General features: G+C 45.5%; 1 protein-coding gene, 2 long non-coding RNA genes and 1 other non-coding gene across 10 annotated transcripts; 3 read left to right on the forward strand and 1 right to left on the reverse strand.

Moving 5' to 3' along the window:
- The first annotated feature begins 23,332 nt into the window (after positions 1-23,332).
- On the forward strand, positions 23,333-26,002 carry LOC123609728. Its single transcript, XR_006717939.1, has 2 exons — positions 23,333-23,471; positions 25,663-26,002. It is a non-coding gene; the product is annotated as an uncharacterized LOC123609728 (long non-coding RNA).
- Positions 26,003-35,324: 9,322 nt separating this feature from the next.
- On the reverse strand, positions 35,325-198,255 carry CLIC5 (chloride intracellular channel 5). Of its 3 annotated transcripts, XM_045498441.1 has the most exons (7): positions 197,771-198,254; positions 197,466-197,740; positions 85,078-85,187; positions 81,220-81,345; positions 71,978-72,084; positions 46,461-46,645; positions 35,325-39,917 (listed from the first exon to the last, which is right to left on the reverse strand). In XM_045498441.1, exons 1-7 carry the CDS (start codon positions 198,144-198,146, stop codon positions 39,750-39,752), a joined length of 1,347 nt encoding a protein of 448 aa, XP_045354397.1. In that variant the 5' UTR covers positions 198,147-198,254; the 3' UTR covers positions 35,325-39,749. The 3 variants fall into 3 exon arrangements, with proteins under 3 accessions (XP_045354397.1, XP_045354396.1, XP_045354398.1); XM_045498440.1 differs by having other exon boundaries at positions 197,466-198,255; XM_045498442.1 differs by lacking the exons at positions 197,466-197,740; positions 197,771-198,254 and adding an exon at positions 141,193-141,545.
- LOC123610028 lies at positions 144,343-144,450 on the forward strand. The gene has a single exon (XR_006718064.1). It is a non-coding gene; the product is annotated as a U6 spliceosomal RNA (small nuclear RNA).
- Positions 148,054-186,569, forward strand: LOC123608456. 5 transcript variants are annotated; one of them, XR_006717243.1, is made up of 5 exons: positions 148,054-148,102; positions 150,217-150,311; positions 150,478-150,557; positions 168,290-168,326; positions 184,786-186,569. It is a non-coding gene; the product is annotated as an uncharacterized LOC123608456 (long non-coding RNA). The 5 variants fall into 5 exon arrangements; XR_006717241.1 differs by lacking the exon at positions 184,786-186,569 and adding an exon at positions 175,663-176,219; XR_006717245.1 differs by lacking the exon at positions 150,478-150,557.
- Positions 198,256-215,786: the final 17,531 nt, after the last annotated feature.

A 215,786-nucleotide genomic window follows, 5' to 3' on the forward strand; every position in this document is an offset into this window, starting at 1 on the left:
AGCTTTCAATTTTTTCTTAATGTTTATGTATTTATTTTGAGAGAAAGAGAGAGAGTGAGGGAGTGAGCAGGGGAGGGGCAGAGAGAGAGGGAGAGAATTCCAAGCAGGCTCAGAGCCCAACGGAGGGGCTTGAACTCACAAACTGCGAGATCATGACCTGAGCCGAAAGCAAGAGTCAGATACTTAAAAGACAGCTACCCAAGTGTCCCTTCAACCGCAAAGCTTACTCTATTACTAGGCTATAGCATCAGTATAGTTGGTTATGATGACCAGCATCAAAAAAGAAGGAGAAGAAGGAGGAGGAGGAAGAGGAGGAAGAGGAGGAGAAAACTTGTTTTTTAATAATATACTGAGTGCGTACAAGTATGTCAATAGGCCAGGTGTTGTGGGCCTAATGCTTATACGATTTGTGGGGCCCTATTTATGAAAAAGGGTACAGAATGGTTTCAGAATAAAAATAAAACCGTAAGACACTGCTAATTTTAAAAAGCTGACCACAAACCTCACAAAATCCAGAAAACAACATGCTATTTTCATGAATTGTTTGACACGTCCTATAACACGAGTTTTCCCACATTTGTCGGCTGCACGCCTTTTGATCTTTTTAAATAATTGCAACATTATTATATAATTGTCTATTGAAGGAAACAGATCATTTGATCCCAACTTCCGTGTGATCAGAAAAAAAAATTTTTTTTAATTTTTAAATTTGTTTTTTTTTAACGTCTATTTATTTTTGAGACAGAGCATGAACGGGGGAGGGGCAGAGAGAGAGGGAGACACAGAATCTGAAACAGGCTCCAGGCTGTGAGCCATCAGCCCAGAGCCCGACACGGGGCTCGAACTCACGGACTGTGAGATCATGACCTGAGCCGAAGTCGGACGCTTAACCGACCAAGCCACCCAGGCGCCCCTTAAATTTTTGATAGAAAGTAAAGTGTTCTTTGGCTTCACAACCTTGTAATTAATAGTGTCATTCAACATTTTAAGACTATCATCAGGTTTGGGAAGATCTGTCGAATGCCTTTCGTATACGAGCTGTACGACAGGGTGGACTTTTCCATAGACTAGCTTCTGGCTTCACGCATCTCAAAACCGTTTCTCCCCCACAATTTGACACATTCGGTGACGGGTGCCCTGGGACATGCTCATCTAGCACGAGGACAGCTATGCCTGCACCTTTGTGTTACAGTCACAACACCAGTGGGGCAGTACAGTGGGTGGTTGGACTAGGAATGATTCGTGTGCATCATTCCCATCTTGGGAAGGCTGGCAATCACATAACCAATGAAGAGACGTGGCCATGATAGCTTCTATCTATCTCTACGTATGTCCCAGTAAACTCAAACTAGATATATCGCCTAGTCCCCAGCTCAACTTCTGTTTAATCGGATTCACAAAATTCCCACATCCCTTCTGGCACCATCCAGCACATGGAGAAGATCGGTGGAGGGAAAGCTGGAATGGAAAGAGACGATGGCCTCCATATCTTGTTTGTGCAAACATTGCTAAAACATATAACCATATGAACACATGACCGGGGCTCCTTCCAAGGCTTTGTGCAAGCGAGAGAATCTGAAGCTTAAATTTCACTAGCTTCACGGAAAATCTTTTTTTCTCACATGTGTGTGTCCCGGGAGCATCTCCACTACAGACGTAAAGATGATATTACTGACGGGAACACGTCTTTTCCCCTCTGTGCTGGGGTGACAGAAGGGTTGAGAGCCAGAGCTTTGGAGTTTATAAAATGGCAATCTTGGTGTTCTGCGGCTGGTGCTCTTTCTAGTACAAGTGTTGGCGAACATTTTCTTTTCTTTTCTTTTCTTTTTATTTGAGAGAAAAAAAATGAGAGAGAGAGAGAGAGAGAGAAAGTGCATGAGTGGGGGTGGGGAGGGGCAGAGGTAAAGACAGAGAGGAAGAGAGAGAATCTGAATCTTAACTAGGTTCCATGCTCAGTGCCAGGGCAGAGACTGAGTCGGGGTTCAATCCAAAGGTTTTTTTTTTTTTTCTATTTTTATTTTTTAAAAATTTTTAACGTTTATTGAGTTTTTTTTTTTTTTTATAAACTTTTAACGTTTATTTATTTTTGAGACAGAGAGAGACAGAGCATGAATGGGGGAGGGTCAGAGAGAGAGGGAGACACAGAATCTGAAACAGGCTCCAGGCTCTGAGCTGTCAGCACAGAGCCCGACGTGGGGCTCGAACTCACGGACCGTGAGATCATGACCTGAGCCGAAGTCGGCCGCCCAACCGACTGAGCCACCCAGGCGCCCCACGTTTATTGAGTTTTGAGAGAGAGACAGAGAGTGATCTGGGGAAGAGAATAGAGAGACGGAGATAAAATCTGAAGCAGGCTCCAGGCTCTGAGCTGTCAGCACAGAGCCCGATGGGGGGCTTGAACTCACGAGCCATGAGACCATGACCTGAGCTGCAATCAGACACTTAACAGACTGAGCTACCCAGAAGACCCAATCCAAACTTTTTCTATAAAGAATGAGAGAGTAAGTATTTCACCCTTTGTGGACCGTGGGATCTTGGTGGTAGCCACTCAACTCTGTCTTTGTAGGGTCGAAGCAAACCTAGACGTTATGTAAACAAATAGCACGCCAAGTTCCAATATAACTGTATTTACAAGACAGGGATGGTTTGCTGACCCCCGTTCTAGCACATCTCCCTTGAGCTGCAAGTTTTCTGTATCGAAGACAGAGAGGCACTGAAGGAGGAGGTGTGGCCTTCACTACCACTACATGGGGCGGAATCGCTTCCGGAAGCCACCAGAAGCCTTTTGGTGACGTAGGGGCAGGAGGGGTGTGAAGGAAGAAAGGGAGGCGGCTTGTGAGAAGGACAAGATCGAGGACCTTTTAGGTACGCAAATTGTGTTTGCTGCTTCTTCCTCCCAGTTTTCAGTCACACGTGCTCCAACATCTAGAAGCAGACATATGGCTCTTTTAATCTGACTTGGGCCACCCAGCCGGGTGTAATGGAAACACTTGGTCCGTTGAATTTGTTTTGTCTCTGAGTTTTTGAGAGCTACGGCAACCCTTCTGGCACTGACCCTTGCCATTCAGATCTGCCGCCACTGGCCCATGCCTATTTCGACAGCCTACGTGTTGGCATTACCAACCATCTTAACTTCCCTGGGTTGGAATATTAGAATGATTAAGGTAAGGTTTCTGTATTTATCTTTTTGAAGAGAGGCCTTGTAAGAAAAACACAGAAACTATTCTTTTTTTTTTTGCTTTGGAAACTTCAAACTATTTCACCAAATCACAGTGATTATTGTATACTTCAGAGTTAAAATTAGGAATAAATTTTAGTATTACTTTCCCTCTCTCTCTTCTCTTCCCTCTCATTTTAACTGAGTTATAAGAAAGGACTTGATTAAATAAAGTGGAAGGCATCATGTTGTAATTTAAAGCATTTTGGAGTTCAGTTTTCCTCATATATACATGTCTTTATTATATTATATTTCCACTCCCCTAATTAGATGTTTAACATCAGTAACAGATGCATATATTACATCTAACGCACACTGAAGGGAGAATGTCCAATATTAGTCCAGGGAGCTAGCTCATGTTCAACATGAACAGTATAAAAATATTTTATTTAACCCTTCAGCTATGAACAGTTCCATCTCCCAACCTTACCAAGGAAACTAAGTTACACTGCATTTTATTTCAGTTTTGGCACAAAGAGTAAGCCTTGGCTAATGATGAGTTCACTCACTAGAAAAAGTTAGTGACTGTCATTTTTACAAATGCAAAATATTTGTGCTTTGGCTTTTATTTTTTTGTAATCACTTCCCTGGGAATTATTTGAGAAGATGTCATATTTCTTCTTCGAACTGTATAGGACCTATCAGAAAGGATGGGTCCCGAGTTGCATTTTCCGTAAGTGGTAAAGATGGGACAGTCTGATTGTTGGTGCTTTATTGGAAGACGTTCCCCCATGGTGAGCGAGTTGGGATTTAGTGTTGGTCCTTCCATAGCATGGGGTACTGAGGGCTAAAAAGCAGAGCTTCTCAGTCAACCTGAACGAGGTTAGCATCCACTCTGATGGTATGAATTTGGGCAGTAAATTAATCTCTAGAATCTCTGGTTTTCATGTGTGATTGGGAACAGTAATCCTCAATTCTTTTAGAGTTAAATGAGATTATAATATCAGAGCATTTCATAAGCTGTAACTGACCTAGTTAGGTTAGATATCTTTTCTCTACCTCAATTTCTGGAAATAATGGTTACTGACTTTGGATATATGCCTTTGAATTACCCGGATAGCTCTCGAGGCTCTGACAGAACCCAGATTAATAAAATCTAATAAATAATTGAAAAAAATCAGACTGTTTGGGTCTGAGATCATTGAACTGTATCCCACACCCAAAGCGGGCACAAGTGAGCCAGAAACCTTAGCTGTCCACCCAACAGCGTTTCATTTGCGTGTGGAAATTTGGTAAGAGAGAGTGAAGGATTGTGTGACAATAGATTATATTTTCACAGCTCTTTCATATTACGTTTTATGGAGCTCTTCGTATATGTTACTGATTTTATTCTCTTGGCCAGTCTGGAAGATTTTCCCAGCTTCAAAAAGATTCCCCCCACTTGCAAAAGTTCCCACAGAAGTGGCAGAATCAAGACTCGCTCCCCCATCTTCAGACTCCAACTCACTCCCAGTCTCCAAACTCATGTGAATCCACTGCCGGAAGATGCTCCGTCAGGCGTTGCCTCCCTCTGAGCAGACTGGTGAGGGCAGGAGGAGGGAGGACGTGACCTGCCCCCCATACCGCCAGTCCTGGGACAGCTGGAGGATGGGACCCACACACTAGACGGAGTTGCATCTGCAGTCTGAGAACCCAGGGTAAGTGGTTCTTGGGGGTGTGGCTCTCCAGAGGAGAACAATTTCCCCTCGAACTGGGGGACCAACCTGGGACTGCCAACTTTTTACTTTACTGAATGAGGTCATAAAAAGCAAAAACAAAACATCAGTCATCTCCAACCAATATCATCTCAATGAAAACATTTAACACCACCTCCAAAAAGGCGGAACATAATTCTCAGAAAAAAGGACAGCTCTTTCATGGACACTCCCCTCCCTCCCACGGCTGCCTTCCTTTCTTCCTTCCACCCTCTCCTTCCTTTCCTCTCTCTTTCTCTTGTTCTCTTTTGCCTTCCCATCTCAGGGCAGGCCAGCCCACGAGCAGACCTCTGAGAGCCAGAACCAAGCTCTCCATTGTCCCTGGGAGCACACACCTCTTCGTTTTGGTAGAGGCCCCTGGTTAGGAGTGAACTAAACCAACTGTGTGTTTCTTGGAGTCTCTGAGGTCTGTGTGTTTCCAAGAAATGTGAAGGATTAAAAATACTAGTGCCCCATGATGCACGAAGCATGCAGCAGAGCAGAGTCAGGCCACCAAGGTATTGAAATGTGCCCACAGAAAACAAAAGGGACCCACCTCTCCTCTTCCCAAAGGAGGTGCAAACAGCCCAACTGCCATAGAAAACACGCAGTCTGAGAACCGCCCAAGTGTTTGACAGCCCTGGAGGGTTCCCTGAGGAACAGTCTGGGTGGGTCCTGTCAGGAGAGGGTGGAGGCTGTGTTGCTTGGAGAACGGCGCTCTGAGTTGGACGTTCCCCTTTGCAGTGGGGAGATTGGGTTTCTCTCATGCAATCACTGTGGAGCATGAATCACTTCATTTCCTTTATGTTGCCCCACCCTCCGACCCACACCCCTCGACACACACTTAAACCTACCCCAAAGTTCCCAGAAACTCCCCACTTAAGCTCAGATCTTTGGTAGTCTGGACTATCTCTTGGGTTGGTTCCTCTGCCCCTAAGGGAGCGGGGAACGGAAGTTCACGGATTCATTCAGTCTTTGGTGAAAGCTGTTTGCATCCAACAAGCTCACTAACATGCTGTCCATGGGCCAGCATAAGTCAGCATTACCCGAGGGCTCATGAGAAGCGCCCCACTCCAGAACTACAGAATCAGAATCTGCATTTTAACAAGATCCCCAGATGATTCTAATGTACACCAGAGTCTGAGAAGTGCCACTCTAGCTGGGTGTTGACATGTCTCTGACGCTGGCCTCTGCCCATGGCCGAAATGTAGCTGATAGTTTTAGTTCTTAGTTTTCAAAAAAACTAAAATCATAATTCCCATACAACGGTAGAGTGAGCACAAGTCAAGGATTTATTGAACCCAACCAGGAAAGCTGCGAGATGCTTAGGCTAGTTTCAAAGAGAATAAAAGAGACTGTAGTAATTACAGTCAATGCAAGAGATGGCTGAAAAAAAGAAACTTTAAATACAACAGCAGTTAATGTTCAACAGAACAATAAAAGCTTTGAAGTTATGTTTCCTATTAGGCAGGTAGTGCTTGCATTTCTCGCAGATAAAAATTATACATGATTTATCAATCTTCCATAAGTTAACATCTAACTTCACAACAGACGGGCTCTTCATCAATATTAAATAATAAGTCAAAAAGGCTATGTCCTCAAGGACAGAATCAGAGATTTCTTAGGAAGGCTTGTGAGACAACACTTTAGTACGACTCTGGAAGGGAACCAGCTAATCTTTTGTGCCATTTCCAGATTTTGGATAATCTTTCTTAACACGAAATGGGACCAGAGGGGTGCTACCAGCTTCGCTGTGCCACAGATCACCTTCTCCAGGTTCCCAGAACACGCATCCCGTTTTACAAGTCTTCAATTCCCCTCATTGGAGACACTTCGGGATCAGAAAATAGATAGAGGTGCTGCCTCCAGAAAGAGCCATGAAGAACATGGATGGGCTCTACCTGGGACAGAAATGGGAGGGGGGGTGATGAGAGGCTTATGTATCGCTCTCCCTTTAGCCCGCTGGCATGGAGTTCATCAGCTGGTTGACCACCGTCCTAAATGGCAGACAGAGCCCACCTCTAGGAGGTTAAGAAGCAAGATGAGAAGATGGGTTCAAGGAAAGAACAAGTTCTTGGATACTGGGGGGCGGGGGGTGGGTAGGGGATAAGCCACAGTGAGCAGGTCTATGAGAGTTTTCCACACAAGCACTGGGATCAGCAGGTCACTTGAGTCTGAGGCCCATGGAAGGCTGACTGATGAAGGTCTCTAGGGCCCAAAAAGTAAGGGAGATACAGAATTCATTCTTATACAGTCCATTCGGCCTTTATTGACCAACTGCTGTGTTGGCATTGGGTTACTGAGATGAATAAAAATCAAGTATCCCTCAGGGATGGTTCGGTCAAGGCATTTTTAAAAAATTCTTTATTTTGATTTTTATTTTATTTGAGAGAGAGAAAGAGAGAGAGAAATTTCCAAGCAGGCTCCACTTTCAGCAAGGAGGCTGATGTCCCACGACCCTGGGACCATGACCTGAGCCAAAATCGAGAGCTGGGCACTCAACAGCCTGAGCCACCCAGGCACCTCCAGTCAAGGCATTTTAACCTCGGTTTCATGAGGCTTCAGGGGTTCCCTAAAACCACAAGCATAACTTTGTGTCTATGTCAATTTTTCTGGGAGAGAGCCCACAACTTCTGTCAGATTTCCAAAGTGTTTGTGTCCCCAAACAGAATCCAATGACCAAGTAGAAACAAAATCTTAAGAAGAGGGCTCAAACTCACAAAATCTGCATTATTAGCACCAGAGGCCAACAAAGTGGGAAAACTAGTCAATACGGAATAAAAATAATGCCTATTTAGAAAGCTTCTTTACGGAGAGTCCGACGGTCCTCCCAGAGTTCAACTGACCCACAGAACAATGGTGGCTTGCCTGACCTGCCTTTCCAGTTTACTGCTCCTTCTCACTGAAAGTGTGCATCACTTCCGGCTGCGTTTCTGGAGCCCCAGCCATCCTTCAGGGTCCAGCTCCTCCAGAAAAACTTCTAGAATTCTCTAGCTTTCAGAAGGCCATTTCTCCTCCGAATGCCTCTGGCCCTTGACCTGTCTTGCCCTATTAATGGCCTATGTCTTACTTTCTGTGCATTGTAAGCATTTTTAGAGCAGGGAATAGATTGGAGAAAGGTGTTATTCTTTTGTGTCCCATGGCAGCATTGTCATCGAATGGTGCTGTGATTTTGGCTTTTTTTTTTTTTAACTTTTTGGTCTTGGGCGCCCTATATAGGAAAGAGGGCTGTCTTTCTGAGAGTCTCCTGACAGGAAAATAAGGAAGGCCACGGATACAAACCAAACGGCATGAGGCAAGAACAACTAGAAATCAATCCTACCTTTGGACTTACGGCCTCCATTTTACTCCATTTCTAACTTGAACCATTTCCTTTGCAAATTGTTTGGGGTGGACACATGTCAATGCTGCTTGAGGGAGTGGAAAAGGAGATATGTGAAAGGAAACGTGGAGTCTGGAGAGGGCCGAGACTGTAGAAAGAAATACAAACTATGGATTCCAGAGAAAAGCAAGAGGCTGTGCAAATAAGCCAAAACGAGGAGCGACTTCTCCAGACAACACGGGCTCATCACTGTGCATGCACTGCCCGCAACTCTGTTTGCACAAATATATCAGGGGTATCAAGAATGTTATAATGATACCCCATCACCCATGGTTCTCGTTTTAACCACTGTAATAAGCAAAACATACAGAGCACATTGCTGGCTTTAAAGACTATAATTTTCTCTGAGGAGAAATATTGCAAAAAGGGAAAAAGGAGAGAGAGAGAGAGAAGAAAACATGATACTTTGTTCTGTTCCTAAAAAAAGCGTTTTTCCCTTTCTTTGCTGCTCTTTCCTTTCATTAAACTGTCCTTAAGTGCTTTTAGAGAAAACTAAGTAGGCCACAATTCTGGGCTGCTGACTACATAATTATAAGTCTGGGAGGCTGTAGGGATGGCCAGAGAGAGGCCCGGTCCCCTTCCTGAAATCCAGAGACCCATGGGGATTGTCCCAGTTGTGGCCGGACGCCTCACGTTGAAATGATTTCTCATTTTGAAGGAAAATCAGGGACATTCTTATCCTTATTAGTCCTCTGAGAACTTGGGCCACTGCCAGATTTTATTGGAAAATTGCAACAAAAGAAATTAGAGATAGTGAGTTCTGCAGGGGTCTTATATTTGAAGGGTTACGCTAGAGGCATATCGAAACCAGATTATTTCCAGATCAGCTCTGCTCTGTGAAATAAAAATCTATTTTTTGCTTTTGAAATATTTGCAACTCCTTCAATTGAGATTCATATTGTTAACTAGAGTTCATTTCTGTGTGTGTGTGTGTGTGTGTGTGTGTGTGTGTGTGTGTAAGAACTGGTCGTAAGATTACCATAAAGAAAGTTATGATAGAGGGATGGGTGGGTACTCTGCCACCAAGGGGTTCACTTCAACTGGACAAGCATCTCCTTATCTGTTGAGGCTCAGAAGACGGCTGGTGGTGGGGCAGGGGGGGGGGACACACCAGACAAGTGACACAATAAGAGTCAGGACACGAATACCCATTGGAGGGAAGGGCAGCAATTTACAACCTCAGGTAGAAAGTGGTCATTGCAAAGGTCTGAGAACAAATGTGTTTGATGCTTGAATCTCTCCAGGGGGTCAATTTCTGAACTTCCCAAGGACACCCCAGCATGGGGAAGGAATGTAGGCTTGGGGCCGGATACACCTTGCATGGTGTCTTAGGTTTGGTTCCTTGTTTATTGTGACCAGGGCAAATTACCTACCTTGGTTTCTGAGATGAAAGGATTGTAGCAGAGCATCTCCAAGCCACATCTTATCCTGAAATTCAGAGATTCCTCATTTTCTACATCCAGTATCCTCTCTGCATCCTAACCCTCCCCCTGATTACTCATGTGGCAGGCAACCCTGACAGTGGTTAATGTGGTGCCCTCATGTTCCAGGAGAAAAAAACTATTGGGGGGAGGTGACCGTTAGGAATGTGAAATCAAACAAATCATGACATCACATAAACTCAGCACAGTGAAGTGTGACATGTGTCATGTATATCTCTATCCTCTGACAGAAGGGAAACGATAAACGAAGGAAGAATCATGAGCACAATCTCAGGAAAAGACCCCCACCGGGTTGTGTCTCTCCCCCAGCCCCGCACACATTGTCACAGATGGTAGTGTTCGTCCCAAGAGAGAGCTCTGGTTCTTCCAGTAATAGAGAAACACCTTCCCACCTCATTAGATCTTGAGTTTTGCACTGTGATTAGAGTCTCCAGGTTTCTAAGCTCTGTTGAAGTTTCAAATTCCTCCCTCCAGAGCCCTTGGGATTAGATGCCCATTCTAGATGTATCCTAGATGAATTCTAGCCTCATCCATGAGGCTCTGAATGCCAGGGGTACAGCCTCTGTCTTGAAGCATTTCCACCATGAACCGAATTTCAAGAGCGCTTGCACCCCAAGGCTGATGACCCTGAGTTTGGGAGGCTGATCTCCATCAAAGACACTGGTTTGGGCACTCTTCGTTTGCATATGGGGTTTCCATGAGCTGTCATGAATTTGAAGGGCCGTATCAGCAAGGTTAAAAAGTGATCGGATGTGAGATAGATAACTTGTAGTATTCATAAAGAATACTTAGGTGCTTAAAATAGAACAAGAAGTGGGTAGCTCAGGGCAAGCAATTCTCTCCTCTGTTCCTCCAGCTGTGATTTTTGGAGATCATAAAGTGGTTAATTCTGCTCAAGACCTCAGCTAGAGACCTGTGTCTTTCATCTTCCTGGCCCAGAGCGAGCCGGGTGTCCTGCCCTGGCCTGGCACCGGGAGGCAAGCCTCATACCTCCTTTCAGACAGATGGTCTGTTCATCGCTGTGTCCCAGATTCTCCCATACCAATTAGAGTTCAGGGAACATGTTAAAACCCTTCAGAAAAGCAGTCCCTTCAGCACCATTATGAAATACTTTTTCCAACCCTCAGCCTCCTCTCTCCTTGCTCTCTTTCCAAGAAGCGCTTTGCACCTGAGGCCCCCACTTGATAAACGTCAGGCTGGCTTCTCTCATTGTTCTCTCACAGAATGCTCCGTGCAAGGAGGATTGGGCCATATTTTATCCCGTTTGGCAGGGTTCCCATGCGAGCTGTGGAATGATTCTCCCCATGTGTTACGGGGGGCGGGGGGCGTGGACTTATCTTGCTCGTGGTCATAACAAGCCACACAGGAGTAGAGACAGGGCCCGCATGCTTCACACAGAGAAGGCATTCAACACTTATTGGATGCGTAAAATCAATTAATGACCCTCCACCCCCGTTTTATACTCTCTTTTGCATTGAGACGCGAGAGACGTGGCTAAAGGAGTGTCTATTTTATCACACACTTTTCTTTGCTAACTTCCCCTTGGCTGAAACTGAAGTCCACCCCCAACAGGATTATCGGTAAAGAAGGTCCCTTTGGTATTGCCTGCCTATGCCTTTCCAGCACTTTCTGCCACAGCCTTTTCCCCCATCGTGGGGGCGCCCTTCTACAGCCTTCCACAGCTGGACAGTGTCACCACCACTAGTCGGTCACTGCGTCTCAGTTTGTGTTTCTACTTATAACTGTTCTGTGACCATCAGCCAAATCTTGTTGAAATACATCACTTGGGTTCTCCCTCCTGGGGCAATATATTTGCATTTAATGGAAGCCCTGAGGAGATCCTGTGCTCTCACTTCCAGAGGTGTCTTCCGAGTGAGGATTTTGGCAATAGAAATTTAACAGCAGGTATTATAATAATTTCTCTCTCCTTTTGGACTAAAATCCTCTTGAGGGCAGTCCCCCTGTTTTAGTCATCTAGTATGACTGGAAACACCTAACTCTAGCCAGTCATTGGTAATATTTCATGAATAAATGGCAGTATTTCATGTCTAGCTAATATAGTAACATAACTTGAGAGATGATAGATATATATATAGATGAATATATATCCATATATCCAGCCCACATAACGTATTTGCATCTTCTACAGTTCTGTTCAATGGTTTCAATCCATTTCACTGACAGAGAAAACTCTTAATATGGAAGTTCCCAGGGACCCCCACGTCCTAGTATTCATGGCCTTGTATAATCCCCCTTTCCTTGAGTAACTTGCTTCGAGCCAATAGAACATGGCAACATTGATTAGGTCATGTGATCAGACTGCACTTCTACGGTTAGGTCACAAAAGACTGTCACTTCCCTTATGGTGGCAGACACCTTTGCTGGCTTTGATGAAGTAAGTGGCCATATGGAAGTCGGAGACGCCCATATGTCCAGGAACTGAGAGCACCCTTTGGCTAATAGCCAACAAGGAACTGAGACCCTCAATGCAACAACTCTTTAAGGAACTGAATGTGGCCAACAACCACCTAAGTAAGCTCGGAGGCAGACTCTTCCCTGGCGGAACTTTTAGATTAGACCTCAACTCCAGAGGACACCTTGATTGTAGCCTGGGAAGCACAGGACCCAGCTGAGCTCTGCTCCCACTCCTGGCCCACAGGAGCTGTGAGATCATAAATATGTGCTGTTTTCAGCTACTAAATTTGTGGTAATCTGTTGTGCGGTGACAGAAAACTAAAATGGAGGTCTTTTGTTTCATTTGTCCTCCAAGTTGTCCTACGATCCCCAGTGACATTTTACTTCTTTTTTAAAAATGTTTGTTTATTTTTGTGAGAGAGAGAGAGAGAGAGTAAGCACAAGTGGGGGAGGAGCAGAGAGAGAGAGAGAGAGGGAAACAGAGAATCCATAATGACAGCAGAGAGCCCAACATGGGGCTCGAACTCACGAACCACAAGATCACGACCTGAGCCGAAGTCAGATGCTTAACCGACTGAGCCACCCAGGTGCCCCTCCCCAGTGACATTTTACATGAAATTAGCCCTGAAAAAAATGTCCAGGATTGATTGCTGAGTGGTAGGCAGGTTTTGGAGAGTTGCCCTTTTCCATTTGGTCTCCTTCCTCAACATGAACCCTTCAAGAAAATTCATAGCATTGGCCAAACTTCTCATCCTCTAAAATTCTATATGGTTCTGACTGACAGTGGCTGAGCTACAGCCAAGAGATCATTACCTTGTGCCTGCCTGTCTAAGTCTAACTTCATGTCCCCTGGAGGTCAGCCTTGGTCCTTAAAGGCATGCTTCTCCCTGTCCTTGGTCTTGCCCATAGGAGTCCTCTGTCTGAAGGAAATGCCAACCCCTTTAGCAGTGGGTACCAACCCATTTCTATTCATAAATCACCCGGGAAGTTTGTTCAAGGAGCAGATTTGAGCCTTACAAATAGAAAGCCTGATTCAGGGAGTCTGAAGTGGGGTCCAGGAATCCTAATTTTTAATATGCTCCCTTGGGATTTTGATGGCCATAGTGCAGTCCCTTGATCCAGAGGCTCAGAAACATTTCCCAAAGTTTCCCAAAGCATACCCTCGACATCAAAATGTCCATATTTTAATGACCTGCCAAGAGTGTTAAATTGTCCTTTGGGGGGCACCTGGGTGGCTCAGTTGGTTAAGCATCCGACTTTGGCTCAGGCCATGATTTCTTGGTCTGTGAGTTTGAGCCCTGTGTCAGGCTCTGTGCTGACGACTCGGAGCCTGCAGCCTGCTTGGATTCTGTGTCTCCCTCTCTCTCTGCTCCTCTCCCACTCATGCTCTGTCTGTCTCTCTCTTTCTCAAAAATAAATAAACATTAAAAATTTTTTTAAAATAAATTGTCCTTGTGACCTTGAAAAAGTCAGTTTTAAGCTCTCTACACCTCAATTTTCATAACTGTCATATGATTGACTGATCTAACCAGTCTGTTAGCCCTCTAATCTAGGATCTCAGTAACGAAAGGGATAGTTTAATAAGAAAATAAGAGCACACAAATGGCATTTACTATGTAGCAAACACTAACGTCATTTTTCACGAAAACTCAACCCTTAACTAATGCTATGAGGTACATGCCGTTATTATCTCATTTTACAGATGACGAGACTGAGGCCCAGAAAGACCAAGTGATGTGCCCAAGGTCATATACCTGGTGGATACTGGAGGCAGGAATCAAATACTTCCGGGGTGGCTTCAGAGTCCTTGCTTTCAGCTGCCATGCTAGACCACCTCTCTTGCAAATTGCGTTTGTGAGTTTACCAAATGGCAATACTGGGGTGGACTGCACTTGTTGTGGATGAATACGAGTTATGATGGTCCTCCATTGTGGTACATAGGATCGTCATTGGCAAAGGTGTGAGAGAAAACTATTGCAAACAGAGGGAACACCCAGAGAAGAAACGTGGAAGCTGGCGCCTGAGACCGGCTTTGGGATGGGCATGTGACTCAATTCAGCCAATGAAACCTAAGTAGAACTCTGCTGGAGGCCTCTGGAAAAAGTTTTCCTTTATAATAAAAAAGGGAGATCCATGAGAATAATAAGTCTTTCTGACCCCTCCTTGTCTTCGTCGCTGGGGTGCTCTGGTGTGAAGACATCATGTTTGGGTCTTTGGCAGCCATCTTGTAGCAATGAGGGGAACAGCAGAGAACACCGCAGTGCTGGTCCCACTCCTCGGTGTATTCTGACTACTCGGTGTTCACAGAACTACTGAACTGATCCTAGAACCACCTCCCTCCATGCTTTTTTCTTTCTTTCTTTCTTTCTTTCTTTCTTTCTTTCTTCTTCTTCTTCTTCTTCTTCTTCTTCTTCTTCTTCTGTACTGTTTTGTTTGTTTTTGAGAGAGAGAGAGGGAGAGAGTGCAAGTCAGGGAGAAGGGCGGAGGGAGAAATAGAGAAAGAGAGAATCGTAAGTAGGTTCCACGCTCCCTGCAGAGTCAGACCCAAGGCTTGATCCCATGACCCTTGGGATTATGACCCGAAACAAAATCAAGAGTCAGACGCTCAAAGCTCAGCCGACTGAGCCATGTAGGCACCCCACCTCCCTCCATTCTTGAGTATATGTCAGATGATGTAATGCTTTTCTCATCTGGGCAGCCGACGGTTGAGTATCCTGTTGCGTATGTGGCCAAATGTATCCTGACTGATAGACTATACCAGGAAGCCAGGGTCTTCCGTGAAATAATACCAGTAAGAATTACCAAAGCATCGTGCTCCTGCACACATTTGGCATTGCATTAGAAACGAAAAAGCTTGCTGGGGCGCCTGGGTGGCTCAGTCGGTTAAGCGGCCGACTTCGGCTCAGGTCATGATCTCGCGGTCTGTGAGTTCAAGCCCCACGTCAGGCTCTGTGCTGACAGCTCAGAGCCTGGAGCCTGTTTCAGATTCTGTGTCTCCCTCTCTGTGACCCTCCCCCGTTCATGCTCTGTCTCTCTCTGTCTCAAAAATAAATAAATGTTAAAAAAAATTAAAAAAAAAAACAAAAAAAAAAAAACGAAAAAGCTTGGGAGGTAAAGAAATCATCCCCTCCAGCCTCAGTTTCCTCACCTGTAAAATGTGCAAAATAGTATCACCCTCTTCGAGTTGTGAGGATTAACCGAAATCATGTTTTTGTGGCATCCAGCGTGGCACCCAGCGCTGACTACCTCTAGAGGGTGGATACATACGCTGACGTTGATCATAATAGCGAAAACTTACTGGGCTCCTACGGCATGCGCCCACCTGCTCTGTATCAGGAACTTTCGGTGCATTATTTCATTTAATCCTCGTGGAGACAGGTGTTGCTAAAGGCACCGTTTATGATTCTGAGTCACCAGAGCTCTTGGAGAGTAGGGAGGGCAGGTGGGATCATCACTCCTCCCAGTCTGCAACTCAGGAGGTGGTACAGCGACCGGAAGTGGCTTGCGGAGGGTTACAGGATGGCAGAATCGGGCAGTTCAGGTTTCCCCAACCTAAATCCCGAGGGGGAGCCGTGACGTGTCAATGGCCCGTCCCAGTGTCTTGGCGTCTCATGCCCAAGAGTGACCATTTGCCTTTGGCAGGCCTCCCTTGTTAACAAACGCGGTAGCATCTGTGATTGTTATTAACAGTATTCACGGCCACAAACTCTGGAGGACGAGAGACCGTAATGCCTCCGCATGTCTCAGGAGACGCCTGCGGTTCCCACCCGATGCGCCCAGAGCACCCATCCAAAGGCCTGGATGCACCTGATTTAATGAGGTCGTTAGCCGGCTCCCCACGGTAGGAAGAAGGAGCCTTGCTGGGAGAAGCTTCCCATCCCCGAAGGAGCTCTTTGTGAGGTGATGGACCAAATTGTCGGCAGTGGGAGGTCTGGAGAAAGATCTGGGACTCTTCTTGTGTGGAAAACTCCTCTGAGCAGGTACACGATCTTTTCCACTTCCCTGCGGGGACCACCCACATGCTGTGCGCACTGGAATGGGGAGGGGAAGCGACCATGTGTTTTTACTTAGGTGTGGGTCGCTCAATTGTGTAAGTGTCACTGCCTACATTGCTTCAGCCCCACGCGGCCCCCGGACCCTGAACAGTGGCTCTGACTCCTTTGCTCTGGTTTTGATCACGCGAGTTGAAAAAGAATCGCAGAAGTTACGGGAGGACTGCCTCATTAGTGCACCTTCCTTGCCCGCCAGGGGGTCAAGTGTTTCTCAAGCTCACGCAGCCAGTTAGCGTGGCACAGCCAGGCCTACAACCTAAACCAGCCGCATGCCAGAGCGGAGACAGCCAGGAATGTCAAAGGGCACCCAGGCCTGGATTCTGCTTTCTTTAGAAAATGGAGCATGGCCTTCTACCTTCTGGAGTCTACTCAGCATTGCTATTTGCGTCAGCCTGCAAGGTACACGTTACCGTGCTATGCGCTGTGCAGATGGCTGTGGCTCAAGGTCACAGAGCAAAGAGGAGACGGAGTTATGGGTTTTTTTTTTTTTTTTTGGTTTTTTGGTTTTTTCTCACACTGCTCAAGGTGAGCCTGATGTTTGAACAGATCCAAAGTGTCCGGGACCATCCTGGGGCTCGCGTCTTCCCTTCCAGCATAGCGGGGCTTGCCGTGTTGGGAATGCTGCTTTCTTGGCTTTATTCCCAAAGACCTGAGGGATTCTGGAGCTACACTGCAGGTGTCCCGTTATCACTCGTTTTTTTTTGTTTTTTTTTTTGCCCATGCCCCTCTCCTGACACCCCATATCCATTATCTGGAGACAGCTCCGCGGGGACATGAAGTGTAGAGGCTGCATGCGGTGGGATGATTTGAGGGCTGGGGGGAAACCCCCAGCCCCAAATCCCTTCCCTGGCTGGAGGCTGCTGTTGATAGCTAAAATTTGAAGCCTGGCTCTTGATTCCAGTCCCCTTTAAATGCAGACCTTCCTTGTGGAGACAGTGCACCCCATAACTCTTGACAGTTCGACTTCTGTCATTTGCATGTGGAGCTTTCCCAGCTCCCAGCCTGGAAGACTAACAACATGAGAACATTTGGGTCTCAGGGATGAGGGAGGAACCGGACTGTGGGAAGAAAGAGGGAGAATCGGGGCTGCTGAAGGGCTGAAGCTGGATTGCAACCATGGCCCCGTCGGGCCACATCACGCCTCTGAATTCAGAGCTTCTCGGCATCTGGTCTGGCCGAGGCCAAGGCGGGACTCTCAGCCATGCACACAGGGAGAAGTGACCCAACAGAGCAAAGGAACCTGCCGTGCGGTGGGTGTTTGCACAGGGCACTTGGGGAGGGTGTCTGTGGGTGGCACAGGGACCCGACTCTGGTATTTCCATTCCTGTCTGACGAGGCCAAGTGAGCCCAGTCTTCCCAGGGCAGTTCCAGCACAGCTCATTTGTGCATGTTTTACAATGGTGTTGATAAAATCCCCATGGAGCCCCGGAGCATGTGTGAGGAGTTCCCACCAGAAATCTAAACAACGCCCAGGCGTTGCTGACAGCTTAATAATGTGACAAAGTTCAACTCGTTCAATGACAGGGACAGGAATGCAGCTGGGCTGGTCTGACCTAGAGCTTTAAACATACCCCCCCCCCCCCCACGCCCTGACCTAGCATTTGACAAATAACCTTTTCTTAGCCTCCTCGAAGGCACCAGACAGAACCAAGTGCCACACAGGGGCCACATGCCACCGTTAAAATGTTAAATGGAGTGGCAAGGGCCACCAGAGTCACTTGGGGCTGACATTTATCTTTATTATTATTATTAATAATAATGCATATATTGCTTTCTGGTGCATTCCAGGGTTTTTTGCACTCCTAAATCACGCGGCTATACATCAGCAGGCCCGATAAATCACCCCATGGACCCAAATTCGATGCAGCTGTCAGGCCAGATCGGAGAGACGCAGAGTTAGCTTAATTGAGCTACAGCAGGGAACCAACGGGCGTTGCCCAGAAAATCAGAATAATAGCAGTGTTGCTGGTGACATTTCAAGAGCTAGACGTGAACTGCTAGCTTCAGCTTTAATTTTATAAGAGGGAACAGGGGGACGGGTGCAGGGAGAAATCCAGACTTCAACAAATATTTAAACTCTTTTCTTTTTTTTTTTTTCTGCCTCAAAGCCAGTACAGACAATGAGTTCCACATTTAGAAATTTCAGTAGAAGAAATTCCACTTTTTCTTCTTTCTCTAGCTTCTTCTGATTTCTTCAGCCCGCTCCCTCCTCCACCCCATGCCCCTTCCCTACAAAAAGAAAGCTGAAAGCAACGGAACAACAGGATTTGAGTGGGAGCCAATTTAATGGGCCAAGAGGTTACATATGGAGCCAACAAATCATGGAACCATGAAGGATATTACTGATTTAAAGTTATGTACGTTAAAGCCCAAATCTTAACAGCATTCATAAAGGTAAAGGTAACTAATGGAGAGGGTAACCGACGGAAAATCAACCTTTCCCCTGGCTGCCCTGCCTCCCTCGTCAAGATGGCAGCGCTTCTTGTCTGGAGAGGGGCCCCCAGCCACAGACGCTCCCCGTGAGCTGACCAAAGGGAAGGCCTCAGCCTTAACTCACCGAGGAAGGACAAGTTCTGCCGGATCCTGCATTCGTACAAGGCCTCAGAGACCAGGACTTGGTTTATTTTTGTGTGCACGGGAGTGTGTATTTCTTCTTCCGATGTTTTGGGGGTTACCAGAAAAACCATTCGCTTTCCCCCCTTAATTGTTAAAACTGTGTGTAATTTCAGGGAAATTTGATCCACGTGCTCCAGATCCCTTGGCACGTAATCATGAAAAATCTCTCTGGAAAGAGCTATTTTCTCCCCCAGGAGACTTTGGTGCCCCTTTTAATAAGCCCTATAAGCGCTGTTCTACCCCCAGGTCACCCTCTCTCCAAGTGCAGAAGGTTGTGTTTGGCCAAAGGAAAACCAGCCTGACCACCGAGGGCATGGGCCTGGCTTGAAATGTCGAACACGAGAATTTGGACTGGGTTTTGGCAAAGGGAAAATGACTTCCCCCCGGTCCCGGTGTTTACACAGAGAAAGAAGCCGTCCTTTAAAAAAAGGAAAAGAGAAAAAAATGTGATGATGTACACATCAACTCCGGAGCGTTACCCGGTGGCCATCGGCATGTGAGTGTTCGCCTCTGGTTCACAGGTTTCAGGAAGAGTGCTTGATGCTTTACTTTGAGGTTCTTTGAGAAAATGCTTTCACCCAGAGACTCCCAGCTACCCCCAAACACTCCGGAACCCTCTTGGATGGATTTCAAGGACCATGGCATTTCTGCGTCCAGGACATGCATTTCCCCACCCTCCATCCACAACAACCCAACCACTGCATGGAAGCCACAATGGCATTCCTTCAATCCAAAACAAACATGTCATTACCAATCTCAGATTAATTGACGCCATTTGTGTGCCCTGCCTTTTGGGTTTCAGCTGGAGTCTGCCCAACAGCAATGGCCACCGCCCTTGCAAACCTCAAGGCACTCACAACTTTGGCCTCTGGCAGAATTCTCCTAGCTATTCTTTGTCACCCCTGTGACTCCAAGCCCTTTCTCCTTCCCACTCCCTTCCCGCTCTGAGGCTTTGGGTAAATTTGAAACGAGTTGCTGGTAGAATGAGGTTATCTGCAGAGCAGAGTTTCGCTTGGAGTCAATGCCTTTGTTCTAGTTCATGAATTGTAAGAAACACATTTGTTTTTGTTTTAACACCCCCTGAAATTGGGATATTCCTTACAGCTCATGATGAGAAGCATTATGGTGAGGTCATGGAAAACATTTCCCTTTCTCATGGTTCATGTGATGGTGCATCTATTCTGGTCCCCAAAGAGACACATGATCACTCTTGAGAACACCGATAAACTTTCACCTCTCTCGCTCATTCTTTTGCCATTCATTCTTCAGTAAGAGCATATTGACCACATGCCTGACTCTGCAGTGAGGAGATTGGAACAGCGTGGAAATGGCCTCTCCCTTTCAGAAAGCTGTAATTTAGTTCTAGACATAAGTGAATACATGACCAACCATGCACAGTGCTAAATTAGCGGTGTGGCCAGAAAGTGGCGCAGGAGAGTAAGACAGAGCCACAGAGTGGGATGGAGTGACTCTAAGCCAGGGGCCGGGCGGCCTCACTGCTGTCGTGGCTCTGTGCTCCCACCTGTAGTATGAGGGCCTTGTAGCAGATCCAAGTATCCCGGTGTGGGTCCCGCAGAACAGAGTCCAAGGGCATGCTCTGGGACGCGAGGGCTCCGCGGTGGGGGTGGGGCATCGAGAGCTATCACCCCACTCCTTTCTCAGAGATTCTTTACATGTACTAGCATAGCATGGGCTCTGAGAAGTTCTACAGTGAAGGACATGTTCGAATTGTGTTTAACTCCATGTTTCCCAAATATATTGGTTCCTGGGGTCCTTTCTTCCACTCAGTATAGCCATTGCTGTAATAAAACTTAGGGACACTGCAAGTCTATTCCGACCCCAACCCCGCGGGAATTCATGAGACGACACAGAGCTGTAACACATGGGGAGGAGAAAGCCTGCCCGAGAGAAGAGGCAAGGGCTGTGCTCGCGGGGTGCTGGGCTCCTGCATGGGGGCAGAGTGTACCTGATAAATAGAACATAGTTTAATCCTGACAGTGTAGATTGTAATAAATAGAGCATACCGAGCTGGCTGCCAGGAACTCAGAAACGAGCAAAACACTGGCCCTGACCTCAAGTGCCTCCTAATCGTGGCGAAGACTAGATGTTAACAAACGGTATACCTGGCTCGGCGATTCTCCTGGAGGTAGAAAGAAAGGGCCCTGAGGAGACGAAGAATGCCTGGGGGAAAGCAATGAAGGCTCCGGGTAGAAGGAACCATCAGAACTGGATCTTGAAGGAGGAGGGTGAATATCTGTGTGCCTGAGACAGGAGCAGGAGGAGAGCATCCTGGGCAGGAAAAGGAACATGAATAAAGAGAAAGAGGCAGGAGAATGCTTCTGTAGCTGGAGGGCAAGATACATTGTGATGAAGGCTGGCTGGTTAGGTTGAGAGCAGACCATGAAGGGTCCAACTCAGCAAGTAACAACAACAGAAGAGGAGACTTAATTATCTCCCATAATAAGGAGTCTCTGGGTCTGTAATGAGAGGGTCTAAGACTGGCTCAGTGGCTCAGTGATGCCTCCAGGGGCCTGAGCTCCTTCCATCCCTCTCCTTGGCCATTCTTCACCACGCTGGCTTTTTATCTGCATGCTTGTTGCCTCATGTCAACAGATGCTGCCCCAGAACCAGGCGTATTTCTGGTGGATGATACACCTTATCCTTAAACATCGGCATCTGGAGCTAATTTTCAGGCAAGGGAAGCAGGCTTTTTTGCAAGGAGAAGTGAGCTGATCCATCAGACGGTTGTTTTTATAGGATGACTGGTCACAATGTAAAGGCAGGAGGGGAAGAAGAGAGACTGGAGGCGGGAGACAGTGTAGCATTGAAGTGTTCTAGGCAAAAAAAATCTTGCGTGCTAACATCAGATCCCTAGCAGTACTGGGAAGAAGGAGGCAAAAGAGAAAATGCTTTTCTTTTATTACGGAAGGCAATTCTAGGCAGCCCCAAAGACTCACCTTCTCTTCTATTGGCTAGAACCTGGGCACATGGCCACTCCTGGCACATGGAAGGCTGAGAAATCCAGTTTCTGGTACAGGCAAATGCAGTAGCCATGAGACCACTCGGGATTCAGTCACCGCAGCTGGGCTGCGACCTGAATGACAAATTAACCTTTTATTTCATTAAGCGCTGAGATTTGGCCGTTACCAGCTACAGCCGTTAGACCACCTTTTCCAATACATGAGAACCCCAATGCTTAATCACTAAGGAAGACAATATGGCTTGATGTACGAGAAATGGAATTGAAAACTGAACTGTGTCAACTGCACTTTTGGGGAGAGGGGACACGTTGGGGATCATGTACCCCTTGCCGTTTCACCTTTTCAGAGATTAATGATTTATAACCACCCCAAATGTGATACGCGGTCAAAAGTCCAGGAAAAGTGCTGTGTATCTCATGAAATCATTTTTCGATAATTTCAACTTTTTTATTAAGGGTTAAAAACAATGACCATTCAGTTGAGAAGTCTAATTGAGAGACTCTGCCATCCCACCCCTGCCCACTATCTAACCCAAGTATTAGCCTCCCCTAAGTATGTTAGTCAATGTTGTGCCCGTCATGTCCCCAGAAAATCGTTGTTTCCCCAGAGAAACAGGTCTGATTGAGAGGGTGGGGTCTGGTCAGTGAAGGTGTACGGAAAATGCTTCCCCACTGTTGACACGCATCTGACAGGGAGACGATGAAAAGATGGGAGGGACTTGCAACTCCCTGGTTACTGCCTCTGAATCTAATTTCAGACACAAACAAGGCCAATGAAATGAAGTCACAGAAATCCAGGGGAAAGTGGCCCTCTCATTCTAGAGCTCCTAAAAGCTAAGGGAGCACCGTGATTTTAGGATGTCTGCCGCAGACTTTCAGAAGCGGGCCTTCAAGTAGGGCCAGAGAAGAACACGTATGCAGCCATGCCAAGAAGCTTCAAATGTAGAAATGGCCCACGAGGGATGGGAGGCCCTCAAAGGTCTGAAAACATGATGAAAACATGACCTTGGTGAGGAAGCAGGGCTCCCCATCGGAAGTAAACCGATACGGCACAGGAACTTCTTTGGAAAAATTCCATGAGACGAAAACAGGGGAGCATGGATGTTCTTAAGACGGGTTCGAAAGAGTGGGCCCAGCTGACTCGAGGAGAATCTGGGAGATGAGCTCCCAGTGAGATCAGCCTTGTAACCTGACTACCACAGGGGCTCTTGTGGGTCTCTTGAGAATAAGTCCCGAAAATGGGGTGGTCTGGATTCATAGATGGCACCACACGGCGTGAGGAAGCCAACTCCTCAGCACCTCTCCCAGGCGCAGTCCTGACGCTGCCCAGGCTTCTGCCTCAGCATCCGGGTCAGTAGCAGAAGGCGAACCCCAGGGAAGACGCTTGCCCAACCCTCCACCCTTGGGTGTGCGCTGAGCGGCCCCCACCCTGTCCCGGTCCGTGTAAGTCACACCTGCACAGTCTCCTTTCATCAGCCCAGCTTCAAGTGGCAATTTAAACCTTTTAAGGCCACCTGTCGAGCACCCACTCTGTAGATTTCCTTTTATCGCCAGCTTGAGGGGAGTAACTAGATAACATAATTATGAGGCAGGAGAATGGGGTGTTTTGATTTGTGTTCTTTGAGGATTAGCCAAGTGCCCCACTGCCAAATCCGCGATCACCTGAAAGGAAATCTGAAGGAAGAACCTGCCAGGTAAGTTCTCCAGGGGCTCTTCAGGCAAACGGCTTTGAAAATGGGCCTTTTCTGCCTTTTTCTCGTCACTGCAGAGCTCAAAGGCGTTTGGGGTGGACAAAGTTGGTGGGTGCCTTCTCACACAATGAGGTGGAGGGAGGCAAAGAAAGGTGTTTTCCAAACGCCTGGAGCTGGGGCAAGACATTTGGGAAGCCCTTTGGATGTGGGATGATGTGCAAAGTAATGATATGGAGCCAGACCTCTGATCTCCCGAGCATCCCTGGGACGTTACCTGTGCCCCCTCCGGTGCCGACGCTCTTGAATACTTTTCAGGGAATGTCAGGGAGGTGGCAAGAGCAGGCAACTTTGTCTCAGGCTGCAGGATGTGAAATGCTGAAATCCCGTCTTTGAGGCAGCAGGCGACCTCTCTGAAGATGCTTGAGTGACGTGCCAGTTTGGGTGGGAGCACGCGGGCTCAGATCAAGAGGGGCCACGGGCAGGACATGGTTGCGAATACAGATGCACAGTATGTTAGTCTCCAGGGCTTCCATAATAAAGCACCATATCCTGCGTGGCTTAAAAACAACAGAAATCTATCTCTCACAGTTCTGGAGACCAGAAGTCCAAAGTCAAAGTGTTAGCGTGCTTTTCCAAGGCCCCTAGAGGAGAATCCTACTTTGTCTCTTTCAGCTTCTGGTGGCTTCAGCTATGGCAGCACTATCTCCCGTCTCGGCTTCTGTCTTCACGTAGCATGTTCCTTCTGTGTCTGTCTGTGTTCAAATTGTCATCGTCTTATAAAGATGCCAGTCCTGTTAGGTTAGGGTCCACCCTAAGCCAGTATGACCTCATCTTAACCCGATTGCATCTGTAAAGACCCTACTTCCAAATAAGGTTTACATTCACCGGCACTGGGGGTTAGGACTCCAACGCATCTTCTGGGGGGACATAGTTCAACCCATAACATGTGGATATATGAAAAAGCAAAGTTACAACTGCTATAACTTCTCACATGAGCAGCTGGAAGGCTTTGGAATCTTGAACCTATTGTCACTTCAGTTTTGGGTTTGCCCTCTAAAAGAGGCAAAGGCTTTTTAATATTTTGCTCTAATTCCAAAGAGAGACATAAGACATTAAATAATGTATAACAAACTCACATGCAATAAAATTATAATACAAATTTGGAGGGTGGTTGTAAGCCTGAGGGAAAGGGAAGCCACAGGGGAAGACTTGTTATAGGAAGACGTTAGGGGAGAGGGGTAAAAAAATATTGAGAGGAGGGAGGAAAATGATCTACTTATTAATGGATAGAATTCCCCACCTCCTGTACCTCCTGCTGATTATAGCATGGCTTGTGGAAGGTGGTGGTTAAAGACAAACCAACAAGGCAGCACCAGTGTGGTCCTAAAATTCTCGGAAGGTCCAAGTGGTGGGTTTTGGTTGGTGACACTTCTGGGCATTCACAGAAGTAGCCATTGAGAGAAGTGGACTGAGTGAGAACAGTTCCAGAGGGTTCACCCCTGGGGACCTGAGGAGCTTGAGGCTCAAGGCAGTATGTAGCCCCATCTCACCCGTGGGCCCTCGCCTGGGCTTGGCAAACCCAGGCTGCCAGAGAATTCTCTACAGCCATATGTTGTCTCCTCACCCAATGCTGGATCTGTATGTCATATGGGTATTTTCTACCAATTACATTTCTTTTTTTTTTTTAACTCTTATTCAATTTTGAGAAACAGAGACAGAGTGTGAGTGGAGTAGGAGCAGAGAGAGAGGGGGACACAGAATCCAAAACAGGCTCCAGGGTCCGAGCTGTCAGCACAGAGCCCGAGTCAGGGCTCGAACTCACGGACTGTGAGATCATGACCTGAGCTGCAGTCAGTCGCCCAACAGACTGAGCCACCCAGGCACCCCTATCAATAACATTTCTTAATTTAATTCTGTAGGAAGGATCTGTTAACTCGTATATCTTTCTTTTTTAAGATACTTTTTTTTGAATGTCTTATGTATTTTGAGAGAGAGACAGAGGGCAAGAGCATGACTGTGAGCGGGGGAGGGGCAGAGAGAGAGGCAGAGAGAGAATCCCAAGCAGGCTCCACACTGCCGGGTTCCATCCCCCAAACTGCGAGATTATGACCTGAGCCGAAATCAAGAGTCAGACACTTTACCAACTGAGCTGCCCAAGTGCCCCCATGTTAAATGGTATTTCTAATATTCCTAGGGTTTCAGGAAAAGGGGTAATGCTAGCAATATTAAATGAAGCAACTGGGGAAGCAAATTCACGAAAACTTATGCTGATGGTTGTACCACAAGCCAGGTGGAGCAGAGACGGGATGGATTTGGAAAAGAAGCATATGGACATTTATAACTCTGTTTCAAGAGCCTGTGGATGCCCTGAATGGCCCGTTTTAAAAAATACCATATGAATTCACCTGAACCTGCCATAAACAGATTTTGATACATATTACGCATTATCCAAAAACAGGTACAGAATGCAACACTATAGCATATTCACATGACCTAAATAATAAAATATAAAAAGGTGTACAGAGAAAAACCTCCTTCCTATCTTGTTCCCTTCCATTCAGCTCCCATCCTTCCCAGCAAGGAACATTATTATGTTGTCTGTTTATCCTTTCAAGGGATTGTCAAAAACCTGCCTGCCAACACAGATATGTAATTCTGTTTTCCCTTATTTTTTTAACCCAACTGGTAATGCACTGTTACATATATATAACACTGTTTTATATATATATATATATATATATATATATATATATATATGCCACACATTTATTCATTACAGCCTTGTTTGCAGTAGCAAATATTTAGAAATAACTTTGGGGTCCATCAAAAGGGGATTAACTTAGTTATGGAATATCTATACTTATGGAATGGTATGAAGCTATAAAAAAATGAGGATAAGCCCTATGTGCTTATACGGAAATATCCGGGGGTACATTAAGTAAAAAATGTGAAAGGACAATGTATGTATTATATACTCAGGGTAACGGAAGAAGGGAAAGGATAAGAATATATATTTGTGGGGTGCCTGGATGGCTCAATCGGTTAAGCGTCCGACTTGGGCCCAGGCAACGATCTCATGATTTGTGAGCTCGAGCCCCACGTCAGGCTCCGTGCAGACAGCTCAGAGCCTGGAGCCTGCTTCGGATCCTGTGTGTGTGTCTCTCTCTCCGCTTCTCCCCCGCTCATGTTCTGTCTCTTTCTGTCTCTCAAAAATAAATGTTAACAAAAATAAATCAATCAATAAATAAATAAATAAGAAGAATATATACTTGCATTTTCTTTCAATTGAATAAAGAACGATCTGGAAAGATTCACAAAAACTAATAAAATCTTTACTTACAGATGATGAAGGAAGTATAATGATGAGGGATAGGGTGGTGAGATTTTCCATATTTATTTTGTTACACTATTTTAAGTTTTGAACCACACAAATGCATTTTCTGTTTAAAATACAAATGAAGGGGCACCTGGGTGACTCCGTCGGTTGGGCATCCGACTTCAGCTCAGGTCATGATCTCACGGTCCTTGAGTTGGAGCCCCGCATCGGGCTCTGTGCTGACAGCTCAGAGCCTGGAGCCTGCTTCGGATTCTGTGTCTCCCTCTCTCTCTGCCCCTCCCCCATTCATGCTCTGTTTCTCTATGTCTCAAAAATCAATAAACATTAAAAAAATTGTTTTAACAAAAAATAAAAAATAAAATACAAATGAAAATGAAAATTAATTAATTAAATGCATATCCCTCAGATCTGCTAATCCTACCACCAGGAACTTAACTTACAGGTATGTTCTCATGTATTCTCAAAAATACCACCAAGAATGTTGGCTGCAGCATTATTTCAACGGCAAAAGACTGGAAATGACCTTATTGATTATTAAACGTAGGCTGGTTGAGTGAATTAAGTTACATTCATACAAACACTCTGCAGATGTTACAAAAGATGTGAGATGTATTGATAAAAGATACTTATATTTAGTAAAAAAAGGCAGGATAAAAAAATCATGCTCCCTTTTATTGATAAAATAAATATGATGCATGTATATGCACCCACATATCCTATATTCTTCCAGTGAGGTGCAATGTGGTGTGTGTGTGTGTGTGTGTGTGTGTGCATGTGTGTGTGCATGTGTGTGTGTGTGTCTGCATTAAAAATTTCTGGAAGTTGATGTAAGAAATTGTTAACAGTGGTGTCTTCTGGGAAGTGGGTGACAAGTGTTTGCAATAGTAAGGTCGCCCTCTTCTTGCAATTCCTCTTGAACTTTCCTTTTACTGTGCATGTTTTTCTTTTCCAATTCAAAAATATTTACAAATAAAGCAACAAATAAAGGAACATCTATACAATAAAAATTGTACACCTGTAACACAAACAACTGAGGGAGTTCTTCATGAACTTCTACAGAACAGTTTCCACCATACGTTGTTAAGGAATGTATATTTTTAATTTTCGATGTTCCAGGGATTCCCATGCTAGGTGTACCTGGTTCACACCTCCACCTGGTGAGCAGGTCAGGGGGCTTTTTATTCCTTTGGGTATGATCTTATTTCAGCTCTGCCTTTCAGATTGAGGAAGACTCTTTTGGTTTGTTTGTTTCAGTTCATCTTCCTCACCTGTAAGATCCGCTGTCAGTCTTTTGGGTTGAAATCCTAGTTCCTACTGGCTAGTGAACACGAGCAATTTGTTTAATGTTGCTTAATGTTCTTAATGGCTACGGGCCTCAGATTGCCTTTCTGTAAATACAAAATGGATTACGTTATGGGAATGTCGTGACAGCTCGAGATCATCGCAATACATACTATTTAGCATGTGAGGACCCAAGGGTAGGCATTCAACATGGTGGCTATTGCCACCATTAATATTCCTTGGCGTATGTCAGTCTAAACCGCAGACAGAAGTGACCACACCCTGGGTTTGCACCAGGAAATACAAAGCTTTGTGTGTCGTGGCCAGTACTGTTCCAGAGGAGCCCAGCATTTTTCTGGTCTTTTCGACAGTAGCCTTGGGCTGGTATCTCAGAGAATCAATGTTCTGTGAATGCAATTGGGGTTGGATTCTTACTCATATGGGGCATTTTACAGCCCCTCTTAGGGAAACTTATTCCCACTTTTTGGACATAAATTTTATCCAGCGGCTTCCCCCCCTCAGGATGCCTCTTGTTGCCATCTGTTGCCCCAATCCTATTTGAGTTGGAGTCCATGAGTTTAGGGCAATGTCTTCAAAAGAGGAAGTGAAGGTGTCTTTGTAGTCTTTCTTCATTTTTAGAGAGTTAAAAAGAAAAACAACTGCCTCTCCATTTTATCTCTCAATATAGCTCTGGGTCAAGTGGTCTCACTGATTATCTAGTTGGCTTTCTGCCTTGATGCATTTATAGAATCTTTTATTATTGACTTTGGAGCTCCTTGCAAGGTACTCCAAAAAAGCATATTACAATAGTCTCTAGTGGGCAATTTACCTTTTAACTGCTCCTTTCATTACCCCTCCCCCAGCACCCTCATTTAGTTCCCCTTTCTAGAATTAAATAACCACATGATAGCTTTTGGGCTCCATGTCTCTTTTGGTTGTTGAACTTGGCCCTGTGGTGGTCTTAATTATGTAATGGTTCAGTTAGACTCTCATGCTCTTTTACATTCATCCCCTTTCTTCTACATTTGTTTTCAGGTTATACGGCATCTTGATAGATTCAGAGCCAAATAATTAGGACCATCTTGGTTTGGTTTTTTGAGAATCTCTCTGAGAATCACTGACACCGTGATAAGAGATTGTGCTCAAGGAGTTGTGTGATGCATGAGAATGGGCTGGGGGCAAAAGGAAAAAATAAAGGCTACCATTTTCCAAAAGTCTTTTGGTTCCAGGTGAATGTGACGTCTCTTTTCCCCATTAGTTAATCTAGGATTAAAGACTGAAGATCTGCCTGTCTATTGGGTCTTACTTTAGAGGCCATCGTACTCTAGAGAGAGACCATCACCCTAGAAATACAGACTTGGATTCAAGGTTTTCTCGATTTACTTTTCTATCACACTTCCCATAAATCCCATGGCAGGGCCTGCCGACTCACCATTTTTCTCTCAATTCACTTTATCCACACTCATCTTCCCTAAGGACGGGACTGACCTTACTCTGAAGGCCAAAAGCTCAATGAGTTTCTGGTAGAAATTTCTGGCAGAAAATAGCTCTTCCCAAGTCCAATGCTAATGTTTCCAAAGCCAGAAGTCAGAGAGGAACCCTGCCCCTCCCACGCATATCCATAGACAGCTTCTCACCATGTTCCTAACGCCCTTAAGGCTATACCGACAGGGTATAAACTGAGTTTGATCTAGAGTAGCAATCCTTATGTCGCCAAAAGTATTTCTTTTTCTTTTTAAATTCCCTCACATTTGATCTAAAGAAGGAATTCTACGTGTTTCTGTTCTACTTAAAAATACACCGAGGAATCCAAAGGGGAGCAAATAAACCAGTTTACACTCGACTCATTCCATGATGTGGCAGCTTCATGGATATGTAGTAGCTAAATACTGGAGGAGGAAACTTGCACACTCCCTTCTAAGAGAAAGAAAACCGAAAGACAGTAAAGAAAGTAGAATCGTGCACTTAGGAGAGATCCTCAGCAAGTGGGTAAGTAGACAACAACTTCGGGAGCATGTCACTTCTCAAACTGAGAAGAATTGAAAAAGGATGAATCTCTATCCTGGCAATGATGTAAGAAAATAAGCATTCGTATTCTTCTGATAAGCGAGTGAGTTTAGAACAATCTGGAGGCAAATTTAGTAATATATAATAGGTGTCTTAAAAGACGCATGCCATTTGGTTGAGTAATTTCACTTCCAGAAGTCAATTCTACGGGGAAAATAGAGGTAATGAAGAATCTAGCTTACTGGAACTTCATTATAGCATTGACGATGAGTTAAAAACTTAGAAAAATCCTACAGGTCAAATAATAGGCAGCCGATTAGATAGATTACGATACACAAGAATGATGTTAGAGATGTTATGGAAAAGGGACATGGAAAGATGTTCACGATATGTGAGTGGGAACTGAAAAATGGTATGCAGCATGCCAGTTGACAATTACCAAAACAAAACAAACAAGAAAAAAACACTAGAAAAACTTGATTTAAAAAGTTACATTTATTAGATTGATTTCAATCAAAAAGAACACCTCTTTGACAGAGTCTTAGCAGTGTTAGAGGAGGGAGGTTGGGAAGGATATTTACAGGGTTTCAGAGCCAGAGTCCTGTGGCTATAAGGTGGGTCTCACCAGGTAAGGGGCTGGCTATGATTGGGCAGTTGATGACATAATAATTTTGAATTGGCGGTCACAGTAAGGTAAGGTCTTGAAGCAAATACTGTTGAGTAAGATGCTGGTCTTAATAAGTGAGCAAGTAACAAGTTTGTTACTATTCTTGTCTGGTCCCAGTATTATTTGGCAGAAAAACAGGAAAAAGTGCTTTACTCATAACTGCTTATCACAGAGACAGGAAAGTTCAGTGGTTTTAGCTCTTAATTACAGCTCTCTTTTGGTGAAAAAAAAAAAATATATTCACGTTTATATTTCTATCTCACTAGAAAAAGTCTAGGAAGATAATCATTTACACATTAAAGGTGGTGGTTATCCCTGGGGTCCCATGGGTGGCTCAGTCAGTTAAGTGTCCGACTTCAGCTCAGGTAACGATCTCACGGGTCATGAGTTCGAGCCCCCCGTCGGGCTCTGGTGCAGACAGCTCGGAGCCTGGAGCCTGCTTCGGATTCTATGTCTCCCTCTCTCTCTGCCCCTCTCCCACTCATGCTCTGTCTCTCTCTGTCTCACAAAAATAAATAAACATTAAAAAATTTTTAGAAAAAGGTGGTTATCTCTGGATGGAAGGATTACAGGTATTAACCTCTTTGCTTCTCTGTATTTTCTAAATTTTCTCTAATGAACATATATTCAGAAAAAAAAGATTTATCTGTTTAACTCATACTTAACCAGACTATGCCAGAACTATAGTATCCAGAGTCACCCTCACTTCAGAGCATCTAGTCTTCTTGTAAATATCACACGCCATCTATGCAGAATTTTGTGGCCAGCTTGGGAAACTGGCTAAACCATTCCCTAATCACAACCATGCAATCCAATAAGCATCAGGCAACTCTCCATCTTTTCAGACAGACAAACAAATGCTGAGTAGACTGCTTAGGAGGCCCCATTGGTCAAAAGTATATTGGAAGTGTATTTAACCAACACAGATGCCTGTTTCTCTCCTAGACTCACGGTTATCACCCCCTCTTCAGAGTGCTGGTGCAGTGGGTGTCGGGGAAATGAACTGTGAGGTATGAGGTGAACCCAGAAGCCTAGAATACTGACTCATGACCTCTCCAGTGAACCACTAACGGATGTTTTTGAGCAAATAATATTTGCTGAGTGCTAGACAAGGTGAGGCGTGGTACAAACATTGGAGAGCTGGCATTCCGCCCCTTAAAAGAGCTTAGTTGTGGGTTTTTTTGTGTTTTTGTTTTAGGAGCTTGGGTTTTAATTGGGGAAGGGGTGGTGAGGAGCGACTAGCACACAGGCACAATTCCAAACGCACAAAATGGCATGCAACCAAGCATTGCTCCACAGGTGGGGGAGCACTTCATTCTATGCTGGCCCCATTACAGTATTTGTATCGTGGGTCTTGCATGGTCCAGTCTCTGCGTCATATATTCATTTGGAGATAAGAAGCTTTGGGTTATCAAGATATCCTAGTCAAAGGAGGTTAAACTCAAACTTTTTTTTTATTTTTTTTTTAACGTTTATTTATTTTTGAGACAGAGAGAGACAGAGCATGAACGGGGGAGGGTCAGAGAGAGAGAGGGAGACACAGAATTGGAAACAGGCTCCAGGCTCTGAGCTGTCAGCACAGAGCCCGACGTGGGGCTCGAACTCACGGACCGTGAGATCATGACCTGAGCCGCAGTCGGATGCTTAACCAACTGAGCCACCCAGGCGCCCCTCAAACTTTTTTTTTTTAATTTCCATACTTCTTATTGACAATCTTACCAAAATTTGATCTGCTTTATTTTCTGCAGCTTAATGACGCAAAGTGCAGGCCCCCAGGGTCATTTCATTGCACATAGATATCCATTTCATGGAATGTGAACTAAAAAGATAGGAGAGTGACATACATGTGAATTGATCCCAAGACCAACTGAAGTTTACTTTAGAAGAAAGGAAAAGAGGGGCGCTTGGGTGGCTCAGTCGGCTGAGCGTCCGACTTCGGCTCAGGTCATGATCTCATGGCTTGTGAGTTCGAGCCCCGTGTTGGGCTCTGTGCTGACAGCTCAGAGCTGGAGCCTGCTTCTGATTCTGTGTCTCCCTCTCTCTCTGCCCCTCCCCCGTTCTGTCTCTCTCTCTTTCTCTCTCTCTCAAATATAAATCAACATAGAAAAGGGAAGGGAAGAAAAGGGAAGGGAAGGAAAAGGAAGGGAAGAAAAGAAAAGGGGGCTCCTGGGTGACTCAGTCAGTTGAGCATCTGACTTCTGCTCAGGTCATGATCTCACGGTTCCTGAGTTCAAGCCCTGCATTGGGCTCTCTGCTGTCAGCACAGAGCCTGCTTCAGATCCTCTGTCCTCCCCTCTCTCTGCTCCTCCTTCCCCCACCTCAAAAATAAATAAACATTAAAAAAAAAAAAAACAATCCACCAGTTCCAAATACCCAAGTCTTTTCTGGTGATCAGCTTCTTCCATTAAGGAGGATCACAATGAGACCTTCTAATAGACTGATAGTTCCAACTGGTCGAAATGTGTTTTCACTTGAAATAACCCTTTATTACCTATAAGCACTCTTCATCAAGGATCTCATCACCTCAAATAAGGAACTTTCGTAACCCTCTTGGGGAAATGGGCCCAGAAAGTTCACAGAGTTAATGTAGTGATGGATTTAGGATTACAAGTCGGACCTGCTGTTTTCAACTCTGACCCTCCTCCAGTCTGATACCCCAGTTCTTTTCCTACAAGGTAAAAGTTATTGGGGATTCTGGGGATCTTAGCTAGTAGACATAAACATGAAAGAGGCATGGCTCATGACACTTGTAAGTACAATGAGACGCTCTTGTCCCCCAAGGGCACTTTCTTGGCAGGTTCTCTGGAACAGGACTCTGTTCTCCTTAACGCCAGGCACAGGCACTGCCACTCATGTGCCCCTTGGTTTCATCACCGCGCAATTAAGGAAACCAAGATGCAGAGAAATGAAGTCTCCTGTGCTCTCAGCTCTTGGTCAGCCTATGGAGCCAACAATGGGAACACGGAACACCTCCTGGCTGGGCACTCTGATGACCAAACTGACTCTTAAAAACAGCGGTGGGGCGCTTGGGTGGCTTGGCCAGTTAAGCGTCTGACTCTTGATCTCAGCTCAGGTCACGTTCTCACCGTTCCTGAGACCAAGCCCTGCGATGAGCTCTGTGCTGACGGTGCGGAGCCTGCTTGGGATTCTCTGTCTCTCTCCCTCTCTCCCTGTCTCACCACTCTCTCTCTCTCTCTCTCAAAATAAACAAACACTTAAAAAACAAACAAGAACAGCAACAACAACAACAAACTTGGCTAAGACACCAGTTAAGATGCCTTTGGCTGCCTGTAATAACAAACATACAAACACACTTCAATGCTCTAGGATGCATTACGGAACAGGAAATGAAGAGTGAGAGCCAGTAGCAGGGTTGGCTGATTCAGCAGCTCAGTGGTCCATTCCAGGAGGCAAGCTCCCTCCATTCTTGGAGAGAATGCGGTGTATTGCCTGAAGCACACCCCTCATGGTCTCCCTGCGTGGCAGCATTTCCAGGCCTCACGCCCGCATCCAGGAGCAGCCTCAGAGGCAGTGACTTAGGGAGTCACTTCTTCAGACCAAGGAGATCTTTCTCAGAAGTTCCTGAACAAATCTCCTTTCACAATACTGGGTGGAACTTGGTCAAGAACCCACTCTGAAGTCAACCACAGCCGGAAGGACAGGATCAGACCCTTCATGATTCATCCCCTGGAACTGGGGTTGGAACCACATCTACCTGAATCCTATGAAGGTAGGGAGTAGGAAGGAGTGGGGAGGAAGGCCCCGGACCCAATCAGAGCTCTGCCTGAGGAAGCCAGGGGATGGTCAGGAGGGAGGGACACCATCGACAGCATCAACTACACCTACTCTGAGCGACAGGCTACCTCTGATGGGAGTTCCTTGAGTTGGGTGTTACCTCCCTTCCAAGGTGAGGAGAGGCTATTCTGACAGAGCAGGAAAGACTCAGGAAACTGAATGCTCATAGAGGTCCCATTGGGTGTTCATGCTGGCTTCAGGTAAAACTTACTAAAGACTCTGGGGACCCTAATCTAGAATCAGTGATGTTCTAGGGGTAGAAATTAGGGCCACGAACCCTGACAGGGCTAGGTAACCGGCCGGGGGGGGGGGCGGGAGGGGGGGAAGAGGGGGGGACAAGAGAGAGTTTTGGGTGCAGGTGGACCAGTATTTTAAAGTACTCCTTAAATCATATCTGGATTGTCACTGTTTGCCTACCCCCAAGTGTGACCCTACAGATTGGCAACTGAAGTGAGAAACATGAAGAAACATCAGTGTATTTCTTGACCCAGCCCACGTTCTATGGAATAGAATCGAATTCATTCTTGCTAAAATAAAAATTGATTTTTGGATGACTGGGTCACAAGCTTCTTGCTTTTCCTTCCCCTCTCCCTCTTTTTATTTGCTTTTGATTTTTAAGAATAATGAACATGTTCTCTTTTATAATGGGAGAACAGAATAACCCTTATTTGGAAAAAAAAAAAAAAAAAAAGGGTATTTCACGCTTCTCATTTAGAACAGCATAGGAAATCCCCACCTCAAATAAGCAGTCTGAGGATCGCGTTTGTAATATTTGAAAATAAACCAACTTTATTTGAATCAGCCAATACCAATCAAGACTGGAAAACAAATTTCTAACTGCTTCAGATTCATGAAGAAAACATTCAACAATATCTTCATTAAAAGGCAACTTATATTTATTAAGGCTTGAAAGCATGTCTTAGTACTTTATCACCACAGTTAAAGGTCTTGAGAAAATCAAGTGACCATCATTTGGAGTGTCTTCCTAAAATGAAATTTTGTCCTTCTATAAAAGCTAGGCATCTTTTGCTAAATTAGCTACACCCCAGCTTTCCAAATGGGAAAAACAGGAAATCAGGAAAGGAAGACAAATTCAAACGTCAGCCGGATATTATATATTTTAAGTATAGGCATAATCGATAATATGAAATCTCTAACTATACATAAAATACCTTAGATAATTGGATCCTTAAAACTATGGTTTTCAAAAAAAAAAACAGATTGCTTTTAGCGAAACACAGATTAGCCCAAACCCTATAATGAAGCAATCTTCCATTTTATTTTTGGTTGGTAAGGGGAACATTGGATCTAATTCCTCAGGTAACATTAGACAAAATTATGCACACTTTGGATCATACCGAATGGTGAAAGGAAAGCATCCTGAAACTAAGCTGCGAGAAGAATATTGGCAAAGGTCGAGGAACAGGCATTCATGAAGGGGGCACACGTTCCTTGGTTTGAATGCTAAAAAAGCGCTGGATAGAAGACAATGGTCTTGTTTGCAGAAAGGGCTCCAAGCCCAAAGATGTTCAGCTCGAGATGTTCCACATGCATACTTCTTTCTGTAACGCTTACAATTCTTTTCAATGGCATATCAAAAACGACGAAGTGATCCCTTAGGAATCAATGAACTTAGTTCTACCAATGACTTAATACTGCTTCATCTTTCCAAGGAGAGAGACACTGGCATCTTGATTCACTCTGCTATCAAAAAGGCTCCTGGCCACTGGCAATAGTGGTGAGTCAACTACATCTCCTGCTGCCTCTAAACCAACTGATGTTTAGACACAGACCTCAATGGTTTCTCACCACGGAAAACTCTTACTAACACACCCTCCTGACTCTGTCCCTTTTTTAAGTTCTATTTGTCTAAGCCTCCTGGGATTCTTAGCTCTGCAGGGTCCGTTCCAGGCATCATCCATTTTGCAACAATTCTAAGATGCTGGCGTCGTCCGCCTGCAGAGTGGCCAGAGGGCACAGATGTCGTGAAGAGCTTCCGTTGTTTCATTTGATAAATGCTAGCATGTGCAGCTCAGGAAACTTCCCTCTTGGTGAAGCCTTTTTTCTAATGAAAAGGCCAAGATCCTTGCTGGCCCCCCCAGCGGGGGATGTGAACACCAAAAACAGTGGCATTTCCTGGGAAGCTGAAACCGTCCGAGATTGTTTGACCAAATAAAAGTGGTTTTCACTTTTCACAGCCTGTGATTCTGAATTGTCAGGCATCTGAATTCCCTTATCAGGAGACAAAGACACACAATAGAAGGAACCATTATCCAGCCCATCTTATAAAGTCATTAAAATCATATCCAATACCTTCTCTCTGGGCCATCCTGAGAGGCAGCCCAGCCTGACAGATGGGTAAATTCTACACAGTTATTCTAAGTTGGGTTCTTCTTTCTGCCTCTGCCTCCCACCATGCTATCCCATAAAAATCAAATAAAACAGTGACACGGAAACCAAAGAAGAAAAATAAATCCCAAACAAAATAGGATCTCATCCCAAACCTTTTCAAATGCCAATGAAATGTTTTCTGAAGGATCAGTATTCATTCGAGACCAGTGACAAGGGTGACCTCCTCTTAAAACTCTGGAGTCTACACTGCAAACCTTGAATACTTCCTGAGTTGGTTCTGGAGACACCTAAGGACCTCACCATACGGATGTTGGAAGATGATCTGCCATGTATATAACAAGGTTATGGCCAAGATTCTTTAGGGAGGCTGAAGAATCTGGAGGCAAACCTCTTTTGGAAAAAAATAATCAGAAGATAATATTATTGTTACTTAAAAATATTCTAATAAATCTGGTCATAAGACATTAAAGCTCTCAGTCAATAGTCGTATTATATAGTAATCTACTGTTGAAAGAAAAAAGATATTCCTGAATCAAGTACTCAGAAGTGCTTTCCATCTATAACTCTGCCCCCTGTGTTAAATGGTTATAAGTGATCACGTAACTGCCCCCCCAAACTCGTGCCTTAATATTTATGTAAAACTAAGTCAGCCACAGAAGGAATATCTAGAAACAACCATGTTGATTTGGTTTGGCTTGTTTTTAAAGACTCGCCAACGCTGAATTCTGACAATCAAATCAGTCATTAGTATCCGACAACTCGTGTGGGGAGCCATCCCCCCCGGGTGGCCTGTTTTCTCTGTCGCGCTGGCCATGCTAACACCTACCTGCTTCAAGAACAGCACCACTGTGGGTCTCTGGAAAGTACACTGCCTCTTAGGTCATCATGCCTGTGTTGGTCAACTCAGGGAGGGGTTTCTGGGGACAACAGGATTTACACTAATTCAAAGTCTCCTGGGATCATTCAAGACTTCATCTCCCAAGAGACCAGTCTGGGGCTTTACTGTAGAGTAAAAGGGGCCATTTCCTCAGCATTCTCCTTTTTAAACATGTCTCGGGACTAAGTTCCCGGGGAGTCCCAGGGAAGGTTCCTTTAGGAGTGGAAATGAATCGACTCCTCCTGCCCTTGCAAAGCTCTCAGGCTAATAAAATGTCCTACTGAGAAATTCCTCTTCCTCAGTGGGCTAAGGGGGCCCCTGTTTCCTCCCCAATGCTCAGATCTGTGTGCCACTTTGGTTCTCCAGAGCTCCCTGGAGGCAGGTGGGTCTGGGGCCTGCCGGGTTGAAGATGCACGGATGTCTTCACGGAAAGGCCCCATGCTGTCCTGCCACCCTTCCTGAGCAACGAGCCAGTTCCCGAGGCTTTCTAGCACTTGGAAGCCTCATCCTGTGGCAGGTGGCTTTTCTCCTAGGGTGTTCACCAGGATAGGGGGCCGATGGTTAGCTCATTTTCCTGAGTTTCCTCTGCCCGGGTCCCCAGGCTCAAGCCAGGTGAGCTTTGAAGGAGGTGACACTCAAGGAGAATGACCAAGGAGAGAAATACCAACTAAAAAATATCCTTTTTCATCTGGCAGGTGAGTCAGATGGCAGGAAAATTAGCCCAGATGGGGCACATATTTTTCTTCAAGTTCAAACCACATGGTTTCCCAGTCAGAAAGGCCCATGGACTTTCTTCCTAAGGTGTTCCATGACCATGCCACCTCCCAAATGGACCCATCACCCGATGGAGGCTGCAGCCGACTCAGCCAGGAGCGCCCAGCTAGCAGACCCAAGACCCACATCCAGGAGCAACGTGAAGGACCTGGAAAGTCATGTTTGGCCAATTCTTGTTTTTTTTGTTATAGGGTTCGCAGTGATATATAACATCAGCAGTTCAAGACTTAGGGAGATCATAAGAGAGAAGACCTATCTGAAAGATTGCCAGGGAACATGGAGCCTCATGAAGAACAACTTCACCCAACCGCCCCACCCCACCCCCATCTGCTTTCTCCAAGACTGAAATTCACTCATGGATCAAACGTAATCTCCACCAAAACAACTACCCCTAAAGCAGGCAAAATCCATGGCTGGTAGACCCCGTGGTCCTTTTGGCATTGACGCTCCTCCTCTGGCCCTTCCCAGTCACTCTGCTTTGCAACTGCATGCCAACTTCCCTTCCTCGAAAGGCCTGGACAGTGTAAAAACAGAGGCTGGTGTCAGCCAGATACACGAGGGCATCGCAATGCCCTCAGCACGCAGCAAGCGGAGACTACGTCTGAAGTGGTTTTCCAATCTGGTCTTCAGCGCCCAGTGGGACGGCAGGTGTCAAGACGCTGTGAGGGACTGCAGGTGTGTCTGTCACGGGCCCAATCCCCAGCCTGCCTGTCCTCCGTTCACTCCGTCCATCTCCCCCAAACGCAGCGGATCTGTTTCTACTAAGAACTACGATGGCATCTGTCCTTGGCCGTGGAGTTCCCAACAAAGAGGAGGGCGGAAGAGGGCACAGTGTCGCACGTTTTGCTAATGCAGCCGAGGAGAGGTTCTGATATTGGCGGAGGGGGCAGTGACGGTCCCTTACGTGGGTTCTCCAACACTGACCCCAAATGCACGGAACCCAGGCCCGGCCCAAAGGTTGAGAGCTTGACTGTTTCTATCATTTCTGCTTGCAGATTCCTGAACGATCAGATGGGGTCGGCGCCGACCTTCCTAAGAGACAGCAGGCCGGGGTTCCATGAGGCCAGCAAGAGGCGGCCGGCTACAAAAAGGAGTGTCCCCGAGGCAATGCGGAAGAGGAGTGTGTGAGGCCGGAGTCCTTTGGGAGAAGCGGAGTCCTTCTGCTGGAGCGGTGGGGCAAGGTGGCCGAGCTCAGGACCGGCTGAGGCGCTTGGCAACATCCGCGTAGGCCGACTCGATCTCCTTGTCTGCCGCACAGGTGTTGGTGAACTCATCCCGGGCATAGGCGTTCTTGAGGTACCGCCACAGGCCTGTCATCTCAGCCGGGAAATCGTAGTTGCGGTATTTCTTGGCCACAATCTACAACACAGGCGACAGGACAGAGATGGCGTGAGCGGGCAAAGCAAATCACTGAGAAGGAGTTAAGCGGCTTGACCTACCATGTGGGCTGGGAGGAAACCCAGCAAGCATCACAGGGGGCCATCAGCAAAGTGTCTGTGACACAAGCTGGCAAGCGCTGCCTCCTTGTCATCTTATCTAAGCTTATTTATTTCTTAAGTAAATACAATTTGCCCTTTGACCTCGCCATTCTGCTTCTAGCGATGTTTCCTTAGGAAACAATCATGTACGTATATCAAGATTCAGCTATCCGTGTATGATCATGGAACTAAGTAAAAAAAAGAATGCAACGGTAAAAAAAAAAAAAAAATGGTATAGAACACAAATGTCCGCCAATATCTAAATGGAGAAATACATCATCATACGTAAATACAGGGCCATTCTGGACAGCCATTAAAAATGATGCTGCAGGGGCGCCTGAGCGGCTCAGTCGGTTAAGCATCCGACTTTGGCTCAGGTCATGATCTCACGGTCCGCGAGTTCAAACCCCACGTTGGGCTCTGTGCTGACAGCTCAGAGCTTGGAGCCTGCTTCAGATTCTGTGTCTCCCTCTCGCTCTGCCCCTCCTCCACTTGTACCCCCCTCTCTCAAAAATAAAGATTAAAAAAATTTTTTTTGAAGATAAAGTGCAGTATAAAATAAAATTTTTAAGAAGTGCAGTATCATGCATTTGGAGAAATGTGTGTGATTACTTAGAAGTACAGGTACCAAAATGTGATCAGTGGTTACGTCTGACTGATCGAGCTATAAACTGTTTCCTGGTACCTGCTCTGTTTTACATGAGCACCCGTATTTTTAGGAGAGAATAAAAAGCATAAGGAGTGTAAGTTAGATGTGGGAATGGATAGGCAGGTTCTCGAATGAACAGATCTTGAGCGGGAGTGAACGAATGGTGATTTTTATTCTGTCCGGAGTCTGCCACACGTGGGGGCTGTGGATGGGCGTTCTGGGAAAGCGGAGTTCGTGCTGAAACGGTCGCACAGTGGTTAAAGCGTGGGCTCTCGATCCCAGCTGAACACATCTGCAATTTTTACTCCACTACTTAATAGCTGTGTGGCCTTGGACTACTTACTTAGCCTCTCCGAGCCCCAATTTCTTTATCTCTCAAAGGAAGATAATAATAGAACCTTTCCTGGAATAACAAATTAGTTAACACACACGAAACATTTAGAGGGGTACCTGGCTCATGCTGAGTGCTCGAGAAACATCACCTCCTCTTCTAATTCATTGAGACCCACTTTTGCCATTTGCATGTGTTCACAGATAAGGATAAGGTGGTTTTCGCTGAGGGTGACCTGTGTAGTTACACGGGGCCTCGAACTCAGAGGGGCCTGTTCTTGGTTTAATGCTCTGCTGTCACCATCTGGAAATTCTGAGTATTTTTTTTTAACAGGGCCCCCTTTATTGTCACTGTACGTTGGGGTCCACACATTAGCCGTTCTTGCCTCGAGCCCTCGGGAGCTAGAGTGGGAACAATAAAGAGTAGCCTCTCTCCTAAGGCACTGACTTCTGACTCCTTTCCTCGCTTTCTTTTTAGAGAGGTCGTCAGACTGCTGACCCTGGGATCCTCCCACTCAGAAAACCTCCCCCCCTCCCCCCCCCCGGCCACCCCAGTTCAGCTACTCTGGACTTTCACCTTCATGTTGATGCCCGTGATGTTCAGGGTCCCCTAAAGAGCTGTGCTGAGTGAGGGCAACGATGAGGGAGGGCAGGAAAAGCTCAGTCTCATCAATTTGACCACATTCCCAAGGAGCTCGCATCTCCCCCTCTCTATTCTTCAGTTTGGAACGTCTGTTACATACTAAGCTCTGTTCTATTCTGAATTGCAATTACCGTTCTCATATCCTCTCTCTCTTCTCTAGCTTGTGACCAGTAGGAGGACAGGAACCACAACTTCTTCATTTCTGTACTGCCTGATAATCTCAATGACACGGTGTATGAGCATAGCGACACTAGCAAATACTTATCGACTCTGCACCCTGCTCTAGGCTCCACCTTAAGCCCTCTGCAAGCTACTTTAAATCTCTAAATAACTTTATAAGGAAGGGTGTATTATACTCCCATTTTTACAGATGTGGAAAGTAAGGCAAAGGGAAGTTAAATAAGTAAAGGTTCCATAAACAGTTGTATGGAATCTTTACTATCCTCAGTTATCCCAAATCAGAGTGCATCTTCTAGAGTCAAACGTAAGACACGTACTTTTAAAGACCAGAGATCCTCAGCAATGAACAAACTGAAGCCACAAGAGATTCAATGGCTTACACAACATTACACAGGAAATGAATTAATTCGACCAACATCTACTGAGTAATCACTAATATTTATTCCGGTCCTTGCTTTTCTTTCTTTTTTTTTTTTTTTATTTGAGGGTAGTTGACGTGCAATGTTACATTAGTTTCAGGTGTGCAACCCTGTGATTCAGCCAAGTTTCTATGCTGTGCGGTGCACAGCAACAGGGTAGCTCCTATCTGTCACCACAGGACACTACCAGTATCACTCTGTTCCTTAGGCCGTGCCTTTTAGTCCTGTGACAGTCCTTCCCTCCTAATCTGCGGTCCTCTCCACGGGGCTACCAAGCCCTGTGCAAATGATGCAGGAACCGCTATACTCAGATTCCCTCATGTGCCAGTTATTCAGCTATAGCTGCTGATCTCCAAACCACCCTTGGGCTTGTTTCTTCCAGCCGCTGGGGCAGGGACTCTGCAAATCACATCTCTGCTTTGAACCAGTGACTCCCTGTGAGGCTCTGTCACGAGGGGGCGCTAGAGAGAAAGCCTGCAAGGCTGGAGGAGGGAGAAGAGACGTCCCTTCCCTTCCTAGGCATTCTGTTCCTCTCAGTCCCCTTTGCTCCCGCAGTGGCAACTGACTCCTGTTTTCTTGTTTCGCCTACACTAGCGGAACCCGTGCATCACCCCGTGTGAGAGAGGCCAGCGCACGACAGTGACCCCTCTGGACTGTCCTCTTAACTCCGCCTCCAGTGCTGGCTCAGCAGCGCCCCACCCCAGAGGTCCAAGGTTCAGCTCTGCAGGGGCCCCTCATCTAAGTTTCCAAGTTTAGATAATTCTGACCTCTTCCGTTCACCTCTGCTGCCCTGGGGGTTGTAGCTGCCTCATCCTGGTGAAATGTCACGGTACACTTTGCCTTCCTAGATCTTCAGTACTTAGTGCTTCTGCCTATTAAATTCTTTTGGTGGGGCGCCTGGGCGGCTCAGTCGGTTGAGCAACCGACTCTTGATTTTAGCTCTGGGCAAGATGCCAGGATTGTGGGATCGAGCCCTGCATCGAGCTCCATGCTGAGCGTAGGTCCTCTGAGCGTAGATCAGGCTGAGCTTAAGATCCTCTCTCTCTTTTTCTCTCTCTGCCCCTCTCCCCGGCTCATCTCTCTCTCTCTCTCTCTAAAATGAAAAAAAAAATTAAATTCTCTTGGCTAAGATAACTGGTCTGGTGTGGTCACTGGAGAAGCCATCCCCACAATGTTGTGTCCGGCTCAGGTGTGGCTAAAAAAGCAAAGGGGATGAAATCTGAGTCCTCTGGCAGAGCACCGGCCATAAGCAAATGCCGGGTCCAACAGACACTGCCCGTTCACCTTGGCCTTCCCCTGTTCACCGCAGGGTGAGGGCCCTTGGGTTTGCCCAAGAGCCTTTGAGAAGAAGCTGTCCCTGCCCCGGCAAGAGCAAGTCCCTGCAGGATCCGCGGGTCACACGCTGACCGACAGAGCGGCCTCAAGTCCCTCCGTGCTGGGATCTGTTTTCATTTTTAAAGGATACGACATGAGATTTAAAACAGCAGAAAAGCAATTTATGGACATAGACTTGTGTTCATGCCTCCCTTCCTGTTTGCTTCAGGGGCTGAAGCAGGTCACTGTGCTAGGCAGGGGTCCCAGTGGCCCCGAGAGAGGGCCCGCCATGCCCCTCCCTGCCCGGATCTGCACGCCCTGAGCCTTGGCCACGGAACCGGCTGTTTCCTCGCATGTCGGTTTGACTTGAGGAGCCAAGGACTAGAAGGGAGCCAGACAGCGCGAGTTCAAACCAGGCTCTCAGGCAGGATGAAGATGAACCTGAACGAGAGCCAGGCAAGAGAGAGAGAGGGAGGGAGAATGCACGCGCAAGAGAGCAGGCGGGGATGCGCACACGGAGCTCTGACGTTCACAGGAACTCCCATGCTCCTGCTCTGAATTTGCTCTTTCATATGAAAACAGTTAGCTCCCACAGCCCAGATTAGGTTTTGGCATCAGAAGCCAAACTTGACTTGGCTCCCCCTTCACTCTTTCTTGATGTCGGGGGTTTGCCAGGTCTCTGGGATCTGATAAGCTGGATCAGCAGAAATACGAGGAGACAGAAGGCGAGGCCCAGCCTTGTCCCCTCCGAGGCTGCCATCCCCCCTCCCTGCCCCGCCCCGATCCCCAGCTTCTCCAAGGACACGGGCGTCGCATCATCGTTGAGGGCTGGGGAGGCACTGGAGGAGTCGAAGGATGAAGCATGGGGCCTGGGAGATCCATCTGTTTACCTTATTTGACAAGAGATTCTTCGAGACAGAAGAAAAGAGTGAAAGAAGAGAGAGAAAGAGGCAAGAAGGAATATACTTCCTATCTCTTCATTGGGGCATGGGAAAAAAGAATTCCAAAGAGATTAAATGACTCGCCCCAGCCCATCGTGTCAGGACTAGCATGTGGGGCTCACGCCTTTCTGAATGGGGGTCTTTTGTTACACCACTGTGACATAGCGTGGCTGACCTGGAATCACACCATCCCTAAGGGTGCCACTTGTTCCTCAGGAAAAGAGAATAAAAGACGTTTCCAGGGCTGTGGTGGCGCATGCAGCAATTAACAACTTCCAAGACGTGTCAGCTTGGGTGGACTTACAAGTAACCGTTGGCCTGGCCCCGAAACCCAAAGTGCCTTCATATGAATAGGCTGCATTTTCCCAGCCTATCGGTAACGGCATGCATGATTCCCACCCAGTCTCCAGCTCTGACCAAGTCCCAAGGTGCTTGCCCAGCTAAGATCGCAGTTCAAGCTGGTTGTGCTCTGACTGGAGGGAGGCCCGCGTTTCCAGCTCAGGACTACAGCTGAAACACGATAGGCAGATAGCCAGCTGATAAATGATTCTTTTTCCGAAGGGTAGAAGGAAAGTGGGTATGATAAAGTCACAGGCTAAGTGATGAAATGGCCAATCAGTGAGTATTTATGAAAGGGCCACCATGAACCCCCCCACCATCATGCTTGGAGAAGCCACTATCCCCACAGAGCTGACTGCCTGAGACGTACGATACGAGTACGTATGAGAGTAGACGATGATCTAGCTGCATGATCCCACTGTGTGTTTCTCTAGGCTGGTGAGGGCCGGGAAAGGAGGTAAGAAGAAGCATCAGTTTAGAGAGAGAATGTTGGGGCACACTACTGTTGTCTTCAAATGAGATGAAACAGAGCAGTCCCGTTCCATGCTGTTCCAGAATACAAAGGGTGGCCTGGAGGCTGATGGGGCTCAATATAAGGATGTTCTTTTTTTTTTTTTTAATTTTTTTTTTCAACGTTTATTTATTTTTTGGGACAGAGAGAGACAGAGCATGAACGGGGGAGGGGCAGAGAGAGAGGGAGACACAGAATCGGAAACAGGCTCCAGGCTCTGAGCCATCAGCCCAGAGCCTGACGCGAGGCTCGAACTCACGGACCGCGAGATCGTGACCTGGCTGAAGTCGGACGCTTAACCGACTGCGCCACCCAGGCGCCCCAATATAAGGATGTTTTAATAATCAACACTGTCCAAAGGGATAGGGCTGACTCGTTAGGCAGGGGACTCTTCATCATCAGAAAGGTGCAGTGACAGCTGCATGGAAGCCTGTCACAGACACACAGAAAGTGGTCCCGTTCGGGGTGGGAGATGGTTTGGGATGACCTTGGAATTCCCTTCTTTCCAACTCTCGGATCCTCCGATTCTTACAGGACAGGATTACACGGGGTGATGAAGTTGACCAGTAAGTGCAACCATGACAAGAAAATGATGTCACTTCTTACAGCCTCCGGCTCTTCAACTGATAGATGAGGAGGATGCTATATGCCTGCCCTAGGGAGTTACTGAAGGGAATGAGAAGGCTCGCACATGAAGCAACTTCAGAGAGATGGGGGGGTGTGGCCAGTGACAACCCAGGAGGCAGAGACAAGGAAGAAGTGCCCTCACTCACTCTCTCTCTCATACATGAAATGACAATGAGCTACTATGTATTGAGCCTTTACAATATGCCAGGCACTGTCACACCATATTTACTCTCCCAGCCAAGAAGTAAGAATGAGAATAAGGAGGAAGTAATATATGTCTGCTTTACTGACACTCAGAGAGTCTATACAGCCACCAGGCAGTGGACGCTGACTCTGGGTTCCTATTCGTGTGACTTCAGAGCCCAGGCTCTGGACCAGCCGGTGGCACTGTCCTTGACTCATCCACACAAGTGACCGGGTCTATGGCGGACCTGGATACAGCGAGCCACCTGCAGATAGAGCGGTCTTTACCTTGACCACATGGAGTTTGGGCAACAGATTGCAGTCGGCCAGGGTCAGCTCGTCCCCGTCTAGGAATTTGCGCCGGGACCTCTTGTCTTCATCCCCGCAAGTGTTGGCGTCGATCTCCTCTGGAAGAGGGGTGTTCAGGTAGTCATCCAGTTTCTTCAGTGCCTTGGTCAGGCCTTTCTCAAGGGCTGGCATGAAACAGCAAAAGCAGTATCTTTAGCGGACCTTCCTGCCACTGGCAACAACCGCAGGGACTTCGGAGTAAAGGGGCTCACCCCGAATCCTGTCCCCCTCGTCACACGGCCAGCTCCCCACACACTACAGAATACCTGGCAGTCACCAATCTAATGCAGTGGAAGAGGACTAAGTGGTCTGAAAAAGCAAACTTTTTTTTTATTTAAAAAAAAAAAAAGCTTTTGAATATTTATTTATTTTTGAGAGATTAGCGCAAGTGGAGGAGGGGCAGAGAGAGAGAGGGGGAGACAGGATCCAAAGCTGGTTCCGTGCTGACAGCACTGAGCCTGATGCAGGGCTCGATCGAACTCATGACCCATGAGATCACGACCTGAGCCGAAGTCGGACACCCCACCGACTGAGCTACCCAGGTGCCCCAGAAAAAGCAAACTTTAACCAAGCAATGTATACTAGCTAATCATTTGTGGAAAAAACATAAATATAGAAATACAACCATTAGGATATACATCCGAGTTTTTAGAGTGCTTATCTCCAGTAGATATAATAATGACAGTTAACTTTCATTTTCTATTTTGCTTCTCTATATTTTGCCAATATTCCACAATCAACCCACATAATAATTCTGTAGAAAGGGCTCCTACGTAAATAACAACTGTGTAAAATCCCTAGGACAGAGATATGCACCAGACTTTGCAGAAGCATTAACCATGGGAGCACTGACGAACCCAACCTGAGAAGGGAAGGCGACAAGGTTTGCAGGAAGACCTGACCTAGGAAAGTAAACCACCTGTTTGGTGTTGCCCCGAGAGGACCAATGCATACCAGAAAGCCCTACTTCAGTTTAATCTAGAGAAGGTTGTTCTGAAAATCAGGGATGTCCACAATGGAAGGGCCAGTGCACCAGAAATGCCCAATCACAGCTGCGTGGAAACCTGTCACGGACACAGCTCAAAGAATGAACGTCCAAAGGAAGATCATGTGGTGGATGACGTTTACAGTCTTGTCCCAGTAATTTCCTGCCGAGTAATTCATTTAGCCACAAGAGCAGAACAAAATATTCAAAAGAACAGCCGGATGGGGCGCCTGGGTGGCTCAGTCGGTTAAGCGGCCGACTTCGGCTCAGGTCACGATCTCGCGGTCCGTGAGTTCGAGCCCCGTGTCGGGCTCTGGGCTGACGGCTTGGAGCCTGGAGCCTGTTTCAGATTCTGTGTCTCCCTCTCTCTGACCCTCCCCCTGTTCATGCTCTGTCCCTCCCTGTCTCAAAAATAAATAAAATGTTAAAAAAAATAAAAAAAAAAACCAAAAAACAAAAGAACAGCCAGAAGTCACTATCACTCAGAACCATTCCATCCAGAACGTCATAGTCTATTCCAGGCACAGAACACTGGCCACCTGAACTCAGAGGACAGAAGCGGACCGAGGTCGGGTCACCAGCCAGTCTTGATGCTAATTCTAGCAGATGAAAGGGGGATGCTCCCTCTGGAGGAAGAGCCCAGAGGACTGTGCTCTTATTTACTTTTTCCCAAATGTGCCTTCTGTTAGCCACTCCTCCCTCAACCCAAGTTTGTCTTTTCATAGAAGGCCTTTGTTTGAGACAATGAAATGACACCAGCCCAAGATAAATCAATTGAACGCTTGCTGGAATGTTGAAAACAGGCTGGAGGTTGGACGTGGTTTCTCAATACTTCCTTCTCCCTGGTGTGGCATTTGAACTTGTACTTCATCATCTGCTTTGTGTTTCCAGTTTGGGAGAATAGTGAGCAGGGCTGGGAAAAATGCTTGTATTCCCTTTAGTAATTGTCTAGACGAGGATGGGACTGCAAGCCTATTCAAGGGCAGGAGCAGAGGGTGGGTACCAAACAATAGTTATTATGCTCCCCACCCCCACCAAAGCACTTGTGATCTATATTGGGTTTGTCTGCTCCCTTAAATCCCTCCCTCCCTTTCAGTTATGGAGATTCTGACAAAATCTTGATGATAATGGAGATAGGAAAAGTCAAATAGAGGAGTGCTTGTTGAAGTCTGACCAATGGATAGCAATGCAAGGGAAAGAGACATATGATGGGAAATGAAACACTGCTGATTGTACTTCTAAAATGCCCGCTGGAGACCGGAGCAGGCCACTGCAGAAGTCTGTGCCCAAATTGCCCAGCGTGGGAACTATCATGACATTTGCAAAAGCCGCCTAGCACAGCAACTGGAGCTCCTTGGGAGGGCGGTTGTGGATAAGTATCAACTATCTCTCAACGAGCTCTTGAGGTGGAAGAATAAAGCCCGGTAGTGGGCATGGCTGTTGTCCTATCCTGTAACTGACATGTATGTAACATACCAAGTGGGCGTGTTCTGAGGATGTCCTCGGAGCTTCAGTTTCATACTGGAGTTTGTGTAATTTTGATCAGGAATGTGAAGGGGGTGGGGGAGTTGGTGTTAACCGTGGTAGAAAGAAGAGGAGACCAGGCAGCAGGGAAGGGGCCACGTGACCTGGAGTTAACCCTGTGTTTAAATTTTGACCCTGCCCAGGGTGTATTTACTGCGACGTTGCTGAGGTGAAAGCTTTGGTTCCCTTAATCACATGGGCCCCTTCCAAGGCCTTGAGCTCGATTTTTTTTAATTCCTTATTTGTACTTATTCCATTGGCTTCAGACCCCGCAAGTGTTGGGAACGTCCCTGATCCTGGAACTTACCAAGAAGTGGGACCTTGGGCAAGTTCCTCAACTTCACTGAGGTTCCGTTTTCTCATGTCAACTGTGAGAGGAAGATCGCTAATCTTCGTAAGGCCGTGGCGAGGACTAGCTCAGATTATGCAGGGAAAAGTGCCTCAGACTACGCCTGCCCCATGCTAGGACAGCAGTTAATGACTGCGATACCAAATATGGCAGCCATCTGCGCTCTGGCCCTGACCCCACACTCGCCACCAGTACTTTCCTCAAAAATCCAAGGTGCGGCAGACCATGAGAGATTCTCAGAAGCTCCAGTTCTGAGGCCCGGTCCCTGGAGGAGAGAATCAACAGCCCCGAGCCCTGCTTCTCTTCCCGATTTAACATACAGCCACAGCAGGTCCCTTACACTCCGCCGGGACCCTTCTTGGTGACGAGCTGCGTGAGGGGCACGGCCAGAGGGAAACAGACGCAACATGTCTGTGCTAACGCACTGCCCTTATTATCGAATACCAGATGCCAGCACCAAGAACTTCTCTGCCAGTTCTTTTCCCTCCTACCTGCCAACTTATTCCTCTGACCCTGGCTCAATCTGGCATCCATAGAATTTAATTATCTCTTTCGGCTGACGGTACCCAGGTCATGAAAGCACACGCGTTGACCTTTCTGGTAACAGCGCAGGGGACGTAAGAGAAACCAGAGTGACAAGTAGACGGTAATCCTTCAGTGTTCGCATTTGGAACCCTCCCTCCCAAAGACTTCCTCTGAGCAGCAGGATGGGGCAACCCTCAGACCACAGCACGTAAGCCTGAGGCCAGGGGACCCTGAGACCCAGGACCAACCACGTCCCAGGCACTTGACGGGTACCCAGTCCTTTAACTGCTTTCTGCCCTCTCCACCCGCCCTTCCTGTAAAGATTTATTCTGTACCACACACAAATGTGCTGGGTAAAATATGTGATGAGGAAGCAAGGGGAATAGTTCATAAATATTCTCAGCCATATGCAAACAATCTCAAATTTATTTTTCTCCTTTTTAAGGAGGAAAAAAAAATCCACCCATTCCATGATCACTTCCAGATTCATTGAGGTTGATATTACATAAGAACCAATATTGTTTTCTCGTCGTAGAGAAATAATGACTTGGAAACGGCAATTTGAGCTAAGAAAATAATATACTCTTACCAGGGCATGGAGGCTGAATGAGGACTAGGGAGCCAAGACTCTAGCTCAGCCTCCAGCAAGCTCTTGCAAGCACGGCTCAACCCTGCTTTGCTGGCACGCCTTGTGCAGCGGGGGTATCAGCAAGCAGCCACGCAGACTCTTTGGGGCTCAGAACTCACTTAGAGCGGAACAGATGTCAAAGGTGGTCTTTGAAAGGACAGGAGCAGCTCTGTGGGCCCAGGTTCCTGTACCCTCAGCTCCTAACGCGTGTTTTCTCTCTGGCACGTGAACTTGCAGAGAGGGAAGAAGCAGGGGACCACCTCCGATCACCGGCTGCAGCCTGGATGGGCGTCTCTTCCACTCTCCCATGGAGAAGAAGATCATGGCTACTGGGAGCTGGCCCCAGGCCAAGGGACCCTCTGTCCCACGGCGCCTCGTTCATGGCTCTGATCCAGCACCGGCAAGAAATACACTAGCTGAATTTCTGAAGTAGACTCGGGATGTTTATGCGACCTATCATCTGAGTACACAATGAAGCTATTGAGATGGGCATTATTATTCATACCCATTTAGCAGATAAAAAAAAAGCGAGTCCTAGACTTTCCCAAGGCACACACATATGTACAAGCAAACTGTTCCCAGGATACGTCCTGAGATTGCACCTTGTTTGCTTTTTCACTGCTGTTGCCTTCCTTACAAGGCTCAACCTCTGGGTAATGGGAAAACAACAACTTTAATTTAGTCCACTCTGGATTACAACATAGTCCAATGTAATAAATGGTCTCTCAAAAAGAATTCTCAGTCTCTTTGACATGAGAATGCTCAGTCTTACAGAAAGTCTCCATCACCTGTGCTCTCCTCCTTGAGTAAATGAGGGTGGGAGGATTCCTGTGACCTCATGGCCTTGGGGAGAGAGGGGTCCTGGGATCTAGTGGGTGGAAGGCTTTAGGAAGCTACCACAGGACCCGCGTTTCTGCTCAGTTACCGTTTCCTCAGCAAAACCTCCACTCCCTTCCAGAGTAAGGCTGGGGATGTTGAGCCTTGGGTGGTGGTCACACGTAGGCTGTTGGGCTCCCTCCAAAGCCCTGGAAGGCCACCTGAGCAAAGTGTCATGTGGGGTTTCCCAGATACGACTCTAGGCCCCTGGCCCTTCTACCTCTCTCTCCTCCTTCATCCCCAAATCCCCTGGGCCAGGAGGGGGAAGGCTTTCCTCTACGTTTTAGTCTAACAACCACAGACTACTTCTCTAGGAGTCAAGTCCTCTAGATACGGTTCTTGATGTGCTAAATCTGAGAGATAAAGGAATTGAGAACATTCAGAGATAACAGCTTGGCTTGTGAGGCCACTATCTTGACGGAAATGTTAGTTTGAATCAGCAGCTAAATAGTGAATCCTTTTTTTTTTTTCTTCCTTAGAATTCCTTCTGTAGAATTCTTCTCTCTCACGGGGCCAGTGGATCCTCAGGACAGATTAGAATCAAGAGTGTGGCTACTCCCTCACGTCCTACCTTCGGCTCCTTTGATAAAATACCTGTGTTCTTCTATTAACGGCTTGACTTCCACTGGAGTTCTTGGTACTGTTAGTGACCATCAGTGGATCCAGAAGGAGTTACTATCTCTGAGAAGCGAGGCTACCAGGAGGACCCTTCCCGTCATCTCTCAGCAACGGATACTAATTTTGTTTGCACTCAGGGCCAACGCTGTCACATGGTCTGTGTGACAGCAGAACATCTGGGTGAAAAGACAGAAAGTCATTTGGGTTTTGCCTATGAAGAAAGAAATATCTAGATATTGGGAAATACCTGGAGGACCAAATCAAGTTGTTTCTCTTCATCTCTTTCGAGATCATGTCGATATAACAACAACGACGACAAAGCATAGCTGTGGCTTGAGGGAGGCCACAAAGGAGATTTCTCTGGCCATCACATATTCTTGGAAAGAAAACACAAAGATGGCCACACTTTGTTGACATTTGATAGTTTTAAACCTGAATGATAATGTGATGGGAACCCCCCAAAATCAAATGGTAACAATGTCATATCATCTCTCCCGTGCCTTTCTGGAGGAAGAAGCCTTTCTTTAGAAACAGTGAGGTCATATGGCTTTAGACAAGATGCCCAGGGCCAACGATCCAAGCAAGAGGGGGAGGCTGGGGCAGCAGTAAGGCTCAGGAGAGTTACCATGGTGGGAGAAAAGGAGGTGCAGGTAGGGTGGGCAGGAACATAAATGCTCATAAAGAGGACATGTTTAAGGAGGGACAAGGATGCTCTAAGGTGGAGAGGGGTGGTTAGGACATTTGGCTTTGGGCTGGGCAGTGTAGTTCCCTCCCCCGCAAGAAACCTTCTATAAAGATCTACATTCATCTTTCAAGTTTAAGGAATTGGAAGCCATAGAGCTTTTCTGTGTTGTCCAAGTCCTTAAAGACAGAAAATGTAGCCCTGTTATAGTTGGGTTACATGAAGTATGAACGGGCACATAAAGGCAAAATTATAAGCAGGTAGAAACTGAGGTTCACACCCTCTGATCCACAGCGACCCGTCTAGAACACATAGCAGGTAAGTGGTAGTGGGTCCCCATGGTCCTTCTGTCTCTCAAAGTATCATCTTCGCCTGGTCCGTCGACCACAGGGTCAAAAAAAGGCAGCAGGGTCGTAGAAGATGGGAACGAAAGCTTGTTTCAGGCTTGGTGAGCCCTACTCTCCTGTGTCTGGGTCCTCTGGGTATGTTAACACATCACAGGTATCAACAGGGAAGGGACAGGGAGGGGCTGGTGGCCCTGTACTGTGCTTCCCTGAAATGTCTGCACATCCACTCTGTTCTTCAAGAGATCTGAGTTTGAATCCTGCATTGATTATGGTTATTCACAAGTTGCTGTTAAAGCATCTTCTACAGACTCTGGTGCATAAAGGGACTTAACAAAAATCAGGCTACAGGGATGTGTCACACTTACTTGGTCTGATAGTTTGGAGAATTCATGTCCACCTTTGGCATGAGACCAACACTAGACTTGGCCTCATAGCCAGAGAGGAAGATGTTGTCAAATTGGCTCTAGCTGTGAAAGACCCAGGGGCTCCCCTGTGGGAAGCAATTCCCAGGCCTCCGTTTCTAGGCACTGGTGAAAACAGGAAAGGTGGAAAGACAAACAGTGGTTTATGAGAAAGCAAAACGCAATGGCAACTTCAACAGATTCCCTACTGTTCCCTACACGCTTGCAATGTCAGCTGAGCTTAAGAGGAGTCCAGCTAATGCGGCCATGGGTATTATTTGTTTGTTCTAGAAAAGACTTCAGCCTTGAATGGGAGGGTGAATTAAATGACAAACTCCCATGGTTCTTTCCAGTAAGTGGTCAATAAACGATTCTCTAGTCCCAAGGCAGGATTCAGGTCTTACCATAAGGTGGACTGGGGTATAGGACACTATAGGATGCCCCTTACCCACCTTGGTGGAAAGATTCACCAAGCAAATGGGTTTATAGATTTCTTTGATGTATTTTTAAGGTAGTAAGGGATTTTTCCTTGAAGGAGAGAAGATCCTCTGTACAGTTTCTTCCCCAAGCCCTAGAGGGGATCATGGTGAAGAATCATCTTTTTTATACAGTTCCGCAAATCAACCCAATATTTGCCCCCATGTTTAGAAGTATGACTCCCGACAACAAATGAACTGTGTGTGTGTGTGTGTGTGTGTGTGTGTGTGTGTGTGTGTGTATGTGTTTCAAGGCATGGTTTTGGCAATTAGCTAGCTGTGTTTAAAAAACCAGAATGGTTGGGGCGCCTGGGTGGCGCCGTCGGTTGAGCGTCCGACTTCAGCCAGGTCACGATCTCGCGGTCCGTGAGTTCGAGCCCCGCGTCAGGCTCTGGGCTGATGGCTCGGAGCCTGGAGCCTGTTTCCGATTCTGTGTCTCCCTCTCTCTCTGCCCCTCCCCCGTTCATGCTCTGTCTCTCTCTGTCCCAAAAATAAATAAACGTTGAAAAAAAAAATTAAAAAAAAAAAAAACCAGAATGGTTAGGGCGCCTGGGTGGCTCAGTCGGTTGAGCAACTGACTTCAGCTCAGGTCATGATCTCATGGCTTGTGAGTTCGAGCCCCACATCAGGCTCTGTGCAGACAGCTCAGAGCTTGGAGCCTGCTTTGGATTCTGTGTCTCCCTCTCTCTCTGCCCCTCACCTGCTCACATTCTGTCTCTCTCAAAAATAAATACATATTAAAAAAACAACAACCCCAGCATGGTAAAGAATTTAGGACTTTTTGGCCTGCCTTTCATAAGATATTGTTTTTACGTAGGAAGGGAGGTATGCATAATATAGACACTTCCAGCTTCACATAATTTTCTAAATCTAAAAGCCACAGTACATTTGAAAAGAAAGATGACCACTTATGTCTTCAAATTTAAGTTTCCTTTGTGTACATAGTCTGTACCCTGCAGGCTCCCCCCAGTGATAACTTATCAACGGGAAGAGAAAGAGAGACAGAGAAAGACTGGGGCCAGTGGAAAGAGGAAGCTTCAGAAACTCCCGGGGAGGGTGTGAGCTGGCTGCAACAACCCAGAGAGAATGTGGTCCCCTTTGGAGCCCTGCCCAGGCTTCAGCCACGGGGCGGTGGCGACCCCTCCTGGCCTGTCCTTAAGCAGCGGAAACTGCATCTTCCACAGCGAACACGTATAACATGCATGTGTGTTTTCTATTAGGCTTTCCAGAAACTCATAAATGGTTGTAAAAACCATTGTGCTAATAGAAAGAACGACATAAATGCTGACTGAAGCTATTAATGCTGGTTGTAGTTTATGTAGCAGACTGAATCAGGCTGAAAACTGTTAGATTTTTATGGCTACTTTGTAACAGGTTATTTTTAACTATCAGGCCATAGATTAGGCTCAGCCCTCATGTTCGAACATCGAACATCGGGAATGAACGAGTCAAGGGAGATGCTTTCTCGGTCCAGCGTTGGGACCTAGGCATGTTCTTTCTCAACGCTCCCTGCAAACGCTCAGGCTGAAGTGACTTAGCCACATTTTGCCCTGTTCATCCTCCAATGCCCACATCTTTTGTCGAAGAGCCATTGACAAATTTAAGAATCGTCACGCAGCCACCACAGCTCTAAATTTAAATAATTACTGGTTTCTGTCATTCTGTCACTATCCTGTCTGGAAACTCTCCCCCAGCCGCCCATTCTTTCAGTTGTTAATACGTCCCTCTCCAGCGCCCTCTGTGGGTGGGCCAGGTTTGGTGTCCCTGGCCTCTCGCGGATGTTGAGTCACGACTCCCCAAGTAAAGCTGGGGGTTGTGTAGTATATTTGGAAAACCCACATGGTAGTTGTTCCGTGGTTTATGAACCGATTTGATCACCGTTTCCTAAATGACCTACCTACTCTTGTTTGAAAACTCAGCACCACATGCATGTTAAATAATGAATTATTTCAATGTCTCATGTATACAGGTCAGGTGCACAACTGCGGGACCAGCTGCCTGCGTGGGGATCCACGCTCGGCCATTTACTAACTTGGGTGGGCTGCTTCACCTCTTGTGCCTCAGTTTCCTCCTCTGCAAAACAGAGATCATAACAAGGGACACCTTGTTAGGATTGCCATGGGGGATGCCTGGAGGAGACTTAGAACTACCTTCGTCTCTCAGCATGTGGTTCTTATGGGCAAGGCGTGACGCTGCTGATGTGTAAGAAACAAAGCATACAAAAAAGCTGGTGAGTTCTTAGAATTGCAAGAAAAAAAGCCTGCTTGGTAAACATTGTGCTTGACTTGTCCTCCACCCTGAGGAAGCCACCCCAGATGATTTACGCAGTCTTTTGTTGAGTTTTCAGCTGGCCCTTTCACTCTGACTCTGCTGTCGTAACCACAGTCCCACCAGAGTGAGCCTTGTTCCTGACAGTCATGCAACGGGGCAACCTTAGAGGGTAAGTTCAGCAGGGGTCGGGGGCGAGTGATATTTTGCAGAATTCCCCAGATATACCACAGTAATACCCACCCTCCCCCGCCCTTGCTCAGAGGAGTCCTCTGGGTGCCCCCACTTGCCCCCTCACGGCTTACAATCTGCGGGGAGAAGCTTTAGTTGCACGACGTTAACTTGCATCTTCTAAAGTTTGAGGTAAGAGTGTTGCAGATTAAGTATGCAACTTTACATTTCTGTTTCTTAAAATCTACGTGGGGTAATGATTCAGATTTGGTTAACCCCAACGGAGAATTTGAAATACTAGTTTTTGTTTGTTTGTTTGTTTTTGGCATGGCCAGATCAGATATTTTCACGGTAGTTTTTGTGTGTGTGTGTTTTTAAATCCCCTTCTGTTGAAAATGAATTGTATGGAGAAATTCACTCTCACCTTCCTGGTACCTAAAAGAACCCAGATTTCTTCGTAGTCATGTGCCCAGTCAAAAATACTTATGTTCCCAGACTTTTACTAGAGAAGGCCAAATGACCAAGTTACGACCAATGAGATCAAGGTGGAAATTTACGGATGGGCTTCTGGGCGAGAAAAGACCGACACAGCTGCCCTTGCCTGGAACTCGGACGTAATGTCCGGAAGTGGAGTACCTATCTTGTGACATGAGAATGACAGTCACACATTAACGGTAGAGAATCAGTGCTCCAAGGATCTAGATCGATGACTTCTATGAGCAGCTACAACTGCCTGGACCTCTCTACTCTCTGGCCTTCTTGTTATGTGAGAAAAGCAAACTCTGATTAAGAAGTAAACATTTAGAAAGAGTGCTTTAGAGCAGGGCATGGCACATAGTAAAATGCTATGTAGGTTTTTGCTAAGTAAAATAAAATAAATATTTGCTTTGGTGTCTGTAATCAGGTTTCTATTATATGTGGCCAAGCACTGCCCTTGCCAATTCACGTAGATATCGTCAATATTTCTTTATTACATTATTATTCTAGCACCTTGTGCAGTGCCTGGTACTGAATAAGTGTTTGTTGAAAGAATGAGCTATTCAGTAGGGTCTGAGGAAAGGTGAGGGCCCCTAAAATGTAACTCTATATGTGTCTATATGCTTATGCAACTGCTTTATCTCGTTAGAGGGCCTACAATGGTTCCCTTTCTTTGTGTAATGGTAGCCCTCCGTCTCTCGGGGATGGATGAAGGGATTTCACTTGTTTGGCCTGGCATGCCCTCCTGGGGGTGCATCAGAGCCAAATGCGGACAGGTCACCACCAACCTGCCCCTCTCTGCCCGGTGACACAGGGAGGACTGAGGCCAGGGCCAGGCGTAGACAAAGTGTTGAGTAAAACCTGTCTTTGAGGTCCCCAAAACAGAAACAAAACGTGGGTCAGATTGTTCTTATTGATTGGTTTTAAATGTGGTTCTTCCCCACCCCCACCCCCCCACCATAAGGCTGCATTTAACATAACAAAGGTGATAGGAGCATTATGTATTTTCAGCTCAGAGAGAGTTCTGGTCATAGGACAGAATCAACCAAGCAGACGCTGGGAAGTTTCAAAAGTAGCCAGGAGAATGGAGGGCAGGGGATATGGGACAGGCTTACAGGTAAAGCTGGAACAGGAAGCAGATGGAGGAAATGGCCGTGACATTGATGAGGCAGGGTAGACCCTTTTATCGAACGTCTCTTGGGTACCCGAGCAGACAGCACAGGTGCCTCTTGAAGTGTCTGGGAGATGATGCGTTCATTCAGCTCACAAACGTTGGCTGTGGGCCAGATGCTGAGCTGGGCTCTCGAGACAGTAACTAGAGAGACGCACGCAGCACGTGTCCTCATGGAGACTGCTGCTCAGAACCCCGCTTCCCAAAGCTCCCTCCTGGACCATCAACACCGAATCATCTGGGAGCCCTCAGGCCTCACCCCAGACCCACTGTGTCATTATCTGTATTTTACCAAAACCCCAGGGGATTCAAACGTGCATTCAAGTTAAAAATGACCTGAATAACACGGCAAACAAACACTGGACACACAAGTCCTAAATGTGTCTCTTTAGCTCATGGGGCTACTCAGGCAAAACTCACGCATGGACTTGAGGGGGTGTGGGGTGCCCTCCGGAAACACAGCTCTAGAGCAGATTTTTAAAGAAAGTTAGGAGTTTTAAAGTCAAAGTTCTGTGTGGCAACCTTCCGCCTCCCTCAACGAATTATCTAAATAACTGATAAATTCAGAATACCAGACTGCATTTATAACCCCTTGGCTTCAGTTCCCATGCTTCAGCATCACTTAGTCTGTAGCAAAAGAGTTTCTTTTCTTTTTTTTTTTTTTAATTTTTTTTTGAACGTTTATTTATTTTTGAGACAGAGAGAGAGACAGAGCATGAACGGGGGAGGGTCAGAGAGAGAGGGAGACACAGAATCGGAAACAGGCTCCAGGCTCTGAGCCATCAGCCCAGAGCCCGACGCGGGGCTCGAACTCACGGACCACGAGATCGTGACCTGAGCTGAAGTCGGACGCTTAACCGACTGAGCCACCCAGGCGCCCTGCAAAAGAGTTTCAAAGCTGAGAAATGCTTGGTTTGTCCCGTGACCATCATGGCTCCCTCATGTCTCCGGAACAAATTTTCCACACCCCAACTTTTCCTGTGTGAAACGGAGAGAATGTTGTCCATCCTGCCTGGACGAGATAGTGACCAATTTGGCAAGGAGAGTTTATGATTGAGGTGTTTGAAGTTTGCGAGAGAAAGTTTAATACGCCACCCGGATTTCACATCTTGTCATTCCCTAAAATGGGGAAACCCAGTCTAGATGTTAATTTCCCCAGAGCCATTCTCCAACAAGAGTCAACAGAGGAGTGGGGCGCCTGGGTGGCGCAGTCGGTTGAGCGTCCGACTTCAGCCAGGTCACGATCTCGCAGTCCGTGAGTTCGAGCCCCGCGTCAGGCTCTGGGCTGATGGCTCAGAGCCTGGAGCCTGTTTCCGATTCTGGGTCTCCCTCTCTCTCTGCCCCTCCCCCGTTCATGCTCTGTCTCTCTCTGTCCCAAGAAAAATAAATAAACGTTGAAAAAAAAAAATTAAAAAAAAAAAAAAGAGTCAACAGAGGAGAGAGAATTTCCCCTCAGAGCTACGTTCTAATGACGGAGGAGAGGTTATGAGTACAGACATTGCATAACCAACTAGAGTACTCCTGAGCCGCTTCTGGGTGGCTCAGTCGGTTGAGCGTCGGCCTCGGCTCGGGTCATGATCTCACGGTTTGTGGGTTCGAGCCCCGCGTCGGGCTCTGTGCTGTCGGCTCAGAGCCTGGAGCCTGCTTTGGATTCTGTGTCTCCCTCTCTCTCTGCCCCTTCCCCGCTCATGATCTGTCTCTCTCTGTCTCTCGAACACACACAATGAAGTGCGGACACGCTTACGCGCACACTGCCGCACTTTTGAGGCCTACACACCGTTATGCTTAACAGTACAGCTGTTAGACCCGTGTCCAGTCTTCTCACTAACACAACTTCGCATGCAAGCACATTTTTCAGATTAACGGATACACGTCCTGTTTATTTAAGGAAGTATGTAAAGGCCTCTGCTAGTACCTGGAAATATCAGAACACACAAGAGCCGTCTGTGTGTGTGTCTGTGTGTGTGGAGAGAGAGAAACGTATTTAGCTCCCCCGTATAAACTGCACAAAGACAAGAGGTGTCGGTTGCACAGGATGAGGTAACGGTAGCCAGAGGTGAAAGAGCATTTAACTCGCGTTCAAATTAGTCATTTAATGTTCCTTTATTCCCCAGGCCTTGATCTGAGGCCAGGCCAGGCCAGGCGAACTCGTTCTGGTCAGACGGCGGGAAATTCCACCACATGGAATGGTGTTGGTGGTCTCCACTCCCCTCCACTCTGGCCGGGGAGCCCACACAGCGAACACGGGCTCCTTGCACTAATGAATGCGCCCACCCACACAGGACCTGCCCCCCCCAACCCAGCCCCTGCCCCCCTCCCCCACCCCCTCCCGGAGCGGGCCCCGTCCACATGCAACCCCACCGCCAACCACCTTCCAGAGATTCGTTTCAGAAGCAAAATTTGCTAAATTATAAATGGCCAGCATCTGCCTCAATAATGAACCAAATCAAAGACCCTCTGGAGGAATCCTCTGGGCAACTTCTGGGAGGTGCCAGAAGGAACTACTCACGCCTTCCCCTCCCTCTTGCTCTAAGCCTCAAGGACCCCACCGCCTGTGAGGGGGCACATCTATGCAGGACGTGCCAAGCCTCGGACGTGGGTCCCACTGAGCCTAGGTTATTTGTTTTTCCTTGTTAAGAATGCTAATCAAAGCAAAACTTTAACCCAACAAACAAACAAACAAAATATCCTGAGTTGGCTACTTGCACGCAGGGGTGGCCAAGGAAGGCAGCCTGAAGGGTTCCTTTATGACCAGAGGCGTTTTTGAAATGAGACAGCAATGGCTGCTTTACGAGGAAGTGGCAAGACAGTCACCTCGTTATCCTCACCGCTGTGGTGGTCTGGGGACCACCCAGGAGCCTCCACCATGATAACAGCCTGGGCTGAGGTCTTCTTCCAGGGAACCAGTTGTCCCGAGTTGGGACATAGCTACCTTCCTCCAAAGAATAGGTCGGTGTTTCTGACAGAACAGACATGGAACCCCACTGGCTTCCTCGTTCTCAGTGGACTAATTAGAACTCACATTCCCGCCTTCTTCCCATTGCCTTAGCTCTCCCCTCAGAGCATGACATTGAATGAGAGGAGGGGCCGTGCCCATCCCCTTGAAAGACTGGGCCCACCGGGATATGGGGCTGAGGGTTGGGAGGGAGGAAGAGGAGGGGGAAATAATCACCTTGTGATTGAAGTGGCTTGGAATAATAAATACACACGCTCTTTTAAACATGGCTCGCCACATCCTGGGGAATCTAGAGAAACGTTCCACATCACCTCCCCAACCCTCACTCCCAAGAGTAGTTGGCTTTCAGGACGCTTTGGGAGAAAGCACAGGGCCTTTGATAAGAGGCTTGTTAGTTCTGGGCTAACAGTCCTCCCAGACCGCTTTGAATCCTTTCAAATATTTTCCCATTTTAGGTCAAGGAGGTTCGTAATGGTAAACACTGAAGGTGGCGGAAGGGGAAGAGAGAAGGGAGAAAGATGCGACCAGGACAGTAAGTTACCAGGTAACCAACGACCTCTCTGGAGGATCCATTGGGTCTGGTGGACATGCCCTGCTCTGGGTGTAAGGGAAGATGGCTTTGAATCCCCAAGGGAGACCTGGGCCTCATCTTGAACCCCCAGTTTGGGCATAACTGTGTTCTATGCAGAGGATGCTTGAAAATCCTTAAGGCTAAAAAGGATTAGCCCTCTCTGGCACTGATTCCTCCAACCGCCAGAAGAGGGCAGCACATGCTTCTACATCACAGCGAAAGCCAGGCTACCCAATCCAGAGAGTGGACACGAGGGAATTTGGGAGAGGATTTGTGAAATTAGCAGCAGCGGTCGTAGCAGCTTTAGCTATCGTATATTGGTGCCCATGGTGTGCTGGGAACTGCCCCAAGGGTTTTAATGCATTAATTCATTCAATTAACAAGACCACGCTACAAGAAAGAACACTATTATAATCTCCCTACTATAGACGAGGAGGCTGAGAAGTATAGAAGTTAAGAGAATTGGCTACTGTAATCTGAGACTACCTGAGACAGAGGTCAGCAAAGTATAGTCCAGGGGCCAAATTCAGCCCACTGGGTGTTTTTGCACTGCCCTCAAGCTAAGGATGGTTTTCACATTTGGGGATGGTTGGAAAAATTCAAAAGAAGAATAACGTTTCATGACCCCTGCAAATGACGAGAAATTCAAGGTCAGTGTCCATAGGCAAAGCTGTACTGGAACACAGCCACACTCACTTGCTTACGTGTTGTCTGTGACCACTTTATCACTCCAAAGGCGAAGCTGAGCAGTTGTGACAGCCCACAGTGTTGGAAAAATCTGCAGAATTTATCATCTGACCCTTTCCAGAAAACGTGTGCCGAACCCTAACCCAAGGGGTAAGTGCTACCTGTTTCCAGCCACCACAGACACGTTCCTGGACGTGGAGTTAGGACAGCTAGCCTAGAGGGATCCGGAAGTAATGCTGACCTCAGGTCACTTTCTTTCCACTAGCGTTTCTGGGAATAGCCTGCGTACCACGTTTCATTTTTTCACACCTGACATCTCTGAAGTCATACTGCTTCTTACAATCACAAATGTTAAGCATATTGTTTCTTACAGGTAGTTAAAATAGTAAAGTCTTATCCTAGATGACACCTTAGATGAGGCAGCTCCCACCTCAAAAGTCCGGCCGCTTTTTGTACCTTTCCATGGATGGGACGCTCACTTCTTTTGCTGGGAGCCGATTCTACAATTTTAATGGCAAGTTTCTTAATATCGGGGTGGCGCCTGTGAGCCTCAATTTCCATATATCAAATGGAGATGGTCTAAGGGAGTGATGGGTATATGTTAGGAAGCAGGTACTTGGCCACTGGGATAGGGAGGCGTGTGCACAGTGGCTACAAGACGAGCCTGTCTGCTGGTGTGGTCAGCCAGCCGGGCAGGCTGTGAGGTGGAAGGACAGGAATGAGCTCGTGGGGACACAAACCACAGGGGACATGGCAAGGGAAGGAAAAATTTCCAGTGTTGCAAACAGATTCTTTTTCCACCAGCATCAGCCAGGAGCATGGATGGCCCACCACATCACCTCTTAGAAGAGAAGACAGGACAATTCAAAGATTCAGGCCTGATGGAAGAGGCAGGGAAAGCAGGTGCAGCTGGCTTGGTCACATTTCCATGAGGGCTCTGGGGGAAGATGAAGGGAAGGAGGGGGGGGGCAGGATGGGAGCAACTGATATTGTGGCGATATTCAATCACACGTCGGTCAAGTGGGACTGGTCATCCCAATGATGAGATGAGCTCGCAGAGTTTTCCGGGACATTCTAGGGGTCCTCTTCCTGATATGTGGTTTTGGATTGCCCATTTTCTCAGAATCAACCTGGAGAGCCCACTGCTTGCTTCCAGGTCCCTGGAAGTGAAGCCGCTGACAGGAGCCTCAGGAAGGAGGAAACCCTTGCCCTTATTCGTAAACACACGACAGCGGCTCAGAGAACTTCGCGGCTAACGGCAACTTGTGTGTTGCAGCCAAGAATCTGGGGCCAGGAGGCGGCAGAAGGAAGCCGTGATATACTCTCCCTCCCTCTGTGGCGGGGCAGCCAGGTTTGGATTTGGGGTTGGGGAGGAGGGAGAACAGAAGGCTAAGCCCCAAACAGGTGCTTTTCATTTGGGGACATGTGTCCTGGATTTTCTGGGACAGTACCAATTTCTTCTAATTTGATTATTTTCAATGAGGGCAATTTGTTCGACATCTGATCTTGAGTTTGGAAAACGACGGCCACTACACTTATAACTTAACGAGGGCACCAGCTCAGTCTCCGGTGTGAAACCCTACTCTCAACACGGAGCACTCTATCCAGCACATCACAGGTACCCGGGGAAGGCGTTCAGGACTTTGCTTAGGAAGTCAGACGTATTTTATTAGGACAAGTACTTTAGGAAGAGTATTAGGACCGCACAGGGTCTTGCATGAGTGGAAAGGGGCCCGTCTCTGCAAACACAGCACAGGAGCCTGAGAGTGAGGATAAAAACACACAGGCACGGGCAGGCTGCGATGGAACAGAGTAGGCAAGCTGGTGACACAGGCCTGAGGCTGCAAAGAGTTCTCTCCTGCTCCTCAAGAGAGGAGAGGAAAAAAAAAAAAAAAAAAGAAAATTCATTTCAGGGGTAATACACACCAGTAGGGTCGGGGGCAGAGGCAAGGTGGGGCCAATGCCTGCAGGGAAGAGACCGACAGCTTTGTCTACAGACAAAGGAAAGGGAAATCAAAGGAGGCCAAAGGTCAAAGTAAATGAAAATATCAGCTCCAGCCAAGCCTGGAGTCCTCAAATCAATAAAATTTGTCATTCTTCCGGGAGGTTGGTAGGTTTTTGTCTCCTGGGAGAACCCAACTGTAACTGACCGGGGGTCCCTTCTGGCTTTTGTCCGCTGGTAGGTTTAGTGCCAGATTTGCGGTCTGCGTGTGTGTGCGGCTTCGGGGCTCTCGGAACTGGCTATTTTAAGCTCACCCTGAGTTCTGTTTTATGGTGCCCCCTGCCTTGTTTTTCTTTCTCACCTCGTTCTGCTGTGCTGCTCTGCTGGGCATGGGCTCTGGGAGCGGTTATGAAGTCTTTCCTGAGCAAGTGGAGTATACATTTGAGGATAACGAGGCGGCTCATCGGAGGGAAGAACACAGACACAAAAATAGAAGAAAATGCTACACTTGACGGGGGAAGAGGCGAGGGGATTCCAAGGAAGCCTTGAAAGCCCGAAATCATGCAAATTGGGAAAAACACCATTCAGCACAGAAACGTGGGGTACCAGCAGCGTGATGAGTATGCGTTAGAGGAGTTAAAAAAGGAATATGCAAATGTGGCTGGGGAAAGCCATAAGGCTTCACAGGAGGTGTGGACGAGATAAAAGAGACGGGGTGTGAGGCTTTGTACACCCCTTAGGAGGGGAGACAGTCCCGTGGAAGTGGGCACGTGCACGAGATTGGAGATGGGAGGTGTGGTGTGAATGCAACAGGAGAAATACTGGATTGTTTTAGTCCACGCGCATACACATGTCTGCTCCCTCTCTGTGCAAAAAGAAAATGGGGAAAAGTACATAACAATACAACACGAGGGGCGCCCTGGATGACTCTGTCGGTTGAGCGTCAGTCTGACTTCAGCTCAGGTCATGACCTCACGGTTCATGAGTTCGAGCCCCGCATCGGGCTCTGTGTTGATGGCTCAGAGCCTGGAACCTGCTTCGGATTCTGTGTCTCCCTCTCGCTCTCTGCCCCTCCCCTGCTCTTGCTCTGTCTCTCTCTCCTTCAAAAATAAATAAACATTAAAAAAAATTTTGTTTAAATAGTGACTAACAGAGAATTAAAGATGCACATTAGACCCTCCTGTCAATCGCCTAGAATGCACAGTATATACAGAAAGTGAAATAAACCTGTAGACTTAATAGGATAAAGCATAAGGAAAAAGGGAAGTTGTGAAAAAGTAAACTAAAAATATAGTATTTTGGGGTGCCCGGGTGGCTCAGTTGCTTAAGTGTCCGACTTCAGCTCAGGTCATGATCTCACGGTCCATGAGTTCGAGCCCCGCATCAGGCTCTGTGCTGACAGTTAAGAGCCCAGAGCCTGCTTCGGATTCTGTGTCTCCCTCTCTCTCTGCACCTCCCCCACTCACACTCTGTCTCTATCAAAAAACGAATAAACGTTAAAAAAAAATTTTTTTTAAATACAGTATTTTACCCCCAGATTAGGGTAAGTAGCGAAAATGAGTTTCTTGAAAGCCCAGGGGTTGGGCAGGGATTTTTAGAGTCTTGAAATGGCAGTTTGAAGGTTCGGAATGCAAAAGGGAAGATGGGTGGGTATTCAGAGAGAAAAGCCTGGGTCCTCTTGGAGAAGACAGAGTGAGGGAGACAGGTTTAAGGAGGGTGTAAAAGAAACCCTTCAAGGGAAGGGACAACCAGAGAGGCAGCCATGTCCCCGTGGCACGGTGCCGGAGCAGGATGGGGTACGGGAGCCAGGAGAGCCAGAGCTGTGGGTCGGGGCTGCCGCCAGGTCACCGGACCCCCACGTGTGGCGGTGGCATCTCAGAGGAGGGTGAAAGCAGTAAGTCCGGGAGGCAACACTTGCAGAGAGAGGTGGAGGACGTGAGCGATGTAGGCCCAAGCGCTGCTGAAGGTGGAGGCCAGGCCACCGCTGCACTCTGCCTCTCGGGGAAGCAGCATGGCAATCGGGGTGGGGACAGAGCTGACCGCTGGTCACACCTCACCACCAGGTGGGTCACCAGATGTGCCGAAGACGGGATGGCCAAAGCTGGCGCCTTCCCCTGGTCCTTCTGCTCTAAACCTTCCATACTGAACCAGCTACTTGCCCCTGCTGGATTGAAAATGCACCGTGCAGGGGCTCAGAGCAGGGGCTCCTACAGCCGAATCCAAGCCCAGTGCTGCTCTCTCCATCCTGAGATGTCCTTTCTCAGGCCACGAGCGCTCCCTCCCGGTGAGCTCTGGATCCCATTCCCCCATGGTCTCCTCCTGTGCAGACCTCCCCTCCCTGCCAAAGGAGAAGGGCCCTGCTCCTCTGGCCAGCCCGGACTCTCTCTGGTGGTGTAGGATCTGAGACATGGGCAGCTGCAGGCCAAGGGGATGTATCCAGAGAAGCCGCCCAAGGACTGCTCCAGGCAGCTGTGTGCGACAACGAGGCTTCCTGTGACCCTGTGCACAGCATTTCATACCATGGATCACTCTTAAAGCAAACAAACGGGGCGCCTGAATAGCTCAGTCCGTTAAGCCTCCGGACTCTTGATTTTGACTTAGCTCATGATCTCCTGGTTCGTGGGTTTGAGCCTGCCATCGGGCTCTGCACTAGCAGTGTGGAGCCTGCTTGTGATTCTCTCTCCCTCCCTCTCTCTCTCTCTCTCTCTGCCCCTCCCCTGCTCACTCTCTCTCTCAAGATAAAAAAATAAACTTCAAAAAAACAAACTTTCCTTCCTCATCTTCAGCATCTTTTCTGTCTTCTACCCTTCCTAGCTTCCTTCTTTACTCCCTGGCTAGACCTTAACCTTCCTCCCTGACTCCTCTCTTGCTGCCCTCCCATAAGTATGGGTGATCCTTCATGTTGTCCCTAGTGCTCCCCTCTTCTCACTCATGGACTTAACTATGTGTAATTGTAATCAAAATAATATAGTTATATATAACCTGAGGTACATACAATTATTGTGCCCATTCTACAGATGAGAAACCGAGGCACACAGAGTTGATATGATGGGCCCAGTGTCACAAGGCCAGCAAGAAGAGAGGCGAAGCTGGGGTCTGAGCCCAGGCAGCCGATGCCAGAGGCTGCAAGTTGGAACCACCACACCGTTGCCTGTAGGGTCCTTGGTTCCCCCACGAACCAGGGTGGCAGTGGGGATCCCAAGTGATAAGAAAGTAAGCTCGCGTAGGACCTTACTCCATGGGGGGTCTTGGGACATTCTGATGAGGAAGTCAGTGCTACCTTTAAGCGGAGTGAAGAACAAGTTTGGAAAGGGAGCATGGAGGGGCGTGGAGGCGGAATCAGGTCTCAGCAAACCAAGGGGACCAGGATCGGGTAATCACAGAAGGAGGAGGCTGAGCGGTGATAGACAACCTGACAGAGACCAGGACCAGGGCTTCGGGGTCAAACGTAACAATCCCGAAGGTGTAACAGGTGGAGCCAGCTCACGGACCCTCTTTGACGTGTCCTTCGGAGAGGAGGGAAATGCAACAAGAAAATGGGAAACACTTAAACAAGTGGAAATGAGCTGACACGAGCCGGAGATTTGAACGTGCTGGTTGCGGGTAGCGGGAGTATGAGCTAAGGCGGTAGCGTCTGATGCCGATATTCGTGTTGGTCTCATTTTGTTCAATTAGCAGCGAGACCCAAAGTGAACATTCAATGAGCATTTACCACAGGTCAGGCACGGTGCTTAAAGATTTACAGGCACCGACTGATAAAGCAAGTGAGTCTGCATTACAAACCTGGGATATGCTATTAATTGCCTTCTGTGGCAATGAAGACATTAAAAGTATTATTAAGTATATTTCGGGGCGCCTGGGTGGCTCAGTCGGTTAAGCGTCCGACTTCAGCCAGGTCACAATCTCGCGGTCAGTGAGTTCGAGCCCCGCGTCTAGCTCTGGGCGGATGGCTCAGAGCCTGGAGCCTGCTTCCGATTCTGTGTCTCCCTCTCTCTCTCCCCCTCCCCCGTTCATGCTCTCTCTCTCTCTCTGTCTCAAACATAAATAAACGTTAAAAAAAAATTTTTTTTAAAAGTATATTTCACAGATGCAGAAACAGAGGCTCTGAGAGAAGTCTCTCTAGTGAGGTTGTACAGCTAGACGCAGCAGACCTAGAATTCCAACCCCAGCCAGCAATCGCCTGTTTATATGTTGTACAGCCCCTGGTTAGCTCACTGATGGCAATGACTTTGTCTCATCTGTCTTCACAACTCTAGAACCTAGTACAGTGCCTGGCATACAAGAAAAGCTCTTTAAATTTTTTTTTTTTTAATGTTTATTTATTTTTGAGACACAGCATGAGCGGGGGGAGGGTCAGAGAGAGAGGGAGACACAGAATCCGAAGCAGGCTCCAGGCTCCGAGCGGTCAGCCCAGAGCCCGACGCGGGGCTCGAACTCACGGACCGTGAGATCGTGACCTGAGCTGAAGTCGGACGCTTAACCGACGGAGCCACCCAGGGGCCCCAAGAAAAGCTCTTGAAACATTAGCTTTGACTTGTGGCCACTCCATGCCATCTGTTTGTTGAGTGAATAAATGACTGTGTGTACAAACTGGGGGGAATTCTCTTGTGTGCTAGCTGGGGATGGCTCCCTTGGATTGGGTCCGGGTCTCAGTAGCTGGGGACTTTTAATGTTGTGTGAAACAGGAAAATTTTGAATGGCAGTCCCTGTATCCACCGTGGGAGTGGAGAGATGACCCAGCATGCAGACGATGTCACAGTATTGGGTTTTTTCACACGTTGATGTCATGAGGGCAGGAAAGGAACAAGCCATGGCCCTTGTATATATGGGGTCTGAGAAGTATTGGGTGGGCCAGAGCGGAGGGAGGGAAGGCTTTTTTCAAGAGAAAAAAAAAAGTTGAAAACATATAAGGGCCAATCTGAAGACAGGACATTGAAGAAATAGATGCAGAGCTGAAGATCCAGAGAGAAAAATGGGAAAGTGGTATAGGAAGGCATGTCGGAGGAAGCCGGGGGTCTCTTGCTGAAGTTGTCACGAGGGGCTGCCTGGCACAGCTGGGACAAAGCAGAGAGGGGTGTGGACCGTCTTCCAGGTTAAGGGGCCGCATGGGGTGGACCATGGCGTTACTCTCTGCCTTGGCTTCTGGCTTGCTAAGCCTCAGAACTTTTGGACCCAGTAGACCGTAACTCGGGGATAAGGGTGGAGGGAAGGAAAAAGAAAGGAAAAGGGCAGGGGTGGGGGTGGCCAAGCTATGGTGACAGGGGAGGAACAAATGCGTGGCATCTAGCTCAAGGCAGGAGAAGAGACCGGCACAAAGGGCCATGAAGGGGGGATGGGCTCCCTGGGACAGCAGAAATGCCGGAGCCCTGAAATGCGCAAATGAGTCAGGGGGAGAAGGAGTCAGGAGGGCAAAACCCGACCCAGAGAAAAACAGGGTGAAAGAGAAGAAGTGGAAACAATGAAAATTGGAGAGTGTTGAGTTTGTAAGAAATTGATACATGATGTTCAGTGGAAACTGCTGCTTTGGGTTTGGGGACAGAAGAACTGTAAATATGGAGAATATGTAAATACTGTTTGTAACTTGAAAAATCTGGAGGGCTCAGATGAGAGAATCCTCCCGAGGGTGCTTTGACGAGTATGAAGGAAGGTATTTGTGGCTGAGAGGAAAGGGCCCTGGATGTAGAATCTGCAAACCGGAGCTGAGAGCTGAGAGCCAGTTCTGGCCCGGTGGGGGGGACGAGCACGAACCACTGGTCGGCTCATTTGTCTCGGGTCCCCAGCCAGGCAAGCCCGGCCTGCCCTCGCACACACGGCCGTGAGGGGCCACATTCGTGCCCTCAACAGAGCACCACAAACTGGGCGGCTTACCACACCAGAAATCTGTTCACCCACTTTCAGAGACCAGAAGTCCACCATCAAGGTGTCAGCAAGGCCACACTACCTCACAGGGCTCTGGGGCGGGTTGGGGGAGAGAGTCCTTTCCTGCCTCTTTCAGGCTGTGGTGGCCCAAGACGTCCTTGGCTCCTGGCCACAGCCCTCCAATCTCTGCACCACGTTCACAGGAACCACCCCCCTGCTCTCTGCGTGCCCTCTCCCCTTCTTACAAGGACGCCAGCGGTTGGATTTAGGGACCACGCTAAACCCAGGATGATCTCATCTCGAGACCCTTAACTAATGATATCTGCGCAGATCCCATTTCCAAATAGGGCCTCACTCTCAAGTCCCAGGTGGACATGGCTTTGTGGGGGGTACTGCTCTACCCACCAAGGTGCAAACAGCGACCAAGCAAGAGCACGGAGCATAATCTCCACATCCCATCTTCTTCCTCTTCTCCCCGTAGGCCACTCTCCTTATGGAGCCTCTTCACGCACCTCTAATGGCTGGCGTGGCCCACAGGATAAAACCCAACCTCCCGGGCTGACGCTTCAGGCTCTGGCCACCCTCCCCAGTCTCTGTCACTGGCACTTTCCCAGCTCCCCATCACCTCCTCCCTATAGTCACAGCCAACTGACTCCCCCTTAACCTTCATGACCCAGGGGAGACCCCTTCAAAGCAGCTTCCTCAAAGGCCCTGGGGTACATTCTTCCTGCTCGGAACCCCTCTGGCAAATATTGCTTCCCCTTCCCCAGGGCAGCTAATGAGCTCTTCAGACTCCCTTGCCTCTTTTCTTGCTCTTTGGCTTTTTGTGAATTTAAGCCTTTTCTTCTGCACCAGCCAGGTTTTCAAGACGGGGAAAGTATCCGTTTCTGGTTTTCCTAGAATCTAGTCTGTGCCTGTTACCACCCAGGTCCTCAGTAACTGTTAACCAAAATATTTACTTTCCACGGCACCAACTCTGTTCCTGCCAAAATGTTCTTCCCTTTCCCTGCATGCATGGCTGCCCCTCCTGGTCACCTTGTCCCCAAAGATGCCTTTCTCCTCTGATCTCCTAAAGCGTCTAGCATTTCCCACCTTGCCTGGGTCTGCTGTGTGTTCCTCTGATGGCCACTCATTCACAAAGATTCATGAAGCCCCTGCTCTGTTTGGCTCTGTGCTGGGCTCCAGGCTCCCACCCTTAAGGTGCTCCTTTTCCCCCTTGAAGGCAAGCCAACTTTCTCATCCCTCTTCTTTTTCCTCCCGGGGCCTATCACAGTTCTTCAAGTGTTACCCGTGCTCAATGGGAGTTCTATTCAAATTGCTTCGGCGAATTCTTAAAGGAAAGACCAAATGAGGGACTTAAAGTGCACTGAGCTGAAATGAGGCACCCGGACCCCTCCGAGAAGGCCTCATAAGAAAACTAGTCCTGGGCTCTGTAGCCAAGGCCAGATGGAGGATGAACCAGGTCTTGAGATGTGGCTTCCCCAGCACCCTCTGCACTTGCGGTAGGGCAAGGCTCTGCTTGCCGTCCCACCATGGCCTCTGCACAACTCTTCCCTTGAGCAAGCTTTCAGGGACTGGAAGGAAGTTGGAATATGTGGCTCCAATCAGGGCCTCCTGAGAACACAGGCAGGGTTATGAATGCGGCACAAACGGACAGTGGTATGGCCGAGGCAGGAACCTTCTGTGCAGACCATTATGATGTGCAGTAAGGCACGCTCAGAACACAAAGTGCATCCCTCCCTCCAAATTCAGCAGAAAGGGCCACGGGCCGTTCTCTTGCACCAGACAAAAAGAAGGATCTACAGCCCCTGTGTCACAGGGGACACGGGTGTGGGCGAATAGCAAGTCGCATGGGTTCCAGGCGCTTCTCTGACCTAAGTACCTGAGGTGCCCAGGGCCGAGGTCACTACCGCCAGGGGCTTTGGGTGGAAGGGAGCCACTCACCAGCATTGTTTTGCTGCTTTGTGTTTTTGATGTAGGCAGAGAACTTGGAGAAGATGTCGATGCCTGCCGTGTTGGATTCCCGGTGTTTTGCAGCCAGTTTGGGGTACCTGGAAGGGAAGGCATGGTGTTCTAGAATCAGTGAGAACTTGGAGCTCCTTTACCCCAAACGACTAGCAACATCCCTGTTTCTAGTTTGATCTACAGATCTTTTGGGGGATCTTACACCTATCCTATAGGGCGGATGGGCAGAGAAAAGAGAGAAAACAGAGGCCAGTGAGGTTAGGAGAGTTGCCTGGGGGGGGGGGGGGGTAGGACACAGTCTGTGGGCAGAGAGCCAGAAAAAACCTTCAGAGGGCCTGGGTCGTGCCCTCTTCAGAGATGACCAAACAGCGTTTGGACAAACAAAAGGACTCTAATCAAAATTCTAGAGGAGTTTGTCTCTACACCAGGTGGGGTCCTTGAGGTTTCCCAAATCATATTAAAATAACCAGCCACTGCCAGGCTTGTGGTGATAATCCTAACTGTACTGAGCTAATTAATTCCAGGGGCCAGGGGATACTAAACACCTTGCCGCTGAAGCTTGGAAACCATTTCTCAAAAGAAAGGGTACCGTTGGTCCTCTTCTGAAATATCCTTCCCACGCACTTCTTTTTTTTTTTTTTTTTTTTTTTTTTTTAATGTTTATTTATTTGAGAGAGAGCGGTGGGGTTGGGGCAGAGAGGGAGGGAGAGAGAGTATCCCAAGCACAGGCTCTGTGCTAAGCGTGCAGCCTGACCAGGGGCTCGAACTCATGAACCACGAGATCACGACCTGAGCCCAACTCAAGAGTCAGACGTTTAACCGACTGAGCCCCCCAGGTGTGCCTCCTTCGCACACTTCTTACTTGTGTGAGGGAAAAAGATGTGGAAAGCACCAGCCTCCAACAGCACAAGTGTTTTCAATGGTTTTATTTCCAGGCGTGGAGACAGATTTGCAATGATCCAGCCTCTCACCTCTGCACAGTCTTTCATGCGAAGACAGAAGAATACATGAGGCAGACCGGAGTTAGGACTGCTTTCTATTGGCTCTAAAACTGGACGAGGTAAGGTTGCTTGTGTGGGAATCCACGGCTTTGACCCCCTCAGCACCATCCAAGTGACCAATTCAGACCAATTTTTCAGAAATGTTATTTCACAAACGTTTTATGTGTGCGACCAGGCAGGGGTGGACGGAGATGGGGGACAGATGTGTACTTACACAGTTATGTGGACCTTTGTGATCTCTGCATAAATACCTGGCTACTGCTTGCTGTTTGACTGCTTCACGTTAAAAAGCAAAATACTTTTTAAATTTCTTTTAACGTTTTAAGTAATATGAACCAAAAAGTCTCTAAAAATTACTTGTTGCTCTGTTTTTCCCTTCCTTTCTTCCTTCCTTTCTTCCTTCCTTTCCTTCTCCTTTTCTTTTTCTCTTTCTCTTTCCCCTTCCTTCCTTCCTTCTTCCTTCTTCCCTCCCTCTCTTTTTCTTTCTTTCTTTCTTTCTTTCTTTCTTTCTTTCTTTCTTTCTTTCTTTCTTTTCTTTCTTTTTCTTTTTTTCTTTTTCTTTCCCTCTCCCTCTCTTGCTCCCTCTCTCTCTCCCCTTCCTTCCTTCCTTCCTTCCACTCCTCAAATGGCCCATTAGGTAAGACCGTCCACTCTTGGGCCATGCTAGGCGGCTGTTTAATCTCAGATATTGCTATCAGAAGAGTCCTCAGAAGGTCACTGGGTCCAGCCCTCTGCCATCAGGCAGATACAGAAGGCATTATGGTCCTCGTTTTACAGGGAAAGCAACCAGAGACCAGAGAGGTAAAATGGCCATTACAAGGACCCATGGATAATAAATGGTTGGGGGACCCTGAGAATCTGGCCTGCCCCTGGAGCACTGTTCCTCATATTCAATCACATCACTTCTCTGATATCAGCAAAAGCTACACTGTATTGAGTGCCTGCTATGTGCCAGGCACTATTCTAGCCCCTTTATGTGTATTCGTCATTTATCTTTACAAAACTTTTGCTATTATCGGGCTCATTTTCCACATGAGAAAAATGAGGCCCAGAGAAGTTAAGCAATTTGTCTGAGGTCACACGGCTAGGTAGCAAAGCCGGGACTCCAACCCAGGCAGTTTCACTTTGGAAGCCCAGCTCTTCAGGCCCTTGTCCTGTGGCCTCTCGCGGACTCTACTGTTTACCCTTAAAGCCCCAAAGCCCTCCCTCCAGCCTGGCTGAGCACCATGAATGAAATCTCTCTGTTCACCTGCAGAGGGCGCTCTGGACAAGTTCAGCACACATGTCTTTTTGAGTATACCGGGAATTATCAGATTCATCTGCTATAACTGCGGGCACAACACGGTTTCCTGCAAGATGCTAGGTAATCCAAGATACTGAACTAAGGATCAACCTTCCCTATTCTGGCCTTTGCGTGTGGAATCTGGCATGCTCTTAGAATTGATTGCCTTATTGGGTGTTGTATGTAAGCGATGAATCACGGGAATCCACCCCGAAACCAAGAGCACACCATATACACTGTATATTGGCCCAAGTGACAATAAATTATATTTAAAAAACATTATTTGGGATCCTGAAAGAAAAAAAAAAAGAATTGATTGCCTTTATTATTAATAACTACCAAGGGCTCTTTGTTTTTGCTTGATAAGGTAAAGAGAGAAGGGCCTGGAAAATGCATTTTCAGTGGACTATGTGTTTGGATTTGTTGTTTCACTTTGCTTTATGCCATCAGTCGGTCAGACTTGAAACAATGTGACCATTTCTTCACAATCGGCGTGGGCCCAACATGGGTAGAGAGAACCAAATCTAAGACAGATAACAAAGGGCCATGGTGGTAATACCGTCCAGTTTTCTAAGCACTATGATTTACTGAGATTTTACTGCATAGCTTACTGTCCCATTTGAAGTTTGTCTTTGTGAGAAATGTGTATCCAAACAGTAATCTCACCGATTTCGGTAACCAGACTTGGGAAGGCCACTATCCAGGATGTTAAATACATTCACTGCATCTCCATATTTATACCATATTTTGTATATGCCTAGAAGTGGGCTGGCTACAGAATACATTCTGTTTCTCTAAAAGGCTAAGTAAGAACTAGTGTTTCATTCATAGAAGCATCTTTGAAGGCTGTGATGTGGTCTAATGACAATCAGAGATGATGAATTGCTCTAACCCCGGGGTTAGTAAACTACGGCCCATGTGCCAAACTCAGCCCAATATCTGTTTATATACCTCTCATGAGCTAAGGATAGTTTTTAACATTTTTAAGTGACTGAAAAAAAAATCAAAAGGAGGACAGTATTTTGTGACATGTGAAAATAATATGAAAAACAGTATTTCAGCGTTCCTAAGCTCTATCAGAACATAGCCACGTCCGTTCATGTTGTCAGTGGCTGTTTTCACTCCACAACAGCAGGATTGTGACACAGACTCTATGGCCCCTAAAGCCAAAAAGACTTAGTACCTAGCCTTTTACAGACAAGTTTGCTGATCCCTGCTCTAACTGATGACAATTTCTCTCCATTCTATTTTTAAGAGATCGTATTTTAAATGCATTCATCTCAGACAAGCACTTAAGTTTCATTCTGGGATGTAAAACAGTTGGCTTCTCATAAGAAAAAAGTTTTTGTACATATTAGTGGGAAAAATATATATATATGCTATAAATATATATATATATATATATATATGCTATATATATATATATATATATATATATATATATGCACACTATGACTAGCTTAGGATCCCAACTGACATCTCACTTCAGAGACGACCATGCCACTGAGCAAAAGGGGCCCATACAATAAAACCAACATGCATTAAGCATCCAGCAGGCCCTGTCTGTCCCTGGGGTTGGGGATACACTGGAGAAAGAAAGACAATTCTCCTGCCCTCATGAAGAGGCCTTAGCTGATTCTAGGGTCTCTCCTGGCAGTTGAGTGTTGACCGTCCTTTTTCTAATGAGCTGAAAAGGGGATGGACCTCCTCTCTCCCTTTCCATTTATTTCTGCTTCCTCACCTCACCAAATCCTCACTTGAGAAACAGGTTAATGCTTCTGATTCTTCTGGTCTTTGTGTGCTGGCTTGTCTTGTCTCTGCTAATTAAGCAAATGATTTTTAGAGGTACACAGGGTCTGGCTTAGTCATTAAAAGACATCCCTTGGGATCTGTGGTTTTGAGACAAAGGTCCTTATGATTGCATCTGGAAAACAGTCACCAAAAAGGGAGACTGGCTTCTCTTTCTAATGCTTCAAGAGGCCATTTAATGAGCTCTTACTCAATGTCAGGCACTAGGCTAAGAAGTATTATCTTCGATGATAGCCCCATGAGATCAACATTACGATCATTAGTTTAGAGATTTGAGAATGAAAGATTAAATGTCCACATGCTTCTCTGCATTTCCCAGCTTCTGCCTCTCAGGCAGATTGGGGCCATGTGACTGGATTCTTGCCAATAGGATGAGAGGGTAAGTGATGTAACCACTCATGACCATGGCTTTTTTTTTTTTTTTTTTTTAATTTTTTTTTTTCCAACGTTTATTTATTTTTGGGACAGAAAGAGACAGAGCATGAACAGGGGAGGGGCAGAGAGAGAGGGAGACACAGAATCGGAAACAGGCTCCAGGCTCTGAGCCATCAGCCCAGAGCCTGACGCGGGGCTCAAACTCACGGACCGCGAGATCGTGACCTGGCTGAAGTCGGACGCTTAACCGACTGCGCCACCCAGGCGCCCCTGACCATGGCTTTTAAAAACATTTGGTAGGGGGTGCCTAGGTGGCTCAGTCGGTTAAGCGTCCGACTTCGGCTCAGGTCATGATCTTGCGGTCTGTGAGTTCGAGCCCCACGTCGGGCTCTGTGCTGACAGCTCAGAGCCTGGAGCCTGTTTGCGATTCTGTGTCTCCCTCTCTCTTTCTGACCCTCTCCCATTCATGCTCCGTCTCTCTCTGTCTCAAAAATAAATAAACGTTAAAAAAAATAAAAAATAAAAAACATTTGGTAGGAACCTTCTTACTTCTCTGCGAAGGAGCCTTGGAGGTCCCGTACTCCAAAGGCTACAATATGGAAGGGGGCCATACTGCCCCCTCGGACTTTGCTGGAGTGAGGAATAAACTGCACGGAGATTTTGTGGCTAATCTGTTACTGCAGTGTGGCACAACCCAGTGGTGTGGATTAGAACGCAAGTCCCTCTGACCCCAAAGCCCATCCTCTCAGCCACTGTGCCATCCTGTCGTTGGTACTGAGGCTGCTTCTCTACTTCCCAGAGGGTTGAGAAAAAGCACTCTTGTTTTACACTATTGTGAGAGATCCCTCAACACTTCTTAAACTCATGAATTTGGAGTGTTTCCCAATTCTGGCAATGTTCCAAATCCTGCTTACACCCAACGCGTTCTTGCTAGTTGACTGACCACATACTGTGCCATGTTCCCTTATCTGTTTCCCCTCCTGACCTCTTAGCACAGCCATCTATGCACTGAGGTTATTTTAAATAATAACCAGCTCAGGTAAAGCGCTTTGAGACCCTCATGGGATCACGGAGCTTCTGCTGAAAGGCATTTTTGAGACTATGTAGTTTCACCCCCTCGTGAGAAAATGGGAGACAGGCTTGACCAAGGCCATACAAACAAGCCCTATAGACAGGTGGCTAGAGTCGGTCTCCTGCCTCTCAGTTCTGGATCCTCTGAACCCTGGGCATTCTACAGAGGTGAGAGGTGAGGCCCAGCATGCCTCAACAGCAATCGCCAACGCTAATCCCGGGGCTTCCCTGTTGAGCATTAACTGGGCCGGTCTTTGGGAAGAAATGGAAGTGAGTCTCATTTAGAAACTACTGGAGACTTCCTGAATTCCTTTTGACACCAAATGCTTTGTGGGACCAAATACCAAATATGATTTAAAAAAAAAAAAGAAAATGGTTGGAGTGTTTGCATGCGGTTTTTTCCTTTAAAAAATAAAGCTAAGGGGAAAAAAGGCTACCACAATGCCTTGGCTCTCTGGCAGCTTTTACAAACAGTGGTGTGATGAAAAACACATGGCAGAGCGGCATTCAGTGAACAGTTATGGGGGGTTTGCTGCCCCCTAGAGAATCAGAGGGGCAGGCTGCACTTCTCCTGGGGCTTCCCAGATCCAGGCAGCGGGAAGCCAGCAGGGGCTTGCGGCTTGTTGTGGGTAGAATAGCAGGTCTCCCTTTGTGGTGCCGAGGTCCCGGCTAGGTGGCATTTACTGGAAGGTAACTGGGGCATCTGCCCCCGTCTAACCCATAGAAAGGCATCTAAAGGACACTCCTCGGGGCTCTGGAGGGGTTGATGGTCTCATCGCTACGGCCTCCATCTTGGTGGAGTTCGGGAGACAGGCATTGTAGCAGTTTTGAGTTTCCGCTACTTGGGTGTGGTGGGTTGTTGCATCACTGACGCACAAAAAGAGCATGGAGGAAGCAGAACTCGGGACAGGTAATGGGGGTGGACAGGGAAGAGAGGAGGCAGCGTCTGCGTCCAACCCCGCTTAGCTCTAGTTGGATCATGGAAATTTTTTAGAAGGATGAAACGATGACGAATCTGATGACGGTCCTCCCGTGGAAGAATGTACACGTGCACTGGAAGAGTGTAACTCCGGGGGTCTTATCGGCCCCGTTGGTCCCACTATGGATGTAGACAGGAGACCCCTGAGTAAGAGAAACAGCCTGGAGAAAGGCGCAGCCGGTTGAGGCAGACGGACCCTGGCTAAGGTGAGCATCTAGTGCAGGAGGGGCCCTCGGGTCATCCTTTCACACCGAAAGGGAACATCCGAGGGGGTCACAGCACACGACTGAACCAGGAGAGCAAGCCGCAGCTCCCCGCAGGCCCAGCCCAGGGCTGCATACCTCCACCCACGGGCTTGGCCGAGGACCCGGTAGGACCCGCTGCTCCCCACCGCTTCCATCTCACGTTCCCCACTGGCCTTGACACAAGTGGTCACTCCTGAGTGTGGGTCTCACTTCCCAAAGAAAATAGCTTCGCCCTGGGCATCCCCTCCTGGGTCTCCCATGCAAAGTCTAAACCCTGTCTAGTTATTGCAAACAGCATGTATTGTCTCATGTGGGATTTCACACCAGCACCAGCGAGGAGATGGGAGGCCCGAGGGAGGGGGGTGGCCCCTGAGCCCTCTCGGGACCCTTTCAGCAAAGTGGCTGGCTGGTGTCCTGAGAAGGGGGGTATGGCTGATTTAATTAATGAGCTCATTCAAAGTCTACACTGAGCTGCTTCCAATGGGCTTGAGGCAGCTTTCCGCTCTCAGTGTGAAAATCAACTGTCCCAACGTGAATGACAAAGAACACCCTTTAGGAGGAATGTAGAAATGTTAAGGCTTATTCAGAGCGTGACTGGGAGTTTTAATTTAACAGTGACTTGTTAGATGCGTGACCTTAGGCAAGTTACTCAACCTTTCTATGCCTCAGTTTCCCCAAATGTAAAATGAGGCGACTGGTGGGGCGCCTGGGTGGTTCAAGTCAGTTAAGTGTCCAACTCTTGATTCCAGCTCAGGTCATGATCTCAGGGTCGTGAGAGAGCCTGCTTGGGACTGTCTCCCTCCCTCTCTCTCTGCCCCTCCCCCACTCGTTCGCTTGTGCAAAAGCTCTCTCTGTCTCTGTCTCTCTTTCTCTAAATACACTTAAAAAAATGAGGCAACTGTAGCATCCATTTCGCAGGGCACACAGTTAGGGCTATACAAGTATTGATAAATAAAAACAACTTTAAAATAAATATGGGGCGCCTGGGTGGCGCAGTCGGTTAAGCGTCCGACTTCAGCCAGGTCACAATCTCGCGGTCCGGGAGTTCGAGCCCCGCGTCAGGCTCTGGGCTGATGGCTCGGAGCCTGGAGCCTGTTTCCGATTCTGTGTCTCCCTCTCTCTCTGCCCCTCCCCCGTTCATGCTCTGTCTCTCTCTGTCCCAAAAATAAATAAAAACGTTGAAAAAAGAAAAAAAAAAATTTAAAATAAATGCAAGATGGTGATTTCCAGTGGTCAAATCCCAGTTATTTTATGTGCTAAGTAAATACTGAGGTCCTTCGTACCTCTCTGTCCCCAGTTCACTGCCTCTGCCTTAGCTCAGCCACCTGGTCTGTCTTCCATGGGCTGATACCAAGTAGCTCCTCCTGAGTTCTCCACCTCCAACTTTTCCATCCTCTGCCCTCCTGTCTCCCCAGCCCCGACGTAAGCCTGAAAATGGGCTCTAACCACTTTCGCTTCAAACTTCTAAGTGGCTGTCCTACAGGATGGAGTCTGTGCCTTGCCTATAGAAATCTTTTTCTAGTTAAAACAAAACTGTGTGATTGTTTGAATCCCTGATTACAATGAAGTATAGCCAACAAGTCTAGTTTCCATCGATTTTCAGAATTCGCCTTCCTTCCTTTATTCCTCGTTTACAGCTTGTCTACCCAAGCCTACAGTCAGCCCTCTGATCTCCTCCTTGCCATGTCCCCTGGGGCTCACTTCAGACCAGGGGTCAGTCTAGGGGCACTGGTGGCTTAGCGGGTTAAGCATCTGACTCTTGCCTTGCAGCTCAGGTCGTGATCTCATGGTTTGTGAGTTCGAGGCCACGTCGGGCTATGTGCTGACAGCATAGAGCTATACAGCTTACTTGGGATTCTCTCTCTCTCTGCCCCCCTTCCTCACTCTCTCTCTCTCCCTCTCAAAAAAAAAAAAAAAAAAAAAAAGATTAAAGAAGAGGAGTCAGTCTTTTTTAATCCTTGAATATGGGCTCCAACCAGACCTCGTCAGGCTTGTGACTCCTATTCATACTTGGGTGTGGTTTCAAGTCACGGGGTTACCGCTCTCCTGGCTTATTCACATTTTGTCAGCCTCCCAGCTCTCGTTCTAAAATGGGGGAGCCTTTGCCCTCGGTTAGGGGTCTTTCAGGCAAAGTGAACTGGAGAGGACTCATTTAGGGGGACGGAGAGGGACACCCTTCAACTGGAGAGGACTCACTTAGGGCGACAGGGGGGACACCCTTCCCGGCGCTCTCCTTAGGAGGCATATCCTGTTCACAGGGGTATCCACCCTTGGAGTTGGACTTTGTGGAGCAGTTTTGAGATTGGTAGCCCTCTGGGGTTGAAAAGAGGGTCCTAGGCTCTGGATTGATGCGGCTCCGCTGAACATCTGCCTCCTCAAAGCTAACGCCGTGCTTTTGCTAGTTCCAACACGGACCCACCCCGGCCCGTCATCAGCTTCGGAAATAAGCAGCTCATTACTTTTCAGGAGTCAAGGTCTCCTCCAGGAATTCCTCAATCTTATTGACGTCCGTCTTCACGTCCCCGTTGAAAGTCAGGAAGGGCGGATGCGTGCCAGGGGCCAGGTTGTGCAGGTCGGCTGGCTTTCTGCAGAGAGATCGAGATTCAGGAGGTGGCTTACATCAGGGCGCCTCACCTTCGGGGCAACCTGCGACTTGTCAACGACACTCCCTGGGCCGTCCAGCCTTTCTGTGGGCAGAACAGACGTGTGGTGGGGGGGTGTAGGGCAAGGGAGGGTGGAGACAGTTCTGAACGGATGTGGTGTGACAGCGAGTATGTCCGGTGGAAGTCACGAGAGTAAGTCAAGAGTCCTACCGAAAAATCAGAAAGGAATGGCAGGTGGCCGTCTAAATGAGCGCCAAGATGTTAACACCCAGGGCGGAGGCTGGGCTTTGCTTTCAAAAGTTCCTTCACCCCTCAGCTTAACAAAAATGCACTGTACAGAATCCCAAGCTTTAGCACTTTAAAAATTAATGAATCCAATCACACTTTTATGCTAAGAAAGATCTTCTGCACCGTTAAGGGTATGGGCCACAGGAGAGAAAGTGGCCTTGGGCTGGCCCAGGGGCCCTGATGGTGCCAAGGGCGTGTTTCCATGCTTCCACCAGCTGGCGGAAATGCAAGTGAGGGAGGAGGACCGGTGGATGCAGGGGGCGGTGGGTGGGGTGGGCATGAGGCAAGGAAACAGTAAGGGAGGGGAGGGACAACAAAAGACACTTCCCTGCGCAGGGCTGAACATCCGAGTCACCCCAAATGCTCCCGCAGAGCACACAACACTTGTGGGAGTCGGGAGTGGAAAACGCGAGAGGGAAGAACAGAAGTACACAAGGGCGAAGAGGAGTCTGTAATGAAACAAATTCCTGGCGGGCGTAATCAGTTTGGGAGGGGACGGGAAGAATTTCAATTAGGGTGCTACTCCCATATCATTGCCCAAACACACATCCTCTCCAGCTGCATTGTGTGACACTTGGAACTCCTTAAGGCGGCTGCAACCAGAAGTATTTTTAAAATCTCATCTACTTGGTCCCTTTGTTTACTTGGTGCGTGTCCCTCATCTGGACAATGAGAGGACATTCTTTACCTGCTCCTCCTGTTCTCCAGAGCTGACACAGGCAGAAAATGCTTGGGTTCCTCAGTTGGGAGGGGAAATCTATACCCATTGTATTTGTCAGCCACTACCTCTCTGTGGCTGAAGGATACAGAAACTGGGGAGCCTGGGTGGCTCAGGGGGTTGAGCGTCCAACCTTGGCTCAGGTCATGATCTTGCGGTTTGTGAGTTCGAGCCCCGCGTCGGACTCTGTGCTGACAGCGCAGAGCCTGGAGCCTGCTTCGGATTCTGTGTCTCCCTCTCTCTCTGCCCCTCCCCTGCTCACGCTCTGTCTCTCTCTCTCTCTCTCTCAAAAATAAATAAACATTAAAAAAAATTTTTTTAAAGACACAGAAATTATTTTTTTTTTTCCTGTGACTCGAGAGAATGATGGCCTCTGGAGTCTGGCATCGCTGAGGAGTGCTGCCTATAGCTGTCACTGTTCAGGTGGACTTGGCCAGTGACCTGCTGGTCAGTTACGGTCCTCTGTCTTTGCTGACCCTCTTCAGCATTTATGGATGACCCTCGACATTAGCATTTAATTCCATGTCACCAAGTCTAATTTATGGCCTATTTAATATAGATCAGCCCTCTTTTTCTGACTACATCATCAGTTCCACAAGGGAAGGAATGATGCTAAGAACAGTCTGTGGGTGTTGCTCCCGATACGAGCCAGGCACAATAGTGGATGTAAATGCTTTCCATGGCCTGCCTCACTACATCCTCACAGTTACCCTATACAAGGCAGTGCTCTTATCCCTATTGTACAGATGAGGAAACGGAAGCTCAGAGAAATGAAGGGCCTTGTTCAAGGTCACTCAGCTGATAACTGGTGGTGCCAGGACAAGAAATTAATATTCACTGTATCATACATTTAAAAGGTCCTTAACTCTTTGCTATATATATATATATATATGTTTTCTTTCTTTGTCTCGTTTCTTTCCTTTTTTTTTTTTTTTTTTGCAGTAAGAAAGTTTCCGTATCTTTTGGACTGGAGTTCTGATATTGCCTGGCCTACCTCAGTGGGTGTTGGCAGGGTCAGATAACAGATATGAGACAGCAATATAAGCATCTGAGGAATGCTTGAGGTGGCTTCCTTTCCCATTCTGATCCCCAGCCAAACCTGCAAGTGCACTTTCGCAGATGATAATCCGGGGGAGGGGGGCTGAACACCAGTCTGTCCGTTCAGGAAGGAGGGAGAGCCTCCAGGAGGCTGAGGAAACATCCTAACCAGGGGCTGGAGGCCAGAGGGGACAGGGCAAAAGGCAGTCCAACCTGACAGAGATGGACAAGCCACCGAGAGAAGCATCGGGAAACATTGGGAAGGGCCGAAGATTAGACAGAGAGCTGCAGCTACATTTATTCCGCAGACGATGGGAAGGATCAGAAGGTTTTCTGAGTGGGGGAGCCACATGATTAAAGAACTATTTGGGGAAGAATAAGATTCGGATAATATAAAGGATGGATCAGAAAAAAAGAGGTCCAGTTGGAAGAACAAAGAAACAGTTGGGCTGGCAGTGGTGGGACCTGAACCACTGCTTTGGGCTTTGGGAGCAGACGAGAAGGCCCCAAGGTGAGCAACAGCACAGAGGGACAATGCCCTGCCTTTGGCAACTGATTGACAATGAAGGTGGCAAAAGAAGGGAGCTGGAAACTCTCCAGTGCTTAGACAACGGAAGAACCCAGGAATTCAGGAGGGGAGCCCAACTCAAAGGAGGAACGACAGATAACAATTTTTGACACATAGATTTTATTTATTTATTTATCTTTTAATGTTCGTTTATTTTTGAGAGAAAGAGAGAGTGCTTGAGCAGGGGAGGGCCTGAGACAAGGAGGGAGACAGAGAGAGAGAGAGAGAGAGAGAGAGAGAGAGAGAATATGAAGCAGGCTCCACGCTGTCAGCACACAGCCTGACATGGGGCTCGATCTCACAAACCTGAGCCGAAGTTGGATGCTCAAGCGACTAAGCCGCCCAGGCTCCCCTCAATTTTAAAGTGATAATAGAAAATGCAAATGGAAATATCTCTAGATACTTCTAGATGGTAGGGTTCTGGGTATAGGATAATTTACACAAAGGCAACATGGAGAATATGCTAAACTGGCCAGGGAAGAAGGTAGAGGTAGATGATAAACGCTCAGAGAGTGAGCCTTGAGCTCACTGATAGGACAGGCGGAAGACAGGAAACAGGATGTAAGACTGAAATGCGTGTGGCTCCAGATAGTGAATGATGCCTGGTATTTTTAACAACCATTAAAACTGCACGAGTGACTCTCCGTCCCACCCTATGGTCCAGAAGGCTCACACTAAGGAATTCTAAAACTGGGGACAAAGCGGAGGGAATGGTCAGATCCCAACACCCCCTGGAAATTCAGCCTCTTACACCTGAAGTCCCACTAGGGTCCCCCAGGATGGGGCACTAACACTGCTGGAATGGTTGACTCCTGGATTTTTAGATACGCGTGTCCATCTCTGCCACTCACAGTTGCACATCCAATATCCATTCCTTCCTTCTTGCTACTCAAATCTTGTTAATTTGGGCAGAGAAATGTTCAGTCCCGGGTGTCTCTCCTGTAAGTGGGGGAGGGTCCTGAGACACGGTCTGGCCAATGAGGTGTGAGCAGGAGGCTGCTGGGAGCCATGGGCAAGCTGTGCCCTCCCCCCCCCCCCCACTCAGAGAAAGATCTCTGGTCCTGCAGCCAAAGGTACCCCTCATTAATACAGCATTTTTTACCTTTTCAGATCCACGGTGGTGACGTTGAACACAACTCCTTTCAGCCACAGGATCATAAAGAGACGCTGAGAGAAGGGACAGTTGCCAATGCTTTCCCCATCGATTCCGGCCTAGAAAGAAGAGAACCAGAGTCTTGAATCGGCATGTACGTGTTAGCAAGAAGGAATATACAGAGAACTTACTAAAGCCATGACCAGTCTAACTTCAAAGGGCAGTTGCCCTATCTTACTGTTGTCTTCCTAATATCTTTGCAGGGCAATGCCTGGCACACGGTAAGGACTCAATCAATACGGACTGAACTGAATTTGAGCGCCCAGTATGGCAAGTATGTACTCATAAATTTCTGAAACCATAGAACCATCTCAGGGTAAAGGGAGACCTTCAACATCACAGAGTCTAATATAAATGATGTTAGACCACCAACTTCTGTCCCCCCAAGTCATCATCTAGTTCATGTTTGAATATCTCCACTCACCAACAATTTATATCTCTCAAAGCAGTCCATTCTGAGGGTACTTCTAACAATTAGAAATACTTTTCTTTGGCTATACCGAACCCAACTATGTTCCTCCCTGGTTTACTCTGTTCTATCCTTTGGTCGTTGCTCCATGGTATGTCATGAGTACAAATACCTCAGACTTTAACCCGTCTCTTTATATCCAGACAGCAGACTCAAGATTTTAATCAATAGCCCCCTTAGTACTGGTTCTTTACCTCAGTGTCAAGAAGCCATTCACTTGTTAAACTATTCTTTTACTCAATAACTGTATACTGGCTCTCGATTATGTGCAAGGCACTGGAGAAAATTACACGGGAGATTAAAAAATGCATTTGGTCAAGGAGCTTATGGCCTTCTGTGGAGTTGGCTGGTGGATAAGGCAGGAACACATATACAGTAAAACCTTGGATGGCAAGTAACCTGTTCTGTGAGTATGTTCTGCAAGACGAGCAAACATTTCTAATACATTTTAACTTGATAAATGAGTGATGTCTTGCCATACGAGTGGTACGTGATGCTAAACGTCACATGATCACAACTGAGCCCATGGTTCTCTCTGTCTCTTTCTCTCGTTGCAGGATTGTGGGTGATTGGCTCCCATGCCGGATGCTCAGTCTCAGGCCAGCGTGTGGCAGAAAATCAGTGATGTTTCAGAACGTCGGAAGATGCCCCCAACTGGCACTAGTGTATGTTTTGTCACTTCAAAGCACCTATGCACGGTTCTTTGCGTTTCTACACAAGAGGAAGCTCAGGAATGTTTTGCTTCATTGTAGGTCAGGCTGCCTGCGGATATAGCCGCTTTCCTCTGCTGCCTGATTGCCAGTTACGTTAAATACAGTATATGACAAGTGTTTACTAATACTGTGTTGTAGTCTACATCCCAGTGAGCGTATACAGTGGCCCCCATGCAGAAGAAGATTCCATTGAGTCAATAGATAGCAGTGATTCCATTAGTGATAGTGAAAGGCGTCCTACACAGTAACCCTCCTCTCTCTTATCTCCCTCACACCTGCCAGGAAGGTTTTCAAAGGAAAGCGCAGGTCAATTTGTTTATTTTTCTTTATATTTGGTATTTTCTTTATTATTTTGTATTATATTACAGTATCGTAATCGTTTTTATACGAATATTTTTGGGTTGTGGAACCAATCATCTGAGTTTCCATTATTTCTTACGGGGAAATTTGCTTTGATATACAAGGGTGTTTCTGGAACGAATTAGGCTCGCAAACCAAGGTTTTACTGTATAATGATAATAACAGCATTACTGAGTGTTTGCATAATTCTGCTCACTAGATCTCCCTTTCTCAGTACCTTCCTCAAAATAGCATGGCTTTTTTGTTTTTGTTTTTTAATCAACTGAAAGGCAAGTTTCGCTTTATTTCTGAGCGGGCTACAGAGACGTGAATTTTATAAGGAATTCATTTTCAGCACATCCATGAACAAACGAAAAGGTCGGGGAACCGATCCCTGTGTGATTTGTTTCCACCGAGTGGTTTATGGGCCCCTGACATGGTGCCTAGAGGGGGAATCACTCACTCACTCCAGTTTGCTAGCAGCTGCCTTGGAAACCACGGCCCCAAGAGGTGGCTGGAGTGCCTTCCTCCAAGGACAGGGAGGGCCAGGGGAGTGAAGGCCCCCGGGCTTCCCGGCAAAGCTGCAAACAATCCAAAGGTCCCGGGATGGGGGCTTATGAAGACTTTTTTCTAAGGGAAGGAGAAAAAAAATGCACTCCCAAAATGCAACGCGAATTTTCCCCTTTGAGGTCTGTTCAGCTGTGGCATTTGGGTGGGGAGGGGGTGACGCCGTCTTTCATACATGAGAGCCTAATTGTGTGCTTATTTCTGCCTCGCAAACTGCTCCCAGCAGAGGCTCAGGTTTATCGCGGAAAACTGGCGCCTTTGACGGTGTTGGTTGTAGGTAATTGCTATGAAATTACAGTTATTTTACCTCTCTCTTAACGACACCAAAAGCCCCATCCCTATTCAGTTCTCACTTTTCCTTGGTGCTGGAAACGGACCCACTCCGAGCAGCTGAGACACCATGGGCTCCGTTATTCAAAATCTGAAAGGTGGGAGGGCACAGCGTGGGCGCCACACCTACCCACAGAGCTAAAGTTACCGATAAAGCCACACTCCGACAGGCAACGGTGAATTCAATAACAGCTTGGTTTGCTAACTTGCGTTTATGATGTCAGCCCCCTAAGACCTTCCCAGGAAGCACTCACTCAACAGGTACTTGGTTCCTGGTCCTTTAAGACATCCTGACAAAGGAACTGTTCCCTAGGGCCGGTTACACTATAAGTGACAAGAATTAAAAAACAAAACCAAAAGTCATATCCATATACTGTCACCTGTTTTAGCTCTGGTGGGAGTGGGGAGGGGCAATGACAGGGAATTGAAGGAGGAACCAGTAAAATATTGGAATTCTTATTGGCTGGACAGAAAACTCATGTAATGGTAACAACTGATGTCTGCGTTGTCGGGCACTATTCGAAATGCTTCACATAAATATGAATTCACTTATTTCTCATGAGAAGCCTATGTAGGGGGATATTATCACCCTTTTGCAAGATGTGGAAACTGAGGCACAGAGAGAGGAAATAACTGGCCTAAGGGTCCCTGGATTGAACCCAGGCCATCTGGCTCCAGATGCAGGGCTCCTGCCGCCATGCCTGTGGTCCAGTCTGAAGACCCAGACAAGGTTAACAGGGTGGCCCCAGGTCACAGAGCTGCAGGTGACAGTGCTCAGGCTGTACACACGCACCCCACCCTTCAGTCCGCGTGCACGCAGCTGTGCTGGAGGGTGCACAGGGTCCTGGCCTTCGCAGATCCCCCCATTTTCACTATTGTCCTAAACGATGATACTGGGCCCGGTAAATGAAAACTGCCAAAGGAGCAATAAACACAACATGGGAGGATTCTCAGCTTCCTCTTTCGTTTTCTTTTTTTTTCCTCTCTTTTCTTCTCCTTTCTTGTGGGAAGAACACCGAACACGAGATCTAGCCCCTAAGACATCCAGTGGACAATACATTACTGTGGACTACAGGCACGTCGTTGCACAGCAGAGTTCCAGAGCTCATTGATCTTGCTCACCTGAAACTTTATTCCCGTTGAATAGCACCTCCTCGTCTCCCTCTCCCCCACCCCGGGCCCTGACAACCGCGACTCCTTGCTTTGATTTGATGATGTTTACCATTTTCGTGACCTCACAGGAACGAAATCATGCAGTATGTGCTTTTCTGTGATTGACTTAACTCGCTTAGCCTTATGTCCTTGAGATTCCTCCCTGGTGTCAAGTTTTCTGAACTTCCTTCTATTTCAAGGCCTCTTAGAATAGACTTCACAGTTTCTTTAGGCATTCATCCGTCCGCGGGCATTTAGACTCTTTCCACCTCTTGCGTGTTGTGAACAGTGCTGCCCTGAAGACAAAGGTGTTCTACTATCTCTTCAAGATCCCGGTTTCAATTCTTCTGGATAAATATCCAGAAGGGAGACTGCTGGATCATAGGCAGTTCTATTTTTAGTTTTTGGAGGAACCCCATACTGGTTTCTACTGTGGCTTCTCCAAATGCACTCCCACCAACAGCACGCTTATGTCCCGATTTCTCCGCATCTTCCGCAATGCTGGTTGGGTCAGTGGGTTTTTTTGATGATAGCCATCCTGACTGATGTGAGGGGATATCTTGCTGTGAGTTTGATTTACATTTCCCTGATGATGAGTGACACTGAGATTTTTTCATATACCAGTTGGCTATCTGGATCTCCTTTGGAGAAATGTCTATGCAAGTTTTTAGCCCGTGTTTCAATCCGGGTATTCGTCTTTGTTGTTGTTATTGTTGTTGTTTCTGTTTTCCTACTGAGGTGTTCAGCTTCTCTCTTTCCTCCTTGGCAGCTCACCAGTTACGGGGCCCAGATAAACCATGGTTAAACTCATGGGTTCAATGAAGGGAACTTGTGGCAACCACGCAAAACACAAACAGGGAACAGCCAGGTGAAACTCAATGGGACTCCAGGCCCTGAAAAGTGTGAGAGAAAATGTGATGGATGGCCCAAAGAGGTTCTGAACAATGAGGGCAGAGGACAGGCACAAAAGCAGTGTAGTAAGTTAAATAATGCCTCCCCCCTCCCCCCCACACACTGAACCTGTGTCCTTCCAAAACTTGTAAGTGTGACCTTATTTGGAGATAGGGTCTCTACAAGAGGAAATTAAGCTAAGATGAGGTCATATTGGATTAGGGCGGGCTCTAAATATGACTTATGTCCTTATAAGAAGAGAACAGTTTGGCCACAAGATATGTAAGGGAAGAGTTCATGTGAAGACAGAGGTAGAAATTGGAGTCCCTCATCTACAAGCCAAGAAACAACCAAGGATTGCCAGAAACACCAGAAGCTAGAAGAGATCAGGAAGAGAATCCTTCCCTAGAGCCTTTGGAGAGCATGTGACCTTGCTGACACCTCGATTTCAAACCTCTAGCCTCCAGAAGATTTTCTGTGTGTGAAAAGCCACCCAGTTTACGGTAATTTGTTATAAAAGCCTAGGAAACCAGTGCAAGCCAGAAAGTGTCAGGAGAACAGGGTACCACTGACGGCAATCTTCCCAAGTTCACAATTCTGCTTTGAATTTTTTTTAAATGTATCATTGATTTTTGAGAGAGACAGAGAGAGAGGGAGACACAGAATCCGGAGCAGGCTCCAGGTTCTGAGCTGTCAGTACAGAGGCCAACACGGGGCTCGAATTCACAAACTGTGAGATCATGACCTGAGCCTAAGTCGGACACCTAACCGACTGAGCCACCCAGGCACCCCTCACAATTCTGCTTTGCCACGAGCCTAGTGCACATGCACAAAATCACCAGCCAACTATGACCCCAAAGTACTTCCTATTTCCTAGATATAGTAAATGTATTTACTATAAGTTATACTCTACTATATTATATGCTATATATAATAGAACTTACATAATACATAATATCACATAAGATAATAACCATATAATGTAATTATGTAGGTTGCATGAATATGCATTATGTTATGTGCCAGGTAAGTCATATTATACACTATGAGACATTGCCTTTCATACAGTCTCTCCCTGTAAATGGTGAGGTTGGGTCCTCCCAAAACATGGGCCATGTTTTATTCACTTTGTCCTCAGCAACAAGAAGTGGCTGCATGTTGAGGGGAGGGTGGTACTACTCCCTTTTTGTGGCTTGAGTAGCTCAAAATTCTGATGTTGGAACTCTGAAGAGTGTCCTGAGAAATAAGTTCGGGCTGTATAACACACTAGAGCAGGAGATCATTGTTCTAAACCCATCTCTGCCTCTAATTTGCTGTGTGACCTTGAGTAATGCAGCCACCTTCCTCTCCGCCTTCACCGTCGCACTCACAAATTCCTATAGTTTTATAAATTCAAGTGACTAGTGGAGATTTATTGAAGATGGCAATTCTCAAACATTGGGGTCTCAGAACTCTTTTTAAAATAATTTTTTAAATACTTCTATATTTTTGAGAGAGACAGAGGGTGAGTGGGGGAGGGGCAGAGAGAGAGGGAGACAGAGAATCCGAAGCAAGCTCCAGGTTCCGAGCTGTCAGCACAGAGCCCCACGCAGGGCTCGAACTCACGAGTCTTTAGACCATGACCTGAGCCGAAGTCAAATGCTTAACCAACTGAGCCACCCAGGTGCCCCAATGATCTCAGAACTCCTAGATGCTTTTAAAGATTGTTGAGAATCCCAAAGAGCTTTTGTATTTACTGTATTATAAATGAAAGCTAAAAAATATTTTAAATACTTATTGATTAAACATAACAGTAATAATAAGAAACATACTGTATGTTAAAATAAATAACATATTTTAATATAAAGGAAGTATTTTTTAAGAAAAGAAATTGAGTGAGAAGAGCAGCATTGTTTTATATTTTTGCAAAATCTTTCATGTCTGACTTAATAGAAGCTGGCTTCTGCAATCTTTTGTTTTTGGTTGAAGTATAAAACGAAAATCTGGCCTCACTCAGATATGTAGTTGGAGACAGGAGGAGTAATCTAATAGCTTTTTCAGATAATTGTGGGCATTTTTCTTTAATGCCATACCGAAACTCGAGTGATAGTCTCTTAAAACCGAGTTGATAGGCGGAATTTGAAACCCTATCAATGAAGTTCTTCTGTTCCACTAAACCCCATTCATCTGTCTCCCACTATGAATGGATCTTTCACCCGTGAATGATTTTTTAACATCACAAATTCGTCATTTGGAAAACAGCATTTCACCGAGTTATGCAGATCTTCCAAATGCTGATACGTTTCATCACACAATGTCAAAATATTTCATTCAGTAATATCACCACTGAGCTCATTGGAGAAGTTTAAGAGAAGTTTAAGAGCTCATTGGTCAAGTGCGTGGTAGCAGGTTATCTGCTTTCCAGTAGTCTACTGTTCTCTCGAAAGCTTGTGTTTTATCACTGGCAAGAAATACTGTCAATTGTTATCCTCGAAATGACAGGCTCATTTCATTGATTTTCCAGAGAACGTCTGGGAAACACCAAGCCTGAGGAGCCAGTTTGTCCGCCACTTGCTCTTTCGAGTAAAATCTCTGTTCCGTGAGAGAAGCGGCTGGTTCGGTTCACAACTCAATCACAAAAGTGCTATTCCTTAGAGGACCGTTGTGCTTCGGAACGCAGCCCAACGGCTTTATGTGCATTTCCCATTTCATCAGCCAGAACGTTTAAAAGACATGTACCCAAGGGTTGAGACTTTATTACGTTATATACTTTTTACCGCTTCATCAAGGACATTCATAAATGAGACTCTTTTTTTTTTCTGCACCCACGTGACTCCTAACACTGTTTGTACCCCTGCCTTGATTTTTGCTCAAGCACTAGTAGCTTTTACTCATGAAATTTCAACCTCAGGGAGAAATTCTGTTACTTTGAAAATAGTTGTGACGTCCCAGAATCCCCGAAAGAGCCTCAACGACCCCAAGAGGCCACCAACAACATTTGAGAATTGCTGATTTAAGACCACCCCCACCACGGACAGACCAGGTACATAGAGCTTTGTCTCCAGACAAAGAAGCAGCTGGTGATTGTCCAAAAGTCACGTGAGGGCACCAAGGTCCAAAAGAGGGAATGATTTTTCAGAGTTTCCAAGAAGGAGTGGCAGGAAATGGATAAATGACATTTAAGCTTGACAGACCCTGTAGCATTGATCAGTTTATTGTCTCTCAGCTCCGAATGTGTCCCGTAGGAAATGGACTCACTGAGCCTCTCACAGAGATGTGAGGCTTACATAGCCAGAAGGCTTCCTACCCCCGCTAATGCCTGGTTCCCGCTGACGCCTGTGACACCACTGCTGACCACATGCTGCCACTCGAGCTCTGGACAGTGGCCGGTTGCTTGCCCAAGCAACTCCAGACCGGTTCTGGCCTGGCCAAACCAGTGAGCTTCTATGCATTTTGCTGGGCTGATTGTAACTTCTCCACTGAGATCTGAACCCCTTCCTTGGCTATTCTCCTTCAGCTCCAGAATTCTCATGTATGTTATGCTTACTCTCTTATCACGGTTAATACTTTTTGTGAACCTTCCCCTGTTTCAACTACTCCGTGGTTTCTCTCTCCTGACTGGGCCCAGCCTCCTACAGATGCTTAAATGTCTGATACTTCAAAATGCAAGATTTTTAGGCTCTTTGATTCATTTAAAACCCAACAAGGTTGGGGGGCCTGGGTGACTCAGTCGAGGAAGTGCCCGACTCTTGATTTCAGTTCGGGTCACGATCTCACAGCTCCTGAGACTGAGCCCCACGTCGGGTTCCACGCTGATAGCACGATGCCCACCGGGGATTCTCTCTCTCCCTCTCTCTCTGCCCCTCCCCTGCTCTCTCTCTCTCTCTCAAAATAAATAAATACACATTAAAAAAAATACTTTCATTAAAAATAAAAAGTAGTATAGAAATACTAGAAGACAGAAACCTCCATTTTCTGCAGAAAGTTAACTGACGGCACATTTCAATTTTTTATTGCTTTAGCCCATAAAAACTGTCCTCAGAGACTCAAATAATCAGGCAAGTTTCTCAAGTTTAGAGATAAAAAATTCTACAATGATAGAGCCAGAACTGATCTCAGGGACGATATGGTCTAGCTCTTTCTTCCTGGTCAGGAAACAGGTCCAGAAAGGTTAAACAACTTGCCTATGGTTGCACAGTCTGGTCCCATGACAGGATCAGGAATAATTCCTGATTTCTGTTTTATAGCTTTCTGCTATGCTAGGCTGATTGTTATCTTATGGGAAAGAGTGTCAAGGTGACAAAGGCCACAGGAAGAGAACTTTCTTTGAATACAAAATGACTCATCTATAGAGCACTAAATGGATTCACATTACATGAAAGAGAAAGAATTTTTCTTTATAATGACAATATTTGGAGCTGCCCACTTTTTCCTTATTAGTGTAGGTCAGGTAGTATTCCTTATTAGGACTATTTTTTAAATACCAAATGGTGTGTAATAATTAGTAAGCCCGCTGCTAGCAGGGATGGGACTTGGTGGTTTGTGGTCCACTTGAACACAGAGAGTTCTGCCCTTGAAGAAACAACATCCCTTTTCTCAGCAGACACTTAGGGCCTCACTCCCTGGGGTCACTCGGGCATTTTTCATTCGGTAAACACAGAGGTAACAAGTACACATTTGAGGCTTCAGACACTGTCAGCATTTATGTAAAGTGGATTAGAAAGGCTGAACCAGCACTATGCAGGTAACCTGAAGAATTCCAAGTGTATGAGTCAGGATTGCCTAGATAGAGCCTACAGGATGTATGTGTGTGTGTGTGTGTGTGTATGGGTGTAGACAGATAGATATATAGAGATATCAAGATAGAGACAGAGACAGAGACAGAGATAGAGACAGAGATATTTATTTTAAGGGACTGGCTCACATGGTTGTAGAGGCTCAGTGAGTCCATAACCTCATGGAGTAGGTCATCAGATTGGAGACTCAGGGAAGAGTTGCAGGTTCAGTCCAAAGGCAGTCTGCTGGCAGAATTCCCTCTTCCTCAGAGGGGGTCAGTCTTTCTATTATGGCCTTTAACTAACTGGATGAGTCCCACACACTGTAGAAAGTAATCTGTTTTACTCCAAGTCCACTAATTTAAATGTTAGTCTCATCCCAAATACACCTGCAGCACAGAAATATCTAGAATAATGTTGGACGAAATATTGACACCCAAAATTAACCACCACACCAGGCAACTGCAAAATTATTACCTGAGACATCAATCCAACGTCTGTCACCAACACCTTAGCTCGCCAGATGGTTTTATAAAACAACTCAATATGGCTATGTAAATATCCCCTCCCAAAGGCCCTTGTGGGTGCAATACCAGAAGGCTGCTCTGTTAAGTGTCTAAGAGAGCAGGGGCCGATGGTGCCCGTGACCCTGAGTAATTGGTCTGGTCTGTTAGTGGCTTCAGGCCCAAAGACGCCTGCAACTTTTTGTGTTGCATACTGTTGCTGTGCTCGCGGCCTCTTGGGAGTGTCCTTGAGCTTTCCTTGGGCTTTATGTCAACCTGCACTGAGTCTATACACACCTTGGGGTTCTTCCACATACTCTCTGGGAAAGAGCTGCCTTTTCCAACCCAACACCAGTGCCTCTCCTCTCGGCCCCTTCTTCCCACTCCTACGTGGCTTTTTATGTCTATTCTCTCATGTCCATGCTGTTTGGATAAACGAATGGGTCTCCTTTAAACTTCTTGCCTGTCCTGCTTCCACTTCACGCCCTCTTTTAAAATGATTCTCTCTCGATCACTTTCGGGGCCTAAGCAATGCATTTTTGTTTTTGTTGTCTTTTCTTTTCTTTGTAACTTACTCCTACTTGACTTTTCTCTTGTAGTTAGAATTTTTGCTTATCCCTGCTTCTTAAAAGTCAAGATGGCGCAGCCTCCCTGTCACTGGGTGCCCCCCGGCCTGCTGGGCTGGCTTCACGGACAGGCTTCCCGTGCACGAGGCCCCAGGCTCAGAAGGCCTCGAACGTGGCTTAATGTGGTGCTGTTGCTGTCGGTTCTGCATTTGACCCTCCTGCTCCCTGGCTGACAACCTCCTCTTCCTGACCTTTGCCCTCTCAGCTAACAGCTCTTAGGGGTGACGCCCTCGAGAATTCCTCTACTCCCAAGAACATGATTATCCTCCCTAAGTCAGCAGTGCTCTGGCTCTCTGACCTATAAACACGCCATTTGCCCTGTGAGCTTAAAAGAAAAAAAAAAAAAAAAAACACAAGAAGCAAAAAGAAATGCAAAGAAAGAAAGAAGAAAAGAGAAAATGTTGAAAGGCTATAGGGCCCACTTGGCTGCATTCTTCTTTGTGAGCTCCACCCCCTATGCTATCTAGAATTTGCCTCCTTACAGTTGAAGTTTTCCAGTTTTTAGATACCTGAGGGGTTTTTGTAATTTTATTAGTAAAAGTCAGGTAGTATTCTTTGTTATTCATATTTTTAATACCAAATGATCTCCCTTTCTAATAAGATAGTTGATAAATTTTCACTAGCATGAATGGGACTTGGCGATTTGTTTCATTCATTCATTCAGTTAAATTTATGAAGCCCTGGGAACCCAAAAGGTGCTCAAGAAATATAAATTTGGTGGTCTTAGTACATCGTCCAAGTTACTGTATTGGGCTTCAGGAGACAGAACGGTGCTCCTATCACAAACCTGCGCCAAGTTTTGGGGGGGGGGCCCCACATCCAAACCTCTGCCTCTAAGTTAGGCTCTGTCTGATCTAATAGCCCCGGGTATAATATTTAACAACTAAATGCCATTACACTAGAGGCAAGCTTGCGTCCTTGACTTCACACAGTTCCGTAGTACAGTAGAAAGGCCATGGTGTAGAGCCAGGCAGACGTGAGTTCAAATTCCAGCCGTGATATCAAGCAGCTGTACGTGACAGGTTTTATTTCCCAAAGTGGCTACAGCAGTATTTCTAGTTCCAAATATTCTCCAGAGGTGGAGTCTATATTTGCCTTCTTCTTGAAATCGGGTGGGCCTTTATGGCTGCCTAGATGAATTGTACAACGTCAAATTGTATGACTTCTCGAGACCAGGTCATACAAGGTGATACAGATTGTTCCCAGCACTCCCTCTCTCCTTTGGGATGCCTGTCCTGGGAACCCTTGTCATGAGGAAGGCCAGAGCACAGGAGGAGGCTTTGTGCAGTGTTCCAGCTAAGTCCTCGGCTGACAGGTAGCACCACCCATCAGATGCACAAATGAGCGAGACTTCAGATGATTCCAGCCCCCGGCCTTCGAGCTGTCCCAAATGACACCTAGTGCAGTAAAACGTGTTATCCCTACCACCCCCTGGCCGAACTGCCAAGTTCACGGACAAAATTAATGTTTTGATCGCTTACAGCCACTAAGTTTTGGAGTGGTATGTTAGCCAGCAGATAACACATACACCCTTAACCTCAGGTTCTTCATCTGCAAATTGGGGGTAGAAATATTTACGTTGCAAGGTTGTTATACAACGGAGTGGTAGTACGTATAAAACCCATGACATCTGCTTTATAAATTTACAGCTATAGTCATTATGACCACAGAAGACAAACATTTAGGAAGAGCTAATTAAACATCCCTGTTTGTGAAATGCTATGCCCTGGTACAGAGTCAGGAGACCTCTCTTTGATGGCACAACAATTCAGCATTACGTTGGTGTTCAGGGTTTTGTGTGTGAAGCAATACGTTCAGTAGAGAAAGAAAACACAGGAAGAACCATGATCGCTGTCCACTGGCTGGAAAAGTGTCCCTAAATGAGGACAGTCTCCCACTGACCATGAGGGAGACAGGGAAAGCGATGTATGTTTGGTTAGCTGTAGGTACGATCATAGGCACAGGCATGTCTATTCTCTATAAGGTCACTGAGTTCCTCTGCAGAGCTACATTCTTCAACACAACTGTTTTCAGGTCATTCAGGTGCCAAAGACAAGAACTCAAGGGAGGTGGATGGATGAAGGTGAGGGTCAGGTTGTGGCAGATTGCTGGTGATTTTCTGTTGAAGCCCAGTGGAAGCCTGTGCGTCCTCTCGTTATCCGGGAACCTCTGCCCTAAATATTTACAGGATCATCGTGCTGTGTTCTTCAGCCTTGTCTAAGCTTGAACCCCAATGCTTGAGTCGGGCAAGCCAAAAACTGGAATTCTTCCATGTCAGAAATGTACCAAAGCCCAGGAAACCAAAGAGCGATACAAATCTACAGCCTCAAATAAACAGAACTCCTTCCCACATGGGTTTAATTTGAAGAAGATGCCTTCTTGCTTAAGCCTACCCCAGAGTATACCAGTCCTAATGGAGGAAGCATGCTTTCCACTCAATTAGGCCACTGTCAAAATTTTGCTTTCCTCCCTCGACATACTTTTATTTATTATTTAAGATGCTAGAGAAACTGCTTCCAGCTTTTGACCAAGGATCCATTTCCCCTACATTCATGAAATGAACCTGCAACTCCTATAACCTTTATACCAAACCAGGATATCCTGACATTGAGTTGGGCTTCTTCCACAACAGTTGGCGCTTGGGTTCCTGTGACAGCGACGACCGTCCCTCCGATACTATTCGTCCTGCCCTCTGCTTTGGCTGTCTGAATGTGGAGTTTTCAATACCGCATCTTGATTATCACAAGCGGGTCTGGGAAGACTTTAGAGATATCAGAAAATCTGTCATCCCGCCTCTCAGTTGGGCTCAATAACTCTCATCCACCCTAACCTCCCAAATATGGCAGATTAAAAGCTTATGCCACTAACAGCAAATCTGAGTCATGAAATTTATTACATAGGTTCACCTAAATCTGGGACCCTGTGGAATTTTTTTTTTTCAAAATTCGTATGTTATAATAGGTCAGCAAAGTAGGTTTACAGAACTTGAAAAGTCTAATGCTCATTTAAAAATGCATGCCCAGGGGCGCCTGGAGGGCTCAATCGGTTAAGTGTCTGACTTCGGCTCAGGTCACGATCTTACGGTTCATGAGTTCAAGCCCCGCATCGGGCTCTGTGCAGACAGCTCAGAGCCTGGAGCCTGCTTCAGATTCTGTGTCTCCCTCTCTCTGCCTCCACCCTGCTCATACTCTTTCTCTCTAAAGTAAATAAATGTTAAAAAAATTTTTTTAATGCCATGCCCAGACCCCACTCTCAAATATTCTGATTTAACATTGAATTCTTTTTTCTTTTTTCAATGTTCAACCAGTCCGGGTGACCTCTGACCTAGTGGTGCTCACGATTGGGGCTATACAATAGAATCAGTGGAGGAATGTGCTAACCGAGAAAATTGACAAAAGAGGTCCCCAGGCTCACTCCAAACACACCAAGTCAGAGTCTCAGGGAGATGGCAGGTGCCTCCTTACGCTTTTTGTTCCCTATTTCCTTGGTACTCCTGCACTGGAGAAGCCTTCAGGTCCCAGCCCTCCTCCTCCCACCCCACTCCTACTAATGCTCCCTCCACGGTCAGCACTTGCATAAGGCCTATAAGAAGGGCACCATTTTGAGCCGTTCAAGGAATGGAGAGCACACTTTGGATGCAAATGTCTGGAGAACCTCAAGTCAACGCAGCCACAATGCCAAGAGCCTCCCTTGCCAGCTAATGTCTTTATGGTTGCACCTCCACACAAGATTGCTCTAGATCTCTGCAGGCAGGTCCTCCCTGATGGTGACAGACAGCCCTGTGACCAGGCCCACGTACTCCCATGGTCATATGTGCTCAACCACGTCTCCTCTTCCCATGCACTATCCTCTAGCCCACATACAACTCTGCTTCTTCTACAGGTGGGACCCCCCCCCAACTGCCCCATAAAGTCCTAGTTCAACTTTCCTGACTGTGTGGAGCACCAGGAGGCTTTAGCCACACCCTGAACCATATGCAGTCACCTGACCACTTGGGCAAGGTGGAAGACAAACATCTTCACTGAAGGCCTGCTCGGTGCGGAGCCTGGGAGTTTGATGATGAATGAGAACCAGTTCCTCTCCTTGGAAAGCTGGCCCGCGTCGAGGCATCAAGAGGTAAGGAGATGATGTCGGGGTCATAAGCGAAGTGCAATAATGACAGAGGTAGATTGGGAACATGAAGGAGGCCACAGGAGAATCAGGGAAGGTCTTAGGGCGGCAATGATCCTTGACGTGAGCCTAAAGGTAGGAGGATTTACTCAAGCAAAGCAGTAGGTGAGGACATGGGGAGCAGAACTGACTGCATACGCACAGGTCTGGAGGCTCGATTACACAATGTGGGGTGTGTAGGCAACTGCAAGCAGGTGGCCTTGTCCTTTGTGCTGTATCTGGGGAACCCCCCCCCCCAGGAATTCTTTCTTCCTTCAGTCTGAGGATGCCTGCCCAATCACAAGCAAGGCCACAAACCAGTCAAAAGCCTATCTTCTGGGCGTCCCTGTATCCTTTGGGTCTGTTATTCCTGCCATCACTGGTCCCTAACCCCTTCAGCCATACGTGACCAACATGGTATCTTCCCTACTTCCATTTCTTAAAGCCCACTCTGAAAGCATTGAAATTTAAGTGTGAATTCTTGATAACTATGTAGCATTGATTGTGGACCAGATATAAGCAGAAGGTATAGAGCTCTAACGGTGAGGTTCCAGGCATCAACCAGGCGAGTGAGGATCTGGGAAAGAAGGAAGATGGGCAACAGCAGCCTCCCGGAGTCTTGAAACCAGACACATGGGCTTTTTCCTATTAAATCCTATGTGAGATCTGGTCAATTCTTACCTCTGCTACTTACAAGGGCAGAGCATCCGTAATGGGTGCCCAGGCCAAAGGGAAGCCCTTCTTGCTACGGAGCTGCTTTGGTTTCCATTTAAAATTCTCTATTTAACATTAATTCAGCCCTGGCTGGAAAGGCAAGACTCAAAAACAAAAACAGCACATTCTTTTTTAATTAATTTGGAAGCGGGGGAGACTACAGGAATGTTTAACTTCGCCTTTGATATGAGTGCTATGCATTTGGGATCGCTGCTTGTGGTAAGACCCTAGCCAGGATATTTGCAGGTTGTCTGGGTGAATTGAGTTCCCTGGGTAGCCCTTTAAGCAAAAGACAGGAGTGGAATAACAAGCAGAAGATTAAAAGTCCTGTGTTCCTGAGTTCCTGGGGGGCTCAGTCCGATGGGCGTCCGACTTCGGCTCAGGTCATGATCTCACATGAGATTGAGCCCTGTTGTCGGGCTCCGTGCTGACAGTTCAGGGCCTGGAACCTGCTTCAGATTCTGCGTCTCCCCCTCTCGCTGCCCCTCCCCCGCTTCCACTTTCTCTCTCTCTCAAAATAAATAAACTTAAAAAGCAAAACAAAAAGGCGTGTGTTCCAGACCTAGTTTAGGCACAAGTAACTGTGTGATCTTGTGCAAGTAATTTCCCCCTCTTCCTGAGCCTTAGCTTTGTTATTTATAAAGTGGATAAATTAGAAAAGACGATCTCAAAAGACACTCTAAAATACTGCCAAAGTGTGGGTTGGGGAAGAAAAATAGCACTGAATCTTACAGCTGAATCTAAGAATTCCACTGGCTGAATAGAAACTCCGTGATCCAGCATGGCCCTAGGCTCCCAGACCACACTGGTTCCTGGCATGGGCTCTCTAAATGTTTGCTGAGAAGATGGAACTTTTGGGCTGGCCCTCTACCCTGAACAGCAGGCAAGTGGACCTCCGGGGGACAGTGGGCATCACTGCAATACTAAGGGGAAATGAAGACATAAAGTAAGAACCACCCCTAACCACCTTCATGGGTCCTTCAAGGCTTTGCCTTCCCACAGTGTTCCTCTAACAGCTTTCCATGTTATTCTCAGCACATTACTTCAGAAAGCCATTGAAGAGGCTTTCCTGTTGGAAGGCTGCCCCACCCTCACCCCCACCCAGATCCCTCAAGCCTCACCCAACTCCCTCATTTCTCAGACCAGGCCAACTGAGGTCCAGAAAGCGCAAGTGACTTATCTGAGACGCGACTAGAGGGGTGGAGTCTTCAGTAGGAGCAGAGAGGGTTGAAATCTCGGTCAAAACCATCCACCGTAAGTAATTCAGATGCACTCACAGGAGCTACGAGAACTGAATCCTTCCAGAATTCATCTCTAGAAGTGTTCCTGTGAGCCCCTGCTCACCTGTCATCACCTGTCTCTTAAAACAGTAAGATACTGAAGTGGCAGGAAGAAAAATCCTGCTGATCGCAGGATACAGATTCAAATCAAGGTTTATTCCACTTTAAGGTGAAGGATTCACTCAGGGTAAAGACAGGAAGCCAGACTCACACGGGAGGTCCTGAGCCCCCAGCAGGAGTAGCCCCCAGGGGAGAAGCTCTATTGCTAAATCCCCACCTCCCCTCGTCCTTCCTCCCCCATGGGGTGGCTGGGAGGATTCAGAGAGATTACACACTCGAAACGGGGGCACCGTACCCATCAGAGAGCAAGCCCTAGACACATCAGCTGCCCTCACTCTCACTCCGCCCTCTGGGCCGGTCCCTCCTTCCTCTGGCTCACCACCCCCAACCAGAACGCTAAAAGTCACAGTCTGGAGAAACTCTTCCAGGCAATAGGGAGAGGTTCCCACCAGCCTGCGCCTCCTATCACATAAGCCCACCCATCTCCTTTCTTTCAAGGTCGTACAGAATTTACCGTGAAGATTGTAGTCCTGGATGATTATTTTTTCCGATTTTAAAAACAGCCTCCCAGCTACAGACATAGAAGCTGAGCCAGGTTTTGTGTCAAGGAGACCCACGTTCGTCTTCCCTGCCTTGCAAAAACTCAATCTGACCTCGCGCCTGGCTGAGTTGTACGTTCAAGCTCAGCCCGAGCTATAATCGAAAAGGAGTCTGTCTTTTGTGATCCCCTAGGCCCAAAGGGGAAATGAAAAGCTTTTCCAAATGGCAGGCTAAGGCAGGAAATGTTCTATTTATTGTACTCCCGTTAAAAAATAAATAAATAAACTCACCCTAGTAATTATACCACACACACAACAGTCCAAGCCATCACCCAGGAAGCCATAACCTGAGATGAAGTCTGTGTTTCTACTCGGAAAAGGAATGTTTCCAAGACCGACAGCATTTTCTTTCATAAATTCTACAGTTACCGGAGACAGATTTCCCACCCTGCCTTCTGTCTGGCCAGTGGCGGTCAGAAAACCTGCGTGTCCTGCAAGACAAACGTGCCCTTGAGCAAGTGATTGCCTCGAGGTAGCCTTCCGCATCCTTGCCTATAAAAATGAAGGGGTTGGGCGCCTAGGTGACTCAGTCAGTTCGGCGGCTGACTTTGGCTCGGATCATGATCTCACAGTCTGTGAGTTCGAGCCCCACATTGGGCTCTGTGCTGACGGCTCGGAGCCTGGAGCCTACTTCAGCTTCTGTGTCTCCCTCTCTCTGCCTCTACCCTGCTCATGTTCTGTCTCTCTCTGTCTCAAAAATAAATTAAAATTTTTTTTTAAAATAAAATTTTTAAAAAATTTTAAAAAATTAAAAAAAATAAAAAAATAAATAAAAATGAAAGGGTGACTGGATAACGTCCAACTCTGCTCGTGCTCACTCAGGCAGCAATATTATTTGGGCACACAAAAAGTTGGAAATGGCCCATGCCTGTGAGGAACTGTCAGGTAAATTTTCCACTTCATGCCTCCGAGGGACAACCGGAAGTGGCCTTTATAAAGATACACAACTACTCCCAGGTGACTCCAAAATAAGTGAGGTGTAGGAATTGTTCTGCACTATTGGGTCCTTTCTGGAAGCCTCAGAATTTGGCATAATGCTCTTGGGGTACTAAAGCTCACAAGCACCAAAAAACCTTACTATTGCTTCCGCATCATTATACTGGGATCCACAGAAAGGACCCCTCAAATCAGCCACTTGGTGTATCAGAAGATGTGAAGTCGTGTTCCCAGCTCTCACAGAACTTGCTCCTTCCACAGGTTTGGAGTAGAAGGTTATGTAACATAGGTTTAAGTCAATAGTCACGAAAGTACATCTTCTGTATCTCTGTTTAGTTTGAAGGTACCCAATAAAGTAGATGCACGCGGTTGTTAAAAATTGTACCACGGGGACGCCTGGGTGGCTCAGTCGGTTAGGCGTCCGGCTTGGGCTCAGGTCACGATCTCGCGGTCCGTGAGTTCAAGCCCCGCATTGGGCTCTGTGCTGACAGCTCAGAGCCTGGAGCTTGCTTCAATTCTGTGTCTCCCTCTCTCTCTCTGCCCCTACCCAGCTCATGCTGTCATAAATGAATAAATGTTAAAAAAAAAAAATTTTTTTTTAATTGTACCGTGGCCCTGCCCTCTAGACCAATCCTCAACCATGTCCTCCACTGTAAGCCAGGACAAGCCATTCACAATAGCTTCCCTTCATTTGCAAGCTCTACCTAAGGAAGGAAGCTCGCTATTGTTGGGCTGTGTTTAGAATGGATGATGCAAAGCCCTGACCTTCAAGAATAGCAGATAGATTTCTGAGTTCTATCAAATGTTCAGGATCAGCCCCTTCAAATTATCTTTTGATGGAGGCTCAGGAAGGGCTAAGAGGTTTCCATTTGTGCTTCATCTCTCCCCCATTGGAAGAGAATGCCAGAAGCGTGATGCAGAAAATTCTGAGGCCTCAACTGGGATCAGTGGGACAGAATGTCAGTGTCATTTGGTGATTACATGTTTTATTTATAAAGCCACCCTTAGATGGGATTCTGCAGACACTTCTCCACAGACAGCAGAGGACTGCTGCAGAGGGACACTAGGACAAAGCTAAAATGAGAAGCTTAATTTCCCCCCTCTGTTCTCCCAATTAGCTCTTATCAGATCTTTTTTTAAACGGGATTCTTCTACTAAGTCCTAAAACAGACCCTGTTTTAGTTTTCTCTTCTCAGTCTTGTGATAAGTGCAGGGCCAGACATGTTCATTCTAATTGTTCAAAATGTAGTTAGTTTCCATGCAAATACCACAGCCTCGGGGAAAGACCTCAGGGCTGAGGAGAAACAAGGCCTTTGAAACAAATGTACTAGAAGTAGAGTGTTAATCATTCAGGACTTTAGTCTAGTGCACCTGCAGTTACCTAACTAGCTTTGAGCAAAGGCCTTTTCTTCTCTCAATCCCGTCTGTGGTGGGGAAGGCAGAGTGGCTTGAATTAGTCTCAAAGCCCTACTCCTCCTCTGTCACTGGGAGTAACAACAGCTTCCCAAGTGCTTCCCAAGTTCTCTGTGAGGCTCAAATGGGGGAATGCACACGCAGGTGCTCTGGGAGAGTGAGGCACAATAATAACACCGCAAGCCCAACAGGAGATTGACATCGCTGGCAAAGCATGCCCAGTCCACGTAGGAAAATGGAACATGAGCCCATTCCCCAGTCAAGTCCCATTATGAGCGTTTTATCTCTCCCCAGGATTCCCAGCCATGGCCCTAAAACAGTTCTCCTGATGGGAGGAAATTGTAGGCTGTCTATGCCTTGCTACTCAAAGTAGCCTAGAGACTAGCAACATCAGGTTCCTCAGAATGTAGGTCCTGGGTGGAAACTATATCCTCAGGCCCTACCCCAGGCCTCCTGAATCACAATATTGCACTTTTAACGATCTCTAGGCCATTTCTCCCTATTGGTATTTAAGAAGGCTAGTATTCAGAACCTTTGGAAGACAAAGGCCCGCCTATGGCAACAATGCAAATACCTTCATAACCTATGCCCAAGTCCGCGATATCCAGCTTTTCTTTTTTCTTTTAAAGAGTACATCTTTGCACATCTGGATTTCACATTGCTCCTATTTAAAAAAAAAAAAAAAAAAAAAAAAAATCTCTACTCCCGCACATGGTAATCTGGCCCTCCCGTGTTCTAAAACTGTTAGTGAATCTCAGCCAAATTTCCATAACTCGTGCAGGGGCGGGGCCTGCTTGCAAATAACAATGGCAGCCTGGTGCTGAAAGTGAACGCTGAGGCTGAAACTAGAGCCAGGATTAAATTATTTATTGAAATTCCATGATGTGGCTTGTCCAGGAGGAGCCCGGTGGAGCCTAGAGTCATCGAATGTATCCATCCTGTGCCGGGCCCCAACCTCTGCCCCCTGAAGTCACCTGCCTCTTTGCCCAGGAAACCACGGGACCCTGGCCTGAGAGGTTAGGTTATGGCAACCTGACATGCTGTCGGCAGTGAACGGGGGTCCTGCAGGCTGCAGACCGAGTGCTCCCAGGGCCCGTCACTGTGCGGTAAGGCAGCTGGGCAGGCTACTTGCCCGCAACCCCCAGAGCATAGAAAGCCTGTGTAGAAAACTGCAAAAATACAAGAAAGGCAATATGTTGCAGCTAACCCCTAAGAAAGAAAGAAAGAAAGAAAGAAAGAAAGAAAGAAAGAAAGAAGAGAAAAGAAAAGGAAAAGAAGAGAAAAGAAAGGAAAAGAAAAGAAAAGAAAAGAAAGGAAGAGAAGAGAAGAGAAGAGAAGAGAAGAGAAGAGAAGAGAAGAGAAGAGAAAGGAAAAGGAAAGGAAAGGAAAGGAAAGGAAAGGAAAGAAAAGAAAAGAAAAGAAAAGAAAAGAAAAGAAAAGAAAAGAAAAGAAAACACCTGTCTCAGGATTTCCACCTGTATAATGCAGACAAATGGTTTCTTTGCCAACCAGCATGCCACTTTATATAAGGTGAACTAAACTCTAACAAGTTGGCCTGTTATACTCACTACTCAAAAACAAAATACTGTATGGGGCGCCTGGGTGGCTCAGTCAGTTGAACATCCAACTTCAGCTCAGGTCATGATCTCACGGTTCATGAGTTTGAGCCCCACATTGGGCTCTCTGCTGTCAGCACGGAGCCCGCTTTGGCTCTTCTGTCTCCTGCCTGTCCCCACTCACTACCCCCCCCCACCTCAAAAACAGACATTCAAAAAACCCAAAATACTGTAAACATATGTCCACCAATAACAAACTAGTTGATTAAAGTATGGTGTGGCCAGGTTATGAAATAGTATATAGCAGTTTTAAAAGGATGAGTTGGGTTCTTATGCACTGTTCTGGAAGGAGTATGTGATCCCTTTTTTATTTAAAAACATTATAACTTTGGGGCGCCTGGGTGGCGCAGTCGGTTGAGCGTCCGACTTCAGCCAGGTCACGATCTCGCGGTCCGTGAGTTCGAGCCCCGCATCGGGCTCTGGGCTGATGGCTCAGAGCCTGGAGCCTGTTTCCGATTCTGTGTCTCCCTCTCTCTCTGACCCTCCCCCGTTCATGCTCTGTCTCTCTCTGTCCCAAAAATAAATAAACGTTGAAAAAAAAAAACACATTATAACTTTATCCTTCATTGGATCAAATCCAGTGATTCTCAGTATGAATAATCACTTCAGGCTCTGCTGAAATGGGAGATGAACATTGTAATGGTGCAGACCTATGAGTTTTCCTAAAATAAGATAAAAGGCAGCTAGTCAGGAAACCAACAACAAAGGGCTCTTGTTGATCCTCTCTAGGGGCGGGGTGTTAGGTGTGTGTTGTGTGCCTGCAAGGTGCATGTCGTTATTGCCATATTTGTTTGACTTTTCACTGTTGAATGGGCAGTGTAGTTCAAACAGATCTGCCCACATATCAAAAGAGGAAGTTACTTCCTTTGAGGGCTTTGTCTTTTGCAAAGAAGCCCTGTTTAAGCTCTGGGATCACTTATAATAAATGTGATAAATATTTATTTTAAATAAATAGATGGGGTAAGTGCAGTCATTCTATCCTTGAATAACAGAGGTCGTGGAACCTCTCCATTCTTTGTTTTTGGCCCCATGGTCTTTTGGATTTTGCTTCCCTCTTTTCTGGGACGGTACGCTGGGCTTCTTACAGTGAACTATAAACCTCATTTTTATCAACTGCCGCTGCAAGCTTTAGTGACAGGCCTACTGTAGTTACTATAATGGCATGCAAAATGGGAACGAATCAAGACACATTCTTCTCTTGTGGCCCATCCAGGCAAACTCTCCCAGATCGGCAGTCCACCCAACTTTCCTCTGTCATCTGTAAAATTAAAAATAGGGGCACCTGGGTGGCTCAGTCGGTTAAGTGTCCGGCTTCGGCTCAGGTCATGATCTCACGGTTTGTAAGTTCGAGCCCCGCGTAGGGCTCTGTGCTGACAGCTCAGAGCCTGGAGCCTGCTTCCGATTCTGTGTCTCCTGCTCTCTCTGCCCCTCCCCTCTTCATGCTCTCTCTTTCTCTCTCAAAAATGAAAGAGAACATTAAACATTTAAAGAAACATTAAGGAGCACCTGGGTGGCTCCGTCGGTTAAGTGTCCAACTTCGGCTCAGGTCATGATCTCGCAGTTCGTGAGTTCAAGCCCCGCATGGGGCTCTGTGCTGACAGCTTACAGCCTGGAGCCTGTTTCAGATTCTGTGTCTCCCACTCTCTCTGCCCCTCCCCTGCTCTCAAAAAATAAATAAGTGTTAAAAAGAACCTCTGTACCGGGTGTCAAGGATAGAGAAGAATTAAGGCAGGGGTGTGGGTTGGCCTTCCAAAAGTGCCAAGCACCAGGGTCTGAAGAAAACACACAGCAGGGTGGAATGAACCCCGGGCCTGGTTCGAGTACCCAAATTCTAGCCCTGGTGCCATCCTTCACTGGACTATGACCTCGGACTCGTCAGTCACTTGCTCTGAGCCTTGGTTTCCTTATTCATAACATTAGGATAGAACATTCCCTTCATACCTCACGGCGCTGTGTGGACCAGGGACCAACGTAAAGAATGTAAAGTATTATATGTACTGACTGGAAACCAAACTTGAGAGTCGGGGGAGGAGACATACCCTCCCCTTCTCCAGTCCAAAGCGACCCCCTAAATGGAAGAGAAACCCCCTAAGCAAACCGCATTCTTTCCCAGTTCACTGAAGTACTATTTATAACCTTAAAGACCCCAACTGCCTGAATAGATTCCTCAAAGCCTTAAATCAGCCTTGAATCAAGAGCTCCTCTCTGGAAAGTGACATTAGGGACAGTCCACCACGGGGTACAGGCACTCTATCTACCCTTTGACCTTTTGCTTTGTCTTGAACCACACTGGGCTGCCAGTAGTGAAAACCTCCTACCACTTAAGGTTAGAATCTGTGAAAATCATTTCACTTTCTCAATGTTGCACACACACACACACATACACACACGCCATAGAAAACATCATGTGAGAAATGATGTTAGAACCCCGTGGCCCATGTAAAAAAAATGCTTCACACGAAGAGTAAAAGCCAGTGATAAAACGTTGTGAATAGAGCACACTAAAATGGATAGGCTCTATGATCCCAATATTAAACAAACAAAAGACTGGAAAGAAAGATACCAAAATGCTACCAGATGTTATCTTTGGGAGATGGATCACGGGTGATAGTCTTCATATTTACCTGTTCCAAGCTTTCTACAAGGAACATGAACTGCTTTTATAAATAGAAAACAATTAACATTATTTTTCAAAGTAATTCAGCGGTAGGGATTTTTATTTCCTCCAAAAAATTAGGTGGCTTCTTCCACTCTCAAAAAGAGCATTCTACAACTGATTGCTTTTTGCTTTTTCCTTTTTTCCCCCTGGCCCTCCAAGAAGCTCAGAATCCTATTTAAAGCACACCAGAAAGAGCTGACATTGAGACCCTTATTAGAGGTGCACAGAGTCCTTTGCATTTTGCATTTTACTGCGGACTACAAGTACAGACTACATGCTTTTACCTATTAGGTCAAGTGGAAACTTCGTGTCCTACATCATTTCTGAAGTTTCTAAACACTCTGAACTATTTAGACGCTCATTAGGGGGCCCCAAACAAGCTAAAATTTTAATGTAATAGATTAAATGATGGGAGCCCCTGAATACCCGCAAAACTAACATCGTTTCTCAAAGGCTTATGGTTTGTAACCCGAGAGAAGTTCAAGCGGTGGTTGAATCATCAATCAAATCTGATTCATTGTGCACCAAAGACCACAATATGTGTGCAGTGTCCCTTTTATGTGAGCAGTCGATACTCAAGACTAGATACATGAGGGTTCCCCTGACTGTGGTCTCTGCGGGTGTCAGGCCAAGGTGGAGGACAACTCTGCACCTCCCCATCGCCGTTCAGCTTCGTGGGCATCCGCCAAGGGGACCACCCTGCAGGAAGACGCGGCACCTGATGGAACGTGGGGAGCAGTCCAGGATACCCCTGAGGCTTTGACCTCAAGACACTGGGAAAGGCAAAGAGGACGTGAGAAATGAGACATATGGGGGCACCTGCGTGGCTCAGTTGGTCAAGCATCTGACTCTTGATTTCAGCTCGGGTCATGATCTGGTGGTTTGTGAGATCGAGCCCCACATCGGGCTCTGTGCTGACAGTGCAAAGCCTACTTGGGATTCTCCCTCTCCCTCTCTCTGCCCCGCTCCTGCTTGCGTGCACATGCGCACACACACATTCTCTCTCTCTCAAAATAAATAAACTTAAATAAAAAGAAATGAGAAATAGGAGGGAATCTCACTTAAGCGGAAAATTTTGATGTCTGGGGAGATGGCAGGAGGAACAGCGAAGAAGGCCGGACCACAAACCACACAGGTGCTTTGATTCTGGTCCCAGCCTCTCCTTATCAGTTGGGACGACTCAAGGTAAGCCCTTCCTGCCTCTCCTTGAGACTCAGCTTCCTTATGAGTCGAGCTAGTTCATCTCTAAGGTTCTTCCAGTTGCTTCAGTGGATGAGTCTGTGACAATACATATAGGCTCTGCAACTCACGAGAGATTTCACACAGAGATAAAGGTAACAGCTCTGTTTGTCTCAGATTGCATGGCTGCACAGAGGAGTGGTTTTAACAAGACACATTTAAGAATAGGAGACATTTGGGGCACCTGGGTGGCTCAGTCGGTTAAGTGTCCGACTTTGGCTCAGGTCATGATCTCACAGTTCATGAGATCAAGCCCCGTATCGGGCTCTGTGCTGACAGCTCAGAGCCTGGAGTCTGCTTTGGATTCTGTGTCTCCCTCTCTCTGCTCCTCCCCCGTTCATGCTCTGTCTCTCTCTCTCTCTCTCTCTCCTTCAAAAATAAATAAAAAACATTTAAAAAAAACAAATAAAAAGGAAAAGAATAGGAGACATTTAAGAAATCAACGATTAGATTTTAGTACTGACTGACATCTATCTCTTGCCTGGGAGCCCGTCTAAAAGACACACATTCGGAATCTGTAAAAACTAACAAGGACAACGATAAACCCAGAAACGAAACAGAAGGTGAATAGAACAGAATGGTGAATGGAATAGAATGGTAGAAGGTGAGAAACGATTCAAGCACAACATGAATTACTGAGGCCGGGTGCTTAATTTTATGGGCTGCTCAGGGGAAAGCATACATGTTCAGGGAAATGGAGGAAAACGAAACACTAATAAAACAAGCTGAGGACCCCTGTGGCGTATACTCAAAGAGAGCCCATACTTGCCCATAAACCCGTTAGATCCTCAGATGTCCACCCCGGGGCTTTTCCACAGGCTGGTCCCACCAGATCTGAAGTTCATGCAGCCATGCAGGAAGGGAGGAGTGGCGGTCAATGGCGCGGTAGGGCTTTGTTAGTATTCTTAGTGAGAAGCTATAAAAATCCATGCCTTCTGGGAAGGGGTGTGTTCAGTCATGCACAGAGCCAGCAAAGTGCCATTGAAAGTAATGTCCCTGCACTCCTGAGAGGGGGCTGGGGTCGGGTAAGCGAAATCAACACAGGAAGAGGAGTGCTTGCACACCACATACTGGCGTGGGCAGGTGTCATCACAGCCTGCTGGAACCGTGAACGTGGCACTCTGCAGAGTTCAGCTCGAGCCCACGAGGCACATCAGGCTTACCTCAGGGGATAGCAGGTGTATCAGGAGGAGGGGTGGACGAAGAGTCACAAGGAGTTAAGTATGGACCAAATGGTACAAAGGGGCAACAGGTAGGTCAGGATAGAACGCGGGGGGAGGTGGAAGGAGTGGATGACTGGTTAAAAAGAATACGAATAACTGTTTATTCGCTCACTCATTCATTTTGACTTATGCACACATACATTCATTCAACAAATATTTCCTTAGTACCTGCTTAGGGGCTAAAATATAGTGGCCTTCTCAGCCAAGTCTTTTGTTCCCTCTCACATGGAAATTAGCCCCTTACTGGGACATCTGGGTGACTCAGCCGGTTAAGTGTCCGACTCTCAGTTTCAGCTCAGGTCATGATCTCACAGCTTTGTGGCTTCAAGCCCCGCACTGGGCTCCTCGCTGGCAGTGTGGAGCCTGCTTAGGATTCTCTCTCTCTCTCCCTCTCTCTCTGCCCCTCCCCTACTCGTACTCTCTCTCTCGCTCTCAAAATAAATAAACTTTATTTAAGAAATAAATAAATTAGCCCCTTGCTTATTCCCTTAATAACACTATGTATAATCTGAAATTACCTGACTTCTTTATGTCCTATCTATCTCATCCATCAGAATATAAGCCTCGCGAAGGCAGGGATCAGGTCTAATGTTTTCACTACTAGACTCCAGCACCTACAATAGTGGCTAGCACACAGTAGGCCCTCAAAAAACTGTTCTTGAAATGAATAACTCACAGAAATTAACAGAACCTGGGTCCTTGGAGAAGATATTCTAAGAGAGTGCGGGAAAAGCACCTACGAGGGCAGTAAAGGGAAAGAGAAGCCAGTACGAAAACTGAATTGCTCACCCCCTAAAATGTAACGAGATACTTGACATCAAAAACAAAACATCAGAGGAACCGTCCATACATTGGATCCCTGCGTGCAATGAGAGGGTTGAGCAGTATTAATTCTTAAGTGCTCTCCGGTCCCTCTGGTCTGTGATCTACTGTCTTCAGCTAGACAATGCCAAGGCTCTTTCGTGTTGTCCGTGCTATCCTTCGTCTCGCTGTGCTGGAGTGGAAAGGACACACTCGGCAGAAGGTCAGAAGGCCCAGCCCCACACACTGCCGTGTAATTGGCTGTGTGACTTTGAGACAAGACCCATGGCTTTGGGACAAGACGTGTGACTTTGGGAGCTATGGGTTTCTTCTATCAGAAAGGTGGGGATAGTGACATTTGAGCTAACTCTGCCCATTTCCCCAGCTTTGTCTTGTGGTCCAGACTGAAAATGTAGTGCGTGGACTCTGTAAACCGTGAAACCCCATGCGGACATTTGTTATGTGACAGTCACCGGGATGCCTCTTCCTGTGACTCACTGCAACGCGAGTCCTTCATGGGATTGTTGCCTTTACCAGAACTGGCTACTCACAAAATGGAGTTCTAAGAATGGGCTTTAAAGGAAAAATATAAATCAATAGGTGAGAGCCTTTGTCTACAGCTATTGATCAAAATCACTCATGAAGAATTCATTGAGTTTTCCAGGACACTTTGTTTTCCAACATGGGCAGACTGGTGGGCAAGAAATCCTTCTTGTCTTTCCGCAAATATCCACTGAGAAGCTCTGTGTGTCAGGCACTGTCTTAATACCAGGGCAATAAGGTCAACAGTCACCATCCTTGATCCCATGACCCCTCAAGGGCAGACACTGAACATTCGGCATGCTCTCAGAAGGCAATGACATGGGAGCAGTGACAAAGCCATGCACAGGGTGTTGAAGAAACCCCCAAGTGACTTATACCAGGGTGGGTGGGAAAGAGAGGCTGAAAAGGCTTCCAAGGGCTCTAAGTCCAGGCAAAAAGGATAAGAAGGAACCTCCAAGGTAGAGAGAGAAGCATGTGCAGGACTGAGAGGAGAGAGCCCTCCTGGGCCCTCTGGGAGCCTTGAACTCTTTGTTCAGCATGGTTGTCACTTGGATGGTGAGGCAGCATATGGTGATGGATGGGTCCAGAGAGATACAGGAAGCAGACCCTAAAGCAATCCATCCTACCCAGAGCAGAAAGATAAGGATTTAATCTCACATATTAATTTGAAGGAAAGAATCTAAAAGTCACTATACCCTTTTGGTACAGCAGAGCAGGAAATATACATATTTACTTAACCTCCTCATAAACGTCTTCCCACAATTCCCTTTCTGTAAAAAGCAAGCTCACCTCAATGTTTGACCAGGGCCCCTGGATGGCTCAGTAGGTTAAGCATCTGACTCTGGATTTCTGCTCAGTTCATGATCTCACGGTTCGTGAGCTCGAGCCCCAAGTCAGGCTCTGTGCTGACAGTGTAGAGCCTGCTTGGGATTCTCTCTCTCTCTTTCTCACTCTCTCTCTCTCTCAAAATAAAATAAACATTAAAAAAAAAAACACCCCAAAAAACCAACAACGTTTGACCAGGCAGTGCAACAGTGAAATGACAACTTCCTAACCAGCTGTGTTGGATATCTCTGTCCCTCCAGACCCCCTCTCCACCTGTCCCACTTGCCTGGACCCTGGGAGGCTGATGTGGGGGAACGTATCAAGGGGTTCCATGCCCCCTGGCTGCCAAGGATGGATTTGACCAGTGAGGCACCAGAGGAAGACAGGAGGTCCGAAAGAGCATAAAGTCAAGGTGTTTATTGCCCTGACTCTACCCTTATCAGGCTACTCTGAGTTGGCTGCAGCCCTCTAGTGAAGGCCACACTCCTTCCAGGGACTCCCTCTGGGTCTAGGTAAAGGTTCAGGCCTAAGAGGGGTAAAGACTCCTTGCTGTTGCTTTCCCAGATATATTCCTCTACTCTCTCCTGATGGTGCCTCTAAGTCCTGGTCATACATTTGTAAACAGCCCCGTTTACCAAACTCTCTTCCAAGTGCCTATTTTAAAAAAAATTTTTTTTTTCAACGTTTATTTCTTTTGGGGACAGAGAGAGACAGAGCATGAACGGGGGAGGGGCAGAGAGAGAGGGAGACACAGAATCGGAAACAGGCTCCAGGCTCCGGGCCATCAGCCCAGAGCCTGACGCGGGGCTCGAACTCACGGACCGCGAGATCGTGACCTGGCTGAAGTCGGGCGCTTAACCGACTGCGCCACCCAGGCGCCCCCCAAGTGCCTATTTTGAGGATTGCCAATAGTTTCCGTTGAGCTCCTGACTGACACACCTTCTCATTGTCTTCCTGCGTCGCTGGGTTCTTGGTGTAATTGGGACACAGGGTTGTCAGGATCCTTAGTGTTATTGGACGAGGCCACCCAGAGGGTAAGGAGCACTGGCTGGAGTCAGAAAACTCAGGTTCCAGTCCCATCTTTGTCCAGAAGTGGCTATGTGACCTCAGGCAAGTAAAAATCCTTCTGGGCATTAATTTGGATGAAAGGACTTTGTTGCCTAAGGAGAGAGGGCAGTGGTAGGCATGAACTGAGGTTTGGGGACCACGGTCCCTGGAGCTCCAATGCTTTTCAGAGGTGCCTCAGGGCCACTTTCGGGTAAGGGGAAGTGGACCACAGCAGACCCTCTTCTATGTTTTTTTGTATAGTGGGGTTCTATATATGATTTAGTTCAACAACAACAACAACAACAATTCCTTGGAAATACTTGGAAACTACTGGGCTTGATGAAGCAGAGTGATCTTTCCTGACTTTTTAGAGCTGAGATTTCCCCTCTGCTCATTCATGGAGTGGAGAACCTGGTAAGGATGTAATCGCCACTACAACCCGTATGGCTGCAGGTAGCATCATTTAAATATCATTTAAATGCTTAGATTACGATGAGGCGGTGACTGTAACCCCGCCCACCATAAGGAGGCTTGCGCAGGGACAGACGACCTGGCGCCATATTTCTTGCGCACGATTCCAGAATAGCATTTACTTGAGTCATTTTCCACGAACTATTCGTATGTATCGACGGCGGTTGTGCCTCACTTGAAAGTCAGTGTGGCTCCTGTGTTGCCCACGAAACTGGAGACCTGATACTCTTCCCCTGGCAGCCAGTGGAAAGATGCTGAGAATAGCAACATGAGTGGTACGGTGGACTTAACCCAAGCATTTGACCCCATTAACTTATCTGGTATGTGGGAAGCTCTGCAAACGTTTGCTTCCTACAGACATGTATTAACATCACTTCCCACTCCACAAAACTTTTCTTGATAACTCCCTTGTCAGAAGTCATTGCTCCCTTTCCAAACTCACCATTCAGCACTATCTTCTGCTGACCTTCCAAGATAGATTCTTGTTGGTGTCTACACCCAAGCTTTATCTCTTCTGCTAAGCTGTGGTCTCCACTGGGGAAAAGTACGTGTGGTGCACTCCTGAATTCGCTGGCAGGGAGGTGATGTCCTGGGAAGAAAACTGAAGGCCAGTCTCAGCCTAAGGGGTCCTGGTTGTGAGTACACAGAAGGTCAGTACTGAGGGCCAAGGCCCTCCCCATCCCAGGGGGTGGCATGAATCTCCTGCCCACATGGGTACAAGTGCTCTGCAGCCTGGAGGTACTGATATGGGACCTGGTCTGCTCTTCCAGACTGCACTTGGTGTGCATTTGATCTTGTTTCACTCTTGTCAAAATGTTGCGGGGAGGAGGGAACACACAGCATGACTGGCTCTAACTGAATACTCTCACGGTCCCCGGTGATACTTTCCGGGTGTCCTTGTATATGAAATGTGTCCCCTTCCCTGATTGTCATCACTAGGACCTCAGAGACCCCCTTCCAGCTTCTCCTACCAGTAGCCCCAGCATCCCATTGAGGTTATATTGTACTGTAAATATCCTACCTCTGAAAAAAAGAAATCAAGTCAGGGTTGCTTTGAAATTCTGGAAAAAGCATTGAGGAAAATCCCCAGCCTAAAATTAAGATCAATGGAAGTCGTTTTCTAGATTCACCACCTTTCTGTGCTTAATATCTTGGATGCTGGTTTCACAATCTCACATCCACAAGGTCAACATTTATTTTTTTTTTTTAAACTTTTTTTTTTAACGTTTATTTATTTTTGAGACAGAGAGAAACAGAGCATGAACGGGGGAGGGGCAGAGAGAGAGGGAGACACAGAATCGGAAACAGGCTCCAGGCTCTGAGCCATCAGCGCAGAGCCCGACGCGGGGCTGGAACTCACGGACCATGAGATCATGACCTGAGCCGAAGTCGGACGCTCAACTGACTGAGCCACCCAGGCGCCCCAAGGTCAACATTTAAACCACATAGTACAGTTTAATCTAAATGGGAAAACAGGAAAGGCCCATCTTGCTCATCGCAAGGATTCTCTGCCTGGCTCTGCTTTGTGAATGAGGGATATTGAAACACACAAAAAAATACCTTGAAAAATCAGCATCCCATGGGGCGCCTCGGTGGCGCAGTCGGTTAAGCGTCCGACTTCAGCCAGGTCATGATCTCGCAGTCCGTGAGTTCGAGCCCCGCGTCAGGCTCTGGGCTGATGGCTCAGAGCCTGGAGCCTGTTTCCGATTCTGTGTCTCCCTCTCTCTCTGCCCCTCCCCCGTTCATGCTCTGTCTCTCCCTGTCCCAAAAATAAATAAACGTTGAAAAAAAAAAAATTTAGAAAAATCAGCATCCCATTAAAAGTACCCAAATCCTCCAAGGGGCAGAGTGCTGGGCAAGTCACATTGCCCTCCGGGATGGGAGGTAACAGTAAAAGTACCAGCCCTGAGCTAGTGGTTTGAGGAGTTTACCAAAAGGCTGTTGACAGCTAAATTTTGGGGCCAACTCTGCAGATCCATGATGGAATTCATCTCACATGCATATGGTTTCTTCAGTGATGTCCCCACCCATATAGCCATCTTTGCTCATGAGAGAGGGAGCACAGATGGAGGGCTTGGTAGTAAAGACTGGGAGGTAGACCCAGCTCTTCCTTGTATGCACTGTGTGACCTTGGGCAAGACGCTGAGTCTCTCCCTGAAATGTCCCCTCATCTGTAAGTAGGGACATGGGGAACAGAGTCGTTAGGAGAACTCGATTATATAACTATACAAATATGCTTTAGGCTGCAGACTGTTTTACAAACGACAGGTATTATAAAAATCAAGCCAAACAAGGTAGATTCTCTGCCCTCCTCTGCAAACCTCACCCTCTGGATCACTGTAGGCAGCAGCAGGCTTGTGCTATTATTTTTTAAAGTGGTTTCCACTCATGTTTAAGTCACTAGTTTCCAGTCCAGCAACAGGTCAAAAAGTTAAAGAGGCAGCTAAGCAAATAACTGCCTGACGCAAACAAACAAAAAAAATCCCTCCGTCCTGACTTTGATTTTTGTTTCCTTTTTGTTTTAGAAAGTGATTTGAGTTGGCCCATGGCTGCCTGATGGAATAAAGCACGATAGGGAGATGGTGGGTTTAACATCTGACTCCCAACAACTGTAAGAAGTTCAACATCACATAACCTGCCTGAGCTTGCAGCTGAGTTTCCTCGTAGCGAAAATTTGGATAATAACATTCACACTGCAGAATGGTTATAAGGGAATATATACAACCCCCACCCCCTCACGCAGTAGGAGTGTCCTTCCTTCCGCAGAAAACAGATTGATGCCAAAAAGTCCAAGGTCATAGATGTGCGCTTAATCTAAGCTTGGGAAGAAATATAAATAAAGTGGGGAAGCTTCCAGGAAGGTCAGAGTAAAACTTTAGTTTCCAGTATAATGGTGTCCTCAGAGGACTTAAGACTGTCAATTCACTTAAGTGGCACAGAGACTTTTTGGTTGACTGGTTTGATGTCAGACAAACCTGAATTTAAGACCAAGATCTGTCCCTACTAGCTGTGTGACCTCGGGAAAGGGGCTGGACCTCACGCCTCAGGTTCCTTTACTGTGAAACGGGTCCCTATCAATTCTTTCCTCACGCAGTCATGATGATATGAGAAGATGGTGTATATGAAGTGTTTGGCTGTTATTACAGGTAGAGGCAACCTACCTATGACAGACAGACCCTAAGGTGACCCCTCCTCCCCACCGCTGACCATGACTCCGGTCTTCTGACCTTTATGCTCTTGTACAATCCCCTCCCTCCCTTGTTTCTAGCTAACAGAATATAGTAAAGGGGAAGGATTTGGGCAAATACAATCACAGCCCCAAATCAGCGGATCTTAATTTAATCAAAAGGAAGCTGTCCTGAGTGGGTCTGACTTAATCAGGAGACGCATGTAAAAGACTCTCCTGTCGGCCTTAAAGAAGCAAGCTGCTCTGATGTGACTCGCCCGTGTAGGGGGCCCTGTGGCAGGCAACCGTGAGGGGCCCCAGGGGCCTCAGGACCTCAGTTCCACTTCTGCCAACAACCACAAGGGCTTGGAAAGGGCTCTCTGCTCCAGAGGATATGCTGAGCAGAGAACCCATCTAAGCTGATGTGACTCCCAACCCACAGAAACTCTGACATAAAAAATGCATTGGTTTTAAACCACTAAATTTGTAATAACTGTTACACAGCAATGGGAAACAAATACAGAGCCTCTTCTGGAAATCATTTCCTACAGATAGGCTGGGATCGAAGGAAGACAGCGTCCGCCTTTACCCCATCTACTGAACTGTTGGATGTACGGGTGAGGGAAAGAAAAAGGAGCTTCCCTAGACACATGTCATTCCTGTTCTGATGCGGCACCTGGGAAAACTTCTCATGGAGCGCTCTGGGCCCTCCCCTAACCTTTGCCGCGCTGGTCACACCCAGGTCCCCACGAAGGCTGTTCAGTGGCCACCTGACTCTGGTTTGCTGCCCTGCTCTGTAAAGTTGGGCTAATCTCTTCTTTTCATCTGGGGGGGGTGGGGGGCTTTCAGTTTCCACATCTGCAAAAAAGGTATAATTATAGCAGTTTTACTCAGTTCAGAGGATGGTGGGAAGGTAATACAAAGTAATCACTGTGGAAATAGGGTTTTTAATAGTTAAAATCAAAAAGAACACCAGTGGCTCACCTCCTGAAGAGTGGGGGTGGGGGGGCAATCTCTACCCCCCTTAAAAGAAGGTTTCAAATGCAATCTGGAAACAGCAACTGCTCTCACACGTACGAGGGCATCAGGTGCAACAGCACCCAGGTCTCGGTAGCTCAAAGCTCAATACAGGTGGTGGCCATAGATTCTTTAAGAAATTTCTTAAAACTTAGTCTTTAATTTCACGTTATTGATTTCGAAACTCGGCGCACCTGCGTGGCTCGGTCGGTTGGGCGTCCGACTTCGGCTCAGGTCATGATCTCGTGGTTCACGGGTTCGAGCCCCGCATCGGGCTCTGTGCTGACAGCTCAGAGCCTGGAGCCTGCTTCGGATTCTGTGTCTCCCTCTCTCTCTCTGCCCCTCCCCCAGATCACACTCTGCATCTCTCTCTCTCTCTCTCTCTCTCAAAAATAAATAAACATTACCAAATGTTTTTTAACTCAAAGCTCCTCCCTCCAAAATTTTGAGGGCACTCAAAATCAATATCAGCTGTGATCATTAACAACAGTAACTAACAATAATCATAACTCAACTTATTTAGTTTCATTAAGTGAACTTACTAAAACCACCTCTCAGTGCCTACACAACAGGCTCCAAAGTCTTCTATCTTCTGTTGAAGAGCCGTTATGAGGCTGTCACGAACAGACTAGATATTTGGGCCGTGCCAGCCGTTCGAATTGAAGTATCTGCACGGGTCGGCCAACAGCTGTGCTGGAGCACCTCCCACCACTCGGACGTCCCTCCCTGGGACCCTCTGGACTTCCTCAGCATCCAGCATTAATGGATTAATGGCAGACATGGTGTGGCCCCCCCCCCCAGACCTCGTTCCCAGTGCCACAACTGGTGCCCAAGGTCAGATCATGTGATTATCATCCGGACAACCAACCTTTCTGGTGTAATTCTCAGTCCTCCTCTGGGCATAGCCAAAGCGGGTTTGTCACTGGACGTCCCCCCCACCCCGCTCCCACTCCACGCCCTAAACTCCAATGCTCTGTCGTATTTGCCATGGCTCCCTCCACCTGCAGTGTCTCCTCCACTCCCCGCTGCTCTCTGCCTGACCATGTTCCTCCTAGCTCTGAGATGCTGAGAGACGGCGACCACCTTTCTAAGCCTCAGTTTCCCCATCCCTAAAGTGGCAGTTCTAAGAGGACGTACTTTCATGAGGTTAAGGATGAAATGGCAGCACGGGTGATGCGTGGGTACAGTTCCAGGAGCAAAGAGACAAAGTGTGGCCCATGTGCATTACCAGTCCTGCTCCTTCCAGGGTCCTCCTCAAATGCCAGGTGAAGCCTTCCGCCACCCTTAGCTTGAAATGGCGGCTCTCCCTCTGAAACCTCGTAGGCTCCCCAGACCTTCCTCTTGGTTCCGGCTCCTCTCCATCAATCTCTCTGTGGTAGGCACATGGGGACGTGGTACCTCCCCCCAACCCAAATCCGATCAAAAGCAGACGTCCTGACTCATTCTTGTCATTTCTGAGCCCAGCCTGGACACAACACGGAACACTTCCAGCAGTCCAGGAGCCTTGGCTGACATAAGATGAAATACCAAGGTAAGTGTTTGTCAAAGGAATCAAGGCCAGAAGGCTTTAAATAAGAAATGCCAAGTGAGTAAGTCTTAAAAGTTCTCCTCACAAGAAAAAATATATATATATAACTCTGTATGGTGATGGATGGTAATAGACCGATTGTGGTGATCATTTCACAATCTATGCAAATAGCAAATCATTATGTCGTACACTTGACATCAATACAATGTTGCATGTCAGTTACACCTCAATAAGTAAAGCCAATTTTTAATGCCAGAGAGCATGACGAGAGCTGCACGGCCACGTGCAAAGCCAAATGACAACAGTCAACACTTACTACAGGCCAGGCACTATTTTAAGCACTTTGCAGACGTTAACTCATGCAATCCACCCACCGACCCCGTGAGGGAGGAACAGAGATCACTCACTGACTGTGTACCTCCCAGGGAGCAAGCTCACTAAGGGGACCTGTCCTTCATCTCCTGTCCTGCACCTGCCACAGGGTAGCCGCTCACCAAACAGGGAGGGCTCACAGACTCGTTGGTTTTACCTTCTCTGTGCCCTCCTCTCCCTGCTTTCAGGAGTCCTGTCCCCTCACCACCCCACCCCACGTCTGACCTCAGAGGCTTCACCCACACTGAAGTAGAATAACCGCTTAAGTCTCCAAGGGGTAGCTGCACTATTTGGAAAAACTTGGGGGAGTTTTTCTTTGTGTGCCTGAAATCACACCTATCTTAATCAGACGCAAAGCTGGTATTGCAAATCCATATTCTATTAACTGGGACACAGGGCACAAGAACCAAGTGGAGGCAGGAGAGTGTGCGTGTCAATCAGAAAGGGGTTTCTTGGGGCGCCTGGGTGGCTCAGTCGGTTAAGCGTCCGACTTCAGCTCAGGTCACGATCTCGCAGTTCGTGGGTTCGAGCCCCGCGTCGGGCTCTGTGCTGACAGCTCAGAGCCTGGAGCCTGTTTCAGATTCTGTGTTTCACTCTCTCTCTGACCCTCCCCCGTTCATGCTCTATCTCTCTCTGTCTCAAAAATAAATAAATGTTAAAAAAAAAATTAAAAAAAAAAAAGAAAGGGGTTTCTTTAGGGGCGCCTGGGCGGCTTGGTGGGTGAAGCATCTGATTTTGGCTCAGGTCATAACCTCACGGTTCAATCTGTGAGTTCAAGCCCCACATGGGGCTCTCTGCTCTCAGTGCAGAGCTCACTTCAGATCCTCTGTCTCCCCCCCCATACCCCTGCTCCTGTCCCTCCCCAGCTCCTGCGCCAACATGCTCTCTCAAAAATAAACATTAAAAAAAGAAAGGGGTTTCTTTAAAACAACAAAAGCTGATTTCTAAGAAGGTAAAGGAGAGAGGAAAAGGAGACAGACTAGCTTTCCAGGTGAAGAAAATGGTATGTCCCGAAGCAGAGGCCGCAACATGAAAGTCTGGCGTTAAGGCAACAGGAAATACAGAGTTCTCTTTCCACGCCCAAGTTCCTTGGTGGAGCCTAGGGGCTTGTATTTTTCAGAAGTTCCCAGGAAGGTTGTGATGCGCAGTCATTTGGGGGACCTGATGGATTAAACAAGTAATGCCCAGATTGGTTGCAATTAGAATCACCAGGGGAGTTTTAAGACAAGCAGATGCTTGGGCCCCACCCCCCAGAGGCTTGGATTTAATTGGTCCAGAGTGGGGCCGGGCATTGACATTTCTTGAAACTCCCCGAGTGCTTTCTAAGGAGGGTTGGGAATACATCATGGAAGTAAGTCAAGGAGTAAGTATGAGCAGAGGGCCAGTATAATGGCCAAGAAGGTCACTGAGATGGAGTGCAAGGAACTCAATGCTGACTCTAGACAGCCTTGTCGAATACAGGTATTATATGTACGAATGTGTAACAAGACTTTTTTTAAAAAATTAGACTTTATGAGCAGCTATGTGGCTCAGTTGGTTAAGTGTCCGACTCTTGGTTTCGGCTCAGGTCACGATCTCACAATTCCTGAGTTTGAGCCCCGCGTCATGGGGCTCTGTGCTAATGGCACGAAGCCTGCTTGGGATTCTCTGTCTCCTTCTCTCTCTACCCCTCCCCTGCTCTTGGTCTCTCTCAAAAACAAATACACGTTTTTTAAACATTTTAAAAAAAATTAGATTTTATATGTACCACCTACTTCCAAAAACATTTTCAGGGAACTCTAAATCAAAACACGGCGTGATCACAGCAAAAATAATTAACAAGAGGAAAGATGAACATCAGGATAAGGTTGATAAAGGAGAGTGAGGGCAGAGAAAATTGGATCGGGAGTACCAAAGGATGTGAGGTCAGCCCCTTCCCCAGTCTCGGGCTATTTCAGTGACCTCCGTTCCTCAATGGCTTCAGGGGCGCTCACACCTGTAAGGCCCATCCCTAACCCTGACTCTACTGTGGGGTCTCAGACCCAGGGGCCGAGCTCCCCATCTCTGCATGCCCCATGGGATACCTTACAACACCAACCAGGGAGGGGCTCGGTGGATGTCTGGTAAAGTGAGTTGGTGATCCAGCTCATGTCTAACAGGCAGCCTTTCCACAGAGTGACAGCGAACACAGATTATCTGTGTTTGAAGACTGTGCACAATGTTACCTGAAGTGTCTGCAAGTTAAAATGAGGAAGGCAGTTCATGGCACATCAGATCTTTAATGGGGGACATGACAGTTGAAAGCGAATCCCTCAGTTGCGGAAAGTTTCACAACGAACACAGAATTCAGTCCTGTCCCTGTCACCAATTCAATCAGTTCAATTTTGGGGTGAATCTACTATAGTATGTATATGTATATGTTTGTGTATATGTATATGTTTATGTATATGTTTATGTATATGTTTATGTTTATGTATATGTGTGTTTATGCCTAACAGACATACATGCATGTATATGTTGTATACATGTGGCCCCACAAATACATGTGTATTTATATATCAGTGTATCTGCTATACGTCTGTATCTGTGGTTTTCAACTTTTTTCATTATTATCTTCCCCAAGAAGACTTTGCAGCCATTTTCCCCTCATTACCCCCACGAAAATTTAATACCACAGATACATTATATATCTGGTTATGTGTTATATATGTATTTGTGCTTTATCTACCAAAAAAGAGTAAGAATTTTCACCCCACAAGAGCCAATTTTATCCCCTTGGGGAGATATTGTTCCCCATGAGAATGCACGCTCTATACATCCCTCTGTACACACGCGTGCACATGTCCGTGTGTGCATGCACGCGCACACATATGCACACACATTCAGCACACAAGCTAGCTGGTTCCTGGGAAAGAGACCTACGAAGCATTTTGAGCTCCCACAGGAGAGGATCCCCGTCAGTCACAGCCAATCAGAAGAGTGGTTTCTGGCCCAGCAATTCCTGTAGGAAAAAGATGCTGGCAATTACAAAGCCGGGCACCCTAGCCAGTCTAAGCTCACTGGGCATGACCTCATTTCCAAGTTTTCAGAGTTGGGAAACATTTCAAGAAGCCATACGAGCAGAAAACATCTAATTATGTATAAAAGGAAAGGTTCTGAAATTCTCATTTTCACATGGCCATTGCAAACTATTAAGTTCACGTATCTATTTTAAAGTAAGTGGACAGAACACACTTTGGACAAAAGACAAGAGTCAGCATATTTAACATTTTCTAAGTCTCGTCACCAGGACTGGCAAGATTTTATTGAACAAACGATTAATCAGTCTCTGAAAACTCCCCGGGTATCTGCCAAACGTTTGGCCCTTGCAAAGACTTGCAGGGGACACGGAAATAAAGGTCAGTGTGCAACTGCCTTCAAATGCCTCACGGCCCAGTTTTGTTGTAACTTAAACTAGATAAAATGCATGGGCACATCAACTCCTGTGTGAGCTACAGCAACCCCAGGACACAGGGGAGAGAGCCCCTCCCGAGCTCCTCTGAGTAACTCCAACACTTCAAAAGCGTAACGTCATTGGGCGCCTGGGTGGCTCAGTCGGTTGAGCAGCCGACTTCGGCTCAGGTCACGATCTCGCGGTCCGTGAGTTCGAGCCCTGCATCAGGCTCTGTGCTGACAGCTCGGAGCCTGGAGCCTGTTTCGGATTCTGTGTCTCCCTCTCTCTAACCCTCCCCCATTCATGCTCTGTCTCTCTCTGTCTCAAAAATAAATAAACGTTAAAAAAAAAATTAAAAAAAAAAGCGTAACGTCATTTTAGCAGATTTCTAACCTTAACAAACCCTTCACGTAATAGGTACTGACCACTTGCATTTTCCGGTTTACAGCAGAACTATAAATTAAAAAGAATATTAAAACAACAGGCCACTAGAGGGGGAACAGGTTTGCTAAAGATTGCTACTGTTTAATGAACACCTACTATGTGCTGAAGACTATGTGCTAGGCCCAAATACACAGATTCTTTCTCCACCAGGCCCTGTGGAAGTCATCCAACCACTGTTTAAATATATCCTTCATGGGTAGTTCACCACCTCTCTCGAGGTACCCATCGTTCTGTTTGACAACTCAGTGCAAGAAAGTTCTTCAGTGTGTGAAATTAAAATCAGCCTCCCCTACTTCAAATTTAAAATCAGCCCCTCAGGGGCTCCTGGGTGGCTCAGTCGGTTAAGCACCCAACTTCGGCTCAGGTCGTGATCTCAGTTTGTGAGTTCGAGCCCTGCGTCGGGCTCTGTGCTGACAGCTCAGAGCCCGGAACCTGCTTTGGATTCGTGTCTCTACCTCTCTGTGCCCCTCCCCCGCTCACGCTCTGTCTCTCTCTGTCGCTCAATAAAGAAACATTAAAAATAATAATAATATACAAAAAATCAGCCCTCAGCATTCACCCTTGGGATTGACGCAAGTCTAATCCCTTGTCCATGTGGTTGACTGAAAGCAGGGCTCAGGCTCAGCAGATGTCCTCACAGGGGTCCTATCTTCAGCACAGGCTGAGAGGGAGGCATCGGGAGGCTGAGGGTAAGGCTGTTGGTTAACAGCCACTTTCCTTTTTAATATTTCTGTATGAATTTGGGGTATGTATAATGAACAACATCGAGGCCTGTTACAGTATTCAGAAAGGGGAAGAGAAGGAGGTAGTAAAAAGGCCCATAGGTAGTCAGGGAAGACTGTCCCTTCACCCTCATACACCACACAGCCTCAGGTCACTGCTTCGCGGAGGCGGTAAGTTAGGAACACTCGTGAGCTATGGGATCTGGATAAGCCACTTACCCACTGGTGCCTCAGTTTCCTCGTCTTACACCATAGGGTTACTAGTAATAGTATTATTATGTGTGTAAAGCAGTTAGCACATCGTAAGCACTTAATAAATGTTAGCTAATATTACTATACTCTTCGTTCTTAAAGGAGGCTCTCGGATTACCGTAACTTGTTTTCGTTCAGTGAAAAGGCTGCGCTTTGGTGACGCTAAAGGGGATGAGGAGGGTGGAGAAAGAAGCCCATGTGATTTGCTCTACCCCCGCCTACCCCAGGCTGGCCGGATGAGTCAGATTAATTCCGGGTTCCTGGATCTACGTTTGTAGTAGCCTTTATTAAAATCACCCCCAAGAATTTACTGGAGTTATAAAAGAAATATTTGGTGTTAAATCTCCTATTGGGACATTCTAAGGTTTTATAATGAATGTCAAAGGATCTGTAAGACTTCAAAGAAGATTCTGTTGTGCAATTTTTTCTAAGGAAATACTGATACGGATTCTTTGTTGCAAACCACAGAACACCCGCTCGCTCATTTAAGCAGAATGGGAATTGGTCTCCAGAGTCAGTTCCTGGCTTCTGCTTTGAAGAAGCAGGGCCTGTGAGGAGCGTGTTCAAATGCGCTGGGCCTCAGCCGAGAAGGACAAGTGCGCGTTCTACATGTCAATACTGCAATCAGTTGAAAGGACTCTCCAAAGGATAAACACGAATGATGGGCGAAAAGTGCCCTTTATGAAGACTTGTTGGTACAGGAGAGAAATAATTTTCTGCCAGATCTTGGTATGTGAGGCTGCTGAAAAGACCTGAATATGAGGAAACTAGGTGCACACCCATGCGGCCATGCACACACTCACACACCCTCATGCTCACACCCATGCACACTCACATGCACACAAAGATGCACGCGCACAGTGAAACTGGCTAATGTGAAAGTTAATCGAAATAAGTAAACAATAGCCAGAGACCGTAAGTGGATTCCATGAATCTACACAATCTGAAGTGAGGCCAGGATCCAGCAGGCCTAGGAATGCAGTTTCATCCACGTCATAGTTGAAAACTTCCCCGGAGAGGTCAAGTGTCTTTGTCAAGGGCACAGGGGAGTCAACGGCATAAAGTGCCCCCAGTGTTTACCATCGAGAATGTTTGCCTCAGAAGACAACATTCTCCTTTCTCAGGAAAGCAACCTTCTGGAGCAGTATTCAGAGGCCTCACAGAGGGGCTTGCCTATTGGAACTGCTTACCTATGTCACTTGCTGTGCAAGACCGGTTTGGAAATGAGGTCTTCACTGTATTTTCCCCTGGTGACCTCCCTGGGTAGATCCTGTTGTATCTCTGTGCAGCCAGGTGGTCGTGCCCCAGCACACAGATGTTAGAGCGCTGCCCAGAGAAGCAGCGGGTGTTAACGTCAAAGGGAACAGAACTGCTCCCAAGCACAAGGGAAGTGAGAAAAAGCACTCTTCTACATACTGTCTATGGCTGCCTTCATGCCACAATGGCGGAGTTGGGTAACCGTGACACAAACGGGACAGACCACAAAGCCAAAAACACTTACTATGTGACCCTTTCCAGAAGCAGTTTGCTGGCCCTAAGTTGTGGGAGCTCCAAGACCCTTCACCAGGTAGATGGGAACCTGCTTGAGAACTCAGTCCTTTTGGAAGCACTCTCAGGGCCTCCCACAGTGCTTGGTACACAGCAGAATCAAAGGACCGATTTTTTACGGGACCTCAGCTATCATTTGAAAGGGACCTCAGCTATCATTTCATCCAATCCCCGTGTTTTAAGGGATGAAGAAGCCCAAAGCGACCAGTCCAGAATATCAGGCTGGCAGAAAGCAGAAGCAAAAACCAAGCTCCCTGAATTCTATTGTACTGCTCTGTGACTCAACAACTATGCGGTGGCTATGGAATATGGAATAAATGCAGATTAGGTATGGATGATTTAGCAATAGCATTATTTGAACATATAGTACATGCCAAAGCCTTCTTATCTAATGTATGTCTATAACATGTATTGCGTATAATATATGGGATCTACAGACACAGCAATAATAAAATGAGGGCGCACAAACTCCTTTATAGGAAACAGCCAGCCACCAGGAGAGGATCTATCTCATCTGTGACTTCAAGGTAACCATTGTCAGTTGGTTACTGTCCTATTCACTTGGACCCAACTAAAGGAAATCAGCACCCAGGGAGCAGAGCCATGGCCAGTGAGGTCATCCCTGGCCTCTTTTTCCAGCTCCTCGCAGACTGTCCTTCCCCCCATCAACGAAGTGCATCTGATAACCACTCCTTTCCCCTCCTTGACTGATGGCTGGTTACACGCCAGGAGGTACTCCTTCACTCCCAAGTGTGAACCGGCCAGGCATTCCCACCAAGGGCCATTTATCTCCCGCTCTGGAATGAAAGGTGCCTCACCCTTGATAGTGGAATTCTTGGCACACAGGTAGAAAAATGTTTTCTGGAGAGCATCAGGCCTAGATAAACTTCAGATAGCCCTTTAGGGTGACCTAGCATGGGAGAGGGGCCAGAAGGATCCTCCACGGTTGTTCTTAGCGGTGTCAAGAGAAGGACCTGGAGTCCTGAGAAGGGTGGAGAACCTAGGGTCCCTTCATCACCTGCTCCTTCCAGAATCTGCGCCGGCCATGGGCCCGTTGAGTGGAGAGGTAGATGGCATCGTCTCCCTTCTCTGCCTCAGATCAGCAGGGACTCTCATGTCCCACCCCTGAGTTGTATCCTAAGTCCTTCCTTGCCTGTGCTACAAAACTTGCTTAGTGCCTTCTTGATCCCGGGTCCCCTTGCTTGGAGCTCCCATAGCCCTGTACTTGCCCTGGGATCACAACCTCCCTGCATGTCCAGTGTGCCCTGCCCCCTCCATTCCCAGGCTGTGAGTTCTGCCCGGGCTCAACTGCGCCTGCCTTGTGCAGCTCATTCCCTATCAGAGCCATGGCCTGGTGGCTGGCAGACCTTGATAAAGAGCTGCCACATGGAAAACGGTATTTCAAGCAACTTTAAATTTTTTTTAATGTTTATTCATTTTTGAGACAGAGAGAGATTAGAGTGTGAGCAGAGGGGTGTGGGGGGGGGGGCAGAGAGAGAGGGAGACACAGAATCCGAGGCAGGCTCCAGGCTCTGAGCTGTCAGCACAGAGCCTGACACAGGGCTCGAACCCATGAACTGTGAGATCATGACCTGAGCCGAAGTCAGATGCTTAGCTGACTAAACCACCCAGATGCCCCTGAAGCAACTTTAACATTAACTTTGTTATTTTTTTTTAAGTCTATTTATTTTTGAGAGACAGAGAGAGAGAGCACTCATCAGTGATTAAAAATAATTGTGGGGGCACCTGTGTGGCTCAGTCGGTTAAGCATCTGACCCTTCACTCCAGCTCAGGTCATGATCTCAAGGTTCGTGAGTTCAAGCCCCCGTGCTGACAGTGTGCAGCCTGCTTGGGATTCTCTCTCTCTCTCTCTCTCTCTCAAAAATAAATAAACTTAAGAAAGTCTTTGGGGGACAATGCCTACCATGTCCTAGCTCTGCAGCCTTGGCCAGGGGACGTTGTCTCTCTGAGCTGCAGTCTCTTCATTTGCAAACCGGGAGTCACGATCAGGATTTAGCCAATGCAAGTAAGGTATTCAGAGCAGCATACAGCCACGGCTATTATTATTCAGTCTCCAAACTGACCGTCTGGTTTCCACAACTGCAGAGAGACCCAGGGCACCAAAAGAGGACCGGAGAGTGAGGTCTGGTTTTGCTGCCTCAAAGTCAAGTCCGTTTCCCTTTGTCTCTCCCACGCGTTGGCCCCCTGCCATCCCCCCAATCTCTTTCCTGACATCGTCTATTTCAAGCACCTTATGATCCGGGGATGGGGATGAACAGCTGGGTAAAAAACAAAAACAAAGACAAAACCCAAAAAACCTGCCAATGACTGTTTTTATAGCTGCACAGTCCGTGGAGTGCATTCTGAAAGCATGGGCCAAGATTTAAGACGGGGTGACCTGAGAGCAGCTGGAAGGCCCACTGCTCCCTCAGGTTTCTCTCCCATGTTTGCATGTCACTGTGCCTTAAATGTCCACCATGAGTTCCACTTCTTTGGGATCAGGATATTCACAGGGGCCCTTGTTACGTTATGGCGATGTTCCCATAACAGACCATGCATCTGAATCACGGGGTGCTAGTGAATTATAGACGTCTGGGGCCCCATCCCCTGAAGACTCTGGCTCCTAACTTTGGGCTAGAATTTGGAAAGTGTCCTAGGTGGTTCTCGTGATCTTACAGGACTGGGAAACCCTGTCCTGGTGGGGACTGGTCAGTTCTGGAATCAGGATCTCCAGGTTTCTCCCTCGGCTTGTGCAGAACAACACAGCACGTAGACCCCAGCAAGCACCTCGTCTGTGACAAAGCTTAAATCTCTTCCTTCCTCAAAGGGGCTACATGTGAGGACAGAATCAGAGAAGAGACTCAAAAAAGCATAAAAAACTATTAAGACACAGAAGGAACCATTTTCAGGGAGTATGGGAAAGAAGGTCGGGAAATGGAATGCTGGCTTGCTCTGGGGAGTCTTCAATATGAAGCTGAAGCACCTGAACTTGATCTAGCAGGTAGAGGAGGGGGTGTGATAAAGGGAGTATCTGAGGAAGATTAAGCTAATGGCATTAAACCTGGAAGACAGGAGGGGCGAGAGGCCGCAGGCAGGATGCCCTGACAGGGGTGATGAGGTAATACGGTGGCAAGAAACAAGGAAATAAATCATTTCTTTTTTTTTTTTTTAATTTTTTTTTTTCAACGTTTATTTATTTTTGGGACAGAGAGAGACAGAGCATGAACGGGGGAGGGGCAGAGAGAGAGGGAGACACAGAATCGGAAACAGGCTCCAGGCTCTGAGCCATCAGCCCAGAGCACGACGCGGGGCTCGAACTCACGGACCGCGAGATCGTGACCTGGCTGAAGTCGGACGCTTAACTGACTGCGCCACCCAGGCGCCCCGGAAATAAATCATTTCTATGGTAGATAATGACTTGTGGTTCACCAACCTGTTCCCCCTCTTCCTGGGAACACAGCTAGATGATACTTGAGTTCTGGACTATGGAAAGTGCGTGACAGTGACGTGGCCACTTGCGGTCAGGGACCACACAAACCTTCCAGGAGATCCTCCCCCTGCCGTCTCCCCCTGTGCTGGCAAACGTGGAGTCCAGACAGAGGAGCAGGCAGCCCTAGGGGGTGGCAGGACCAGAGTGGAAGGAACCCGAGTAGGGAAAACCATTCACTAAACACTGCGCCGAGCTGTTAGGGCCCACGCTGACCAATAAGATACCTCTCACACTCCAACAGGGAAAAAACGCCGGCTTGCAAAAGTGATTCGTGTTTCTTACTTGTCCCTTGTAGTATCCTGCCGAACAGGTCAGCTCTCTGGTAGGCTCACTCAGTACCCAAACGAGGAGAGGTCGAGTAGCTTTGCCCACGTGGCTCCCCTGTGCCAGAGTCCTGTGGTCAAGCCCTGCCCAGAACTCTTTATCCGCACAGGAAAACTCTGAGGCATTGGTGATAAATCACCACAGGCGTGTGGCAGATTATAAAGACACTGTGGATCCTAGATTTTACGATAATGACTACAGAATGCCGCAGCACCCAAATGTGAACAAACGAACTGCCGCCCACCTGCTGTAGCTCCCGGGCCTCTGTTCGCCGTCAGCACCGGGGAGCAGAGGCGTGTGGTTCAGAAGAGAGGAGCCTTGAGCTGAATCAAGAAAACTGGCTCTGTTGCCATGACAACCTCCCAAATTGGATTTTTAAGAGATAGTAACGGACGCCGAGGTTTTCCCTTCCTCTTCCTTCTAGGTAATGGGCTCCCAGTTGGACTCCATCCACTATAGGGCCTTCCCTCCCTCACCTCGGACGTCATCTCTCCAGCCTGATGCTGTTGCTCTCCTCCCTTACCAGAGGATAATGATTAACGATAAAGATAACCTCATCTTAAGGACCACAGAGGTTGTTACCCGGGGGTGGAATGACCGGCACATGGCCTGTGACACCGTGAAGACCGCCGAGTTTTTTTGTTTTTTTTTTAATTTTTTTTTTTTTCCAACGTTTATTTATTTTTGGGACAGAGAGAGACAGAGCATGAACGGGGGAGGGGCAGAGAGAGAGGGAGACACAGAGTCGGAAACAGGCTCCAGGCTCCGAGCCATCAGCCCAGAGCCTGACGCGGGGCTCGAACTCCCGGACCGCGAGATCGTGACCTGGCTGAAGTCGGACGCTTAACCGACTGCGCCACCCAGGCGCCCCAAGACCGCCGAGTTTTAAACACGTCTCCTCAGATGCGACAGGGCCAGGCAGGCCAGCTTCAGATGATTAAGCACTCCCCTCCCCACCAGCAGGTGGTTCCACAGGCAACGTTCTACGTTGTAAAAAAGCTCCAAATTGCTCGGCCTGCCATCAGCGGTGCCTCAACATCCGACCCTAACTTATGTTTCTGTCGCCTTCCTGCTTCTCTTCACGTTCTCTTTGCCACAGCCACACGACACTCAGTTCTTGGGGGACACCCTGCTGTTTCCTGCCTCTGAGCCACGTTCCCATAGTTCCCTTCATCCTTCCTCTCTGCTCCTTCCTCACCTTTGCTGGCTTCTCTGGGGCCTCACTCCTCCCCCTCAGGTGGGCATCTCCTGAGCACAGTCCCTATTTCTTTACTCCTTCACGCTCCTTCCTCCTCCTCTGGGGAACTTAGTCCTTCAGCTGCAGCTCTGAACAGAAATCCAAACCCACACCCCTCACCCTGGCCTTCCGGTCATTCTGAGTTCAGGCTTTCCAGCCCTCTGTTGGACATCTGCACTTGACTGGCTTGCCATTGCCTCAAACAAAACCCTTCTAGCACTAGAAGATTATTCTCATTAGCAACCACTCCTGTCCTCGCCGCTCTATGGTAGACTCATAGGGTTTCGGGGCTAAAAAGAACTGTAAAACTCAAGCCCAATTAGTTTATCTGCACTCACTCCATTTACAACATCTTAGACAATCATGAACAAGCCCATCAGTGGTGTCACCATCCCAAATATGGAAACCTGTGTCTCAGGAGGTGAATTTAGCAACCTAAAATGTTATACTGTGAATTTATCTGCTGAAAGGGGGTCAGAACAAATGACTTCTAAGAGGTTTCTCCAAGTCAGAAGTTCTACCACTTTATGATCTCGTATCCCATGTTACGGAAGAGGAAATTTGGCCTTAAAGACACTCACACACCTAATATGTGGCCAATCGGACTTGGAGTCCCGGGCTTCTTACTTTTGAGTTCATTCAACTGCCGACCACATCATGCGATACGGCACATGAGCCTTTCCAAGCAGGCACCGAATTAAGGTCCTATCCTGTGTAGAAACTTCTGGTTGCTTCCCACTTACTTGTGATGGAGCAAAAAACATTTACCGGCCACTCACAACCCTTCCCACTGTTAGGTTTTTTCTACCTTATTTCCAACTGCACCCCTCCTCATAGGCCATTCTCTTCAGACAATCTTATATACCCCCTGGGCCCTAATATCCTCACCTCATTCTGCTGCTGGACCTGACCTGGTTGCCACTCCATGAATCCTAACCATTCTTCGAAACACAACTCAGGTCCCACTCCCCCCGAATTATACCTGGAAACATCGTTCAGGACATGCTGGTCCCTATACCTGCACCCGTCATTTCATTTCCTGTCCTTCATGAGGCACTGATGCTTGCTTGAAGTTTGACTCCTCAGCTGCAAGCTCATGGACTCCTAAGACCCTGTCTTCCTTGCTCTCCAGCAGCCCCTCTTGAGTTTCCATAGAGCCTGGCACAGAATAGGCAGCTTCATAAGCATGTTGGGTAACTGGTTGATTGGTTGGTTGGTTGACTGACTGTTTTCAATCCCTTAACTCCAAAAGTTCTAAAAGTTCTTTATCTCACGAATATCTCCTTCATGTCTACCTTTTAAAATTACTGGTCACTCCCGGGGCGCCTGGATGACTCAGCTGGTTACGCGTCCGACTTTGGCTCAGGCCATGATCTCACGGTTCATGGGTTCGAGCCCCGCTCTGGACTCTGTGCTGACCCCCTCAGAGACTGGAGCCTGCTTCAGATTCTTTGTCTCCCTCTCTCTCTGCCCCTCCCCCCTCCCTCTCTTTCAAAAATAAACAAACTTAAATAAATAAACAAACAAAATTACTGGTGACTCCGATGTCATAACACAATATTACAGACGATAAAAGCAAGTTATAAAAGAAAGGTCGAATGCATTCCTTTCCTCCCTTTCCCGGTTTATTTGTGCTCAATCCAGGGTGATGCACGCTAGTAAGAGTACTTGCCTCAGTCTCGTCCACCCTGCGAAACGCACGCTTCAAGTAGGGGCTGGACTTCACGTCGCCCTTCGGATGCCACTATTTGTACACCTCTATTTACCCATGGTCTGGGCTAGTGGCTCTCAGTCTTTGATAAATCCCAGAATCACCCAAGGATAGCTTCATAAGGAGACAGATGCCTGGGCCTTACCGAAATCCTCCTAAATAGGGATCTCTGAAGAAAGGGCACGAGCAAGCCGGTGTATGTATAGAAGCTTTGCAGTGCCTTTCGCACACCCCCAAACCGAGCGCCATTGGCCCAGCTATTGTTCACCGTGGGGGCTACAACACATGCAGTTCAAAGAATCTTCCCACGGAAGCAGAGCGAGAGGGTGCTGGTAGAAGTTAAAACTCCATTTCTTCTTCCCAGAAAAGATTCATTTAGTTTCTGACGACAGGCTCTCTATCTTATTTATCCTGAAAGAATTTCCCATCTCAGAACTAAGCTATTACTTCACTACATGTATGTGTTTCCAAAGTAGATTCTCCATCAGGGAGCTGGCAGACAGATTTCCCAGGTGGTTGGAGCTGACCCCTCAGAATGTAAGCAGAGTCAGGTCTAGGATGCCCTGGGTAGACAGAGAATCTTTTTATCACTGACCCACATCTTCAGGAAAGCCACGCTTACCCACTTTGCTCCTTCACGATTTCTAGTCCTCCAGCCTTGATGACAAAGACAGATAAGGATGTCTCCTGGGTAATAATTTTTAAAAATACCAGATATTGAGAGTCTATTACGTCTTGTATTGTGCGGATAGATAATACACATAGACACACGTGTATATTTTCTAGAAGAGCAGCTATGGCTACTCAGAGCTGGAAGGTTGCTGGGGTGGGGGTGGGGGGTCCTCCTGAAACCAAAGGTCAGAGACTCTAGAGCCTTCTTTCTCATCTAAGGGTTAAAGGTATAGGCATGTTCCCGGTGAGCCAAAGCCCAGTGACTGGAAAGAGAATGACGCCCCTAAAATAACATCCCCACAAGAGGCCTGTGATGCCCCCATCCCCCCCAGGTGCACCCCTCCCCCCCCAAGGGTTTGATGCATCCTGACCCAGCCCCCAGGGCTAACGTGGGAGTTCCCTTGGATGAGGGAGCAACTGATGGGGAGGAATCAACTTCCACTGAGCTCCAGAAGCCCAACCACTGGTGAGGGATCTGCACACACCCTGTGGCCAGGCCAACCACATAACTTCAGACAGCGGCCTCTGGGGACACAGAGCAGCGCTTCACAGAGGCAATCAGATCCAGTGACGTTTGTACTCAGCTCCAGCAGCGAGGCAGAAGCAGGTAGGACTGAGTCTGTGGCTTCTCAGATACACCAGGGTAGGAGAGCTCATGGGCTTGCCTTCTCACCAAGGACGCTGTAGCGGAAGAAGCTACATTTTTGCCCCAATTCATGCACAGCTCATTCAATGCTCACACCAACTCTACAAAATATGTATTACCATCATCAGTATTGCCCTGGTTAAAACAGAACAAAACAAAACAAGAAAAACAACAAAAAAAACAAAACAAACAAAAAAACAATTGTGGCACAGGGAGCCACAACAGCCTGTCCTAGCCGGCATGGCTGGGAGCCCACAGCCTGACCCCAAAGCCAGCAATTCCTCCAACACACCTCCTGCCGCCACCAACAGGGGCCCAGCACCTGGCAACTCAAAAGGAATCAAGATGAAAAGGTTTTTACCTGACTGTCAAAATTGATGAGTCTTTGCCCCGGGGAGGGGCGGAGCTGGGGGGAAGGGAGGGGAGCGAGGCAACCTAGAAAAACAACTCAAGGCAAGCGGGCAGGGAGGCAGGAGCTGAATGGACTTCGCCTCTGCAGACCCACAGCCCTCACCCCCACCATCTGCCACGGGGCCTGAGGCATACGCCAGTTGACCTCTGACCCTAGCACTCCCATGGATGCGTTTCCGGAAAAGATGTACTCATGGACACAGCAGGGCAGGTGAATGTGTGCACTGGATTATTGACCTCAGACCCAAACCTGGAGTAGCGGAAAAGAAAAACAGCTGCTTAATAGGATGAAGGGGATGTCAAAACCTAATGATCCCCTGCTCAGGCAAGGTGCCCAAGGTGACCAGGCAGCCAGTGGGCCGCCGGGATCTGAGAGGGAATGTCATAACATGTGATCCTGTCTGTTCTGGAAGTCAGATGACTGTACTATGGGTTACCATGACTTGACTTGTGCTGTGCACCACTGTCAAGAGCCTTCTGGATCACTCAATAAATAAAACAACTAGTCATTTCCATCAGACAATCAGCAGGATGCCGTTTTATTTCCCCCACGCTGAACTGAGGCTTATTTGACTAGACCCCATGCACTGATTGTTCTGGAGTCCTGTGGAGAGGGCTTTATAGTCCGTCAGCATCTGTTAACCGAGCACAGATTGGGTGCGAGCTCTCTATCAACATCACTCCTGATGACGATGCCCTGAGGCTGTTACAAATTCTGGACATTAATCCACACTTGTGAGGCCACCTATTTCAGAGTGACAAAAGCTGCCTGCAGTCAAACTTGCCTCTGATCATGACTCAGTGACTCTGTACCAAAGCTGCACCCTGGACTCGCCTGGGGGTGGGGGTAAAAATACCGCTTCTGGGTCCCACGCCCCTACAGAGACATCCATGTAATTGACCAGGGAGTAGCCTGGCATAGGGAGTTTTTACAGCTTCCCAAACAATCTGAATATGTAGCCAAAGTTGAGAACCACCAGTCTCTATTGAAATTCACCGCCCTGGCACCAAGAGACATTTGTAGCAAATTGGTCTAACCACCTTAGTGGTTTTCTACTTTTGGGGGTCTAAGGATGAGACTAGGTGAGAAGGCATCAATGCAGATGGGAGGAATGTCTTGATCTAACCTACTCAGCACATCCTGTGTTTGTTTTCCCAGAACCACTTTCTGTTTTGCTTTTACTTCCTTGCTCTTTCTTCGTTCTATACACCACACTCACTGCCACTGTCAATTTAACCTGCCGTCTTCCTTATGATCAAAGTCCAAGCTGTGTGTGATCTCATTTAGTCTTGAAATAGCCCTGCAAGTGAGGAAGCAGCCAAGCTTTTGTTCCTTAAGGCAAATCAGGGGCCTGCAGATCAGGAAAGGTTTTATCTGACATGGAATTCCTATCATTATTTTACTTCTGTGTGTTTATAGCCCTTTTCATTTACGAAGTGCTTTCACCTATTTGCTCCTGTGGAGTCCTCACAGCAAGTCTGTGGTGAAAGTGCTTTCATAACCAGAGTAGCCACACATCCTGATCTACCCCGAACAATTCTTAGTGGCACCTGTTGTCCTAGCCCAATTATTCATAGCACCCCCTTTCACTCTCCAACCAAGTGTCTTTGTCGGAACAATAAATGATATGATCACCTTATTTATGACCATCCTCTTGTTTTTAAAAGAGGCTACTAAGGCTCGTAGAAGTTAAGGAATTTGGAGGCTCCTGGGTGGCTCAGTTGGTTAAGCATCCGACTTTGGCTCAGGTCATAATCTCACGGTTCTTGGGTTCAAGCCCCGCATCGGGCTCTGTGCTGACAGCTCAGAGCCTGGAACCTGCTTCCAATTCTGTGTCTCACTCTCTCTCTGCCCACCACCCCCCGCTCCCGTCATGCTCTGTCTCTCTCAAGATAAATAAATAAACAATAAAAAAAAAAAAAAAAGAAGTTAAGGAATTTGTTCAGTCATCAGCCAATTAAAAGCAAAACAAGACTCGATCTCATGTCCTGTCTCTCCAAACCTCTGTCCCGCCCACGGGGATTATGAAACATTAGATCAGAGCTGATTTACTCAAAGCTTTCTTATTGTTGATGCAGAAATTAAAAGTGTGAGGGAGATAATCTCCTAAAAGTCGCTACTACAATGTTCTCTGCAAGGAGTACAGAGCAAGGAGAGCAGATTCCTTGGCTGCATCCTATGACTACATTAGAATGCATTAGTTAAGTATCAATGAATTGTCCTCTTGGATGGCCCTCAAGAGCTTAACTCAGCAAAACCAGGTACAAGGCCTAACATGGGTATTTGGAAAAGAAAGAGAAATTCAGAGTCCAAACTGCTACATAGGAGGACTGGATCTGAATGTGACCAGGCGTGTTCAACCATAAAACAGGTGGAATCATCATTCTTACTTCCCTGGGTTGTTACACAGAAAGCAAACTGTGGCTCACTGAGTGCTCTCACAGCAGCTAAGTCCCACAAGGTCCCTGTGAGTCACTTTTTTTTCGTTCTCTTCATTTTTCACGTGAGGGAACCAAGGCTCATAAACAGGATGCTGGGGATCCAACAGGATAAGGTATTTGAATGTGCTTCATAAATCCTAAAATGCTACCATTTATCATTATTATTATTATCATTATTATTATTATCAGCAGCAGTAATAGTTAACAGATGATAATCAGTTGATGTGGGCTAGAGTCATGTGTCCTTGAAACTCCCTGGGCGACCCAGGTTTTGAATGACGCACCCAGTGGACAGGCCAGGTGGAGAGAAGGTCCCTTCCAGAAAGTTGTTGAAGATGACACATAGGATTCTGGGTGGGGTCCAGCCTGACCGAGAGGCTTCCTAGAAACCAACCGATCCTGCCTTGCTGGAAGAACCTCAGGCACTGGACACCCTCCACAAGAAGGCCTTTCTTCATGAGCATCGCAGAGCTAAGAGAAATGTCAATTCTGTAAATTGATTCTGGAACTCAGGACATTGTTTCCCTAAAATAAAACCAATCATCACCTGGACAGGATCTTGATTTCACAATCATTTTTCAGCCTTTGCTGCTCCCTATAAATGATAACTACAAACCCAGAATTGCAAAAAAGAAGGGGGAAAAATCAAGAGCTTTCCTCTCTGATTTTTTTTTTTTCTCCCATCAGTCCGGTTTTTGAGCTAATCATGAAGGCCTGCCTGGTTCTCATGGATTGCCTTCCTTTAGGGGCAAAACAAATAACAACACAGGCATTTTAGAATTCTTTTGGGGGCACTGAGGGCTGTGCAGTGAGCTTTTTGTATACGTGGAAAAAACCTTCAAAGCTGCCAACACGAAGTTCCCAAGGTGCAGGCAGAATTGGTCTCCGTGCCTAGTAGTGGGTCAAAGGGCTCCTCTGACTCTAAAGAGTCAATTTGTGTTTCAAATAGCTTTCAGGAACTTGACACTATGAAACTACCTGCTCCCAGGAAATCTGAGAAAGTCCTAGAATAGCTTTCTTCAGGGAGAGCAGCGAGCCTCCTGGCTTTGTTAAAGCTCTCCCTGTTCATTCCCTTCCCTAGGCCACAGGACTGGATGGTGAGGTTCAGGGTGCCCGCTCCTGGCCCTTGGTCCAACAGTGCCCAGCTCTGGAGAGGACTCGACCTCTTTCGCTATCTGGGTCTGCCAAAGGACCTGGTAATCCTGCCCAGAGGGGACCCAGAAACCAAATGAGGGAGACAGGAGCCACATCTGAGGGGAGACAAACAGGTTCAACAAAGCAAATGACAGGCATAATTTCTACGGATTATTTTGACAAATAAACCCAAAGAAGGTAACACCTAGCCAAAAAATATTTAACAGACCTTTGTGGTACTAGGGCCAACTGGGGAGGACCACTTACCAAGTCGCAACCTGATGGAGGTTTGGGGATTGTTCTGTTCGGTTTTAGGCATCAAAAGATACCAAAGACCAAAGGGTTGCTATCAAGGTTTATGCAGATTGTATCCTTTTTTGGTGAAAATCTCTCATCAGCTTGGAGATAAGGGCAATTTGCTCAAAACATCTTTCCCATCGCAGATATATAGGTCTTTTCAATTCAGCCGGGAGACTCCTAAAAAAGGCACCAAGGAACTCTCCTCTCCTCAGTCACCTGCCTTTCCTGGGAAACTTTGCATTTGAAGGCTATTTCCCGCCCCCCCGCGGCTCTCACGCCGCCAGCGGACTCCCCTCCCCCCAAGCCTGGCGACTCTCCCCGCACCGCCCAGGAGGCCGCTCTCCGGCCGCCTCAGGTTTCCCGGCTTCTGCGGTGAGCCCGCCACAGCGAGGACTGATCAAATGTTTCTTTCTTACACCGCACCACCCGCAGACCGGGAAACGCCGCCTCCTCCGCCTCCATGCTTTGCCTCCTACAGGTTGCAAATGAAATACAGCCGTTTGGAGGGTAGATTGTTTCTGCCCAGGGAGCGAGGCGACTGAAGTCAGTTTGTGCACTGTGCCCCTCCATCCCAGCCTGCCCCAAGTTGACCGGGTTTTTTTTTTTTTTTTTTTTTGTAGTTGTTGTTGGTTTTCTTTATTTGTTTGTTTGCCAAACCTTGGCATTTCCTGATACTCCCCTGCAGAACCATGATTATGACAATAACAGTAATGTTGGCCAATGGAGTGTTTGTTTTCTGCTTTGCAGGTCTCAAAGCAAGAAACACCTTTGTTTCCTTTGCTTTTTTTTTTTTTTTTTTTAGTAGCTCTCAGCAAAAGAGAGAAAAGACATTTGAAGAAATGTTATTTTTATTTTGCCAAAGATAATTGTCCGGATCGGCAATGTTTCCTTTTCTTCCCTTCCCTCTCTTAGCTCTCTCTCCCACCCGATTTTAGAGGCACGCTCACGGCTCCAGGCAGGTTCCGGCCACCTCCTTATACCTTGAGATGCCCCCTTAAGGACTAGCCAGAATCGCACCGGGCAGGGACCTGTAGCGGCGACCCGCTTGCTCTACAGCGGATCTGACAAACGGCCGGCCAACTCTCCAAGAAGACAGCCACCTGCAAGATTGCACCTGACTCCACAGCAGCCGGGAGCCCCGAAGCGAGGCTCTCTGGCTCGCAGGAAGGCCACCCAAGGGATCGCTGGGGCTGGGCTGTCCTCCCTGGGGAGGGTCCAGCGTCCCAGCTCTGTCCGCGCCCAGGCACGTGAGCCCGCGCAGCCGGGAGCCCGACTGCAGGCGCGACAGGTGCGGCGGGCGCAGGGACGCCGACCTACCTTCACGAAGAGTTCGATCTCGGGGTCCCTGTCGTCCCCGTTAGCTGTCGCCGAGTCCGTCATGCCGTCGGCGCCCGGGGCCAGCGTCCCGGGCCGGGGAGGCGCCACCTCTGCGGCGCCTGAGCCAGCGCTCTGCGCTCCTGCTCCTGCTCTGCGGGGCCCTCCTTGAGAGCGGCGCTTATTATTATTATTATTTTTTTTATTTTTATTATCGGATCTGTTTCTCAAGACGGGAACCGCAGTGTCTGACAGATCAAATGTCCCGAGAGATCACATGCAAAGGAGGAGAGGGGAAAGGTGGGTTCAAGGATGGCAGCAGGTCCCCGGAGCAACAAGTGCCGGGCTGCAGGGAGGTGTCACAGGATCCGCTCCAGTCAGCGAGCCCCGCGTCGCCGCCAACGCGCCCAAAATAGCCGGAGGCCGCGGGGCGGGGTCAGCCCGGGCGGGGCTGGGCGGGAGGGGCGCCCGGCGAGCGCGGCCTCTGCCCTGGCCCCGGCCCCCGCCCCCCTGCCCCGCCGCCCCGGCCCCGCTGGACCGGAGGCAGTCGCGGCCGACCCGGGCTGGCACCGCCGATGAGGCCCCGGGGACCTTATGGGAAAGGTAAAGGGAGGGAGAGGGAGTCCAAGCGAACGGGAAAAGAGAGGGGAGAAAAGATGGCTTTAGGCTTATGTGTCATTAACGATGCTTTAGCTCGTCCAAGTTACTCTACTATTGGCTTTACCCACTCGGAAAGCCCCTTCCTGCCTTAGCCGTGCTCAGAGTGGGGAGGAGCTGTGGGGAGGGGGCAAGGAAAGAAAGGACCCCTATGAGGAGCCATCCTGGAGCTGGGCAAATGGGGTAGGACATGGGGTGGGGGTGGGCAGGGCTCATGTCTAAAGTAGAGGGGTGAGCCAACCTGGTCAGGGGCAGCCGGAGCCGAGCACCCGCGTCTGGCTGATCTTCTAAGCTTACTTTTTCTTCCACTTTCTTTTCTTGTCTCTTCTTTTCATTCCTTTCTTTCCTAGTCAAATTCCGTTCTCTGTTTTGTAGTGAAGTATGATGCACATATGGAAAAATGCACGTATCACAAATGTCCAGTTCAATGAACTGAACTCACCCATGGAACGCCAGATGAAGAATTAAAATACTAACTACACCCCCAGAAGCTCCTTTTGGTCTCTCTTCTCTTCCTTTCCTCCCCCTCCACCCCTCTCTTCCACCAGAGTAAACATTATCTTGACGTGTAACAGCACTTGTCTGGAATCTTACAGTAAATACAGTATATATACTCTTGATGTTTGGCATCTTCTGCACACCATTACATTTGTGACATTCATCCATTCTGTTGTGTGTAGTTGTAAATCATTCATTTTCATTGCCACAACTTAACATCCGTATTTTTGGTTGATGGACATTTGCATGGTTTCCAGTTAATGACTACCGTAGATACTGCTGCTATGAACATTCTATCAAACATTCTTTGGTGATAACATGGACACTTTTCTGTTGGGTGTATCCTTAGGAGTGCAATTTATGAGTTATAGCGTACAAGAATGTTCTTGAATAGACGCTGCCAAAGGGGTTGTACCAATGTACGTTCCCACCTTTCATTTATTTTAAAAATAGGTAAAAAAATCTTTTGCGTCTGAAATCTGGTCAACTTTCATTTGTTTTCTCTGCCTTCTCTTCAGCTAATCCTGTTGGTGCTCTCTCTTGCCTTGCTCACAAATAATGCATTTATTTCACAGCTTTGTAAGAAAACAAAGTAATCCCTTAATAATAAAAATAACTAATAATACTTATTACGTACCAGAGCAAAAAAAGCACTGGAGATCTTAACTTGTTTCATCTGTACAGTTAGTGTTATTATCCCAGTGTTCCAAAGGGGGAAACAGGTTTAAAGTATTTATGGAACTTGCCTCTAGTCATTCAAGTAGAAAATGGCAGATTTGAACGCAGAAAGACTGAGCCTCTGCTCCCAACTACTCTACTAACTGCCTCTCTCAAATTTAGTGCATGCTGGATAAGACATTCTGAAGAAACAAAGACACTGTCCTGGTCTGAATGGAGATTAAGTTCCATTTCAGGATAATAGTCACATGGAAGGAAGACTAAGGCTGTCACATGACTTGGGCTCCATAAATCAGCATGTAGACAGATTATTCACCACAGTGGGAGTGGGTAGACAGAAAGGCCTCATAAAGCAGAAGGCACTCCACTGAATCTTCCCGAATGGCCAGGCGTCTGACAGGCAGAGAAGATGGCAGGGTACCCTGACCACCCTTAATGGCAGGCCGTTTCCCCATAAACCGCAAGTACAAATGTTCCTTTTCACTGAAGAAGTCACCAAGCCCAACTTGCAAGCCCTCACAATACACTACAGCTTAATCAAGGTGAGGTCTAATTGCTCTCCTCCTCCTTGGTTTCAGGCTTACATCACCAAAGCCTTTAGAGAAACAGTCACCTTCACAGCTTGTACATTCTGAGCCAATGACTGCATACCTTCACTGCATGCTGCACAGACTCATCACTTCCTGCTCTGGACTGCAGACAATATTTGCAATAGCGATGTGGCAGAGGTAAATAAAATTATATGCGTGAAATGCCCTTGAGGGTTTTTTTTTCTTTAGATGAAAAATGCTTTACACGTGTGATCATGTTCTTGGCTATGATCTAAACAATGTATGGTATGACCTCCACTTTCCTTACTTCCGACCTAGCAGAGCTGGCTTCCATTTTGTTTTCTCTGAACATCTATTGCTTACTGCTTATTGGAAATGAACCAGTTCCCTTTTAATCTCTTGATAGTACCTTCCATTTGGACATCCCTACAGACAACTGCTGGTTTTGATATTCTAAATCTTCATGTTGCCACACACACACACACACACACACACACACACACACACACATACAAGTCCGCATTGGTGATGAAGTACTTTTGTGCCTATTTCTAGTTTTTAAGTCCACATTCTGCTTTCATTCAAGCTAAAAAAAATCTTTGTTTTGTACCCTTTAATGTCAAATCATAATTGGTTAGAGTCTATTCCAGCTTTGTCCAGAGAAAAACACTTCCTTGATCATACACTACTTCTGATAATCATAGTTTCACACAGTTAGTGCAAGCTTGGGGTAACTATTTACCAGGAAAGCACTTCAAAGACATATTTAGTGCTCACTTTGGCTGCACATATACTAAAATTGGAACAGTACAGAGAAAATTATCATGGCCCCAATGCAAGGCTAACATGTAAATCTGTGTAACATCCATACATTTGTATGATTGTTGAAAGCAAAAATTATCACATGTTTTACGGGGTTTTAAATATATTCAGACTCAAATGATATGGCATAAAGGTGAAGGTAAAGGGATTTATATAGTGGTAAGGTTTCTTCAAGTGGCAAACTATGACCTCTAAGCAGACTGAGAAAAGTTAGGTATGTATGTCATAACCACTCCTAAAGCAACAACTATAAAAGTTATATAAAGAAATGTAGTGAAAAGCCAAGAGGTAAATCAAAATGTAATGGGAAGAAATTTTCAAATAATCTAATAGGCTTGATGGGGGGACAAAGAGAACAAACATAAAACTTACTATTAGACGGCACACCTAAATCCAACCATATGAATATTTACACTAAATAAAAATGATCTAAACACATCAATTAAAAGCTGGAGATTGTTGGATTGGATTTTAAAAGATACTCAACTCTACAATGTTACAGAATCTCACTTCAAGCATAATGATACAGATAATTATAAGGAAAAGGATGGAAAAAAACACCATGCAAACACTAATCAAAAGAAAGTTAGTGGTTATATTCATATCTGACAAAATAGACCCCAGAACGAGGAAATTATCAGCAATAAAGTTGGATATTACGCAATGATGAATGATTCAACCCATTAAGAAGATATAACAACTCTAAGTGTATACATACCTAATAAAAAACTTTCAAAATACGTGAAGCAAAGCTGACAGAACTGAAGGAAGAAACAAATACACGAATATGGTTGGAGACTACAAACTTTTTTCTTAGTAATTGATAGCAAAAATAGACAAAAAAAAAAATCACTAAGAATATAGAAGACTGAAACAGTACTACAACCAATTTGGCCAAATGAACTTTTATAGAATATCCCATCTAAATAACAACAGAACCCACACTGTTTTCAAGTATGCATGGAATAGTCACCAAAATAAACCATATTCTGTATCACAAAACAAACATTATATGTAAAAGAATGAAACAATACAAATATATTCTCTGACTATAATAGAACCAATTACATCAATAAAAAATGTTTCTGGAAAACCTCTAAATATTGGGAAATAAAGCAATTCACTTTCAGAAATTCATTGGTTAATAAAGAAGCCTGAAGGATAATTATAAAATATTTTGATCCCAATGTAAAGGAACATACAATGTATCAAAATTTGTGGGATGTAGCTAAAGCAGTTCCTAGAAAGAAATTTATACTTGAAATGCTCATTTAGGAAGGGAATAAAGATCTCAAATCTAAGCGTGTACCTTAAGAAACCAGCTAACCCTAAAGCAACAAGGAATAAAATAAATATAAGAAAAAAAATGAAATTGAAACAAGATAAAACAATGGAGAAAATCAGTGAAACCAGAAGCTAGTTCTTGTAAAAGATCAATAGAATTAATAAATTTGTCTCTGGATTTGCCAAGAGAAAAAGAGAGAAGGTGTATTTTATCAGTATCAGGTGTGAAAGATGGATAGCAATGCAAACTTCACAATCAGGAGAAGATAATAAAGGAACAATATAGGCAACTTTTTGCATATAAATTAGATACTTAAATGAAAAGAACCAAATCTTAAAAGACACAAAACTCATTCAAGAAGTAGGAGATAACCCTAAACCATAAGAAACTCTTAAATACAGAGAACAAACTGAGGATTGGTGGGGACGGGAGGGAAAAATGAGTGATGGGCATTGAGGAGGGCACTTGTTGGGATGAGCCCTGGACGTTGTATGTAAGTCATGAATCATGGGAATCTACTCTCGAAGCCAAGAGCACACCGTATACTCTGTATGTTAGCTAACTTGACAATAAATTATATTTAAAAATAATAATAAAAATAAATACAATAAAAAACATTGTAATCAAAAAAAAAAAAAAGAAATAGGAGATAACCTGAATAGTCCCATATACACTAAAGATATTGAATTCATAGTTGAAAATCTTCCCAAAAAACCCCTACCAAAACTCAAAAAACTCCCAGGCCCAGATGTCTTTATTAATGGATTCAACCAAACTTTTAAGAAAGAAATCATAGTGATTCTTTTTTTTTTTTTTTTAATGTTTATTTATTTCTGAGAGAGACAGAGACAGAATGCAAGGGGGTTAGGGGCAGAGAGACAGGGAGACAGAATTTGAAGCAGGCTCCAGGCTCTGTCTGAGCTGTCAGCACAGAGCCCGACACGGGGCTTGAACTCACGAGCTCTGAGATCATGACCTGAGCCGAAGTCAGATGCTCAACCAACTGAGCCATCCAGGCGCCCTGAAATCATAGCAATTCTACACAATCTCTTCCAGAAGTAAGGAGGAAATAAAGAACTTGTGTCCAGAATTTGTAAAGAATTTTCACAACTCAAAGATAAGAAAACAACCCAATTAAAAATTGGCAAAAAGAGGGGCACCTGGGTGGCTTAGTGGGTTGTGTCCAACCTCAGCTCAGGTCATGATCCTGCATAGGGCTCTCTGCTGTCAGCACAGAGCCCGCTTCAGATCCTATGTCCCCCTCTGTCTACCCCTCCCCCACTCACGTTCTCTCACTGTCTCTCAAAAATAAATAAACATTAAAAAAAAGTTGTTTTTATTTGGCAAAAAGAATCTGAACAGACATATCCCCAGAGAAGACATGCCAATGGCAAATCAGCACATGAAAAGATGATAAATGTCATGATTCAGCAGAGAAATCGAAATAAATACAATGATACCACAGTATACCTATCAGAATGGTAAAAATATATACACGTGATAACCTCATGTGGTAGCAAGGATACAGAACAACTGGAATTCTTGTACATTGTCAGTGAGAAGGCAGAATTGTACAGTCATTCTGACAAAACACTTTGGCAATTCCGTGTAAAGTCAAATATATGTTAACCATAAGACTCACTCGTCATCTCCTGGATATCATCCTAGAGAGATGAAAACTTCGGTTCTCACAAAAGCCTGTACATGAATGTGCATAGCAGAATTCATGATTGGTGCAAACTGGAGACAACCTAAATGCCCCTCAATAGCTAAATGAATAAAAAAAAAAAATTGTGGTACATCCATACAATGGTATACCACTTAGCCATTAAAAAGAATGAATACCTCCAAAACACGGATGAATTTCAGCTGTATGTACCAAGTCAGAGAAGCCACTCTCGAAAGATTGCATACTGAACGGCCCCATTTATATGACATTCTGGGAAGGCAACATTATAGTGATGGAGAGCAAATCAATGGCTGACAGGATTGCAGAGGGGTGGGGGACTACCAAAGGGTAGCACAAGGGAATATTTTCAGGTGATGGAACTATTCTGTATCCTGTCCGTGGTGGTGGTTATAGATGTTTCTGCATGCATGAAAACATACAGAGCTCTAAACCAAAAAAGAGAATTTTCTGTAGGTAAATTTTTAAATGATCAAGATTCTTTTTTTTTTTATGTTTTTATTTATTTTTGACAGACAGAGAGAGAGAGAGCGAGCATGAGCAGGGGAGGGGCAGAGAGGGGGAGACACAGAATCTGAAGCAGGCTCCAGGCTCCGAGCTGTCAGCACAGAGCCGGATGCGGGACTCGAATTCACGGACCGTGAGATCATGACCTGAGCCAAAGTAGGACGCTCAACCGACTGAGCCACCCAGGTGCCCCTAAATGATCAAGATTCTTAAAAACTGCAGAAAAAGGTAAAACCACTAGATTTTATTTTTACATCCCCTTTCCACGCATTCTTTGCTTCAAATCCTTAGTCTCAGATCTCATCTTACCATTGACTTCAGATGCATAAAACGGCTCTCTGTTCCATGAGACCTGGTGCTCCTAAGTGTAGTCATTCAGTAAAATAGAAAGAACTTTCATTGAAATAAAAAATGAAACAACAAAATAAGCATATTTAGACTGAGAGCGAGTGTGTGTATGTGGTAAAAGGACATTCAGTATGAAATGATGATGATCCTTTTAGGAAGATTTGGTAGAAATGTTCACCTTGCCCAGTGTCAGAGTAGAAGAACGTCAGTAGATACAAGCTCCAACTTTTACGTACCTAATGATATTCGCTCGAACCCACTCAGTCTGCCCAGGGTAGCAGCTACTTCCATGAGAATTAGATTGTTCCACTCTTACGTTCTTCATGGAGAATCTCTCAGACAATCCCAAGAGCTTGAGGTTCAAGCTGAGGGGACAAGTAGGTTTTGATGGCAGCTGCAGGAGCATCAATTACATTGTGTCTCTGTGAGAGGACCAGGTGGGTGTAGACAAGAGGAGGTGAGTCCTGGAGGAGTTACAATCCCGACAAGTCACTGGTTGGGCTGTGAGGGGGATTAGGGTGGGTTTCTAGTTCTATCTATCCCTTTATAAACTAGCGTGCTCTTGGGCGTGCCTAACATTACCAGTAATCTTTGTCCCCACCGCAGTCGGCCTACAGACTCCCGGGGAGAGCCTGGGAGTGGGCTGGACTGAAGCCAGGGGTCCTTGTCAACAACTTTCACTCATCCCACTGATTCACGCATCACTCATTCTCTCCACCAGGGTTTTGGGGAGCACTGCTCATATGCTTTCTAGAACCCTCTAAGAACACACATTGTGCACATCACCTCCTGATGATAAGCAGTCTTTGCTCCTGCATTATTCCTTCATGGATTGAGTCAGGACTTTTCCACAAAAGTAAAGTCCCCTTGAGGACAGGAATGCAGTTTTATGTCTCTTTTGCATGACCCTCAGAACATAACAGTTCCTTGCTATACACTTTTAAACAAACAAAAACCACTTATCAAACAAACTGTTGATAATTCAAGTACAAGTGTACATGCTCAAGAAAATAGTTGTTGGTGGAATGAATTAATGAATAACTGGAACTTTCTTTCACAGCCTCCTCCTCCACTAGAGATTCTGCCCTTAATTATTTTAACTCAAAGGCTGACATCACTAAAATGGTCATTACAGTGTGGGGGGTTTGTAAAGATTCTAATTTTGAAGTAAAACATGGAAAAGAGTTTGTAATAATAATAATAATAGTCAACATTTACCAAGGGCCCACCATGTGCCTGAAGCTCTGAATCTCTTATGAGCTCTCTTCATCTCTATAAATAACCCTGTGAGACAGGTGCTATCAGTCCCATTTCACAAATGAGGAAGCAAAGACTTAAAAAGATTAAGTAACTTGTCCAAGATCACACAGATAATAATAAACAACACAGCTGGTATTCTGACCCGGGTCTCTCCATTATGAAAGCCCATTTTATTAACCAGCATGCTTTACTGTATGTGAGAAGCAGGATGGATTTGGAGGAGGCTGGGATGATGTTAGAGACTTAGAAATTGCTTCCTGAATTGCAGTCAGTGAATAACTGGTTTTGGATAAGAAATGGCTAGATTTGGGGATTCTAGAATCCCTCTTCACTCTGCTTAACCTAAGAGACACCAGAGACAAGCTGAAAAAAGAGGCAGGGACCAAAATGTGGCTCATGAAAAATAAAAAAATACGGAGCCCCTAGAGAAAGGAAAGCTGTGGGAGACAAGAGGCCAGGGAAAAGTGATCTGAGGTCATGTTCTGTTGCATCACCATGAATTTTTGGCAAGATTTATTGCTCTGGTAATTGTCTCACTTAATGGCAAAGTTCGTACTTTAGTCACAGCAAGATCACATTAAAATACAACTATTACATAAGTATATTTTTAAAAACCTTGGGCCAGATCCAGGATAAATACATAATTCAAAATACATAATTAATAATAATTCAAATACATCATTTGTAACAAAATCCCCAAAATATGTTGACCCATATTACTTTTATACACACAGCTAATTTTCTTTTGGCCAACAAGCCCATCTTGACAATTGACGAGAGATCAAAAAGGGCATGGTGTTAAAGAGGACCCAGGCTGGAGAGAAGCAAGGTAAGGAATCTTGTGGTGTGGAAGTCAGCTTGTCCATGGGTGGGAGCAGAATGAATTGAGGGAAGTGGGAAAATGCCCATGACCAAGCAGATTAGAATTCTGAAAGGAAAAGTGAAGAGTTGTTATAATGATTGACAACTAGAATCCATTTGCCCTTTTGTTAAAGGAACCCCGAATTTTCTTTGGAATCTGCACCTGCTCCATTCACAGCCCGTTAGGTTCAAGCGGAGCTTCCTGATTGGGCAGGTAACTTGGATTGGCCAATGGGAGCATTGACTCCCTGTGAGCACTATGATTCGTCCCAAATGGACACATGATCAACTTGGGGCCAATTTTCTGTTTTTAAAATGGAAAAAAAAAAAAGGTCTTCTAATAGACTTGCAAAGCAAGCTACTTAGTGTTGCGTTCATGACATTTTCATTTACAGTGTACTTTGTGAAGAATCATGTTTTAAAACTGTAATTATGTTCTCTAGTTAAGAGAACATAGTTAACTAGTTAACTAGCAAAGCTAGTTAAGGCTGTTTCTTTGTCACTCTTAGAAGACGTTCTATGAATCCTCATTACGACATAATAAAAACAGCTCAGACTTTGCTCAGATTTGGGGCTTTTGTCAGAAACGTGCCTAAGAGTCAGTCTTTCCTTCTGTTGAACTTACGGAGAAACGAGGATATGGTCCTGGAGCTGCCTGTGCTATCTAGCCACTGCTAAGACAGTATAATTGAGAGTAAAGCCAACAGAGAGAAAACGAGGGTCAAAAGCTGGAGAAAGGAAACCCAAGTTCTGATGTCTTGTTTGAGTGACTAGTTGAGTGACTAGTGGTCCACATGATAGAAAAAAGATTTCAGGGCTCTTGTAAGGTGGATAGGAGTCAACAGCACAGTGATGCCTTTTTAAAAAGGAGGCTGCATCCTACGATGAATAAGTCATAGTTTTAAAGTTCCAGACCCTCTATATAGGCACTATTTAGTCTTTCCAGGCTTGTAAGCCAAAATACAAAATGAAAGTGAAAATATGTCCAGAAATTGGCAGAGTTGCAGAGAAGCTCCGTGTGTCAATTTAAAGCAATAAGATAAATGATACAATCATAAAATTATGACTCCATGCATGAATCTTATTTTTCAACAGAGAATGTCTTATATAGTGAAAAGAGCACAGGGCTTGGCTCCAAAAGTTCCAAACTCAAGACTTGGCTTCTGTCACTTTCTAGCCTTATGCCTTGATGATCAACCCTCCCAAACCTCAATTTCTTTTATTTTGTTCTTTTTCCAAACCTCAATTTCTTTTTCTGTAAATGGAGGTAACTGTACCTTCCCTGAAGTTAATATAAAGTTTAAATAATATTATTTATGAATATGTGTAATTCATGCAGCATATTGACTATCCCGTAAAGAAAGAACAAAAGAGCTGCCTCTCCACAAATGCATATAAGACAGCACTGTGTTTCAGAGGTAGTTTCTCACTTAATCCCTCACTCCAACCCTATTCACGAGGTAGCTACTATCATGGCTCCATTGTGCAGAAGAGAAAACTGATACACACAGATTAGTTAGTAAGCATAGCTAACCAGAAAACTCTAGAACTGGGATTTTAATCCAGGCCTGACTCCCAAGTGTCTGCTTTTATGACCTCAATGAATGAGGACTATTTAGTATTATTTTATTATTAATGAATTAAATGAATAAAAAGAAAGGGAGAGAGAGAGAGAGAGAGACAAAAGGCTCCAAGTGAAGGCTGAAGGTCAGCTACTGGAACATTCAAATGACAAAATAAGAAATGCCCCCAGGTAAAGAATGGAATATATACCCTGTCGTCATTACTCTGACCACGCTGGATGTCCTCCCTCCTTTATCTGACTGTCTCCCTCTTCTAATGTCAGCTCTTCAAGCTACATAAGGAATTATTTCCAGAATGGCATAGGATATTTTTGAGAACCTTGCAAATTCCTTCTTGGAAATGGGTAGAATTGATCTAACCAAATTGTTTTTTTTTTAAATTTATTTATTTATTGGGTGGTGAGGGGAAAATATCTATATATCTATATATCTATATCTATATACACACACACACACACACACATATATATATGTATATATACACACACATACATGTATATATTCACACATATATATGTGTATATATATGTATGTATATATTCACACATATATATGTGTGTGTGTGTGTATATATATATATATATATATATATATATATGCAGAGAGAGAGAGAGAGAGAGAGAGAGAGAGAGAGAGAATCCCAACCAGGCTCCACACTGTCAGCCAGCGTGGAGTTGGATGCAGGGCTCAAACTCAAAAACCGTAAGACCATGACCTGAGCCAAAATCAAGAGTTGGACACTTGGGGCGCCTGGGTGGCTCAGTCGGTTGAGTGCCCGACTTCAGCTCAGGTCATGATCTCTCGGTCTGTGAGTTTGAGCCCCGCTTCGGGCTCTGTGCTGACAGCTCAGAGTCTGGAGCTTGTTTCGGATTCTGTGTCTCCCTCTCTCTGACCCTCCCCTGTTCATGCTGTGTCTCTCCCTGTCTCAAAAATAAATAAAACGTTAAAAAAAATTTTAAAAAAGGAGTTGGACACTTAACCAACTGAACCACTTAGACGTCCCACCAAATTGTTATTTTAAAAATAACCTATCCTAAAGGTAGGGGCAGTTATATATGTCCATTGCACCTCTAGAAGTCTAAAAACATATCTCTATTTGAGTCTTTTTTTTTTTTTAATTTTTTTTTCAACGTTTATTTTTATTTTTGGGGACAGAGAGAGACAGAGCATGAACGGGGGAGGGGCAGCGAGAGAGGGAGACACAGCATCGGAAACAGGCTCCAGGCTCTGAGCCATCAGCCCAGAGCCTGATGCGGGGCTCGAACTCCCGGACCACGAGATCGTGACCTGGCTGAAGTCGGACGCTTAACCGACTGCGCCACCCAGGCGCCCCTTTTTTTTTTTTTCTTTCCATTTATTTCCTTGTATACATATGTCTCCTTATTTTAGGATCTCAGAGAGACAGAATACAACATTTCTATGCCTTATTAGTTGGTCATAACTAGGCAGATACAGAAGAAATTGATCTCTGCAGCACTGTAACAAGTGGCTCTCTTTAATCTACATTCAGGTAAAAAGCTTTGATTCTATTTTTTGTCATATATTTTCCCCAACTGTGCAATCTTTTATGATCTCCCAGGAAGATTAGCCTTACTGCCGCAAAACTTGATGGACAGAAAATCAGAGGCTTGTCTAGAATTGTTTCAATTTCCTTCTCCTGGAGAGAAAGCAGAAAGCCCTTCAAATATCTCATTTTGGCTAACTTCGGCCAAGCATACCTTGGTCGTGTTCTATGCCAGGCACTGTGCTCAGTGCTGGGGAATAAATGTGTGAGTGAGCCCTAGCCTCTGTTGCAAGGAGCTCACAGTGCCTACCACAGAGGGGTGCTCCCGCTCTTTGCCCCATTTCTAGCTGAGGAGGTGCAACGTGTTTGTAAAAACACAGAATTGAAATAAGCCTAACAGTATTGAGAAAAGATGCTCGTTGCCAAAATTTTCATAACCAGAGTAGGAGATAGAGGTACACTTGGGTCCACACCAGCTGCCTCCCAAATGAGTCCTCTCCCACCAAGTCAGCGATGGTCAGAGGTAATTCATCATTTCCACGTCATGTTTCTGTTGACCACCTGTTACACACCAAATATTCTTGGAGACACTGAGTGTATCTTGGGGAATAAAACACTTGTGGATAGCCCTCGCTTGGTGGGCCTTGCAATACAGGGTGGGAGATAGGACAAACATGTGAACAAATAAATAGATGCATACTTACAAAATGTGATAGATACTTTCTGGGAATCTGGGTTTCAATGCTAAAGAATCACAGTGGAAGATGAGGGAACCCCGCTTAGGCCATGCATGGGGAAAGCTTATCTAACGAAGTGACATTTAAGCCCAGACCTAAAAGATAAAAAGGGGCTGGCCGTTTGAAGACAGAAGGGAAAAGAGAAGTGAACAGCATGTGTGAGGGGCCCTAAGGTAGGATAAAGTATTTCATGCTTGAGAAACTAAAGATCTAGCTTGAATTCCTCCATGTATCCCTTTAGGGGTCCATGCCGTGGGGTCCCAGATTTACCTTTTCCTACATAATTATATTGACAAACTTTTGGAATATTAATACCCTCTTGGAGAAGATGCGCCCAGAGGCTTTCATTCAGTGAAAAAGTTATATCGTAAAGAAATAATGGTGGCACCACTGAACATACGCTGAGTTGGTAGCAAATCATGCTCTCTCTTGCTCTATAATGCTTCAGAATTTCTTTAGTTAACTACACTTTGGAAAGGGTTGCAATTCACACTTGTACAAAGACAGACATTAACCTAAGACTCCTTTGCAATATATGCTTTTCACTTCACTGTCCCTCACGCTTTGGTTTTGCTCACTGGCTGCATCTACGACAGGCAAAGACATTTGCAGGATGGCAAAACCCACTCCCAAAGGCTGAGGTTTTTATCTAAGTCATTTTATGAGAGGAGATTGCATTGAAATCCATTCAATTCCGTTAAAATGCATTCTTTTTTTTTTACCTTGCTTTTTTGGAATCTTGTAAACACAACCATTGTCACCTTTTCCTCTCTTGAGAAATTAAATCCCAGGATGATAAAAGCTGAACATGGAGTCCGTCATTTGTCTCCCTTCCACACATCACAGGGTAATTCCATCAGTAGACATTAGGCTTAATGACCTTAATGAAGCCTCCCTATGTTAGGGCCCAGAGGGTCAAACTGCTGACCTAAGCTCTGCCTTACTCACGGCACCAGCTCTCTGGTCAAAGTCCTTATATTAAAGGGCAGAGGATACAGAACAGCCTTGCCAATGTGGTCTGGCCAAGGTCTCAAGTCAAAGCCAACTCCTCTGCTCCTTCCCTCTGGTTCTAGAGATGCATGTGTGCCCATCACGTGGGTGCTGACTAGCCAAGACCCCTGGCCCTTGTGCCGAGAGATCACTTGGCAGTCAGAGTGTCCATTCTCTTTTTATCCCTCGTATCTCATACCGAGTAGGCACTCAGTGGGCATTTATTCCATAAGTGGGTTGAATAAATGAGCGAATCAACTTGAGTATAGTTCACACACACTTGACAACTGTTTACATGGAGGCCTACAAAGTGTAGGCTTTCTGTCTGGCATCTTCAAACAATCTTAGCATTTGCGTGAAACTTCTAGAAATATTTCTTATTTAATGATTGTCACGGCCATAAAAAGTAGAACAGATATTTTTCTTGTTACCCCCATGTTAACAAGATCAGGGAACTCAGATTCAGAGAGGAGGAATAACTTGTCCCAGTCCTCTGCACTGAAAAGTGGCAGTGCCCGCACGGGCTTCTGTGACTCTCTGATGTACCTTGATGCCTTTATACGGTGCATTGTCTCTCCCTGAAAGCTAGGCTCTGGGTCATTCAAGCTGACAAATATTATACAGGAAACTAACTCATGCTGATAAAGGGCTAAAAGAGACCCTTTCCCCAATCTTGTTACTCGGGGGAACCCATCTTGTCACAAAGAAGAGTGTCCTTGGCTTTGACCTTGCAGCCCATATCAGTGAATCCATTTTCCTTCCACCATAACAAGCAAACCGCTTCTGGGCTGTGAAATGAATCTCTGGGAAGGACACTCTAACAACTGATGGGTGAGTAGCTTATCCTCACTCAACAGTAAGAATGCACTGCTGGGCTCCCCTGCTCCTGTTAGCATCAAAAGGACTTCAAGGATCTGGGCCACACAAATCCATCCAGATCTGCAGTTGTGATGGGCCCTCGAAGGGACAATAAACTTAGGTTGATGTTGTGCCTGGTTATGAGTTGCTTATCGGTAAGGCTCATGAAGGCCCCTGCCTTGAAATCCAATGCCATCCAGAATTCATTCCTTCATTCCCGATTGTAACTTTTAGCCTTCATCTGTTCCCTGAGAGCCTCATCCCAATATGTAACTATGTGAGGAATATACCCCTTTGGGTGTTTCCTCAAGGACAACATTTCCAAAATGCCACACTAATAACCTTCTTCCTGGCATCCTCTCCTTACCCTGTATTTTTCTTTCCCGGTCAGTGACACCATCATCTCTCCAGTCACCCAAACCAAAACCAAGCCCATATTTTTGTTTAATTCCTTCATCATCCCCAATCCAATTAGTTACCAAGTCCCTACCCAAATCTCTCCACTTTTCATCCTTGTAAGCTGCAGCTGCATTGCTTCATGCCCAGATGGTCATAGAACATTCCTGACTGCATTCTGTCTCGGCCACCCACCGCGCTCCTCAAATTGACCTTCCGCCTGGCAGCCAGGGTGAGCCATCTACCATGCACGGCAGATCACCCAGCCCATGCAAGAAACCCTTTGGCAGCTCAGCATGGATCACACTCCCTGGCATGACGTGACCTATCTGCCTATCGGGACTCCTCTGGCCTGAGGCGCCAGAGATTCTGGGAATCCTAATATGGTTTGCTTTCCTGAGTACACATCCTGCTGTCCCATACCTCCATGTCTTTGTTTCCATTATTTGACTTTCCTCGTGTTTCCTCACTCAGCTAACTCTCTCTCATCCTTAAAACCCACGCCTCAATAACATCCTATGCAAATCTCTACTCTTGTACTATTACTTTGAAATTATTTGTGAATCTGCTGCCTTCTAGATTTAAGACCTTCAAGGACAGAAGACATCCACTCATCCCTCCATTAATCACCTCTAGCGTTGTAATTATCACTTTACACAGCCACAGCCCAACAAATCTTCTAGCTTTTTGAAAGAAGGACCGGTGTTTCTTACGTGTGTTTCCCTGTGCCCAGCACAGAGCCAGACGCATAGAATGTGTCTAGATCTGCCTGTCTGTCTACAATCACTCATTTGTTTGAGAAATAACTTGAGATCGGATTGCATTCCAGTCACTGTGCTTTGCTCCAGCTCTTAAGGTTTACACGCCGAACGATATACGCGGTGGTTTTTAATAAGCTGCTGGTTCTGATATCTTGAGTAAGTGGAAAATGACTCCCTCGCTCTTCCTCTGCTCCGTGGATTTGCTCTCTGTGGCGCATGACCGTTTGCTGTTCGCCACAGATACCACGGTGAAAATAAGAGAGCACAGTGTTTGGCAACACAAAAGCGAGCCTTGACTCCATGGTAAATGATATGAACAGTTCATTCACAGGAACACAGGGATAAGAAGGATCTGAAAAAGCACACCGCTTAGCTACAAAACTGAAATTGTACCGATGGGATATTTTCTCACTATTTAATTGGTAAAACTTTTTAAGGACTCATGAAAAAAGTTGTGAGCAAATATGCCATACAAGTAGGGACTGTACATTGGTACAACCTTTTGGAGGTCAGCTATCTATCAAATTAAAAAAAAATAATTTTTTAACGTTTATTTATTTCTGAGAGAGAAAGAGAGACAGAGTGAAAGTAAGGGAGGGACAGAGAGAGAGGGAGGCACAGAATCTGAAGCAGGCCCCAGGCTCTGAGCTGTCAGCACAGAGCCCGACGCGGGACTCGAACTCACAAACTGTGAGATCATGACCTGAGCCTAAGTCGGCCGCTTAACCCACTGAGCCACCCAGGTGCCCCTTTTCTTTTCCTTTTTAAAAGTTTTATTTATTTTGAGAGAGAGACAAAAGGAGAGCAAGTGGGGGGAGGGCAGAGAGAGGGAGATACAGAATCCCAAGCAGGCTCTGCACTGTTAGCACAGAGCCCTACTTGGGGCTCGAACACACAAACCATGAGATCATGACCTGAGACGAAATCAAGAGTCAGATGCTTAACCGGCCGAGCCACCAGCCGCCCCATCCTCTTGTCCATTTAATAAACACACACCAAGACCTGCCTACTGCTGTTGTCCTCACATCTGCCCACAGAGAGGAACTTAGTGAGTCAGGCTGCAGTCATATCTGCGTTTTAAAAGTGCATCCCAGGAGAAGGCCATTGATGACACAAAGACCAGCAGTCCCAAAGGGTATGGGACCAGAGGAGTTTCCTAGCGCAGTCTGAACCAATCACTTAGGGAGCTTCTTAAAAACGCATCTCTCTGGGCCCTTCCCACAAACACTAATCTGAGGGTGGGGCCAGGAAACTGGGGGCCGGATACTTTCCTGTGGCTCTCCACAGCCTTTGTACCTTTAGTCTGCACACATCTGGGTGTCCTTGACAATATCAGGTTAGGAAACTTAAGTTTTGATTGTGAAAGCTCCACAAAGACACCAAATAGAGAAGGGGGAAAAAATACCAAAGAGTGGAAGCCTAGCATCACTTTGCAAAATAAAATTTCTACCCATAGATGTGTCTATCTATAGATGATCTATGTCCGGGAAGAGTCTTTCCTGCTTTGCCCTTCCTGTGCTGACCATCATTGTAACCAGTAGATTGATCACCGCCAGGAATGAAGCTTTATAAAAAATCGCCATTGATGCTTAAATGACATCTGCAGAGCCAGTTTTAACAAGAAGCAGAAAACATCGCCATAAAAGCTATGTTAACACAAGGGGTTATTACTTTTTCAGGGTGATGTTGACATGTTTGAGGAAGACCTAAGGTAAGACAAGAATATCAAGGGCAAGACCAGGCCAGGAATTCAGGTGTCTTGGCTCCTAATGGCCACTTCCTCCTCCCTATTTTATATTGTGCTGTGACCTTTTCCTCAAAAGATAGCAGAAATTTTCGAGTCTTTGACAAATATTAGAAGAAAAAAGGAGGGCGCTTGGGTGGCTCAGTTGGTGAAGTATCTGCCTATGGCTCGGGTCAGGATCTCACGGTTCGTGAGTTCAAGCCCTGCATTGGGCTCTGTGCTGACATCGTGGAGCCTGCTTGGGATTCTGTCTCTCCCTCTCTCTCTCTGCCTCTCCCCCACTCCCTCACTCTCGCTCTCTCAAAATAAATAAACTTAAAAAAAAAACCCACATAATTAGAACTCTATCCATTTAAAAAAGAAAAAGAAGAAAAAAGAGCTAATGAAGCAGAAGATGTTTTCCTTTAAGCAAAAGGCACTTTGATAAAGGACAGGTGTAGCCATTTGTTTCAGAATGTATTGTTTACACAAGCGTGTTGTTTAATGGCTACCTGGCAATCCTCCCATGCTTCAGTTCCTCTTAAATGACATAACTGCCTCAGCTCCCCTATCAATGCCTCTGTCTCTCCCACGAGTTAGATTTGCTTGCCTCTAGATGTTGAATGTCTCAGAACTGCATTTGAAAACTCTAGTGTGGATCTGCATCGAGCTTGTGCACAAGCTGCCTCTATCCCGGGCTCTCACTGTGGCCATTTGGGCAGAAGTCACTGGCCATTTTGCATAGTTAGTCAAGTGACTTGCTAGACTGGGGCCCCAGGTGACCCAGGAGGGGCTGTGTCATAGCTGGGGTGGGTTTTCAACAACTTCCCCACTCATGGCCTTGCCTATGTCCTCCCTGTGTTCAAATGCTAAAGTCCTACCTTGCCAGGGAGACTTTTCTGACCCTCTCAACCTACAGTGATTTATTCCTTTTGAAACTTGCGGTCTCTTTTAGTTGTCTCATTCGGGACTTACTTTAACTTTTTTCCAATTTATTTATTTGCATCCTGGTTTTTTAATCTTTTTTTTTTTAACGTTTATTTATTTTTGAGACAGAGAGAGACAGAGCATGAACGGGGGAGGGTCAGGGAGAGGGAGACACAGAATCTGAAACGGGCTCCAGGCTCTGAGCTGTCAGCACAGAGCCCGACGCGGGGCTCAAACTCACGGACCGTGAGATCATGACCTGAGCCGAAGTCGGACGTTTAACCGACTGAGCCACCCAGGAGCCCCTGGTTTTTTAATCTTAAGCTGTGTTCTTTTATAAACCTGTCCTTTCACTCTGTAAATCTTATCTCCTCAACTGCACCACCATGTCTTTGAGGTTAAGGACGATGTTTCATACTTTTTTCATTTGTTCCCAGGGCACAGACAGTGCTAGAATCATGCTTAGGAAGTATTTGTCAAGCAAATGAATGGGTGTTGAACAAACTCAGTGGCTTTGCAGAATATCAATTATTTTATTAGTGGATTCCCAAGCGTTCAACCTTTATAAACCTTATGGGTTTTGCAGTATGACGGTTGCGAAAGCTTGTTTTGAAAATAATACGGGAAATCTTAGTCTTGGGAATTCCTGCCTTCCAAATTCTCTGTCCGTCTCCTTACTCCAAAATTACAACTAAGACAATAACTGAGGTCTCCATAGTATATTCTATAAAAGCTGAAAAAACTGATTTTAAGGCTCCTCCGGAAGAACAAGCAGGAAAAAAATACCAAAAAAAATCATTTTCCATCCTTAGTTTAACAACTCTTATTTAACCTCAGCTCTTAACATTAATAAAAATTTCAGAGATATAATTGATACATAACATTATGTTAGTTTCAGGCATACAGTATAATGATTCAATATTTGTATATCTCGTGAAGGTCTTAACATTTTTTACAGGTGCTACATTTTGTCTCTTTTGCTTCTCTCATGCATATTCAAGAAATGCTTCCATAAGAAGGTCATCACTGTCATTTAGGTTGGTGACTATTAATTATTTCTTCTTTTACTCACAACAGTACTAAGGACTTCTTTTGCAAATGGATATCCAAACCTTGATTTTGGCTCAAAAATCAAAAGCACAATGGATATCCAAAACTTGATTTTGGTTCAAAAATCAAAAGCACCTGGGTGGCTCAGTCAGTTGAGCATCCAACTTCAGCTCAGGTCATGATCTCGCGGTCTGTGAGTTCGAGTCCCGCGTCGGGCTCTGTGCTGACAGCTCAGACCCTGGAACCTGCTTCGGATTCTGTCTTTCCCTCTCTCTCTGCCCCTCCCTCGCTCATGCCCTCTCTGTCTCTCTCTCTCTCTCTCTCTCAAAAATAAGTAAACATTAAAAAAATTTGTTTTAAATAAAAAAAAAATCAAAAGCACAATCTTTCGATCACAGTTGATACACTGAATGAGATAATTGGCAAGCTTGGAAGAACAAATTACTTCCGTTGTGTTTTGGGGCAGAAAAGGTGTGTGTGGGCACATAGGCAGTGCTCTGTAAGAAATTAATGGAAGCAAAAAGGAATGAATAAATAAGTGGATAGACAATCTAAGGAACCGCACTGACATCCGAGGGCTTCCTTGGTTTGCTGAGCAGTTCTTGCCTATCCTGGGTGTGCAGTAGGGATGTGGTCATCCCTGGGTGGAAAAAAGTAGAGGGGACGTAGAAGTGGAGAATCACAGGAAGGACGGGTATTTGGTTACCGATTCACCAAAAGGCAGGTCACTCCATGGGTAGAAGACACTGAGATTGTATTGAGAAGATTAACCCAGTGACAAGGAGCCTCAGAGGCCGAGACCTGGGTCTTCAGACCCAGCCCAGGACCTTTTGGGCTCATAGGGCTCACTAACTAATATCAGTTTTTCATTTGGCAAAGCTCATTGACCCAGCCTCTCAAGTACCTATTTTGTGATAGCAAACATCTTAATTCTAAGGTGAAAGAGACCTAGGAGCAAACCTGATCCAATGCCTTTATTTCTCCCTTTTCATATTGATAGATTTTTTTTTTAAAAAAATGGAGACCACGATGTTTTATCCACAGTTAGTGGATTGCATGGCTCAGAAATATTTGTTGAAGAAATAAATGAATGGTGGACTCACCTACTTCTGCTGTGACTGCAAAATCTAATCTCCAAACTTAATAACCCTACCTTTCAGAGAGGCTTACCCAGGTGGGTCCTCAAAACCCCAAGATGCCATTAGTGCCTGGGGGCAGTGCTCTATTTCTGGAAGAAAGGGAGCAAACTTCTCAGGGGCCCATCTTTGCGATGATTTTGCCAACTTACACCCCAGTCTTGACTGCTACTCTCTGCTAAAGTCAGCATATGGGAGCCCCAGACAATGGAAAAGGAGAGAACTTGGAGAAAAGGAAGTTTAAGTGGCCTCAAAATCCCACTTCACATGACAGTTTTCCAGAAACTCAGCCCTAGCGTGCTCATCCCAAGTTGGTTTACATTAATGGATATCCATGTGCTGGGAGACTCTCTTTTTGCCAGATTAGTTGGTCTGGAGGCCCTGCCTTTCTGAAACATTTTGGCTTTAAAGGACATGTCATTGGGACGCCTGGGTGGCGCAGTCGGTTAAGCGTCCGACTTCAGCCAGGTCACGATCTCGCGGTCCGTGAGTTCGAGCCCCGCGTCGGGCTCTGGGCTGATGGCTCGGAGCCTGGAGCCTGTTTCCGATTCTGTGTCTCCCTCTCTCTGCCCCTCCCCCGTTCATGCTCTGTCTCTCTCTGTCCCAAAAATAAATAAACGTTAAAAAAAAAAATTTTTTAAAAATAAAGAACATGTCATTGTTTTTACTAATTTGGATGTTGCTTTTCAAGTGGCAGAAAAAATTGTTATGGTATCTGAACTGTTTATCTTAGATTTTGCAGTTACCGCAAAAACTGATTCATTGGAAAAGATAAATTCACTAAAATTACTTGTATCCTGATACTTAGGTGATGAATCACTTCATATTGCTGTAAAATCTATATACTCTTATGATAAAAATACAATTAACTGCTTAGATAATAATTTAGCTCCAAATAATAAAATGATTTTGAAAGGAAAAATAATACTATGAATAATGGGAAATTAAATCTTATTCATGAATGCAAAATCGAATATTCTTAAAGTAACAAACTCTCTGTTCATATGATAACAATTAAAGTCTCCATAGTATGTTTTATAAAAATCTAATTTTTTTTTTCAACGTTTATTTATTTTTGGGACAGAGAGAGACAGAGCATGAACGGGGGAGGGGCAGAGAGAGAGAGGGAGACACAGAATCGGAAACAGGCTCCAGGCCCTGAGCCATCAGCCCAGAGCCCGACGCGGGGCTCGAACTCACGGACCGCGAGATCGTGACCTGGCTGAAGTCGGACGCTTAACCGACTGCGCCACCCACGCGCCCCTAAAAATCTAATTTTAAGATTTCTCCAGAAAAACAAGCAGGAAAAAATAACCAAAAAGTTTTTCCAAAAGGCTTAGTGAAAGATTTATTTTCTAGATTTTAAAACAAGTGACAATTACCAAAACTATGTGATATTAGATTAAAAGCAAGGAAGAAATGTTGAGATAGAGTATATATTTTAAAAGTAAATTAAAACCATTATAAGAACTTACTACATGAAAAAAATACAATGCAAGAAATAATCATAATTCAGTACGTGGGCACAATCGAATCACAGTACAGAGAATATATTAGATTCATACCTCATATCATATACTTATAATAAATTTTGGTCGAAACAAAATGATGAACATAAGAAAACTAGAAGAAAATAAGCATATTCTTTCCAACTAAAAAAGGGAGAAATACTTCTGATTCTCTAATGTTATAATTAGACATAAAATAGATGTTATAACATCCAAAAACCAAAAGGGCTTAAAAGATAAAATATAAGTGAGAAGGGGCACCTGGGTGGCTCAGTCGGTTGAGCATCTGACTCTTGATTTCAGCTCAGGTCATGATCCCAGGGTCCTGGGATTGAGCACCGCTTTGATCTCTCTTTCTCTCTGTCCCCCTCCCCCCCACTTGTACTTGCTCCCTAAAATAGAAAAAAATATGTGTGTGGGGGGGGAAGAGTATATGTTATAAATGTTAAAGAAAAGGGAATTGATCTAATCATTTGAGGTCAATATTCAGCTTTCATGTAAAATGAGGTCATAGGAAGGTTTACACACAAGGAAATGTAGACAATAAATCACCATATGGAAAAACGCTCAGGCTGAATAGCAACTAAAGAGATGTAGACGAAAGGACTTTGAAAGACCACAGAACGTCAGTTAAAGTAAGTGCAGGCATTGGCGCTACAGAGAATGGGCTTTGGAGTCTGACTAATACAGATACAGATCTCGGCTTTGCCATGGTCCAGCAGTATCCTTGACCAAAAGTCTTAATTTCTCAGCGTCAGTTTTGCAGTTGGCAACAAGGGGCCATTATACACCTAGAAGGGTTATTGTGAGCCCGGAACGGTTAGTGTAAGTAAACACTCAGGACGGCATGTGGCACATGCTCGATGTCTTCAATAATGGTGGTGGCATATAGTGATGATGGGGACGATGATGGTGACAATAGCTGATCATGGGGAAGGGACGATGATGGTGACAATAGCTGGTCATGGGGAAGGCGGCGGTTATAAAAGTAATGGTGGCGGTAGTGAGTGATGGAGATATGGGTGGCCGTTTTGTGGATGAGAGTGACCGTGATGTCAGTGACAGTGCTGTGGTGGCATTTTGAAGGTGATGGTGACAGTGGGGGTGGATGATGACGATGGGGATGGTATTGATGGTGAAGGTAGCTGATGACTAATGGTGCTGCTTTTGGTTGTCTGGGCAAAGGTAACGATAATGGGAGTGGTCATGATGTCAGGGGGCAGGGGTGGTGGCAGCGATGTGGTAAAAACACTTAAAATGATTAATGACATTGCTTGGTAGATAAATCAGCAAAACGGAATGCTAAAGATTCAATGCTATATGGACTGTAATTTATCTTTTAACCTTCCCAGAAAGCAGCCTAGCAAGATACAGCAAGAGCCGATAGATATATTGTGCACTTTGACACAGGAATTAAACCCTTGGGAATATGGATCGGAAAAAAAAAATCCCTAAATTAAAATTGGTCTGGAAATGGTATAGCGATGCTATTTATAACTGGGAACAATTCAAAGCGTCAACAATAGGGAGGTGACTAAGCAAATCATGATACGTCAAGATAATGGAATAATATCATGTAGCTATTTAAAGTGAAACATGAGGAAATATGCATATGAAAAAAATTGTGTTAGAACAGCACAGAACTGTGTGTGGATAGTCAGTGTGCGTTTGTGTGCTTTTACCAAAGAACAGAAGAAATGATAAACACATGTGCATAGAGTTTTGTAAAGATTCGACCTGCATTCAGCTTTTTCCTTTTATATATATACTTGTTTAATGGACCCTTAATTTTTATGAAAGATTATGATGGAACTTGAAGCTATACCTCACTCCAAAGAGCTGGCCCATAACTGATCAATTCCAAGGTCAGCCATCTCCCATCCCCTCCTTGGGCCCCATTTACCACCCATCTTTTAGGTCTCCTCCCACCTCTCTGTGACTCATTTCGTCTTCACAATGGTCAGGGAGAGCTTTCGGAACAAAAATAATGTTCTGTTTCAAAACGAAACACAGAGGTCCTAAAAAGCTTAGCGGCATCTATCTGAATGTATATCTACGAATTTGAATGTGGGATAGATTTGTGGTTGTGTATGAAAGGCCCGGGAGTATTGATAAGCTGTAAACTTGGGGGTAGTTACTTGACTCCTCCGTGCCTCCATTTCTCCGGCTGTAAAAGGGAAAAAACAATGGTAATGAACTCATTGAGCTATTGCAAGGGTTAAATGAGATACTCCCCGCAAAACATGGCAGGATGCTTGATTCATAATGAGTTCATATTCATTGTTATTTACACTGAATATTAGCATTGCTCTTACTAGTCTAAGTACTTTTCCAGAAATTATCAAGAACTCTGGATTAAATATAAAAGTTCTGGGTTACCAGCTTCTTCATCTATACAATGGAGCATTAGATCAGGTAATTTGTGACATTCTGTTTCTCTGTTGTCTAGGAGACAATAATGCTCCTTTTTATTGATTTCTGCCTCATTTTTGGAAGGATAATAATAAACTCAAAAAATATAAACTTAAACGGACTTCCCCTCTGTTTAAATATTGTTTTAATAAAATACTAATGTGTATCTTGTTAAAATATTCTGAACCCTGTCTTAATTCTCTCGATGGAAACATCAAAACGTTATCGTTCCTCATGAAACATGTTACACTTATATTTGAAATACATAATACATAATACAAAACCTCTCTGCTTTTTCAATAATGTCTTATTTGATTTGGAGTTCTGCACCTCCAAGTTTATTCTGGGGGTTTAATTTTCATTTTTGCTAGTTTTATTCCTTTGGGGTTTTGTAATTTTTCAAAACAAATTTATTTCAACCCATCAAGGTAGAAACAACATTGTAAGGTCTACTTAAGAAGTGAGGCAGATAAGAAAAAAAAAAAAGAAAAAGAAAAAGAAAAAGACGCAAGACAAATAATTGTAGGCCTTAGGAAATTCAGAACCCCCAGACCCTCCCCCTGGGTGTTTTTCATCCTTACATTCTCAACACAGGCACGCCTCGGGAAAACCCTAGAGGGCGCTGTTTTCCTGCTTGTTACCACTTTTGCCTTGCCTTCTTGATGGGAAAATGGAAAGAAAAAGAGAGGAGTGAAGCAAATTCATCATACACAAAACACAAACCATCCAAGCCCAAGGGGGATGAGGGTATGAAGTCTCAGTGCCTCTTTGCCGGGTGAGGATGCAGAAGCCCGGTGAGCTTGTCCAAGGTCACTCCATCACTCCTTAGTGGCAGAGATACAGCTGGAGTCCAGACCTCGGACCCAGACCTTTTCTCCACCACCTGCTCTTTCATTCGATAAAACACAGAATATCAAGTGGGAGGCCCAGACAAACACTTCTGGGCACACACTCTCCCTTGCTTACTAGTTCGTGTTTCCAAGGAGTATGGTCACTGACTGACAGGTAAGGGTATATTTAGGAGTGTAGAATTCACAGGGATTTTCAATAAGAATTTTTTGAAACCTCAGAGGGATCAGCTTATTTATTTCGAAGTATAAGTTTCATGTATTTCATGAGGAAATATAGCATTTCGATGTTTCCATTGAGAGAATTGAGACAATGTTCAAAATATTTTAGCAAGGTAAACAGTATTTTATTAATGCAATATTTAAAATTTTTAAAAATAAAGTTAAAAATTTTTTTTTTCTTTATTTTTTCTTGAGAGTGAGACAAGGTGTGAGCAGGGGAGGAGCATAGAGAGAGGCAGACACAGAATCTGAAGCAGGCTGCAGGCTCCGAGCTGTCAGCACAGAGCCCGACGTGGGGCTCAAACTCACGAACCGTGACATCATGACCTCAGCTGAAGTTGGATGCTCAACCGACTGAGCCACCCAGGGGCCCCTAAAAATAAAGTTTGGAGGGGAGGTCCACTCTCTACCTAGGCCACTCATGAATTATACTGAATAACTGCCTTATTAGCCCCAACCAGTTGCTACTGGATGGGATGGTGATGCTATTATTGATGATGATGATGATGATGATGATGATGATGGCTTACACTTATTGAGTACTTTCTGTGTGCCAGGTACTGTGCTAGGTGGTTTGTATCCATTGGCTCATTTACCCCTTACAATCGCCTTATAAGGCATGTACTATGAGGAGAGTGAGAATTAGGAGTTTTAAGTAGCTAGCCTAGAATCATACATGTGGCAGGCAAATAATTGGACCGTAAAAATAGACCAGGGTTTTCATTTGTTTATCTGCCATGTTCTCAGATACCTGCGACTCTAGAAAATGCGATCGAGATGAATTAAGAGAGAGGGGCACCTCGGTGGCTCAGTCGGTTAAGCATCCGACTCTTGGTATTGGCTCAGGTCATGATCTCACGGTTCATGGGACGGAGCCCCACACTGGGGCTGTCAGTGCAAAGCCTGGTTGACATTCTCCCCTTCCTTCTCTCTCTCTCTCTTTCTCTCTCCCCCTCTCCTCCTCCTCTCTCTCTCTCTCTCTCAAAAAATTAAATACACTTAAAAAAAAAAGATGGATTCAGAGAGAGAAAGACTTGAGGTAGTGGAGGGTGGCAGTTAGACTAATTTTCTATCTTTAGTGCTGCCGAATCGAATAAGGCAAAGTCCTAATGTGCCCGGTTCATGTTCTAGTTACGAAAAGAAGACGGGAGAGTTGCTTCACAGTTGGAGGTAGCACTTAGAAGAGGTTGAGGTTAGGACCCACATCAAGGACAGGTCAGAAGAAACACATCTGAACCATGGAGAGGAGGAAGAGAGAAATGCCCTTCAACTGTGTTTCCTTTTCTTCCAGAGGCCAGTTCCCTCACCTGTTGGCACACGGCACCAAGGTAAGGCAGAAAAGCTCTCTGTATATAACTTGCATTGGGCGTCCTAATTTGTCACTGCAGGCTCAGAGGGAATGACCGTCCATCCTTCAGTTCCTAGATTCATGGGGTTGGCAAAGCTAAATAAGGCACACTGCCTGCTTTGATATGCTTGTGTTGGAGTTGAGAGAAAAGGCATCCCCATCTAGAATCTGGGGGGAAAATCATGCTTGATGTCTATAATGAGTGTTGCCCAAATCAAAAGCAGGCATAAGTACAGTAAATTGTCATCCCTGGAATGCCACTTAGGGCTTCTTTCCTTGCAAAACGTCAGGGGTTCTTTCCTTATAAAACTTTTGAGGACTGAAGTTTGGTAAGGAATTCCTTGCCGTAGTTGAAGCCTTTTTGATTAATAAAAAAAAGCAAATATCCTGGTAAAAAATAACCACCTCAAACCATATTTATGCCTTGACATGACTGTACTTGCCAGATATTTTTCCAAGAGTAATGCTGGAAGAAGGTGTGCAAAGAGGGCCGCCTGGGTGGCTCGGTCAGTTAAGTGTCTGACTTCGGCTCCGGTCATGATCTCTGGTCAGTGAGTTCGAGCCCCACGTCGGGCTCTGTGCTGACAGTTCAGAGCCTGGATCCTGCTTTGGATTCTGTGTACCACCCCCCCCCCCCAACTCCTCCCCCACTCATGCTCTGTCTCTCAAAAATAAATAAATGTTAAAAAAATTTTTTTAAATAATAATAAAAAAAGAAGGTGTGCAAAGAGAAGGCAAGGGAGGAGAGACAGGAAGCAGTACAGGGAAACTGCAGATTTTACCTGCATCATCACTGTGTTCAAGAGTAAGCCTCCCAGAGGCGCCTGGGTGGCTCAGTCTATTAAGCGGCAACTTAGGCTCAGGTCATGATCTCGCAGTTCGTGAGTTTGAGCCCCGCAATGGGCTCTGTGCTGGCAGCTCAGAGCCTGGACCCTGCTTCTGATTCTGTGTCTCCCTCTCTCTGTCCCTCCCCACTCATGCTCCCCCCACCCCCCTAAATAAGTAGACATTAAAAAAAATTTTTTTTTTTTAAAGAGTAAGCCTCTCCAGGAATTTACATACATTTGGAAATTTTATGCTGCGGCTCTGAATTCTTTTGCTTTCGTTATCATCATGAACTTTCACGGCACAGGTAAAATGTAAATGGAGACTTGGTCATCTTTTGCCTCACATACGGAGAACAGACCTGTTTGCCAGTGCTAGGGGTCTAGATTTCTTCAAGGGAGGCTGGCTGAGAATGCTTTGGGGAACTTGATTCTTTCATTGAACAGTCATCTATTTCTCTCACGTGGTTTGTCTCTGGGGGCCATAAAGTTATTCAAGGTGTAAAAACGCAGCTCTAGGGATTCCTAGGATTACAGCACAATTAGTGAAAGCTACCATCTAAATTTGATCCTACTGAGGTCAAAGAAAGTGGGAAATCAGCAGCTTGAATCCACAATGCAACTTGAAATATCACTGACGATGAAAACCGCATTCAAAACTCTCTCATAAGTCATCAGGGTTGAAGGAATTTATCAGCTGCGTTCGAGCGCTCCATTCTTGGGCACCCTGCTTCCCCAGAACCCTGCTGACACCTAGCCCCACTTTCCATAAATAAATAATTCTTCATTTGCTGACCTGGAGCCGTGAGCATGCAGCCCCTCCACCCCTGCTCTCCTCTGAGAGTAAAATGCCCTCTTGCATTTTTAATGCAACTCCCAAGACTGTGTGTCAAGTTTCCACAAAGTTTGCCAGAAGAATTAGCTGCCCCCTTTTAATAGGCAAGAGGTCAGAAAATAAACCTTTTTTTTTTTAATGACAGCGTTTGAAAAATTAAGAAAACGAAACACTTGATCCAGTGTACTGCATTTCACATTTTTGCAAAGATTGGTTTCTATAATTTTACCATCTGGCCCAACACAGTGAAATTTACTTTATTGGATACAATAACAACCAAGTTATTATTATTTTTCTTGCTTCCTTCCCTTCCTTCCGCTGCAGATGTGGGAAGCATGAGTCACACTGGACTGACTCAGAGGAAGTATGACTTCACGAAATACTCACGGAGTCGGGGACTTGGGGGGCTCATCCTCCACAGTGCTGGGAACCAAGAAAACATTGGCCTTCTGGGCAACCATTTCTCTATTTCAGGATCTTTTGTGGAGATTTATTTAATGTCAGTGGGTCTGTTCACTGTTTCTACAACTAGGCACCTGAACTAAAGCACTAAGCCAGATAAAAATGCATTTAATTATTATTCAAATTCAAGGTAGGGGCACCTGGCTGGCTCAGTTGGTAGAACATGTGACTCTTGACCTCAGGGTCATGAGTTCAAGCCCCACTTTGACTGTGGAGACTACTTGAAACACACACACACGCACACACACACACACACACACACACATCCAAGGTTATTTTATTTTCTTTATAAAACCTGTATCTAATTTTTTTGTATTGATGCGTTGAAACTAGTATTAAACAGTTAGACATACTTAAAGAAGAAAACAATGACAAACACTTGTAAGATGACTACGCAAACATAGCCCCTTATTAAGAGTTTGGTATATCTCCTCCCTATCTGTGTTCTACCCAGGTTTTTATCTTTCATATCTTACAAAATTGAAATTATACTCTATTACCAGTTGGTATTCATCAAGGTACCGCAGTCTTCCACATCTAATTCTTCTCTCCTGATACACAGTATCCACAAAATTTTGAACCTGCCCTGGTCCTTAGAAGCCCTGGATAAATGATGCCCAATGGATATACATATTTGCTATTATTGCTTTACAAATACAAGTTTCAACAATCACTCTAACTGTGTGCAGGCAGGTGTAGACACTTTGGGGGAGGTAGGTGGGAGTGGGGGTTAGGGTGGGAGCCGAGGGGAGGGTGCCAGAATTATTCCTTGGTTTCCTGAACCATCTTCTCCACTAGGATTTCAAGAAAACCACAGTTTGCTTTAGAGGTAAAGAAACAAAGTGAAATTGGCTTCCATGGATGAATCTGGGCTCCTTTACCTGTGTGTACCAATTTCCTTAACTCTGATATGTCATTTCGCCCATTGGGACTTTAATTCCCTCCACTGTGCAATGAAAATAGTCTCCAAGGTTACTTTCTCCTCCAATATCCTCTGTTGCTATCTTGTCTGCCTCACCTGAAGATCTCCCTAGTTAAAGTAAACTTATCAGCGAGACCAGCTCATCAACTCTACCTCAATGGAAACAAAAGAAACATGATGAAGGTTTAGCACGTTTGCTCCCAAACAACCTGACTGCTCACTAATGGCACTAAGAAGGTAGCGAAGGTCAAAAGCCTCTTGAATGTCTGATCACCTGGTGTTCCTGTCCTGGAAGCAGACCCTCTACTTGAGCCTGCGTGGTCACCAGTGTGGTCCCCAGAGACCTCATTTCTTACCTGAACACTGATTTTTCCCTTCCAGTTGGGTGTATCCCCATGCTGATTTTTTACAAAGGTGCTTTGAAACACAGTCCATTTAGAGTAGTGGCAGTGTCCTTCTGTTATCAGTGGCTTCCTTAAATGGAAGCATGTGGCAGTGAAGTCTAACACACAGGAGGTGGGTGTTCCTGACAGGTATCACAGAGCCTGGTGCCCTTCCTTACCGCATGCCCAGAGGAAGTGTGGAGACCGGGATGGCTCAGTCTTCATGGGTAAGACTGTTGAAAGGCCAGGACTGACCAATCTGTGTCTAAATACCCAATTGGTATAGGAAGTTGCTTGGAACCAACCCTCTGACCTAACCCAAGCAGGATTGATTGTGACATTAATAAACCTCAAGATCCTTGATCCCCTCCCTTGCACTGGTTCCTTCCAAGGTTTAGAAAAGGACCTATGATAGAGTTCACGTAATCATTTGTTTTTGTCAAACTTGCAATCAAGAGATATTCAAGCAGCAATTAGTTAGGACTAGTGTCTCCTTCCATTGCAACCTCACCTCCATCATATTTTCTTTAGTGTAAGATTATATTGGGAGTGCCTGGGTGGCTCAGTTGGTTAAGTGTCTGACTCTTGATTTCAGCTCAGGTCATAACTTCACGGTCATGAGATTGAGCCCCATGTTGGGATCCGAGTTGCATGGAGCCTGCTTAAGATTCTCTCCCTCCCTCTCCCTCTGCCCCTTCCTGCTCTCTTTCTTTCTCTCAATTTCTCTCACTCTCTCTCATAAATAAATACATAAATAAATAAATAAATACATATTTTAAAAAGATTATATTGGAGTGGCCTTCGGCATTTTGGGGACTTCACAAAATGGAAAGTTCAGTTGAAGAATATATTTAGTTTGGGTTCAGTGGGATATATTTGTGTGGTTCTAAGTCGTTTCTGGTAATAATGATGTTGTTGTTAGATGTCCTCATGAAGGACTGATTTCTGGTAATAATCTTGCCATCCATGGTGCTGACCTAAAGGAGCAAGGTCAGGGGTCTAGTGCAATATAAATGTGTCCCACGGCACTAGGCACTAGATGTATGTGTATCAAAGAGGAGAGTCAAGGTTTGAAATATAGGTAACCAGAAGCTAGTCTGTGGAGAATTCTCCCAGTTACCAGATATGGAAAAGTGCAAGCAGAGGGTTTGGTTCTTACCAATGCTTATTCAAAACAGAAGTTCTCTCCTATCAGAAGTATACTCAGTCATGCAGCATATACAGTAACAAAGGCACTGTACGTTTTTAAGGGGAAGTACCCCAAATACACTTTATATATTTATAGTTTATTAACTTGTATTAGTTCTATAAGTAATTACACTTTTGTAACTCCCAATTCTAAAAATCAAACAGTGATAATTGCATTAGTGGAGAAATTATCTTTCTCCTGTCTTATCAAAAAGTATATTACAAGATTGTTGTAAAATGGAGAAACGATCAAAGTGTATGTAGTCCAAAAAATGCAGGAGGAGAAAGTGTTGGAGAAGGGTGGTAGGTACTTAATAAAACAGTAAGTCACTTTTCTGGATTTCTGATATTTGTGGTATTTGACAGCTCTTAAAAAATTTTTTTTTTTAATGTTGATTTATTTTTGAGACAGAGAGAGACAGAGCATGAACGGGGGAGGGTCAGAGAGAGGGAGACACAGAATCTGAAGCAGGCTCCAGGCTCTGAGCTGTCACCACAGAGCCCAACGTGGGGCTTGAATTCACGGACCGTGAGATCATGACCTGAGCCGAAGTCGGACGCTCAACCGACTAAGCCACCCAGGCGCCCCCTTGACAGCTTTTTTAAGTTGGTAATTTGATTCGTTTTCTCACTGCAAATGAATATTCGCTTCCGTGTCTAATGTTATATTCATAATTGTATAACCGTTTGTTAGGAAGGCTCCTTGATTGCCCCAGCTTCGGGCCCCGGGAAACCTAGATCCGCCCCTGCCCCTCACCTAACCCTTGCCACGAGCATATTTTCATACTCTGCCTCTTCTCCACCCTCCCAAGTTCAAATGGCCTCTCTGTGGGCTCCTTGGCCTCCCGTCTGGCTTACATCTCCTTTCCAGACTCTTTGCCTCCTTATTCCAAATTCCATCTTCTCTGCTACCTGCTGTCCCCCACTCAGCTCTGCTCACCCTCAGCTCTGTTTTTCCAGTCCAACTCCTGGAACCTAAACGCAGGACAGAGCCCTCCCCCCCTCCCCCCCTCCCCTCCTCCTCCCCTCCTTGCTTGGAAAAGGAGTTCAGGCTGGCAGTGGGGACATCTTGGAAGAGTCTAACCTATTCCTTGATCAGGTGCTCTATGCCTCTCGGGGGAAGAACGGGCAGAGAGCCTGAAATGCTCAGTCGGTCACACCATGGTGGCTTAGCCATAGGAATTCACGCTCTAGACCATCACAACAGCAGGGAAAATGAGCTCTCCTCACCTGGTAGAGGGCATACATAATCTGAGAATTCAAATTTGCGAATTTAAAACTCAGAGTAGGCAGAGACAAGGGAGGAAAACAAAGAAGGCTGCTGTTCAAAAGCACTTTCTTAAAGGCCTCCTGTATTAATAACCCTGCAACCCCTAGGGAAAGGTAGGTTTGGTACAGGTTAGCCAGCTACACTCTTGCTGTTTTGCTTTGCAAATGCAGGCTGAGAAGACTTAGAGGCTTAGAGGCTGCTCCACTGGAAAATCTTTGGAGGCTAAACCTGGGCCATCTCACTCACAGTCATCTTGCCACCCTTTCCCCATCCTGGGGAGATACACATTTGTCATCTTTCAAACAATGATGTCTTAAACCTATGGCCAAGCATAACATCTCCCTGGGAGTTGTGACAATGATAAGCAAACAAATGTTACAAATGCCCAAAAGTATTCCTGTGGCTAAATCTTACCTATGCTTCTACAAGAACTTACTCCTCCCTCCTTCCCTGCCTCCCTCCTTCCCTCCCTTCTTCCTTCTCTCTCGTTTCTTTTTTCATTTCTAGCAGGCAGGGGACGTTGGGTAACAGAAGACAATGAGATTCCCCCAACTGTTGAATTATCTTCAGAGAGAAGGAGTTTAAGTGCACTCATATATCAAGTAGAACAACACACAGTTAAAAATCTGGGCTTTGGGGGCACCTGGGTGGCTCAGTCGGTTAAGCGGCCGACTTCAGCTCAGGTCATGATTTCTCAGTCTGTGAGTTCGAGCCCCGCGTCGGGCTCTGTGCTGACAGCTCAGAGCCTGGAGCCTGTTTCAGATTCTGTGTCTCCCTCTCTCTGACCCTCCCCCGTTCATGCTCTGTCTCTCTCTGTCTCAAAAATAAATAAACGTTAAAAAAAAATTAAAAAAAAATCTGGGCTTTGGAGGCCAACAGACACAGGTATGAGTCCTAGTTTCAATAGAATCTTCAGGTCCAGGCAAAAGCCATCAAGCTGGTTCTAGGAACGGGAAGAAATTTCAACAAGTGGCAAAGCATTGGGTTGGCTAAATCATCTCAGGGGCAAAACTATAGATTTCATATAGACTCAAATTGTCTCTTCTTTGTCATAAAAGTAATTTTTTAAAGATTTATTTATTTTTGAGAGAGAGAGAGTGAGAGCGTGCAAATGGGGGACGGGCATGGAGAGAGGGGGACAGGGGATCCCAAGTGGGCTCTGTGCTGACAGCAGAGAGCCCAGGGCAGGGCTCAAACTCACAAACCGCAAGATCATGACCTGAGCCAAAGTTGGATGCTCAACCAGCTGAGCCCCCCAGGTGCCCTGGCATCAAATTAGTTTTTGATGTGCTATGTCAATAGCCTCAGTCAGAAAGTTTAGGACACATGGATTCCACCGTATGGAAGGTTATAGTTACTATTTCCAAAATGTTGAGACATGCCGGTTTATACAAGTTCAAGTTTTCTTGACTGATTTCTTTGCTCCTTTCAGAGGCCAATGTGTGCTGCGAATCTGTAAGAGGAGGAAATCGTGGGTAATTTTTCTCAAAGTTCTTTAGCCATAGGATCCATTTTTTTGTGGACTATGTCAAGGAAACAGTGTTCTGTGGGGTATGCTTTTGGAAATAATCACCAGTCTTAGGAGATCGCACCATGGCTATTGACTGTATGTATCCTCAACAGCAAACCATTTTTGAGCCACATGGATGTCAGCAGGCTGGTTTTTTAGTTGCCCCTTGATCCCTGTCTACATCCCTCTGGGTCCCTGTGAGTCCCCGGGACCATATCCCTATGCAGAGCCACCAAAGCTCATCTACTCAACTGAAGATAACTGTCCTCACATTGTGGACTACTGCGGAGTGGTCTAACTGGCCCTTGTGCTGTTGAATGCTCTGTGCTCTGGCTCTAGTTCTTTGGTTAAATCGAATTTTCTAACATACATAAAAATGGGGAGATGTTTTTAAAAAAAAGATCTTCTAAGAGATGGAAGCCAAGAGAGTATGCCATCGGTCCAAACACCAAATAAACTTGGCATCCTGAGATATTCAACCACATTGTGTCATTACTCCTGCTAATGGGAGACAGTGCCCGCTAATTGCCAAGATTGAATCATTCCATCTGAGGGCAGAGTTACTAACAGAGGCCAGACCAATTTACTGCTCTATAAATTTTAGAAATGAAAATACTGATAGATGCATCAACCTTCCAAACACAAGAATAATATTTCAATAGTAAGTAAATATTGTTGCCAGGAAAATGGGTGTTTTCTACTTCCTTGCCATGAAAGGAATGTACGGGCTCTGAGGCACTTTGGCTTAGGTGGCAGCCAATATATTTCAGGCAGAATGCCCTCTCCTAGTAGGTCCCCCTTTCTCTTAAAGCTCTTAAGGTCAAAAACTGTCTTTGACATTTGCAGCAGATTCTTCCACTTGCATCTGTATATAGATCCCAAAGTATTCTAAAAATAACCAAAAAGAAGAAGAAAAGAGTGACAGCCTCCCTAAATCATACATATTATATATGTATATAAAAATCAGAAGTATATACAGTAAAACCTTGGTTTGCTAGCATAATTCACTCCAGAAACGTGCTTGTAATCCAAAGCACTTGTATATCAAAGTGAATTTCGAGAACCATCGGCTCAGTTGTGATTCTGTGACGTCACATACTACTCGCATTGTAAGACGTCTCTCGTTTATGGAGTTAAAATTTATTAGAAACGTTTGCTCGTCTTGCGAAACACTCGCAGAACAAGTTACTCGCATTCCGAGGTTTTACTGTATTTTATATCTGTATATAAAAGCGCGTGCGCGCGCTTGTGTGTGTAATATACATAATTTCATTGAGGCGTCTTTGAGATCAAGAGGTAGAATTTCTGAAAATGGCAGATACCAACTACCCAAAACGTTTCTGTCTCAGCTATCAACAAAGGCTCTTTCTCTGAACTCCTAGAACACTTCACTGAACAACCTATTCAGTAATTGTCACCTCTGCACTAGTGATGGCTGTTACTCTCTCCTCTGAGCCCTTGCGAGCTTCTTCCGCGTTGAAACCATGCTCCAGCCCCTTGACGGCATGGCAAACCCATGCTGGAGGCTCAGTCAGTGTTTGTGGGACTGAGTTATTTCAGACCTGCTTGCTAGCTCTGCCTCTACCATTATATCAGTATGACTGGGGACGAATTATTGGGTTGGGGTTTCTCTCCTTTTTTTCTAAGTGCTCCTCCCTGTGACCCGTGGCTGGGGACATCTATAAATGTAGGGCGATGGGGTAACCAGCCACGTGATATGCTTAGAGAATGCTCGAATGGCTTTCCCTTTCATGCGGTAACTCCTGTGACATGTCAGCTGAATCTCACAACAGCAATCCCTTGTATTTGGTTAGTGTTTTACATTTTACACAATACTGTCTCCTATATTTTCTTTTGATACCCACGGTTACCTTACCAAGTAGGAAGAGTATATATTATTCTTACATCAGAGATATGGAAATTGGGACTCAGGTACATTCATTTGACTAATAGCACTCGGTTAGCAATGAATTCAGCCTATGTTTTCTTTCCCCTATAGTCACTCTCTGAGCTTAGGCATCCGGGCTGTGAAGTGCGTCTATTCTTTGGGTGGGGTGAGGTGGTATTTAGGACCCATATGTTCGGCCTCTTTCTGCACAAGCATTCAGTAAACGTGGTTAACGTCTCACACATCCAGGTCCCAGGGCTAACGTGATACCAGAAAGTAATCCAGTATTTTCCACCATGTACTTCATGAAAGACTAGCATGATGAGATTTCCCTGAAAAAAAGAAAATCTTGCAGTCAAACCAATTATGTTACGTTTATATTTAGGACCCTTTGTGCATGAAGTATTACTGGCAGATTTCTGCCCACAGACCCTCCTGAGACCCTCCTGCTGAGAAGCAATATATGAAAGTATGAAAAAGACAAATTCTCACAAGAATAAAGAAAATGGACAAAGTCACTAACAGACAAGGGATGTAGACATACTTGTGGAGGAGAGAAGGCAGCTAGGAGCATGCCAACGGGTGATAGGGGACACAGAAAGCTATTGCCCAGAATAAATCCCAAGGGGGCTACAGAGGAGGTGGGGACCATGCTTCCTGCCAGGACCCTGGAGAAACAGTAGACTAGCACATGGCCAGTGGGTGGGAAGCGTAATGTGGCGTTCAAGTGGAGTGACTCAATCAAAGTCTGTCTTGGAACAACCACACTGGATGACAGCCAAATGCCTCCCCCAGCTGGAGGTGACATTTACCTCCAGGCTCTAAATGGAAGGTTCTTCTCAGGAAGCCGTCTGATGAGCAGGGGGAGAGCTCAACCTTCACGGTATGGGCATGGCAGCACCGGGGTAAAGCCTTGCTCACTCTGGCGTTTGGAAATCCGCTCCCTTCCTGCTCACCCTGAAGCGAGGATGGTTGATTTGACCTCCCCTGTCTCTCTGCCTTCATAAGGTGGCATGGGACCCTTTGACAAAGGACCAATTAGAAAATAAGGCCAGAATTATTAGGAATTAAAAATGTATCTACTGGGGCGCCTGGGTGGCTTAGTCAGTTAAGCGGCCGACTTGAGTTCAGGTCGTGTTCTCGCGGTTGGTGAGTGCGAGCCCCGCATCGGACTCTGTACTAACAGCTCAGACCCTGTAGCCTGCTTCCGATTCTCTCTCTCTCTCTCTTTCTCTCTCTCAAAAATAGTAAAATATAAAAATTTTTTAAAAAAACGTACCTGCCAAAAATAAAAAACCAAATAGAGCTGCAAAATAAAGAAAATCTTTCAGAACATAGAGGAAAACAGAGAGAGACAGATAATATGAGAGAAATAACAAGAAACAGAGGCCAAACCCGGAAGAGACAATGTCCAACTAATCAGAGTTACGGAAGGTTTGGAGAATACAGACAGCTGGGCCCTGCCTGACACACCACACACTCCGTACGGCCATTCCTGTGCCAGACCCCAGATGGGCAAAGCCCCTGCCCCTGGAGCTGGCCAGCATCCTAGCAGCACAGGCAAAAACAGTCAAGTGCAATGCCAGGGGTGGAAAGGAAACAAGAAGATAAGGGAACTGGGCAACAGGAGGTGCCGCTGGCTTGGACGGTGAGGAGGTAACACCGGACACTGAATCAAGCGAGGGATTGAGCCAGTCAGTGTTTGTTGCGCCGAAGAAAGGAGCAAAGTGCCCAGATGGAAGAGGGATGTGGTGCTGAGCAAGGACCACCTCACTGTTCTCACTTGTAAACTGAGGGCTCCCACTAGATAATCTCCGAGCCTGTCGTGGTTAGAAAAGGGCCTTCGCTCCCACCCAGTAAATCCACTTTAACTGGTGAGGTCAGCAATAGTGGTTTCAGGGCACACATCACGTCTGATGATGTGTTATGAAACACCAGGCAACGCTTTATCTCAGCCTGTGCTTCTTTTCTGGGCGAACTGTTTCCTCCAGAGGTCCCGGGACTGGGGTTTTATACTGTGGCTATTTTTAGTCACTGTCCGCGGTGGCTGCTGGGACCTATTGCCTCAAGAGGCTGACGAGAACTTTCCCCCCGGGGGGGGGGGGGGGAGGAGGCATTCCGTTCTGTAATCTTGCCCTGTAGAGCTCTCTAATTGAGATTTGACGATTTCCAACTCGGAGAACTAGATACTTCCTTCATGCATTGCGAGATCAGGTAGCTGTGCTGTGTATTCAGCAGTCAGCAAGAAACTAAGTTATTTTGGCCGGTAGATCCATAGCTGTTATTCAAAACCTTTTTGCTGAAGTAAAGGGGATTGTTTTGCTCTGGGTTGACTGATGCTTGGCAAGTGTTGGTTGAGGGAGGTCCAAGGATGATGCCCCTCCTACTGATTTTTCACAAGAGCTTCCCAGGGCCTGTGCCCCCAACGCATGTTCCTTCCTTACCAGTCAACCGAGACACCGACTGGCATTCAGGGAAGCAACTCGAAAGGTCTGATCGGGAGATTCTGAGCTAGCTTTTTAACCTGTTAGTGCTGACATTTCCTTCTCTGCTCCAAGATAATACAGGCAGGAGCGGCGGTAAAATCCCCCACTGCCAAAATCATCTTCCCAAAGCACAGTTCTGACCTTGCAACTTCCTAGTTCAAAACCTTCAGAAAGTCCCTGCTGTAGACCAAATACACTTTATAAATCTTAGCAGCCATTCCAGGCCTTCTTCAGTCTCCAACACGATCCCCAGGTATAATTTTGTTTCTCCATGCCTCTACCTTCAACCCCCGTATGCTCCATCCAAACCATGTCACTGAATGTTCCCTATAAAGGTTATTTTTCCACTCCCATGCCTATTATGGACTGATTGTGTCCTCTCAAAATTCATATGTTGAGGCCCCGAGTCCCAGTGTGGTAGTATTTAGAGATGGGTTCTATAAAGAAAAGGTTAAATGAGATCATATAGATTAGACTACCAATTAGATTATTGTCCTTATATCAAAAGAAGAGACACCAGAGAGCCCATTCTCCTCCCCATGAGGACATGGGGAGAAGGCTGCCATCCATAAGCCATAAAGAGAGCTGTCACCAGCCCTACCATGCTGGCACTTGGACCTTAGGTTTCGAGGCTCCAGAACCGTGAGGACATAAATGTCTGTCCTAAAACCTCCCAGTCTGTGGTACTTTGTTACGCAGCCCAAGCTGACTGATACAATGTCCTTGCATGTGCAGTCCCTCTTCACAGAGTGTTCCTTTCACTTTCCATTGGACCAAATCCTTCAAAGAAATCCTTCCTTTTCTGGGAAGTTTTCACAGATCTTCTTAGCCAGAAATATCTTCCTTTTACAACTTCCCAAAGAACATTGTCAGCACTTTAAAATTGTTTTCATTTTCTGAATAATAGTTACTTGAAAATATGAAATCTTTCCTACTGAACTGAAAGTCCTTGAAGGCAGGGACCTTGAAGGCAGGTACTTGAAGGCAGATACTCATCCGTGTGTCTCCCATAATTATCTAACCATCATCTTTAACATGTGAAAAATGATATCTGAGGTTTCTCTAGGCATGTGTGAAATGCTTTCTGCATTTAGTTGGAATCTTCACAATCACCTTACAAAGAAGGTGTTGTTATTCTCATTTTTAAAATAATGACATTAACTGTATAATTCCACTTTTATGAGGTCTCTAGAATAATCCAGCTCATCAAGACAAAAAAGCAGGATGGTGGTTGACAAGGACCAGGGGGAAGGGAATGGAGAGTTAGTGTTTAATGGGTACAGAGTTTCTGTTTTGCAAGATGATAAGAGTTCTGTGGGTATATGGTGGTGACGTAGCATGACAACGTGAATGTATTTAATGCCACTGAACTGTATGCTTAAAAAAATGGGTTAAGATGTTAAATTTTATGCTAGATGTATTTTCCCACAATTTTTTTAAATAATGAAACTGAGTCTCAGAGAGGTAAAGTAACTTGCCCAAGGTCGTCTGGCATGCTTAGATTTGAGCCGTCTCTGCCCACTCTTCTTGTTTTATTTCATTTTGGTGCATCTTCTTTCTCCATTGTATAAATTCTGGTGTTCCTCAAAGCTCTATCCTTAGCTTTCTTGGATTCTGGGTTCAGAATTAGAAAACGATGAACTGTCTGGGTAAACAGAGTAGAATAATGTGCCCCCTGCCTAAGCAGCATCCCTACAACAGCTGGTTTCTTGGGTAGACTTGAATGGATGCCAGCCCTGCCTCCCTTAGACCAGCACCCTTGCATGAGGTGTAACCTACACAAGTAGTGGTGTGTGTAATGGGTTGTCCAGCTCATGAGAGCCAACTATGTACTTCTCTTCCCAACTTCCTGTTCAGTGATGCCACACCGGCCGCTGGAAATTGGCTTTGGTGGGAATATTTACATTATGGAAACCAGCAAATACTAAAAATGAAGACATTTCTCCCCAGAGAAACTGTTGCTAAGATTTACCAGCACACTGCTGTGCACAACATACAAACTGGCTTTATCAGGGTCTCTACTCTCCTCTGGCTTGAACTTCTTTACATCAGTTGCTACGGCTGTTATTTCCATATGCCAGCGAGACCTCTACCTCTATTCTTGTCCCTCTTTCTACTTTTAGACCCATAGGTCTGCCGCCTTATTGGGCACATCAACCTGTATATGCCAGGGCACATTAAAATGTTGAAAACAGCTCCCTTCCTTCAAATTTTCTCTTCCTTAAACTATAGTGTCACAATCCCCATGGTCTTCCACATCCAACTAGGTACCCAGTCTCAGAAGTTCTGTCTCCTAACTAGTTTTCACTGACTCCGTGTTTGTCATTGCTTTCTGTATGAGTTCAGACTCTCATCATCATCATCATCATCATCATCATCATCATCATCTCTCACCTGTGACGTAATATCGTCTGTTCCTCTTAGCCGGCTAACTGGTCTACCTGCTTCTTCTATCCTCCTTATTATATCAGAGGTTCACAGCTGTGCAAATGGAGCCCATCATTATTCTGCTTAATTTTTCATGATACCCCATTCACTACAAGGTAAAATCCAACTTCCCTAGTTTAGCACACAAAACCTTTCACAGTAGGGCCCTAACCTTGATTTTCAGTGTCATCTACTGCTTCCTGAAACATAGTCTGTGAACCACTTGCTCATTCCAAATACCCTCAGATTATTGTTACTGCTATCAGATTGCCTTCCTCTCCCCTGCTCTGCCTGGGTTCCCACACGACCTTTAGAATCCAACTCATGTGTTGAGTTGTGAAATCTTCCTGGGCTTCCTCCCTCCTCCTGAAAGATCAACCCCTCCTTCACCGCACATTGTCACCTTGCACGGTGTCCCTCTTCCCACCTATGTTGAGTGTTTGTGAGATTCCTGTTCATTGGTATAATCTTAGTACCTCACAGAACTCCTGGCATATAGCAGATACCAAATATAAATTACCTGGAGATATAAATTTGAAGTGTAGTAAAACGATTTCTGTTCTTAATGATTAGAAAATGTAGAAAATCTTTCCATCTCTTGAGCTCATGTCATGTATCCGTGATTCAGTTAGGCACTTCACTCTGTGCTCTCCGTGACTAGCCTCTGTGGTGGAGATCACACCATATTCTCCAAATAGAGATATTAGTGTTCAGGGATGTCAGTCGATTTCCTTCGAAGTTAAAGAGTTAGTAAATAACAAATCTGATATTTGCACGCAATTCTAACTCGAAATTCCATGTGTTCCCCACCACTCCATGACTCGATTGAACCAGGAAGACCTTTGTAGGAACAAATAATGATGACTAAACGTAATCGGGGCGATATCTGGAACATGTGCGAAGTTCCATGGGCACAATCTGCAGGGAGCCACTGAGTCTGAGTGGGAGGGGACTTGGAGGTGAACTTGCGCTCTGTGCCAGATATTGCTTACTCAAACCTTTCCATGGCTGGCATGACTGCCCTCTACTATACGACCAAAAAATATTACGCTTCTTAGACTCCCTCGCAGTAAGAATCTAGATGTCTGGTTTCCCCCAAGCAAATGCGCTATGTGTGGGAACTGACTGGCAGAAATTAACCTCATGTAGCAGCAGGGTGCACGGTATATGAGATCTGATGGCGAGCACTGTGGCAGAGGCATTGGGTTTTCCGGGTTGCAGGTCTGGCGGAAGGTTTAAGGCCTAGCCCTAGTGTCACAGAGGCCAGCAGCGGAAAGCAGCAACAGCAGGCTTTCCTCTAGAACCGTCCCAAGATATGGTTCGGTGTTTCTCCAGGCTGTTTCGTCCCTGGAGGCATAGCACTTAACCCTGGCTCCTGGCCAACCCAGAAAAATCTGTGAATTCCCTAACACTGTGTAATAAATCCCTCTCTTCTTAAACTCTCAGCGTGGATTCTCTTGTCTGCCACTAAGCCTGCTTACCAATACAAGTACTGTCATGGACAGTGATCGGCTTGCTCCCCCCTCCCCCAATACTGGAGAGATTATTACAGAAGCGTGTAGCCTGTCTTAGCTATTTCACGAACAAGGCCACATGATCCATCAATCAGCAATTTGAGCTCCATGTGAGGGTTTAAAGCAGATACATATTTGTGTTATTCATATTGTTTTAGTTTATTTTTGTGTTTAAGTTAATTCGGATGGTATGATATTATTGTTCTAAGCAGAGCCAGTTCAGACTGGAGGGAATCCTGCCTCCTTCTTAATGTGAAATTAGCCTGAGGAATTGAGTAGCAGCGATGTGGCTCCTTCTCAGAGACGGTGGTAATAAATCCAACTTGCCGGGATACTTGAGCGAGCTCCTGCCACATGCCAGGCATTGAGTCAGATAACCATGGTTTAATCTTCGGAGCAAGTCTGTGAGATGGGCATTGATGGAAAATGAGGCCCAAGAACTTAACGACGTTTGCCCTAGTTCAACTGGTTTATGAACGGCCTCGTTGGGACTATCACCAAGGTTGGACACAGAAGCCCACGGTCCTTCCATGTTGCCACTCTGCCTGCAGCGGGAGCGAGGAAGTGAAGCAGGATCATCGTCCCTCTTACACTAATGAGATGCTCATTAGAACGAAAAGTCCCGGCAACAAGGGAAAGAAAGGCAATTGAGGGGAGATGGCAGGCATGGTTTGTTCCCTCCCCAAGAGCACTTCCCTTCAAACTTCCTTAACATATCCTACTTTTCCAGGTGCTCAGCGGCCCTCTTTACCTTGAAGAAGGTGGACTCAATCCCTGTTCTACAGCGTGGCCTCCCATGTGACTGAGAAGTGAGGAGGGCTGCTCTCGACCTCATCGTGGAGTCGGCTGACCTCACCCCAACAGCCAGGCTCCAGGACTCTCACCACACATGAAAAATAAAACCCTGCTTTTAAAGCCATTGTCGTGGTTCCTATAACAAGCAGGCAGAAGCCCTTCTTGCTCATACAGGGGTTTATAATTCATAGGAAATCTTAGAAGTGTTTTGATGAGATCGCAAGAAGACATGAACAGGAACCCACCCAGAAAGTGAGGCTGGGAAATTCTATTACGTCCTCATCTCAAGCTATGAAACCACTGAGAGCTTGAGCAAACCAGAATCACCTCATCAGCAGATCCTGGTCAACGCGCTCCCCAGCATCATTACAAGGCACGAGCCAACCATAATCCGGGTTGGTTTTGGCCTGACGTGCTGTGTCCCGAGATGGCAAGGATGGGGCAAGGCTTCGCAGGTTCCTCTGCATTTCCTAGGGTATCGTTCTCTTAAAAGAACCAACGAAGTGATAGACTGTTCTCGTTAACTCCATGACCGCGGGGACTGTCCTGAGGCATTCACCACTGGACCCCCAACATACGGCCCTAAGACAGGCACAGAGGAGACACTCACTAAACGTCATTCGAATTGGATGAAATTGAATTACGTTAGCGTCGCCAGTAGATGTTGGGACCAGGATTTGACTCACATAGTCTAGTTCCATGGTTTCTGCTATAAAACACTCTGATGAACTGCCTCCTAACATGACATAGGATTTAAAAGGACAGTGCATTGCTGAGGCCTGGAATCTCCTCCCCGATTCCTCCCTGCCACCCCAGTGCCCACATTTCCTTCAAAGTTTAAGACCTGCTTCCTACGTGAAGCCTTCCCAGATAAATCCAGTCTCCTTCATCTCCGAATGCCTTTCGTGCGTATTGGGTACTATGCATCATATGTTCGAGAAACTGTCGTGTATCAATTTCTAAATGCCTTATAATGTTAATCCTTCTTGCTGAGCCAGCTGGTCACAGTCTCACAGAAATAATCCCATCGGAGACTGCTTTTCTGTCTCTCACAGTATCAGCACGTGAAGTACAGAGTACATGCTCTATAAACATTAATTGACCTTTGATTTGAAATGGATGAAAGGGATGCCTACAAAGGTATGGGCAATTAACCTGAGCTCATTCTCACAGCTATTAAATTTTTTATTATAGAATAAGAATCACGTTCACAAGAGAATTGTCCAACCTTCACCCTCACATTTTCTTGGTAAACAACCCCCTCCCCTAGCCCAGCTGACCTTGCCTCCTTTAACTTGCCAAGTTATTTTGAATAAGGAGAAGGATCCTGGTCAGTGTGTGTGGGTCTCAGGATTAATACTACATTTGGCTCTAGTGGCTGAAGGGGCAGCCTCTTGGATCCGCAGAGTTATGCTTCGGTGGAGAACCCTTGCCACAGAGAGACCTATGGGGAGCCTGGGCATGGCCAATGGATATTGACAGCTTTACTGACATTTACAAGAGCTGATTATTAGTTGAAGAACTTTGCATAAACAGTTGCCATTTCAAACCAATTGATTTCTGTGAACTTATAGCACAGGTACTGCTTATGAATGTGAATACTTTTCACTGGTGATTTCTTTATTTTGTGGGCCTGACCACTCCTCTGTCTCACTATGAAGCCCAACCTCTTATTTTCAGACACAGGAATAAAGGCTCAGAGAGGGGCCTGTGACCACACAGCTGATTGATTTTCATGCCAGATCTTAACCCAGCTCGCCCTACAATAACACTGTCCTATAGAACCTTCACCAATAATATTCCATATTTGCATTTTCCATGTACTTAGCCCCATGTAGCTGTTGAGCACGTGCAATGTAGCTATTATGACTGAGGAACTGAATTTTCAGTATTTTTTTAATTTAAATTAATTTAAAATTAAACAGCCACATACGTATGAGCGCCCGGCGCTTGACTTCAGCTCAGGTCATGATCTCCTGGTTTTGTGGGTTCAATCCCCATGTCGAGCTCTGCACTGATGACACAGAGACTGCTTGGGATTGTCTCTCTCCCTCTCTCTCTCTGCCCCTCTCCAACTTGTGTTCTCTCTGTCTCTCTCAAAATAAAGAAACTTTAAAATTAAACAAATAAACAGCAACATATGGCTAAAGACTATCGTTCCAAATAGCACAGCTCCAGAATAACCGACCCAATTTGTAGAGGGTCGGTATAAATATAAAAAGGCTATCTACCAAGTTCCTTCCTTTCTTGCCCCACAGAACAGGGCAAGAATATTCCTGTGGAAGGAAAAAGCATGCAGTTACAGTGCAGTCAACAAGAGGCACTCATGTCAGTTACCCATCGCCACCCCACATATTTGCTATGCAGTTGCTATCGTTGAAACCTCAGAACGTTAGTGGTTTCCCAAACAATGCATTCTCTTATTTATTTTGGCTGTTGCCATGTTACTGCTGTGCACGAAGCTCTGGTAAAAATGGGAGGCTGATGGCTTGTGACAGGCCTGTCACTTCTGTTGACCCACAGGCTCATGAAGGGATGTGGAACGCTCTGCCATAAAGCATAAAAGTGACGCGTGGCTTAAAGCCCAGATTTCTAATCTTTGTCTTCACAAGATCTTTGTCTTGCACAAAACACTTGGTTTCAGGCCCCCCTGACAGAGGAGGTCATCTCATATTTTTGAGGGAGTATCATCTGAGAATAGAGCTTCCAGTTAATGCGTTTTTTTATGTACACAAATTCATCCTGGACACTTGGGGCCTGGGTACTGGAAGGTAGCTTGAAAATAGGATTCTCTCTTGGGAGTAGTAAAGCTCCCTCCTCCTGGGATTTTCCAAAGGAACTCATAGAATCACCAGGTCTGAATGGTGAGAGGTAAAAAGATGAGAATGTGGCACTGCACTCTGGCTTGTGTTGGTGAATGATTAGCTGTGGCATCGGCTTTCCTGTCTCTTCACTGCTGAGAACATTGAGGTACAAAATAAAGACTTTGCAAGCGACAACATACTCTTCAAAGAGAAGGGAAAAGAAGGAAGTTTAGCGAGCAACCTTGGCCTGAAAGCCAAAATATTTGCTATGGTTGTCTCCCACAAAATCACTTTAATGTCATTATCATTAGATGTTAGTCCAGTTGACGTTTCTGACTACATTCCAGGCTGTGATTCGAACTTGAATCCTTTCCAGTGTTTGGAAAGAAAGGAGAAGCAACTCAAAAGAAGTGGGAATCTTAAAGTCGATCGGGACAACCTCCACCTCTGGCCAGAATGGAGTATAAAGACGCAGATTTACACTTAATAACCAGAACATTACTTTGAACAACTAGTAAAGCAGACCAACTATATGAAGTGTTGGTCTTTAGACATTGGGGAGGGGCAGCACAGAGCCCAAATAGAGCCTGATGGTCTCTCTTAGTTGAGGAGATAACCGAGTTTGGGGTTTGGAAAGGTCAGAGCAGCTAGAATTCACAGATCTAAATACCAGAGTGGATGGAGCTAGAGTGAGACAGCAAGAGAGAGGAACTACCAAGTGTGAGGAAAGAACTGGAAGTGAGTAGGAAAAACAATTCCAGGATCTCACATAAGACTGGTAATAGTTTGGTTCCCAGTAGTCAGAGTGGAAAGACCTCCTTGTATGCAGTAGCTGGGGTCCTCAAAAGGGTATTCCTTCCATAGTAGAACCAAATTGGCTTTAAACCATTCTTAGGGTAGGATTTTCTGGACCCACCCTCGCGAAGAGTACAAGTAAGCTTCAAAAGGATCAAATTCGTTCCAAGTAACTTAACTGCATTTCAGAATGAGGTCCAACATTACTTAAAGGAACACAACAAAATCCAGTATCAAACAACATAAAATTCACTGTCTGGCAGCCAAAATATATTATCAGACCATGCAAATAACTACAAAAACATAACTCATAATTAAAGAAAAAGCCAATCAATAAAAGGAAACCCATCTATAGATAAGATGAAAAAATAACTATACAAGGACATTAAAATTATCATTGAGAATAGACTCCATATGTTTAAGAAGGTAAAATAAAACATGAATATAAGGAGAGAATTGGCAGTAAATTCAACATTTAGATTAAATCAACAAATAATTTGAGGGGTGGGAATTACCAAATCGATCTACAAAGAAATATATCCCTGGATTTCCTTATATCTATTAAATACACTGAATTTTCAAGGTGGGGGGGGGGTGGAAACCTCCCCACCAAGAAACGTCAAGTGAAGATGCCTCCACTGGCAACTTCTACCAAGCTATCAAAGAAGAAATAGTACAATTCTACAAAAGGTCTTCCAGAAAACAGAGGAAGAGGAAACACATTCTCAACTCACTCTGCGAGGCCTGCATTACCCTGATAACAACACCAGACCAAGAAATTAAAAGAATACTACAAACTAAGATTCTTCATGAATCCAGATGCAAAAACTTCAACAAAATTGTAATAAATCGAATCTAGCAATCTATAACAATAATGAATCATGACTAAGTGAAGTTGATCCCAGATGTGTAAGGTTCGTTTAACACCTGAAAATCAATGAATATATTTCACATTAACAGAAAACCAGATGATAACCTCATAGCTGGAAAAATTCAGCACACATTCATAATTTAAAAACTCTCAGAAAAATAAAACTAGGAATAGAAAGGAACATAAGACGTCTGTGAAAGGCATACAGCTAATATCATCCTTAATGATGAAAGATTGAATATTTTCCTTCTAAGAATGGGAACAAAGCAATGATGTCTGCTCTCATGGCTTCTGTTCAACAATGTCCTAGAGGTCCTGGCCAGTGTGGTAAGACCCCATCCTACCGGGGGGGAGTGGGGGGAAGAAAAAAGAGAGAAGGAAGGAAGGAATAAAAGAAAGAATACAGATTGGAAAGGAAGAAATAAAGATACCCTTTTTTTACAGATGATGTGAAAATAGAGGAGAAAATCTTCATGACCTTGGGTTAGATAATCATGTCTTAAGAAGGACACAGAAAGCATAAACCATAGAAGAAAAAAAAGGAAAAATGGACTTTCTCAAGGTCAAAGACTTCTATGTTCCAAAGACACTATTATGGAAATGAAAAGTCAAGCCACAGACTTGTAAGCTATTTGCAAAATACTAATCTAAGAAATTGTATTGTGAATCTATAAAGAACTCTTAAAATTCAGTATAAGAAGATACCATACTAAAATAATAATAACTCAACATCACTCATCATCGGGGAAATGCAAATTAAAACTACAATGAGATATTAACCTCACATCCATCAGGATAGCTAAAACCAAAAATACAAGAAACAACGAGTGTTGGCGAGGATGTGAAGAAAAGGGAACTCTTGTGCACTGTTGGTGGGAATGCAAACTGGTGTAGCCCTTGTGGAAAACAGTATGGAGATTCCTCAAAAAGTCCTTAACCATTCCTTAAAATTCCTTAAAAATAGGGGCACTTAGGTGACTCAGTCGGTTAAGCATCTGACTCTTGATTTCGGCTCAGGTTGTGATCTCTTATTTCTTGGGATGGAGCCCCACATCAAACTTTGTGCTGACAGAGTACATCCTACGTGGGATTCTCTCCCCCTTCTCTGCCCCTCCCCTCACTCACGCACATGCTCAAATATGAATGAAAAAATGCTCAAAACAAACATTTTTAAAAAGAAAAGAAGAGGAAAAAAGTTAAAAATAGAACTGCTTTATGATCCAGTAATCACATTACCCAAAATACAAAAAGGCTAATCCAAAGAGATACATGCCAAATTGTGGACGCAGACCAAGTGTCCGTCAGTTGATGAACGGATGAAGAAACGCCATGTCTATGTATACACACACACACACACACACACACACACACACTCACATATACATACATACACATACACACACAATGGAATATTATTCAGTCATAAAAAGAAGAATGAGGTCTTGCCATTTGCAATAGCATGGATGGGGCTAGAGAGTATAATGCTAAGTGAAATAAATCGGTCAGGGAAAGACAAGTACCATGTGACCTCACTCGCGTGTGGAATTTAAGAAACAAAACAAATGAACAAAGAAAAAAAGAGAGAGGCAAACCAAGAAACACACTCTTAACTAGAGAGAACAAACTGATGCTTACCGGAGGGGAAGGAAGTGGAGGGATGGGTGAAATAAGTGATGGGGATTAAGGAGTGCCCTTGGCACGATGAGCACTGGGTGATGTACAGAATTGTTGAATCACTATGTTACACATCTGAAACTGATAGAACATTTTATGTTAACTATATTCGGATTAAAAATCTTAAAAACGTACTTTAAAGCTGCAAGGAAATAGCATTATACTTTACCAGTGCACCTAAAACTTAAAAGATTGAAAATACCAAGTGCTGGAAAGAAAGCAACTAGAAGTCTCATACAAAGTATAGTTAGTCACTTTGAAAATAATTTGCAAGTTTTATTATAAGGTTAAATATCCACTGACCATATGACGCAATAATTCCACTCCTAAGTATTTGCCCAAGAGAAATGAAAACAGAATCAATAGAAAAGCTTCTGTGTGCGTGTTTATAGTCGCTTTATTATAATAGCCCCAAACTGAGAAAGAGCCCAAGTATCCATCAACTGTTGAATGCATGAACAAATTGTGGTATATTCATACAATGCAATACTACTTAGTAATAAAAAGGAATGAACTGCTGATATATATACTAACATGGACGAATTCAAAAGCATAATGCGAAGTGAAAGAAACCGCACACAAAAGGTGACACAGAGTTTAATTCCACTTGTGTGACAGTTTTTAAAAGGCAAAACTATAGTGATAGAGGATCAGTTGTTTCCAGGAGTCAGAGGGCGGCTGGAAGGAGACTCACAGCAAACGAACAGTGGGGAGCTTTTTGGGGTGATGGAAATATTTTACATCATGATCGTGGTGGTTGTTACACGATTGTATACATTTGTCAAAACTTATTGAAGCTTACACTGAAAATTGCTAGATGCATGCAGATTATATCCCAAGAAAATTTGTTCCAAAGAGGCAAGGTGCATCATAAGGTATACAGTAATATCATAAGTGTTAAATAAAAGGCAGAAAAGGAGAGAATTTCAAATATGTACCCATACAGGTACATATTTGAAATTATGCATATGCACAAAATATCTCAGGAAGCCTATACATGAAATTTTTAGAATATATTGCTTCAGAAAAGGAAATGGGGCATCTGAGGGGGGTATGATGGAGCAGAGACTCTATCTTTTGTACCTTTCAAATTTTGAATCATGCAAATAATAAACCTATTCAAAGGGGGAGAAAAGTCCGTCGCGTTCTAAAACCTGCTGTTATTCAGTGTGATTTGAGTCAGAATCCTGTTCTATGTGTGAACATCTCTCTTTGTTACTCATCATTTCCTCCTTCCCCTGTTTTAAAAATCACAGGACTGCCTAAGAGTATATTCAATATATACTTCAGAGCATGACAATAAAACAAGTTTAAAATGTGAAAGAGAGAGGGTGCCCGTGGGATTGAGACAAGGTTACTACAGGGTCGAATGAAGTTCCATGCACAGCAGGTTAGAACCAGTGGGTGCTTTCGAGCTCATCTCATACACCTGGTTTTTATTTTTTGTTTTTTGTTTTTTCTTTTTTTTATGGGGAGAAATCTAAAGTGCATGTGACTTCCCCAAAGGTGCACAGCTAGTCAGTATCAGAATCCAGTTGGGGCTTAGTTCCTAAGTCTTATTACAGAAATAATATCAGTAGAGCAGGCAACCTAGCACAGTTCAAAGTACACGTTCAGTAAAATGAGTTTCCCCTTCATCTCTTCCCCCTGTATCAGCTGGCTTTTCATCAGGACTCGCCGTCCACCCATCCCCAACTCAAAGTCGAACATCAATGGAAACAGGAACCTAGAGTCTTTGCTTTAATGCTGACCAAATTTCCCAGAATACACTAGCAAGTTTTCCTTTTAAAAAAAGAACTTAATTGCCCTTCCCATAACCGGCTCAGTTTTAATCCATTTGACAAATATTTATGAGCCCCCCCCCCCACCCCAACTACGGGCCAGGCTCTGGGCTAATGGTGGGCGGACATACAGAGGTGAATACGATGTGGTCCAAAGTGCTTTCCCTATGGTGCTTACCGACCAGTGAGGAACAGCATTACCCAGGTGGTTGTAATATTAGGGGACACATGGTAAGATGGAGACAAGGACAGAGGCAGTATCACATTGAACAACCTGGAGTTTTAGAAATGGCTTCACGGGGAATTTGAGTCCAGAAAGATGAGGACAAGGTGACAAGGTGACAGAGGGGAGGAAATGCTATAGACAGAGGAGTCAGCACGGGCAAAGCCAGGTGAGGTTGAACATGTCCAATTTGTGGGGAGCTCGGTATTCCTGGGACATACTGAATGAGGCAGAATGTGATGGGAGGAGGGACCAGAGAGGCTGTTAGATTGTTAGGAGCGAGGTCAAGGCCTTGGTGACGCTCAAGGGTGGACTTGATCTTGTTGGCAAGGGGCAGGGCTTAAAGCGGAGAAGTATCTAACGTACAATTCTGTTCCAAGGGATGGTCTTTACTCCAATAGGTGACTGAACCATACTTGACAGTTCCCATTACTCTGACCAATATTTATGGAGCCCTGATGACAATCCCAGCAGCCCGCAGGACACTGTGCTTCAGAGGTAAGTAAAATGTGGTCCTTTCCTCAAGAACCTGAGAGTCTGATAAATTACTCTTCAGAAAATGGGAGCTCAGAAAAAGATCTGTCACCCACTTGTCCAACCCTGTGCCCCTCCCCCAATATTCTGATTGGTAGCCCCCTCCTGGTCAGTTGGTGTTCTCTCCCCCAGTGTTGACATGACTCACCTTCTCCTGGTTAACGTGTTTGGTTTTGGCCTCTACGTCTATTGAGAAGACAGTGTTAGGTCAATTATATAGCTGCAGAAACACAACGGCAGGCCCAGGAGGGAGGACACATTGCATTAGCTACGGTGACATGGTTGCCACAGGCTGCTCCTTGTAATGTTTAACACTGACGGCTGTGGGAATCCTCAAGTCCTTTGATTTAATGTTCCTTCAGAGCTCAACAAATCAAATTAAGCGCTCACATATTGGCCTTCTGCCCAGCCTCAGGATGATGTTAAGAACGTGTCAGGCATTCTCATAAATGTCTGGGAACCAACGGGAAGGTACAAACCGTCCACGACTTCTCACAGAACCCCTTGCATTTGGTGGAAATACGGATCCCAGGAATGGCTGTCCATGTTCCCATGCTTCAACTCCACCAATTCCCACCCTGTAGGGGCTGTAGCGGGTTGAAGAGTGCCTCCCTCCCCAAAGGTGGGTCCAACCAGAACCTGTACCTGCTACCTTATTTGGAAAAAAGGGTCTTTGTGGATATAATTAAATTAAGGATCCTGAGACGAGATCATCCTCGATTAGGAAGGGCCCTAACTCCATTGACAGGTCTTTACAACAGAACGGAGGAGAAAATAGAGGCAGTTCCAGGAAAGAAGGCCATGTGATATGGAGCGGAGAGTGGAACGATGCAGGTACAAGCCATCAGAGGGGATGCCAGGAGCCACGAGAGGCTGGAACGGGCAAGGAAGGATTCTCCCCTAGAGCTGTCAAATGGAGTGTGGCTCTTACCCCGCAGCTGGGAGGAGGAAGGAGCCTAAGCAGGTTACCTGCTCCTCTTCCGTGCAAGCAGAGAAGCCCCTGTACCCCCCACTTTCACTTATAATTCCCATTCAACATTGAATAAAGAACTGCCATGGGGATGGGTAGGGAATTGGGAAGCAGGGATTATGACTGCCACTCTTCTTAGCACTGCTGAATTTCGTGAAAAAAAAGTTCACACATAGGAGCTGAGGTCTCTGAGTGAACAATTATTTTAAAAGGAATGTAAACTGAAAGAGTTAACGCCAATATTTGCTTTCGGGAACTACAGATCTTAAATAACACAAGACCACACGTTACTATCAAACAGTTCTTCCTGTTGCTAATGCCAGCTGGAGATTCCAATAGTTCTGTTTCCTCCTGCTTCTGTTTGGTTCAACACCAGTGGCAGGCTAATTTCTAGTGAAATCAACACTTTGCCAAATTTACAAGTGTCTTCACGTGCCCGTAATGATGATGATGATCCACCTTGTCTGTTGCATAAAGTTGCCTGGATGCTTCTGTCCTGAGAAAAATATACCTAGTCCTCACTAGGAGTGGGGTTTTGTGGTCTTTTCTTTTTTCTTTCCTTTCCTTTTTTCTTTTCTTTTCTCCTTTCCTTTCCTTTCCTTTCCTTTCCTTTCCTTTCCTTTCCTTTCCTTTCCTTTCCTTTCCTTTCCTTTCCTTTCCTTTTCTTGTTTTGAAACTAACTTAATGGTGGATATGGAAACTGGAAGACTGCTTGAATGCACCTGCTTGAAGGTCACCTCCTTGGTGGGACCCCTCCTGACTCCTTCCTGCACTCTTGAGCACTCCATCCCCAGTACCCACAGCACTCAGTTAACTCATCCATTTCACTGAAATTAACCATGTGCAAGTCTATCTTCCGCACCACGTTGCTGATTTCTTGACAGCCAAGTCCCTCCCTGTTTTCATACCCCTTTTCCCCCAAATGCTCAGCATAACACCAGGCAAGTTTTGACGGGTACCTAAGTAGAAGCCAAACACTCTGCGAGGTGCTTTTTAAAGACTGTACGGTAGGGGCGCCTGGGTGGCGCAGTCGGTTAAGCGTCCGACTTCAGCCAGGTCACGATCTCGCGGTCCGGGAGTTCGAGCCCCGCGTCGGGCTCTGGGCTGATGGCTCAGAGCCTGGAGCCTGTTTCCGATTCTGTGTCTCCCTCTCTCTCTGCCCCTCCCCCGTTCATGCTCTGTCTCTGTCTGTCCCAAAAATAAATAAACGTTGAAAAAAAAAATTAAAAAAAAAATAAAGACTACGGTAGAAGAAAGGAAATACAATGTGCACACAAAACAACTAGGGAAAAGTACAAAGTAAAAAAAAAATAATAATATATGAAATTAGTAAATAAAATGAATTTTATTGGAGGAGTAATTGGAAACCACAAAGGGGAGAAATAAGCATGACCTGGGGGTTTTGTGGGTTCATTTTATTAGCCAGAAATAGCATTTGCTAATATGTGGTCCTCATACTAAGAAAGGTGTAAATATGAATATTATCAGGGAGTGGACATTGGGGGAAAATGTTCTGCCTTCTTGATTAATAAAGATGATTTGTCTAGCCCAGAATGCTTTTTTATGTTCTGATAAATCGTAATAGTCTTTACTGTAAATGGTCTGTGTGTAATAAATAGACTATTTATTATAATATCAGTCTAAAACAAAGATTTCCAAAGTTCTCAGTTTATATATCATAAGCATTAAACATTAACACTGGCTGTTAGTGTCTTACTAGTACACCACTGAAATCATTTTACTTCATCAGATAGTTTAGTTATATTGGTGTCAAAAGGGCAAACTCAATGACAGAGGTTACCTTTATTGACCATATATCTGAAGTATCTGTGACCTTAGAAATGCTAAGAAGGAAAGCCCAGCACCTCACTGTTGATTTGACTTCCTCTCACCAGCCTTGGTTTCGTTTTTGAAAATCAAGTTGACAAAGGAAATTTAACCAGATGAGAAAATGTACTTAAACGTGTCACAAAGGTAAGGATTTGAACTGCATTTTCTGCTCACTTGTAAGTGAACTTTTAAAAAAATACTTTGCCCATGGTATAATAAAGTCAATGATTAGACACACGGTTTAAATGCACTTTCCAATACTTATATTTTTGAGCAATCCCGCGTGAACTCTGGAATGACTTGTTTACTTTTTATTTAATTTTTTTCAATATTTATTTATTTATTGAGAGAGAGACAGAGACAGAGGGTGAGCAGGGGACGGCAGAGAGAGACGAAGACACAGAATCCAAAGCAGGCTCTAGGCTCTGAGCTGTCAGCACAGACCCTGATGCGGGGCTCAAACCCACGGACCGTGAGATCATGACTTGAGCTGAAGACGCTTAACCGACTGAGCCACCCAGGCGTCCCTAATTTTACTTTTTGATTGGGGGAACACAGCAGTCACATTTTCAAAATTACACGAGCAGAAACAACATTCTAGAACTAAATTTTGACAGTCATTGTGACATTACTATATGCACATATATGTGTGCATATTTTTATACCATGTATTTGACAGATATCAAAATAAATGCCTTTGATATATTGTTGAAACTTAATTTTCTTAAACAAATAAAAATATAAATCTTTTCTTTTTCTTTTTTTGTTTTTTTTAATGTTTATTATTTATTTTTGAGAGAGAGAGAGAGATAAGGCTCAAGCAGGGGAGGGGCAGAGACAGAGGGAGACACAGAATTTGAAGCAGGCTCCAGGCTCCCAGCTGTCAGCACAGAGCCCGACGCGGGGCTTGAACTCACAAATGGCGAGATCATGACCTGAGCCGAAGTCAGATGCTTAACCGCCTGAGCCATCCACGTGCCCCTGGAATGACTCATTTAACCAGCCATACTCTTGAGTATGTCTGGAGGTCCAAGGACCATGACATCATGCATCTTTCCCTGGACACTCAGAAAAAGAAGACACCATTTTCTCCATCTACACATGCAGAAGTGCCTACCAGAGACAGCACTTACCTTAACAAAGAGGATAATCTCAGGGTCTGTGGAAGTTGATTCACTTTCTTCCAAACCATCAGCAGCAGAATGGCAGGTGGAGGAATCCTTGCTGGCAAAGAAGGCCCTACTCTGCTGGGTGGGGAAGGTTGGAGAGGGCAGGCCTTTCTCCATCATGTCTCCATCCTCCTGGGGTTCCTGGGCTGGTGAGGGTACGTCTTCCCAGTCCTGGGCTGGTGAGGGTACGTCTTCCCGGTCCTGGGCTGGTGAGGGTACGTCTTCCCGGTCCTGGGCTGGTGAGTGTAATTCTTCCTGGTTTTGGGCTGGTGAGTGTAATTCTTCCTGGTGTTGGGCTGGTGAGTGTGATTTTTCCATTGAGTTCTTCCAGTCTTCACTGGAGACTGGTGGCTCACCCTGTTGAAGATCCTGGGACTCAGGACATATGTCACCTGGCAGGAGGTAGTCTCCTGCTTCTGGTTGGGAAGAGGTCAAGCTGTTCTCCTCACCCTCAGCAACATCAACTGACACAGAGTCATATTCATGGTTTTCCAGCTCAGTGGCATATGCATCATCTTCTGACCTCAGGCCTTCATGGATGTTATCATAAAGAGAGACTTCGTTTTCTTCTGGCGTTTCTGGAACCTCATACATCCTTTCTTTTTGGACTGTGTCATAGATGGTGCTGCTATCTTCACCATTCATGTTCCTTGATCTGATAGATCTTTTGCAGGCAGACCCGAATAGATCAGAAATGAATAAAGGACTAGAGGATGCTGCACCACCTTGCAGAGGAATCAACAAGCTTTTGAAACACGGCAACTAGCAACAGCTACCAATGACAGGTCTCTAACAATCATTTACCAGAGGCTTTAATCAGCAAGCGACGAGTCCATTGGGCACCAGATAAAGCTTACACACTCAGTTAACTCCTTCACTGCTAAGGATAGTTTCAAGTAGAGTCTGGGGTTTTCCCCACTGCCAGTAACTCCAAGATTCTTTGGATTTACCGGAGGTTGAATTATCTTCCCACTGCACGCTTAAATTCTAAATATTTAGCCATTGGTCGCTAAGCAGGGCTCCCTCTTCTAATTGCCTCCAAATGTTGACAACATTCAAGAAGTCCCTGCAATTCACTTCTTCACCATCGTCACTGATCTGTTAATGGCTGAATTCATTGCACAAAACAATTCCTTGAGTATCAGTACCCTGTGATGCATGAGCTGTATATGCTCCAGCTAGGTGACAAATTCAATTTGCATTTCTTATCTGGAAACACCACCAGGTGATTCAATGGCAGAAGGGAAAGGAGATAAATGCACTGGCCTGTAATTACATCGGTACAGACCACCCAAAAATAAAAACTCAAAGATTTATGGCTTTGAGTTTCACGTTTCCCTCTTAAATCCATATGATCATCAACAAAGTCAACGAACTTTTATACCGAGATTCTGCTATGCACAGGATACTGAAATGAGCGCTAGTCCTATGTGTTAGAAGATTCATTCTCTGCTGTTGAGAAACTTCTTTTTTTTAAATTTTTTTTTAATCTTTATTTTTGAGAGACAGAGAGACCGAGTGTGAGTGGGGGAGGGGCACAGAGAGAGGGAGACACAGCATCCGAAGCAGGCTCCAGGCTCTGAGCTGTCAGCACAGAGCTGACGCGGGGCTCGAACTCATGAACTGTGAGATCATGACCTGAGCTGAAGTCGGACGCCCAACCGACTGTGCCACCCAGGCGCCCCTCTGCTGTTGAGACACTTCTAAACATAGTTGGAAGACTAGAAAGAAAATCTAGACCCTAATGGGCACAGAATAAACTATCCAAGGTTTTCTTAGTGCAATTGCCCCAGGTTTGGGATAAGCAGTAGGAACTCGATGTACAAGGGTGCCTAGTTGATGTCACTTACAAATGCCATAAAAATACAGGCTCTTTGTTTCTAATCTGGTACTCTATTCTGTTAATTCCCATTTCCCTTCATCACACCATGTATGTGGTTCTCTGTGAAGTGACAACCAGAGAGGTTGTAAAGGGACTTTGGTGTCCAGAAATCATGTGAAAATTAAGAAGCAGTGCAACTGTGGACGTAGAATTTGATGAACATCTTATTAACAAAACTACCTTGTACCCTTAGCTCCAATAATGTATCTAGGAATCTTCTGCAGCAAACTAGAGCAATATTTCTAGAACTCTAGCTTTGGGGATGGCTCAGAGACTAGATGAGTGGAAGGTGACTAGAGACAGACTTTAAGCGTCTTGATGTTAGTTAGCCCTTTCTCTTATTGAAACATGAGGTTTGGTGTGTCCAAATCCCTGATAAATTACCATAGGTTCTATAATTAGGCACTTATATCTCAATGGAGCCCCCCCCCCCAAATTCTATGCATAATATTAGAGCTGGAGAAAACCTAAAATGTCATTCAGTCTAACGTTGATTTTATGACTGGAAAAAAGCCTGAAACCTAGAAAGGGGAGGTGATTGGTCCAAGTTCACACAGAGAGTTAATGACAGCTGATTTCTGTTGCGATTTCCTAACCTCCAGCTTGGTGATATCTCAGCTACTCCCTCCTGAAGTCAGTGTTTTCCAATCTACTTTCATCATCACACAAGCCTCCCCTCCTACCCCCCCAAGGAATCATTTTTAGATATTTCCCCGCCATGAAATGAAAGTCAGTCAACTGGGCTCAAACTCAGGTAATGGCTCCCCATTTCTCTCAGTAAAAGAGCCAAAGTCCTTACAGTGATCCACAACATCCTAGAATATCTGCACCAGCTTTCCTATACCTTTCCCGCCTTTGCCTACCTTGTTTCAGATGACCTGGCCTCATTGCTATTCCTGGAACATTCCAGAATCGCTGCATAGGACCTTTACATCGGATGTTTACTCCACCTGAAATACATTTCCCCTGGATGTCTGCATAGTTAATTCCCCAAACTCTTCTAAGTCTTTGCGTATACATACTCTTGCCAATGAAGCCACTCTGTCCTGTTTAAAATGTCAACCCATCCCAACTCCTCTCTGTAACCCCTCCATTGCTAAAAACCCTTACTTGATTTTTTAATTTCTTTTTCCATAATACCTATCACCTTCTAACAAGAAGCATACATTACTTACTTTATGTCTAGAATTTATTTTCTGTCTCCTCCCACTAACATGTAAACACCCTGTAGGGTCACAAATTTCTGCCTGCTTCTTCATCATTATCTCAAGCCTTTAGAGAAGTGGCTGGCAAATATTAGATACTCAAAACATTTGTTGAATAAATTTTTGTGACTGTTTGATATCTTTATCCCTCACTGGACACGTAAGTTCTGTGAGAACAAAGCCCATGACTATTTTGTCCATCAGTATATATCTAAAATTTAGCAAATATCTGATGTGTCGTTGATGTTTACTAAATATTTGTTTTATAAACAACTAAAATGGAGATGTGCCTAGAATTCATGCCCTTTTACTCCTGGTCCACTTTTCTTTCTGTACTACGTGTATAAATATTATCTCCGGATTATATTTAAACTCCTACAGGAAAAGAACATACCTGTGTGTTTCACAGCACTTTGTATAGAGCAAGTTGGCTTGTTTACTTATAAAAGAGAGCCCATCAATCAATTAATCTGTCAAAAATATTTTGAGGGCTTCACCCGCATGTTACTTACAACCCAGGAAAGGAAATATGACACATTTATTCATTTGTTTGAGAGGTTCTAAGAATGAGCTTGCATGCTTTCTGAAATACAAGTTTGTTTATGTCACTCTCATGTTTGGAAATCTTTGATGAGTCCCAAGCACCTACAGGAAGATGTCTGTCTCAAGATCTTTCACAATCAGAAGCAAGCCTATCTGTCCCACCAGCTTCTCCCCTTAGAGCTCTCCCAAATGTTCTATTCTGCAGCCAGATAGGCTGCTCGTCCCTACATGCTATTTCCTGCCCCTGTACTTTTGCACGTGTGCTGCCTCTACTGGGCAAAACTCTACTCATTCTGGTATGTGCAAGGTATAAATACACATAGGACATGATCTTATATGCACATACAACTAAAGAAATTTCCAAAATAAAATTCAAGAGAAAGGAGCCAACTGGGCCTACAGGAGACCTGCTCATTGTCTGGAATGACCTGGGGGCCAGTGTCTGGTCTTCCGCTTTGTATGTGCAAAGATTCAACTTGGTTAGTGTGCAAAGGGATTTTCAAACATTGTAGAGCTGGATCACTCCAAACTAAAAAAAAAAAATCATATTAGCAACAAAAATGCCAGTTAATTATTTCACTACAAAAAATTGCCAAATTGACCTTTATTTGTGTAGCATAACCACTTCACAATAGCAAAGGAATCAGTTAAGATAATGTTCTCATGTTATGTTTGTGTGATGTTTGCATGTCCTGAGACAATACCCCTTTTTCCCAAACCCAATATCAGTGATTTGTGTCTTTTCTGTTTATATTGATTAGTCTCATTAAGAACTTACCCATATTGGGGCTCCTGGGTGGCTCAGTCAGTTAAGCGTCTGACTCTTGATTTTGGCTCAGGTCATGATCGCACAGTTCATGGGGTCGAGCCCCACGTCGGGCTCTGTGCTGACAGCATGGAGCCTGCTTGGGATTCTCTCCCTCCCTCTCTTTCTGGTTCCCCCCCCCCAAAATAAATAAACAAAATTTTTAAAAGGAACTTACCAATATTATTTTCTTTTTAGGAAACAATTGCCTTTATTAATAGTCTCTATTGTGCATTTATTTGCAATGTCACTAATTTCTGCTCATATCTTTATTATTTTCTTCCTTCTCCTCTCTTTGGTTTTACTTTGCTGTTCTTTACTCCAAGATCGCTGTGGTGGATACTTAGATCATTGGTGTTCAGCTTTTCTTCTTTCCTAATTATGCATTTAAGACTATTAATTTCCCTCTAAATATAGTTTTTTTCTGTATCCCACAATATTTTATATGTTTTATTTTTATGATCATCCAGGTCAAAAAGGACTCAATTCTTATTTTGGTTCTCTTGGCTTTTGTTTTATATGTGTTTGAGGCTATGTTATTAGGTGCACACAGATTCAGTATTGTGTCATCTTGGTACATGGACTGTTTCTTCAATAGAAAATGCCACTCTTTATCTCTAGTAATATTTTTTTCCTCTTTCTGAAATCAGCTTTCTTTTGGTTAGTGTTTATAGATAACTTTTCCCAAGTTTTTACTTTCCATTTTTGTGTGCTCTTATACATAAGCATTAGATCATTATATTTTTATTCAATCTAACAATCTTTGTCTTTAATTTAAGTAGTTGGTCTATAAACATTTAATGGAATTGCGGTTTATTTAGGCTAAATATACCATCTTCCAATCTCTATCTTTAAAAATGAGCAAAAACTTGAAGAGACGTTTCACCAGAAAGTAACATATGAATGGCAAATAAGGTCATTAAAGGGAAATCAGCAACAGTAGCCACGAGGGAAATGCAGTTAAATGAGATCACTTCATACCACTAGAACACCTAAAATTAAAAGGACTAACAATACCAAGTGGTGGTGGGGATGTGGGGTAACCACATATCACTCTCATACACTGATGGTGAGAGTCTAAAATGGTACAACCAATTTGTAAAATTGTGTGGCAGTTTATTATAAAATTAACCGTACATGTATACATGTACCCTATGACTCAGCAATTCCAGCAAATCTTAGAACTATATCCAAGAAAAAAATTAATGTGAAAATCATCATAACAGGCTTGTATGAGAATGCTTAGAGAAATTTGCTTCATAATCCAAAACACTGGAAACTTCTCGCAAGAAGATAATGGGCAAACTGTGGTGTACTTATGCAATGAATATTGCTCAGCAATGACAAAGGAATGAATTACTGATACAGACAACAAAATGGATGAATCTCAAAGACACTATGTTGAGTGAAAGATGGCAGACATAAAATAGTATATACTGAATGATTCCATAGAATTATGTCAGTAAAAACGTACAAAGGGTTACAGGATTCCTAATCATGCTTTTAATGAGCACTTGAGCAAAAGATTTTAAGGATCACTTCTAGAGCCGATGGATAAGAAATGTCCCATGTTAACAACTGCCTTAGATTTCCAGCTCTGGGAATGGAATGACAGTGGAATTTCTTGGGTTACTGTCATTAAGTCATGAGAGTTAAAAGCACCTCCTTCTCTGGAATACAAGCATCAGGTTGAACAAACCAGGCAAAAGAATTTACAGTAAGCCCATGGTGCTGGCGACATCCTGACCACCAGTGCTGTTAGGTGACCATCAACAATATCATTACAAAGCTTTCAGAGTAGGGGTGTCTGGATGGCTCAGTTGGTTGCGCATCCAACTCATGATCTCATGGCCATGAAATCGAGCCTTGCATTGGGCTCTGTGCTGATAGCACAGAGACTGCTCAAGACTTTCTCTCTCTCTCTCTCTCTGCCCCTTCCCTGCTCACTCTCGAGCCCGCTCTTTTTCCCTCTCTCACAAAAATAAATAAATAAACAAACATAAAGAAACCTTTCAGGATAGGTATAAAACACCCAGGAATCGGTTAAGAATGCCCCAATCCTTATATGATAGGAAAATATAGGACTCAGTAGGCAGAGGGGGATAGATTAGGATGTGAGGTCCCTGGGTGAGGGAAAACCACATATTTTGGAACGATGCTAGGAGCGGCTGACCACAGCAAACCCCCTAGGGAGTAAGGTTCCTCTTAAGAGTGTAATAGACCCCACCTACACCCCTTCAGGTTTCCCTCAGAAATTTGACAAAAGTTCTGACTAAAAATAGGTAGACCGTAAAACATATGACCCACAAGGAACGGTATGGCCATAGGCCACCCCTCATACAATGGAAATGAGCCAGTCAGGAATGGACAACCCAGCACCTAGAGGTATCAAGTGAATAAGGGTAGGACCTGAGAAGGAACAAGGGGGAAAGGAAAGGGAGGTGTGACCAGAACCCTATAAAATAAAGACCCTTGCCTATTGTCGCAAGTGTTCACCTTTGAATGTGCTCTCTCTCTCAAGAAAGCTTTCATACTATTCTTCCTTTCTAATCTCATACTCTAATGAACTTTTGCCTGCTGCTCATTTTGTGCCCACCTCTTTATTCTTCAAAGAGTCGAGACAAAGAATCCTGGGTATTGAGGTAAAAAAAAAAAAAAAATCCTGCAACACTTACGCACCTGAGGAAATATGTCTTAAAATGTCCCGTTTCATAGATTCCTTCCTCATCCTTTTCTCTGAATCTCTGCCCATCTATGTATTATTCAGATGCAAAATGCCATCTTTTCATCAGTTTCTATAAGAAGCATCCACTCACACCCAAAAATCTCATGGAGATTCTGGGGTCACAGGCAGTAAGTGACGTGAGGGGGAGCCATTTCACTGGCCCCACCCCCATCCCTACCCCTCTCCTCTCCCTTCCTCCACTCTCAGAGAAGCCATCAGTTCTTCTAGTTTCTTCCACAGATTACTCATCAGACTAACTCCACTCACGTTTGGTTTGGGGGAGGGGCCTCTTCACCTTCCTTCTCAAACAGAATTTTAAAGAACGTCTTCAGAACATACCCAGTACTCTCTCTGAAGAGAGTCCCGATGGATATGATGTTCTCCACCTTGCTGCATTTATATTCGGATTTGACAACTTCCCGACGAGATGTTTGGGGCCACTGAAGACCCAGTGGCCATGAATTTCCAAACGGAGGCAGTATCTCTGGATCGTTTGATGTTTAAAGCATGGAAATGGCTCGGCTCCCGGAGAAAATGGGCATGGCCAGGGTACTTCAGACTGAGGGAGCAAACCTCCAGCATTGTTCTGCCTTGCTCTCCCTTCTCACAGTTGTTCTTATCAGCGGTTTGCAGATGATGGGGGAGGGGAAAGGAGGATATGTCAAAAATGTCTGTTTGAAAAGGGCTTGGAATCTGTCCAACATTTCGAGGTTAAGGCGATGAGGAGAGTTTATAGGCCTAAATTTCCTGCAGGGATCAAGTATTTGACTTTCACTGGGAGTACTCAATTGAGTTGAGTATCAGTTGTTTCCAGCCAATCTGAAAATTATCAAACCATAGGCTCCTAGAATGGGAAGAGGTATAGAGGCCATACCTTACAACAGGTTCTGGAATGATTGATTGGGCCCTGCTACATGTATTAAACCTGAGACTTAAAACATGACCCTCTTGCCTGAGGTAGCTGAGTTAGGTAGCTGAGTTAGCAGGTGGGTTTCAGGAAAATCAGCACAAATGGTTGGCCTCAGATGAGCAGGAAAAAAAGAGAGGGGAAAGACAAATGAATGATATTAAGAAGGGCAAGTTTATCCCCAGTGCCAGCATCTCCCCTTGATTTTCTGCCTTCGTCTCTTCACTTACCCATCCCTTCATCCACCGCGTTTTCCTTCTGAGGAGCCACCTACTCTCGACAAGCCACTGGATTACCTACCCCCTCAGTAATTTTTTTCACTTCAAGAAATGCAAAGTCTGGGGCGCCTGGGTGGCTCAGTCGGTTGAGCAGCCGACTTCGGCTCAGGTCATGATCTCGCGGTCCGTGAGTTCGAGCCCCGCGTCGGGCTCTGTGCTGACAGCTCAGAGCCTGAAGCCTGTTTCAGATTCTGTGTCTCCCTCTCTCTGACCCTCCCCTGTTCATGCTCTGTCTCTCCCTGTCTCAAAAATAAATAAAACGTTAAAAAAAAAAAAAAAGAAATGCAAAGTCTAAGCCAAAGGAATGAATGGCTAAAGGTAAATATTCATTTTCCACTCTTCAGGGAAGAGCTACTTCTCACCTCATGTCTTCCCTAATTCTCCATTGCCCCATATGTAAAATGAGGTTTAATAGTATGTGTTATAGTAGGATTTACTTAAACACTGCCGGTAGGAAGCTTATTGCAGTGCCTGGCTATCTCTACTGTTACTACTACTGCTATTGAGTTTATTGCTTAGATAACAGTATGAGTTCTGTTGTCTTCTTTGGAGGAACAAGCAAACACCGCGGATCCATCCAAAGATAGGAAATCTGAGACCACAAAAGTTATGAAAGGGCTGTAAAATATAACCTATGGCTTTCAGAGTTCAAAATCCGATGGAGCGTAAGATATAATGTTGCAGCAAAACAACAACAAAAAAGTTAATTGGCAACAGGAGGTATCCTGTGTAGCGACAAACGCGTGAGATTGATCTTTGGGACCGTAAGATTTCAGAAGAGGGTGAGATAACCCCAGGCTGGGGGGTGAGGGACCGGGAAAGTATCTTGGGTGGTAGATGAGACCCGGGTTAAGTAGAGAAGAGAGGGAAAGGTTTGAGATATGATGCAGAGTTGAGAATTCACAACGGTAGAGAGTAAATTCGATTGGATGGAGTATGCCGACTATGGAAAAAATAGAGACAATGAGCAGTACTGGATTAGGCTCCGGGCAGCCTTGAATGCCAGGCTCAGAAATCTGAATTTTATGCTCAGAGGATGATATTGAGGATGAGCAGACACAGAACACAAAAAGAAGCTCGATTCCAGAGCCGTTTAAACGCTAGCTAGCTTCAAAACAGACACAGGTGCTCAGCTTGGTCTACGGGCACATCCCAGCATGACATCCACATCTCACTATGGCCACAGGGAAGAAACTGTGTATAAGCCACCTGAGAACTTCCGATGGTTCCACTGAGTCATTCCCATCACGGTAAATACGCCCCTCTCCTGGAATTCTCTCCTCCTTGGCTCTCCACCAAACACCATTGTTCCCAGTCAACATGTAGCCTTCATCTAGTGGTTCCAACCTGCTGAGTTTCACGCCTCATGAATCTGACTCTGGCATAAACCCCACCATAGATCCTTCCTGCTTGCATACGAACCCCCTGGTTCACTGTACTTTCTTACTTTCCAAATTGTAAACAGTCATCCACACCTTGACTCATCATTACATTGGTTGATCCACCTTGGTGCTGTCTATTTTAGAGTGTGCAATCTGGAAAACCTCCTGGAGGAGCCTCAGGTGAGGTCATTTAGGATGTTTTATTACTAGAGGACATGCGTAAAGAAAATAGGAAAAGAGGGACCATTTAATGTTGGGGGGAGACAGATGGAATCCTATTCACTCAAATAATTGAACATGAATGGGAAGGGAAAAGAAGTTATTGAAATAATTTAATTAAAAAATCGACTACCAAAAACAACATCATTTTTGAACGGGATTACTCTACTGTTGCCAACGTGACCAAAGCCTCCTTGTCTGACCTTTTGGTAGCTCTGTGTCAGCTCCCGAGAACCTCCACTATAGGGAGAAAGCAACTGACCACAGGTTAACTCACAGATGCCAAAGACTGGGGTGTCTCCACAATCGACCTCAAAGCGGGACCAGAGAGGTGGGCATCCTCTTAGCCAGGCTTCTGCAGACAACGATAAAGTCACACTGCATAAATGTTGAAGGAACGTGCAGAAATGCTAAGTTACTTAGTTCACTTAGTATTATATGTATTACTTATATAGTTAGTGTTTATTTAGTATTATATGTATTACTTATATAGTAGCTTAATGGAGTGTTCCCGGACTGAGTTATTTTTCATCGCCATCATTCTGCCCAAAGGGAACATGCTTTCCTTCTGCCATAGACAACGTGACTCTATTGAGCTGTTTCACCCAGTTACTTCCTCCAGTATATATTTTCATCTCTGGGGATTTTATGTCATGATTAGAGAGGTTTCAGGGTATGAGTGTGTAGGGATTTTTTTTTTTCTCCAAAGACATTTGGGAAGTTTGTTTCTGTATTATAAAACCAAAAGCAACCTATCTCAGGAAACTTCTGAGTAACCTCTGCATATTATATACTTCCCTACATAACAAACATAATGCAAACTGTTACCTGAGCCGTCCAGGAAAGAGGGAGAAAGGGCTGTGTGTTTTGAAAATGCAACTTGACTCCTATAACTCCACTGGGTGGGGGACACCTGCCCCAAGTAAGCTGTCCTTTCATACCTGAGTTTTGCATTGTCTAAATAGTATTGTCCAAGCCCACTGCCCTACTGCCCTTGTTATTCCACAAGAAGCACAAGAAAAATATAAAAATATTTTAATACTAAGATTTCTTTCCGATTACAAATGTAGCTCACGCTCACTACAGAAAAAATATAATAAAAATCGTCTGTGATTGCACTACCCAAATATAATTATGTTAACATTCTCTTATTCTTTTTCTACCCATATATACACATATATATACACATATATGTATATATATATGCATATATATGTATATATATAGTATATATATGTGTATATATATACATATATGTATATATATATGTATATATATATCGTTTTAATTGGAATTATGTTTTATCTTTGTATTCTGCTTTTTTAAATTTGAAATTTGTAGTGTATAAACATGAAATTGAAGCATATTACCTATGACCAGCCAAGTCTTGGTCAAATAGTAAACTCAAATATTAGCTGACATTATTTGTGGATTTAGAAGATTCAAAGATCTTTTTCTTTATCATATACCCAATGACTTCTTTTTAATTTATTTTATTTTATTTTTAAATTTATATTCAAGTTAGTTAATATACAGTGTGGTCTTGGCTTCAGGAATAGAACCCAGTAATTCATTTTTTACATATGACACCCAGGGCTCATCTCTTGAAAAGTGCCCTGCTTAATGCCCATCATCCATTTAACCCACCCTTTCCCCTCCAGCAACCCTCAGTTTGTTCTCTGTATTTAAGAGTCTCTTATGTGGTGTCTCCTTCTCTGTTTTCATCTTATTTTTCCTTCCCTTCCCCTATGTTCATATTTTGAGTTTCTCAAATTCCACATATGAGTGAAATCATATGATACCTCTTTTTCTCTGACATTGAACTTTCACAGCAAAAAAAAAAAAAAAAAAAAAAAAAAAAAAATTGCTGTGATCAGTAAAAATTTAAAATTTATGCCCTGTAAAAGTAGGTCTATAGAATCAGGGAAATTATGAGATGCCCATAATTCAACCAGAATTATAGGTGATGCAGTAAAAACGAACATACTTTTACCAGGGCGAACACAATATGCAGGAAAGGATCCAGTTCAAAAATCGCCCTCAGAATTTGGAAGTCTGAGTGCTTTCTGCGTCCATGGTCCACCAGGGGGCACTGTTCCCCGCCTTCCTCTGGGATCCCTGCAGCGTCTGGACCAATGTCCTTGCAGGCTAAAAAGCTAGGTGACAGTTTCAATTTACAGATACCCAGGTCTGATGGCTTTACCCCATTTCCCAATTATTTTTATTTGAGGATAAGATGGCTCCTATTTAAAACATCTTTAAAATATTGTATCTGGGGGCACCTGGGTGGCTCAGTCGGTTAGACATGGGACTAAGGCTCAGGTCATGATCTCGCAGTCGTGGGTTCCAGCCCCGTGTCAGGCTCTGTGCTGACAGCTGGGAACCTGGAGCCTGCTTCAGATTCTGTGTCTCCCTCTCTCTCTGACCCTCCCCCGTTCATACTCTGTCTCTCTCTGTCTCTCTGACAAATTCAAATGTTTGTGAAAATCTGAAACTATCTTGGTACTAATGCCTTCTCTTTATAATGGTTAGGTAGGGGCGCCTGGGTGGCTTGGTGGGTTAAGCGTCAGACTTTGGCTCAGGTCATGATATCACGCTCCGTGAGTTCGAGCCCGGCATCGGGTTCTGTGCTGACAGCTCAGAGCCTGGAGCCAGTTTCAGATTCTGTGTCTCCCTCTCTCTTTCTCTCTGCCCCTTCCCAGCTCTGTTCTGTCTTTCTCTCTCTCTCCCTCTCAAAACTAAATAAACACTTTTCAAAAATTAAAATATTGTGTCTATATGTGTCACATTAGGGCTCAGTACCCCAGTCCCCCTTTAAAAATTCCTTACAGTTCATTTAATGAATCTTACATTTTTCAATAGAGGGGGAAAGGAGTTTGTGAGGAACACTGGATCTTCAGGACAATCCAATAGGGCAATTCATTGTGTTTGTTTGTTTTTAATTTTTCACCTGAGGGAACTGAATTTCAGAGAAAGTAATTTGTCCAAGGTCAGGCGGACAGTAAGCAGAAAAGCCAGACCCCAACCCAAGTCTGTTAGAATCCCAGCCCCAATTCTTTTCACTATTCTCTACTTTATAATAACTCCGCTTCCCAGGGGAAACTATTATTAAATTCAAATAATGTCTTCTTAGACTTGTTAGACAGACAGTAACAAATGGGATGGCATTTTTTTTTTTTTTTAATTTTTTTTTCCAACGTTTATTTATTTTGGGGACAGAGAGAGACAGAGCATGAACGGGGGAGGGGCAGAGAGAGAGGGAGACACAGAATCGGAAACAGGCTCCAGGCTCTGAGCCATCAGCCCAGAGCCTGACGCGGGGCTCGAACTCCCGGACCGCGAGATCGTGACCTGGCTGAAGTCGGACGCTTAACCGACTGCGCCACCCAGGCGCCCCTGGGATGGCATTTTTTAAGTATGCAGATCACAAAAATCCTCAGCCTTTTAAAAGTTTTTCTCTCTTGGGGCTCTTAGGTGGCTCAGTCAGTTAAGTATCTAACGTTGGCTCAGGTCATAATCTCACCATTCATGGGTTGGAGGATAAAACTCACGATCTTGAGGTCCGTGAGTTCGAGCCCTGCATCGGGCTCTGTGCTGACAGCTCAGAGCCTGGAGCCTGCTTCGGATTCTGTGTCTCCCTCTCTCTCTGCCCCTCCCCTGCTCATGCTCTGTCTCTATTTGTCTCTTAAAAATAAATAAAAATGTTTAAAAAGATTTTTTAAATAAAAAATACATAAAAATTTTTCTTTCTTTAATTACTTTTTTCTCCCCTAGAGTTAATCTACAAACTAGGTTTGAATGTGTTTCATTCCCATCTTGGTTTATCTCAGTGATTAGGTACCCATAAAACCCCAACTTTTAGCTTCTAGCACTCATAATGTCCAAACTAAGCAGAAAATATGGAGTGGTATCTGTCTAAATACTAGAATCAAAGTTGTTCTTTTTTTTTTTTTTTTTTTTTTTTGGTATGGGTATACATGTTTGTACGTAAACACATAAAACTGTATTTGTGGGTTTTAAACAATTATTTATTTATTTAAGTAACCTCTATGCCCAAGGTAGGGCTCAAACTCACCACCTTGCGATCAAGGGCTGCATGCTCTTATGACTGAGCCAGCCAGGGCCCCATAAAACTATATTTGTACTCCATTTCCCTACCAGTATTTTGTGGCGTTGTTGCTGTCTGTCCTGTGTCTCAGTGTTTATGGTTTCCTCGCCATCACTAGAGAACGTCTGCGGTCACTGCTAATAATCATGGCACACAGTATCTGTCCTGTGTACGTCCTGAAGTCTCCAACTAAAATAAGACCGCTACTTGAATGAATGAACCTATCTGCATATATCCACGTATATATACGCTCCGTGCGTATATACGTATGTATACAAAAGACTACTTACATATGATGTGCCGATACAAGACTGGGGATCATGAGGTCACTGTAGTTTCCATCTTTCTCTCTTATTTGGGCTGTCGCTCTAATCCAAAAACGGTTCTCTCTCTCTCCTACCACCCCTCTTAATCTAACTCCTGCTTTTTGCCAGGTTAAGCATCCTACAATGCAGCTAAGATTGCACAAATCTTCCTCCTCCCTTCTTATCTGTTGCTCCTGACTAGATAAGTGATGCCTTCCCCAGGAGGGCCTCTTTGATCCCTCCAGACTTTGTCTTCATGTCTGTTGGTGCAAGCACTATGTTCCATCCTTCATAATAGCGTTGCTTCTGTGGGGACCCTCCCTGCCACCTTTTCTATCCTACTCCATTGACTGAGGACAATAATCGTATCTTATTTATCTTTATATCCCCTCAAACAGTGCTTCTTAAACTTGAATGTTGCCTAAAACCCACCTGGAATCTTGTTGAGATGCAGATTCAGATTCCCACAGGGCTGGGGTAGACCTGCAATTCTGCATTTCTAACAGATTCCCAGAGAACGTGCATACTACTGGTCCACGGACCACACTTTGAGTAGTGAGGCGTTAGTACCCCTTGCATAACATTTTACATGCGGCAGGTGTTAACTCACACCTAGCAGAACATTAAACTTAAAAAGCAAGAGCAAAATGCAAATACCACGAGAGAGCCCCGTGCCCATATGACCTCACCAAACATTGGTGAGGATGTCTGAGTACCTGGCTTCTCATAAAATGTTCATGGGAATGTTAAATAGTACACCTGCTTTGGAAAAAGATCTGGCTGTCTTTTTTTTTTTTTTTTTAAACAAAATTAACGTATACGTATCCCGTGACCTAGCAGTTCCTTTCCTAAATATTTATGTGTCCACAAAAAGAGCCGTATGAGAATGCTTGAAACAGTTTTGCTCCTAATAGTCAAAGCCCCCAAATACCCTAGGTGTCCCTTCACTGGCAACTGGGGGAAGTAAACTATGGTATGTGCAATGTTGACATCTATTCTATGCCAAGGGATACTGGCACGAGGCTGGAGTCATGTAGGGCAGAGCTACAGTCCTCTGAAGGCTTGCCTGGGGCTGCTGCAGAACCTGATTTCAAGATGGCACCCTCATATGGCTGTTGGCAGGAGGCCTCAGTTCCTTGTCACATGCTCCCCTCACTGAGCCGCTGGAGTGCCCTTATGACATGGCCACTGGCTTCTATCATGTGAGTGATACTAGAGAGACCTGCTGTGGCCTAGCCTGGCTCCAAGCGGCTGCCACACCTGCTGTGAGGCTTTCTTGGTCAATGTTGGGCCACAAGGCTCCTAATGAAAAGGTATGCATTCCTGATGCCCAAACATATGGGTGAGTCTCAAATGCATTATACTGAGTGAAACAACCAGAACCAAAGGCTACTTACATATGATTTGATTCACTTTATATGAGGTTGTAGAAGGCAAAACAAATCTATAATTAAAAAAAAAAAAAAGAAAGAAAAAGTCAGGGACGCCTGGGTGGCTCAGTCGGTTAAGCATCCGACTACGGCTCAGGTCATGATCTCACGGTTCGTGGGTTTGAGCCCCGTGTCAAGCTCTGTGCTGACAGCTCACAGCCCGGAGCCTGCTTCGGATTCTGTGTCTCCCTCTCTCTGCCCCTCCCCCATTCGTACTCTGTCTCTGTCAAAAATAAATAAACATTAAAAAAATTTTTTTTTTAAGTCAGGACTGCGGTTGCCTGGAAACGGGTAGGCAGGGAGGATTATCAGGGAACCTTCTGAGGTGGATGGAATGTTGTATGTTTTGTAGCATTTTCAGTTACACAGCTGCATGCATCTGTCAGAACTCAGGATCGTCTGCGTAAGATTTGTTGTACATGTGGGTCTTCGTAAATTTTTTTTGTTTTGTTTTTTTTTTCAACGTTTTTATTTATTTTTGGGACAGAGAGAGACAGAGCATGAACGGGGGAGGGGCAGAGAGAGAGGGAGACACAGAATCGGAAACAGGCTCCAGGCTCTGAGCCATCAGCCCAGAGCCTGACGCGGGGCTCGAACTCACGGACCGCGAGATCGTGACCTGGCTGAAGTCGGACGCTTAACCGACTGCGCCACCCAGGCGCCCCACGTAAATGTTTTTTGAAAAGAAAAAGAACCCTCAACGAATTCTGAATCGTGACGATAAGCTGCTGAAATGTTCCGAGTTGCGGGGTACTGATCTGGCAACTTAGAGTGGCTACAACAAGAGAGCTGGTCAGAGAGTTGAGCTACATCCTTCCAGGCTCCTAAGGATTCACAAGAACCCTCCTGAAATGTCTTGATGGTTAAAATTCAACCAACATTGACAATGTTTACTTAGAAGTGCCTGCCATTCTATGTATACCTGGAACCCTTCAGCATGCATTGTTACACTTAACACATGTTGTGACACTTAACAACATTAACATTGTTTTTCCTGCTGAGTTAACCTGAAATGGTATTTTTGTTCATCAGTTTCAGGTGGAGACCAACGAGGAGTCAGTCATTTGTCTTAATTAGTGCTGGACCATCTGATGGGGTGTAGACACATCTCCTTCTGGGTGGAACACTGGTTCCCCAAACTGGCTTCCTATTAGACTCACCCTGGAGAGCTCTGGAAGCAATCACGATGCCAGCCCACCCTAGGACAGTTGAATCAGTATGGGAGGGCAAGTAGGAAGGAGGTCTGGACATCTATACTTTTTAAATGGTCTCCTGGGTATTTTATTTATTTATGTATTTATTTTTATTTTTATTTTTTTTTTTTCAACGTTTATTTATTTTTGGGACAGAGAGAGACAGAGCATGAACGGGGGAGGGGCAGAGAGAGAGGGAGACACAGAATCGGAAACAGGCTCCAGGCTCTGAGCCATCAGCCCAGAGCCCGACGCGGGGCTCAAACTCACGGACCGCGAGATCGTGACCTGGCTGAAGTCGGACGTTAACCGACTGCGCCACCCAGGCGCCCCTCTCCTGGTTATTTTAATATTTATCACATAACTTAAGGTCTATTCATTTTTTTAAGTTAAAAAAAATCCTTAAAAGACACTGCAAAGAAAATATAAGTCTACTTCAAACAATGCTGTTTAGGGTCAAGGTTCTTAAGGTCAGTGGGCATCTTTTTCTTTCAGCTCTTCGAGATCTGTATCAAAGTGTGACGGGTCGGTAAGTTTGTTCATTGAATTAGAACACACTTCAGTTTTTGACTCCTGGGGAATAATAGGATCTCACTGGCAGACGTTATTTGAATATTATTGACACTGATATCTATGAAAATGGTAGTAGTTTCCCAAATTCTAATGTGTGTATGTCCTGTTGGCATAACTGGATTACCCTATAGGTGAGCCAAGCATGTGTTTAGGGCAGGCAACAAAATACGTGTTTGGAAAAAAATTGTATATCTGATATTTTATTTATTTTAAATGTTTATTTAGTTTTGAGAAGGGGGGCAAAGAGAGAGGGGGACAGAGGATCTGAAGCAGACTCTGTGTTCACAGCAGACAGCCGGACGCGGGGCTTGAACCCACAAACCTCAAGATCATGACCTGAGCTGAATCAGACACTTCACCTACTTAAAGCCACCCAGGTGCCCCATGTATCTGGTATTTTATTTTATTTTTAAAATTTTTTTTCACATTTTATTTATTTTTGAGAGAGAGAGAGAGAGAGAGAGAGAGAGAGAGCAGGGGAGGGGAAGAGAGAGAGGGAGACACAGAATCCAAAGCCGGCTCCAGGCTCCGAGCTGTCAGCACAGAGCCCGACGCGGGGCTCGAACTCACAAGCCACGTGACATCATGAACTGAGCTGAAGTCAGACACTTAACCGACTAAGCCACCCAGGCGCCCCCCCCCCCACCATGTACCTGATATTTTAAAAGCAGTATTGGAGGAGTCATTGCACTTTTTAAAGAAATTAGAATTATATTGGCATTCCTTACAC

This window comes from Leopardus geoffroyi, chromosome B2, assembly GCF_018350155.1.
Source record: "Leopardus geoffroyi isolate Oge1 chromosome B2, O.geoffroyi_Oge1_pat1.0, whole genome shotgun sequence".
NCBI classification, from domain to species: domain Eukaryota; kingdom Metazoa; phylum Chordata; class Mammalia; order Carnivora; family Felidae; genus Leopardus; species Leopardus geoffroyi.

Excerpts from the sequence above, each read along its gene's own strand:
- CLIC5 (XM_045498440.1), bottom strand. The coding sequence starts at position 198,146 with ATGAATGGTGAAGATAGCAGCACCATCTATGACACAGTCCAAAAAGAA. Across the intron at positions 85,188-197,465 it reads AGATTATCCTCTTTGTTAAG|GCCGGAATCGATGGGGAAAG; the intron begins GTAAGTGCTGTC and ends TCTTCTTTCTAG. Across the intron at positions 72,085-81,219 it reads GAGACCTTGACTCCTGAAAA|GTACCCCAAACTGGCTGCAA; the intron begins GTAATGAGCTGC and ends CTTCCCTTCCAG.